This window comes from Aquarana catesbeiana, linkage group LG13, assembly GCF_042186555.1.
Source record: "Aquarana catesbeiana isolate 2022-GZ linkage group LG13, ASM4218655v1, whole genome shotgun sequence".
Lineage (NCBI taxonomy): Eukaryota > Metazoa > Chordata > Amphibia > Anura > Ranidae > Aquarana > Aquarana catesbeiana.
The window spans coordinates 45,763,731-46,007,523 of record NC_133336.1 but is presented as its reverse complement, the minus strand read 5'-3'; the positions used below and the strand labels follow the sequence as shown (position 1 = coordinate 46,007,523).

The following is a 243,793-nucleotide window of genomic DNA, read 5'->3' as shown; positions in this document are numbered from 1 at the left end:
TTTTTAATTCCAAGTTCTGAATACTGAGTTCCAAGTCCCAAATTCTGAGTGCCAAATTCTGAAATCTGAGTTCTGAATTCCAAGTTCTGAATTTTGAGTTCCAAATCCTGAATTCAAAATTCTGAGTTCTGAACTCCTAATTCGAATAACAAATTCCAAGTTCTGAATTCTGAGATCCAAATTCCGAGTTCCGATTTCCAAATTCCAGGTCTGAAATTCCTATAGTGATATAGTAGTAGGGATGAGTATTGATAATTATTATTATAATTCAAATTATTCCCGTAGCAATTTGTTTCATCCAGAGAGATGCATTCTTTTGTACATTCATTCTGCATGCATGCATGGAAGCTAATTAAACCGGATGAATATATGAAGTAGATTACTTAAGCGCTGAAATGGATAAAACCTATGTGAGTACAAGTGCTTCAAAAAGTGCTTAGACTACTGTATATAAAAATATGTATGAAAATATGATGTGTATAAATAAAATAAATACTCAGGTGATAAGGAAAAAAACCCCATAAAGTGAAAAAAACACAAGGATAAAAAGAGGGAGATTAAGCTGCAATCAATCAAGTGTATCAGGCACCTTTTAAAAAATAAATATAAAAATATATTGATGCGCTCTAATCAATATCTTGTGTATAGATAGTTGTAATAATAATAATAAAGAAATATAAAAACGTGACAACACACACATTAAATTATACGTGTATCAGTATTAATCAATTGACTCCTAAGTGAATCATACCAATTGGTCTTTGGTGGGTAAAAAATTATGTGGATAATAAATAAATTAAATGATTAATAGCTACCAAAACAGCTATTAAAAACCAGATACTAAAGAACAAAAGAGGTTATGACCTCTTAATATAGCAAAAAATCCCCAGGATAGAATAGTCTCTGCAAGGAGCAATCATCATCCCTTAAAATGCACAGTCATTAATAAGCATACATCGTAACGATATATAACTAACTTGTATCTATCAACAATCATCAGTCAGTACTGTTGAAGGATGCCGAAGTGTCACTGGTTATAGGTGGGGATAAGTGATGGCTTGCATTTTCCACAGATGTAATCATGTAAAAAAGGGAGACATAATAATCATTGCGCAGAGATCAAAAAATTGCAGCCAGGAGTAATACAAAAACCGGTACACTCACATATCCCGTTTTGTAATCAGGCATAGAACGAGAAAACAGTCAGCCGCTACGAGCGCAGCTCCTCCAAAAGCCGCTGCTGCTGTGTCAGACCTCGTACCAGCAGTGCTCGTCACTAACTCCTCCCACGCGTTACGTCACAGACCAGGTATCCTTTCCTACTTCCGGGAGCCTCAGCCGCAAGTATTGACGTCACCGCGGGACTCCCTCCTTCTCCCTCTGTCGCCTGGCCAGTAGAAGAGAGGAGCGGGCCTTGCGCATGCGCAGTAGGGTTCCTGGAGTGAAGCCAAAAGGCCACACTGTCGGGTACTCTTACCCGCAATGGGGGCGGCAGCACCCGACAGCTGATGGAAACACCAGCTGCGGTGCCGACATCGCTGGGCTCCAGGACAGGTAAGTGTCCTATTGGTAAGAGTCAGCAGCTGCAGTATGTGTAGCTGCTGGTTTTTAATTTTTTTATTTTTTTGGGGGGCAGATATATTATACATTGGACATATGCTGGATTGTAGTGCCTCTATGCTTGCTATGACATGAATGGCGGATGGGACTCTGAAGGCTGGTGCTCATTGTAATATTTGCTCTGCTAGATTTTGTCATCTGTTGCAAGTATATTGTTGACTTTGTTCTGTGCTGGCACTCAATAAAATGCATCTCTCTGGAAGAACAGAGTTGCTGCGGGAATAATTTGAATTATAATAGTAATTAATATCCCACCACTATATCACTATATCACTATAATTCCGAGTTCCGAATGCCAAATTTCGAGTTTGAAATTTTGAGTTTGAAATTTCGAGTTTCGAATTTTAAATTCTGAGTTCTCAATTCCAAATTCCGAGATCTGAATTCCAAATTCTGAGTTCTCAATTCCAAATTCTGAGTACCAATTTCCAAATTCCGAGTTCTGAATTCCAAATTCCGAGTTTTCAATTCCAAATTCCGAGTTCCAAATTCTGAATTCTGAATCCCAAATTCCGAGTTCCAAATTCCGAGTTTCAAAATTCCGAATTCTCAATTCCAAATTCTGAGTTCTGAATCCCAAATTCCGAGTTCCAATTTCCAAGTTCCAAATTATAATTTCCGAATTCCAAATTTCCAAGTTCCAAATTGCGAGTTTTCAATTCCAAATTCTAAGTTCTGAATTCCAAGTTCCAAATTCCGAGTCTTCAATTTCAAATTCCCAGTTCATTTTTTCATTTTGGATAGATTAAGAAAGAGTTATAACCTTGTCATTTTTCATTGCTATCTGGGTCTCATTGGGGAGATTTCCCTTCACTTCCTGTTCCATAGCCTAAACAGGAAGGGAAGGAATCTTTGTCACCAGAACTGGTGTCCCCATTGGAAGATATCCCTCCTATGTGTTCTGATGTCAACCCAAATTTGGGCTTTACTTTCACTCTCTGTGACAAACAGGATAAATAGAGATGGTGAATCTCCCTGGGGGGGCACAGGCAGCAATAACATCCTTAGAGGTGTTCTTATCCCTCTCCACTCTGTCCTAAATTTTAAAAATATATTTTTTTCTTTAGTTATACAGTAGATCCCAGCTAAGCGGACATGTCCCCATGACCAGTACAGAACACTGTGAAAGCCATGGACAAGCGCTGACTGTGACTGCAGACTGACCAGGACCGGTCACTCCAGCAGGGCGGTCCCGGCTCCGCCCACTCCCCCAGCGTCGTTAGGCAACCAGGACGCCGGAGAGCTCGGCACGCGCCTAGCGCCACGCCCCCGTTCACCCCCCACCAACCAGCTTGTCCAACGGGGCACTGGGCGGGGCGCTGACGTCAGCGCCTGTTGATTGCTGAAGGGGAAAGAAAGTTTGTGAAGCTCCGGTCACGTGACGCGGGGTGCGCGCTCCCGCCGTATCCGGGAGGGGGAGCTGTGAACGAGTGCGCGTTCTGGCCGGTTCCCCGGTGTGACCGGCAGAGGGAGCCTGACGGCGGGTGTAGGAGTGGTGTAGGGTGGGGGGAGTATGTCGCCGTGTAGCCGCAGAGAGGAGAGTATGAGGGGACGCGGCGTGTAGCGGAGCCCGGGGGGAGGAGGAGGGGATGTTATCCAGGAAGAAGACCAAGAAAGAAGTTTCCAAACCGTCCGAGGTGCAGGGCAAGTATGTGAAGAAGGACACCTCCCCGATCCTGCGGAGTAAGTACCTGGGGGAGATATAAGGGGGCCCCGAATATGGGAGGGGGGTCACCACAGAGTCCTAAGGGATCAATAGGGGGCTCTCTAGAAGTCTAAGTGGGGTCCATTGAGTCGGAGCGTGGTCTCTGGGGTCTCCGAGAGTCTGAGCGGGGTCACTTGTAAACAGAGCGGGGTCACTGATCAATGAGCGTTAAAGCGGGGTCACTGAGAGGTGGGCGGTGTCTCTGTAGTTCCTGAAGTTTATAGGGGCTCTCTAGAGGTCAGAGCGGGGTCGCTGAGAGTCAGAGCGGGGTCTCTGGGGTCTCCGAGAGTCAGAGCGGGGTCACTTGTCAACAGAGTGGGGTCACTGATCACCGAGAGGTGGGCGGTGTCTCTGTAGTTCCTGAGGTTTATAGGGGGGTCTCTAGAAGTTGGCGCGGGGTCGCCGGGAGTCAGAGCGTGGTCACTGGGGTCTCCGGGAGTCAGAGCGTGGTCGCTGGTTGTCAGAGCGGCGTCTCTGGGGTCGCCGGGAGTCAGAGCGTGGTCGCCGGTTGTCAGAGCTGTGTCTCTGGGGTCGCCGGGAGTCAGAGCGTGGTCGCTGGTTGTCAGAGCTGTGTCTCTGGGGTCGCTGGTTGTCAGAGCTGTGTCTCTGGGGTCGCTGGTTGTCAGAGCGGCGTCTCTGGGGTCGCCGGGAGTCAGAGCGTGGTCGCCGGTTGTCAGAGCTGTGTCTCTGGGGTCGCTGGTTGTCAGAGCGGCGTCTCTGGGGTCGCCGGGAGTCAGAGCGTGGTCGCCGGTTGTCAGAGCTGTGTCTCTGGGGTCGCCGGGAGTCAGAGCGTGGTCGCCGGTTGTCAGAGCGGTGTCTCTGGGGTCGCCGGGAGTCAGAGCGTGGTCGCCGGGAGTCAGAGCGTGGTCTCTGGGGTCGCCGGGAGTCAGAGCGTGGTCTCTGGGGTCGCCGGGAGTCAGAGCGTGGTCTCTGGGGTCGCCGGGAGTCAGAGCGGCGTCTCTGGGGTCGCCGGGAGTCAGAGCAGGGTCACTTGTCAACAGTGGGATCACTGAGATTAATAGGGGGGTCGCTAGAAGATGGAGTGGGGTCCATTGGGTCGCTGAGAGTGGTAGCTGGAGCCGGGAGCCAGAGCGGGGTCTCTGGGGTCGCCGGGAGTGGCGTCTCTGGGGTCTCCGAGAGTCAGAGCAAGGTCACTTGTCAACAGTGGGATCACTGAGATTAATAGGGGGGTCGCTAGAAGATGGAGTGGGGTCCATTGGGTCGCTGAGAGTGGTAGCTGGTTCTCTGGGGTCGCTGAGAGTCAGGGCGGGGACTCTGTAGTTCCTATGGTTCATAGTGGGGTCTCTGGGCTCACAGAGAGTCCTAGTGGGGTCACTTGTAAACATGTATACATATTATTCACATATATACATTTTTTTGCTCCAGTCCTTTTTTTTTTTTATTATGTTATATATGTTTTCATGCAATTTTTTAATACTTGCTAGGGCGTCTCTTGGCTTTAATCCGTCCAGGGGATTGGCTGTTTGTTTTCCCGCCATTGAGAGGTCACAACGAGGTGTGGTTATACTTCCGTGTATTTATTGTGATTAGTCAGAGCGTCGCCCGTTCCCCAGACGACGTCAGTTATAGACAAAACGTACGTCGGGAGGTTGACGCTCTGACGTCATCGCGACCTTGCTGAGAACGGGCGCTCACTATGCCGGCCGGCGAACTGCTCTTTTATACTCCATTTTTTTGTAGGTGTTATACCTTTTTTTTTAATAAATCTTTTTATATCGGATTCACGCTATGGCCACCTTTCTTTTGTCCTCATACCTTTGTGTTCGGGTTGATTCATTATCCATCGCACTCCTGCAGCCACACTGTATACAGAGAAGCCGCATCATCAGCTGAGCATTTTGGATCTGGGTCCGCATCTAGCTTGCTTTGTGGTAAGCGTGAATTTTATGTGGTGGAGGATCACTGTGAGCGGTGTTTATTTCAAGTTTTTCACACAAGCTTCCACTGTGAATTATTGAGGGAATTTTCCTTGCGACTTTCCTCTCCATTGGAGATTTCTTGGATTTCCTACTCTATGAACTTTGATATGCACTAATTGATTTTTATGCGCTCATATATTTTATCATGTTATAGCGCAGTTTTTTCCATGTTTGTCACTTGTAAACAGAGTGGGGTCACTGATCGCCGAGAGGTGGGCGGTGTCTCTGTAGTTCCTGAGGTTTATAGGGGGGTCTCTAGAAGTTGGAGCGGCGTCTCTGGGGTCGCAGAGAGTCGGAGCGGGGTCTCTGGACTGGCTGAGTTGTAGTGGGGTCATTGATCGTTGAGAGTTAAAGCGGGGTCGCTGAAAGTCGGAGCGGGTCACTTGTAAACCAAGCCCGATCACAATCCAGCAATGTACACAAGAGTGGCTGCTCTCCCGAGTCTCTGCCGCCTTATTGGCTCAGAGACCACAGCGGTAGCCATTTGCTCCCGCTGCTGTCAAACACAACCAGTAAGGAGGGAGCGGGGATGGGGCCAAGCGGGGCTCAGGAGCGAGCACACACAAGTGCCTCCAGCTTGCTCCGGGGGGGGGGGACCCAGGAAGAGGAGGGTTTGGGCTGCTCTGTGTAAAACTATTACACAGAGCAGGTAAGTATATAATATTATTATTATTATTATTATTATTATTATATATTTGTTTATTGTCCAGTCACGTACGTGATTTTGCGCACCCAGGCCGCCTTGCTGCAGTAAATGTATGTGGGGCGGTCCGGAAGCAGTTCAAGTTTGTAACCCTACATTATGATTTTCTGCCAGCCCCTCTTATAAGCTTCCATCTTGCACTGTGTCATTGTTTATTAGAAACAAAGCCTCTAAATACCTTTTTGTGAAATATGTTCAGGCCAGCGGTCACATGACCCCCGGCCGCTCTAATACTCCGATCCAGGGCTACAGCAAGAGGAGCCGAGATCTCCCTCTGACGTCAGCTGGGAGTCACATGACCGCTGAGCTGGCCGCTCGGCTCTTCCCGCTGTAGCCCTGGATCGGAGTATCAGAGCGGTCGGGAGTCATGTGACCGACCTGAAGATAAAGAGAAGAGGGAAACCCCTGAGGGTGGGACTTTAAAGTCACTACCAAAGAAAAATTGAAGTAAAAAATTATTTTATTCAAGAAAAAATATACATAGTGGGGAACATGGTCATAAAAACTAGAAAATCAAGGTATACAACATGGAGATACAATATCCTATATCCAAACCTACCCGACCTGAAGATACTTCACAAAAAGGTATTTAGAGGCTTTGTTTCTAATAAACAATGACACAGTGCAAAATGGAAGCTTAAAAGAGAGGGGCTGGCAGCAATTTTTTTTTATTAACATTTTAGATTCTGGCTAAAATTAGAATCACAATTTTTTTGCTTAGAATAAAGATCACGATTCTCGCGGCGTAACATCTTTCACATTATACAAAAAAACTGGGCTAACTTTACTGTTTCGTTTTTTTCATTAAAGTGTATTTTTTCTTTAAAAAAGACCGCTGCGCAAATACAGTGTGACATAAAATATTGCAACAATCGCCATTTTATTCTCTAGGGTCTCTGGTGTAAAAAAAATATGTTTGGGGATTCCAAGCAATTTTCTAGCAAAAAATACTGATTTTAACTTGTAAGCAACAAGTGTCAGAAAAAGGTTTAGTCTTTAAAGGGGTTGTAAACCCTCATGGTTTTTCACGTTAATGCATTAAGGTGAAAAACCTTCTGTAGTGCTGCATGCCCCCCGAGCCCCTGTTACCTGAACCCGATCTTTCTCTGGCCGGCAACGAGCGCACTAGCTGGTGTCTCGTGTCTTGATTGGATAGAGTGATAGCAGCCCAGCCATTGGCCCCCACTGCTGTCAATCAAATCCAATGACGGGGGGGGGGGGCCTGCATTCTGTGTGAATGGACACAGAAGCAGGACTCACGGGTGTCCACCTTAGGAGAGCGTTCTCCAACGTGAGCACTCAATGTGGGGAGGAGCCGCCGGGGGACCCCAGAAGAGGCATCTCTATTTACAAAAAGTTAATTGATTTAAGAACAGAAGATATAATTTTTTTTTTTATCTGCGCCTAAGGCCCCTTTCACACTTGTGTGACCTGAAAGTCTGGCGATTTTGATTCAAGTTTAAGCAATGCCTGTGTAAACATGAGTTCTATGGACCTCAAATCATATCAAAGTCAGACCAAAGTAGTTCAGGGACTACTTTGAGGTCTGAGACTTTAAGTCGCACAGATATGATTGGTACTCATTGGAAAACATGGGGAACGACTTGTCTTGTGACTTTCGAGTCCCAAGTCGCACAAGTGTGAAAGGGGTTTAAGAAGTGAGCAGAGAACTTTCTGCACTTGTTATGTAGAATCTGGAAAAAGCTATTTTAAGATCCTGAGAAGAGTTGAATCGAAATCTCGATTCTTTAACGTTTAATCGTGCAGCTCTATATTTAGTATTTTATTAACGGCAGCGGGGGGGCAGAGACACAGACTCCTGAGCTGACGGGGGGAGCATGCAAACTGACCACGGTGTCAGGGCTCAGCAGCCGTGAAAAACAGTGGTCAGTTTACAGGCCAGAGGGCACAGACTGGCAGGATCACCCAGGTTTTTTACAGCTTACAGAGGGGCAGATTAGACAGCACAAGCACTGTGCTGTTTAACCTGCTATAAGGGAATAGGATATCCTTCCTTTTATTTTTTGGGGGGTTACAAACACTTTAAAGTAGAAGTCCACACTAAAATCCCTGCATCTACGGATTTCCACGATCTAACACTAACCTATCTAGCCCTGTAAAGAAGAAATCGGTATACATACCTTTTCTGCAGCCGATCCGACTGGATCCCACGCTAAGCTGTCAGCCGCGGCTTGGCTTTGTCGGCGGGTGCAGAGGACACGTCTGACAACTGAACCCCCATAGTAAGCCTATGGATGACATCACTCCCCATTCATTTCACAGCCGTTGTCAGCTGTGTCTTCTGCAGAGCTTCCACCACTGGAGACCGGATCGGCTTCAAAAAAGGGTATGTATAATGATTTCTTCTTTACAGGGCTAGATAGGTTATGCCCTGTACACACGATCGGATTTTCCAACGGAAAAAGTGCGATCGGATTGTGTTGTCGGAAATTCCGATAGTGTGTGGGCTCCATCGGATTTTTTCAGTCAGAATTTCCGACACACAAAGTTTTGAGAGCAGGCTATAAAATTTTCCGACAACAAAATGCGATTGTTTAAATTCCGATCGTGTGTACACAAATCCGACGTACAAAGTGCCACGTATGCTCAGAATAAATTAAGAGACGAAAGCTGGCGGCTACTGCCCCGTTTATAGTCCCAACGTACGTGTTTTACGTCACCGCGTTCAGAACGATCGGATTTTCCGACAACTTTGTGCGACCGTGTGTATGCAAGACTAGTTTGAGCCAACATCCATCGGAAAAAATCTGATGGATTTTGTTGTCGGAATGTCCGATCGTGTGTACAGGGCATAAGTGTTAGATCGTCAATGTCTGTAGATGCAGGGATTTTAGTGTTAGGGTGGACTTGCACTTTAAACTTGGGATCATTGGGTTCAGGTCAGGAACTTCAGTTTAGAGGTCTTTAGGGCACTCATTGCTGTTGAAGAGTCCATGGAGGAAAAGGGGCATCATATGAAGAGAAATGGTCTATGTGCCTCTAATAGCAGGAAGGTCTTATCAGTGGTTTCTATGGTTGCTCTGTCAGTTGAAGTTGAGCCAAATGGGGTCTGGGAAATGAAAGTGAACCCTTATCAGTGTTTTGCAGGGTGATGGAGAGACAGAGAAATAACAGGCTGCAAATGCATAGCCCAGGGACATGATCGAGGGTGTCTCTTTTTTTTTTTTTTTTTTTTTTTTCCCCTTCAGTCTCTTACAATGTACATGAATCATTGCTGCATTTAAGATACAATCAGTGTTTCGGGTAGTAGAATTGCTGACTTGATTAGTTCAGGCACTGACTTGTCAAAAACTACTAACACCCCCAGGATTGTGCACTCTTAGGCTGCCCATAGAAGTAGTCTTTTGTTTGAAATTTTCAGTTTTAAGAACGTTTGTTTGATTTTCTAGTTCTTTGTGAGGTCAAATCGATGTTTGTGTTAGACTTCATTGATAAGAAAATTGAAAGGAGCAAGAAGGTCCATTGGTTCTAAAAATGGAGGTTGAAACGAATGAAATTTTATTAAAGCGAAGGTTCACACAAAAATTGAAACTCCGTTTTTTGGAACCCTCCCCCCCTCACATTTAGCACCTTTCAGGGGGGAGGAGGGTGCAGATACCTGTCTAATACAGGTATTTGCACCCACTTCCCGTCCCCCCGCGCTGTCTGCTGGGACACACACGGGTCCCAGAGACAGCAGGGACCGTTCTGATTGCGCAGCGTGACTCGTGCATGGGCAGTAGGGAACCTGGAAGTGAAGCCGCAAGGCTTCATTTCCTGATTCCCTTACAGAAGATGGCGGCGGCAGCACCCGAGAGCTGAGCGACGGTTCGGCCTCGGGTGCCGACATCGCTGGACCCTGAGTCAGGTAAGTGTCCTTATTTTAAAAGTCAGCAGCTGCAGTATTCCTAGCTGCTGACATTTTTAATTTTTTTTTTTTTTCGCGGGACTCCCTCTTTAAAGTGATTGTAAAGGTTTTTTGTTTTTTTTTTTTTGTTTTTTAATAATAAACATGTTATACTTGCCTCCTCCTCCTGTGGAAGGGTTTTGCACAGAGCGGCCCCGATCTGAGAGGACGTCATATAATGGCGCCCCAGAACGGTCACACTCATGTGCCTGCTGGGACGCATGGCGGGGCGATCATGGCCGCGTGTTTCTAGGACACTGCACGGGCCCGATCTCTGTAAATGTAAAGAGCCGATGGCATGTGATCAGCTGTGTCCGATCACAACCGCTCACATGTAAATGCGGAAGTTCCGTTAATCAGCTCTCCTCACCTCACACTGACAGTGTGTGCATCTGATTGCTGATCAGCGGTATCTCCTTGCCACAGTGCCCATCAGTGATGCCAGTCAGTGCAGCCTTTCATTATTCTGCTCATTAGTGCCGCCTATCCTTGCCACCCACCAGTGTCACATATTAGTGCCTCATCAGTGCAGCTTCATCAACGCACATCAGTAAAGCAGAAAAATTTTGTCTTTTATTTTTTCCAAAAAAAAAAAAAAACTCCAGCAGTGATTAAATACCACCAAAAGAAAGCTCAATTTGAAGAAAATGATTAAAGGTTCAGTAAATCTCCCCCTATAGTATCTGCTCATTTGACCCCAGTATGTTTTTGGATTGGGAAAGGAAACCCTAGCACCCAAGGAAGACACAAACGCAGGGAAAACATATAAACTATTTCTATTTTAGGCAAGTAAATATAAATACAATTTCTTCCTCCCCTTCTTTTCTTTATTTTTTTTTTTCTTACTATGGCCAACAACAAACTCTTCTTCTTTTCTCAACACTCTTTATTATAAAGGGCACTGACTCTTTGATGTTTTTGTTCTGCTTGTTTTATTTGATCCTTTAAACTTGGCACATTACATCTCTACCAATTTTTTTTTTTTTTTTTTTTTTTACATTACAGATTTGATGCCCTCTTTCATTCGCCATGGTCCAACCATCCCACGTCGGACTGACATCCTCCCACCGGATCCCGCCCCCTCTCAATACCCCCCTGCAGGGGATGGGGTGGTTTCGAGAAATCAAAGTTTTTTGCGGACACCGGTTCAAAGAACTACCCAGGAGGTCATGCGCAGGGAGAGTAACAGGCTGTCCGCCCCTTCGTATTTAGTGCGGGGGCTGGGTGAGGTGCCTAGGGAGTATGGCGGCTCCGCTCAGTCTTTTTTAACAGAAGCCAATTCGGTTATGGAGAATGGAGATGCAAACCCCAGGTATTTCTGCTCAGACCACCATTATGATGGACAAAGGAGGAAGCAACATGAAGATTACAGATATTATGACCACAGCAATGATCATGTACAGAGAATGATGCACGGACCAGGCAGACATCCTGCAGGTAACAGAGTAGTATTGCACTTCTTGTCTTTGTATTTCTTGTGAATTTTATCATAAATCATGCCTTAACTAAAGACAAACTCTTCTTCGATTTTTCACATTATGATACTGTGTTGTATTTTGCAACTCTTGTGTTTTTTTATATGCTGGATTGTAGGTGCTTCCCAAAGTTTAAAAATAGATTAGAGTCCGCCACATAGAAAGTGTAAAGTTTTGAAATAAGTTTGAAATAAGATCCTTTCTCACCCCATCCACAATCTGGGGATTTGTTATTTGAGAGCTGCTTTCTGAGGCTGCTGACTGACATCTACATTGATGTATAGGAACCAATCAGAGTAGTTTCTGGTATAAGTTTAAAAATTGTCAGCCTGAATAAGAGTAGGGTATTAAAACAGTGTACCAAATCAATTTCCTGATAGGAAATTAACATAGTGAAATACACGTCTACATCCAGTGGTGTATTTTGGTTTTGTGCTGCCCCAGGCAAGACTACAATCGGGCGCCACCCCTTCCTGTTTAAGATCCACCTCTTCTCATTAGAGCTGCACCTTTTTCAGAGCGTGGGGGGGTGGGAGAAAGCATGCGTAGGGGGATGAGAGTGAGCATAGGGCGTGGGGGGGTGTGAAAAAGCGAGAAGGAGTGGGGTGAAAGAGCGAGAAGGGGGGGGAGGGTGAAAGAGCGAGAAGGGGGGGGAGGGTGAAAGAGCGAGAAGGGGGGGGAGGGTGAAAGAGCGAGAAGGGGGGGGAGGGTGAAAGAGCGAGAAGGGGGGGGAGGGTGAAAGAGCGAGAAGGGGGGGGAGGGTGAAAGAGCGAGAAGGGGGGGGAGGGTGAAAGAGCGAGAAGGGGGGGGAGGGTGAAAGAGCGAGAAGGGGGGGGGGGGAGGGTGAAAGAGCGAGAAGGGGGGGGGGGGAGGGTGAAAGAGCGAGAAGGGGGGGGGAGGGTGAAAGAGCGAGAAGGGGGGGGGGGAGGGTGAAAGAGCGAGAAGGGGGGGGGGAGGGTGAAAGAGCGAGAAGGGGGGGGGGGGGTGAAAGAGCGAGAAGGGGGGGGTGTGAAAGGGCAAGAAGGAGGGAGAGCAAGGGGTGAAAGAGCGAAAAGGAGGGGGTGAGAGAGCGAGGAGGAGGGGGGTGGGGGTGAAAAGAGCGAGAAGGAGGGGGGAGGTGAAAGAGCGAGAAGGAGGGGGGAGGTGAAAGAGCGAGAAGGAGGGGGGAGGGTGAAAGAGCGAGAAGGGGGGGGGGGGGTGAAAGAGCGAGAAGGAGGGGGTGTGAAAGGGCAAGAAGGAGGGAGAGCAAGGGGTGAAAGAGCGAAAAGGAGGGGGTGAGAGAGCGAGGAGGAGGGGGGAGGTGAAAGAGCGAGAAGGAGGGGGGAGGTGAAAGAGCGAGAAGGAGGGGGGAGGTGAAAGAGCGAGAAGGAGGGGGGAGGTGAAAGAGCGAGAAGGGGGGTGGGTGGTGAAAGAGCGAGAAGGGGGGTGGGTGGTGAAAGAGCGAGAAGGGGGGTGGGTGGTGAAAGAGCGAGAAGGAGGGAGAGCAGGGGGTGAAAGAGCAAGAAGGAGAGGAGGGGGTGAGAGAGCGAGGAGGGGGTGCAAAGAGCGAGAAGGAGGGGGGGAGGTGAAAGCGAGAAGGAGGGGGGGAGGTGAAAGCGAGAAGGAGGGGGGGAGGTGAAAGCGAGAAGGAGGGGGGAGGTGAAAGAGCGAGAAGGAGGGGGGTGAAAAAGCGAGAAGGTGGGGGGGGGGGTGGTTGGTGAAAGAGCGAGAAGGAGGGGTGAGAGTGAGAAGGGGGGGTGAAAGAGCGAGAAGGAATTTGGGTGGGGGGGGTGAGGGAGGAGGAGGAGGTGAAAGAGCGAGAAGGGGGGTGGGAGGTGAAAGAGCGAGAAGGGGGGTGGGAGGTGAAAGAGCGAGAAGGGGGGTGGGAGGTGAAAGAGCGAGAAGGGGGGTGGGAGGTGAAAGAGCGAGAAGGGGGGTGGGAGGGTGAAAGAGCGAGAAGGAGGGGGTGTGAAAGGGCAAGAAGGAGGGAGAGCAAGGGGTGAAAGAGCGAAAAGGAGGGGGTGAGAGAGCGAGGAGGAGGGGGGTGGGGGGTGAAAAGAGCGAGAAGGTGGGGGGTGAAAGAGCGAGAAGGTGGGGGGTGAAAGAGCGAGAAGGAGGGGGGAGGTGAAAGAGCAAGGAGGGGGGAGAGCAAGGGGTGAAAGAGCGAAAAGGGGGGGGTGAGAGAGCGAGGAGGAGGGGGGTGGGGGTGAAAAGAGCGAGGAGGGGGTGAAAGAGCGAGAAGGAGGGGGGAGGTGAAAGAGCGAGAAGGGGGGGGGAGGGTGAAAGAGCGAGAAGGGGGGGGGGGGTGAAAGAGCGAGAAGGAGGGAGAGCGAGGGGTGAAAGCGGGAAGGAGGGGTGGTGGGGGGTGAAAGAGCGAGAAGGAGGGGGACTGGGGAGTGAAAGAGCAAGAAGAAGAATGGGTGGGGGTAAGAAAACGAGAAGGAGGGGGGTGGGGGGGGGTGAGAGCGAGGAGGGGGGTGAGAGCGAGAAGGAGGGGGTGAGGGGGTGAAAGGGGGAGGGGGGGGGTGAAAGAGGGAGGAGGGGGGGGGTGAAAGAGGGAGGAGGGGAGGGGGGGTGAAACAGGGAGGAGGGGAGGGGGGGTGAAAGAGCGAGGAGGGGAGGGGGGCGGTGAAAGGGAGGGGGGGTGAAGGAGGGGGCGGTGAAGGAGGGGGAGTGGGGGGTGAAAGAGCGAGAAGGAGGGAGAGCGAGGGGTGAAAGCAGGAAGGAGGGGTGGTGGGGGGTGAAAGAGCGAGAAGGAGGGGGACTGGGGAGTGAAAGAGCAAGAAGAAGAATGGGTGGGGGTAAGAAAACGAGAAGGAGGGGGGTGGGGGGGTGAGAGCGAGGAGGGGGGTGGGGGGGTGAGAGCGAGAAGGAGGGGGTGGGGGGGTGAAAGAGCGAGAAGGGGGGTGAGAGTGAGAAGGTGGGGGGGTAAAAGAGCGAGGAGGGGGGTGGGGGGGTGAGAGCGAGGAGGGGGGGTGGGGGGGGTGAAAGAGCGAGAAGGAGGGGGGTGGGGGGTGAAAGAGCGAGAAGGAGGTGGTGAAGGGGGGGTGAAAGAGCGAGACGGGGGGGTGGTGGGCGGCGAAAGAATGAGGGGGGTGGGGTTTGAAACGAGCGAGAAGGAGGGGGGCATGGGGGGTGAAAGAACGAGAAGGAGAGGGGTGGTGGGTGAAAGAGCGAGAAGGAGGGGGTTGGGGGTGAAAGAGCGAGAAGGAGGGGGAGCGAGGGGTGGAAGAGCGAGAAGGAGGGGGAGCGAGGGGTGGAAGAGCGAGAAGGAGGGGGAGCGAGGGGTGGAAGAGCGAGAAGGAGGGGGAGCGAGGGGTGGAAGAGCGAGAAGGAGGGGGAGCGAGGGGGCGAGAAGGAGGAGGGGTGGGGGGTGAAAGAGCGAGGGGGGGTGGGGGTGGAAGAGCGAGAAGCAGGCGGGGGTGAAAGGGGGAGAAGGGCGGGGGTGAAAGGGGGAGAAGGGCGGGGGGTGAAAGGGGGAGAAGGGGTGGGGGGTGAAAGAGCGAGGAGAAGGGGGGGTGAGGAGTGAAAGAGCGAGAAGGGGGGTGAGAGAGCGAGAAGGGGGGGTGAGAGCGAGAAGGAGGGGGGTGGGGGTGAAGGAGGGGGGTGAAAGAGCGAGAAAGATGGGCGGTGGGGGGGTGAGAGCGAGAAGGGGGGTGGGGGCGTGAAAGAGCGAGAAGGGGGGGTGAGAGCGAGAAGGGGGGTGGGGGCGTGAAAGAGCGAGAAGGGGGGGTGAGAGCGAAAAGGGGGGTGGGGGCGTGAAAGAGCGAGAAAGGGGGATGAGAGCGAAAAGGGGGGTGGGGGCGTGAAAGAGCGAGAAAGGGGGATGAGAGCGAAAAGGGGGGTGGGGGCGTGAAAGAGCGAGAAAGGGGGGTGAGAGCGAGAAGGGGTGAGAGCGAGAAGGGGGTGGGGGGGTGACAGAGCAAGAAGGGGGGGTGAGAGCGAGAAGGTGGTGGGGGGTAAAAGAGCGAGAAGGAGTGGGGCTGGGGGGTGAAAGAGCAAGAAGGGCGGGGGTGAAAGAGCGAGAAGAAGGCGGGGTGGGGGGTGAGAGAGCAAGAAGAAGGGGGGGTGGGGGGTGAGAGCGAGAAGGGGGGGTGGGGGGTGAGAGCGAGAAGTAGGGGAGGTGGAAGAGCGAGGAGGGGGGTGAGAGCGAGGAGGGGGGGTGAGAGCGAGAAGGGGGTGGGGGGTGAGAGCGAGAAGGGGGGTGGGGGCGTGAAAGAGCGAGAAGGGGGGGTGAGAGCGAAAAGGGGGGTGGGGGCGTGAAAGAGCGAGAAAGGGGGGTGGGGGCGTGAAAGAGCGAGAAAGGGGGGTGAGAGCGAGAAGGGGGTGGGGGGGGTGACAGAGCAAGAAGGGGGGGGGGGTGAGAGCGAGAAGGTGGTGGGGGGGGGGTAAAAGAGCGAGAAGGGGGGGTGAGAGCGAGAAGGGGGGGTGAGAGCGAGAAGGTGGTGGGGGGGTAAAAGAGCGAGAAGGGGGGGTGAGAGCGAGAAGGGGGGGTGAGAGCGAGAAGGTGGTGGGGGGGTAAAAGAGCGAGAAGGGGGGGTGAGAGCGAGAAGGGGGTGGGGGGGTGAGAGCGAGAAGGAGTGGGGCTGGGGGGTGAAAGAGCAAGGGGGGTGGGGGGTGAGAGAGCGAGAAGGGGGGTGGGGGGTGAGAGCGAGAAATAGGGGAGGTGGAAGAGCGAGGAGGGGGGGGTGAGAGCGAGAAGGGGGTGGGGGGGTGAGAGCGAGAAGGAGTGGGGCTGGGGGGTGAAAGAGCAAGAAGGACGGGGGTGAAAGAGTGAGGAGGGGGGGTGGGGGTTTGAAAGAGCGAGAAGGGGGGGTGAGAGAGCAAGAAGGGGGTGAGAGAGCGAGAAGGGGGGGTGGGGGGTGAGAGAGCGAGAAGGGGGGTGGGGGGTGAGAGCGAGACGTAGGGGAGGTGGAAGAGCGAGGAGGGGGGGGGTGAAAGAGTGAAAAGGAGGGGCCCCCCCCTAAAAAATGCCGCCCAGTGCAAACGCCTTGTTTGCCTTGCGGTAGATATGCCCCTGTCCACATCTAACTAAGCCTAAAACTGCGCTCTCCCCCTTTTAACACCTATATTAACTACCGTGTAGAAGGAAGATGCATATACTTACCTATTTTCTATTGCGCTCTGGTTCAGTCACATAAACTCCACAGGGGTCAACTTCTTCGGGGGAGAGGAGAGAGCACCAACAACGAATGGAATATGTGCATCGCAAGTGGCCGTGGTTTTGCTTTGGACATGTTGGATATATTTTTAACATGCAAGCTGTGTAAAATTTTTAATAAACTGCGACTGGCCGGAGCCGCGATGACGTCAGTCACGCACATGTGCGTGGGAGCCGTCGATTACGGCACAGGGCTCAGAAGGAATGGCACAGCTGGCCGTTCCTTCAGAGTGCATGCGCCAGTGACGTCACTGGCTGTATGTAATGTAAATATCTCCTAAACCGGGCCTGTTTAGAACATCTTTACACTACCTATAGTTAAGCTTTAATATAGGCTTACCTATAGGTAAAAGTAATGTGTGGACATTTACTTCCACTTTAACACAAGTATATGGTACAGCAGGCACATATCAGGAATATGAAAAGTTGGGGAAACATACAATTTTAATTGCAGCAGAGAAAAATCACCTGACCTACCAGACAGGCCTGTGCTCTGTGGTGCAGCTCTGTAAATACAAATCCTTTGACTCCCTTACAGTGCCTTGAAAAAGTATTCACACCCCTTGAAATTTTCCACATTTTTGTCATGTTACAACCAAAAACATAAATGTATTTTATTGGGATTTTATGTGATTGACCAACACACATAATTGTGAAGTGGAAGGAAAATGATAAATGGTTTTCCATTTTTATTTTACCAATAAATATCTGAAAAGTGTGGCGTGCATTTGGATTCATCCTTATTTACTCTGATAACTCTAACTAAAATCTAGTGGAACCAATTGCCCTCAGAGGTTTGTAAGGGATTCTCTGTGAACAGACAGCATCATGAAGGCCAAGAGACACACCAGACAGGTCAGAGAAAAAGTTGTGGAGAAGATTAAAGCAGGTTTAGGTTATAAAAAAAAATATCCCAAGCTTTGAACATCTCACGGAACACTGCTCAATCTATCATCCGAAAATGGAAAGAGTATGGCACAACTGCAAACCTACCAAGACATGACCGTCCACCTAAACTGACAGGCCGGGCAAGGAGAGCATTAATGAGAGAAAGCAGCCAAGAGGTCCATGGTAACTCTGGAGGAGCTGCAGAGATCCACAGCTCAGGTGGGAGAATCTATTAGTCCTGCTCTCCACAGATCTGGTCTTTATGGAAGAGTGGCAAGATTAAAGCCATTCTGAAAAGAAAAAAGACATAAGTCCTGTTTGCATTTTGCCAGAAGCCATGTGGGGGACACACCAACATGTGGAAGAAGGTGCTCTGATCAGATGAGACCAAAATTAAAATTTTTGGCCTAAAAGCAAAACACTGTGTGTGGGGGGAAAACTAACACTGCACATCACCCTGAACACACCATCGCCACTGTGAAACGGTGGTGGCAGCATCATGTTGTGGGGATGCTTTTCTTCCGCAGAGACAGGGAAACTGGTCAGAGTTGATGGGAAGATGGATAGAGCCAAATACAGGGCAATCTTAGAAGAAAACCTGTTTGAGTCTGCAAAAGACTTGAGACTGGGGCGGAGGTTCACTAACGACCCTAAACATACAGCCGGAGCTACAATGGAATGGTTTAGATTCATGTTTTTCAACCTTTTGAAGAACTCCTGGCAAAAAGTTTGAGATCTTGAGGAACCCCTGAAATGTTCACATCTACAGCTCACGGAAGATTGGTATGATCAGCGAGCTGTTGATGACAAAAATTATTTGTAGAAATAGCATTAAATATTTAAAACGTACCTTTTTAATGTGGAACTTGTGCTTTTCTTTTTCGGCAGAGATGATCCATTCTGGGTCCAACTTGAATTAAACAGTGTGTGGAGGCAGCAGGGCACACTTCATGAGGGAGAAGCAGGGGACATTGCGTGGGAGTGGGTGGCATTGCGTGGGACAGTTGACATTACATGGGACAGGACACATTACATGGGATAGACTGTTGGGCACATTGTGGGGGACACAGCTGGGCATACTACAACCAGTGGCGTACTGTTCCCCGCAGGGCCCCTCCTCCTATTCTGTCCACCACAGAGGATGTCACAAACAACCACTCAGAAAGAACAGGAGGGGGCGGTGGGGAACAGCACGCTATAGCCAATAGTATGCCAGCCGCTTCCCTGCCTATCTCTGCCTGTGTCCGTGTCATCCTCCTGTCAGCTGCCTGGGACAGTCAGATCGCTGCGGAACCCCGGTTGAGAAACCCTGGTTTGGGTTAAAGCCTATTCATGTGTTAGAATGGCCCAGTCAAAGTCCAGAACTAAATCCAACTGATAATCTGTGGCAAGGCTTGAAAATTGCTATTCAGACGCTCTCCTTACAATCTGACGGAGCTTGAGCTATTTTGCAAAGAAGAATGAGCAACAATCTCACTCTCCTAGATGTGCAAAGCTGGTAGAGACATCCCCAAAAAGACTTGCAGCTGTAATTGCAGGGAAAGGAGGTTCTACAAAGTATTGACTCGGGGGGGCTGAATACAAAGGCACGCCACACTTTTCACATATGCCACTTTTGTGTTGGTCTATCACATAAAATTACAATAAAATACATTTTAGGATTTTGGTTGTAAACATGACAAAACGTTTATATGTATTTCATCTATTTAGCTATATTCCAGTAATTCCATTTTATCAAACATTGATGAAGGGTTCCCATTCCTTCACTTTGTAGTCCTGTTGTCTGTCAGAGCGGTATCTCTGCCAAGGTGAAATTTTTATTGTATGTCAGCCTTAAGGGCTTCTGACCTTTCTGGGTCCAATTATGCTCCAAGAACAACAATGATGTGCTCATCCTCTGAACTATGAAATGATCCTTTCAAGAGTCAGATTCTTGAGGGAGGGGCTGCTGGAGAGGTGAACGAACTTGGGAGTCTGTATATCTCCATCTCCTGCATTCTTGCAGCTGGACTTGACTGTGGTGTAACTTAGTGCATGTCTTCTTCCTTTCCGCCTCACAGGATAACGTCCATTGTATAAATTAAAACTATGTAATTTTTTTTTTTTTTTTTCCTGGGACAGGCATCGGAAGGGTTGCAGCCACCTCTTTAGGAAACCTGACCAACCACAGTTCAGAAGATATGCCTCTACCTGCTGGCTGGTCTGTGGACTGGACAATACGAGGGCGGAAGTATTACATCGATCACAACACAAACACTACACATTGGAGCCACCCGTTGGAGAGGGAGGGGCTCCCACCTGGCTGGGAACGCGTGGATTCAGCAGAGTTTGGTGTTTACTATGTTGATCATATTAATAAGAGAGCCCAGTACAAGCACCCATGTGCTCCTAGGTATGTAATTCTTACCTATTCTTATCCTATTCCTTTTTTTTTTTTTTTTTTTTTTTTTTTTTTAAAGCTAAAACATCTTTCATTTTATTTTAAAGTGGTAGTTAACTTTAGAATTAAAAAATTAAAAAAATTAAAAATTTTCCTCTTGCAAAGTAATTCCATTATGTGCTAGTATGCATCGAACACTAGCACATTATGAAATACTTGCCTAGAAACGAAGCCCCCCCAGCGGCACCAGTCACCACTGAAGGGGTTTCTATCTTCACCCGGTCTTCCAAGTTCGCAGGCTCTGGCCACATGAATGGCTGAGCTGTGATGACATCACTCCTGCGGCACAGAGCTCTGAAAGAATAGCATAAGTATGCCGTTCCTTCAGGCTGTTTCACACTATGTGCAGAGCGGCTCGCAGCAGGGGGTCCAGTGCGGAGCGGCTCACAGCAGGGGGTCCAGTGCGTCCCTCTTCACCGTTTTTCAGGTCCGAATTCGGGCTGAATTCAGACCTGAAATGGACCAAAAGACGCACAGGACTCTTCTGCAAACCGCTCCGCAGCCATCCTGCAAATGTATGAACCGGCTCCATTGAGAGCCAGTTCAGACAGCGCGTCAGCAGGTTCCTAGGAAGATGACGTCAGGTGGAGGAGAGCGGGGGGCTTGGCCGTAGCGCGCTCGGAGCATGCATGCTCCTTCCTCAGGCTGAGGAAGGAGCATGCATGGTCCGAACGCGAGCGCACTACGGCCACGCCCCCCGCTCTCCTCCACCTGACGTCATGTTCCTAGGAACCTGCTGATGCGCTGTCTGAGGGAACCCCAAGCCATCGGAAGCTACGGACTCCACCGCAAGCGGCCGAGGCCGGCCCCCCCACAGCCCAGCTGTTCGTGATGTGACTCTGCGTTGCCCAGGAGAACCTACCTATGCTTATTTCTTATCACACAAATGCGAGTGTACAATTTGTAATAAAATAGTGTTTTTAACTACTTACTACCCTTAGAGCAGCGCTGCTTTTTCTTTTTGCTTTTTCATTACACAGAAATGGTCCGCTGTTGTCGTCATTAGGAAATGGTGACAACAGCGGTCACCATTAAGAAATACCATGCAGCCATTGCTGGAGTACATGTCAACAGGAAGTGGCTGCAAAGAGACTGCAGGAGATCAACAGCACTGATGCAGCAAAAGATGAAAGAAGAAAATGTGTTCTAAAAATGGCATCTATTTTTGATGCACAGTTTAAAAAAAAAAAAAAAAATCTTCCTATAGATGGAGCAATTTTCTTTCCTGCAACCACAGCTTGCAGGAAAGAAAATAGCTTAATTCCCCCATCAACACTGATGGGGGGGAATCGGAATCCCTCCCAAAGAGACATTGTGTTCACGGCGGGGACAGCTCCCCCTGCCGAAAGAACACTGTGTTTACGGTTAGTGGGTACCATGGCTGCTAGAAATAATCACATGTAATACCCGACAAGGCTGGTTGTAAGTTAATCGATCAACTTTGGTACAATCAGCCTGCCCATACATCTTGGCCAGTCTCTGTTTAAACGGCCGAGATTCGACTGTCTATGGCCGGCCTAATGTCAATCGGTTAGGAATTGCATCTGCTTTGAGCAGTGTTTGCATGAAACTCTCTAATGTATTGTATTCAGAGTGGAATGTTGGGTGGGTTTATTAGTATCTGGCCTGATGTACATTTGCTTCATTCCAGTCTTGTTCTTACTCTGCAGTGTTCCTCGCTATGACCAGCCCCCTCCCCTCCCTCCTCCTGTCACTTATCAGCCTCGGCAAGTGGAGAGAAGCCAGCCGCTCCTAGTGCCTGCCAATCCATACCATACAGCAGAGATCCCAGACTGGCTCCAAGTGTACGCCAGGGCGCCTGTCAAGTGAGTTGGCGGTTTTTGCTTTTGTTGCTTTATTCTGTCTTTAAAGTGCTCCCAGGCATGAGATTTATGGTCAGGCTGGTTAATGTGATCCAGATAACCAAAAGATCTTTCCACTCAGTGCTCAGATTGGCCAAGAATTCATGTTTACTCCTTTGAAGAGTTGAGTAAAGGAGGAAGAGTTCTATCTGGAGAACCATTTAGACAATAGGCTCAATCCACAAAGCTAACACACCAGGATAAGGACATTTATTAAAGCTGAACTCCAGGTTTTGATTTACTTTACATGTACAACTGTGTCCCTCACTAACATGTGAGGCCTCTGGATGTGCAGTATAAACTGTGTGTAGCTGCGGCTACATACAGCATACTGCCCTGTGTTCTGGGTTTGTGCCGCTGTGATAGACTCTACTGTGTTCGGGCACCAGCCTTTGCAGCTACAACAGCTTCAACTCTTCTGGGAAGGCTGTCCACAAGGTTTACGAGTGTGTCTGTGGGAATGTTTGACCATTCCTCCAGAAGCGCATCTGTGAGGTCAGGCACTGATGTTGAACCAGAAGGCCTGGTTCACAGTCTCCACTCTAATTCATCCCAAAGGTGTTGTATCGGGTTGAGGTCAGGACTCTGTGCAGGCCAGTCAAGTTCCTCCACCCCAAACTCGCTCATCTATGTCTTTATGGACCTTTCTTTGTGCACTGGTCCAAATAATTTTGTTGGAGGGGATATTATGGTGTGGGATTGTATTTCAGGGGTTGGGCTTGTCCCCCTTAGTTCCAGTGAAGGGAACTCTTAAGGCTTCAGCATACCAAGACATTTTGGACAATTTTATGCTCACAACTTTGTGGGAACAGTTTGGGGATGACCCCTTCCTGTTCCAACATGACTGCGCACCAGAGCGAGTTTGGGGTGGAGGAACTTGACTGGCAATTTAGTGTATGTAAAGTATATCAAAAGCTGGAGTTCAGCTTTAGGTGACCATTATTTTCAGTACCTTGTGACATTTTAAAATTAGTCATGTGGTTGTAAACCCCCTCCTTCTCTTTTTTTTTTTTTTTTTTTTTTTTTTTTTTTTTTTTAAACTAATACCTGCAAGACAAAGGCATAATGAGCTAGTATGCATAGCATACTAGCTCATTTATGTAATACTCACCTGAGATCGAAGCCCTCGCTGCGGTGGCCTACACCGGTCCAGCGGCTGATATCACTCCCGGGGGTTACTTCCGGGTATCGTGGCTTCGGCGCTGTGATTGGCCGGAGCCGTAATGACGTCATCAAGGGAGTATTGGGAAGGTGAGCATCCTCCGTTCCACTTTAAAATAAAAAGGTTAAACTTGCCTGTTCTGTGCAACAATATTGCTGAAAGTCCCCTGCCAGCGCTGTCTGCTTTTATTTCCGGGTGCCCCCTAAGCGAGGCAGGTGCTAAGGGGAGCAACTGTGGGGGCGCACTCTTGAGCCAGGCTGTATGCATCCATAGACACACATAGCAGCGGTAAGCCACGCCCCTGCTTAGACTTCCAGCTAATGCTATATTTCCTGGAGTTCTGCAACATAGGAGGGCAATTTTGTTTAGTTGGATGCATATTGGAAACAATTCATGCTGTCCTGGTGTTTGTCTGAAGAGCTCTGGCATTCTTCTTAAAGTGACTGTCAACAAAGAGAGCTTCTGACAGGTATGAAATACAGGAAGCTTCAGTCTCTTTACATGAATGCCAGGCTGCTCTGATTGGACAGATTGTGTTGGCGCTTCCTGGTAATGTTCTGCTTTCCTGCCACCTCCTGCCTTCCACACATTTGTATTGGGTAAGTCAACCCTGTTAATATTTGGAAAGCATTCAGGCAGAGCCAGAACACTGAAAGTTGTTGCAGGTATGTATGGGTATCTTTTATGTGCTTGACTTTGTACTTCTCAGTAGTAGGTAGGGATGCACAGACATCCTTCCCTTTTTTTTTTTTTTTTTTTTTCTTTGGTGAGTAGGAGCATTGATACTTTCGATCAAGTACTCGCCAATACCAATGCTTTGGGGTGCGATTTACATCCATACAAAATGAATGGGCGCAAATCTCACTGCAAAGAATTGCATGTGATTTAAACAGGAATGCGGTGAGATTCCTGTCTGAATCGCATGCTGGTTCCTGCACCATTCCTGTGTGAGCCCAGGCTTGTCATAGTGATTTTGAGCCTGACTTCACACAGTAGCAGTGCGGGAAACCTCCCTGCATGACGGGTTTCACCAGTTCCGGCTCCTGGTCCTACCTGTGGATATCTGCGGCTTGGGCTCCTCTTTCCTCTCTTATGGCTTTGTTCCCCATTTCTCCAGCTGCGCTCCCCCCAGCCTCCAGAGCCATCAACCGGGCCCTTCCCCATTCCCCCCCCGCCCCACTGTACCAGATTGCTGCGATCCTCCCGCTGTCAGACCGTGAAAAGCCGCTTTACCGGTCCGAGCTTTGAGAAATCACTTATCTTTTCTCTCCTCTCCTTGCAGTGCTGACAGTATGGGCTAGATGGCTTCTGATCGGTACGCACCTTCCATGTGATGGTGCTGACCAATTGGAATCCCTGTAGTCTGTACTGACGACACCGCGAGGAGAGGGCTGTGGGGAATTCAATTCTTTTGCAGTGCGATTTGCGGCCCTTAATTTTGTATGGATGCAAATTGTACCGCAAAGTATCGATTTTGGTTATCTGGAGTATACTGGGTATCGGCACCGATACCTGCATCAGTGCATCCCTAGTAGTAGGTAATTCGAATCACTAGAACTCGCCAGAACTTGGGAGTTGATTAGGTGAACTGACCTTTTATTACACAAAGAAGCTGCGGGAGATAGGAAGATTCACAGGCACAGTTCAACAAAATTGATTTCTTTTGATAGTAATTGATTTCTTTGCCGATTGTAACAATCCCCTTTGTCTTCCAAAAGTGAACAGAATGGTATTTTATGAGCAGAAAACTTTGGTGTCATGCTCAACTCTTTGAGCCCTTTCACACTGGGGCAGTTTGCAGGCGCTATTGCGCTAATAATAGCGCCTGCAAACCGATCCGAAAGTGCCGCTGCTTGCATTCCAGTGTGAAAGCCCCGAGGGCTTTCACACTGGAGCGATGCGCTGGCAGGACGGTAAAAAAAGTCCTGCCAGCAGCATCTTCGGAGCGGTGAAGGAGCGGTGTGTATACCGCTCCCTTACCGCTCCTGCCCATTGAAATCAATGGGACGGCGCGGCTATACTGCCGGCAAAGCGCCTCTGCAGAGGCGCTTTGCGGTGATATTTAACCCTTTCTCGGCCGCTAGCGAGGGGTAAAACCGCCCCGCTAGCGGCCGCATACAGACAGTAAAACGCCGCTAATAATAGCTGTGTTTTACCGCCAACGCCGACCCCCGCCCCAGTGTGAAAGGGCTCTTTTTTTGTTTTAAATATTTCTTACAATAACCAATCCTCCCATCAGTTCCTCATCCAGGCCAGCTGATGACTCAGGACTTTGGTTTGTTGTTGGGGAGCCGATACAGCTTAGATAAAATTCACTTGCATTCTAATCTAAATCTTAAACTGTGTGCCAAGCCAAAAGTTTTTCAAAAATGATATATCTCAGCATTACATGGACATTTCCTATTTTTTTTTTTTTAACCTCCTCCCGCCAGCGCTATAGGCAAAAGACGGCTACAGCGCGGGCCTTAATTGCCGGGGGGGCCTCTATAGACGTCCTCTTGAGCATGCGCTCTCTATGAGACTCAGCTGATCACAGATAGGAGTTAAAAGGCTGATCCCAGCCACTTACCATATGATCAGCTGATCACGTGATGTATACAGAAGATCAGTAATCTGTGTCCCCCCCCCCCCCCCCTCAGATTGAAGGGGGAAATAAAGCCTATCACCGGCTTCTGTCAGAGGGACATCAGTCCGTCACACGGAGAGGCACTGCTGTTGTGCAGTGCCCGCCAGTGCCACCTATCAATGCCCATCAGTGCCTCGACATCAAAGCCACCTATCAGTGCTTCCTACCAGTGCCACCTCTCTCACCTCTCCCCTCTTACAAAGTGTATTTTCAGCTCTGAATTGCTAAGCATGAGGCGTCAGCCATTCCTACTTAATTTTTAATGAATTATAAAAAGGCAGAGAGCACCGGAAGTTATCAGTTTGCCAAACTTCGTGCACATGTCTTGCAAAATCAAATGTTATTTTTTGCAATTATCAAACGGATATAACAAAATGTATATTACAACCCTTCTTTATTTCACTGTTACATTGTGTTGATGCTATTGTATTCATAATGCTGAGCTCTAAGCAGATATGAAAGACACACAAGTAATGTATTTCTATAATGGGTAATACATAATTACATTTATTTCCTATAAACAATGTGAGTACCTGGTATCGGCCTCTTGCAGTTCCTGTACAGCAGGATTGGAGTGTGAGAGGAAGAAGCAGTACAAACAACCAGGGCAGCCATCAGAAATTGTGGGGCCCCTTATACAGCTTTAGGCCTGGGCCCTCCCCAGGCCTGACCACCAACATTCCCCAGGGCCTGCCCACTGACCGTCCCACCAAATTCACCCACTAGCCATCCCACCAAGTCCTTCAGTGCGCACATATTTTATTTTTATTTTAATACTCTTACAATGTCATATATGAAAATGAACAGTGTATTGTAAGTGATCAGTACTTTCAAGGTTTAACAGTAGGAAATTATATATTGCCCAAAAGAGACAACCCAATCCAGCAGCTGTACACTCGCAGCCCCCCCCCCTCACACTTGTACACTCGCAGCCCCCCCCCCTCACACTTGTACACTCGCGGCCCCCCCTCACACTTGTACACTCGCGGCCCCCCCTCACACTTGTACACTCGCGGCCCCCCTCACACTTGTACACTCGCAGCCCCCCCCCCCCCACACTTGTACGCTTGCAGCCCCCCCTCACACTTGTACGCTTGCAGCCCCCCCTCACACTTGTACGCTTGCAGCCCCCCCTCACACTTGTACGCTCGCAGCCCCCCCTCACACTTGTACGCTCGCAGCCCCCCCTCACACTTGTACGCTCGCAGCCCCCCCCCCTCACACTTGTACGCTCGCAGCCCCCCCTCACACTTGTACGCTCGCAGCCCCCCCCTCACACTTGTACACTCGCGGCCCCCCCTCACACTTGTACACTCGCGGCCCCCCTCACACTTGTACACTCGCGGCCCCCCTCACACTTGTACACTCGCGGCCCCCCTCACACTTGTACACTCGCAGCCCCCCCCCTCACACTTGTACACTCGCGGCCCCCCCCCTCACACTTGTACACTCGCGGCCCCCCCTCACACTTGTACACTCGCAGCCCCCCCCCCCTCACACTTGTACGCTTGCAGCCCCCCCTCACACTTGTACGCTTGCAGCCCCCCCTCACACTTGTACGCTTGCAGCCCCCCCTCACACTTATACGCTCGCAGCCCCCCCTCACACTTGTACGCTCGCAGCCCCCCCTCACACTTGTACGCTCGCAGCCCCCCCTCACACTTGTACGCTCGCAGCCCCCCCTCACACTTGTACGCTCGCAGCCCCCCCTCACACTTGTACGCTCGCAGCCCCCCCTCACACTTGTACGCTCGCAGCCCCCCCTCACACTTGTACGCTCGCAGCCCCCCCTCACACTTGTACGCTCGCAGCCCCCCCTCACACTTGTACGCTCGCAGCCCCCCCTCACACTTGTACGCTCGCAGCCCCCCCTCACACTTGTACGCTCGCAGCCCCCCCTCACACTTGTACGCTCGCAGCCCCCCCTCACACTTGTACGCTCGCAGCCCCCCCTCACACTTGTACGCTCGCAGCCCCCCCTCACACTTGTACGCTCGCAGCCCCCCCTCACACTTGTACGCTCGCAGCCCCCCCTCACACTTGTACGCTCTCAGGCCCCCCCCCCAATGCCTGTAGGCTCTTAGCCCCCCTCCCGCCCCTCACGTGTGTGTTTGTGTATATATGACACACGTAGACATGTACGTATGCGCACAGGCACACAACCACACGAGGAGTGCACATGCATGAATTTGCCAGAGGTGGCAGCAAAGAGCCCGATGTGAGCTCAATGACACAGAGCAGCAGCAGGAAATGTTGAGTGTTGAATGTTCCTGGCCATCAGACTGAGGACATCTAGCAGCAGAAAAAAGTACTGCAGGGGAAACCTCGATTTGAAGCGGAATATTTCAGCTTTAGCTGGTTTTATTTTATCTTTATTTACTTGACCCCTAGGCCAATTCTGCCATTTCTCACATGCATGTAAAAATATGCGTTTGTTTTTGTTTTTTTTTTGCTAGAAAATTACTTGGAACCCCCAAACATATGGTGCGGTGTGTTGTGATGTTTTTTATTATTTATTTATTTTTGTTTTAAGCAGAGGACCTGGAGAGTAAAATGGTTGTTGCAATATTAAATGTCACCCAATATTTGCACAACGGTTTATTTAAATGCAAATGTTCAGGGGAAAAAAAATCCAAAATTATCACCCAAAAATACTGGCATTTGTTGGTAACGGATGATGTGGTGTCTAAGTATGTCAATTCTTTCCCTTAGATTACATAAAAAAGATCACAATCATCGATAGACAAACTGGTTTGTAGTCATCTTCCCGCAAAAAAATGAGCACTGCTCCCTGCAGGAAATGCAATTTTTGCAGATTTTTAATGAATGCTACATTGATCAATCTACCAAATGGAGAGCAATATAGACTCAATTTGTATGCTGATTTTCAATCAATCGGTGTAGTATACTACATGGAATGTGAATGTAAAGCTTTCTATGTTGGAAAAACGAAAAGACAATTTTTTCATCAAATAAGGGATCACGTATCCCTTGTTTCGAAGAAAAAATTGGAAAATCCCATAGGTAGACATATGGGTCTATATTACTCTTATCAGTTATCAAAAATGAAATTGTTGCCTTTAGAGTATATACCAGTACATGAAAGAGGAGGGCATGTGGCTAGAATACTTTTGCAGCTACTAAACCTCCCGGTTTGAATAAATCCATCAGCTATAAACCCCTTCTATAACTTATTGGACCTACTTTCCATTAAGTGGCCATAATTGAGTTATTCTCTAAGTAATGTATTGTCTGTTTTTTTTGTTTATATGTAACTATATTTGCTCGGAAAAATGTCTAACTCTAATATGTATTTTTTGCTTGGTACGAACATCCTACAGTTTCCTTGGTTGCCTTTTTGGGTGGCTCCATATGCTGGGGGCATGCCATGTCCCCCTAGTGAGATGTCTCTGCTTGGATTGCCGTTTGGACGGTCCATGCAAGGATGACAGGTGACAGGTGGGAGTTTCCGCCCGAACCGCTCCCTCCTATGGGCAGATTTTCCAACATTTTTATTTTATTTATTTCAGTTACTTATATGGCGCCGTCAATTTACGCAGCGCTTAACCTATATACATTGTACATTCACATCAGTCCCTACCCTCAAGGGGCTTACAATCTAAGTTCCCTAACTCACATTCATACATGCTAGGGACAATTTAGACAGGATCCAATTAACCTACCAGCATGTCTTTGGAGTGTGGGAGGAAACCGGAGTACCCGGAGGAAACTCACGCAGGCAAAGGGAGAACATGCAAACTCCAGGCAAGTAGTGCATCGTGTGACACCTGACGTTGTGCAGCGCTTGATGTCAGTTCCGGTGCGGCTCACGCATGAGCGCTGGTTTTCTTTGGGCATCCGTGTGATAGGCTCACCCGGGAAAGAGGCTTTGGAGGGGACTGAATGCTAGCCTCTTGCCTATTATGGGCCCTGGCTTTTAAGGGAACACAACTCTTTGTGAGGCGTATGCCTGGGGACCCTTGGAGTGATGGTTCTTTGGATTCAAGTCCATGTCTCCCCAAGACACACAGACTCTGGGATCCATGTTGAGGGCCTATATGCCACATTTCCAGCAAAGAAAAACACCCAAGCCCGGCTAATATTTGCAAAAACATATCTGAAGTCTCCCAAAAGCATGTGGGAAAATGTGTTCTGGTCCGATGAAACCAAGGTTGAACTTTTTGGCCATAATTCCAAAAGATATGTTTGGCCCAAAAACAACACTGCACATCAACAAAAGAACACCATACCCACAGTGAAGCATGGTGGTGGCAGCATCATGCTTTGGTGCTGTTTTTCTTCAGCGGGAAGAGGGGCTTTAGTCAGGGTAGAGGGAATTATGAACCGTTCCAAATACCGGTCAATATTGGCACAAAACCTTAAGGCTTCTGCTAGAAAGCTGAACATGAAGAGAAAATTCACCTTTCAGCATGACAACGACCCAAAGTATACATCCAATTCAACAAAAGAATGGCCTCACCAGAAGAAGCTTAAAGTTTTGGAATGGCCCAGCCAGAGCCCAGACCTGAATACGATTGAAAATCTGTGGGGTGATCCGAAGAAGGAGATTCCCTCGCAATCTGACAGATTTGGAGTGTTTTTGCAAAGAAGAGTGGGCAAATATTGCCAAGTCAAGATGTGCCATGCTGATAGACTCATACCCAAAAAGATTGAGCGCTGTAATAATAAAATCAAAAGGTGCTTCAACAAAGTATTAGTTTTAAGGGTGTGCACACTTATGCAACCATATTTTATTCTTTATTCCCTCCACTTAAAAGATTTCAGTTTATTGTTCAACTGAGTTGTACAGTTTATAGGTCACAATAAAGGTAGAAACATTTCTGAAATTATTTTTGTCTTTTTTTTTTTTTTCTTTCTTTTTTTATATCACAGAAACCTGACATTTTAACAGGGGTGTGTAGACTTTTTATATCCACTGTACACTTACTAGGGCCAATTTAGACAGGAGCCAATTAGTCTGCCAGCATGGAGAGTGGGAGGAAACTGGAGAAACCCATGCAGGCACATGGAGAACATGCAAACTCTAGGCCGTGTTCGGTATTCGAACCAACGACCCCAGTGCTGCTAGGCAGAAGTGCTAACCATGGTGCTGCCCGATCAACGTTACTTTGTTTCTGCGCTGCTCACTCTTTGGTAGAAAACCATTTCAAATCAACAAATGTTTACGATTTGCTCTTTTTTTTCCCTTTTTTTTTTTTTTTTTTTTTTTTTTTTTTTTTTTTTTTGAGTTTTTGTTTGAGTCAGAGATGAGCTTCAAAGTTTTCATCCAATAACTGCAGGGTGTCATGTGGTCATTTCCATCTGTTCTTAGTATCATTCAGTCAATTGCTGTAGAATAGTTGGACATCTCATACTGTTGACGGGTTGAAGTGGAAATGCTCCGAGGGAAGACGTCAGCTTCTTGGCCTTTTTCCACTCTCTGGATATATAGCCAAATACAGATTGTGTTCTCTGACCTCAGCCCTGTCAGCAGACTCCAGACATAAAAACTAAGTTTTATCAGAAAATCCTCCCCTATTAACACAGCTTTATAGAAAACAGCCTCAGCACTGAGCTTTCAAAATCTTTTGAGCACGTTTACAGAGTTTTATTTCACACCTCAATTTATTTTATGAAATATCAGTGATGTGTATTTACAACTTGCCTCATACCTGGGCCAATTTAAACTGAAGATGTGATAGATACAAATGCTGACTTACTTAAACTAGTATTGAACCCTTTAACAGAATAAAATAACTATTCAGCAAACTATTTGTTAAAATTCGCACCCCAGCACTTAAAGTTTACAGCTTCCAATGCTGTTGGCTCCTGCTGTCCTGGTGCTGCTTCCCTGAACTTCTGGTCTTCACAGAAAATAGTTAACAAAGGACAGTGCAGTCTGGAGCCAGTCTGTTAGCTTAGAGTGAGGAAGGAGCGGGGTTGTCTGGTCATCCCAGGCTTAAAGGGCTGTGTGTTTTCTATTGATACACACAGTGTAAGGAGGCATAACTCTAGTAGTCCATGCATGCAAGGGTGGCTCCATAAGATGCTGCAACAGAAAGGAGCCACCCTGAAACAGGAAACCTGGGGCATAATCGTGGCATTAGCTTAAACTTGAACATAGGCATAGAATAACCACTTCAGCCCCAGAAGGTTTGGCTGCTCAATGACCGGGCCATTTTTTTGAGATTCGGCACTGCGTCGCTTTAACTGACTAGTGCGCGGTCGTTCGGCGTTGCACCCAAACAAAATTGACGTCCTTCTTTTCCCACAAATGGAGCTTTCTTTTGGTGGTATTTGATCATCTCTGCGGTTTTTATTTGTTGTGCTATAAACAAAAAAAGAGCGACAATTTTGAAAAAAACACTATTGTACTTTTTGCTATAATAAATATCCCCATTTTTTTCTTTAAAAAAAAAAAAAAATCTCAGTTTTAGGCCAATATGTATTCTTCTACATATTTTTGGTAATAAAAATCGCAATAAGCGTGTATTGATTAGTTTGCGCAAAATTTATAGCGTCTACAAAATAGGGGATAGATTTATAGCATTTTTATTTTTTTTTTTTTTCTAGTAATGGCGGCGATATGTGATTTTATTGGGACTGCGCTACATAATGGCAGACACTTTTGACACATTTTTGGGACCATTGGCATTTATACAGCGATCAGTGCTATAAAAATGCACTGATTACTGTAAAAATGTCACTGGCAGGGAAGGGGTTAACCACTAGGGGGCGATCAAGGGGTTAACTGTGTTCCCCCTCTGTGTTCTAACTGAAGGGGGGAGGGGACTGTCCAGGGGAGATGACAGCTGTTCATACTTTGTATGAACACACGATCAGTCTCTTCTCCCCTCAGAGAACCAGGATCGGGTTCACGATAGAGTGGCGTTAATTGAGGTATTTAGAAGATTCGATTTAAAATGACACAGGAGGAGCGGTGTATGAGAAGGGACTGACAGTGATGTTTTCTCAACTTTAGAGTATGCTGGCAATGCTGTGGGGGGTGGGGTGGGGGTGGGGGCGTGATTTATAATGAAAGGGGTCTGTGTGCTGTGCAAGGTGTTAATCCTCTGTATTGTGTAAAGACTTTTTTAAACCTCCCCTTCTTACTGTCCCCAATCAATCTGAGTGCAGAGCCTTGGAGACATTCTACACATGCCCAGTTTGAGTATTGCTAGAAAGTTTTCTTTTTTCCTAGGAAGGTGCATGTGACCAGCACAGGGCCAGTCAGCACTGTCCAAACAGAGGGTCAGGGTTCCTGCAGCCCCATGGGACAGTCAGAGTAAAATGAAAACTCCTCCTTCAAGCTTTTACCAGACACCCATAGAAGTCATAAGACTGCTATATATTGCTGATAAGAAAAGGTATTTAGCAGTGCATACTTAAGTCGGTCACCAGCTCCATGCTCTGCCTCTCCTGCACTCACTCCGGGCTGTGGAGGGGGCAGGAGTGACTGGCTCAGTCTTAAAGCGGAAGTAAACCCATCCATTTAACCATTTCAAAAAAAGTTACATTTCCGACACATGCCAGGAATGTAACACTCCCATTGGTTGTGCTCTCAACCAAACTGTCAAACCATCCAATGGCTGGTGTCATAACGGATCACATGTGCAGCATCATGGCAGTTATAGATCAAACAGAGGCCAAGATGGCAGCTTCCTTGGCTGAAAAAGATAGGAGGGTTTACTTCCACTTTAAAGCAACGTGCTGAATGGCTGAACCTGCTGCTGCTCAGGCATCTGGGTGAATCCCAACATTAAAGTCGGGATCCCTCCAGAGCCCGCACCATCTGGGTGATGTCAGCTGACAGTGGACTTGGCCCGCTGTTATCTGAATCTGGGTCACAGGAGTGCAGGGCAAATTGCAGTCCTGTGATTCCCAAGAGAATTAGGGTCAAAATCGCTTTGGCCCTACTTCTCCTTTTTAAATCTTTGACTCTACTCCATTATTATATAGTGTTTTCACTGAAAATACCCTTCTATATATCTTCACCATTATTCACTGATTTTCTTTTGTCAGCCCAGTGCAGCGTTTCTATCCTTCTTCTTCCTTTTTTTTTTTTTTTTTTTTTTTTTTTTTTATCTAAGAGGTACCTTTTGTAATAATTGTCAGTTCTTTAGTAACCCCTGGTTAAAAATATTCATCAAGGGTCAGTGGGAAGAATGCCCTAATTGGTGGTCAGTAGGAAGAATCGCCCTCTTTCCTTACAGACGGCTAACCGTATGTTCACACCTATGCATATTTTGGTGCATTTTGCAAAAAAGCACTACAGTCAATTTAACATGGCTTCCCCGCTGACAGCTAAATGTAAAAAGAATTGGCATGGAAAAAAATTGTCAAGAAAAAACGGCATGTGGTAAAATTAGTAATTTTTACTAATAATCTCATAGCATGTCATGTTACGGCTTCCTGTAGCTTGGTGAACATCAGCCTGAAGCAAGTTACTCTTTTGCCCTTTTGTGCTGTGTTTGGACCACAAGGGAAAATCTGTTGTGAACATGTGTTCAGTTCTGATCCCATGGATAGTTTGCCCCCCCCCCAGAGCTTTTACAGAACTGTGTATGGGGGAAAAATGCTGGGATTGAAAATAGGACAGTAAAAAAGGGGGGGGGGTAAAAAAGAGATCGCCCCATGTTTTCGGGAGCAGCAGTTTAGAGACTCTTCTCCGTCATGACAAATAAAAATTAAAGTGGAGTTCCACCCACTTTTACAACTCTTCAGCATCCCTCACTAAACTGTGCACTGTAAACAAATTGGATATTTTTTTTCTCAGCACCTACTGTATATCTGCTGTATTCATTTTTCACTTCCTCCTCCCTGGCCGCGGCCCATCGCATCATTTCCTGTTTGCAATGCCTTCTGGGAAGGGGCGGCAACTTCTTCTGAAACTGCCGTTGCTATGGAAACCTGACCTGAAACCTATTACACTGCTTGTGCTGCACTGAGCATGTGCGAGATCTGCAAGGATGAGATCCAGGAAGAAATACAGTCTGGCTTCAGATGCCCACACTTAAGATGGCCACGGCCTGCTGTAAGTTTATAAAATAACAAACTACTGCTATAAACTAACAAAACAGACCTTAGTTTACAGACTAACTTTACTAGAATACATTTAAGCTTGTGTATTATAGGCGTATTTTTATTTAAAAAGTATAATTTCGGCCGGAACACCACTTTAAGCAAATGGAGTTTTGTTTGCAAGTTATTCCAGTGCTTCAGCTAAACCTTCCAATCCTTCTCACCTTCCAATGTACAGTTGTGAGTAATTCCTGGGGAGGAGGAGACTTAGGAAATGCATTCTTTTGCCTGCAGCAGACTGAGGACATTTCAGACTAGGCAATTCTGGAGTTCATTGTCTGCTTTTGAATGATGAAAGGTTGAGCTTTTTTGGAAAAATGATGCTGTAGTTGAATGCTATTAGAAGGCATGCAGTCTTTTAAAGTTACTGAAAGTTAAAGTTTAAATTGGATATATAGTCGTCATCATCAGCCATAACATAATGCCCACTGACAGATAAAGTGAATAACACTGATTATCTCATGACCATGGGCCTTGAAAGTTAATGGGATATACTAGGCAGCAAGTGAACATGTTGCCCAAGTTGATGTGTTGAAAAGCATTTGAGCAACTTTGACCAGGGCCAAACTGTAATGGCTAGATTGGGTTATAACTTCACCAAACCTGCATCTTTTGAGAGATTTTCCTTGTCTGCTGTGGTCAGGACTATGGACAAGCCGAAAACCCTCCGGGTTGGTTCGCATCAGAACTTGCGAACAGGCAAAAAAATTTGGACAAACACCGTTAAAGTCTATGGGACACGAACATGAAAAATCAAAAGTGCTCATTTTAAAGGCTTATATGCAAGTTATTGCCATAAAAAGTGTTTGGGGACCCGGGTCCTGCCCCAGGGAATATGTATCAATGCCAAAAAATGTTTTAAAACATCCATTTTTTTCCAAGAGCAGTGATTTTAATAATGCCTAAAGTGAAACAATAGAAATTAAATATTCCTTTAAATATCGTGCCTGGGGGTGTCTATAGTATGCCTGTAAAGTGGCGCAGTTTTCCTGCGTTTAGAACAATACCACAGCAAAATTACATTTCTAAAGGGAAAAAAGTAATTTAAAACTGATCGCGGCTGTAATGAGTTGTCGGGTCTCGGCAATATAAATAAAAAAAGGCATGGGTCGTCTCCCCCCCCCCCCCCCCCCCGTCCATTACCAGGCCCTTTTGTGTCTGGTATGAATATTAAAGGGAACCCCCGAACCAAAATCTTTTTAAAAAAATTGCATGGGGGTCCCCCCTAAATCCATACCAGACCTGGATATTAAGGGGAACCCTGCACCAAAATTTAAAGAAAAATTGCGTAGGGGTCCCCCCAAGATTAATACCAGACCCTTATCCGAGCGCGCAACCTGGCAGGCCGCAGGAAAAGAGGGGGGCAAAAACGTCCCCTTCCTGAACCGTACCAGGTCACATGCCCTCAACATGGGGAGGATGTTTTGGGGTCCCCAAAGCGCCTTGTCCCCATGTTGATGGGAACAAGGGCCTCATCCCTACAACCCTTGCCCAGTGGTTGTAGGGGTCTGCGGGCGGGGGGCTTATCAGAATCTGGAAGAAGCCCCCTTTATAAAAGGGACCCCCAGATCCCGACCTCCCCCATGTGAATTGGTAACGGGTACATTGTACCCCTACCCTTTCACAAAAAAGTGTCAAAAATAGTAAAGACAGGAGACACTTTGGGACAAGTCCTTTAATAAAAAAATAAAAATGTCCCGCAATGTAGATCCATCTCACGCCACCCAACGGACCGAAAAAAGAAAGAAAAAAAAGCCGCAACAGCTCCGCCTCCATGGGAGGCTTCCGCCGAGTGACGCTTCTCGGTGACAGCTGTTATATAGCTGGGGGCGGGGCCACCAGTGACGTAAATGGGTCCCCCCCCCCCCCCCTGACGCCATGTGATAGTGACTTAATTTTGGCGAAGAAAGAGTCTGGTATGCATTTTGGGGGGGACCCCTACGCCATTTTAAAAAAAAAATTGGCTCAGGGTTCCCCTTAATATCCATACCAGACCTGGAGAGCACATTTGTTTTTTCATGTTGGTGTCCCATAGACTTTAACGGAGTTCCGCGGCTTTCGAATTTGCCTAATGCCTAATGAATTTGCATAATGTTCGTTCGCCGAACGTCCGGACAACCATAGTTCGCCCCGAACTTATGCTTGGGCCGAACCATTCGCCCATCCCTAGTCAGGACTAACCAACAGTGGTCAAATGAAGGAAAACTGGGAAACCAGAAACGGTCATGGGCAGCCAAGTCTCATTGATGCACGTGTGTGTGTTTTGGGGGGGGAGGCTTGCCCGTGTTGTCAGATCCAATACAAGAGCTACTGTAGCTCAGATTGCTGAAAAAGTTAATGCTGGATCTGTTAAAAAGATGTCAGAACACACCGTGCATTGCAGTTTGATGTTTATGGTGCTACGTAGCCGCAGACTGGTCAGGATGCCCATGCTGACCCGTGTCCACAGCCAAAAAGGCCTAGAATGTACACGTGAGCATCAGAACTGGACCACAGAGCAATGGAAAAGGGTGGCCTAGTCTGATCAGTCACATATTCTTTTCCATCATGTGGATGGCCGGGTGACAGCACCAGGATGCAGTATGGGAAGAAGACAAGCCGACGGAGGCAATGTGATGCTTTTTCTAGTGGAGTCGATGCCTCGACGGATCAGGGCTATTTCGGTGGCAAAAATGAACCTACTTTGTTAGACAGGTGGTCATAATGTTCTGTGTGATGGGTGTATGCTTACAGGAGTGGAAAGTAGATGCCTAGAAATCTTTAGGAGTTGAGATGGGGTTATTATATGTGGCCGGGTTAGATGCAAATAATGCTTTGACAGAGTTCTTAGTTAAAGGCCAACTCAGAATGTTGACATTCTGGATAGAACACGGTGTTCTGTCTCATGTGCTACCTCATTTGGGTGTATACAGGCATCCTGAGCTGGGAGTTCCCATGCCTCAGGCCCTAGCCAGATACTTTTGCTAGTTAGAAAATACAGTTTGAATTAGAAGCTCATTTTATATAGTTTCAGCAAGACAGCATTTCCGTCCCTATTCAGTTACTCCCAGTTTGCCAGATCAGTTAGGCAGATTTGCCTGAACTCCCTTTTTTTTTTTTTTCCCAACTGTATTGAAATTTAGAACCGTAGCTATGCTATACAACACATTGCCCAGATGGGTAATAAATGGTATCAAAGCTGTCACAAACCGCAATAAGTAGTTGTTATATAAATAGTATACAGCTGCATTGGCATAAATGGTACGTATATACGCAAGCAGAGTTAAAGAGGAAGTAAACCCTGGGTGGTTAAACTGTAATGTAAAAAGCCTCATTAAAGAGAAAAAAAGGCCTTTAAACACTATAAAGGGGATGGGTCACCGTCAGCATACCAACACTACAAGGAATGCAATAAAAATTGTAAGAACGCAATCGGGGCAGCCAAAAAAAACTACAAGGAACATATAGCGGAGGAGAGTAAAAAAAAATCCAAATACATTTTTTAGATACATGAACAGTAAAAAGGCAAAATTGGAGCACATTGCCCACATAAAAGACGAGGATGGTTACAGATGACACACAGAAGGCAACTGTATTAAATGCCTTCTTCTCCTCAGTCTTTACGCAGGAAAAGGAGGGGTATACCAACCGCGGAAGTACTGTTAGTGACACATCACAGGGCATACCTTGGTGGCTAACAGAGGCCGGAGTGAAGGAAAGACTAGATAAACTTGATACAAATAACTCACTGGGACCAGATGGCTTACACCCGAAAGTCCTCAAAGAACTGTCAGGTTATAGCCAGACCATTGTTCCTAATCTTTTTGGACAGCATACTGATTGGCTTTTCTCCAATCAGCTGGTACATATCCTATGTGGTAACAATATTCAAAAAAGGACAGAGACAAATCGCTGGAAACTACAGACCAGTCAGCCTAACATCAATTGTAGGTAAATTATTGGCGGGGATGATGGGGGACTATATCCAAAAATTTACTGAGGGAAAAATATATCATTTAGTAGTAATCAGCATGGGTTTACGAATGGTCGTTCTTGCCAGACCAATCTGTTAACATTCTGCGAGGAAGTAAGCTGTCATCTAGACAGGGGAAAGCCTGTGGATTTAGTGTACCTGGATTTTGCAAAGGCATTCGGTACAGTCCCACATAAGCGCTTAAAGGGGTTGTAAACCCTCAAGGTTTTTCGCCTTAATGCATTCCATGCATTAAGGTGAAAAACCTCCTGTGATGCAGCAGCTCCCCAGATCCCTCCTTTTACTTACCTGAACCCAGTCTTTCTAGCGACGGGGACAAGCACACCAGCACCGGCCGGTGTCTCGGGTCCCAATTGGATAGATTGCTAGCAGCGTAGCCATTGGCTCCCGCTGCTGTCTTTCAATTCCAATGATGTGGGAGCCGGGGGGTGGAGCCGAGTCCTGCTGTCTGTGTCAATGGATGCAGCAGCAGGACACGGGAGCACGCCCGCACGAATGCCCTGAGGGAGAGTGGCTCTCCAACGGGGCACTCGAGAAGAGAGAGGAGCCAGGAGCGCCACTGAGGGACCCCAGAAAAGGAGGATCGGGGCCACTCTGTGCAAAACCAACTGCACAGAAGAGGTAAGTATGACATGTTTAAAAAAAAAAAAATAACCTTTTTACATATCCTTAAATCTACAAGCTGAGGTCTGCAGGCATGGACCATAAGGTTTGTTCTTGGGTAAAAAAAATTGGTTACAGGGGCGTGTCCAAAGGGTGGTGATAAATAACATGTACTCAGACTAGTCTGGAGTGGTAAGGGGGGTGCCCCAAGGTACTGTCTTGGGACCAATTCTATTCTATTTATTAAATGATATAGAGGATGGGATAAATGCAGACATCCCAACCTGCCAAAACTTATTTCAGGGAGGTGGCATGACGCTTCCTGCCATTCTCTCCTTCCCCCCTCCCTATTTAACACGACTAGAGGATGATCGAATGAAATGGAATCGGTATACACAGATTTATTTCTTCTAAGAAAAAAAGGAACACTGTAACCACCATAGCCACTTCAGTGATTTGCACAGTGATTTGAAGTGGTCAAGGTGGTAGGAGTCAGTATGTGTGATGGCATGAATATACTAAAGTGGTCTAATGATCAGCTTCTGTCTAACAGGGAGGTCTACACGGAGATCAAAATTTGGGCGATCTATGCTAAACTGAATTTTAATCTGTGTGTACCCAACTTTACCGAATTCCTTGCTGGCTTTTTCCAGCACTGATAGGTTCCCCACAGCGCCTATGTAGGTTTTACTGACTGTATGGTCACACCCCAGCCCCCTTGTGCAGAGTTAATGTTCCTGGAAACAGTTAAGTGAAAGAGTCTATTCTCCCCCTTCCAACCCCCCCTCCCCCCACACACACACTTCAAGATTGGATTGTTCTCTTTTTTTTTTTTTCAATTTCCTGGAGTTGGGCTGTATTATGGCACCACATCCTTTGCAGTTATTGCTCAAATTCATGAATGTTTGGAATATACTGGGACTTTTCAGGTGCTACAGAGATATTATACATAAACATATATTAAAAAGAATGATTTTGTGAAATGCATGCACCTGAAAAATCCCAAAATATTCCTAACATATTCAGGAATTTTACGTTCACTTTCACCATACCTGTCCTGCTGAGGTACAGGACAAGTTTCCAGTACACATTTGTACAGTGTGGGAAGCAGAACAATTGGGACTCACAGGAGAGTGAGCTTCTCCTTTCTGGACATTCCTCTGCAATGCTCTCAAGCTGCTCCTCCTTATCCATGGACCCTAATGGGACGGGGTGTCTTATCTGAACAGTGGCATGTCCAGGCTCTTAGGGTCTCGCTCGCTCGCTCAGCCCTGTGACAGCTCAGTGTCCAGTCCGCACCAGTTGCTGACATTTCACATCCTCCCTCCAGCTAGCTCCTCTCCTTGCCATAAATTCAGAGCTTCTCCAGAGCCAATGAGCGAGGAGGGATAGGGATTGAAGGCAGAGGAACAAACTAGGATTGGAACATTTCACCACAGCAGATGGCCTGACACCGCCCCCACCCTGTACACTCGCTCAGAATTGGCCCTTCCGGGATATTGCAAGGCACTCGTGGGTGTCCGGGAGCCGCTCCTGAAATGCAGGAGACTTGGGATGTCTGTAAATGGCTCAATCTAAGTTGCGGATGTCAAAAATAAGCAGGGCAATAACTTCACATCAGGATATAGAAATGTTACAGAAAGACCTGCACAAAATAATGGAGTGGGCAAATAAATGGCAAATGAGGTGTAATGTGGAAAAATGGAAAGTAATGCACTTGGGGGCAAAAAACATAAATGCAAACTACTCACTAGGTGGAAAACCTCTGGGGGAATCACGGATGGGCAAAGATCTGCACCTACCAATGCCGGCAAAATATTAGCATGCATAGAAAAGGGATCTACTCCCGGGTTAAAACTATAATCCTGCCTATTTTTAAAACACCTGGTTAGGCCACATCTGGAGTATTCTGTCCAGTTCTGGTCACCAGTACTCAAAGGATGTGCTGGAACTGGAGAGAGTCCAAAGAAGGGCAACAAAATGAATAATAGGACTGGTGGACCTCGATTACTAGGAACAACTGCAAACACTAAATCTATTCTCGCTTGAGAGGACATATGATAGCGATTTACAAATACCTCCAAGGGCGATCCCAGGATAGGAAAAAAAATATTCAGTCTCAAGGAGTGTAAGAGGACTTGGGGACACACAATGAGATTGGAGGAGAAGCGGTTTAACCTTAAACTGCCAAGGGGGTTTTTCACTGTCAGGGCAATAAGGATGTGGAATTCTCTTCCACAATTGGTGGTGGCTGCGGGGAGTATGGATATTTTTAAGAGACTCTTGGATTTTCATCTTAAGGAACACAACATACAGGGCTATGGGAAATAACTATAGACACTGACACATGTGCACCTACACAGGTATTGGATGGACTATTGTCTTTATTCAACCTTGCCTACTATGTGACATTCTCAATCCATTCCCCTAACTTTGCTGCCTGTCAGATGGATGGATTCAGGCAGCTACATTACCACCCGATTTTGCCTCCACACACCCCTGGCACCAGTGATCTGTGGGCCCAAGACCGACATGGCGGGTGGAGGGGAAGGAGAAGAGTGGAAACACGTCCCCTTTCCTCCTTATCTTGCTGTGACCCAGAAAGCCATGTGTATGGCGTTACTTCGGGGTCAGGCTCTGTGTCCCCAGCTATCATAGCCAGGGGGGGATGTATTGCAATGCGATCTGCGTTGTAATACATTCAGTGGAGCCCAGAGAAGACATGCAGGGTCTTTTTAGATCCTGCAAGTCTCATTAAAGAGAAGCTGTCACCTAAAAATCATCACATGGGGGCGGGGGGGGTTTGAGCAAAAAAAGTATTTCTTTGCGAAGAAAAAAAAGTTGCATAAAATACCTCCCTCCCCCCAAAAAAAGTTGATGCCCCCACCCCCAACCCCACATATGCACACATACAAAAAATCGGGCCTATAAATTTTTTTAAATGTGTGCAAAAAAAGGCTCTGGCAGCAAAAAGGTTAAATTAAGTTTGTAGAAATTGTATGTGACCTGCATGCACACACTACTTGCGTCTTGTACTGGTGGGGAATCGATAGGCATAAGATGTCCTTACAGTGGATTGAGGGAACAACCCCCATCTGCAATGATTATTGTTGAGGAAGGCAGGGCAAGTTGTTTTAGAATAGATTTTTTTAGGAATTGCTGTTGTATCCCCAAAGACAACACAAGATGCCTTCCATCACAATAAAGTATGTATCTTTATAGCAACCCTTGCTGATTGTCTGTCTATGGCGAACCTTCATCCTCCTTGACTGGGCTGTGGTCTCCTCCACTATTAGGCCGAAGTAAATGACAGGAATAAAGAATTGCTCTTGACTTGTCACCCACGCAACCAGCCAGTCCTAGCGATTCCAAGAAGGATATTGAGATGTTTATCATAAAGCTGAATTGTGCGGAAGTCCTGGGACAAGCAGAAGGAATTGCTCCAGGCCAGTTTTATGGGAACAGGCTATGCTTGTGTACAGAAAGAACAGGCTTTTGTTTGCATTTGTGCTAACCAAATAAACCTCTTTTACTGAAGGTGTTGGTCATTAAAGCTGCAGGGCCTCTAAATTGCTTTCTTTGTAAAAGTGCATGAGGGTGGCCCCAGTGTGCTGTACTGGTTCAATGAAATCCAGAAAAACACACAATACAAATGTTTTAAAATATGAGTTGAAGTTCAGTGTGTAAAAAAATTATTTTTTGATCCCCTACCAACCAACAACAATTCTGGCTCTCACACACTGGCTACAGTATGTGCTCATGTGATACACAGATTAGTCCTGCGAGTTTAAGAAGGTGCTCCATCAACTTGTTATGTGTATAAAAGACACTTGTCCACAGAATCTTTCTTCTATTCAAACCTCACCATCATGGGAAAGGACGGGTGATGTGACCCCGCACCTTACGACGTCACAGTCCCATCATGCCCCGGGACTGTGACATCATAAGGGGGCGGGGTCACTGGGTGACATCACTTGGTGACCACGCCCCATGCCTATATAAGTCATCGCTCACTGCTCACACAGCATTACAGCGGGAGAGAGCGTCGTGTCAACATCGGAAGAAGGAACAAGATGACGGAGAAGACCGGGCCACCGCTAGCATAAGAGCGGCAAAAGAGCAGAAGATAGCGGAGGAGCCAGGCAGAAGAACCGGAGAGCGGGAGGAGAACCGGGAGAAGAGGCCGGAGAGAGCGGAGAAGTCGGAAGAAGACCCCCGGAGCTGCCTAATAAATTACTTTAAAAATCTGTGTAGTGTGTTTTTTTTATTGACACTTTTTCCCCCCAGGTGAATGGGTAGGGGTACGATGTACCCCATACTCATTCACATAGGGTGGGGTGCCGGGATCTGGGGGCCCCCTTTTTAAAGGGGGGTCCCGGATTCCGATAAGCCCTCCGCCCGCAGACCCCGGCAACCAACAGCCAGGGTTGTCGGGAAGAGGCCCTTGTCCTCATCAACATGGGGACAAGGTGCTTTGGGGTGGGGGGCCCCCCACCCCAAAGCACCCCCCCCCATGTTGAGGCCATGCGGCCTGGTATGGTTCAGGAGGAGGGGCGCTCGCTCATCCCTAGCCCCTTTCCTGACATGCTCGGATAAGGGTCTGGTATGGATTTTGGGGGAGACACCCACACCGTTTGGCGTAGGGGGTTCCCCTTAAAATCCATGCCAGACCTAAGGGCCTGGTATGCCCCTGGGGAGGAACCCATGCCGGTTTTTTATTTAGAATTTGACGCATCGTTCCCCCTCATGATTCATACCAGACAGCTGTCAGCACTGCCTGTCGCTCATCGCGAAAGGAAAAAACAGTTTTCCTTTCTCGATAAGCGAGCCAGCTCGGCGCTGGCTCCCGCAACGGGGCTCGCAGGTGTCAAATCTCGCCGATAACAGTGGCGAGATTGACACAATATCGCGGTCACCTACTGTAAATGATTTAAAGAAGGATTGGGAGAAAGTGCTGTCGTCAGATGAAACCAAAATTGAGCTCTTTGGCATTAATTCGACTCGCAGTGAAAAATGCTGAATAATGCCCTGTACACACGGTCGGAATTTCCGACAGAAAATGTCCGATGGGAGCTTTTGGTCGGATATTCTGACCGTGTGTATGCCCCATCTGACTTTTTCTGTTGGCATTTCCGACGGACTTAGATGTCCTAAATTGTTTCCGTCGGCAATGCCGACGGAGGTTATCCAGTTGGCAAGTCCGACCGTGTGTACACGGCATAAGAACACCAAGCACTGAGGTGGAAACATTATGCTTTGGGGCTGTTTCTCTGGTAAGGGTACAGGCCAACTTTGCCGCATTGAGGGGCCAATGGACATGTATTGTAAAATCTTGGATGAGAACCTTCTCCCCCTCAGCCATAACACTGAATGGATGGGTCTTTCAGCATGACAATGACCCAAAACATACTACCAAGGCAACAAAGGAGTGGCTCAAGAAGAAGCACATTAAAGTCATGGAGTCGCCTAGCCAGTCTCCACACCTTAATCCTATAGAAAATTAATGGAGGGAGCTGAAACTTCGAGTTGCCAAGAAACCTTAAGGATTTAGAAAAGATCTGTAAAGAGTGGACCAAAATCCCTCCTGGGATGTGTACAAACCTGGTAACCAACTACAAGAAACGTCTTACCTCTGTGCTTGCCAACAAGGATTTCTCCACCAAGTACTAAGTCATGTTTTGCTTAGGGATCAAATACTCATTTTACTCGCTGAACAGCAACTTCATTTATAACATTTGTATCGTGTTTTTTCTGAATTTTTGGTTTAATATTCTGTCTCTATCATTTAAAAGATACCTATGATAAAAATGATAGGCCCTTCATTTCTTTGTTAGTGGCCAAATTTTTATAAAAATCAGTAGGAGATCAAATAATTTTCCGCACTGTGTATGTGTGTGCAGATCCATCTCTCTCACTGCGTGTATGTGTGTGTGGTATATTTATTTATATGAAAACTGCTGATATGTAATGTTAATAGGCATTAAAACACTTAGAACAGCTGCACCATTTAAGCAGTGATCTTACACTAACCTGAATAACAATTTGGGGGAATGGTGCGCTCATTCCACCAGTGTAAAACAAATGAATAATGTGACAATAGATATGTCATATATAACATAACTAATGCATGCGTGAACAAACAAAAAAGTGATCAGTGATAAGTAATGAATAATTAGATGTAATTGTCCCACATAATATATTAATAATAGTCGATATATATATATATAATAATTTATTTATTATATATCTTTTTTTTTTTTTTTTCCCTTCAAGGTATAAATGCAATTATTCGCTATAATGACCTTTAAGGTGAAAAAGCACCCGACAATACCGCCCCCCCGTTTTACTTACCTGACCCCTCGAAAGTCCTGCGCTCGCCCCCGACATCCTCTTCGCCGCTCAACCTGGCCGTGGCCGTTGATTGGCTAGAGTGGATGGATTGAAAGCAGCGCAGCCGTTGGCTCGCGCTGCTGTCAATCACATCAAATGATGCGGCGCGCCGGGGGGCGGGGCCGAGTGATACAGTGAGCAGCTATGGCCGCCGGCTGTATCAAGGGAGCGAGCCCGCAAGCACTCAACACCATGCGAGGGAGCTTGCATGAAGGTGTTGAGTCCTTGCGGGGAGGAGCCGAGACAGCCGCCGAGGGACCCAAGAAAACCAGGTTCGGGGCCACTCTGTGCAAAACGAGCTGCACAGTGGAGGTAAGTATGATATGTTTTGTTATTTAAAAAAAATATATATATATATCTTTAGTGATCCTTTAAAGCAGTTGTAACCCTGGAAATAATACATAAAAAATCCTGTTCCTTTAAAGCACGATAAACAGCATAGTGTTCATTTGTCCCATTCTATGCTGTAAAATACCTGGTTTATCCTGCCTGTTTCTGTGTCACCCTAGGTGTGCTGACCATAGTAATCATGGCTGCTGATCCATGATACTGTGGTCAGTTTACGTCCCTTCTTCATCCCGCTGTGTTCAGAGTCTCCCCCTCCCTTCCTGCCTGTCAGTTTCTAGTGTTTGAGCCGATTTCCTCCACTCCCCTCCCCTCCTGGCACTATTCCATGTGGCTGTAAAGTCACAATTATTGGTGTCCCCTCTGTTATAGCAAGCTAAACTGTACAGTGTTTTTAAATTATGAAGCTAAATGCTCTTTCACAACACCGCTGTGCTGTCACGTGACCTCCCAGCTGATGTCCATGTGGATTTTCACAACTTATCCTGTGGATAAGTTTTTCGATTTTGCATTTTTTATTTTTGAGTAACGCAGCATCCTGCATTATTACGATTATCAGTTTTTTTGCAGGAACGCAGGTAGATGCTTGCAGCAACTTAAAGTGGTTGTAAATGTTTTTAACAACTATTTTTTTTTTTTTTTTTAACAAACATGCCTACCTGCTCTGTGCATTGTTTTTTTCTGGTGTCCCCCACTGGCGCTCCAGGCCCCTCTTCATCAGGTGCTCCCACAAAAAGCCGCTTTCCATGGGGGTATTTCTACAGGCTCGCGCCCGAGTCCCGCTGCTGCGTCCATTGGATAATGCTTAATACAGCTTTTTTTTTTTTTTTTTTTTTTTTTTTTTTTTCTGAGCTAAAATACAGCCTTTGCACACAGGGACAGTGTAAAAAAAAAAAAATTTTTAATTAAAAAAAAAAAAGCGTAGGTCGCAACCCGCACATGTAAACTGTGTTGGTACCACACATGAGGTATTAAGGCGAATATTAGTGAAAGCAATAATTCTAGCTCTAGACCTCTAGATCTCTGTAACTCTAAACTGGTAACCTGTAAAAAATTTATTTATTTATTTTTTTTTTTTTTAATTCTTTACTTTAGATTTCACATGTACAGAAAAGAGATAATAAAACATACTGTATTTTTGACCATATATCATGTAAAGTAAGAAAAAAATTAAAAAAAACGCTGTACAAGTACCTTCTCTTCAGTCTCACCTAAAAAAAAAAAAAATACATATAATGTTTGGGGGTTCTGCGTAATTTTATAGCAAAAAAAAAATAGATTTTTACATGTAGGAGTGAAGTGCCAGAATTGGCCTGGGTGGGAACTGGTTAAATAGAGGGTGTCAAAACTGGTGATTTTTTTCTATTGCAATGACAGCATGCATATAGAACAAACATTGTTATTGTGTGTCAGTTCTACTGTACGGATCGTTAATTCCATGTAACAGATTTGCTTTTTTTTTTGTTTTTGTGTTTGTTTTTGTGTTTGTTTTTTTGGTGTAATGTATTTAGCCATCAATTTTTAATCGTTTCTTACGCTGACCATTGTTCATAGCTCCAATTCTATTTCTTCAGCTGCGGTATGAGCTTCCCATGCATTATGCAATGCTTCTAAAAAAAAATACTTTTTTTTTTTTTTTCTTTCTTTCTGTTCGCAGATATGACCACATCTTGAAGTGGGAACTCTTCCAGCTGGCAGATCTGGACACATACCAGGGTATGCTCAAGCTGCTTTTTATGAAGGAACTGGAAAGAATAGTTAAACTGTATGAAGCCTACAGACAGGCGCTGATCTCGGAGGTGGAGACGCGGAAACAGAGACAGCAGTGGTACGCTCAACACACCAAGAACTTCTGACGGATCTCTTACCCCCCCACCTTTCCTCAGGACTGGAAAGTCACCCCTTTTGTCACAGAGGGGGGCTGTTGTGCCTTAATGGCCCATTCCGGTATCAAATGTGCTTCTTAACACTACATAAAGGGAACGTCACAGAGGAGGCCCACGTGTCAGTCCAGTGCTGCTGAATATCATGCAATAAGCACACCTGGGGCTCCTTAAGGATGGACTTACCTGAGCCATGAAAGCCTTGGGTATTCAACCCTGCAGCTTCAACCTGTACCCACCCAGGCAGCAATGTTCTCAAACCAGCTAATGTTCATGAGACTGAAGCCATAAAGGTCCTCCAATGGACTCAAACTCTAAAAATTATATTTGCATAGTTACTCCTATGTGCTAATTTTAAGTGCCTGGAATAGCTAAAAATGTTAACTTGAAGTGTATCTAAAACTTCAGGTAAGGGTTAGTACCTTTGCCAGGTTTTTATTCCTTTGCCCCTGCTGGGGGGGGGGGTTACCCTATTTGTCTTAAAGCGGTAGTAAAGTTCACACCACATTATAACAGACTTGCCTATGTCTCCGCTGCCAGGGCCTCCATCTTTCCCCGGTCTTCCTTCCAGGTTTGTGCGCTCCAGCCATTTGAATCCCCGGGCATGCGCACACGGGGTCACTATTGCGAAACACAGCTCTGAATGGATGGCACACAGAGTGTGAATGTGTGAGTGAAATTTCTTACTCTAATCCAGCGGTCTCCAGACCTTTATAAACAAGGTGGGGGCCGGACTGTGACCAGTGGGGAGTAAAAAAAAAAAAAAGTCCTGATGTCAGTGGGAGTTAACGATGCCACATCTTTAGCAATAGGAATAATGCCCCATTATTGGTGTCAGTGGCAGGAATAGTGGCCCATTGTTGGTGACAGTGAAAGGAATTACACTCCTATTGGTGGTTTCAGTGGGAGAAATAGTGCTCTATGGTTGGTGTCAGTGGCAAGAATTATGCCCCAATTGCCAGTGACACTAGGAGGATTATTATAAATAGAAAAGGTCAGATAAAATCAAGCAAAGGGCCACAGTTTGGAGACCACTGTTCTAATCTAACTGCACACTGTGGGCTTTTTACACTGTGCATTGGAAGCTTCAGTACGTTATATAAAGTCCGCCTCAATTCCTGTCTGGTGAACATCCAGCATCTTCTAGTCTTTCTTCCCCAGCCTGAGTGTCCCTGCCTGGCCCTTTTTCATTTATTGGATTTTACTTTTTTCATGGCGGGTCAGCAGCACATGTGGGCGCTACCTTGGATTAGCTTGCCTAGGAATGCCTACTCCTCCAGACTGATATCCACCTATCCAGGCATTTTAATGATATTATTTTTATAACTCCGCCCATGAGCTAGCCCACTGCTTGCAATCAGGGTGACGGCTCTTGATAGGAATACTGAGGCAAGGTGCTGTAATGTTTTCAGGAAGTTATGTACAGCACCCTGCCAGCCCCTACTTCCAGCATCCTGTACAGGTAAGCAGATAAAATCTGACAGAGAGCATGAATGCAACTACCCCAGCCGCAGCTGAAAAGGCTGCTGGACTTTGACAGGGCTCTGTGCATGGAAAACTACAATCAGTGACCCAGGCAGAGCCCCATACAGCCACATTTTTTTTTAAACTGATGACGAAATTAGTTTTCTATTTTAAAAACCACAGAAGTGATCAAATACCACCAAAAGAAAGCTCCTTTTGTGGGGAAAAAAGGACGTCAATTTTGTTTGGGTACAGCGTTGCCTGATTGCGCAATTGTCAGTTAAAGCGATGCAGTGCCGTATCGGAACAATTGGCCTGGTCATTAAGGGGGAAAATCTTCCGGGGCTGAAGTGGTTAAGTCACGATTTATATCACTAGTAAAAAGGCTTGATATTAATTAACTATTTAAATTGATTTTTTTTTTTTAAAGAGCTACTGTCATCTCTGTCCCGCAGCGGCTCCCCTGACCCGCTGTTGACTCACCGACAGTCCCATTCACTTTAATGGGATGGCTGGTGATGGGGCAGTGACACAATAAGGTGAGGGACATGGCAGCAGGTGAGTGGATGGCCGCTAACGCGTGTTGCCATGATGGATCTGAAATGACAGGTGCTCTTTAAATGTAGGGACTTATTCTTGCTGGTAGTTAGAATCTTTAATATTTGCAAACAAAATGAAGGTTTCCTATTTAGAATAATAAGCTGTCAGGTTAGTAAAACAGCGATATTAGAACCGATTCAATCATACAGTTTGTAGTGTAGATTAGATTTGCAAAACAGTGGGATAAAGGAATTTTCCTGAATTTTGTTTCATCTCATGGTTACTGTGAAATTATGTGAATGCATCAATTCAGTGCGTGTTATCTCAGCTTGCAGCTTAGATTCATTAAATGAGTTTTCCAAAAATGTAAATATTGCTCAATATTATTTAAACAGAAAACTATCTTTGATAGATTTTTACTACAAAATCATTTTATTTTAAAAAATCAGATTTAAATAAAAAAAAATCTGATTTTTTTTTTTTTTAATTGGTTTTTATCCATCCTGTATATGAGAGATGCCTGGATAAAATTGCTACCAGATGTTTGTCACACATAAGGTGAGCCTAGGGACACCCTACTGACCATGCCCACTTTTAGCCATCAAAAAATGAGTCACAGACTTTTGGAACAAGAGTCAGAAATGTAAGGTATGAGGATAAAATAAACAGATTTCAGGTAAAAGGCACCAAGATATGCATGCATAGTTAGGAGTGATACCTTGAAAGTCTTGAGAAGCAAAAAAAAAAAAAAAAACTAACAGCGGTGAATGTCTGGAGGTGGAGGCATGATCAATAAGGTGGGTGTTGCGTCATGGTGTATGGCTTGTAGTCTGAGTAAAATAAGCCTCAGAACTTTGCATGCCCTGTAGCCCAACACTCTGCAACCCCAAAATATCTGCATTCTGCATTCTGCACTCCCTGTATCCCCACTACACAGAACTCTGCACCCCCAACATCCTGCAACCCTTGCTTCCTCTTTCTGTTCTTTTAGCACCTGATCTACATTCCTGCTGACTTTTGGCCTCTTTCTCTTCCAAGTGGAGTTTGCCCTGTCCCTTCTGCCTAAAAGTTGCTGCTGATGCACCTGATGCTGATGTGACTATTTGACTTTGCTGGGCTTATTCTGCTGCTTGCTGTCTCTGGTGCCGCTGCTTTCCTTGTTCTTTAGCAGCAGCAAAGCCCATATCCACTGCCCCTTCACCTGGTTTGCACAGCTCAGTGAAGCTGCCCATCCCTAAGCTAGGCTTGAGCCTAGGTTCACACATATGCGATGCGGGAACCAGCGCTGGTTCCCGCGTCACATCTTCCACGCAGGCAGTTCACAGTGCCCTCTGCGAACCGCTGCGGGTGTCAATACAATGTTAATGACACCCCCAGAACGGTTCACAGATCGCAGTGCAAACCATGACCATTGATCAAGTTCTTTCCTCCTACTTTTATACATAGCATTGCCTGTATGTATAATGTATATTATCCCACCATTTACCACTTCTTCAGAGGTCTTAGTGCCTCAATGTTTAGAGCTCCACACTGTCGATTTATAGCAATGTATGTTATTATATAGATATCTGGAGCCGGTCAAATAATTGCTGCTCTGCTACTGGTTAAACGTGATTGGCACTACCACCACCACACATAGAGATGAAGGGAATATGGTATCTAGTATGCCCGATGACCAAAGAAACTGGAGGGCCACTTTATGAGGGGGGATTGTAAACGTGACACAACTCTTGCCTGTGGGGAGGAGACACGGCATATGCTGAGGAATGCGCCCCCCCCTCGGCTTTTCCTACCCTACTTTTTGGAGGGGGGGTGGGCAGAGATGAGGCACCCATGGCGGTAACCCTGGGAGAGGTTAGGTGGGGCCTAATGGAAGATGTCCCCTCCAGAGGACAGACGGGATGTCCCGGAACTGCCTTCCAGCCCGGAAGTTGCTGGAGTTAGGCCGGTGCGGATGTCCCTCGTGGGTACAGCTGTACTAGATTGGTCTGGTGCTTTACCTACCATGTAAGCATTCTCGGTGCTCTGACAGGGGAAGGCTGGGTGCGTCCCCGGCTGTCCTGACAGTCACGTTAGTATGCAGTGGACGGGAGACTAGGGATTTTGTTTATGCTGTTTACGGCACCATTGTTACTGTTAAGAATGTTTGACTGCCGTTTTCTTGGGTATATGCTGGGTTGACTGGGAAAGATTGAGGCCGACCCTGTTGGGCTTCTGTCTACCCCCTCCCCCAATTAGGCTAGTGCACCTCCTCGAGATTTCCCTTGGTGAATGTGCACTATTGCCAATATTTTGCCGCTGTAGGTCAAAGGAGTGCACGGCCCACTAGATCTACCTATTGACTTAAGTCTTACATCTCTCTTTATTCCCCCCTCCCCCTTACTACTTCTGCTCTAACCCTTCCTTGCTGATACCTACCTCCCCCCTTCCCTCCCTACCCTCTCTTAGACCCCCCTTTCCCATCCTGGAATGGACTCTGTTAAGATAATTTCGCTAAATGCCAAGGGACTCTATCCCTGAAAAGAGATGAATACTGTTAAATGATTTAAGGCGGTCACATGCAGATGTGGCGTTTTCGTTCAGGAGACTTATTTCAGAGACGATAAACTTCCCATTCTGAATAATAGGTTTTACCCAGTTAACTACCATTCTACTAACAATCTCGCCAAATCAATTGGCGTATCCATACTACTGTCCAACTGAATGCCTTGGACATGCCAACGTACTCTTGCAGATGATGCAGGTCGTTTTATGTTTATCTCAAAGGGTTAGTTGGGGAAGTTAAAGTTACTTTTGCCACCATTATTTTCAACAGGTACACTCCCTGTTTATCAAACTTGTATGGGCACATGAGACGCCCCCTGCATTCCCAAATGCCAATTAACTCTACCTAAACAGTGCGGAGGCATCGCTCTTCCGGATGTACTGAAATGCTTTCAAGCAATCCACCTAGGTAGACTCATAGATTGGAACCGACATTCTCCGGCAAACTGTGGGTTCAAATTGAACAAGCCCAAACAAATGTTCTTCTGAAGGGAGCACCTTGGTGCAAGGATGACCTACCGCCGGCCCTGAAAACGCACCCCTTAATCGGTCCCACTGTCAATGTATGTTCACAAATATTCACACAGACCCCTCTTTCAACACTGGACTCCCCGCTACTGCCTATTCTTGGAAACCCCCCCGGTTCATCCCTGGCCTTGAAGATCATCATTTTCACAATCTAAGATATAACAACTGTGTTTGGGCATCACACTTCCTGATGTTGGGGAACTGGCCCTCCACCTCTTTAACAGACCCGTCCAGTTCCTTCCATCTTCCATCTGGAGTGCCTTACAATTCCTCCACTTTCTCCATTCTCTACAGAACCCCAGGAACTTTTGTCCACCTTTTGAGGAATACTGCTCAGAAGAGGGTTTACTGTCACAAGTAATCTCGAAAAATGTACAGCCTATTGATTACTCCTATGAAACAGCATGGCTAAATCTTGGATGGCTAAATGGGAAAAGGAATTGAACCGTACATTCTCACCTGGCCAAAGACCAACTATTATTAGGTTCTCATTGAAGTCTTCCATTTGCACAAAAATGCAAGAAACCAATTATAAAATGCTAACACGGTGGTACCACACCCTGCGGATATTGCACAAATTTTACCCAGAAGTAGCTGATTGCTGCTGGAGATGCCAGGAGGAGGGAGCCACGATGCTACACATCTTTTGGTCCTGTCCTAAGCTAGGACCTTTCTGGAGGGAAGTATTATTCAAAAATTCACGGATCACAACATTCCAGATGATCCAGCATTTTTCTTGCTACATGCCACCACTATTCCGGCCAAAAAAATATAACAAATCAATTTTGAGACATCTATTGAATGCCGCTAAATCATGTATCCCTCTCAAATGAAAGGCTACATCACCTCCGACTATCAGCTGCTGGTTGCCAAAGGTGGAGGAGATCAATAAATTTGAAGATCTCACACTCTCAGCACAGCATAAACAAGAAAAATACTCCAAGCTGTGGAGACTATGGAATTTGTTTATCCTCTGAATCTCTCGCCTCATGGCTCGTGACTTTTGAACGGCTATTTCAGGAATGGTAACCTTGCCGCCTTCAACCCAGGATCACCCCCACCTTTTTTTTTTTTTTTTTTCCCCACTTTCCCCCTACATCCCCCCCCCCCTCTATTCTCTCTCCCCTACCCTACACCCTCTCCCCTTACTTCTTTACCCCTTATTGATTTAATCTCTCCTTTTTCCTTGAAAATACGATAATGGAAAATAGTGTAGGTGTTTCCAGGACTTAACACCAGTAATCCAGTCTTTAGGGACAAAATTATATAGTCTAGCCTTATAGAGCATGTACACCGCCATTGTTATGTTACCTTAAATCATCTGAATTTTGTTGGTTATGTTGCTATAAAACTGTACTATACGTAATGATGCTGTCCCACATTGTTTATGTGGTGGCCTGGACTCGCTTTTCGGTGGTCTAAATAAAAATATTTGAAAAAGAAAAAAAAAGATGAAGCCTTGGACTGGTGTGGAGATGTTTTTTTTGGGGATTCAGTGAATACATCATATAATGGCTCTCCCACAATTCTGAACCAATGTCTGTGCGTACAATTCATGTGATATTACCAAAAAACTGGACCGAAGGAATTCTCCCCCCCCCCCCCATACATTAGCAATATCATATTTATTATATCATCATGTGACTGAAATGTAGTGTGTACTCTAATGCAATAATTACTATGCAGACGTTTTTGTTTTTTTTTTTGTTTGTTTTTTTTGTAGCAAATGTTAGCAAAAAAATAGAAAGTTTGTGTGTTATTTTTGTATCTACGCCTCTTTGTTCTTGAGTAAATACTTGTGATAATGTGACTATTAAAGCTCACTAAAATAAAAGTCAAATGAATTAATTTGCATTATTTCATGCATTTATTTTATTAGTAAAATTATAGATGTGAATTTTATATTAATGGTTCACCTCTTTTGTGTATATTATAATAATAGAGACCGTTCCATTCCAACTTTGATGCTTATAAATAAAGTTTGTTCATTGTTTAGCAATGGAGAAATACTTAATCAAGTCTGGAACTCTGAAAGAGAAATTGTTAAATGAAAAGCAAGGAAGCAAGCGAAAGTACAAAGAAGATTACAATTGCTTCAATCTGATTTGCTCTCGAAAGCAGGCACATACTTCACATTAAATTAAAAATTAAATATATATGTAAAAATAACGGAAAACTGTATACTCACCTTTCTTTGTAATAGTCAATAGTGTAAGTATGCATCATGAATTTTCCAAATTTTACTGTAGTGAGCTGAGCCGGGTTCACCTAGTAAAGTGTAATGAAGGTGTCCTTGGAGGACCGTATTGCTGACTTGCAAATCGCCTCGGGAGACACTCTTGTGAAGAGTAAGCTCTTTTAATTGGCAATTGTTAACAATCTAGAAGGTGACTGTACATGTTCATGCTGACTGACCCTGACTGACCAAGCAAAGATTTTAGCTTTCCGGAATGAAAAGGTAGCTACCATTCAGGCCATCGACATCCAGGGGATCTGGTTCTCTCGCTTCACCAAGAAAAACAGTAAATTGACTTCCTGTTTAAAGTGGAAGGAGAAAGACACCTTATGAATAAAAGCAGTCTGGGGTTTTTAGGACTATTCTGTCCGGGTAAAACATTAGGTAAGGCTTCTTGAGTACAAAGCCTGCAGCTCTGACACCCTTTTCACAGAGATTCACCAGAAATACGGTCCTTGGGGTTAGATTGCAAAGTGTAACCATTCCTGTAGGATAGAAATGAGGCCTTAAAAGAGCTGAGGACCATAAGCAAGTCTCACATAGGGAACAGTGGTTTTCTGGCAGGTCTATAACTGCAAGCCCGAAGAAGAATTTGCAAGAATTGCATCACTAAAGGGTTAAGGGTTCCTTAAACCCCTGTAAGTGCAGACAAGGCTGAACTTTGAACTTTAAAGATAATTGAACCTAGGCCCCTGTCCAGCCCCAGTTGTAAGAACTGCAGAACCTTGGCTGTTTGGGGTGATATAGGACTCCAGGCTTGTGCTGCATGAGATCTGCACAATTTAACCATATTCTTTGGTCAGTCTTATTCATGGAGACCTCTCTGGCTTGACACAAGGTAGCCACTACCAGCAGTGAGCACCCTTGACTTGATAGCTTCGGCCGTTCAACTTCCATGCCATCAAAACTAGTCTCTTAGAGCTGGATGGCAAAACTGGCCAGGAGAGAGCAGATCCGTCATCACTGGCAGAGGCAGTGGTGACTCAATGCGCAACTGTAGGAGAGACAGACACTAGAGCCTCCTAAGGCAAAATGGTATAATTGTAATTATTGATACAGGACGTTCCACTGACCGCCTAAGAATTCTACCCTTCGACTGCTGTCTAGGCACAGTACAACTCTTGCTCCTGTTATAAAAGGAGTGAATGACAGAAGGGCTTTGAACACTGCTCTCAGTTCAAGAGCATTCAATACTATGCCTCGTAAGCTTAACACCCATGACCTTGACCAGCCTGCTCTTTGAAATGCGTCACCCAACCTTCTGGCTGGGGTCTGTGTGATATTGTTCCATTCGAAAACCACAATTGTTCAGTTACAAAGAACCAAGGATACTCAGGCACTGTTCTGCTAGAAGAGACTTTGCTCCCAAAGCACCTTTGACTTTATAAGATAATGGATCTTCCCTTGTGGTAGTTTTACTGAATTTTTCTGTGTATCCAAAAATGCCCCCAAGAACCTCATTCTTTGGGCTGGGCAGCGGAAGCTTTTCTTCCCATTAATTAGCTATCACAATTTTGTAGATTGTATAGCAGAGCATCCTGATGCTGGATAAGCATCTCCTAATTGCTGGCTATAAGAAGCATGCTGTCCAAGTAGTGGTGTAATCTCATACCCGTCGCTATTGCAGACAGAAGGACCTTTGTGAATGTCCTGGGGGAGGCACTGAAACTGGTAGCGGTATTGAAATGCAGGATGGATTGGGACAAGTAAGTAGGTGTCTGATAATAGAGCATCCAATCTCCCAGCTTTATCAATAAATTTGATTAGAGGTTCTCTATCTTGCATGACTCCAACTTTCTGTGCTTATTGAGTTTTTTCAAGTTTAGCACTGGGCACAGATTGCCTGATTTTGATTTATTTATTGATATGTATATATGTTTTTTTGTTTTTTGTTTTTATACTAGGAACAGAGGTGAACCAAATTCTCATCTCCTCTGGGCACTTGTAACCTTCACGATTGCTCGTTTTTTTAATTTAATTTCACTACAAACTGGACCAGAATTTTTTATTTTTCCATCAAATCTGGTTGCCTGGCTGGCTGGAAGAGATCGGAAGGTGGACATCCCTTAAACTTCCACCAATGTCAAACCAATATAGCTGATATGGCCCACTGATCCTGAATATTTTCCATCCAGGTGTGTGCGCAAAGCTTCACACAGGCATCCCCTAGATGAGCACACCCTTAAAGGAACTTCTGCTGTTCTCCCAAGACAGATGCCTTAGATTTTAAAGGCTTTAACAAAGAAGATTGGGTACTTCTCCAGTTCCTTTCCTAATCTTGACCCGGTCCATAGGATTTTGCCACCTGGGAGTTCCCACTTGTATGCTGGACCTTTCTGATTTTTCTGTTTTTTGTCAGATGAAGTCCACCCTCACCTGCCAGTGGTCACCGTTGAGATAGCTGTATCCTGTCTACTTCCAAATAGATTGGATCTGTTTTCTGGTATTTTGTACCAGTTTTATCTTAAGGTGGGAACCACCGACCATGGCTTCAGCCATAATGCCCTCCTTGCCTTGACTGCAGGGAACATCACTCTTGAAAAACATCAATTGACATCTGCTGACACATCCGCCACAGAGTCTCCTGAAAATTTCAGCTCTTACAAAGCTGTTACCACCTTGTCTCTCTTCACTTCCTCCAGAAGAGCTTCTCTAAAGGGTGACTCCAGTTTCCTTTTCAATCTGCAGGGCTGTAATTTTCTGTAAAATACAATGCAATATGGCTATCTGGAGGTGTTTTGTACACATAATTTTCTGACGCCAACATGGCAGCATACTAGTGATAGAGCTCCGCCTCTTGACCACTCCCTCAGGACCAGTGAATAGCATAAAAAAAGGGCTAGTTAGCCGCCACCCCATTCTTCTTTATTTTCCTCATACCTCCACGCACCAGTGAAGAGTAAGCAGTTCTATGTCCTCACCTCTGCCTCAGTGCAGTAGCCGTCTGGGTTTAGCCTCTCCCAGTACGAAGTCCCAGCGCTCAGGCTGCTAAATGCGCTATAGCCTGAGAGTTCTTCTGTGAGTCTTATTGGGGCCCCTGCAGTGTTTCCTCTTTAGGAACAAAATCTGCCTTTAAATATCGACTGTAGTGCTTGTGGAAAATGGAGGGGCCATCTTTGCTTTTTTTTTTCTCTCTCTCTCTCTCTTGGCCCCCTGTGCCATGCAAGATCTCCTTTACCTTTTGCCTATCTCTCCCTTTATATCTTTCCCTGCCTTTGCCATTTGTTTTCTCTTTAATCCAGCAGTGACTCATTCCCATTTACATTACCCTGCCTAGCGGGGACTCTGTTCCTTTTTGGCCCTCTTAGAGCTCTTTAAGATGGAGTCCATTCAAATAGTACAAAAAGATGGCTGGATGCTACTGCCGGATCGTCAGGATTCCTATCCTCACATCCCAAATTTTTTTTCCTTCTTTCGTTTTTCTTCCAAAATAAGTAAGTTTGGCGATCGGTTAGACACATCTCTACTTTAACGGCCTAACTTTTGGCCTATAAATATCTCTGAGAATGTTTGCAAGGGTCTCATTGCCGTGTCAGCTCCACTCAGTTAACAGGTTTGCCACTATATGAACGTCATTCTTCTGTCCAGAGGACTGGAACAATTGCTGTCGCACCAAGAGGTCCTCATATATACCCTGCAGAGATATGGCTGGGTTATCAGCTTCCAAAGAAAAAAAAAAAAGGGGGGGGGAGCAAAGCCAACTTTCTCCAACCCAACGGTTGGTGTACCTGGGGGTGCTCTGCTAGTTCCTCTGTTTTGCTTCCATCAGATGAAGTGGTGACAGTCAGGAACAGAATTCTGAGGATAGATACTTCCGCTTGTTTTATGGCTTCTTAGTGCCTCAGTCACCTGGGTACAACGTCATCATGCCTACCAATGATTCCTTGGGCGCATGGGCACCTGCGCAAGTTTCAGCTAGGATTCTTAGTGCAAGGGAGGAAACAGGATCTATCACAGTTAATAACAGTTTTACTCAGTATGAGTAGTGATCTGCGTGATGGAAAGACCTTGAGGAAGTCGCGGCCTGTTAAAACCGTTAGACTGGATAATTGTTACGAATCATGTCTGCAAGACAGCCTGGAAGGTGCACTGCGAGGGACTGTCGGTCAAGGCAAGCAGAGATTCCCAGCCAAGGAGAGTAGTCTCGAATGCACTGAAAGTTCAACCTTTTGTCATTCCAACTGGAAATCATCAAGGAAAAAAGGTTACTGCGTGGACTCTAGCAGGCTTGGTTGAGCATACAGGACAAGGGGTCGCGAGCCTCTGTCAGCGGCGAATTCTACCAGAGCGGTTGCAGCCTCATAGGCAGCACATTCAAGGGCATTTATGGTGTCCATCTGTAGAGGTATCATGGTCATCCCAGCATACCTGCTCAAACTTTACGTAGTAGACCCGGGTGCCTTGTCATCAGGGGACTTTGTAAGAAGGACTATTTGGTCCTCTGTCCCATCCTAATTAGAGGATTGGTTTGGCAAGTAGATCTCACCCTGTCAGCTAGTTATTTATCACTAGTATGCTGCCATGTTGGCATCAGGAAAACTCCTTGGCTCCTCAACTCCTTGGCCGATTCTTTAATCAAGGCCACTAATTTCCAGACATCCCCTTCTTTGTCAGTTGTTGATTCCTTGTCAGGCAATGACTTTCCACCACAAACGCAGCAACTATTAGGGCTCGTAACCTGTGGGGTTTGTAAGCGGAAAGCAATAATAATGAGAACCAAGATGATTACCTTGATCAACGTTTCCTGGATGTCTGCGCCTAAATGGCAACCTTTCTGGCTTTTAGAATGCTCCCTCCATCTTGAGGTCCTTGCAGGGCTGTATACCTGCTTGCTCCAGGCAGACTTGACATATTAACTTGTCAGGCAATGACTTTCCACCAGAAATGCAGCAACTATTAGGGCTGGTAACCTGTGATATTTATAAACGGGGAGCAATGATAATGAAAGGTGAGATGATGACCTTGATCAACATTGCCTGGATGTCTGCTCTTAGATGGCGACTTGACTTGACCTTTAGAGGGTTCCCTCCATCTTGAGGTCTTTACAGGACTGTAGATATTGGCTCTCTTTTTCTCAATATCTTCACTACATACCTAATCCCTTTACCTTAAAAGGAATGGGTGGTCTGACTGGGCAGCGTTCCCCATAGAAACAGAGCAAAGCAGCAGACTAAAATAAAAAACAGCATGACACAGTGATCCCAGAGCAAGCATTGAGAAGGAGATATGAAGAGCCCAGGTGAATGCTATAAAGAGCACAGTGATCCCAGAGCAACACTAAGAAGGAGATAGGAAAAGCCCAGGTAAATGCCATAAAAAGGGAAAACATACCTGCAAACAGTAACCACATAAGCATCCAGCATGCAAGAGAAGAGAACTCCACCATGTGTTGCCCAAAAAATGCCAAAATATCATTTAAAACTGTCACATTTTGCCATTAGTGAGGATATCAGTGCCTGAGCATGCTCAGATCACCATCTTGGAAAAGGGTTTGCCAGGAAACAGAGGCCACATTGCTTCCTGCCTTTCATACTCAGAGTGTACTTGCACTACTGCAGCCATCTTGGAAATGGTAAACGCCAACAAAACAGAATAGAAGTGAAAAGTATATGGAAAGCAAAGGAAAACGCTGTCAGTTACGCCAAAGCTTGTTTAAAGCTTACTTTGACAGGCCTGCACCACCAGAATGGGGCTTCAACCATATAGCCCATGTAGAGGCTGTACAGGATGGACTTCCGCCCAGGAGAGGCTGAACTATGCCCCCCAGACCACCAGAATGGGGCTCCAACCATATAGCTCATTTAAAGGAGAAGTCCAGCCAAAGCTCGTGTGGCTAGGCTTCTCCTATGGATCACAGGAGTGCAATTCGTTTTGCACTCCTGTGACTCGAGTAGGCTGAAGTCCGCTCTCTGCTGACGTCACAAAAATCAGTTCAGGCACCGCGTCATCTCGAGAATAAAGTCTGGACTGGTACCCCTCTCAGCCTCTGTAGTCCAGAGATGGGCCGTACTGGCCTGACCGCTTTCACCGATCCCTGTTGGCTGCGTCAAAGACTGGTTGCTAATGCAATCCAGTCTCTGACGCAACCGACAGGGATCAGTGAAACCGGTCAGGCCAGTATGGCCCATCTCTGGACTACATGTTTTCGACCCATACATGGTTCTGCAAGGTTGTTGCTTTCAAAGACAAGGGAGAAATATATCCCCGGACCCTGTACCTGTGGACTGAATCACAAGCTGATAAGTATCAATATATTTACCACTCTTTGGGAAGGACTATCATTTTCTGGAAAGGATTACCTCTTGCTGTTTCATTTGGGGTTTGAGAGTGAGTCTGTATACAGTGAGAGGGAGGCCAAGGAGGACTATGTTTCTATGGTTCCAGCGGGCCACACAGTACCTTATCAATCACCCAAAGTTATCACTATTCCATTTGCATACCTCCTCTTGACCACTGTTTCCCAGTAAAGCTCCCTCACTTCATTACAGCCACCTTCTATCGTAATACAATCATCCACTTGTCCACATTTCTTCAATGCAGTTCAGGAGAACTATTGATATAATCTCATAGCTTTTACTTCATGGTATGACCACATCTATCCTCCCTTTTTGGAATAACAGTTTTAGCTTGATTCAACATTTGGGTCACTTTTCATAGGTCGTTTAGGCTTGGGAATATCATCCCAGCTGTATTACAGCATTCTCAGTGCTTCTACAACTTGGGTGGATTTGCACCACCTGTCCAGAGATGGTCCTTTTGTTTTTATAGCTTTTGATGCTAATATATGTATGATGTTTTTTAATGTCTTTTTCTTACCTTTGATATAAAAAAATCTTTTTGGCTAATCATGTTTTTATGGTGAGTGAAGTTCCATAGATATGTGCTACCACAGGGTTGGTTGAGCTAACACAGGTTTTTATTTCAAGTTTGCTATTGTTTAGAGGTCACTGTTACGCAGTGAGAGTCCACCAAAAACATTCGATCTTTTCAGTTTTGGATAGCGAATAGTAGATTAGAATCATTGTTGGTTTATACTGCTATCTAAGTGCTCCATTAAAAAACTTTCCCCTTACAGTAACAATGGGACACTGGAGTAGTCACCCAACATTCCATATCATTGGGAGGAATGGTGCCTCATTGTTGCCAACAGTGGGATGATCAGTGCCCTATGATTGGTATCAGTGGGAAAAAAGAGTGCCAATCATTGCTGTCAATAGGAGTAACAGTGCCCCCCATCGCTGGTACCATTGAAAAGAATAGTGCCCTATACCTGGTGCCAGTTGGAATTGGAAAGTCTCCAGTGTTTGGTATTTAGTGGTCACTTACATTTGTCTATGATCCATGTTCCACAATGCTCTTCTTCATTACAGCTGAAACTATGCAGGTGTTCCGTCAGTTTAGGCGACCCGTCAGATTTTGTAACGGAAGTGACGCTCTGTCACGCCCATCTTGGTACACCTGCACTCGCCCACACTAAGCCTACAGTCTAAAGTCGCCTAGTGGACATCTTTTTACACCCACCGAAATCTTGCATTTCACACTTATTTTTACCACTAAACTTGAGCTTATATCGTCAAATACAGTATTTAGAAGTCCGTGACACCGTTTTGATGTTGAATTTTAAAAGCAGTGGCAAGCCTGCTGATCTCACACGTTTGTTATTTCTGTGACAGAAGAATGCTGCTTATAAAATTCATCATCAAAACAGTGTCACAGACTTCTAAATACTGTATTTCACGATATAAGCTCAGTTTAGTGTTAAAAATAAGTGTGAAATGCAAGACATCCGTGAGTGTAACAAGATGTCTGCTTGGCGACTTCAGACTGTAGGCTTACTGCGGCTGTGGGCGGGGTGTACCAAGATGGCCATGATGGAACGTCACTTCCTTTACAAGTTTTGACGGGTTGCCTAATCTGATGGAACACTGGCATCATTGGGGATGAGATAACTCCCTACAGTGCTGGCTAAGGTACAATTCCAAGTGCCAGTGTTCATTCAGAATAGGCGACCCGTCAGATTAGGTAACACTTATTTAACAAATAAAGTGAGCGTATATAAATTAATATAGTATATTGAGATCTGTCATGCTGTTTTTATGTTACATTTTCAAAGCGTAAAGGTTTGGCGCTGACCAGTGCGGGGTGTACCAAGATGGCCTCTGCCACCTTCCTACTCCTGGCGTCCAGCTTCTTTCAAAATGTAACATTCAAAACAGCATCACAGATGTCAACATACTATATTTATTTATAGCCACTCAGTTTATTGCTAAAATGACTGTGAAATTTAATACGTAGCTGGGTGTAGTAATATGTCCGCTGCCGCCTTCTGACTGCAGGTGTTCTGCCACATTAGCAAACCTGCTACGCATGCGCAGTAAGTTTACAGGTGACAGTACGTCACTTCCGTTACCTAATCTAATGGGTCACCTATTCTGACGGAACACCGGAACACTCTGTATATAGGGATACCGGTGTGCAGACAGTTCTCATTGGCTTCTCATTTCAGGGGCTAAGTTGTCCATTCCAGTTTCCTTATCCTTATAATGGTTGTTAACCCTTACTTATACCCAGTGAAGTGACTGGCCTAGGATCATACACAGAGATGAAACAAATCCTCCAACATCATAAGTTGTACCTGTTTATCTTCATTCTTCTCGTCTCTACATCCGTTCAAAATCTATACTTTATACCGCTTGTATGAGCTTTCAGAAAGCACGGGGTGGGGAGCTGAAGTTACACTCTGCAGAATTCAGTAAGACCTGATTGGAGGGAAGGGCACACCCCCTTTACACTGGAACAGAGCTGAGGCTGTCAATCACAAACTGTGTGCTGGAGCTCCCTCCCCAGTCACCTTTTTTCTCTTGGTGTTAGAATAACCTGTCAGAAGTGACTCATGAAGATAGCAGAAGAACATGGCAGCTTGGCACTTACCCTACGTTCACACCTATGCGTTTTTTCGGTGTGTTTTGCAGAAACACACTATAGATGTAGTTCTGTGCGTTTTGCGGCACTGCATTTTTTTTGGATAGGGTCAGGAACTTTTTTTCCCTGCAGCAGATTGCTTTTTGCGTGTAATAGACTTCAATGGATCCACACCAAAAACGCAAGTGTGTTTTTGATGCTTTTTTTTTTTTATTTAACACACTGTGTATAGCTGGTTGCTAAGAAGCGGGCCGGGAAGCCAGCTGCTGTGTCCTTAACAACCGATGAGTCATCAGCTGTCCGCGGAGAATGCTGAGCTGCTGATGTCACAGGGCGGCAGTGTCACCAGGTGACGTCGCTGAGTGCCCCCGCCTTTACCTATCTAAGAACTGTCAGATAAAGGAGCGGGCAGTCTGCGGTTAGCCTTCATCACTGGCGGAGCTTTTTTTTTGGGTCCAGCACGTGGCGTGATTGACTCCACACTCACTTACATAGGGGGGGGGCGGGTTCTGGGGGCCCCCTTGTTAAAGGCTTTCAGATTCCGATAAGCCCCCTGCCCGCAGACCCCCACAACCACCGCCCAGGGTTGTGGGGAAGAGGCCCTTGTCCCCATCAACATGGGGACAAGGTGCTTTGGGGTGGGGGGTGGCAGAGTCCCCCCTGTCCCAAAGCACCCCCCCCCATGTTGAGGGCATCAGCCTGGTATAGTTTGGGGGGGGGGGGGGGGCGTTTGCTCGTCCCATCCCTTTCCTGACCTGCTGGGCTGTATGCTCGGATAAAGGCCTGGTATGGATTTGGGGGACCCCACACCGTTTTTTCCCTGATTTTTTTCTTTTTTTTTGCTTGCAATTCCTTTTTTTACATTCAGCTGTCAGCCCGCTGACAGCTGATGACTCATCGGTTGTTAAGGATGCGGCGGCCGGCTTCCCGGCCCACTCCTTAGCAACCAGCTATACACATTGTGCTTAAAAAGAAAAAAGAAAAACGCAAAATGCATGAAAACTGCATGCACAAACGCCTCAAAAACACGGGTTTAAAAATGCAAAACGCACCTGAAAACTGCATCAACCGCAACCGCATAGATGTGAACCTAGTGTTAGTGCTCTGGATTGAGACAATTAAACACTATAGAGGGATATGCTTTGTTCATATTACATGTCTGAGATTTATAACCACCTCAAGTGTGTCTTGCTCTCTCAATCAGCTCATCCCCCACAATTATTACCTTTTGTTCCACTTGACCCTCCCTTCTAGATTGTAAGCTCTAACGAGCAGGGCCCTCTGATCCCTCCTGTATTGATTCATATTGTAACTATACTGTCTGCCCCCATGTTGTTTTGCGCTGCGTAAACTGTTGGCACTATATAAATCCTGTATAATAATAATACAATCTTTATCTCTATTATGAAATATGCTGATAGGAGGAGACAACAAAGTGAGCGGATTGATGATCTCATCTCTCTGCTGTTGCTTTTCACTGTCCAATCAGCAGCCTGGTCAGAGAAGACAGCACTGAATTCCCTCTATAGTCTATAACTTTAACAGAGCAAACAATGGCATCTGCATAGTTCTGTGTGATAGAGCTGTGTAAAGCCCAGTCCACCTGTGTGCAGTGTGTTTTTTATGCACGTTTTAAAAATGTTTTTAACTTTATTATAACATGTATTTAGATGAGAGCGCACCAAAAATGCAGCATTCAGGACTTTGATGCACTTTCATCAAAACACACATTCTAATAGAGTATAATGGCTGCGGAGCTAAAAACATTTGTAAAATGTGCATAACAGCGTGCTGCACCAAAAAAGCACCGCACACATGTGAACTGGCCCTAAATCCCAGGACTGGATGGAGAGTAATTTGACAGGTAAAACAGCACCCTTATACAGTAAGTATTTTAAATGTGTATTTATAGGTTTTTCAGGAGTTCAACTAATGACTGGCAACCATGGGTTAGTGCATAAGCTCTTACCCTTTTTTATTCACTCAAGGAAGCGTCATTCGACTGCAGCACAGATTACACCCAGGCTGTCTGCCAATCGCATCATTAACATTCTCAAAAATCCTCTTTAACATTCTTTTCTAAAAAGTTCTTTGTGAAACAATATTTATTACCAGGATGTACATTAACGACAAAAATATACAATGTAATCAATATGAGTGTACAGGCAGCAATAAAGCTTGAAGTAGTGAAGAGCACTGGCCAATGTTTTTGCACACCAGGTGATGTAAACAGGATGCGATGTGGAACACTGTCCATTTTGTGCTCCTATTAAAGACAACATGAGCTATGTGAGGAAAGGTGAGTAACATCTCTTCCAGGTAAAAACTGACTGGATGTAAAATAAATGACAAGACTGACAGTGAAGTTAGTATATGACCATACATTGGTTTCAAAATAAATTAGCAAAAGCCATTGTATGTTTACTTTCCTGGTCCGCGGTTGCCTGCCGGTTCCACGTCTTGAGTCCCCAGGAAGCAGGCCCTGAACAATATGGCAGACATGCCAAGACTCCTTACCAGTAGACCAGAGCCTTCCCCAGAAGATAAGGTCTTGACCACCTGTGAATTTTACGAGTCAGTGGATACTGAAGTTCATGCAGCTTTTGTCAGTGAGAGTTGCCAATGTCCTCCAGGCCTGGACGGTGCAGGCTGCTGAATCTCAACCTGGCTAGATGTTCTTGTCGTGTTCTTCAGCCACCTCGTGTTGTGGAGCGGGGAAGGCGTGGTGATATAAGTGTCTGTGGGTGGCAGCAGCACTGTAGAGCTTGTACAGAGCCTAAAAAAGACCACCAAAGTCACCAAGAATGGTCTATCAGAGTCTTCCTTTTGTTTTATATGGTTCACTCGAAAACTGTTGACACGGCATCTTTGTCCCCTAAAGCAGGGGGTCACCAAACTTTCAGACTTTGGGGGAGGCAGGCTGTGGCAAGTGGGGGCAGAAAATTTACTTGTGTCAGTGGGAGCAAACAACGCCCTATCTTTGGTATTGGGGAAAGAATAGTGCCCCATTGTTGCTGACAGTGGGACAAATTGTGCCCCGTCATTGGTGTCTGTGAGAGAAATAGTGCCCCATCATTAGTGTCATTGGGAGGAATTGTGCCTCATTGTTGGTGTCAGTGGAAGGAATTGTTCCCCATTGTTGGTGTCAGTGGAAGGAATTGTTCCCCATTGTTGGTGTCAGTGGGAAGAACTGTACCCCATTGTTGGGGTCAGTGGGAGGAATAGCGTTCCATCATTGGTCTGATTGGGAAGAATTGTGCTCCATCATTGGTGTCAGTGGGAGAAATAGTACCCCATCATTGGTGTCAATGGGAGAAATAGTGCCCCATTGTTTGTATCTGTGTTGGAATAGTACCCCATCATTGGTGTCTGTGGCAGGAATAATGCTCCATCATTGGTGTCTGTGGCAGGAATAGTGTCCTATGGTTGGTGTCAGTGGGAGGAATAGTGCCCCATCATTGGTCTGATTGGCAGGAATTGGGCACATACCTGTCCATGGATCTAGCACTATCCCAACCCGGGGCGGTTCTTTGCCGGTCTTCAGGTCCCTGGCGCCAGCATGTTTACTGTGGGAATCCGGCTGTGACTCCTTGTGGCTTCACAGCCGGCTTTCCACTGTGCATGCATGAGTTGCTCTGCGCTGTGTGAATGGTCCCGCAGCCTCCTGGGACTTGCGATGTGCCCCAAGAGGTTGCGGGTAGGGAGAGGTAGAACCTAAGGTGAAATCGCCTATTGGCAGTTTTTTTGGGGGGGAGAGCGGGTACCTTGTTTTGAAAACTTCCAATAATGTTTGAGGGGGGAGTATTATTAAAAGCAAAACTTTAGGGTGAAGTTCACTTTAAAGTGGTTCTAAAGGCTGAAGGTCTTTCTATGCATGATGCAGGTAAAAATCCTTCAGTCTGCAGCTCTCAGCCCCCCCCCCCCCTCCTCATACTAACCTAAGCACGATCCCGAACCAGCGATATGCTCAAGAGCAGATGCCCTTCTGGGTCTCTCCCTCCTCATTGGCTGAGATACAGCAGCAGAAGCCATTAACTGCCGCTGCTGTCAATCAAGCCAGTGAGAGGGACTGGTAGGGGGGGGGGGGGGGTCGGGAGCAAGAACACACAAGTGCCCCAGAGCAAGAAGCTTGCTATGGGGGCAGTCAGCAGGAGGGAGGGGCCAGGAGTGCTGGTAGGGGACCTGAGAAGAGGAGGATCTGGGCTGATCTGTGCAACCATTGCACAGAGCAGGTAAGTATGGCAGGTTTGGTAAGCTCCTATATATTACATTTTGCTTTGGGTTTAGATACACTAAGCCTTTCTATCATTGTATTAGTTGATTCTTTTGTTGTACACAAATGCCTCAATCCTTCCATTTACACACATTGCTTCATGACTATCACATGCAGCGCCTCTCCCTCAGCATACACAGAAACTTTCATTCTTAGCATCCTGCGAGGGTGTGAACTGTGTGGACTGGCTTAAATCGAAATTAAACCCTCCTATCCTTTACAGCCAAGGAAGCTGCTTCTGTTTGATCTGCAACTGCCATGGCGCTGCACATGTGATCAGTTATGACACCAGCCATATGATGGTTTGACAGTTTAGTTGAGGACACAACCAAATGTGACAGTTAGCAACCCCAGCATTCCAGGAATGTAACTGTCTTTTCAAACCGTTAAATCGATGGGTATAGTTCCACTTTATGATTTACTGCTACTCAAAAGCTCTGGGCTTCAGCAAGTTGGCAGCCCCCAGCAAGAAGAAACAGGAGCAATGCTGGAGGAATTTTACAGCACACACTAATTTTTGTAGCATAATTATTAATGTGGAATGTATGTTCCTTGCTAAATAATGTTATGCTTTTATCAAGTTGTTATGGGTAAAGTTCCACTATAAATCAATGGGTTTATTTCAGCTTTAAAGTGTAAGTCCAGCCTACTGTAAACTAAGCTTAAATCCCCCCCCCCTTTCTAAGCACTATTCTATCCACCCTGTGAAAGGAATGAGAGCAATCTGATCCAGTCCAGTCACATGGTCAACTGTCAGCAGTCGTCTTCAGTGTAGAGGAGGGACACCCGACAATAGATGCCCCATAGTATGCCTATGGGTGAGAGCCTAGGCTCTGCAGCCATTGTCACTGATCTCTCTTCTTCACTGAAGATGGCCGCTGGGAAGATCATATGAATGGACCAGATCGCTCTCAGAATCGTTAAGTATACACATCTTCCTTTTACAGGGTAGATAGAATAGGTACATCAAATGAAAAAGATGCTACCCAACCAGCCACCATAACATTAGGATCAAGATCCTGACCCTACGACTAAACCCAGGTGGGCAGGGCGAAACGCATCAGGGGCATGGCCTTTTGGCGGAGACATGCAGGCTGAAGCCAATCTTGATTCTCATGTTATAGTGGCTGATTGGGAGAGCGGCGTCTTCTTCATTTGATGTATGTAACGCTCTAGATGGGCATTTTGGTAGCCTTCACCCATCTTCCTGTGGATCTTGGGAATGTAATTCCCAGCTTGGAGCGGCGTTCAAAGTCTAGACTAAGGTTGTAGCTAGAATAGAGTTTAGACAGGGGTGGGTGGGAGCTGATTTAAGCTTAGTTAGGAATAGGCAGGCCTGTATCTGTCTTTTATTTACATGTACAAGTTGATGGAAATAAACCACCTACCTCATTGGTGCTCCCCTTTGTCAGAAGCAGTTCAAAAGAAAAAGAAATATCAGGTTAGTGTCCATTTTCCCAACATCAAATTAATCAATGAATCAGTCCTTTGAAATGCCAGTACACAGCACAGATGGGGTGCCTTAATATTTTGGGTTAATATTGATAACCGGAGAGTTGAGGGCTAAGTCCACCTTTCTGTCCATGTTTTATGTTACACCAATTTAGGTTGTAACATGACACACGGTCCTAGTACATAAATACCCCCCCCCCCACCTTACTAAATCTGGGGGGCCCTGTTGTGTCTCTGGGACAGGAAGTAAAGGAAAATCTCCCCAATGGGACACATTCCCTCTTCTATCCAAAACAAACAAAAAAATGGCTATAGATATACTGTTTGCTGGAACAGCCCTGTTCAAAACATGACCTGATCTGAATGGCTTAGACCCCATACACACTATTAGATTTTCTGCAGACTTTTGTCTTCAGATTTACCAAAACCATATAATATGAGGTCAAACCTTAAAGGGGTTGTAAAGGTAAATGTTTTTTCACCTTAATGCATCCTATGCAGTGACCCCCCCCCCGTTTTACTTACCCGAACCCTCGAACTCTCGGCTAGGGGGTTCTCGGCTGTTGATTGGATAGATTGATAGCAGCGCAGCCATTGGCTCCCGCTGCTGTCAATCACATCCAATGATGCGGCCGCTGGGGCCAAGTCCTGCATTCAGCGCCGAATGCTCGACTCAGGAGCGCGCCCGCAAGGTAGCCCCCCCGGGAGAGCGCTTTTCCCAGGGGGTTATCTAATGTAGGGAGGAGCCGAGAGAGCCGCCGAGGGACCCCAGAAGAGCATGTTCGGGGCCAATCTGTGCAAAACGAGCTGCATAGTGGAGCTAAGTATGATATGTTTGTTATTTTTTTTTGTTAAAAGGAACCTTTAGTATCACTTTAAGAGTTTAAATTTGTATGCAATCAGACAGGCCCTTGCACTACATGGTTTTTGTAAATGTTAACGCAAAAATCTGCAGAAAATCTAATAGTGTGTATGGGGCCTTATTCAGTTTGTTTGCCTTGCAGACTCCAACCATAATTTTAAATATCAGGCGCAGAACTGAAACTGGAAGCTTTTCTGTTGCAGTCCCCAAACATGTAAAAGCTCAGAGCTGAATCAAAAACCAACGTTACTCATACCTAAAATATTGCTCTTGCATGGGGAACTCCTTATGATTCTAATTATTTTAATTGTTCTCCTTTATGAGAAAGAAAACATGGTATCTTGGCTGTGGCAGGTTGCAATGCATGTCAATGTAAAAGGCAAATAGACAATATACTCTACCTGGTCCCATAAGGCGGCTGCCACCTGATCTATAACGGCTCCAAGTTCCCTGTACTCTCCAGAGTATCTGATATAAGCCCATGTGCACAGTGTGATGAGGGTCAGTCCCATGATCATGTTGCACAAGCTGGCTATAATGTCCAGGCCGATGAAACCAGTGATAGCAGCCAACACATATGTGATGAATATAACCACAAAGAGGGTGGCGGGGGTTCGGGCAGCGTGGAATATGTTCTTGCTGTCATTGTGTTTGATGTACTGGACATAAAGCTCATCAATCTCATTCTCCAGCTGCTGCAGATATCTTCTGCTGAACTCCTCGCCTCCCATTTTCTTTACGCTGCGGAACAGCTTGACGGAATCATCCTTTAGCTCCTGGTGTTTATGCTGCAGGTCGGTGGGCGCTAAGAAGGGCTTGTCTCCTCCGCATACCTGGAAGGAACAATCTAGGGTTAGGGACTGATATGTGGACATATTGCCTATAGACCAATCAATGGCAGGTGGAGTGCAGAATGATACGAGGAAAGGATGAGAATTAGGAGATCTACAAGATTCCATGCCGCCTGTGGCAGCACTAGTGCTACAGCCCCTTTTAGGCTGGCAATAAGCTCCACCAAGGATTTCCTTCTGTATCTCTAAAGCTGCTAGACTAATACACCTTACTAACCGATCCGTTACTGCTGCCCCTCTGTGCCAATCCCTTTACTGGCTTCCCCTACCCCACCGTATAAAATTCAAAAGACTTACCAAAACATACAAGGCCATCCACAACATTGCCCCCAGCTACATCACCAACCTCATCTGCAGATATCGCCCAAATCATCCTCTCCGCTCCTCCCAAGACCTCTTGCTCTCTAGCTCCCTTGTTACCTCCTCCCATGCTCGCCTCCAGGACTTCTCCGGAGCCTCTCCCATCCACTGGAACTCACTGCCCCAGTATGTCCGGTCAGCCCCTATCCTGTCCACCTTTAGGAGATCTCTGGAAACTCACTCACTTACTCAGGGAAGCCTATCCCACCTCCACCTAAGAACCGTGCCTGAGCCACCTCCACCAGATCCCCCCCCCCCTCAAGCTTACCTTTTGAACCACCTTCCCCTCCCTATAGATTGTAAGCTCCATGAGCAGGGCCCCCCCCCACCCCTTCTGTATTGAACTGTATTTTAATTGTACTGTCTCCCCTCTACATTGGAAAGTGCTGCGCAAACTGTTGGCGCTATATAAATCCTGTATAGTATTAATAATAAAGCAGAAAGCAAAATCTTCCCAATGGAACATAGATACAACATAAATAAATACATATTCCTACATAATCTAAAAATAAAAAATAAACTGTTTTGGCTCTATGTATTCTTTAGGAAAACAATTCTTACCCTGCCTTAGCACAAATAATAAAAATGACCAATTGGAATCTGCCATTTGTGCTGAACTAAAATCACTGAATTTGAATGTTACTATCACGTCATTACGCATCGCTGATTGGAGTTTAGAGCTTGGAGCCCGCTACACTGTTTCAGCCTGCTACAATGGAAGAATTATCTCTGATATACTTGTATGCTGTTTTTAAACTCATGGGTGCTTTTATTGTTGGGCGCTATTGCGTATTTTAATAAAACCGGGTCTTTCTTACTTCACAATGGGTCTATATTCGTTTTCATTTTTGTGGTGATACCGCATGGTGGATGAGTGGATCCTTGTGGCGGGAAAGGTGGAGATTGGGACACTGCATGGGGGATGATTGGAGCCCAGTGGATGAAAAGTTGGAGATCGGGACACCAGGTGGTGTGATTTAATCAAGCGCTGTTTGACCACTTATCTAATGGTCCACTGGATTTGGTAAGAGGCCTCTCTGAGTGGTGACACATGGTGGGGGAAGCACTTTTTTTCTTTACAGAAAGTGGAAGTGTGGGGACACCTTCATTCAATTTATATGGATTTTATTTCAGTAATAGGTGTTAATCATGTTAAATTTTAAATGAGCTTATGGACCCTAATGCACAAGCACGTTGCACTTTAATTGCTGTGTTATTAGTATGGTTTACATATTTTGGATTATGAATTATTAAATTACGTTTAGTGCTACCTTTAGAGTTAGATATTATACTATTGCAACCATAGGCCAGATGTGGCTTGAAATGGCTAAGGTAACAACAGCAGTAAAGTGCAAGCATGGTATCAGACCCAGTGCCTTCAACTACCTGTAAAGGTGAAGTGTGGTGCCTTCAACTACCTGTGTTTGTTCTCAAATCAATCACTGTCTTCCTAAGGAGCCCTTTGGATCCCGAGCTGTACACCAAGCCTTAACTTTTTTCCAAGTCAAGATTAGGCTGGTACTAAGCCTTGCCCCCTGTGTTATTCAACTGTTAAATATCGGAACAGTAGAGCCTCTGGAATTGGTCCCTTCATTGACCAGGCAGATTAAGCAGAGCAAGGACTAAAGTCCCACCAAAGCAGAAGATTATTGACTAAGCCAGCATTAGTCACAGGTGCTCCCACCTTCATTCCTTGGCACATTTGAAAACGTCATCCTAACCAACGATTCCTGGTGCCCTCTGCACTACATGATTATCCTTTCTGTCTGCAGTGTCTTCAGTCATTGCCACCCTAATTGTAACCTCACTCCCATCCCCCCCCCCCATTTTTTTCCCTTTCTCTCCCCCCCCCCCCCCCCACTTTCCTTATTCTCACCCTTTTTGAACCCATTATAAGAGCAAAAATGTCAGTGCGTACTGCCTCAGCTAGTTACTCGATGCCAATTTTTCTCACTAGTTATTGTGCCATCCTGGCTTTTTCAGACATCTTAATTGAAATCCTGCGTTGATATGACACTCTCATTGTTTATTGAGTGTGCAATCAATCCTTAGAGTGGTACTAAACCCAGGACCCTGCATTTACTATATCTGGTCTCCCACAGTACACAGAACAATAAAATGCAATTATTTTAGTAAATATAAACTGCTAAATACCTTTTCTCATCAGCAGTATATAGCAGTCTTGTGACTTGTATCATTGTCTGGTTAAATCTTGGAGGAGTTTTCATTCCCCTCTGTCCTAGGAGGCTGCAGGACCCCTGGCCCTCTGTCTGGACAGTGCTGATTGGCCCTGTGCTAATCACATGCACTCTCCAAAAAAAAAAAAGAAAAAAAAAACCTCTCTAGCAATACACACCAAACTGAGCATGTGCAGAGTGCCAAGGCTCTGTACTATCAGGAGATGAATTGGGGACTGTGGAAGAAGGGGAGGATCAGAGAAAACAGGATAAAAAAACAGCCTTTTTACACAATGCAGAGGATCAACCCCTTAGGTTCCACAGTGAGTATAACAAGTATGCTATACTGCATATACAGACTGATTATACTGCCGTGGGTTTAGTAGCACTTTAAGGCATTTGCATGCCAGCCTTTCATGGCCTTGCATGTCTGTTCTTCAAACTCTGAATATGCCTATTTACGTTAATAGTTTTTACTTTGTTAGCTATACTGTCATCCGGTACTCAATCTGTTTGCTATTTATTCTTTATTGTCATCTCTTGTGCACATTTAAATATAAAGGGAAAAAAAAGGATTATTATTTCCCAGCCTACAGCAGTACATTAGTACTGCAAATACATCAAGGACATACAGGTGCATCTAAAAAAACAAAAAAGAATATCATCAAAAAAGTGAAACTCATATAGATTTATTACACACAGAGAGATATATTGCCAGCATTTCTTTCTTTTAATTTTGATGATTATGGCTTACAGCTAGTGAAAACCCACAATTCAGTATCTCATAAAAATAAAATACTACATAAGACCAATAAAAAAAAAGGATTTTTAATACAGAAATGTTGGCTTACTGAAAAGTAAAGTAAAGTAAACTCCATGTACAGCAGAAGTGTTGGCCTACTGAAAAGTATGTCCATGTACAGTATAGTATGCACTCAATACTTGGTTGGGGGTTCTTTTGCATGAATTACTACATCAATGCGGCGTGGCATGGAGGCGATCAGTCTGTGGCACTGCTGAGGTGTTATGGAAGCCCAGGTTGTTTTGATAGTAACCTTCAGCTTGTCTGCATTGTTGGGTCTGGTGTCTCTCATCTTCCTCTTGACAATACCTCACAGATTCTCTATGGGGTTTAGGCCAGGCGAGTTTGCTGGCCAATCAAACACAGTGATACTATGATCATTAAACCAGGTATTGGTACTTTTGGCAGTGTGGGCAGGTACCAAGTCCTGCTGGAAAATGAAATCACCATCTCCATAAAGCTGGTCAGCAGAGGTAATCATGAAGTGCTCTAGAATTTCCTGGTAGAGGGCTGCGCTGACTTTGGACTTGATAAAACATAGTGGACAAACACCAGCAGATGACATGGCTCCCCAAATCATCACTGACTGTGGAAACTTCACACTGGACCTCTGCAAATTGGATTCTGTGCCTCTCCACTCTTCCTCCAGACTCTGGGACCTTGATTCCCAAATGAAATGTAACATTTTTACTTTCATCCAAAAAGAAGACTTTGGACCACTGAGCAACAGTCCAGTTCTTTTCCTCTTTAGCCCAGGTAAGACTCTTCTGACGTTGTGGTTCAGAAGTGGCTTGACATAAGGAATGTGACAGTTGTAGCCCATGTCCTGGATACGTCTGTGTGTGGTGGCTTTTGAAACACTGACACCAGCCGTAGTCCACTCCTTGTGAATCCCCCCCAAATTCCTGAATGGCCTTTGCTTCACAGTTCTCTCAAGGCTTCCTTCTACTCAACTTTCCATTGATATGCTTGGATACAGCACTCTGTGAACAGCCAGCTTCTTTGGCAATGACCATTTGTGACTTACCCTCCTTGTGGAGGGTGTCAATGTCTGTCTTCTGGACAACTGTCAAGTCAGCAGTCTTCCCCATGATTGTGCAACCTACTGAACCAGACAGAGATCATTTAAAGGCTTAGGAAACCTTTACAGGTGTTTTGAGTTAATTAGCTGATTAGAGTGTGACACCATGCGTCTACAACATTGAACTTTTTCACAATATTCTAACTTTCTGAGATCTTGAATTTTGGGTTTTCACTAGCTGTAAGCCGTAATCGTCAAAATTAAAAGAAAGAAATGCTTGAAATATATCACTCTGTGTGTAATGAATCTATATAATATATGAGTTTCACTTTTTGAATTGAATTACTGAAATATATTAACTTTTTGATGACATTCAAATTTTTTGAGATGCACCTGTATATAGCTTTCACTGTGGGACAGCCTCAAGACTGCTGATAATAATAAATGTGCTCTATGTAGGTAACCTATTTTTTATTTCTTCACAGTTTTGTTCAACTTCAGAGCATTAATTTTGTATAGCTAAGAAACAACTCAGTGTAAGAAATTTTAAAGTTGTGTATAATACCAATTAAACTTTCTGTTGACTAAACAGGCCAATAGGCATGTAGGCAGGTGCAGTCTGCTTTCTCCACTGTAGGTGGCGCTCGACCGGAGCGGTACTGAAGCTGGAGAGAAGTAAAAAAAAAAACTTGGTTTCTCTAGGGTTTCCCCCATCCCCTGGAGCAAAGCTCCGGTTGGCTACGCTGCATCCAGGTGACCCTAGCGGCCATTTTGGGTCACACAGAGCCTTTTTTAAAGTGCCTGCTCCCTTCGCATGCATTTGTGAAGTGACTTGTGTATGGAGAGGTACCCTGTCTGTCAGGGACAGCACTAGCGGCAGGGAGAGGTTCAAGAAGAGTAGGACCTATGTCTACACTTCTGAAAGCTCCCGCTTGGGTCAGACCTATGTCTACACTTCTGAAAGCTTCTGCTTGGGTCGGACCGGCCGCGCCGCACTCCACCTCCCTCGCCAGACGCTGTCTTCAACTCAGGCCTACTAGCGCTACTCTCCGCTGCATTGACTGAGTTTCCTGGATGGGCATTCTCCCCGCTTGGATGTTGTTGCGGCTTTTGCAAGTTCTTTAAAATACTCGTTTCTGCATCTGGGCCTCAGTGTCATTTCTGCTGCCACACCTCGCTGCACCCAGCCCACACGCAAGTGGAAATGATTTCATCAAAATGGATTCACTTACCTCTTCCATTTTCTTATTGTACAAGTCTTTTGCTGTGGCCACGGCTGCCAAGTTGTTAGCTTCTGCTGTAGCCTGATATTAAAGAGACAATAAAAATGAGGGAGGGGGGGTTGTTGAACTAAACACAGGCTGATTATTGAGATATCTATTAAAGCCCAACTCCAGCCAAAACTATTGTTTTCATTGCAGAGCGAGGGATAGAATATGTCAAGTTTTTATTTTTATGGCCATGCGTTCCTGTTTGGGAGATCACATAAAAGCAAAAGTGTCACCAGCCCCCCAAAGGGTGGGTATTGAGGAGTGCCTAATACAAAAGTTGATATCTCTTTTTGAAACAATTATTGTTTAAGAGGATCAAATACAGCCAACGCGTTTCGTTGGGAAAGGCCTCTCACTTCCTCAGGACTAATGTGCAAAAGAGCAATAAAAAAAGAAACATACCATAAATATCTCATATAAACAACGTAGTGACATAAAGACATGGATGAGCAAGTTTGGGGTGGAGGAACTTGACTGGCCTGCACAGAGTCCTGACCTCAACCCGATAGAACACCTTTGGGATGAATTAGAGCGGAGGCTGCAAGCCAGGCCTTCTTGTCCAACATCAGTGCCTGATCTCACAAATGCGCTTCTGGAAGAATGGCCAAACATTCCCATAGACACACTCCTAAACCTTGTGGACAGCCTTCCCAGAAGAATTGAAGTTGTTATAGCTTCAACTCAATTTTGAACTCTACGGACTAAGACTGGGATGCCATTAAAGTTCATGTGCATGTAAAGGCAGGCGTCCCAATACTTTTGGTAATATAATGTCCCTGTTTCTTGCCTAAATTTGGAGTTTAAGTCTTTAGGTCAGATCCACTTGATCTTTTGAGATTGCGCTAGTTCCTATAATAATACTATTGTCATAAACTTGTTATGCAACATCTGGGGCCTCGACCATGTTTTTGAGGACACATTTATCAAGGTAATAGTGGCCATCTGTTGGTTTGCAGTAAAGCACCCACTATTTTGGAAGCATCAATAGCTGTTAGGAGCGCAGTGGATTATATGCAATATTGTAGATTTCAAGTGAAGAAGTATTGGGAAGCCACTCCTATGGGGGACAGACTGCAAGAAAATTTTACTGGAAAAGAGTCAGAACAGCAGTGGTCAACTTACTTGATATAAAGGGGGACTCGAGAGTGGCAGTGACATCACAAAATGACCACACATGTTCAGTTTATGGATTGCTACAGAAAATGGTCAGAGACTGGACATAATACAGTGGATGGTCAGAGACTGGACATAATACAGTGGATGGTCAGAGACTGGACATAATACAGTGGATGGTCAGAGACTGGACATAATACAGTGGATGGTCAGAGACTGGACTTAATACAGTGGATGGTCAGAGACTGGACATACTATAGTGGATGGTCAGAGACTGGACATACTATAGTGGATGGTCAGAGACTGGACATACTATAGTGGATGGTCAGAAACTGGACATACTATAGTGGATGGTCAGAGACTGGACATAATACAGTGGATGGTCAGAGACTGGACATAATACAGTGGATGGTCAGTAGGGATGAGCCGAACACCCCCCTGTTCGGTTCGCACCAGAACATGCGAACAGGAAAAAAGTTTGTTCGAACACGCGAACACCGTTAAAGTCTATGGGACACGAACATGAATAAACAAAAGTGCTAATTTTAAAGGCTAATATGCAAGTTATTGTCATAAAAAGTGTTTGGGGACCTGGGTCCTGCCCCAGGGGACATGGATCAATGCAAAAAAAAGTTTTAAAAACGTCCGTTTTTTCAGGAGCAGTGATTTTAATAATGCTTAAAGTCAAACAATAAAAATGTAATATCCCTTTAAATTTCGTACCTGGGGGGTGTCTATAGTATGCCTGTAAAGGGGCGCATGTTTCCTGTGTTTAGAACAGTCTGACAGCAAAATGACATTTTGAAGGAAAAAACTCATTTAAAACTATCCGCGGCTATTGCATTGCCGACAATACACATAGAAGTTCATTGATAAAAACGGCATGGGAATTCCCCAAAGGGGAACCCCGAACCAAAATTAAAAAAAAAAATGACGTGGGAGTCCTCCTAAATTCCATACCAGGCCCTTCAGGTCTGGTATGGATATTAAGGGGAACCCCAGCCAAAAATTTAAAAAAAAAATGACGTGGGGTTCCCCCTAAATTCCATACCAGACCCTTCAGGTCTGGTATGGATTTTAAGTGGAACCCCGCGCCAAAAAAAAAAAAAAAAAAAACGGCGTGGGGTCCCCCCAAAAATCCATACCAGACCCTTATCCGAGCACGCAACCTGGCAGGCCGCAGGAAAAGAGGGGGGGACGAGAGTGCGGCCCCCCCTCCCTCCTGAACCGTACCAGGCCACATGCCCTCAACATTGGGAGGGTGCTTTGGGGTAGCCCCCCAAAACACCTTGTCCCCATGTTGATGAGGACAAGGGCCTCATCCCCACAACCCTGGCCGGTGGTTGTGGGGGTCTGCGGGCGGGGGGCTTATCGGAATCTGGAAGCCCCCTTTAACAAGGTGACCCCCAGATCCCGGCCCCCCCCCTGTGTGAAATGGTAAGGGGGTACATAAGTACCCCTACCATTTCACGAAAAAAGTGTCAAAAATGTTAAAAATGACAAGAGACAGTTTTTGACAATTCCTTTATTTAAATGCTTCTTCTTTCTTCTATCTTCCTTCATCTTCTGGTTCTTCTGGTTCTTCTGGCTCTTCTGGTTCTTCCTCCGGCGTTCTCGTCCAGCATCTCCTCCGCGGCGTCTTCTATCTTCTTCTCCTCGGGCCGCTCCGCACCCATGGCATGGGGGGGAGGCTCCCGCTCTTCTCTTCTTCTTTTCTTCCCTTCTTCTCTTCTTCATTTTCTTCTCCGGGCCGCTCCGCAATCCATGCTGGCATGGAGGGAGGCTCCCGCTGTGTGACGGCGCTCCTCGTCTGACAGTTCTTAAATAACGGGGGGGCGGGGCCACCCGGTGACCCCGCCCCACTCTGACGCACGGTGACTTGACGGGACTTCCCTGTGACGTCACGGGGAATGCCACAGGGAAGTCCCGTCATGTCCCGTGCGTCAGAGGGGGGCGGGGTCACCGGGTGGCCCCGCCCCCCGTTATTTAAGAACTGTCAGACGAGGAGCGCCGTCACACAGCGGGAGCCTCCCTCCATGCCAGCATGGATTGCGGAGCGGCCCGGAGAAGAAAATGAAGAAGAGAAGAAGAGAAGAAAAGAAGAAGAGAAGAGCGGGAGCCTCCCCCCCATGCCATGGGTGCGGAGCGGCCCGAGGAGAAGAAGATAGAAGACGCCGCGGAGGAGATGCTGGATGAGAACGCCGGAGGAAGAACCAGAAGAGCCAGAAGAACCAGAAGATGAAGGAAGATAGAAGAAAGAAGAAGCATTTAAATAAAGGAATTGTCAAAAACTGTCTCTTGTCATTTTTAACATTTTTGACACTTTTTTCGTGAAATAGTAGGGGTATAAGTACCCCCTTACCATTTCACACGGGGGGGGGCCGGGATCTGGGGGTCACCTTGTTAAAGGGGGCTTCCAGATTCCGATAAGCCCCCCGCCCGCAGACCCCCACAACCACCGGCCAGGGTTGTGGGGATGAGGCCCTTGTCCTCATCAACATGGGGACAAGGTGTTTTGGGGGGCTACCCCAAAGCACCCTCCCAATGTTGAGGGCATGTGGCCTGGTACGGTTCAGGAGGGTGGGGGGGCCGCACTCTCGTCCCCCCCTCTTTTCCTGCGGCCTGCCAGGTTGCGTGCTCGGATAAGGGTCTGGTATGGATTTTTGGGGGGACCCCACGCCTTTTTTTTTTTTTTTTGGCGCGGGGTTCCCCTTAAAATCCATACCAGACCTGAAGGGTCTGGTATGGAATTTAGGGGGAACCCCACGTCATTTTTTTTTAAATTTTGGTCGGGGTTCCCCTTAATATCCATATCAGACCTGAAGGGCCTGGTATGGAATTTAGGGGGACTCCCACGTCATTTTTTTTTTTAAATTTTGGTTCGGGGTTCCCCTTTGGGGAATTCCCATGCCGTTTTTATCAATGAACTTCTATGTGTATTGTCGGCAATGCAATAGCCGCGGGTAGTTTTAAATGAGTTTTTTCCTTCAAAATGTCATTTTGCTGTCAGACTGTTCTAAACACAGGAAACATGCGCCCCTTTACAGGCATACTATAGACACCCCCCAGGTACGAAATTTAAAGGGATATTACACTTTTATTGATTGACTTTAAGCATTATTAAAATCACTGCTCCTGAAAAAACGGCCGTTTTTAAAACTTTTTTTTGCATTGATCCATGTCCCCTGGGGCAGGACCCAGGTCCCCAAACACTTTTTATGACAATAACTTGCATATTAGCCTTTAAAATTAGCACTTTTGATTTCTCCCATAGACTTTTAAAGGGTGTTCCGCGGCATTCGAATTTGCCGCGAACACCCCAAATTGTTCGCTGTTCGGCGAACTTGCGAACAGCCAATGTTCGAGTCGAACATGAGTTCGACTCGAACTCGAAGCTCATCCCTAATGGTCAGAGACTGGACATAATACAGTGGATGGTCAGAGACTGGGCATACTATAGTGGATGGTCAGAGACTGGGCATAATACAGTGGATGGTCAGAGACTGGACATAATACAGTGGATGGTCAGAGACTGGACATAATACAGTGGATGGTCAGAGACTGGACATAATACAGTGGATGGTCAGAGACTGGGCATAATACAGTGGATGGTCAGAGACTGGACATACTATAGTGGATGGTCAGAAACTGCAGAGATGCCACAGATGTGTTTGGAGACAGGAAATATGCTGTAAGAGACTATTAGAAGCTGGAAACACGGGACTAGTCTGCACCCTCTACAGCCTGCCTAAAATGTACTCATGCTACATTTTTTATTCTCACTGAGGTCTGTTATGAAAGGTAAGTGATTAAACTTATGGACAATAAATATAATGTTGCAACTTACTTGACCTTAGCCGGGCTGCATTCATTTTATTTTTCCCAGCTAAGCATATTTTCAGAAAATACTGATCCTGTAGGAAATCCAGTGTCCCTATCACTTCCCCTGAGATGATCTGAAATCTCAAAAATTCCCATTTATCTCCTATGAGCTACAAAACACCTTCCACCTATGTAATAAAGATGAGGAGTTGGGGGGGGGGGTTCTGTTCTGTCCTAGGATGATAACACTGCTCCTCCTTACTTACTGTACATCATAGTGAGTAAGTGTTGTCACCCTAGGGCAGGAAATGTGTTATTGGTAGGATCACAGGGTAAAAAAAGCCTTAAAAGGTAACTATTGCAGCCATCACATATAAAGGGTAACTCCATTTTCGTGGGGAAAAAAAATTAGCAAAAAAAATATATATATATAATGTGACACAAGTTATATTGTAATTAAATGTTGTTAAAAATGACCTTTCCTTTTTAATCTGCAGCTCACATTCTGTAAAATGCAATATGGCTACCTGGAGGTGTTCTGTACACAGATGGTATACAGAGCACCCCTCCAGATATGTAATTTCGTGCTTGTGTGATTGGCTTCCTGATTTTCCCAGAAGTCTGCACTAAGATACATATTTGATTTGGAGAATCCCCTGCCAAAGGGAAATCCCATCTAAAGGGATGCAGACCCTGCAAGTTTCCTCATTAGAGCCCTGCAGGTGCAGCAGCTGATTGATAAATACCAAAATCACTCCCATACAGATTCACTCACATGGACACAAACATTGGTGGCCGATGCTCAATATTTGGGGGAGGAAGGGGGGTGGGAAAACAAAACCTGCCACCCCTCACTCACACCACCGCATCCACCCCCCCCCACCCCCCCACGGCAGATGGACGGGAAGGCGGCGATTGGTGGCCTTGCCTTAGGCTGCTCCTCCAGCTTGCTCCAGCTTGTCGTGGGAGGTGCATTGCTTCTCCTCCCAGCCAAACAGGAAGTGGGCCAAACAGGAACAGAACTCCCGGCCAATCGGGTCTTGGGACCCACTTCCTGATTGGCTGGGAGGAGAAGCAGGAAGACATTAGCAAATAATAATTAGCTAAAGTCACACAACTGGGATGCCTCAGGGCGTAGTGCTCTGCGCCCCCCGAGTCCACCCTTTTTTGATGCCAATTAGAGCCTCCAGCTCTAATCATGTGCTTAAAAAAGAAAAAACGCCATTGAAATCCATGCGTCTGGCGTTCTGCATGTAGATTAGGGGCCGGTGCATGGATCAGGGGTCGGCGCCCCTGCACCCTAATGGAGCGGCCGTCACTGCAGAAAAATTTGAAAAATGTAACTCATTTACCTGTAACATTGATTTTGGGTGTGGTAACTCCTCTCCTTGGTAAATCTTGATGTAGGCCTGTTATGAGAAGAAGCAGTGTTGTATTAGCAATTTATCATCTTAGCTTCCTAATAACAAACACAATGCCCCTGAAATTCGTTGGAATTTTTTTAACTCTGACATGCAAAATAAAGATTTACTGGACTTACTGTACATTATACTAATTAATATTATGCAAGCTTTATATAGGCCCAACAATGTGCACAACTCTTTACAAAATTAGGCTAAGTGCACACTAGTGCAGTCTCTGAAAAGTGCTTTTTGAAGGCCATCCTGTCACCCCTTGAATGATTGTTTTTTCTTTGGCGAGCAATGGAACTACCATAAACCAAGTGTGTGGCTTGCAGTTGCAGCATGGAAAGACAGCTGTGCAAATACAATGTGACATAAAATATTGCAACATTCGTCATTTTATTCTCTAGGGTCTCTGCTAAAATATATAAATTTATATATATATATATATATATATATATATATATATATATATATATAATATTTTGGGGTTCCACGTAATTCATTTTCTAGAAAAAAATACTAATATAAACTTGTAAACAAAAAGTTCCAGAAAAGGCCTGGTCAGCAAGTGGTTAAAGTAGGACTATAGGCAAATCTTTTTTTTTCCCCATTTTGGATAGAGCAAGGGAGGGTTATAACCCCTCTCAGTTTTTTTTTTTGCCATCTGTGTCCCATTGCAGAGATTTCCCATCACTTCCTGTCCCATAGCCAAACAGGAAGTGGGGGGAAATCCCTGCAAATTAAAGGAATTCCTTGGGGATCCCCAGAACGAGTGTCCCCATTGGAAGATTTCCCCTCTATTGCCCTGTATACACGATTTTCCGACAACAAAATCCATGTTTTTTTCCAACGGATGTTGGCTCAAACTTGTCTTGCATACACATGGTCACACAAATGTTGTCAGAAATTCCGAACGTCAAGAACGTCAACAAGTACGACAAGCCAGTGCGGCTCTTCTGCTTGATTCCGAGCATGCGTGGAACTTTGTGCGTCGGAATTGTGTACACACGATCGGAATTTACGACAACGGATTTTGTTGTCGGAAAATTTGAGATCCTGATCGCAAATTTTGTGTGTCGGAAATTTCGATGAAAAATGTCCGATGGAGATTACACACGTCGGAATTTCCGACAACAAGCTCTTATCAAACATTTTTTGTCGGAAAATCCTATTGTGTGTACCGGGCATATTACTTTTCCAAGGACAACCCAACATTTGGGATTTTCCTTTACTTTCATTGATAATGGAAAACAGTCATGTTGGAACAGAAGTGGTCATCTTCAAACTATTCCCAAAAAGTTGGAAGCATGAAATTGTCCAAAATGTCTTAGTATTCTGACGCCTTAAGAGTTCCCTTCACTGGAACTAAGGGGCCAAGCCCAACCCCTGAAAAACAACCTCACACCATAATCCCCCCTCCACCAAATGATTTGGACCAGTGCACAAAGCAAGGTCCATAAAGACATGGATGAGTGAGTTTGGGGTGGAGGAACTCGACAGGCCTGCACAGAGTCCTGACTTCAACCCGATAGAACACCTTTTGGGATGAACGGTCAAACATTCCCATAGACACATTCCTAAACCTTGTGGACAGCCTTCCCAGAAGAGGTGAAGCTGTTATAGCTGCAAAGGGTGGGCCAACTCAATATTGAACCCTACAGACTAAGACTGGGATGCCATTAAAGTTCATGTGTGTGCGTAAAGGCAGGCCCAATACTTTTTTTAATATAGTGTATAAATATCATGTGTATTTAGTTGTTTGCCTGAAGTTAAAGCGGTAGTAAACCGCACAATGTTTTTAACCCTGCGAGGTAAAGGTATAATGTACTAGTATGTATCGCATACTAGCACATTATGAAATAATTAGCTTAGAATAAAGCCCTCCTGCGGAGCGCTGTCACCACTGAGAGGGCTTCAGTCTTCACCCGGTCTCCCTTCCGGGTTTACGGATAGCTGCCATTTGATTGGCCACGCTGCGATAACGTCACTACCGCGCATGCACACAGGTGTCACGGACCACGGCACGGGGCTCTGAAGGGACAGCACGGGTACGCCGTATCTTCAGAGTGCATGCGCCAGTGACGTCACTGGCTGCATGCAGTGTGAATATCTTCTAAAAAGTACAGGTTTAGGAGATATTGACGATATCTACAGGTACCTACAGGTAAGCAGACCTTCACTTAAAAGTGAAAAAAAACCATACAAAACAAAAATCTTCTCCTCTATATTGACCATTGGGGATTGTTTAAAGGTCTGTGTTCAGATCCAACAGGAAAGAGAATATATGTTGCCAGCACACCGACGACCCGTATTACATCATCAAAAAATGTATTAAAGTAAAATAAGGGAAATATTTCTTAAAATTTAGGATAGGGTAAAGGAGGGTTATAGCCCCTATCAGATTTTGCGATCTGTGTCTCATTGGGGAAATTTCCCTTCACTTCCTGTCCCATAGCCACAAAAGGAAGTGGGAGGAAATCCCTCCAAAGTGAGGGAATCCCAGATTGTCACCAGAACTTGCGTCCCCATTGGAAGATTCCCCCCTTTTCCTGTTCTGATGACAACCCCAAATTTAGGATTTTCTTTCACTTTTACTCTCAGTGATATTGGTCACCAGGACAAATATAGAAGGTGAATCTCCCGAACTGGGACACAGACAGCAATAAAAATCTGACAGGCGTTCTAATCCTTCTCCACTCTATCAAAAAATAATAAAAAGGTTTTGCCTTTAGTTATACTTTAAAACAATCACATGGCTATTAGTGAAAGTTCAATGTTTGGGGGCCGTACAGGACGTTCATTATCATGTGCCTGACAAAGGGGTCCTGCATGGCCCTGAAAGGTTGCACTTGCACTAATAGTGATGTGATTGGTCTGATAAATATTTAGACTGTATGATATGGATCTATGGTGTGCTGGCGCCATACGTTCTCTTCTATGTTGATACTACCAGTTATCTAGCTGGCTGTTTCTACAACATCTTCTTACTCCAGGCTGTTCCTAGGAAGGAGTGCGATGGGAATACATGAGAAGAGATCCAGCAGAGGAATTTTTTCAACAGCTTTTCCAGTAAAAAAAAAAAAAAATGTGAATAGCAGCAGATATGACTCAAGCTGAATTGTAGTTTAACCACTTGTTTACTGGGCACTTAAACCCTCCCTCCTGCCCAGACCAAATTTTCATCTTTCAGCGCTGACGCACTTTGAATGACAATTGTGCGGTCATACAACACTGTACCCAAATGACATTTTTATCCTTTTTTTCACACAAATGGAGCTTTCTTTTGGTGGTATTTAATCACAGCTAGGGTTTTTATTTTTTGCCAAACAAACAAAAAAAATGGAAAATGTTGAAAAAAAAAAAAAAAAAAAACTATGTTTCATAGTGTGTTATAAAATTTTGCAAACAGGTAATTTTTCTCCTTCATTGATGTGCACTGATAGGCTGCACTGATGGGCACTGATAGGCACAGTTAAGGCGCACTGATAGGGACAGATAAGGCGGCAATGATGGGCACAGATAAGGCGGCACTCATGGCCACTGATAAGATGGCACTGATGGGCCCTGATGGGTGGCACTGATGGGCACTGATAGGTGGTACTGATAGGTACCAATGGTAGATGGCACTGATAGGTGGCACTGACAGGCACTGGTAGGTGACACTGATGGGCACTGTCAATGAGGCACTGATTGGTGACACTGATAGGTGGCACTGTGGGCACTGATAGGTGGCACTGTGGGCACTGATGGGTGGCACTGTGGGCACTGATGGGTGGCACTGTGGGCACTGGTAGGCGGCACTGTTGTGCGCTGCTTGGTGGCACAGGTGGGCACAAATGAGCTGGCGGCAGCTCTCCTTTTTTTGGGACCGATGTCCCTCTGAGAGCTGCCGGTGATTTATCGCGCTGAGGAGAAAAAAAAGCAGAGGAGAAAAAATAGCCAATTACCTACTCTGTTTACATCACATGATCAGCTGTCATTGGCTGACAGCTGATCAGGTGGTAAGGGGTCGGGATCGACCCCTTACGCTGATTTGTGATTACCCGAGTCTCATAGACTTGCTGATCACAGAGCGCGCGGCGGGCGCACCCTGCAGGGGGCGCACAGGCTGCTCGTTCACAGGAGGACGTCTATTGACGCCCTCCTGGCAAAGTAGGTCAGCGTTGTAGCCGTCATTCGCTATAGCGCGGATCTGAAGAAATTAAAGGGAAAATGTCATGAGACTACTAGTTCTCTTGATGCTTCAATGAGTCCTCAACAATTTTTTTGACACTCCTTTACAGGAAGCTTGTTCCAGGCTGTCAGACGGAGGCCAGCATACCGTCTTTACACTACATGACAGCTGCACTTTAAACTGGAACTCCGTTTGCATTTTCGGATGATGGTTTGAACAGTGCTTGAACTAATAGTTGTCCTGTGGACAGATTCTCCCACCTGAGCTGTGGATCTCTGCAGCTCCTCCAGAGTTACCATGGGCCTCTTGGCTGCTTCTCTGATGAATGTTCTCTTTGCCCGGCCTGTCAGTTTAGGTGGACGGCCATGTCTTGGTGGGTTTGCAGTTGTGCCATACTCTTTCCATTTTCGGATGATGGATTGAACAGAGCTCCGTGAGATGTTCAAAGCTTGGGATTTTTTTTGCTTTAAACTTCTCCACAACGTTATCCCTGACCTGTCTGGTGTGTTCCTTGGCCTTCATGATGCTGTTCACTAAGGTTCTCTAAGGCCTCATACACACGATCCGAAAATCAGAAGGGAAAATTCGTAAGACAAGCTGTCTGCAGATTTTCGGATCGTTAGTACGGTGCTTTCGACAGACGATTTCACTTTTTCATCAGACAAAAGCTGGATGTGCAGACTATAAATTTTTTGTCGGATGTGAACCCAACATCTGATTTTTGGATGGTCAGCACAGAAATCGTCACACAAAAGTCGAAAATACAACCACGCATGCTCGGAATCAAGGAACGACTGGGAAGAATTCGATCTTGTAAACTAGCGTGCGTAATCTAGAATTAACATTTGTGACGTGGCAATTGATGAAATGTCGAAATGCAGCGCACATTCTCATCTTTTTTAATGGGATAATAATGAAGCTGCTTTGCATGTAGTTATGCCAAACGTATTTTAAAAGGCATTTGTTTTGTACGATCTGAAAATCGCGAATCAACGCTCACCAAAATTCTACTAACATGAAATTAGCAGAAGGCATCCAAAGGGTGGCGCCTAGTGGTACAACGGATCGTCACCGATCCGTGATCCGAACGGGTCAACCTGTTCGGATCGGCACACCACGCAATCCGCGGAGCGCTCCGCTGCCTCAGCCATAGGAAAGGCCACGGCTTCGGCCTAGCTCCGGAGCAGCGGCCATCTTGGTACACACGGCAGACGCTGTCTCATCAGGAAGTGATGTTTCGTCACCGCCATCTAGCTACACCCCACACTACTGCACAGGAATGATAGAGTGAGAAGGGGGCAAGCGGACATCTTGTTACACCCCCTGGAGTTTTAGATTTCCCAGTTATTTTCAACACAAAACGGAGCTTATACGCTTAAATACAGTACTTGTAAAACCGACGGACTGTTTAGATGTTAAATTTTAAAAGCAGCAGCACACCTTCTGACCTTACATGGTTGCTAATGTGACAGAACACCTCTGATTTTCACATTAAATATTTAGTTAAATGTGAAAATCAGAGGTGTTCTGTCACATTAGCAACCATGTAAGGTCAGCAGGTTTGCTGCTGCTTTTAAAATTTAACATCTAAACAGTCCGTCGGTTTTACAAATACTGTATTTAAGCATATAAGCTCCGTTTTGTGTTGAAAATAACTGAGAAATCTAAAACTCCGGTGGGTGTAACAAGATTTGTCCTGTCTTTTTTTTTTTTTTTTTGCTGATCCGAAAAATGATCCGATCCGTGACTCTGATCCGAGGAACGATCTGATCCGTGAGTTTTTTGATCCGTTGCACCCCTAGTGGCGCTTGAGAAATGAACTTCTTCTTTATAGTCTCATAGTACGTCACTACGTTCGTGTTTGTCAAACGACAATTTGCAGATAGTTAGTATGCTAGACAAAATCCTGCACACGCGCTTTTGACAAAGATCAGACGCTCGATCGTACAACAATCGAACTGTGTGTACGGGGCCTAACAAACCTCAGAGGGCTTCACAGAACAGCTGTATTGATAATGAGATTAAATTACACACAGGTGGACTCAATTTACTAATCAGGTGACTTCTGAAGTCAATTGGTTCCACTAGATTTTAGTTAGGGGTATCAGAGTAAAGGGGGCTGAATACAAATGCACCCCACACTTTTCACATATTTATTTGTAAAATAATTTGAAAACCATTTATCATTTTCCTTCCACTTCACAATTATGTGCCACTTTGTGTTGGTCTATCACATAAAATCCCAATAAAAATACATTTATGTTTTTGGTTGTAACATGAGAGAATGTGGAAAATTTCAAGGGGTGTGAATACTTTTTCAAGGCACTGTACATGCCCTTGTTGGGTCATACAGAATTCGGTTTCTTTTATCCTTCCTTATTGTTAATCACCATTAAGTTGAATGTCTCTATGGCATGGCGTCCTTTTTAGAAGCAAAATGATTGCTATATGTTTACACTTTATGAAATTGTTCAATCAGATTTATTGAAACAGAAATACATTTATGTGATCTTACCTGCCAAAGGATCTGTATTTCTCTTCTGTCCACCCAGCCCCGAGATTCACACAGCCCTGGCACACAGCACAGTCCTAAATGGCAGGGCAGGAGACCTGCTTTTTCCTTTTCCGCAATTAACTAAAACTTACAGGTCTTGTCCCAGCATCAATAGACTGATAAGCTCGTCTCTCTGTCACTCTGCTCTCTCCTCCTATCAGCATACTTTTGGAGCAGCTTTTCCCTCTTAGTCTAAGCTCTGCTGTAAATGGACTCCTCACTCTGTCCAGAGCTTAAAAGGCCTTTTGCTGGAGCTGAATTTGCAATCGCAGCAGTGACACAAATGAGTTAATGATGTTTTCATCTCTTTTTAAACATTTTGGAGTTTTAGAAGTGTTGATGTGTTTCAGTTTGATAGGAGACTAATTCCTCGAAATATAGATAGAATGACATAGAAGACAGTCCTCACGTGGTACAATCTAGAGGAGATTATACAGTCAGGCTGCAACGTGTGTCGCCAATTTACTGTAGAGTAAAGTCAAATGTTTCTGTTTATTTTGGATATCATGGGGAAAGGTAGAATCTTTCACAATATTAAAAAAATTAGGCTAACTTTACTGTGAAAAAAAGTATTGCAATGACCGCCATTTTATTCTCTAGGGTTTTAAAAAAAAAACAATATATAATGTTTGGGGGTTCTAATTAATTTTCTAGCAAAAAAAAAACCTGTTTTAAACATGTCAACACCTAAATTCCAAATCGAGGCTGGTCCTTAAGTGGTATTAAAGGAGAATTAACCAAAAAAAAAAAAGGTTAATTAAACCCACAAGGACTTTTTTTTACCACTACTATTCCTTTATATTGGCTTTTAAAATGTACAAATGCAGCCATTTAGAAATCAGATGAAAGGTTTAGCACTGGGAAACACTTTTCGAAAGATAAAAAGTGCATTTTATATACAACTATACAGATCAGACCAAAATGAGGGACAAATGAGGAGGAAAGAGGGACAGAGGGACATTGTTCCAAATCAGGGACAGTCCCTCCAAATCAGGGACAAGTTGGGAGCTATGCACAATGTACTGCGGAGGGGCGACCCGCACAGGCAAAGCAACGTACCTGTAAGTTACTGCCTACTTGCGGGTTTAGGGTGCATGCTTGCCAACAACCGCAGTGATTTTATACAGCCGGAGCCTGTCACCAAGTCCCGGCTAATGATTCACAGCCAGGACCTGCAGATCACAATGTTGACAATCACATAGCACCCAACTGTCCCTGATTTTGAATGACTGTCCCTGACTTGGAGCAATGTCCCTCTGTCCCTCTTCCCTCCTCATTTGTTCCTCATTTTGGTCTGATCTATAGAGTTGTATATAAAAAGGACTATTTATCTTTCAAAAAGTGTTTCCCAGTTTCAAAAGCCAATATAAAGAAATAGTAATGGTAAAAAAAAAAAAGCACTTGTGGGCTTAACTAATCATTTTTTTGGCTAATTGTCCTTTAAGTGGGCGTGGCAGGGGGTGTGTCCTATGCTTACATACTTTAGCTAATAGATGTCCCTCATTCACATCTCAAAAAGTTGGAAGGTATGCAATCAGCACAGGGCTCTGTACAGAGGGAACAATCTCTCTGTTTCTTATCTCTGCAAAGCAGAGATAAGAAACAGAGATCTGTTGTAAAAAGGAGCACACATTACACACATTACACATTGTTAGGCACACATTTAACCCCTTCACCTAGCTGTTAACCCCTTTCCCAGCCAGTGTCATTAGTACAGTGACCGTGCATATTATTAGCACTCATCACTGTATTAGTGTCACTGATTAGATGTCACTGGCAGTTAGTCAGTTCCCGCCCAGTGTCAGTTAGTTTTAGATTGACCGCTGCACTATCATAGTCGCTGATCACCACCATTCGTGGTATAACAAAAAAAAAATAAATAAATACAAAGTCCAGTATATACTGTATACCAGAGATATGCAATTAGCGGACCTCCAGCTGTTGCAGAACTACAAGTCCCATGAGGCATAGCAAGACTCTGACAGCCACAAGCATGACACCCAGAGGCAGAGGCATGATGGGACTTGTAGTTTTGCAACAGCTGAAGGTCCGCTAATTGCATATCTCTGCTGTATACCATAGTTTGTAGGCACTATAATTTTTTTTTTTATCAAAGACATGTAGAGAATACATTATGGCCAAAATTTATGAAGAAATGTTACTTTTTAAATATTTTTATTGGATATGTTTTGTAGAAGGTAAAAAATTTTGTTTTGTTTTCAAAATTTCTGGTCTTTTTTCGTTTACTTCGCCAAAAATAAAAAACCTGGTGGTGATCAAATACCACCAAAAGAAAGGTCCATTTGTGTGAAAGAATTATATAAATATGGTTTGGGTACAGTGTTAGATGACCGCGCAATAAAAAGTTAAAGTAGCGCAGTGCTAAATAGCAAAAAATGGCCTAGTTATGAAGAGGGTAAAAACTTCTGGAGTTCAAGTGGTGAACCACATGAGCTTCGGAAGATTTACCCCCCTTCATGACCAGGCCATTTTTTGCGATACGGCACTGAGCTGCTTTACCCACTTAAGGACCGAGCCTCTTTTTGACACTCACCTACATCAACCTAAAAAAAAAAAAATTTTAAAAGCCAGCAGCTACAAATACTGCAGCTGCTGACTTTTAATACATGGCCACTTACCTGTCCCAGGGCCCAGCGATGTCGGCAGCCGACACCGATAAACCGCTCGATTCTCGGCAGCTGCCGCTGCCATCCTAGGTGAGGGAATCAGGAAGTGAAGCATTGCGGCTTCACTTCCCGGTTCCCTACTGCGCATGCGCGAGTCGCGCTGCGCATCGTAACTGGTCCCCGCTATCTCCTGGGACCTGTGTGTTTCCCAGGAGACAGCGCGGAGGGACAGGAAGAGGCATAGACTCCTGTGGGAGTCTATGCCGGAAGTGGATGCAAATACCTGTCTTAGACAGGTATCTGCACCCCCCTCCCCCCTAAAAGGTGCCAAATGTGACACTGGAGGGGGGGAGGGTTCCGAAAAGCGGAAGTTCCATTTTTGTGTGGAACTCCGCTTTAAGTTAAAATCTTTTTTTTTTTTTTGCTAGAAAACTGCTTAGAACCCCCAAACATTATATATATTTTTTTCAGACACCCTAGAGAATAAAACGGCAGTCGTTGCAATACTTTATGTCACACCGTATTTGCGCAGCGGTCTTACAAGCAAAATTTGTTTGGAAAAAATACACTAATGCCGCGTACACACGGTCGGACTTTTCGGCTACAAAAGTCCGACAGCCTGTCCGACAGACTTTCGACGGACTTTTGGCGGACTTGCGGCGGACTTTCTAACGAACGGACTTGCTTACATACGATCACACAAAAGTCCGACGGATTCGTACGTGATGACGTACACTGGACTAAAATAAGGAAGTTGATAGCCAGCAGCCAATAGCTGCCCTAGCGTTGGTTTTTGTCCGTCGGACTAGCACACAGACGAGCGGATTTCTGGGTCCGGCGGAGTTACGACGTAAAGATTTGAAGCATGTTCCAAATCTAAAGTCCGTCAGATTTGCGGCTGGAAAAGTCAGCTGAAAGTCCGGGGAAGCCCAAACACGATCGGATTGTCCGCCGGATTTTGTCCGTCGGCGTCCGTCGGACTTTTGTAGACGAAGTCCGACCGTTTGTACGCGGCATAACAGTAAAGTTAGCCCAGTTTTTTTTTATATTCTGAAAGATAATATTACGCCGAGTAAATTGATACCCAACATGTCACGCTTCAAAATTGCGCCTGCTCGTGGAATGGCGACAAATTTTTACCCTTAAAAATCTCCAAAGGCTATGTTTAAAGTTTTTTGCAGGTTACATATTTAGAGTTACAGAGGAGGTCTAGTGCTAGAATTATTGCTCTCGCTCTAATGATCGTGGCGATACTTCACATGTGTGGTTTGAACACCGTTTTCATATGCGGGCGTGACTTGCTTATGCGTTCGCTCCTGCGTGCGAGCTCGGCGGGACGGGGCGCTTTAAAAAAAGAACTATTTTTTTCTTATTTATTATACTTTTTCTTTTTTTTTTTAAACTGTCCTTTAAAAAAAAACAAAATTGGGTCACTTTTATTTCTATTACAAGGAATGTATCATTGATATCAGTGAGAGGAATAGTGCCCCATCATTGATATCAGTGGAAGAAATAGTGCCCCATCATTGGTATCAGTAGGAGGAATAGTGCCCCATCATTGGTATCAGTAGGAGGAATAGTGCCCCATCATTGGTATCAGTGGGAGGAATAGTGCCTCATCATTGATATCAGTGGAAGAAATAGTGCCTCATCATTGGTATCAGTGGGAGGAATAGTGCCCCATCATTGGTATCAGTAGGAGGAATAGTGCCCCATCATTGGTATCAGTGGGAGGAATAGTGCCTCATCATTGATATCAGTGGGAGGAATAGTGCCCCCTCGTTGATATCAGTGGGAGGAATAGTGCCCCCTCGTTGATATCAGTGGGAGGAATAGTGCCCCCTCGTTGATATCAGTGGGAGGAATAGTGCCCCCTCGTTGATATCAGTGGGAGGAATAGTGCCCCATCGTTGATATCAGTGGAAGTTATCAGTTACCGGCGGCTAACAGAAAGCTCCCGATCACTACTTTCTGATCATGTGACTGCCGTGACAGCCAATCATGGCGATAACATGATGAAAAACCCTGCCCCGCTTTCCGGCATCTGAAACCCCTTAAACGTCTGGGAGGTGCCAGCGCCAAGGGGTTAACAATTAATGGCCCATGCATGCGTCTCCAAAGGGTCAGCGGGTTTGTCTGCGGTGCGGGAACATGTTTGATTTTACACGTATTCCCGCACCACACTGGGGTGAATTGGCCCTAAAGGTTTTAACAAACTTTTTGAAGATGTTGGTGATCAAAGTTTGCTGAGATTTTCACATTTTTTGCCATGAACATCATAAAAAACTTTTGTGATTTATCGACAGCTAGCGATTTCTCTGCAGGGGGCCTTTAATAGAGTTGGCATGAATATCTGTATCTATCTAGAAGGCCTGGTTCAGTATAAAAGGCCATGTTTTTATTCTGGTAGAGGGGTATACATGGAATGAACACATTGTCTTGATTACAGAGCGCTGCGGGCCGGGAGTCCCTGTGGATTGTGGATAAAGTCTGGGCGGGTGTTGCCTGTTTGGCATGTGACTCAATGTGAATACAGAAGGTTCTTTTCCACATCAGTAAACGTATTACAAAGCTTCGCTAATGACAACCATATGATCGGAGGGAGAAGCCGCCAACTCCCTCCACAAAGGATATCTGGCAGCGGCCCGGAGCAAGGTGACATGTGGGGCTGCGGGATCCAATCATCCTCCTCTACATTCATTCTCTGGCTACAGAAAGTGACTTTTAAGCATACACTATATTACCAAAAGTACTGGGACGCCTGCCTTTACACACACAAGAACTTTAATGACATCCCAGTCTTAGTCCGTAGGGTTCAATATTGAGTTGGCCCACCCTTTGCAGCTATAACAACTTCAACTCTTCTGGGAAGGCTGTCCACAAGGTTTAGGAGTGTCTATGGGAATGTTTGACCATTCTTCCAGAAGCGCATTTGTGAGGTTAGGAACTGATGTTGGACAAGAAGGCCTAGCTCACAGTCTCCGCTCTAATACATCCCAAAGGTGTTCTATTGGGTTGAGGTCAGGACTCTGTGCAGGCCAGTCACATGCGCGCGGGAGCCGTCAGTGACGGCACGATCCCATTCATTAAACGGCACACTCAGTGCGCCTGCGCCGTTGTCTACGGCGCGCATGCGCTATAGACATCGGTGCTGTCTTTCTTGCACATATCTCCTTAACCGTGTAGGTTAAGGAGATATTTCTTGCACCTACAGGTAAGCCTTAATCTAGGCTTACCTGTAGGTCAAAGTGGTCTGTAAGGGTTTACAACCACTTTAAAGCGGAGGTTCACACAAAAATTGAACCTCCGCTCTTTGGAACCCTCCCCCCCTCCGGTGTCACATTTAGCACCTTTCAGGAGGGAGGGGGGTGCAGATACCTGTCTAATACACTTCCGGGCGAAGACTCCCACGGGCGAAGACTTCCGGGCGAAGACTTCCACAGTCTACGCCACTCCCCCCCCCCCCCCGCGCTGTCTGCTGGGACACACACGGGTCCCAGAGACAGCAGGGACCGTTCTGATTGCGCAGTGCGACTCGCGCATGCGCAGTAGGGAACCGGGAAGTGAAGCCGCAAGGCTTCAAGGAAGATGGTGGCAGCAGCACCCGAGAGCCGGGCGACGGTCCGGCCTCGGGTGCTGACATCGCTGGACCCTGAGACAGGTAAGTGTCCTTATTTTAAAAGTCAGCAGCTGCAGTATTTGTAGCTGCTGACATTTACATTTTTTTTTTTGCGCGGGACTCCCTCTTTAAGGCACATGTGTCAAACACAAGCCCCGCATGCCAAATCCGGCCCTTCATGCCATTTCACTTGGCCCCCACACCTTTCCTGCAGCTACAGCGACCCATTGTTTCTGTCCCCACCTCCCCTGGTCTCAGCATTCACCATACTGCAACAACTGATTCCAGCCCTCTTCTGGTCCTCCTCCAGACCCTTCACTTCCTGCTTCCCAGCTCTGCTCCCATGTTCTTCCTGGCAGCAGCACAAGGTAAAGAGGGTAAACTGTGATGTAAGGGTGGGTGGGGTGCTCTGGATAGCTAGTCTTACAGATACAACTGTAATACATCCATAATGCTGATGTGGCCCACAATGAATTTGAGTTTGACACCCTTGTCTTAAGGGGTCAGCATACCAAGACATTCTGGACAATTTTATGCTCCCAACTTTGTGCACAGTCATGTTGGAACAGGAAGGGGACATCCCCAAATTTGGGAACATGAAATTGTACAAAATGTCTTGGTATGCTGACGACTTAAGAGTTCCCTTCACTGGAACTAAGGGGCCAAGCCCAACCCCTGAAAAACAACCCCTAGGAAACATGTGACATCACCGAACTAGAGAAATAAAGTAAAACTAAAAAGGCAATTTTATTATGGCTAGAGAAAGGCTTGTTTCACATGTATGCATGTTGCTTTTGAGAGTTTCTGCAGTGCTTTTTGCGGTGCTTGCCGCATTTTTGAACATGCATTTTTGCCACGTTTTGCGTTTTTTTGTTTTTTTTTTACAGTGTTTTTTTTTAATACTGTATACAGTGTAAAAAAAAAAGCAAAACACAGCAAAAACGCGGTAAAAACACGTCAGAAACGCGGTACTTGCGTTTTGGATGCGGGTCCATTGAATTCTATTACATGCAAAACGCTGCATTTTGCATGAAGAAAAGTCCCCGACCCTTTCCAAAAATGCAGAGGCACAAAAATGCATTGATGTGAACATGTTCCATAGGAACAGCACATTGAACTAATCTGTGATCTGTTGCTTTGCATGGTGCTCTCAGTCTAACACTGTGAACCTGCATACAGGAGGGGAAAACATGGGGATTGACCTCATCAGTGTTCTGCCAATCGTGCGTTGCAAGGAGCTCAGAAGACTGAGGACATCTAGTGGCAAAAAGCTATCACTACGAGATACAGACACAGAGAGGAGGTGAACATTGCAGGTAGAGCTGGTTTTTTATCTTTTCAATGGGACTTTTTTTTTTTTAAATACATTTATTTGTAGTTGGGCTTCAAGCAATTGAGATGGATTCACATAATAATCAGCCTGCTGAATGGAAAATTAAGGATTAGCAGTACCTTGATGTAGGGCTGCAACTAACAATTATTTTCATAATCGATTAGTTGGCCAATTATTGTTTTGATTATTTGGATAATATCCTTATAAAAGTGTGGTGTATAATTTAGTTAATATGTAAAGTTTACAAAAAAAATGGCAATTTTTTCTTAAATATCTCTATGCAGTGGTAAATATAAATAACCAACTATATGGTTAAGGAGCAAAATCTCGAATCCACTCAGAATAACAGACTGAAGAGATATACTGTATATACTATTAGAGGTTGAATCTGGTAAATATCATCGGACTCAGAGATCACATTTTTTATTTAACCACTTGACAACTGGGCGCCTAAACCCCCTTGTGACCAGACCAATTTTCAGCTTTCAGCTCTCTCACACTTTGAATGACAATTACTCAGTCATGTAATACTGTACCCAAATTAATATTTTGTCCTTTTTTCATACAAATAGAGCTTTTTTATTTTTTGCGCTATAAATGAAAAAAGAACAAAAATTTTGAAAAAAAAATGATTTTTTCTTTGTTTCTGTGACAAAATTATGCAAATTATTAATTTTTCTTCATAAATTTTGGCCACAATTTATACTGCTACATATCATTGGTAAAAATAACCCAAATTAGTGGATATTATTTGGTCTTTGTGAAAGTTAGAGAGTCTACAAGCTATGGTGCAAATCATAAAAAATTGATCACACCTGATGTACCGACGGCCTCATTTCTTGCGACCCGAACAAGCCAGGAAAGTACAAATACCCCCCAAATGACCCCTTTTTTGAAAGTAGACATTCCAAGGTATTTAGTAAGATGCATGGGGAGGTTTTTGATGTTGTCATTTTTTCCCACAGTTCTTTGCAAAATTAAGTTTTTGGTTTTTTTTTTGTTTTTTTCCACAAAGTTGTCATTGTAATAGGTTATTTCTCTCACATGGCATGCGTATACCACAAATGACTCCCCAAAATATATTCTGCTACTCCTGAGTATTACGATACCACATGTGTGAGACTTTTTCAAAGCCTGGCCACATAGAGAGGCCCAACATGTAGGGAGCACCATCAGGTGTTCTAGGAGCATAAATTACACATCTAACTTGTTGACTACCTATTACACTTTTGAAGGCCCTGAAGCACCAGGACAATGACACTTGACACTGATGTGGCACTGATGACAGATGGCACTGATACGTGGCACTGATGGCACGTTACACTGATGTGGCACTGATGACAGATGGCACTAATACGTGGCACTTATGACACGTGGCACTGATGACAGATGGCACTAATACATGGCACTGATGACAGATGGCACTAATACGTGGCACCGATGACAGATGGCACTAATACGTGGCACTGATGACAAGTGACACTGATGACAGATTACACTAATATGTGGCACTGATGGCAGATGGCACTAATACGTGGCACAAATACGTGGCACTGATGACACGTGACACTGATAAAAGATGGCACGTGACACTGATAACAGATGGCACGTGACACTGACAGGTGGCACTGATGACTGATGGCACTAATACCTGGCACTGATGACACGTGACACTGACAGGTGGCACTGGGGGCAGGTGGCACTGGAGGAGGGTGGCACTGATAGGTGGCACTGGGGACAGATAGCGATGGGGACAGATGGCACTGATAGGTGGCACTGGGGACAGATGGAACTGGGGACAGATGGCACTGATAGGGGGCGATGGGGACAGATGGCACTGGGGACAGGTGGCACTTGGGACAGATAGCGATGGGGACAGATGGCACTGATAGGTGGCACTGAGGACAGATGGCACTGTGTTGTGTCAGTGTAACTGATTTTTTTCACTCCCGCTGCAGAACGGAAGCTCTCCCTCCTCACATGCTGTCTCTGTGTGAAGAGGGAGAGCCGGCGATGAGAGATGATCTCATATGTTTACATATGAGATCATCTCTCATTGGACACTCCGATCGAGTGCTAAATGGCCGCTGTGATTGGCCATTTAGCACGATCTGTGATTGGCTGTGTCCAAGGGACACGGCCAACACAGATTTCCCCCCGCTGTGCGCCCGCTGCGGTGCGCAGGGGGAATGTAAACAGGAGGATGTCCAGGGACGCCCTCCCGGCAATTGAGAGCCGCGCTGTAGCCGTCTTTCGGCTATAGCGCGGGCGCGAAGTGGTTAAAGGAAAAAAAAAATTAAAGACTGTTTGCCGATTTTCAGACAGAACTGTAACATATTATATGCTGGCCATACAAAAACAATGTCTTCCTTCAAAAAAAAATTAATTTTAAGAACGTTTGTTGATTTTGTAATTGTTAGTGTGGTCAAATCGACGTTCATTTTCTACCACAGTGATGGGAAAATTAGAAGGAGCAGAATAGAAAACTTCTTAGTGAAAGGAATTTTCAGACAGTGTATGTGGTTTTCGTTCAGAAATGGCATTTATTTTAAAACTGAATGTTAAAAGCAAGTGAAATTTTCAAACAAAATTCTTTCATTCAGCGAATGTACAAAGATTTTTCGTATGAATACTCTTGTTCGAAAATCGATACGTGTATGGCCAGCATACATGTATGGATTAATTTCTGCAGTGCTTTTTACTGTGCGGTTTGCATTTCTGCACATGCGATATTGCTGCGATTTGTATTTGTTATGCTTTTATTTTGGCCAGTTTGTTGTTGGGCAGATTAAAAAATGCAAATCTCTGCAAAAACACACTGCATGCTTTTCTGCGGCTTCTTTATTGAAGTCTATTGAACCAAAAAAAAAAAAAAAGCACCGTTTTGCGTTGAATAAAGTCCTGGACACTTTCCAAATACGCAGTGGCTGAAAAAAGCATAGCTGTGAACGTGTCCCATAGGAAACTAAATGAACTGTAGTGTGTTTCTGTAAAAGCGCCAAAAAACGCATAGGTGTGAACCAGGCCTAAGACGTTTAGTAGCAAGAGGATGTTTTTTTTTGTATCAGCTGTTATCATGGGGTTAAAAAAACTAAAATTAGCCCTTGATAGTACAAAAAGAGAAGATAATCGCTACTATAAGGGGTTCATTTATACTGTTAAACAGTGAAAGTAATAATATATATATTTTTATATATATATATATATATATATATATATATATATATATATATATGTGTGTGTGTGTGTGTGTGTGTATATATATATATATATATAGTATCTCACAGAAGTGAGAACACCCCTCACATTTTTGTAAATATTTTATTATATCTTTTCATGTGACAACACTGAAGAAATGACACTTTGCTACAATGTAAAGTAGTGAGTGTACAGCTTGTATAACAGTGTAAATTTGCTGTCCCCTCAAAATAACTCAACACATAGCCATTAATGTAAAAATACCCAAATTGGGCCCAATTAGCCATTTTCCCTCTCCGATGTCATGTGACTGTTAGGGTTACAAGGTCTCAGGTGTGAATGGGGAGCAGGTGTGTTATCACTCTCACTCTCTCATACTGGTCATTGGAAGTTCATCATGGGAAAGAACTCTCTGCGGATCTGAAAAAAAGAATTGTTGCTCTACATAAAGATGGCCTAGGCTATAAGAAGATTGCAAGACCCTGAAACTGAGCTGAAGCACGGTGGCCAAGACCATACATCGGTTTAACAGGACAGGTTCCACTCAGAACAGGCCTCGCCATGGTCGACCAAAGAAGTTGAGTGCATGTGCTCAGCATCATATACAGAGGTTGTCCTTGGGGAAATAGACGTATGAGTGTTGCCAGCATTGCTGCAGAGGTTGAAGGGGTGGGGGGTCAGCCTGTCAGTGCTCAGACCATTCGCCGCACACTGCATCAAATTAGTCTGCATGGCTGTCGTCCCAGAAGGAAGCCTCTTCTAAAGATGATGCACAAGAAAGCCCGCAAAAGTTTACTCAAGATAAATGTATTTGGTTCAGATGATGTCAAGCGTGTGTGGTGGCAACCAAGTGAGGAGTACAAAGACAAGTGTGTCTTGCCTACAGTCAAGCATGGTGGTGGGAGTGTCATGGTCTGGGGCTGCATGAGTTCTGCCGGCACTGGGGAGCAACAGTTCATTGAGAGAACCATGAATGCCAACATGTACTGTGACATACAGAAGCAGAGCATGATCCCCTCCTTTTGGAGACTGAGCCACAGGGCAGTATTCCAACATGATAACGACCCCAAACACACCTCCAAGATGACCACTGCCTTGCTAAAGAAGCTGAGGTTAAAGGTGATAAACTGGCCAAGCATGTCTCCAGGCCTAAACCCTATTGAGCATCTGTGGGGCATCCTCAAACGGAAGGTGGAGGAGCGCAAGGTCTCTAACATCCACCAACTCTGTGTCATGGAGGAGTGGAAGAGGACTCCAGTGGCAACCTGTCAAGCTCTGGTGAACTCCATGCCCAAGGGGGTTAAGGCAGTGCTGGAAAATGGTGGCCACACAAAATATTGACACTTTGGGCCCAATTTGGACATTTTCACTTAGGGGTGTTCTCACTTTTGTTGCCAGCGGTTTAGACATTAATGGCTGTGTGTTGAGTTATTTTGAGGGGACAGCAAATTTACACTGTTATACAAGCTGTACACTCACTACTTTACATTGTAGCAAAGTGTCATTTCTTCAGTGTTGTCATATGAAAAGATAGAATAAAATGTTTACAAAAATGTGAGGGGTGTACTCACTTTTGTGGCTCACTGCTAGTTTTTTTTTGGTCCCATAGAGGGGTTAGGCTTCTTCAGAGCCAGGGTGCCGGGTAGGTCAGCCAGAGGGGGTCAGCAGCCTCTGTCTCCTTAGATCGAAGAGCTCACACTGGCTGCACAGCTTGTGAGACACTCTCTCTCATTGCCTTGACACAGGTGCATATTTCCCTCTACTGCCTTTCAAGCCTCCTTCCCCTGGGACTTAACCCCTTCAGTACCAAAGTCCTAGTGATCAAGGTTTGAAGACTCTGCAACTGTCCCCCTTAAAGGGACCACGACTCAAATATTGGGGGAATGTACCTGCCATCCAGGACACATTCCCGGTGTCCTGTACATATCCCCCCCTCTGCCTCTACGCGGAGATGTCCGCAGCAATTTGGGACACCCTACAGTGTACCCTAGAAAGGGCATCCGCGTTCTGGTGTTGCTTTCCTGGTCTGTGTTCAACTACGAACTCTTGCAATGCCAAAAACCACCTGGTAACTCTGGCATTCGTGTGTTTATTCTGTCTCATCCAGGTCAATGGGGCATGGTCCGACACCAGGCGAAACTTCCTACCGAGGAGAAAATAGCGTAGTGAGTCCAGGTCCAGGAGCGGAATGCAAGCCAAACGGCATTCTTTTGTACTGGAAATGGCCATCTGAGGTAGAAAAGGCAGTCTTTTCTCAGGCTTCCTTAGTTAAGGGTATTTGCCAGTAGCCTTTGGTCAGGTCTAAGGTGGTAATGTATCAGGCTGGTCCCAACCTCTCTATCAGTTCATCTACTCTCGGCATTGGGTATGCATCGAACTTCGATACCTCATTGAGTTTTCTGAAATCATTACAAAATCGCAGAGTCCCGTTGGGCTTTGGTACCAACACAATGGGGCGCAACCACTCGCTCTGCTATTCTTCAATGATATCACGTTCGAGCACCTTCCGGACTTCCTCTGACACTGCTTTCCTATGTGCCACAGGGATGCGATAGGGTTTCACTCGGACCTTCACATTGGGTTCTGTGACAATATCATGTTCAATAACCCTGGTGAGACCCGGAGGTGAAGGAGAACTTCTCTCTATTCCTCTGTAAGAACTCCTTTACCTGCTGTGTTTGTGGCTTGGATAGGGAGGTGGAAACTTTGACAGAGTTCTCCCCCACCAGGGGCTTAGAACTAACCTTAGCCAGAGCAACTTCCTGTTCATGGTCCTTCCAAGGCTTCAGGAGATTTATGTGGTATGTCTGATACGGCTTCCTCTTCCCAGGTTGGTGTATCTTATAATTAACCTCCCCAACCTTTTCTACGACCTCAAAGGGTCCCTGCCACCTGGCCAAGAAATTACTTTCTACTGTAGGTATAAGTACAGAGACCCGATCCCCAACCTGGAACTGTCTAAGTTTGGCAGACCGGTTGTACACCCTTTTTTGTGCCTCCTGCGCTTTTTGCATGTGCTCCTTGACTAGAGGCATCACCTTAGCAATCTTCTCTCTCATCTGAGTTATATGTTCTACAACTGTCTTATGAGGAGAGGACTCACTTTCCCATGTTTCCTTCACCAAGTCAAGTAGTCCACGTGGTCTTCGCCCCTACACCAACTCGAACGGGGAAAAAACTTGTTTACGCCTGAGGCACTTCCCTAATAGCAAACATTAGTGCTGGGAGTAGACAGTCCCAGTCTTTACCATCTTGTTGCACAACCCTTTTAAGCATTGACTTGAGAGTTTTATTGAATCGCTCTACCAGTCCATCTGTCTGTGGATGATAAACAGATGTGCGCAGCCGTTTGATTTGGAACAACTTACACAGATCTGCCATCACCCGAGACATGAATTGGGTGCCCTGGTCTGTCAAGATCTCCTTTGGGAATCCTGTCCTAGAGAACATATTAAACAATTCCCTGGCAATTGCTTTTGACGTAGCCTGTCTTAGGGGAATTGCCTCTGGATATCTGGTAGCATAATTGAGTACCACGAGGATGTATTGGTGGCCCCGAGCTGATTTCACCAAAGGGCCCACCAAACCCATTGCAATTCGCTCAAACGATACCTCGATAATGGGCAATGGCACCAATGGGTTCCTCAAGTGGGGCATCGGTGCGGTCAGCTGGCAGGTGGGACATGAACTGCAATAACGTCTCACCTCTGCTGTCACTCCTGGCCAGTAGAACCGGTCCGTTATTCGTGCCTCTGTCTTGTCAGCCCCCAGGTGACCCCCTAATGCGTCATTGTGGGCCAGGTCGAGCACTGTACATTTATAGAGCTGGGGAACCAGTAACTGGTTGACCATGTCTCCCCTAACCTCGGTAACCTGACATAGCAGCTCACCAATGACCACAAAACGGGGAAACCTTTTTTCGGCCTCAGGTACTTGTGAAACCCCCTTAATCATGGTAACCTGTTGCCCGCATTCTCCACCAAATGTAACCTGGGGTAGCTCTGTAATAACCGCCAGCCAGTTTATTGAAAGCAAACAGTTAATTTATTTCAATCAAAGCTAAACAAAATGACAGCTTATTTCAGCCATAGTAAATAACAGTCCAAAATCCTGGTATTGGTAATTTAAGCAGGCTCACCGCTAGTTTTTCTTCGGTCCCATACAAGGGTTAGGCTTCTCCAAACCAAGGGTGCCAGTTAGGTCAGCCAGAGGGGCTCAGCAGCCTGTGTCTCCGTAGGTCAAAGAGCTCACACTGGCTGCACAGCTTGTCATACTCTCTCTCTCTCTCTCTCTCTCTCTCTCACTTCCTTGGCACAGGTGCATATTTCCCTCTGCTGCCTTTCAAGCCTCCCTCCCCTGGGACCTAACCCCTTCAGTACCAAAGTCTTAGTGATCAGGGTTTGAAGACTCTGCAACTGTCCCCCTTAAAGGGACCACAACTCAAATATTGGGGAAAATGTACCTAAATACATACATAAATACATCCAGAAGTAGGATATATGTGCATTTTAACTAGGAGTCAGACATGAAGCTATATGAAGGGTGATAGAAATCATTTATATTAAAGTAGTACTATAAGCTGAGACTTTGTTTTTTTCATGGATATGATCATTTTAAATATAATGCACAATACTGGTAAAAGTATACTTTAAATCTAATAGTAATGCCTTTTATTACCTCCAGTCTATCAGCCTCCACCTTCTCTGGGTTCAGATGCTGGTCTTTAAAGTGATTTTTTTTTTCTTTTAAATGTTATACTTACCTGCTCTGTGTAATAGTTTTGCACAGAGCAGCCCCAATACTCCTCTTCTTGGGTCCACCACCGACACTTCTGGCTCCTCCTGCCCTCAGAGTGCCCTAATAGCAAGCTGCAAAGTACAGTATAGTGTGCCCCTATAGCAGGGTAAAAAAATCTTCTGCCTTTAGAACTACTCACTTCCTGCCCAGGACTACATGTCCCATAGGGCATTGCTCCTCACACATTTACAAGTTCTCAGGCACTTACTGACATGTATGGACATTGGACGGTGTACTGAGCTGCATTTGTGCTGCACTTTATTTCAGGATATGTAAACAAATAATGTATTCTGTAAGGCCAACTAATCGACTGGCCAATTAATTGATTATGAAAATAGTTGACAACTATTTTCATAATCGATTAGTTGTCGATTAATCGATTTAGTTGTTTTGGTCCTAAATTGATGAGGTACGCAGGTATGTATTACATCTGTGTATTCAGCTGTTTGTCTGAGGTTCATCTCTAAGAAAGGAATGTCAATGTGATAGTACAGGTCTACTTTTGCAGTATTTCTTGTATAGCATTGGTAGATGGCTGATTGTACTTATTGCCTGGCATTCCTCTGTACCCCAGGCCATTTCCTATCTGTATTTGAAAGGGCTGAAGCCATTTGGAATTTTCACACTTTATCCATTACCATTATCCATTTATCCATTACCTTGAAATACTCCACCAGGCCACGACATGTTATTTTATTCCCATTGATTTCCTTAACATCCAAGTTCTCCGGGCTCAGGAGCCAAGGTATAAAGACTTTTAGGTTCCTTATAAACTCTTCATCGATTTCTGTAAGGAAGAAGAGAGATATTGGGGACAGAATACATGGGACTAGCCGTCCTTATTTTGGATCTTTGTGCCTAGTTTTTACCTTCCATGGGTTAAAGGTCCAAAAAAAAAAAGAATTTCAATTAGATTTTTATGAAAACAACATTATATATATATATATATATATATATACAGATACAGCGGGTAAAATAAGTATTGAACATGTAACCATTTTTTAAGGTACCGTATTTATCGGCGTATAACACGCACTTTTTTCCCCTTAAAATCAGGGGAAAGTCGCAGGTGCGTGTTATACGCCGATCCCGAGCTGCACAACTTCAAAATCGCCGACCGCGATTTGAAAATGGCGCCGCCGGCGCCGAAATACACAGAGCCCGTCCTCGGCTCTTTCCGGCGGCTCTCGTTCACTTTCGGCTCCACTCGTAGTCCCGAGCGGAGCTATCCGAACCTACTCGGCGCCATTTTCAAATCGCGGTCGGCGATTTTGAAGACAGGGGATCGAAGGCTACACTGGGGAAGGCTGCACTGGGCAAGGCTGCACTGGGCAAGGCTGCACTGGGGAAGGCTGCACAGACATGGCTGCACTGACAAGGCTGCACTGACAAGGCTGCACTGACATGGCTGCACTGACATGGCTGCACTGACATGGCTGCATTGACAAGGCTGCACTGACATGGCTGCACTGACATGGCTGCACTGACAAGGCTGCACTGGGGAAGGCTGCACTGACAAGGCTGCACTGGGGAAGGCTGCACTGACAAGGCTGCACTGGGGCAAGGCTGCACTGAGAAGGCTGCAATGATGGGCATTTAAATGTAAGTTTTTTTCCCTTCAACTTCCCTCCTAAAAGTTTTTTTTCCTTAAAATTCCCTCCTAAATTGGGGTGCGTGTTATACGCCGATAAATACGGTAAATATATTTCTAAAGGTGCTATTGGCATTAAACAACCCATGGTAAATTATGTGGTCAGGGACCAGTATCAGAATCTACATAATATATGGCACCAACATCCTGTTTAGATAAGAGAAAACATTTGGGAGATATGGGACTTTATAGGTGCAAAGCATTGAAACAACAATATGTAAAAAATATATACAAATTTTATTAAATGAACAATGTCATAAAAACAATACATACAATATAATCATGGCCATAGGTGTGTGCAAAGCATCCTATTGATGATAATGATTTACTGTAGTCACGTTCATGTTTTCTACATGTTTCGCCGTATGGCTTCTTCAGGAAAGAACAAAGGGGTTTGTTTATTTTATAAAAAATGACAGCTTCAAGATGTATAGAGAAACTAATCGCATGCATTGCTCATATGTGATTAACATAGGGACCACTGCACCGGCTGCATGAACACTGACAGCTCATCACCCACAGCGGAGACCATAGTTGTGCATGACCTATTGCATTAGGGTGTGCACCCCAAAGCTCAAACACACATGCCTTTCTCTGCAGCCTCAACTGCACTGCACAGTGAATGAATGGGAAGTTATCTTTGAGAAATTTGAGAAAAATCAAAAAAACAGGATGGAACATTTTTCTGGAATGAATGTCTAATGCCCCGTACACACGGTCGGATTTTCCGACGGAAAATGTGTGATAGGACCTTGTTGTCGGAAATTCCGATCGTGTGTGGGCTCCATCACACATTTTCTATCGAAATTTCCGACACACAAAGTTTGAGAGCAGGCTATAAAATTTTCCGACAACAAAATCCGTTGTCGGAATTTCCGATCGTGTGTACACAAATCCGACGCACAAAGGACCACGCATGCTCAAAATAAATAAAGAGATGAAAGCTATTGGCTACTGCCCCGTTTATAGTCCCGACGTACGTGTTTTATGTCACCGCATTCAGAATGATTGGATTTTCCGACAACTTTGTGTGACCGTGTGTATGCAAGACAAGTTTGAGCCAACATCCGTCGGAAAAAATCCTAGGATTTTGTTGTCGGAATGTCCGATCAATGTCCGACCGTGTGTACGGGGCATAACAGTGAATGCGCGTTTGTTCCGGTTCCAAAGTCAGATGTTAAAAGCAATGACATTCGTCAAGTCATTGAATGTACTAAGAATTTTCACATGAACATCCACTTGAAGATCTAGTATGCTTGACTCTCTCTTATAGGCACATTAACCGCTTCAATACCGGGCACTTTCACCCACTCCCTGCCCAGGCCAATTTTAAGCTTTCAGCGCTGTCGCACTTTGAATGACAATTGTGCAGCCATGCAACACTGTACCCAAATTAAATTTTCACACAAATAGAGTTTTCTTTTGGTGGTATTTTATCACTGCTGGGTTTTTTATTTTTTTGCTAAACAAAAAGTAAAAAGCCCAAAAATTTTGAATAAAAAATTTTTTTTCTCCGTTTCTGTCAGTAAATTTTGTAAATAAGTAATTTTTCCCCTACACTGATGGGGCGGCACTTATGTGCACTGATGAGGCGACACTGATTAAGTAGCAGTGATGAGGAGGCAATAATATGCCGCACTGATGGGCACTGATAGGCAGCATTGATGGATGGCACTTATGGGCAATGATAGGCGGCACAGATAGACTGGACTGATGGGTGAGAGTGATGGGTGGCACTGAGGAGCAGACACTGGTGGGTAAAGAAAGGCCATTGATTGGTGTCACTAATGGGCACTGCTGGGGCTGCACTGATAATCAGGGCACCGATTACCTGCACAGGTCTCCCCTGAGAGGAGATGCTGCTGATCGGCTCTCCTCACACTCTGTCAGTGTGAGGCGAGGAAAGCCGATAAATCGCACTTCTGTGTGTACATATGACCGGCTGTGATTGGACAAAGTCGATCACATGGGTAAAAAGCCGCGTCATCAGCTCTCTACCAAGATAGGGGTCGCGCCGTGTCCTAGGAACACAGTGTGACCGCGATTGCTACGCTGCGTGCCCCCCCCTCCCCAGTGGGCGCGCAAGAATGGTGACACTGGGGCAACGAAATATGATGTCATCCCAGAAAGAGAGGGCATACCGCCCACCGTCACTTTACTATACGGTGAGTGGGAGGTGGTTAAGGCCAATAGTTCTGATCCCAAAAAAAGAGACATTTCCAGTGAGTAGCTCCTTACTGCTTACTTCTTATCCAGAAATTCCATTGAAGGATACAGCAATCAGTCTCTGATAAACCCCCATTCTGCTATAAGAAGCTGATAAGACAGAACAATGGGCTAAACTTGGTTTCACATCAAATGTAAATACATTAACAAGTTGGCATTGTCTCAGCCTGCTCTACCATGATCCTGCTTCATATGTGACAGTTCCTTTTTAAACTTTTACACTGCTAGCAATATTTCTGAGATAGGTCACTACTATACTCAGGGCCAGATTTAGACCTTGGAAGGCCCAGGGCACTGGTTTGGTTGGCCCTCATACACAGAGCTGGTTTACATTCTCAATGACAGTCACACATCTTCAAAATGCATGACACAACATCATTGTGAGGTCATGCGTGCACAGGCACATGGGTCATAACCACTTCAGCCCCAGAAGATTTGGCTGCTGATTGACCGGGCCATTTTTTGTGAATCGGCACTGCGTCGCTTTAACTGACAATTGCGCGGTCGTGCAACGTTGCACCCAAACAAAATTGACGTCCTTTTTTTCCCACAAATAGAGCTTTCTTTTGGTGGTATTTGATCGCCTCTGTGGATTTTATTTTTTGCGCTATAAACAAAAAGGGCATCAATTTTGAAAAAAACATAATATTTTGTACTTTTTGCTATAATAAATATCCCCTTTTTTTTTTTAAAAAAAGCTATTTTTTTCTCAGTTTAGGCCGATATGTATTCTTCTACATATTTTTTGTAAAAAAAAATCCCAATAAGCGTATATTGATTGGTTTGCACAAAAGTTATAGCGTCTACAAAATAGGGGATATATTTATAGCATTTTTATTAATTTTTTTTTTTACCAGTAACGGCGGTGATCTGCGATTTTTATTGGGACTGCGACATTATAGCGGACACATCAGACACTTTTGACACATTTATGGGACCATCGGCATTTATACAGCGATCAGTGCTATAAAAATGCACTAATTACTGTATAAATGTCACTGGCGGAGAAGGGGTTAACGGCGATCAAGGGGTTAACTGTGTTCCCTCAGTGTATTTCTAACTGTAGGAGGAGGGGACTGACCTAGAGGAAGTGACGGATGGTGGTTCCTAGCTATTAGGAACACACAATCTGTCACTTCTCACAGAACAGGGATTTGTGTGTTTACACACGTATGTCCCTGTTCTGTCTCTCGTGCACGCGATCGCTCGTGGCCAGCAGTCATCGTGACTGTCGGCCACGAGCATCGGCACCCCCGCAGTGCAGCGGGCGCGTGCACGCACCTGCTATCCTGATCCCGCGAGCCGACGTATAGCTACAACGGTTCGCAGGATTGTGCCGACCTGCCGCAGTATAATGACAGCGGCTGGTCGGCAGTAAACACCACATGGTCACTTGTACCTACAGGTAAGCTTATGATAAAACTTACCTGTAGGTACAATGAATACCTCCTAAATGTGCGTTTTTTATTTTCTACTTCTGCAGCCAGTGACATCACCGGTGCATGCACACAGCGCTCTGAGCATGAAGGCTGAAGGCCACGACCACGACTCCCATGCGCATGTACGGGAGTGATGTTATTGCGGCTTGGTCATTCGAACGGCTGGAGCCTGTGAACCTGAAAGGAAGATGAAGATGGAAGCCCTGTCAGTGGTGACAGGGCGCTGCTGGAGGGCTCCATTTTAAGGCCAGTCTTTCATAATCTGCTAACATATTATATCATTACCCTGCTGGAGGAGTTCCTTTTTTTTGGCAGACTTAACAACTTTAAGAATGTAAACACTCTATGTGTGGTTCGTTTGAGCAGCCAAAATTTGCTTTTAAAAACATTTACCAGTCCAGATAATGGGCAACAAATAATACTTCTCAAAATACATTTAACAAAAGAAAGTAATTTTTTATTATTATATAAATTAGATGAATAAAATCCTTGCTATAGTTGTAGGCCCTTTACATACCTTGTGAAGCCTGACTGGAATACTCCAAGGACATTGCTAAGTACTCCCAGGACGTTGCGACTAGGCCTAAGTGAGGCCTAGTCGTCATTGCTCACCTCCACCATCACAGGAGTGAGCGATTTCCCTGTTTCAAACCACCTCACATATTCTTTCTCTCCTCTGATGTAGGAGCTCTGAGCTCAGCATTTGAGAGTTCACTCCTGTGATGGTGGAGGTGAGCAGTGATGACTAGGCCTCAGGGGAAAGGGAGCAACTTCACTCCCAAATTTCTTTATACTGGAAGTCCTGGTGTCCCAGGCCTTTTACAATTCTATAGTGTATACTACAAAAAAAAGTTTTGTGGTAAAGGTGAACTATCCCTTTAAGTACAACCAGCCTGTCTGATTTTTTACATATGATTACTGCCGGCAGCTTTAGCCGCTAGCAGTAATCCTTGTGTTCTGCCGGCAGGGAAGGGTCCACGGGAGGCATTCCCCCATCAACACTGACTGTGTTGATGGGGGAATCGAGCGTTTTTCTTTCCTTCCATTTGTGGTTGCAGGAAAGAAAATCGCATCATCTATGACTTGCCTTAGGGCGGACTTTGACCCTTTGTTGGCATGGGGTAGCATCCATTGAAAAGCAGATGGAAGCCATTGTGCGGATACTATAACTCACCTCTAAGTTTGCCATCAAAATTGGGGTTGGTGGCTACGGTGAGGCCGGGATGTGGCAGGAGGAAGCAGGAGATGTTGGTAAAACAGGAGTGGATGTGTTTCCTGACATTCTGCAATTCTTCATGCTGATTCTCGGACACCTGACACAGCAGATCAATACACATGTTTAGTTCAACGGCAAAGAAAATGCACACTTGAAAAGAAAAAAAAAAAAAAAAAAGTTCTGCAGTTTAAAGTAGATGTAAGCCCAGACTGAATAACATGTTGTTTGCTCAACCTCTGTGTACCATAAACAATTGCCATTTTATTTTTTTCACCTTTTTTCCCTTTTTGCTGCATCTTAGTTCTGTTGATTCTTTGCAGTCGCTTTGCAGCTACCTTCTGTCTTCAGCTAATTCAGCATTGGCTGCAAGGCATTTCTCAGGACATGTTTTCTGGTGACAACAGTGGAGCATGCCTGTGTAATGTGTACTAAAATGGCTGCTTGTAGTCTCCATCAGAAGCCCATGTGACTGGGTGACAACACTGGAGCGCAATTGGGGGACAGAGACAGAGCGTTGTCACCCTATACCAGGAAGGACCATCATTGCAGGATCACCAAGTACTATGTTAATTATAGTTGTAGATTAAATATATTGAAATTAGACTGAAATGACAAAACATGTTGTCTTGTATGAGAGTTTACTGATTGGGTTGACATATAGTTTCCCAACTGCATGTTAATCTGTTCCAGAGGCTTCCCAAGTTTACAGCGCTTGAATGGAGGAGACTTAGTTGTTTCACAAAACAGCATAGTTGCCAACAGTCCCGATTTTCCCGGGACAATGCCGATTTTGGGACCCTCGTCCCGATTGGAGGCTGTCCCGAATTGGGATTTTCCATAAGGAAAACCGGGAATGTTGCTTTTTTTTGTTTTTGGAGCAGCGGGCTCCAGCAAAATGGCGACCGGCGCCGCCGCTCTATCTTCCCCTAGTGTTGAGTGGAGAGAGGAAGGGGGCTCGATCCGTGCAGCCAATGAAGCGGCTTCTTTAGCTGCACGGCCCCTCCCCTCTCCACTGAAGCAAGCAGAAGACACGGCGCCGTCGCCGTGTCTTGCTGAAAGTTCCCCTGCCCCGTACTGCGCAAGTGCTGCGCCTGCGCAGTACAGGGGGTCCTCCATTGCCGAGGGGAACTTTCTCGGCAGAACACCGGCCGCTCCTGCACTGAGCGGGGGCCGGGCTGCATTGGGGGGGCTGCACTAATTGAGGGGGGGCTGCACTGAGGGGGGGCTGCACTAACTGAGGGGGGTCTGCACTGAGGGGGGTCTGCACTGAGGGGGGGCTGCACTAATAGAGGGGGGGCTGCACTAATAGAGGGGGGGCTGCACTGAGGGGGGGCTGCACTAATAGGGGGGGCTGCACTGAGGGGAGGCTGCAATAAAAGAGGGGGGGTGCACTGAGGGGGGTCTGCACTAATAGAGGGGGGGCTGCACTGAGGGGGGCTGCACTAATAGAGGGGGGCTGCACTAAAAGAGGGGGGCTGCACTAAAAGAGGGGGGGTGCACTGAGGGGGGGCTGCACTAATAGAGGGGGGCTGTACTAATAGAGGGGGGCTGCACTGAGGGGGGCTGCACTAATAGGGGGGGGCTGCACTGAGGGGGGTCTGCACTAATAGAGGGGGGCTGCACTAATAGAGGGGGGGCTGCACTAATAGAGGGGAGCTGTACTGAGGGGGGCTGCACTAATAGAGGGGGGGCTGCACTGAGGGGGGTCTGCACTAATAGAGGGGGGGCTGCAATAATAGAGGGGGGGGCTGCACTGTGGGCGGGTCTGCACTAATAGAGGGGGGGTCTGCACTGATGGAGGGGATCTGCACTGATGGAGGGGATCTGCACTGATGGAGGGGATCTGCACTGAGGGGGTCTATACAGACTCTGGCGGGGGCACCTGATGCAAGGACAGACTCCGGCAGGGGCACCTGATGCAAGGACAGACTCTGGCGGGGGCACCTGATGCAAGGACAGACTCTGGCGGGGGCACCTGATGCAAGGACAGACTCTGCGGGGGCACCTGATGCAAGGACAGACTCTATCTTCCCCTAGTGTTGAGTGGAGAGAGGAAGGGGGCTCGATCCGTGCAGCCAATGAAGCGGCTTCTTTAGCTGCACGGCCCCTCCCCTCTCCACTGAAGCAAGCAGAAGACACGGCGCCGTCGCCGTGTCTTGCTGAAAGTTCCCCTGCCCCGTACTGCGCAAGTGCTGCGCCTGCGCAGTACAGGGGGTCCTCCATTGCCGAGGGGAACTTTCTCGGCAGAACACCGGCCGCTCCTGCACTGAGCGGGGGCCGGGCTGCATTGGGGGGGCTGCACTAATTGAGGGGGGGCTGCACTGAGGGGGGGCTGCACTAACTGAGGGGGGTCTGCACTGAGGGGGGTCTGCACTGAGGGGGGGGCTGCACTGAGGGGGGGCTGCACTAATAGAGGGGGGGCTGCACTAATAGAGGGGGGGCTGCACTGAGGGGGGGCTGCACTAATAGGGGGGGCTGCACTGAGGGGAGGCTGCAATAAAAGAGGGGGGGTGCACTGAGGGGGGTCTGCACTAATAGAGGGGGGGCTGCACTGAGGGGGGCTGCACTAATAGAGGGGGGCTGCACTAAAAGAGGGGGGCTGCACTAAAAGAGGGGGGGTGCACTGAGGGGGGGCTGCACTAATAGAGGGGGGCTGCACTGAGGGGGGCTGCACTAATAGGGGGGGGGCTGCACTGAGGGGGGTCTGCACTAATAGAGGGGGGGCTGCACTAATAGAGGGGGGGCTGCACTAATAGAGGGGAGCTGTACTGAGGGGGGCTGCACTAATAGAGGGGGGGCTGCACTGAGGGGGGTCTGCACTAATAGAGGGGGGCTGCAATAATAGAGGGGGGGGCTGCACTGTGGGCGGGTCTGCACTAATAGAGGGGGGGTCTGCACTGATGGAGGGGATCTGCACTGATGGAGGGGATCTGCACTGATGGAGGGGATCTGCACTGAGGGGGTCTATACAGACTCTGGCGGGGGCACCTGATGCAAGGACAGACTCCGGCAGGGGCACCTGATGCAAGGACAGACTCTGGCGGGGGCACCTGATGCAAGGACAGACTCTGGCGGGGGCACCTGATGCAAGGACAGACTCTGCGGGGGCACCTGATGCAAGGACAGACTCTGCTGGGGGCACCTGATGCAAGGATGGACTCTGCTGGTGGCAGGTGGCTAGTGACACGCTCAGGGATCCCACTGATTCGGCATTATGGTGAGTTGAATGATTTAATTTTATATTACAATGTAATAATAGAAATAATGCGCTTCAATCATCCTGACACCATAACAACCATGGTGCCGGGATGATTGAAGCGTTAACACCAGGCGTCACAAGACTGCTTTATACTGCTGATGAGAAAATGTATTTAGCCGTTTATATTTACTAAAATATATGCATTTCCATGTTCTGTGTACTGTAGGAGACCAGATATTGTGGGGTCCTGGGTTTAGTAACACTTTAAAGCGGAGGGCCACCCTAAAACAAAAAAAATTGCATTAATATTCTTAAAAATTTTTTTTTTAAAAATTTGAAAAAAAATTTTTTTTTTTTTCAAATGTTGCTAGGCAGTCTTCCTAATCTGTCTCTTCCTATTTTGCGGCGCTTCCTCCTCTTCAGCGAGCGGCCCTGTTGCCTTCTGGGACATGTGTGTGTCCCAGAAAACAACGGGGCTATTCACAAAGCGCCGCGCGACTTGCGCATGCGCAGTAGGAAACGGGCAGTGAAGCTGCAAGGCTCCACTGCCTGTTTCCCTTCATTAAGATGGAGGCGCCAGCAGCTGACCTGATGGACGGATCGGCCTCGGGGGGCCAACATCGCGGGCTCACTGGACAGGTAAGTGTCCTTATTAAAAGTCAGCAGCTACAGTGTTTGTAGCTGCTGACTTAAAAAAAAAAAAAATTGCGGCCGGAACACCCCTTTAATCGCTGGTGTCATAGCAGCACAACTTGCAACTCCCAGGTCCGCATTATATAAATCACAACTTTACACAACACATCTGTTACATTGTTTTGGATAGAGCAGCCAAGGATTTGAGCCCTTGATGGGTTTTTATTACCATCTTTGACCCAAATCTCCCCAACAGGGGTACAGACAAAAACAAATGTTTAGTCGCATTGGGAAGGGGTTGAACTTCTGACAATCTTCTTAGTGTTGTGTGTGTCTTTTTGTCCCAAGTGACAACCGCACTCCCCTTTTCTTGCATGGGTGTCACTGTAACAGGAAGCTAGGAAAAGTCTCCCCTGTGTGGTCACAGACAGAAATAGAAGGTTGACAGAAATTTTAACTCTTCTCCACTTTATCCAAAAGTGAAAAAAAATAAAAAAATAAAAAAGAAGATTTGTCTGGCCTTAGAGATTACAGGAGCCCCAGGGGCATACGTACAGGGATCGCCATTGTGACCAGGCCCCATGCTCCAGGGGGCCCATGTGTCCCCTTTGTATGCCTGGATAGGAGGGCAGTGGGGGTGGTGGCATGTAGAGGAACCACTCCCTCAATGTAGCCCCTGAATGCCCGCTTCTCCCCCTCTCCCTCCTGCACCGCATCAGTTCCTCCACATGCCACTTCCGCCACCTCCCTATCCATGTCCTGCTGCCCCTGGCCCCTCTCTGTTTCCCTGCCCTGCCACCCGCTGCGCTGCCAGGTTTCCCCCTTCCACTTCCCTCCGGCTGCTGCGGGGGATCTGTCAGGGCGGGGAAGGGGCTGGCAAATGTGTAATTTACCGGTCCCTTCCTTGCCTTAATGAATAGTCAGTGCTTGGTACTGATCAATAATCTTTTTTTTTTCCATTCATAGCTGGGGCATAGTAATCTGTTTACTATACCTGAGTTTATGAATGAATGGTAAACTCTACAGAGCAATTCCTGTTCATTCATTCTCTGCAGCTGAGTCCCTTTCTCTGCCTCAAAAGTGAGACACCATCTGTTTAGAACCATGATATTTCACCAAAGCCCCCCCCCCCCCAATGGGGGGGTCCTAAAAAATATGTTAAAAAATAATAAAAAATACAATTATAAAAAAAAAAAAAAAAAAATTAAAAAAATTACTGACAGCAGTGGCGGAACTACCAGGTTCACAAAGATCGCACTTGTGACTGGGCTCTGGCATTCCGCCACTGTGGGGGGGGCCCCAAGATGGCAGGAAGGTGGCCCACTGCAGGACTGTAATAAAGGGTCCCACGATGAGAGTAAAGGGCCCTATGATCAGTGGAAAGGGCCCTGTCAGGGGCCAGGGTGGCCCTTCATGGTTTCTTGCACTGAGGCCCTGAAGGTTCTAGTTATGCCTGTGAGGAACCCCCATAAGTCTCTTCTGCACAAACCACAGGTCAGGGGGCTACCAAAGTTCACTGAGCCTTAATTATAATTAGAGGCTAGGTAGGTACCAGCAATTTTAGTTCCTTGAGAAAATAAAAAACAATGAATGGCGCCCTGTGAAATCAGTGAACAAGCATATTAAAAGCTGCCCCTTTAAAAGTGAACAGGTCACCAAAATCTGCGGAAAAAATATATTAAAGGATGAAGTGCTAGTGATGTTCAGTGAATCAGAAAAATACAAATATTTAAATATAAAAAAAAAATATAGCAAGCTTAAGGCTGCATTCACACCTGAGCGTTTCAAAGTCGCGCGTTTTTACTGCGATTTTGCCACAATTTTGTACAGGTCACCAATGTAAAAAGCAGAAAAACGCCTGTAATCTCTCAAAGAAGCTCATGTTCTTTTTTGAGCTTAGGGCGTTTTTCAGGCGTTTAGCTTCAGGTGACAAAACGCTCAGATGTGAACAGGTGCCATTGAAATGAATGGGATTTTACTTGTTGGGTGTTTTTCAGGCGTTTTATGAGCTGAAAACGCTCAGGTGTGATTTTTACCTCGTTTTTGCTGCAGTTTTGTACAGGTCACCAATGTAAAAAGCAGAAAAATGCCTGTATTCTGCACCAAAGAAGCTCATATTCTTTTTTGAGCTTAAAGGGGTTGTAAAGGTAAAATAATTTTTTTTTAAAAATAACAAACATGTTATACTTACCTTCACTGTGCAGCTCGTTCTGCACAGAGTGGCCCCGAACCTGGTCTTCTGGGGTCCCTCGGCGGCTGTTTCAGCTCCTCCCCGCAAGCATTCACCACCTTAATGCGAGCTCCCTCGCATGGTGGTGAGTGCTTGCGGGCGCGCTCCCGTGATACAGCCGGCGGCTATAGCCGCTCGCTGTATCACTCGGCCCCGCCCCCCAGGGCGCCGCGTCATCGGATGTGATTGACAGCAGCGCGAGCCAATGGCTGCGCTGCTTTCAATCCATCCACTGCAGCCAATCAGCGACCAGGCTGAGCTGCAGTGGAGAACGAGCAGCGAAGATTCGAGGCGTCAGGTAAGTAAAACGGGGGGGCTGGGGGCGGCGGTATTGTCAAAAGTTTTTTCACCTTAATGCATAGAATGCATTAAGGTGAAAAAATTTTTACCTTTACAACCCCTTTAAGGCATTTTTTCAGGCATTTTGCTTCAGGTGACAAAACGCTCAGATGTGAACAGGAGCCATTGAAATGAATGGGATTTTGCTTGTTGGGCGTTTTTTCAGGTGTTTTACGAGCGTTTTACGAGCTGAACACGCTCAGGTGTGAATGCAGCCTTAAAATCCATATGTGATGAATACCAACAGCAAAATGTTATGCTCAAAAATAGATTTCTAGTTCTTCACCATAAGTGCTCAATAGATGGGTAGCCACTCACCAGAAAATGATGACCCCTTTTTACAGGAAGGTCAAACAGTGCTTCTGGAATATCAATTGATTCCACTGACAGCACAGTTCTACTCCACTGGCCCCTCGAGATGAAACTAGGATGAGAAAAATGACTCCACAAGAGACATAGAAGAAGGTCTCATAGTGTAGTAATTTTAATAAGTAAAAAAGTTTGACAACAACAAATGGCGATTACACTCACATGTTACAGTGCCGATCCGGGCACCAGGTGTAATCAGCATGTGCAAGCCGGCTAGTTCTTGAAGTATGGCGTGTAGTCCGTGTCTCTCCTAAGGGCAAACCCTAAATGGAATGTGGGACCAGGTACTTATTAAAATTACTACACTATGAGACTTTCTCTATGTCTCTTGTGGAGTCATTTTTCCCATCCTAGTTTCATCTCGAGGGGCCAGTGGAGTAGAACTGTGCTGTCAGTGGAATCAATTGATATTCTAGAAGCACTGTTTGACCTTCCTGTAAAAAGGGGTCATCATTTTCTGGTGAGTGGTCACCCATCTCTTGAGCACTCGTGGTGAAGAACTAGAAATCTTTGAGCATTTTGCTGTTGGGATTCATCACATTTGGACTTTTAAGCTTGCTATATTTTGAATATTTGTATTTTTCTGATTCACTGAACATCACTAGCGCCTCATCCTTTCATTTTAGTTCCTTGCAATGGAGTGAATGAACGGAGTCAATGGATTCCAATGCAACCATTGCAATCAAGTTCTTCCTGCACTGCTTGGGTCCTGGAATCTTATTTCTTAAAATGTCAGAATTATAAGGACAGTGCTATACATGGCATCCATCATCTTGCTTCTTTATGTTTGCACAGGCTCTCAATGGGACAAGAAAAATGTATTAACAAACCTTCAGGCGTTTTTCTAGAAACTTTACTCCACCGTCAGAACCATAAGGAAATTCGTATGGAAAGCTCCAATCCCGTACAAGAAAGATCAAAGACTGTAAAAAAAAAAAAAATATTGTTAAAGGAAACCTCTACCAAGAGATATAAGGGGGTTGCCATTGCTAAACATGTCAGTTACCTTATTGTATTTATGGGGGGTTTTTTTTGTCCTTTGAAACTGCTCTGTGCAAAATTGCTCATTATCAGGCAACTTTTTTTATCCATATTGAACATTCTTCATGGTGAACCAGAAAAATTCTGCATGATGGCCACTAGATGTTGCAGATGATCAGAGGCAATATATCTTATTTTCTATGCTCCTCAACTCCATCTAGTGGCCACAATGTGGTATTTTTCTGAATTTTTGACCTGGAGGAAATAAGGCCAAATACCATTTGCACAAAACAGTTCATGCAGTCTCACAGGGCGAACTGCTCTGCAGATTTTTTATAAATACACCCCTTTGTGTCACTGACCCAGACCAAGCATGCAGATTAGAAAATCAGAGTAAAGTCACAACATTTTCTCTGCAAACCCATACCAGGTCAGTTCAGAAAGTGCTGAGGCCACTGGATTAGCACGACAGTCAGGGATTTGGCACTTTCAGAAGGAAAACGCAGTAAAGGCAGGCTACATTTTTCTGTTTTCTTTTAATAATCAGAAATCACACACTTCTAATATTTTTTTTTTAACTACTTCCCACCAAGGACAATTCTGGCTATTCTCTCCTACATGTAAAAATCATCTTTTTTTTTTGCTAGAAATTTAATCCGGACCCCCAAACATTACATATATTTTTAAGCAGAGGCCCTAGAGAATAAAATTGTTGGTGTTGCAATTTTTTATGTGACACGGTATTTGCGCAACGATTTTTTTCAAATGCATTTTTTAAAAAAATACATTTTTGAGGAATTTAAATACAAAAGATACAATATGTAACCCAATTTTTGTTAAAAAAAAATGTAAATTGCATATGCTCGTGGAATGTTGCCAAAGTACGGTACTTAAAATTCTCCATAGGCGATGCAAATTTTTTCTTTACAGGTTACCAGTTTAGAGTAACAGAGAAGGTCTAGCGCTAGAAGTATTGCTCTCGCTATAACAATCATGGCAATACTTCACATGTGCGGTGCGAACACTATCTACTTTGTATGGTTTTTCTTCTGCACATGAGCACAAGGGGATAGGGGAGCTTTAAAAAAATGTATTTATTTATTTTGTTTTTACACTGTCCCTTTAATTTTTGATTTGTAAACATCCCTTGTGATAGAAATAAGGCGTGACAGGTCCTCTTTATGAAGACATCTGGGGTATATAAGACCCCAGATCTCTCCTCTACCCTGGAAAGCATGATATTTAAAAAAAAAATTGATCTTTGCTTTCCAGAAAAAAAGAGACCGAAGTGATGTCATGATGTTACTTCCGGCCTCCCAGGATCATAGAGATGGCCAGGGACCATCCGGTCCGCAGCCAGCTCTATGGTAACTGGGCGGTACTGCTGGATCGGATCTCGGACTCTCCAATCACATGGGAGAGGCACCAGTGGGAAGCAAGGGGGGGGCGTTCCCCCTCATTGCTGTAAAAGCAATCCAGAGGCTAATCAGCCACTAGGATGGCTTTTACATTGTAGGGAATCAGGTAATAGAAACTGGGAGTCCAGGACGTCATATGAAATTCCTACAGGCGGGAAGTGGTTGTAAAACTGGTTGTAAAACTATAGGGCCCCATTCACACTATCATGTGCAACGTAAAGCGTTGCGTATATGCACATTTTTTTTGTGTGCTGTTGCGCCCCAATGTGCTGCCCTACATGAGACAAACGCAGCATCTCAAGTATCTCATGCACCTTTTTGGAGTGTCAAGCTTTGCATGCTGTTTACCTGCGTGCTTTTTCATGTGAACCAACTTTGCCATGTTTGAGATGCCAGTAAAAATAAATGGCATTAAAAATATGATGCCCTTTTTTTTTTTTTAATGCAACCCAACACAAAATCATAAACTGATTCAAAAATATAGATTTTTTTTGGAAAAAATGCGTTTACACTTAGCGAACACATAAAAGATTTGACAGTGTCTCTTGACTTTCATATGTTTTATCTTCCCAAAGAAAATTCTCCCACTCTTCACAATCATGCCTCATTCATGTCTTCAGTTTTCGGCAAGATCCTATATTTGTGAACAACTATTTTCAAGGATGAAGCACACAAAGGGCAAAACTAAAAATATATCAAAAGATACGATGGGCTCCTGAAAATTCATTGAGAATTGCTACTCCATCCATCCAACCAGATACTGATGAGTTTGTTTATCAAAAACAGTGTCTACTGGTAGATCGCGATGTATTGGTTGCTGACCCCCGCTGTAAACCAATACATTTGCAGGAGAGATTGTTCTTTTCAAAAATAATAGACTGGCTTAATCCCCAGATGAAATTAAGGGAAAGAAAGCCTAAAAAAAAGGAATGTAGCCATCCCATCTAAGAATTGGTGAGCCGCAATATATTAAATGTTTGCTTTTGGGTTTAACATCGCTTTAAACTAACAATAATAAAATTAACAATTCATATCGTTAAAAACGATATGAATCCAATGTGCAATAAAGAATACGTTAATTTTATATTGCACAGTAGATTTATCCAAATTCATTAATGTATTCGATTTGCATCATTTTTAACTGACATTGTTAATGTTTTTTAGTTTAAAGCTCTTTCCTATCCAGATGTCTTTCTTATCTTCACTGACAAATATGCAGCGTGTTCCATTTCAGGACATTTCACAATGTGCCACGTCGTGCATGGAAATCAGATAAAATGTTTGTTTTTTGGTTTTCTTTTACTTTATATTGTTCTATAAGATTTTAAAGGGACGAAGAGATTCCTGGTGTGTGGGCCCTTTCACAGTTATGCATACAGAGTGGGTGTATTTGTTCTGCATGCATTTATGCACATTTGGTATGTTTTATCAGTGTTTATACATATTTTATATGTGAGCCTTTTTTTTCAATTCTAAGGGAGGCACTAGGAGGATCATGGCAGGGGTCTACACCCCCCCCCCCCCCCCCCCCCAGGATACTTTCTTCTATTTACTAAAATCAAATCCCCCATGATGTCCTTTTACTTATCCTGAAAGCACTAGGAAGGCCAGTTCAGCTAGGAAAAGGTATTGTGCGCTCTTAGGCCTCATGCACAGGACGTTTGCTTTTCTCCTCTGAACGCCAGAACTGTACCCAGCCATCAGAGAAAAGCTGCTTAAAAAGGTGCCTAAAGCCTCATATTGCACATGCATTTAGCCTAGGTTCACATCTATGCGGTTGATGTATCTTTAAGGCGAGTTTTGTGGTGCGTTTTGTGTTTTTAAACCCGCAGTTTTGATGCATTTTTGCATGTAATTTTCATGCATTTTGCATATAGCTGAATGCTAAGGAGCGGACCTGGAAGCCGGCCATCGCGTCCTTAACAACCAATGAGTCATCCGGTGTCAGCGGGGTTCCCCACTTTGAGATAGTCCGACTTGTCCTTTGACCAATCAAAACAATCCCAGTATGACATAAATTCCTTTTCCTGCTGCGGTAATCACCATGTCGGATGTCACAAGCCAGATAGTAGGACGAGGATCCGACTTTGATCCGACTTCCATGAAAATGAATGGGCTGAAAATGGACCAAAGTCAGACCAAAGTAGTGCAGGAACCTTTTTCAAAGTTGTACCGACTTGTGTCGGACCAGTTAATATGGCTCTCAAAGGGAACCATTGATTTGTACACGTCATGCGACATGTGCTCCTAAAGTTGGAGGGTATGTCACACCAGTGTGAACCTGGCCTAAAACCTGGAAGCTGATTACCATGCACAGTTGCACCAGTTTTAGTAAATATCCCTCATAGGGCTACCATGAATGGGCATTTAGAAGGAGGAAAAAAAGGTGTCAGATGCCCCTAAGATCAGCTGACAAAATATCCAGTGTCTATGAGGCCTTAATATATAGGTCACATGGAGACAGCATCATATAGTATGTGTAGGAGAGGGGCAGGAAAGGGTTAACAAGAAAAAAAAAATATTTGTGTCCCTGCAGCAGAATAAATGGTTCAGCAGCTACAGCTGCATTAATTCTGTGCCCAATCATAAGTACTGATCTCTCTCCTTCACCGGTTGTTAGGCACCGTACAACACTGCAAATATTACCATGTGATCGATGTGATGACCAATCGCAGAAATCACATGGTAGCCAGCCGCCCGGATTGGCTGGGTATAGTGTTTCCAGTGACGACAGGGTACAGTGTCTAAAGCAGTGATGGCGAACCTTGGCACCCCAGATGTTTTCGAACTACATTTCCCATGATGCCCATGCATTCTGCAGTGTAGGTGAGCATCATTGGAAATGTAGTTCCAAAATATCTGGGGTGCCAAGGTTCACCATCACTGGTCTAAAGTGACGGTAGGGTAAAGTGTCTTCAGTGACGGCAGGGTACAGTGTCTCTAATGACTGTTGGGTACAGTGTTTCTAATGACGGTTGGGTACAGTGTCTCTAATGACGGCTGGGTACAGTATCTCTAATGACGGCTAGGTACAGTGTCTCTAATGACGGCTGGGTACAGTGTCTCTAATGACGGCTGGGTGCAGTGTCTCCAGTGACGGCTGGGTGCAGTGTCTCCAGTGACGGCTGGGTGCAGTGTCTCCAGTGACGGTGCAGTGTCTCCAGTGACGGCTGGGTGCAGTGTCTCCAGTGACGGCTGGGTACAGTGTCTATAATGGCGGCTGGGTAGAGTGTTTCCAGTGACGGCTGGTTACAGTTTCTCTTGTGATGGTTGGGTGCAGTGTCTCCAGTGATGGCTGGGTGCAGTGTCTCCAGTGATGGCTGGGTGCAGTGTCTCTAGTGACGGCTGGGTGCAGTGTCTCTAGTGACGGCTGGGTGCAGTGTCTCCAGTGACGGCTGGGTACAGTGTCTCCAGTGATGGCTGGGTACAGTGTCTCTAGTGATGGCTGGGTGCAGTGTTTCTAGTGACGGCTGGGTGCAGTGTCTCTAGTGACGGCTGGGTGCAGTGTCTCTAGTGACGGCTGGGTGCAGTGTCTCTAGTGATGGCTGGGTGCAGTGTCTCCAGTGTTGGCTGGGTGCAGTGTCTCTAGTGATGGCTGGGTACAGTGTCTCCAGTGATGGCTGGGTGCAGTGTCTCTAGTGATGGCTGGGTACAGTGTCTCTAGTGATGGCTGGGTGCAGTGTTTCTAGTGACGGCTGGGTGCAGTGTCTCCAGTGATGGCTGGGTGCAGTGTCTCCAGTGATGGCTGGGTGCAGTGTCTCCAGTGATGGCTGGGTGCAGTGTCTCCAGTGATGGCTGGGTGCAGTGTCTCCAGTGATGGCTGGGTGCAGTGTCTCCAGTGATGGCTGGGTGCAGTGTCTCTAGTGACGGCTGGGTGCAGTGTCTCTAGTGACGGCTGGATACAGTGTCTCCAATGACGCCTGGGTACAGTGTCTCCAATGACGCCTGGGTACACTGTCTCCAATGAAGCCTGTGTACAGTGTCTCCAATGACGGCTGAGTACAGTGTCTCCAATGACGCCTGGGTACAGTGTCTCCAATGACGCCTGGGTACAGTGTCTCCAATGATGCCTGGGTACAGCGTCTCCAGTGAAAGCTGGGTACAGTGTCTCCAGTGATGGCTGGGTACAGTGTCTCCAGTGACGGCTGGGTGCAGTGTCTCCAGTGATGGCTGGGTACAGTGTCTCCAGTGACGGCTGGGTGCAGTGTCTCCAGTGATGGCTGGGTACAGTGTCTCCAGTGACGGCTTGGTACACAGCGATCCTCCGCTGAAAGGCTACTGCAGTACCAAAGTGGTTAATATGACATTTCACAGGTTGTTAAGTAATTGCTGAAAGCAAAGTATTCTGATTTATAAACTGCAGTAATCTCTGAGTGTGGACCATGTCCCAGTCTCTCCCACCCGGGGAAGAATCCTGGGAAGAGCTCCAAAATAACTTATGATTGGAAACATATGTGACAAGACATGACACCGGCCATCCCTGAGACATCCGAATGTCGTTCTTCATAAATAAGACATATTTGTGGCATTTCCTTCCTCGATGCTGCTCCAGCTAAGCTGAGATGTGGGACAATGACACACCCAGATATACTGTACACATAGAAGAGTATGCACTGAGCTACAAGGCTCTATCTATGCAGATGGGAATTGTGCAATGACAATCACTCTGCATATCAGTGCTGCTGATCTCCTCCGGCCTCTTTCAGACACATCATTGCTCTGGGCCACCTTACTGCTAATGACGATGGACCATGATTGCACAATGCATCTCAGCATGGCTTTTTGTAGCCTATACCAAACCATACTTATCAACATTATGGTCCCAGATCTCGAGACACTGATAACCCCGCCCATGGTCTACAATTTAACCTGCCCTTCTTCGAGGTGGGCGGGCCCAAATTACAAACATTTTATGGATTGGCTCTTCCCAGACCCTGGCTTTAAATATGTGGGGACCACCCATTACAAAAACTTTACTGGTTGGGACTCCTCCTCTAAATATGTGGGTTTCGCCCATCACAAAAACTTTTCACAAGTTTAGATTTCCCAGACCCCACCTCTTATATACAGGGACTGCCTACTTGCAGCCATGATCCCCACAATTCATGGCTTTTTGAATTGCTGCACATGTGCCATAACTTGTTTAGTTTTGATGCTGTGATCCCGGGACATGACCCAGGACACAGCATAGGCAGGACAGAGGGCCAAGAAGTGACACTGACCTGGCAAATCCAGGACAGTTGGCATCTATGGCAAAGATGTGGGCGACAAGCAGGTAGTTTTTACTCCATAACAGTTAGCATCTGTGCCAAGGCCCTTTGTAACAGGATGATAAAATATTTTACAGTACAGTATACAGTATTGTTTTACTGAAAAAGAGGGGGAAGCTTTTTTTCTCAGTTTTTTTTCTCTTTTTTTATTAGTTGGCTGGCAAGATGTCTTTTTACTATGCTTTATGTTTAAAACTGAACTCTAGGTGTATATAAAATACAAAAATGAATGAAGCTCTGTAATCATTAATACATCATTAAATGTACACTATATCACCAAAAGTATTGGGACGCCTGCCTTTAAATGCACACAAACTTTAATGGCATCCTAGTCTTAGTCTGTAGGGTTCAATATTGAGATGCCCAACCAATTGCAGCTATAACAGCTTCAACTCTTCTGGGAAGGCTGTCCACAAGGTTTAGGAGTGTGTCTATGGGAATATTTGACCATTCTTCCAGAAGCACATTTGTGAGGTCAGGCACTGATGTCGGATGAGAAGGCCTGGCTCACAGTCTCCTCTCTAATTCATCCCAAAGGTGTTCTATTGGTGTTGATTTCAGGACTCTGTGCAGGCCAGTCAAGCTCCTCCACCCCAAACTCGCTTATCCATGTCTTTATGGACCTTGCTTTGTGCACTGGTCCAAATCATTTGGTGGAGGGGGGGTTATGGAGTGCGGTTGTGTTTCAGGGGTTGGGCTTGGCCCCTTAGTTCCAGTGAAGAGAACTCTTAAGGCGTCAGCATACCAAGAGATTTTGGGCAATTTCATGCTCCCAACTTCGTGCGAAAAATTTGGGGATGACCCCTTCCTGTTCCAACATGACTGCGCACCAGTGTACAAAGCAAGGTCCATAAAGACATGGATGAGCAAGTTAGGGGTGGAGGAACTTGACTGGAATGCACAGAGTCCTGACCTCAACCTGATAGAACACCCATGAGGTGAATTAGAGCGAAGACTGCGAGCTAGGCCTTCGCTTTTGGAAAAATGGTCAAACATTCCCATAGACACACTCCTAAACCTTGTGGACAGCCTTCCGAGAAGAGTTGAAGCTGTTATAGCTGCAAAGGGTGGGCCAACTCAATATTGAACCCTACAGGCTAAGACTGGGATGCCATTAAAGTTTGTGTGCGTTTAAAGGCAGGCGTCCCAATACGTTAGTAGTATAGTGTATTTTTAAATGCGAGCAGTGTGAGTACCCGAATGGAACCTGGTATCAGCCTCTTGCAGTCCCTCTACAGCAGGGCTGGAGTGTGAGAGGAAGAAGAAACACAAGGAGCCTATCGGTTCATGTGCTGACAAGGAACATGCTAATAGGAGGACAGAGCACAGTGACAGAGAGATGAGCTCATCACTGTGCTGCTCCTCTTTTCACTGTCCAGTCACAGGCTGCGGGTGGGTCTAGGAGGATGACCTGGGCTTTGAGGAAGTGGGTTAAATGGTGTTGACCATCAGGCTGAGGACATCAAGTGGCAAAATACTCCAGGGGAAATCTCTGGATGGAAGCTGAATATTGAAGCACAGTTTGCTTTTGCTGTTTCATCTTTTAACTGGCTGTTGATTTTTATCCTGGTATTCTTGGCTGGCATTTTGCTCTAATGAAAGAGCCCTTCCCAGCCCCATTATTTTAGATCTCATAAGTTATGGGAGGAGGTGGAGCGCCATCACAAAGATAGATCTGGAGTCTAAATATATACCATTGTATCTACAGAGCGAGGTGTTCCTCCAACACCCAGCCTGGAGTTTCAGTGTTGACAGGGAAGGGCAGTGAGCTGATCAGAATATGAGCACTCTGAAAAGTATGCAGCTGAAATATCGCTAGAAAGTCTGCCGAAAGCTGCACTCATCATCTGAGCGACACCCACATTCACAGACGCAGCTCTCTCCAGGGGAGGAAGTCGTAGCTCAGCTGTGTTTTGGATGTTGGCTGCAGCTGGAATGTCTCTATATCAGAGTCAGTGACAGAATGCTGGCAGAAAGGAGATCCTTGTCACACACAGCACAGGGTGGTGGGAAATTCAGCGTTACTGTGCAGAGTATACATTGGGGGGAGATTTACTAAAACTGGTGCCGACAGAATCTGGTGCAGCTGTGCAAAGCAATCAATCAGCTTCTAGGTTTCCTTGTCAAAGCTTAATTAACCACTTAAGGACTGGAAGGATTTACCCCCTTAATGACCAGGCCATTTTTTTTCAATACGGCACTGCATCGCTTTAACTGACAATTGCGCGGTCGTGCGACAAAACTGATGTCCTTTTTTCCCACAAATAGAGCTTTCTTTTGGTGGTATTTGATCGCCTCTGCAGTTTTTATTTTTTTGCGCTATAAACAAAAAAAGAGCAACAATTTTGAAAAAAGAACATTTTTTTTTAACTTTTTGCTATAATAAATATCTCCAAAAAATATATAAAAAAACAAAAGATATATATTCTTTTTTGGTAAAAAAAAAAAAAAAAATCGCAATAAGCGTATATTGATTGGTTTGCGCAAAAGTTATAGCGTCTACAAAATAGAGGATATATTTATGGCATTTTTATTATTTTATTTTTTTTTTGCTTTTTTGGGTCCACTGACAATTATACAACGATCAGAGCTAAAAATAGCCACTGATTACTGTATAAATGTCACTGGCAGGGAAGGCCTTAACACTAGGGGGCGATCAAGGGGTTAAGTGTGTTCCCTAGGAGTGTTTCTTCTAACTGTATAAGGGCCGGGCTGATTGGAGGAGGACAGAGATCGCTATTCGTGACCACTAGGATCAGCAGATCTCTCTCTAACTCCCCTGTCAGAACGGGGATCTGTCTGTTTACATTGACAGATCCCCATTCTGGCTCTCGTCCCTGCAATCGCAGGTGGCCGGTGGACATCGTGGCCGCCGGCCACGCGCATTGGGTCCCTCGCCATACAGCGGGCATGCGCGTGCGCCTGCTACGGCTCCTTGTTGGAGCCGCCTTCGATTTGCAGGAACGTGCCGACCTGCCGCTGTATAACGATGGCGGCTGGTCGGAAAGCGGTTAAAGAAGATGAAGTTAGAAGCTGTTGGGTTACTATGCACAGCTGCATCAGATTCTGTTTGCACCGGTTTTAGTAAATCTCCCCAATTGCATTCTATATGTACACCAGGCACCAGGCTAAGAGCAGACATTTGCTCTGCTCTCCACATTTGGATTGCTTTTCAGAGAGCATTTGACAGATGGTGAGGATGTGTCTTATTGCCCTTGAACGGCGCATTAGCGCGCCACAACTCCTTCCGTTGAACAGAGTTGCAGGGCACTTGCAGAGTTGTCTCAATCACTTGAATGAGTTGCATTTGGTGGATGTACTTGACTGGGGATATCATTTCTGCTGTGACCGCAAAGCAAGGCACCATGGGCGCAGCATGTGTACACCCCCTGGCCCCGGCCTCTGCGGTGAAAGGGGAGCCATTGGGGGGGGCGCTAAAAATCCGGCTCAACTGTGGCGCTTTACTGCTTGTGTGAACGAGCCCCCGGTCTCATGTTGCGTGCCTAAAATGATTACCACTTATTTGCCTTCATTGGAACAGGCAGGCAACTAATGCAATTTCATGTGCATTTTTTTTACTGTTAACATTTTAGGACTCATTCACACATAGCGCTGTAACTGTTGTTTATCTGCACTGGATAAATGCCAGTCACTCCTAGGGCACATAGAAATCAATTGTTTTCTATGTGCCCCCTTCGCACTTGAAGGCTAGATTTAGACATGCAGCTAAAATGCCATACCCCTGAAAAGTGATCTGTTATATTATTTTATGTTGCCCTAAAATACACTTTAAGGCCTTTTTTACATTTGCGTTGCTCTCTGAGGAGCGATATACATTGGGATAACTCTTCAGAGAGCATTTGACATGCGGCTGCTTCCATAATTGGTAAGGTCGCATAAAAACACTGGTCCATCTAGTTCAATCTGTGTGTACTGTATGTATTTACAGGATATCTCCACCACTTCCCATATCCCTGTATTTTGTGTTCAACAAGATGCCCATCTGAAATTAGTGACACTTCCTGCTGAAACCACCAATCGTGGAAAAGAGTTCCAAATCCTTACCGCTCTAATGCCCCGTACACACGGTCGGATTTTCCGATGGAAAATGTGTGATAGGACCTTGTTGTCGGAAATTCCGACCGTGTGTGGGCTCCATCACACATTTTCCATGGGATTTTCTGACACACAAAGTTTGAGAGCTTGCTATAAAATTTTCCGACAACAAAATCCGTTGTCTGAAATTCCGATCGCGTGTACACAAATCCGACGCACAAAGTGCCACGCATGCTCAGAATAAAATAAGAGACGAAAACTATTGGCTACTGCCCCGTTTATAGTCCCGACGTACGTGTTTTACGTCACCGCGTTCAGAATGATTGGATTTTCAGACAACTTTGTGTGACCGTGTGTATGCAAGACAAGTTTGAGCCAACATCCGTCGGAAAAAATCCTAGGATTTTGTTGTCGGAATGTCCGATCAATGTCCGACCGTGTGTACGGGTCATTACTGTAAAAAAAAAAAATCCCTTACACAGTTTAAAGTGTTACTAAACTCAGCGCCCTACATTCACTATATCTGGTCTCCCCCAGTGCACAGAACATGGAAATGCAATTATTTTAGTAAATATAAACCGCTAAATACCTTTCCCATCAGCAGTAGATAGCAGTCTTGTGACTTCTCTGAGTGTCTGGTTAAAGCTTGTAGGAGGAGTTTTCATTCTGCTCTGAATGTCCTATGAAACTGCAGGACCCCTGACCCTCTGCCTGGACAGTGCTGATTGGCCCTGTGCTGATCACTTGCACTCTCCTGGAAAAAATATCTCTACCAATACACACCAAACTAAGCATGTGCAGCTTGTCCCCTATGCTCTGTTCTATCAGGAGATGGTTTGGGGACAGTGAAAGAAAGGGAAGATCAGACAGCCTTTTTACACAATGCAGAGGATTAACCCCTTAGGTTCCACAGTGAGTAAAACAAGTATGCTTTGCTGCATATACATACTGATTTTACTGTTGTGGGTTTAGTAACACTTTAAGGTTAAACCACTTCTTGTCCAACTTCATTGCTTGACCAGGTGTCTTCTTTAGTGACCTGAAACTGAAAAGTTTCCTCCCAATGATGGAATCACCATTAACCGCTTGCCAACCGTCACACAGAGATGTACGTCGGCAGAATGGCACAGGCAGGCAAATGGGCGTACCTGTACGTCCCTTTAAATTTTCCGCCTATCAGGCGGGTCCCGGGAACTCGATGTTTGCCAGTGGCCCGCGATTGCGGTGTGGAGAGGTAGAATGGGGAGATGCCTATGTAAACAAGGCATTTCCCCGTTCTGTCTTGTGACATGACAGAGATCCCTGCTCCCTGTCATTGTGGAGCAGTCATCGCTGTCATGTCAGTGGAAGCCCATCCCCCCCACAGTTAGAATCACACACTAGGACACACTTAACCCCTTGATCGCCCCCTAATGTTTAACCCCTTCCCTGCCAGTGTCATTTACACAGTAATCAGTTCATTTTTATAGCACTGATCACTGTATAAATGACAATGGTCCCAAAATAGTGTCAAAAGTGTCTGATGTGTCCGCCATAATGTCGCAGTCATGATAAAAATCGCAGATCGCCGCCATTACTAATAAAAAAAATAATAATAAAAATTTCATAAATCTATCCCCTATTTTGTAGATGCTATAACTTTTGCGCATACCAATCAATATACGCTTATTGCGATTTTTTTTTTTACCAAAAATATGCAGAAGAATACATATCGGCCTAAACTGAGAAATAATTTATATATATATATATATATATATATATATATATATATATATATATATATATATATATATATATATATATATATTCTTGGGGGATATTTATTAAAGCAAAAAGTAAAAAATATTGCTTTTTTTTTAAAAATTGTCGCTCTTTTTTTGTTTACAGTGCAAAAAATAAAAACCGCAGAGGTGATCAAATACCACCAAAAGAAAGCTCTATTTGTGGGAAAAAAGGACGTCAATTTTGTTTGGGTACAACATCGCACAACCGCGCAATTGTCAGCTAAAGCGACACAGTGGCGCATCGCAAAAAATGCTCTGGTCAGGAAGGGGGTAAAATCTTCCAGGGCTGAAGTGGTTAAGATATTTGTATATTGCTATCATACCCCCTCTGAGGTGTCCTTTCTCCAGGGAGAATAAGTTTAATGTTTGTAATTGTTCCTCATAGCTGAGGTACTCCAGTCCCCTTATTAGCTTTGTTGCCCTTCTCTGGACTCCATCCAGTTCCAGTACATCCTTCCTCAGGACTGGTTTAACGCCCTAAATGCCAGACTGCAACTGCGTCTGTTGTGTGCTGTTGTGGGGCAGTTGCAGTGCAGCCACATTCACTTGAATGGGCAGTGTTCAGTGGGCAGTGGTTCCCAGCATGACAAGGGGTATCATTTCTGCCGAAGCCGCAAAGGAAAGAATTGCGACCGTTGCATGTGTACACCCCTTTCCAACTAATGTTGAGTGGCTGTAAAAACAAGGCTCAACCGCAGTGTTTTATGGACCCTCCAAACACTAGTGTAAGCAAGTCCTAAGAGATAATAATTCCCCTTTAATTGACTTATAATAAAAAAAAAGAAACCTGGGGAGAATTCAGCCTAATTTGCCAGCTTTGACTTTTCTGCGCCCATAATCTGGGTCTTCTAAATTCTGTGATTTTATGAAAGGGAGGTCCTTATCCTGATTACAATTATAGTTCTAGAAAATCAGAACTGGCAGAAACATGTAATCTTCTTCATCACGGTCACACCACCAAAACATTCCGCACAGTTCCTGTTTTCTTTCTGCTTCTTCGCTCTTGTTGATTTTAAATTAAGCGTATCCAATTTAACTGTGCGGTTAAACAGAACTGTACTTGGACCAATTGTATTGTATTTTTTGAAAGTTTCTGTATTTAAACTGAGCTTTTCTCTCTTTGTTTTTAACTAGATGTACACATTCTTTATTTTACAAATAAATATTTAATACATGATAATAGATTCCCAGAGCACTATGGATTTCCTAAGAAAAGAGCACAGCAGTAGTTTCCATTAAAGGGGTTGTAAAGGTATAAATCTTTTCACCTTAATGCATTCTATGCATTAAGGTGAAAAAACTTTTGATAATACCGCCGCCCCCAGCCCCCCCCCGTTTTACTTACCTGACACCTCAAAACTCGGCCGCTCGTTTCCGACCTCCATTCAGCCGATCAGCCTGGTCGCTGATTGGCTATAGTGGATGGATTGAAAGCAGCGCAGCCATTGGCTCGCGCTGCTGTCAATCACATCCAATGACGCGGCGCGCCGGGGGCGGGGCCGAGTGATACAGTGAGCGGCTATAGCCGCCGGGTGTATCACGGGAGCGCGCCCGCAATAACTAACTACCATGCGAGGGAGCTCGCATTAAGGTGGTTAGTTATTGCGGGGAGGAGCTGAGACAGCCGCCGAGGGACCCCAGAAGAGCAGGTTCGGGGCCACTCTGTGCAGAACGAGCTGCACAGTGAAGGTAAGTATAACATGTTTGTTATTTTTAAAGAAAAAAAAAATTACCTTTACAACCCCTTTAAGGCAGGCTGTCTCTGATTGAAACCTCGCATGGATTCACACAAGGGTTTGGGGGAGGAGTCTCTGCATGGATCAACTTGTAAATTCCAGCTTCCTATCTTTTACAATGTGTGGGGGCGCAGTGCCTCCCCCTCAGTGCAAGTGCGGCGTGGGGAATTCTGAAATTGGAATGCATTTGTTTCTCACTGATACGTCCCTGCGCTGGTCTGCTGATGGGAAGGGAGTCAAGTGCCGGCAAAAGAGGCTTTGCGTGCCGCTTGCGGCGCCCGTTCTGGGGGTTGCCTACCCCTGGTTTAAAAAAAGATATGTAGCACTAACTCACGGTGGAGCTGCTGGTTTAAAGCAGGCTGTTGCCATCACCTTCGTTACCTCAATTTCACCAGAACCGGGTCTAGGGTCCCGTTGAGTTTAATCCCAGACAGTGTAGACACCGGACACTTGAGTATCTTTTCCAATGCTTTAATAAAGAGTAACTGAAGGAAGCAGCAGGAAAGAGGTAGAAGAAGAGTTGCAGGGAAGTTCAAATACCTTTTTTTGATGTAGTATTATGAATTGGAATCTTGTAGATGAATGTACTCTCCTTTAGAGTTGAATCTTTGCCCACCCGGATAGGTTTCTCTCACTAACCTAGCAACCGGCACACAGCACGAACAAAAGTCTCTGCCACAGACTTGAATGGAATAGAAACCCGTACGATCCTCTGCCACAGGATGTAATGGTTTACGATGGACAGCAAACACAGCACTAGAACCTTTAAGCCGACCCGGCAGTACTAAGCGGTAGGTTAACTTTAGAATGCGTCCTCTAACTGAGTCACCAGGCGCCTCTCCAGACCAGCACTCTGCATGATCCTTCCATGACGGGTCCTCCCCTGGGATCTTCTCAGTTGTCCAGCTTCTTCCCACAGGACAGACAGCACAGGACCATTCCCTCGCCGCTGTGGTAGGCCCCAGACAGGCTTCTGGGCCCACCCACACGCCGCAGCAACGTGGTCCTCCCGGTCGGAGGAACACATGGTAGTACTCCTAACACATACCTGTCGGCCAGGAGGGCCAGCAGGTGGACCGAAAAAGACCCCTAAAACATGGCATCTGTCCCATAAATACTCTCTCCCAGAATGCAACTCGGAAGACCTCCTCCACCGAGTTATCTCCGGGACAGAAGAGCACCCATATGCTTCAGCGCGTTGCCTTTCCAACACTGACCCATGGCGAAAACGAGACCCACAGGCACAGTGTGAAACTACATGCAACACAGCCAAACTGGAACAGAGGCTAAATCTGACTATGTATAAAGCAGATAACCCACTAAATTTACCCATAAGCGGTAGATGAAAATCTACCAGCGCTACAGATATAAGACAAAAAAAAAAGATATAAGACATTACTTAAAAAAACAAAAAAACAAAAAACATATTGATTTAAAAAACAAAACAAAACCACAATGGTTTCCACTTGAATATGAACACAGCACAGTGGTGTAGTGGGTAGCCTAGCAGTAAAATGGTCGCTGGTTTGAATCCCAACCACAACACTACCTGCCTGGAGTTTGCATGTTCTCCCTGTGCCTGCGTGGGTTTCCTCCCACACTCCAAAGACATGCTGGTAGGTTAATTGGTTTCTGTCTAAATTGGCCCTAGTAGATGAATGTGAGTTGGGGACCTTGGATTGTAAGTTCCTTGAGGGTAGGGACTGATGTGAATGTACAATGTATATGTAAAGCGCTGCGTAAATTGACGGCGCTATATAAGTACCTGAAATAATAATAATAACACCAAATGAGAGCAGGCAGACTGCACACAATAAAAATGCTGCGCCCATTGTTAACAATAAATGTGCACAAGTGAAGCAGTGACACCTAGTGGTGATGACAAGCTCTGCACCAAGAATTACAATTGATACTTGATAATATTGTCTTTTGCCTTCGTAATTTTATCCATCAGCCAAGCAGAGCATTTGCTCAGTAATAACACCTTGGTCTTGTATAATTTATCGTATATTTTGATATATTTTTTTTTTTTTTACATTTTAGTATTTACTGAATAGTTTATTGAATAAATAATGTAATAAATAAAATAGAAAATATATATAGTGCCTTGAAAAAGTATTCATACCCCTTGAAATTTTCCACATTTTGTCATGTTACAACCAAAAAACATAAATGTATTTTATTGTGATTTTATGTGATAGACCAACACAAAGTGGCACACAATTGTGAAGTGGAAGGAAAATGATAAATGGTTTTCAAAATGTATTACAAATAAATAATTGAAAAGTGTGGCATGCATTTGTATTTAGCCCCCCTGAGTCAATACTTTGTAGAACCACCTTTCACTGCAATTACAGCTGCAAGTCTTTTTGGGGATGTCTCTACCAGCTTTGCATATCTTCTAGAGAGTGACATTTTTGCCCATTCTTCTTTGCAAAATAGCTCAAGCTCTGTCAGATTTTATGGAGAGCGTCTTTGAACAGCAATTTTCAATTTTTGTCACAGATTCTCAATTGGATTTAGGTCTGGACTTTGACTGGACCATTCTAACATGGATATGCTTTTATCTAAACCATTCCATTGTATCTCTGGCTGTATGTTTAGAGTCATTGTCTTGCTGGAAGGTGAACCTCCGCCCCAGTCTCAAGTCTTTTGCAGACTCTAACAGGTTTTCTTCTAAGATTGCCCTGTATTTGGTTCCATCCATCTTCCCATCAACTCTGACCAGCTTCCCTGCCCCTGCTGAAGAAAAGTATCCCCACAACAAGATGCTGCCACCACCATGTTTCACGGTGGGGATGGTGTGTTCAGGGTGATGTGCAGTGTTAGTTTTCCGCCACACACACAGCGTTTTGCTTTTAGGCTAAAAAGTTTGGGCAATTTTGGTCTCATCTGACCAGAGCACCTCCTTTTTCCACATGTTTGCTGTGTCCCCCACATGGATTCTTGCAAACTGCAAACGGGACCTCTTATGGCTTTAGTTCAACAATGTCTTTCTTCTTGCCACTCTTCCATAATGACCAGATTTGTGGAGAGCACAACTAATAGTATTCCTGTGGACGGATTCTCCCACCTGAGCTGTGGATCTCTGCAGCTCCTCCAGAGTTACCATGGACCTCTTGGCTGCTTCTCTAATTAATGTTCCCCTTGCCCGGCCGCTCAGTTTATGTGGACGGCCATGTCTTGGTAGGTTTGCGGTTGTGCCATACTCTTTCCATTTTTGGATGATGGATTGAGCAGTGCTCTCTGAGATGTTCAAAGCTTGGGATATTTTTTTTAACCTAACCCTGCTTTAAACTTCTCCACAACTTTATCCCTGACCTGTCTGGTGTGTTCCTTGGCCTTCATGATGCGGTTCGTTCACTAAGGTCCTCTAACAAACCTCTGAGGGCTTCACAGAACAGCTGTATTTATACTGAGATTAATTTACACACAGGTGGACTCTATTTACTAATTAGGTGACTTATGAAGGCAATTAGTTCCACTAGATTTTATTTAGGGGTATCAGAGTAAAGGGGGCTGAATACAAATGCACGCCACACTTTTCACATATTTATTTGTAAAAAATGTTGAAAACCATTTATCATTTTCCTTCCACTTCACAATTATGTGGCATTTTGTGTTGGTCTATCACATAAAATACCAATAAAATACATTTACGTTTTTGGTTGTAACATGACAAAATGTGGAAAATTTCAAGGGGTGTTAATACTTTTTCAAGGCACTGTAATTCCTCCCAGTAATACCAATGATGGGGACACTATTCCTCCTTCTACTGACTACGGGCACCATGTAATTTTTTTTTTACTCCTACTGATGCTGGAGCATTTTATGCTTCCACTGGCCGCTCCAACCCCACTAAAGTCTGAAGGACTGTAAACCGGCCCTTTGCTTAAAAAGTTTGGAGACCTCTGGTTTAAGTGAATAAATAATGGTGGCTATATATCTATTTGTGTGCTGTTCCTCCTCTTGTTTGTATATTATTTTGGAACATACCTACTCCATGAAGATCGTGTTCCTGGTGGGGGTTAAAACCCAAGACCCCACTTCTGCAAGTCATGAGTAGGTCCAGTGTACCAAACTGGCACTGGAGGTTTAGCATCTATGAACTGTTATGTCTCCTGGATAATATTACCACCTCATTGACTGATTTCACTTGTTGCTTGGCTTTGTTCTATAGAGTGGATGTTCCCATATTTCTGTACCGCAAGTTCACTAATAGTAAAAGTGGTTTAAAAATGTGTGACTATGGACAAATATATCAAGCTAAAAATGAATTGCTGTAATATTGATCTTCGATCCGAAGATTTTCTTCTGCTGCTAGATGTTTTCAGTGTGATGGTCAGCATTATTCAGCCCACTTCCAATGAGCCCAGGTCATCCAGGATCCACCCTGGCCCATGATTGGACAGTTAAATGAGAAGCAGCACAGTGATGAGCTGATCTTTCTATCACTCTACCCTCTCTATACTTCTTGTCAGCACATCTTCAACTGATTGGTGCCCTGTACTGCTTCTTTCTCTTACACTTTGGCCCTGCTGTACAGGGACTGCAAGAGGCTGATTTCAGGTCACCTTCAGGTTCTCACACGGCTTGCACTTAACAAATACATTACAGAGCTGTCAGGGCTGGGCTCAGCTCTTCCTTCTCTGAGCTGGCCGCACAGCTGTCGGCTAATTGCCAGCTCCCATCTCTCTCCACAGTTACTCAGCTGTTGATGATCCTGCTCGTCTGTCCTGCCTACTTAAGCCATCCAGTCCAGAGGAGCTCTGCCTTCACCTTGGTCACATCACAAGAAACTATCTCCTGTGTTCCTGTTTAAAGACTGGCTTTGCTGACATCCCTTCTGGCTCCAGATCCTGCTTGCTGTTCCACCACTTTGATCCCTGACTTCTGGCTTGGCTGACTATCCGTTCCGGTTACTGAACTTTGGCTATGTTTTGACTACGTTTTGTTCTTTTTACTTTTATTATTAAACAAGTGTGATTTAACTGTACTTCTGTCTCGGTCTGTTTTCATGGTTTCTGACAAGAGCTGTATTATTCTGTGTCTTTTATATCTGCCTAGAGTTCAGCTTCAGGTTATTATAAAAATGCTTTACTCCTCCTCACTTTTCTCACTTAATTCTAATAAAGTATCAAAATCCTGTACCAAAGATACCGATCAAATATTTGCATCGATTGATTTGTATAAGTCTCACTTAGCTCATTGCATAAATATAACGTAATGGATAACACACTTTGTACCACATTAAAGGTGTTTTTATGTTTGCCAATGTCCGCCACTTTGGACCCAGCAGCAGATTACAAGGTATCTATATAGTAGATGACACACTGACCTGGAACGGTTTCAGAAATGTCTCCTCCATAGCCAGTCTGCCGTACTCTGTGAACAGCTAGGTGTAGACAAGAAAAAAAAAAGGTCATCAAATACTTTAGCTGTGAGCTCTGTATCCAATCCACATAACATTTCATGAACACAAAGAGGAACCCACACCACAGAAAGAATGTGAGACAAACTAAACAAAGTGCACCCCTAGAAATCAAATACTGTATCATCAAACATTCTTTAATTCACTTTATTAAAACAATAACAACATACAGTATGTCTCAAGTACATGGATATAAAAAAGCTGCACATGGTCCCTGAGGAAGTGATCAGGACAACAGTACACGTGGCGTTTTTAATCCATCTGTCATGCTGTATTTGATGTCATCTGTGTAACGTCCCAGGGAGGCAACATCTTTTCATTCTAATGCAGTGCAGAGGCTTTTGGCATAGAGCAGCCTTTCTCAACCTTTTTTTACACAGAGGAACCCTTGAAATAACTATTTAATTACACTATATTACCAAAAGTATTGGGACACCTGCCTTTACACGCACATGAACATTAATAGCATCCCAGTCTTATGCCACATTCACACGATCGGACTTTTCGACGGGAAATGTTGGATGTGAGCTTGTTGGCTGAAAGTCTAACCGTGTGTATGCTCCATCGAACATTTGTTGTCGGACTTTCCGCCAACAAATGTTGGCTAGCAGGTTCTCAAATTTTCCACCAACCGAACTTTGTTGTCTGACTTTTTTGATTGCGTGTACACAAGTCCATTGCACAAAAGTTCACGCATGCTCAGAATCAAGTATGAGCCAGAGGCGCTCAGTCTTGTAAAAATAGCGTTTGTAATGGAGATATCACATGACTATTGAACTTCCTGTTTATCGGCTCGTGGTAGGTCTTGTACGTCACCACGTTCCCACGTTCGTAATTGTTGGCCAACATTTGTGTCACCGTGTGTATGCAAGGCAAGTTGGAGCCAACAATTTTCGAACAAAATTCCACGGTTTTGTTGTTGGAAAGTCTGATCGTCTGTATGGGGCATAAGTCCGTAGAGTTCAATATTGAGTTGGGCCATCAACTCTTCTGGGAAGGCTGTCCACAAGGTTTAGGAGTGTGTCTATGGGAATGTTTGACCATTCTTCCAGAAGAGCATTTGTGAGGTCAGGCACTGATGTTGGGGCGAGAAGACCTGGCTCGCAGTCTCTGCTCTAATTCATCCCAAAGGTGTTCTGTTGGGTTGAGGTCAGGACTCTGTACAGACCAGTCAAGTTCCTCCACCCCAAACTCGCTCATCCATGTCTTTATAGACCTTGTATTGTATACTGGTCCAAACCATTTGGTGGAGGGGGATTATGGTGTGGGGTTGTTTTTCAGGGGTTGGACTTGGCCCCTTAGTTCCAGTGAAGGGAACTCTTATGCCATGTACACATGAGCGGACTTTTCGACCGGACTGGTCCGACGGACCGAGTCCGGCCGACAATTTGACCGTGTGTGGGCTTCATCGGACCTGCAGCTGACTTTTTCGGTCGAAAATCTGACGGACTTTAGATTTGGAACATGTTTCAAATCTTTACATTGGAACTCCGCCGGACCCAGTTCCTATCAAAAAGTCCGCTCGTCTGTATGCTAGTCCGACGGACAAAAACTGACGCTAGGGCAGCTATTGGCTACTGGCTATCAACTTCCTTATTTTAGTCCGGTCATACGTCATCACGTACGAATCCATCGGAGTTTGGTGTGATTGTGTGTAGGCAAGTCCGTTCATTCGGAAAGTCCATTGGAAGTCTGTCGAAAGTCCGTCGGATAGTCCGTCGGACCAGTCCGGTCGAAAAAAGTCCACTCGTGTGTACGGGGCATTAGGCGTCAGCATACCAAGACGTTTTGGACAATTTCATGCTCCCAGCTTTGTGGGAACAGTTTGGGGATGGGCCCTTCCAGTGAGCAATGCAAAGTCCATAAAGACATAAATGAGCGGGTTTGGGGTGGAGGAACTTGACTGGCCTGCACAGAACATCTTAGGGATTAATTAGAGCAGAGACTGCGAGCCAGGCCTTGATGTCCACACCAGTGCCTGACCTCACAAATGCGCTTCTGGAAGAATGGTCAAACATCCCCATAGACACACTCCTAAACTTTGTGGACAGCCTTCCCAGAAGAGTTAAAGCTGTTATAGCTGCAAAGGGTGGGCCATTAAAGTTCATGTGCGTGTAAAGGCATGCATCCCAATACTTTTGGTAATATAGTGTATTTATAGCTCATAGTACATTAGCATGAGCAGTACATTGTAATAAAAGAATATATTACCTTAAAGCGGAGTTCCACCCTAAAGTGGAACTTCCGCTCATCGGATTCCTCCCCCCTCCGGTGCCTCAATTGGCACCTTTCAGGGGGGAGGGGGGTGCAGATACCTGTATAATACAGGTAACTGCACCCACTTCCGGGAATAGCTAGCCGCAAATGACCCCCGCCCCCCCCCCCCCCCCCGTTGTGTTCTGGGAAACACACAGTTCCCACAACACAACGGGGACAAGTGTAGACGCGCAGCGCGACTCGCACATGCGCAGTAGGGAACCGGGCAGTGAAGCCGCAACCCTTCACTTCCTGATTCCCTGACCGAGGATGGCGGTGGGGGCAGCCGAGAGATGAAGTGTCCATTTATTAAAAGTCAGCAGCTGCAGTATTTGTAGCTGCTGGCATTTAATATCTTTGTTTAAGGTGGAGCTCCGCTTTAATAACATTTGCATTATTGGTCAGTGACACTGATGCTCCATCCATTGATCCACTGCTGACCCTGGAAGTATTGGTGGCTATGCCGTCGGAGAAACCCAATATGAACTATATTTAAAGAGTATGTAAACCCAACATTTCATATTCTGGGGGGTTAAAAAAAACATGTCTGCAGCACTGTAAAAATCAGAATCCTCAGCAACTGGCTGGGGATTCGGATTTTTACCCCCCCCCCCCCCCCCCATCCTGGGGCCCTAAGGCAGCTACTTATAGTGGAAGTCTATGCAAAATCTAAAATCCATCCCTGTAAAGAAAAGATGAGTATACATACCTTTTTGGAAGCTGAACTGATTCGCTCCCTCCCGATCTCCAGCGCCGGAAGCTTTGCAGAGGACACGGAAGACAACGGCTGTGAAATGAATGGGAAGTGAATTCACCCATAGACTTACTATGGGGCTTCGTCTACTCTGCACCCGCCTACACAGAGAAGCCACGGCTGACAGCTCAGCATGGCATCCGGTCGGAGCGGGTCAGATCGGCTTCCATACCAAAAAGGAATGTATACTAGTTTTTCTTTACAGGGATAGAGAGGTTAGTGTTAGATCTGTGGGGTCTATAGATGCAGGGATTTGGGGGATTTTAGGGATTTTTTGGGGGATTTTAGGGATTTTAGATTTTGCATGGACTTCCACTTTAAGCCCTATGGTAGCGTCAGCCCTGCTCTGACCCTAATTTCCTTTATTAGGTCTATAGTTTCTGACATATTCTGACAAACTATGAAGAGGGCTCTAAAAGAAGTATATTCATAGGATGGGAGGGGAGCGTTGCACATTGTAATCAGGCAGATGCTAAATTTAATCGGGTAACCTGCACAAGGAACCTGACATCTGGAGTCTAATTGGTTGCTCTGAGTTTTCTTTCCTTTCTACACAAAGGACTGGATATAGTCTGCCTGTTGCTAGGCTAGACATTGCTTGTTCTGCATAGACTCTGCAGTGTCAGACAAAAGTGAGTCACATAAGGCGACTAAGAAGCATTGTGCTGCCATTCTGCGGAGATGGAGGTGACAAAGAGACTGGATTTCCTATCTCAGTCTACACAGCTATAAGCCATTGATGGCTGATACATTGTAAGTTATTATTATGTGCTCAGCATACAGGTAAACCAGACGCATGCTCCTTTCAAGGAGCAAAAAAATGCCAAGTATGTATTTTTTACGGTAAGGGAAGATACCCAGTAATTTGTTATCTAACTATTAAATATATATATATATATATATATATATATATATATATATATATATATATATATATATACATACAGTATCTCACAAAAGTGAGTACACCCCTAAGTGCAAATGTCCAAATTGGGCCCAAAGTGTCAATATTTGTGTGGCAACCATTATTTTCCAGCACTGCCTTAACCCTCTTGGGCATGGAGTTTCTCCAGAGCTTCACAGGTTGCCATTGGAATCCTCTTCCACTCCTCCATGACGACATCACGGAGCTGGTGGATGTTAGAGACCTTGCTCTCCTCCACCTTCCATTTGAGGATGCCCCACAGATGCTCAATAGAGTTTAGGTCTGGAGACATGCTTGGCCAGTCCATCACCTTTACCCACAGCTTCTTTAGCAAGGCAGTGGTCGTCTTGGAGGTGTGTTTGGGGTTGTTATCGTGTTGGAATACTGCCCTGCGGCCCATTCTCTGAAGGGAGGGGATCATGCTCTGCTTCAGTATGTCACAGTACATGTTGGCATTCATGGTTCCCTCAATGAACTGTAGCTCCCCAGTGCCGGTAGCACTCATGCAGCCCCAGACCATGACACTCCTACCACCATGCTTGACTGTAGGCAAGACACACTTGTCTTTGTACTCCTTATCTGGTTGCCCCCACACACTTGACACCATCTGAACCAAATAAGTTTATCCTGGTCTCAGACTACAGGACATGGTTCCAGTAATCCATGTCCTTAATCTGCATGTCTTCAGCAAACTGTTTGCAGGCTTTCTTGTGCATCTTCTTTAGAAGAGGCTTCCTTCTGGGACTACAGCCATGCAGACCAATTTGATGCACTGTGCGGCGTATGGTCTGAGCACTGACAGGCTGACCCACCAGCCTTCAACCTCTGCAGCAATGCTGGCAGCATTCATACATCTATTTCCCAAAGACAACCTCTGGAAATGACGCTGAGCACGTGTACTCAACTCCTTTGGTCAACCATGGCGAGGCCTGTTCTAAGTGGAACCTGTCCTGTTAAACCGCTGTATGGTCTTGGCCACCGTGCTGCAGCTCAGTTTCAGGGTCTTGGCAATCTTCTTATAGCCTAGGCCATCTTTATGTAGAGCAACAATCCTTTTTTTCAGATCCTCAGAGAGTTCTTTGCCATGAGGTGCCATGTTGAACTTCCAGTGACCAATATGAGAGAGTGGGAGCGATAACACCAAATTTAACACACCTGCTCCCCATTCACACCTGAGACCTTGTAATACTAATGGGTCACATGACACCGGGGAGGGAAAATGGTTAATTGGGTCCAATTTGGACATTTTCACTTAGGGGTGTACTCACTTTTGTTGCCAGCAGTTTAGACATTAATAGCTGTGTGTTGATTTATTTTGAGGGGACAGCAAATTTATACTGTTATACAAGCTGTACACTCACTACTTTACATTGTAGCAAAGTGTCATTTCTTCAGTGTTGTCACATGAAAAGATATAATAAAATATTTACAAAAATGTGAGGGGTGTACTCACTTTATATATATATATATATACACACACTATTTTTTTTTTGGTTTCTTTTAGTTTTCAAAGCCTTGTTGAACCATCTTTTTTTATGATACACTTAGTCACTTACTTCAAAAATTAGTTATATTGGTCTAATAAAAAAAATACTGACCAGAGGTCAGATTTTAAATGTTTGACCTTTGCCTTTCCAGTAGAACATGTATGAAATCTTTGTTTCTTGAAGAGCTTCGGTTACCACTGCTATCCAACATTAGAAGGTTTGCGAAACACTGTGCCCCCTGATGCGAGTTGTAGTCCCCTCCTGCTGGCTGCTTCATCATTACAGAATACAGCATTGAAGTAGAATTATAGGAAAAACTTTTTATTTTCCTTTTTCGAAAGGGTTACAGTATAACTCCTGTAAGGTTTATTTTTGCCACTGTTTTATCAGATTTAGCGACCTGTCAGAATGTGTAACGGAAGTGACGTTCCATCGCTGCCATCTTGCTACACCCCGCACTCTTCCATAGTAAGGATACACTGAGAAGGGGGAAAGCGGACATTTTGTTACACCCAGTTTTTCATTTTACACTTATTTTTAACAGTAAAGTGAGTTTATATAGTGAAATACAGTACTTAGGATGCCGTCTGACTGGTTAGATGTTGAATTTTAAAAGCAGCGAACTTCTGTCAGATTAGCAAACATATGAGATGAGCAGGCTTGCCACTGCTTTTAAAATTCAACATCTAACCAGTCAGTTCTAAGTACTCTTTTTCACTATATAAACTCACATTACTGTTAAAAATAAGTGTAAATGCAAAACTCCGATGGGTGTAACAAGATGTCCGCTTTCCCCCTTCTCAATATATCCTTATTATGGAGTATAGTGGGGTGTAGCAGGATGGTGGCGACGGAACGTCACTTCCGTTACACATTCTTCCGTTACACACGCCTAATCTGACGAAACACCACCTTTGTCCAATTGGGGAGATTTACCTTCACTACTTGTCCCATAGCCAAAAAGGAAATGAGAGGAAATCCCTGCAAATTAACCACTTAAGGACCAGGCCTATTTTTCAAACTTGTTGTTTACAAGTTAAAATAATTTTTTTTGCTAGAAACTTACTTAGAAACCCCAAAAATTACATATATATTTTTTTAACACCCTAGAGAATAAAATGGCGGTCATTGCAATAAGACCGTATTTGTGCAGCGGTCTTACAAGCGCACTTTTTTGGAAAAAAATACCCTTTTTTGAATTAAAAAATAAGACACCAGTAAAGTTAGCCCAATTTTTTTTTTTTATATTGTGAAAGATGAGGTTACTCCGAGTAAATTGATACCCAACATGTCACGCTTCAAAATTGCACCCGCTCATGGGATGGCGACAAACTTTTACCCTTAAAAATCTCCATCGGCGAAGTTTAAAAATTCTACAGGTTGCATGTTTTGAGTTATAGAGGAGGTCTAGGGCTAGAATTATTGCTCTCACTCTAGCGATCGTGGTGATACCTCACATGTGTGGTTTGAACACCGTTTTCATATGCAGGCGCTACTCACCTATACGTTCGCTTCTGCACGCGAGCTTGGCAGAATGGGATGCATTAAAAATTTTATTTTTAATTTTTCTTATTTATTTTTTATTTTTACACTGAAAAAAAAAAAATTTCACTTTTATTCCTATTACAAGGCATGTAAACATGCCTTGTAATAGAAAAAAAGCATGACAGGACCTCTTAAATATGAGATGTGGGATCAAAAAGACCTCAGATCTCATATCTACACTAAAGTGCAATAAAAAAAAAAAGTCATTTGAAAAAAAAAAAAAAATGTCCCTTTAAGAGCTATGGGCAAAAGTGACGTTTTGACATCGCTTCCGCCCTGCAATGGTATGGAGACGGGTGGGGGCCATCCTCCCCTCACTCAGCTCCATGCCAAGCAGGGGACTGGATTCGATCACCTCCGCCGCTGCCGGAGGGCACCGGAGAGAGTCAGGGGGGGCCCTCTCCTGCCACCGATGAAAGTGATCTCGCCGCAAATCCGCCACTGAGATCACTTTTACCTTAAAGCGGACCGCCCGCTGAAGTGGATACCGAGGTTATGACAGCTAGCTGCTGCTATAACAACGATATTCCACTTCAAAGAGCCAACGTATAACGATGGCGGGCGGTCCGTAAGTGGTTAAGGAAATCTCTTGGGGATCCCCAGGTTACCAGAACTAGTCCTCATTGGAAGATTTCCCCCTCTATTACTTTTCTTGGGTCAACCCAAAATTTGGAATTTTCTTTTACTTTCACTTTCAATGATAATGGTAAACAGGACAAATAGAGAGGGTGAATCTAACGGGGACACAGACAGCAATAAAAACTGACAGGTGTTCTAATCCCTCTCCACTCGATCAAAAACAAAACAAAAATTAAAATTGTTTTGCCTACTTTAAGGTCTGGTTCACACCTATGCATTTTTTAGCGCGTTTTCAGTTTTGCAGAAACACACTACAGTCCATTTAACATGGTTTCCTATGGATGTAGTTCACATCTGTGCATTTTATGGAAAGGGCCAGGGACTTTGTTCTGGTTTTTGGTTCCATAGACTTCAATGGATGAAAAGCATGTATTGAAAAATGCTTCTGCGGGGCAGGAGGCGGAGCCTAGCGGAGCAGACATGCATTATTAGAGCTCCACACCGCTGAGGAGAGAAGAGAAGGACAAAGCGGAGCCTGCAGGCTCAAAAGGTATCCATTTGAACCTTTTTGCCCCAGGGAACAAACTGTGAAAGTTTGGGCAGGAAATATGGTACTGGGAGGAAACCGTGGCAGAAATAAAAATCACCTCACAAAGAGCTCACAGGCACTCACTGCAGCTGAAGCAGCTCCAGTCACCTCACAAGATACAGCATCAGGGCGCTCTCACAGACAGAAAATGTCACAGCAAGACTCTCCATTTGAGTCAGATACAGAACAAATCCTCTCACAAACTTCTCCACAAGCCTCCTCAGTATCCCCAGTAATATTATTACAATTTGAAAAGATGCTTCATAAGGCTTTAAAACAAACCTCAGACCAAATAACAAAAAGCCTAACCAAAGAAATAAGAGAGCTGGGAAACCGCACCGCAGCCTTAGAAATAAAAATGGATGAAATTGAAATTACAACCCAAGAAAATATAACAGAATTGGAACAATTAAAAGAAGAGAATTTAATACTTCAAACTAAGCTCGAAGATTACGAAAATAGAGCCAGACGTTCAAACTTGCGCATAAGGGGAATACCTGAAACTGTGACAGACCTGCAATCTACTATTACTGCTCTATTACAAGAACTAAAGCCAGATATCCCTATTGAACGTTTAGAACTGGACAGAGTACACAGAGCCCTCACAGCCAAAAAGAAAGATGGACCCCCACGTGATATAATCACAAAATTTCATTATTACAGAACGAAAGAACAAATACTAATTGCTGCAAGAGAAAAAAAGGAACTTAATTTTCAAGGACACAATTATCAAATTTTTGCTGACCTATCCCAACTTACTATTACTAAAAGACGATCCATGAAACCCCAACTAATGGAACTGCAACGCCACAACATTATGTATCAATGGGGCTTCCCCTTTTCAGTCAGATTTAACTACCAAGGTACAATTTACAGAAGCAGATCAGCAGATGAACTACAACAAACCCTTTTAAAATTAAATCTGACAGAACCCACAAGCAGCAACACTCCCACACGCAGAAGCATGGCATCATCTTCACCTTCAGGCAGCACCCAGAAAATTTCAGAACAAAGTGGGAATCATCATTCTCACAAAAGAGGCCGTTATGTCACATCATCCATGGACCAAGAAGATTCAATGGACTGACATCCTAATTCCTGATATCTCTTCATTTATTATACTAAGAGATGGTTCTCTATAAAAAACCTATATTTATAACTGAATGTAACTGCATTCTGATAGTCACACACTGTGTGGGATCATGTTACATTCCAGTTATATTTCTTATTACTTCTGATTCATATAGCCTTAGAATATATAAGTGAAATAAGGAAATTCTTGTTCAGTTATATATTATCAGGTAATAACAATAGATTTATTACTTTTTAGGACAAATATGTTCAATAATCCAGAAGTAATGGAAGCTTTTTCTTTCTTTTCTTAGAACAAATATATTATTACCTAACTAGTTTCTAGAATTATGTTTTTGTTTATTCTAATCTGAAGCAATACAACCTCAATTTTATGAGTTAACATATCTAAACAGTTACATATGAATAAAATATGTAATTGTTTACTCTAAAAGGGTTAAAATCCCAAAATAATTCAAACTATCTTCATCAATACCAAAGTTATTAACAGTACCTTTTTAACTGAATTATTTAGCCTAGGGCAAGACTAACCATATACAACCACCCTGGAATAAATAATTTCAACAAAAATTATATTCTGCACTCCAATTAATGAAACATCATTTTGATGTCTTTTGACATAGCACTTCTCTCCTGTAAGCGGAAGATCCGTGTACCCCCATTAGCCCTCCTCATTCTCCCAACCATATTATGTGGGAGTGTGACGAAGGCACTTATTCCCCTGAGAGAGATATTTATTCTCTTTCACGGGTAAATTGTGATTACTTGCAAAAAATAATTTATACAATGTATCATCTAATCTCATATGTTTTTTGTTTACTCTTTACTCCAGAATTCACTGGTTTCTTTTCTATCTATTCATCTCTTCAGTCCACACAGGTTGATCTGCGCAGTCAGCTCTGCATAACAAAAAGTAAGTCAAAACTATTTGATCTATTGCCATGGCACCACTGAATATACTTTCCCTGAATGTTCAGGGAATAAATGTCCCTCAAAAAAGGACCAAAACCTTCCGTACTTTCCATAACAAGAAGGCTCACATAGTATGCCTCCAAGAAACACACTTCACCAAAGATTCTACTCCAAAATATATTTCTCCTTTTTATCAACAAATTTACAAGGCTTCTGCCTGTACCAAGCAAAGGGGAACTCTAATTGCATTTCACCGATCCACACCATTCACCTTATCATCAGAAATTAAAGACCCAGAAGGTAGATACCTGATACTCATGGGTTATATAATGGATACAGCAATCACGGTGATTTCCTACTACGCTCCTAACAAACAACCTACACCATTCCTCTCACATATATTACAAGTGATTAATACACACAAAATAGGAACAGTGATAATGTGTGGAGATTCGAACCAGGTCCTCCTCCCATTTCTAGATAAATCACCTTTTACACCATCCAAAATAACCTCTAGATTACCTTTTTCTCAACTTCTTTCCAAATACAATCTGGTAGATTCATGGAGAGAAAGTAACCCAATGAAAAAGAAATTCACTTATTTCTCGCACCCTCATCAAACCTTCACCAGAATAGATCATATTTTTCTAACAATAGGAATGATACCAGAAATTATTGCATCAGATATAATTCCGATTCCATGGTCTGACCATAATGCAGTATACACTACTATAGCCTCAGCCATACCAAAAGCGCATGACCCAACGTGGTACTTACCGGACATAATGCTCAAACACCCACTACATCAGATGGCCATTGAACAAGCTTTAAAGGAATACATATCAATTAATAATACAACAGACATCTCCCCAATAACACTGTGGGAAGCTCATAAGCCTGTCTTGCGTGGTACAATACAAAGACAAATGGCACTATTTAAACGGGAACGCAAAAATCTAGCAAAAAAACTAGAACTCAATTTTAATGCAGCCTACATATCATTTCAAGATAATCCATCTCAGAGTACAAAATCTCATCTGGAAAAATCTAGATTAGAATACGATCTATTTCTCACTGAGTCAGTTGATAAATCCCTCAAACGCTCCAAACACAATTTCTACATGAATACAAACAAACCAGGTACATATTTGGCTCGGGCATTAAATTCAACTAACAAATCTTTCAAACCAATACGTTTGAAATTATCAAAAAATGTTTACACTTGTAATCCAGTTAAAATAGTCCATAAATTTCACTCAAATCTCGCAACTTTATACAAGACAAACAATGAATTTAATCCTACAGAGGCTGAATCCTTCTTCTCAAAAATAACCTTACCTGAGTTATCTCAGAATCAAAAAAGCAGTTTGGATGAGCCTATAACTATAGATGAAGTTGCTAACGCCATAAAAGACCTAAAACTTAACAAAAGACCAGGCCCAGACGGCTACTCGGCTTTATACTATAAAACATTCTCAGAAATACTCTCTCCCATTCTCACTGAAACTTTTAACAAACTTCTAGATGGACATTCTTTTCGGCAAGAAACACTAATGGCAATTGTTTGTATGATCCCAAAACCCCTTTCTGATGATACTTCCTGTGTGAATTATCGGCCTATCTCTCTGTTAAACCTCGATATTAAATTATTAGCAAAAATAATAGCAAAACGCCTCAATAGCATTATAGGAAAATTAATACATAGAGATCAAGTAGGCTTCATGCCAAATAGACAGGCAGGCGATAATATACGCAGGGCAGTGTTATTGGCACATATTGCTAAAAAACGGAAAATCCCTTTATGTTTTCTATCTCTCGATATTAAGAGGGCATTTGACACAGTATCCTGGCAATATATGCAATATTCATTACAAAAATGGGGTTTTGGACCCCACTTTTTAACATGGATCAAAGCATTATATAATAAACCCAAAGCCTATATAAAATATGCTGGATACAAATCTGAAGCCTTTAATATCGAAAGAGGTACCCGACAGGGTTGCCCATTATCTCCCTTATTATTTGCCCTTATACTCGAACCCATGGCCCAATACATCAGAACAAACCAAACTATAACTGGCATTGAAGTAGGAGGTATTACACACAAATTATGTATATTTGCAGACGATATATTACTTTTCCTATCATCACCACAGGTCTCTGGTCCTAACTTAATACCAGCTCTTGATGGGTTTGCAGCCCTATCCGGCCTTATGATTAATCCTAAGAAATGCCTAGTGCTTAATATTTCACTCACAAACATGGAATTGATCCCGGCTAGGGCTGCACTCCCATTCACATGGGCAGAAAAATCAATCCCATATCTTGGAATTCATTTAACAGCATCTCATTCTGACTTATTCTCAACCAATTTTCCTCCTGTATTAAGACAGATCACAAATCTAATAAAACAATGGTCGCAACTTCCTTTATCCTGGATAGGGAAGATTAATGCAATCAAAATGACTATTCTACCCAAATTGCTTTATCTATTCAGAGTCCTCCCTATTCCAATTCCTTCCTATTTTTTGAGAATAGTACAAAAAAGAGCAACTTCGTTTATATGGGGCTCTTCTAAACCACGTATACCTATACACACACTACATCTTCCCAAAAATAAAGGAGGCCTGGGATACCCTAATTTTACTAACTACTACAGAGCAGCACATTTGGCCAGTCTGTCCAAATACCATGCAAAACAGGAAATCCCATTATGGGTATTTATAGAGGCTTCAGAAAATGACCCTCTATTAATATCAAATTTATTATGGCTTGATCCTAAAGACCGCTTTAAAATTCATAATCCCATAACTAAACACTTCTTATCTCTCTGGGATAAACTAAAAACCAAATATCAGTTACAATCTCCACACAATCCTCTCCTTTCTTTTATCAGAAATCCGGCCTTTTATCCGGCATGGATCTACCCAAATTCTTTTAAAGCTTGGACAACATCAGGCATTCAGACACTAAATGACTTCATAGCATCTAAATCATTCCTTTCATTCCCATCGCTTAGAGAAAAATATGATCTACCAAACTCTGAGATATTTAGATATCTCCAAATCAAAAATTTCTATACACCATTCCTAAAGGGGGATACACCATTATCCCAATTATCCATTTTTGAATCAATCTGTACAAAAGATCCATTTGCTAAAGGTACAATTTCATCACTTTATAATCAATTATATGGAGTAGCAAATCTTAATAGACCCTCTTACGTTCAGAGGTGGGAGGAGGACCTGGGACGAACTTTAGAAGACACGGACTGGTCTAACATATGGCTCACATCTAAGTCATCTTCACCCAACATCTTAGCACTGGAGACAAATTATAAAGTCCTAACTCGCTGGTACCTTGTACCCGCTAGAGTGGCAAAATATTCACCTAATACCTCAGCTCTTTGTTTTCGAGGATGCCCAGAAATAGGCACATATTTACACATATGGTGGACGTGCCCAGTAATCCAAACCTTCTGGAAGGAAGTCTTCGTGATTGCATCTAAAATATTTAAAAAAATAATACAACCAGATCCATATTTAACTTTACTTAATCTAAAACCGGAATGGTTAACACTCTCTCAATTCAAACTTATGATCCAACTAATAACGGCTGCAAAACAAACAGTGGCCAAGGCATGGAAATCTCCTACATTGGTACTAGCAGAATAAATTCACAGAATGAATAATACAATGTCCCATGCTAAGATGGTAGCCATCGATCAAAATCAAATTCCAAAATTTGAAAAACTTTGGCATCCTTGGATAAAACAACAGTTCCTGTCAAACTTCAATGACTCTGTCCTGTTGCCATGGTAACAGATTAAATGACTTACAGAGACACCCATTCTAAGGCTTCAAAGAGAACTAAAAAGAATAATAAACTGACGAGCGGGACAACCTTGTGGACCATACCTCTACCTTTCAACCCTTTTTCTTCTTTCTCTTTCCTTTTCTCCACCTTACGATTAAAGCTCATTATCAGAATTTATTTGACCTATATACACTCTACTTGTAAACAATATGTATAGTAGGTATAAATCATTTAAATACCTACAATAGTAACTAAGGAAATGATATATATCTTTAATTTAGGTTTACGTGAACCCAATGTTTAATATTTGAAATTTCATGATATTTACCTATATAAACCCTACTGTAAAACAATGAGCTTACTTTATAGATCCTTGTAAACTTACTTTATGTATCTTTATAACATTGTATACTCAATAAACTTCTTTTGACAAGGAAAAATGCTTCTGCAATATGCAAACTGCAACCTGTATAAGTGTGAATCAGGCCTAACTCACCTACAAGCAGGGTACATGCTATGCGACACCTGGAAGTATGGAATAGTACTGGCACCCAAAGCTCTTTAAAACAATTTTGAACACCCCCGTTGAAAAGGTAAGTATACCACTTCTTGTTTCACAGGCTAGCATTATCAATAGTGAAAATAGATTTTTAAAGCAAAACAACTAAATAAATAAAAGACACATCTGGGAGCTGTTTTACTTGCCACTAGGCTTGTAATTTTGTCCAGCCAGTCCTGAGTTTTATATATAGTTTTAGAAGACAGCAAAAAAGGCTTGATAAAGGGGATGGAGCCCTCGAAACATGTTGCCACCTATCTCCTGAGTCCTCTCATATATTTGGCTGAGTTTACCTGTGTTGGGCGTGCATCAAGAGTGACCGTAGACGCCGTTGACATATTATTTTGGCGGGTCCTGCACTCTGTCCCTGGGCTAGCTGATCTCATGGATCTCTAATGTTCCATCTATCCATGCTGACACGCTGCCTACCAGCATGGTAAACCCATCACAGCTTTCCTCCTTGTAAGTGATACATTGTTTACCAATAAACTTGTTACATGCTTTTAATCCATGCTCCTTGCTACTGTGTTTCTCTTGCATGTTATTGGCAAACAGCAAAGCCAGACTGATTTTTTTTCAGCAGCAATCCATACAGCTTGTTCAACAACTTTCTCCCAGTCTTTCATTGGATGGTTAAGGAGCAGGAGACTGATGGTCTCATCTCTCTATTCTCTCTACCTGTTAGCAGGTTCCTTGTCAGCACATGGGTGTGCACCTGGTAGGCTTGGAGTCAGTGGTGGCCTGTCCATACAGGCCGTCCCCCTAATCCATGCGTCCATCCTCTAATCTACATAAGGAGCGCCAGACGCATGGCTTCCAATGGGGGTTTTTGTATTTTTTTCGAAGCACGTGATTAGAGCTGGAGCTTCAAACAGAGCTTTAAAAAGAGCGGGCTTGGGGCGCAGTGAGCACCCACTTGTGTGACAATAGCGAATGAATATTTGCTATTGTCTTCCTGATTCTCCTCTTGGCCAATCAGGAAGCGAGGTCCTGAGACCCAATTGGCCGCGAGGAGAAGCGACCGCATTGGCCGCTGAGGAGGAAGCCAACTGAGGAGGAGGAGATGCAGGGGCAGCCACTGAGGAGGAGACTCAGGAAGGACCTGAAGCTGCCAAGGGACCTAGATGGGGTAAGTGTGGGGCTGGTGGGCAGACCAATGAGCGGTCTGCCCACCAGCCCCGCACTTACCCCATACAAAGACCCCCATTGGAAGCCATGCGTCTGGCGCTCCTACATAAGGAGTGCCAGACGCATGGCTTCCAATAGGGGTTTTTGTATTTTTTTCAAAGCATGTGATTAGAGCCGGAGCTTCAAAAAGAGCGGGCTTGGGGCGCAGTGAGCACCCACTTGTGTGACAACAGCAAATTAATATTTGCTATTGTCTTCCTGATTCTCCTCTTGGCCAATCAGGAAGCGGGGTCCTGAGACCCAATTGGCTGGGAGGAGAAGCGGCCGCATTGGCTGCTGAGAAGGAAACCAACCGAGGAGGAGACTCAGGAAGCTGCCGAGGAACCTAGATGGGGTAAGTGTGGGGCTGGTGGGCAGACCGATGAGCGAGCGAAGGGGTGGGGGGGGGCAACTGACCGACCGAGGGGTGGCGGGTGATTTGTTTTCCCCCTCCCTCCCAAAATGGAGCACCAGCCTTCACTGCTTGGAGCACTGGCCCTCCCTCTCCCATTCTGAGCTCATGAGGCTTTTATAAAGACAGATCCAGGTACTTATGCTAGCTACATTTAAAAATGCTTTTATTTTTCATTTTTTTCACAACTGCATTAAATAGTGTTTTCCTATATCCACCTGGAGTTCAATTTTAGGCACGTTCAGGGCTCTCTCACACTGGCGCTGAATTCTAAAGCAGTCTTAAAGTATGTTAACCTACCTATAGCATTACTGAGAATTTCGGATGTGAAATTTCTGTGATTTGTGTTTTTTTATTTTGTATAAGGCTACAATGGGAAATTATCACTTTTGATGCTTTGCAACCGCACCTTAAATGCACTGTAAATGCCATAGGAGCTTTACAGTGCGTTTATTGTGCGCTTAGAAGTAAATGGAGGCAGTTGCAAAGCGTCAGCGTTTGCCAAACTCTGCAGGCAACGTTATTTTTGCCTCATCGCAACGCAAGGCAACACTGCAGTGTGAATACCTCAATCTGCTCCCCATTTTCACAATTTTGAGTGGCATTAGGCGCTTGGGAAACGGTAAAAACGCGACCCAACTGTCTATTTTCAACTCTTGTGTGACAGAGCCCTTCCAATAAAATGTACAAGGTTTCAATGCCATCCTATATCGTTGTGTTATCTTTACCTGTAAATGCTGCAGATCGTCTTCCTGAACATTCTGTGACAAGTTGTAAACCTTGAAGGTAAAACATATAGAGAATTGAGTGTCCATTTTCATAGAATAGTGTAACAGATCAGGTTACATTCATTTATGTGTGTAAGAAGAAGACACAATTTTCAAAAACGACAATTTTCAGAGTTAGTGTCACTGCCCCGCCTCCTGCCTGCTCTTCCAACTACGAATGATCCCCATTGGTGACAACTTCCTTTTTACCTCTGTAAAGCTAACCATACATCTTGCAACTGGTCTGTACAATATTCTTTAGATCTGCCAACAACTATGCAAGTTGCAAGAGCCTCCAGCTGGTCATACACGTGGCAATTTGGTAGCATAAGCCACCAGTTTTCCCTGTACTGGCTTCCTCCGGCGCCAATATGATGGTGTATGCGTAGGTGTTCCGAGCCCAGCCTTCCGGTTCTGGCAGGGCCTTTTGGCTCAGCTATGCATGTGCAGGAGATTTACATGAGCAAAGACGGCAAAGGGATCTCCATAGTAGCCTGCATTTGTGCATGCCCAGGAAACACGCATGTGCGTATTAGGGGCCACAGGGGACCCAAAGCGCTAAGGGGGACAGGGGACATGAGTGTAATTTTCTCCTAGACTAGAAATGCTGACATGCTGCTATATATAATATACACTATATTACCAAAAGTATTGGGAAGCCTGCCTTTACACACATGAACTTTAAAGTGATTTTAAGGGTTCGTTTTTTTAAATTTTAAAATAACAATCATATCATACTTACCTCCACTGTGCAGCTCGTTTTGCACAGAGTGGCCCCGAACATCTTCTTCTGGGGTCCCCCGGCGGCTTTCGCTGCTCCTCCCAACATCTGATAACCCCCTCGGAGAAGCACTTCCTAGAGGGGGTTACCTTGCGGGCGCACTCCCGAGTCCAGCATTTGCGTCCATAGACACAGAATGCCGGACTCGGCCCCACCCCCCCGACACCCGCGTCATTGGATTTGATTGACAGCAGCGGGAGCCAATGGCTGCGCTGCTATCAATCTATCCAATCAAGAGCTGGGACCCTGTGGAGAGAGAAACAGCCCATCCCCGCCAAATAAATGAAGGGGTTCAGGTAAGTAAAATGGGGGGGGGGCTGGGGGGCCGGTGACCTTTACAACCCCTTTAATGGCATCCCAGTCTTAGTGCGTAGGGTTCAATATTGAGTTGACCCACCCTTTGCAGCTATAACCGCTTCAACTCTTCTGGGAAGGCTGTCCACAAGGTTTAGGAGTAGGGTTCAATATTGAGTTGGCCCACCCTTTGCAGCTGTTATAGCTGCAAAGGGTGGGCCAACTCAATATTGAACCCTACGGACCAAGACTGGGATGCCATTAAAGTTAATGTGTGTGTAAAAGCAGGCGTCACAATACTTTTGGTAATAAAGTGTATTTATATCCAATTGTGAGAGAGGGAGAGGGAGGGGGAGGGGGAGGAGGCAGGTCAAAATGACATGTACACTAGTGTGAAAGTCCATTTTAATTAGTATTTTAATGTTTGCTGTCAAATTTAAGAAACCCCCACTATATGTTTGTTGTGTGTTCCTATTCACACAACATACCTTAACATAAATTAAAAAAAAAAATTTTTTACTTTTCTAGTTGTTTTTTTGGAGCACATTCATACATACAGTATGAATCTATAGGCAGCTTCTATTGTTTAAAATAGCTTGAAATGTACAAATAGGGGACAGACCAAGGGACTGTTGCTTTTTTTTTTAAGTACAAACAATGTATTACCCAAGCCTTGCAATCCCTGCGGACTGCCCATCGCAATCCCATTATAAATCACTGATCACCGCCATTAGTAGTATAATTTTTTTTTTTTATTCCAGTATCTATACCATAGTTTATAGGCACTATAACTTTCACCGCAAAACAATCAACATACACTTATTGGGATTTTTTTTATCAAAGTTATGTAGCAGAATACATTGTGGACAAAATTTATGAATAAATTTGATTTTTTTTTTTTTTTATTGTATATGTATTATAGCAGAAAGTAGAAAATATTAGGGCTCTTTCAACATTTTAGTTTTTTTTCATTTATATTGCAAAAATGAAAACACCCAGTGGTGATCAAATACCACCAAAAAAAAGATTTATTTGTGTGAAAAAAAGTGTATGAATTTCTTTTGGGTACAATGTTGCATGACCACGCAATTACCAGTTAAAATAGTGCAGTGCTGAATAGCAAAAAATGGCATGGTCACGAAGGGGGTAAAACCTACTTTAGAACAAAGCCATTCAGTGGCACGCTGTCGCCGCTGAAGGCACTTCCATCTTCACCTGGTCTTCCTTCCGGGTTCGTGGACTCTGGCTGTGTGAGTGGCCGGAGCTGCACAGTACTCTGAAGGAATGGCCCGGGTGACATCACCGGCTGCATCTACAGTATATATCTCCTAAATTGTGCATGTTTAGGGGATATTTACAGTACTTTATATAGGCTCACCCATAGGTAAAAATCATGCATTGGAGCAGTGGAGGCCTTCCCATAGGGGGCGTAGGGACGCCCCCCAAAGCTACTCATCATAATAAAATAGTGCCTCTTTCAGTGTGTGCGGGATGCCGGACATACAGGTGTATGGGAAGCATGATGTGATGCAATCATTGAAAAAAAAAAAAGTCCATTTAAGTGTGTGATGGGCACCAGATACAGAGCTGATATGGGTAGCATGACGTGTTTCCAATCACGTGATTTCAAGCAAGAAGCTCTATTGGCTTCCTTTAGAAAGTCCTCGGAAGCAAAGGTCTGCACCCTGAACACTCCCTCTATAGCATTGTTCCCTGCTGTGGTGTGTGATTGATGGGTCCTGTGCCTTCACTTCCAGTTTATCTCACTCATCCTGGCAACTCCGAAGGTGGGTGGAAGGCGACTTGCTGTGAAAGCTCTGAGTACGGGTGGGGGGGGGGGCAGGACCGGGACAAGGGGTGGGCAGGAGGGGCGGCTGCCCTGGGCACTGTGGTTTTATGTGAGGTGGGGAGGGGCACTGCAAGGAGATTCGGGGGGAGAGGATTTGTGTTGTAAGGGGGAATTTGGGGGGCAGCAGGGGGTATAGGGCGGATTTGGAGGGGGGATATGTGTACTCGGAGGGGAAAATTTAGGGGTATAAGATTTGTCCTAGTAGGGGTGATTTTTGTTGGGGGGGATAGGGGAGCAAAGATTTGTACTGGGAGGAGGGGGAATTTATACCAAGGGAGTAAGTATGCAGATTAGTACTGTTTTTTTGGGGGGGATCTTTGCTGACACATAATACTCATATCTTGGGGGGGGGGGCGCAGTTTGGCATGTTCGCCCAGGTGGCTAGATGACCTTGTCTGGGCTCTGAAGGGGGGGGCATCTAATGCAAAGGGGGACTCTGATTGGGACACTTGATGTAAAGGGGGAGTCTGATTGGGACATCTGATGTAAAAGGGGCTCTGATGAGGACACCTTATGTTAAGTAGTTTTATTATCTTTTACTTGAAATGTGGATGTGATTGGCCTGTTGTGACGGGCACAGTGAGGCTGCATATGATGGGCACGGTGAGGCTGCATATGATGGGCACAGTGAGGCTGCATATGATGGGCACAGTGAGGCTGCATATGATCGGCACAGCGAGGCTGCATATGATGGGCACAGTTTTATCTCGCAGTAATGATACATAATCATCTGATAAATGGCTATTTCCTGACAGGCTCCATGGCAGCATACGTGTGGGTTGACCCCGCCTCCATAACTACCCAATAGGACCCCTCCCTATAAATTTCAGCTGTGGGCTCCCAGCCGTGTTCCTTTTTTGTCCTCCTCCGTAGGACCTTATGTTTGGTTCTCCTACCTGAAGACGATGTCCTGCGATCGTATCGGCCGACCGATGTGATGTCACATCCCTCCGATAAGCCTTGACTGTTAGCAGGGTATGGAGTGTATTGCAGAGTAAGCGCTGAAGAGCTGGAGTCATTTGGAATGAAAAGCGCGCACAGGCCTATTACCTAGCAGTATGCAGGTGGCCATTATTTGCCTAAAAGCCCGGTGTGTGTGTATGGTCGTTCCAGGCCGAGTCAATCGTAGGTGGTGGTGAGCATGTATCGCCTTCATGGCAGCAGTGTGTATATTTGTTGTTTGTTTTCTCTCTTATGTGCCCTTTTTTTCCTTTTATTAAATGCCTATGCAGCGGCTGGTTCCCTGTGCGTTCCAGCCGCCGCTCCCTCTACTTCCGGGTTCCGTCTGCGTTCTGCGCATGCGCAGTCCCAGAACGAAAGCGAGGCCTGGTTCGCGCATGCGCACGAGGACTGCGGGCCTGGCGCGGCAGTGACGTCACGCGGCGCCAATTTTAAAAGCCTGGGGAGGCTTGCAGAGCTCGGGAATGATCGTGGGCATAGCGGCGACTTCCCTGAGCACCTGCAGAGCCTACCCCAGGTAAGCGCAGTACAGATGGGTCTGTACTTTGCCGTTTTGCTTTCTGGTATATCTGATGTACTCTGTGTTCACCTGCAGTGATTCCCAGCATCAGCCATGGACTCTTCACTGCCTCCTGGTGGCCAGTCCTCTCGCAGCAGGTAGGATTTGAAAGTATTTTTCTTTACTTGCCTGCTGGGGAGAAGAGAGTGGAGTGTAGGGCATTATTCTGACTTTGTGCCTTTTTCTCTCTTTCTATTCCTGTCTTTCTTCTTTACTCAGCCCTTCTAGGTCTGACCAAAGACAGAATAGTTCCCGCAGAAGAAGCGGGTCGTCTAAATCACACCACCGGCATTCCTCCTCTGGCTCTAGACACCATGGTTCTTCCTCTAAGTCTAAAGACCACAGTAGAGGCTCTCCTCACCCCCCCTCATCTCATAGTAGGGGACCGGAGAAAATATGTTGGGGATGCAGGGCCCCAGTTCCTGCCAGCAAGTCTCTCTGTGACCACTGTTTCTCTAAAGCAGCTAATGAGAGGGAAGGTGCAGACCAACACCTGGAAACGCTAATCAAGCGAGTTGTGAAAGAATCGCTGCAGGAAAGAGACGCTGCAAAGCCTCGTGATTCTCCTCCAGGTCCTCTGATTCCCCTGTCAGGAGAGGGTCCAGTCCAGGAGACGTGGGAGTCTTCTCAACCTAGTCACCAGTCAGCTCCCCCTTCAGATAGTGGGTCAGAAGCAGATGATCCTGGGATGGGCTTTGAATATGCCCTGGTTCCTTCTCTGGTGAAAGCTGTTAAAGACGCTTTGAATTGGGAAGACCCAGTTATTTCTCCTGCTAAACAGAGAAAGTTTTTCAAACAACTCAGCAAGGAGCGTCATTATTTTCCTTTCCTCACGGAAGTAGGAGCTATAATATTTGAAGAATGGGGCTAATGGGTCTAAAGTCTCAAAACTATACCCTTTCAAGGAAGAAGAGGTTAAACACCTTGAGTCAGCTCCCTTGGTAGATGCTGCATTAATGAGGCTTGTGAGGTATGTGACTCTGCCTCTTGAAGATACAGTCTCATTTAAAGATCCGCTGGAGAGACAGATTGATGCCGACCTAAAAAGGATTTATCTGACAGCAGGCACAGTGTGCAAACCCGCTCTGGCCTTAGCAGCAGTCTCTAAAGCTTTAGAGGCATGGTCAGACAATGTGAATGATTCTCTTAGAGGTATCTCTGAAGAAGCGGCTAAGAGCTCCCCTATTCAGGAAATCAGGCTTGCCTCCGCCTTTCTGGGGGAGGTCTCTATTGACATAATTCGCCTAGTGGCTCGGGTGATGTTGTCATCGGTCACCGCCCGTCGGACCTTGTGGCTGCGACCCTGGTTGGCGGATCCAGCCTCTAAGCAGGCTTGGTGCCGTATTCCATTTGAGGGTTCATCTCTCTTCGGCAACAAGTTTGATAGCGCCATTACCCGGGCTACGGGTGGTAAATCAGGGTTCCTCCCTCAAGATAGGCGTTTACAGAACCAAAAACGCACCTTTTCAAGATCGCAGAACACCGACCGTGCAAGGGAAGCACGTAGTTATAGGCCTGGTCGGGAATTTTCTATATCCTGGAAATCCAGGCAGTCCTCTTTTAGAAAGCCCACAAAAGGGGCTTCTACTAGTAACCAGGACTCCACTAAGTCCTTTTGTAATTGGGCCCGCTCAAACATGTCAGGTGGGGGCTCGTCTGCTCCACTTCCGGCATGTTTGGGCGGCCTCAATTCGGGATTTCTGGACGGTCAAGACAGTGTCCTCAGGCCACACCTGGGTCTTCAACAGCACTCCCAGACTAAGATTCATACCAACAAATCTTCCAAGTTCAGGGGAGAAGAGACAAGTTCTTTTAGCTTACATAAGCTCTTTATTAGCTCAAAACACAGCCATTCCTGTTCCAGATGGCGAACGAGGAGAAGGCATGTATTCCCCTCTGTTTCTGGTACAGAAGAAGAACGGCACATGGAGGCCTGTTATAGACCTGACTCATCTCAACCGGTTTATCTGAAAGGAAAAATTCAAGATGGAGTCACTATTAACGATTCAACAATCGGTTCATCTAGGAGACTGGTTGGTGTCAATAGACTTGAAAGACGCCTACTTTCATGTCCCAGTGGCAGCAGACTTCCAAAAGTTCCTTCGCTTTGCTGTAGGCGATCAACACTTACAGTTTACCTGCCTTCCATTTGGTCTCATGACAGCACCTCGGGTGTTTTCCAAGGTTCTGTTGGCTGTTGTTGCTTTGCTCCGAGTCAAAGGAGTTCGTCTTCACCACTATCTAGATGACCTCCTCCTTCTAGCCCAGGACAGGGGTCAGCTTCTAGAGCACAGGAGTCTAGTAATTGCCACTCTCCAAGAGTTTGGGTGACTCCTGAATTTGGAGAAAAGTCACCTGATTCCATCTCAGTCTCTCATATTTCTAGGTGCCCATTTCAACACACTAGAAGGCACCATCTCGCTACCCGAGGAGAAGATTGTGGTGATCCAGGACAGGATCCGTTCAACACTCGCTTCATCTCACCTATCCGCTCTTCAATGTTTGAAGGTGATTGGCACAATGGCAGCCACCATTCCCATGGTGAAGTGGGCACAATGGCACTCGCCCATTCCAGAAAGGGTTTATCCAACAGTGGGATTCTCCCAGCAAGAGTCAGCGCATCCTCCTCACTCCATCCATGAGAAAGTCTCTCCTTTGGTGGCTCAAAGGGAAGAATCTCCGCAACTGCCATTCGATTCTCCCCATCACATGAGTCACAGTGACCTCAGATGCCAGCAATCAGGGCTGGGGTACTCATTGCCTGTCAGAAGTGGCTCATGGCAGATGGAACTCGCCATCTCGGAAGACTGTATCCAATATTCTGGAATTTCGAGCAGCCTTTCAGGCGCTCAGATCCTTCCACCATGTGATAGAAAACTCCTCAGTGATGCTCCGGTTGGACAATACAACCGCTGTGGCCTATATAAGGAAACAAGGTGGGATTTGCAGCTGGTCCCTCCTACGGGAGGTGGAGCCAATCATGAACTGGGCTCAGAAGAATCTGTCCAACATTTCGGCAGTCTACATTCCGGGGGTCCAGAATGTTTTCAAATGGACAACAACGAGTGGTCCCTGCACAAAGAGGTGTTCAAGTGGCTCCTGACACTGGGAGTGTCTCCAGAAGTGGATCTGTTTGCATCCCCATGCAATTACAAACTCACCAAGTATTACTCGAGGTTCCAGGATCCCCAAGCCTAGGGGATAGATGCCCTCACGGATCGGTGGAGGTTCAACAAGGCGTATGCCTTCCCTCCGGTACATGTGATACTCCAGTTTCTCCGCAGGCTCAGAACAGAGGAAGTGGGAGTCATAGCAGTAATACCGTTTTGGCCCAACAGGCCATGGTTTCCCCTCTTAACTCTCCTCAGTTATCGGGATTCAATCCCTCTGCCTCTCAGGGCGGATCTTCTGTCCCAAGGCTCTATCCTGCATCCATGCACTGCTCATCTACATCTCAGGGTTTGGTTTTTGAGAGGGGAAGGCTTGAAGCCTTAGGTTGTCCAGAAGAAGCCATCCCAACACTTCTGAATGCCAGACGGAAGAGCACTAATAGAGTTTATGAACGTATCTGGTCCAAGTTCACAGAGCACATGGCCTCTAGACCTAATCCTTGTGGTTCTCCATAAGTCCAGGATATCCTCAGCTTTCTGCAAACAGGGTTGGATTTGCCTCTAGCAGTAAGTTCCCTTCCTGTACAAATATCAGCCATCTCGGCGTTTACAGGAATTTCATGGGCTAACCACGCCCTGGTTTGCCAATTCTTCAAGGGTGCTATCAGGCTAAGACCTCAAAGAAAACCGAGATTCCTTAAATGGGATCTTCCCCTTGTTCTAGATTTTCTTTCCACGCTTGGAACAGATCCTGAAAATCCTCTATCAGTTAAAGACCTCACACTCAAGACCGTCTTCCTGGTGGCAGTAACTTCAGCCAAAAGAGTGTCTGAAATCAGGAACTTAGGTTCCAAAGAGCCTTTCCTGACCTTTTTTCCAGATAGAGCAGTATTAATTCCCATGTTGGGCTCAAACCCTAAAGTGACATCTATTTTTCACGAAAATCAGGAAATTGTGTTGCCTACCTTTAGCACAACAGAAGGTCAAGATGTCCATCCCCTTGATGTGGGACATACTTTGAGTCAATACTTGGAAGCTACGGAATCGTTTAGACAGACAGACTTTCTTTTCATTCTTCTAAGGGGAAAAAATAGAGGAGAACGGGCCTCAATCAGATCCATCTCTGCTTGGATAGTACAGACCATTCAAAGGGCTTATAAAGCGAAGGGCTTGGCTCCTCCAAAGGCAGTGATTGCACACTCAACTCTGAGTATTTCAACCTCATGGGCGGCTTCTCTTCATGTCGCACCCGAAGTTATATGTAGAGCGGCTTCTTGGTCATCTATCAATTCGTTTGTTTCCCACTATTGTGTTGAACCAGCCGCTTTGTCATCCATTAATTTTGGTTTGAAAGTGCTGTCAGTGTTAAATAAATTTATTTTCTTGCTCAGCATTGTGCCCACCCGGGTGTGTTTGGCGAGTTATTTCCCACACGTATGCTGCCATGGAGCCGGTCAGGAAAACGGAAAATTTATATCAAATACTTACCGTAATTTTCCTTTCCTGATAGGCTCCATGGCAGCTGGAGTCCCTTCCAATGCTTGGAGTAGGCTAGTTACGAAACACGGCTGGGAGCCCACAGCTGAAATTTATAGGGAGGGGTCCTATTGGGTAGTTATGGAGGCGGGGTCAACCCACACGTATGCTGCCATGGAGCCTATCAGGAAAGGAAAATTACGGTAAGTATTTGATAAAAATTTTCCGTTTTACAGTCCTGCATTACTAACAGTTTAATTTTTCAGTTTGTTTTCTCACCCCCCCAAAAAAAATTTGAGCACCAGCCACTACTGCATGGGAATTTACCCCCACTTTTAACCTTTGTAAGGACAAATAATGAGATATGCCAGTACAGTTCTATGATAAACATATCTCCCCAATCGCCTCTTTAAAGCAGTACAGAACTTCCCCTGTCCCCACCCAATGTTTTTTTTTTTTTTTATACCTGTAGTGCTTTATAATTTTTTGTTTGGGTTACATAGTGGTTTCCATGCTGCCATCTTACTCCACCAGCACGATGACGTGCTGGGCCTGCTCCTAGACACTGTGTGTGCCTGGTCCTGCAGCCCTCTGGTAGATGTAATATGCGTATCCAAGGAGGCTGCAGGACCAGGGATGCATCACTCTGGCTTAGGCCAGAATGATGGCGAAGAGTGGGTCAAAGAAAAACATTTTTAAATATAGATAACCACAAAAAAAAAAAATGTGCTTGCAATGGGAGTAGGTGTTTTAATGGAGCTAAGATATAAAAAAAACAAAAAAACAATTGAGCTAAGTTCTGCTTTAGGATTAAGTAGAAAGCAAAAGCTAGGTAGGATTTCTAAGCAAGTAAAAACGTAAACAGCAGTTTTTTTTTTGTTTTTTTTTAAGTTATACTGTTTGAATGGAAGCATAGCATAGAGATACTTTATATTGGATAACATCAATCTGTGGCTGCATGTCAAAATTTGACATATGGGTAGGAGTGGGTGCACGGATCCGAACGCACACTGCATTTGGATCCACGCACCAGTTTCTTCCCGCATGTTTTAAAATGTTTTTGCAGCTGCTGCGTCTGCATCCACCTCCGTAGGCTGCCCATATGCAGCCTGGGGCAGATACAGCTGCGATATCAAAGGGAGCCTACAAACAGGATGGGAGTCAGCGCCCATCAGAAGGAAGCCTAATAATACATAGTTACTCCATTTATTCTACTTACTTTACCAACTACAATGGTCACCACCAGGACAAATTATGCCAATGATTCCCTACAGTGTTTAACACTACAAAGTTTTAAAAACATTTATCTAGATATACATTTTACATTGTAAAAAAGGCTGCTAACAGTTATGAGATCACTGAGAAACGTGGTCTACTGTACGTCATCCTTGTTTTAACTGACATAATACGGTAGGAATGACCATTGAATGACGTTCTCTTGGAGTATAAAAATGTCACACCTGAATGGAGCTGATCATGGTGCTGAGGGCAAACACGGTGGCTGAGTCCCTTAGGGTTGACTGGCTGTCAAATGTTCCCTGTGTGTCCATCAGTAACACGGCCACCTGAAACATTGACATTATTAGTTAGCATCTCTCTGAATACTTCCCCCAAAGTCAACAACATCTGTGACACCCATCCATTACCGTTTTCCCATCCGGCTTTTCCACCAAGAAGACTTCGCTCCATATCTGGATTCCGGTGGTCTCCCGCTCAGAACCACCCCTCCAGGAGAAACCAGATAGCGGTTCATTATAATCACCAAGCCAGTCGACAGGTTCCTGCAAATAGATAAATATACACGTTGTATGTTTTTAGGATCTATAGATCAATCCATATGAACCTGTGAGACACAATAGGAAACTAAGGTAAAGTCAGACTGGATTTTGAGGACAGCACACTGGCTAGGTGGTTAGCACTTCTGCCTAGCAGCACTATGGTTGTCGGTTCAAATCCCAACCATGGTACTTGAGTTTCCTCCCACAACCAAAAACGTAAATTATTGGGATTTTATGTCATAGACCAACACAAAGTGGCACATAAATGTGAAGTGGAAGGAAAATGATAAATGGTTTTCAAATAATTTTTTTTACAAATAAATATGTGAAAAGTGTGGGGTACATTTGTATTCAGCCCCCCTGAGTCAATACTTTGTAGAACCGCCTTTCACTGCAATTACAGCTGCAAGTCTTTTTGGGGATGTCTCTATCAGCTTTGCACATCTAGAGAGTGATATTTTTGCCCATTCTTCTTTGCAAAATAGCTCAAGCTCTTTCAGATTGAATGGAGAGCGTCTGTGAACAGCAATTTTCAAATCTTGCCACAGATTCTCAATTGGATTTAGGTCTGGACTTTGACTGGGCAATTCTAACACATGAATATTCTTTGATCTTATCCATTCCATTGTATCTCTGGCTGTATGTTTAGGATCGTTGTCCTGCTGGAAGGTGAACCTCCGCCCCAGTCTCAAGTCTTTTGCAGACTCTAACAGGTTTTCTTCTAAGATTGCCCTGTATTTGGCTCCATCCATCTTCCCATCAACTCTGACCAGCTTCCCTGTCCCTGCTGAAGAAAAGTATCCCCACAACATGATGCTGCCACCACCATGTTTCAGAACAGTGGGAATGGAATGTTCCGGTTGATGTGCAGCGTTAATTTTTCACCACACGTAGCGTTTTGCTTTTAGGCAAAAAAGTTCAATTTTGGTCTCATCTGATCAGCGCATCTTCTTCCACATGTTTGCTGTGTCCCCCACATGGCTTCTCGCAAACTGCAAACAGGACTTTTTATGGCTTTCTTTCAACAATGTCTTCCATAAAGGCCAGATTTGTGGAGTGCACGACTAATAGTTGTCCTGTGGACAGATTCTCCCACCTGAGCTGTGGATCTCTGAAGCTCCTCCAGAGTTACTATGGGCCTCTTGGCTGCTTCTCTGATTAATGTTCTCCTTGCCCGGCCACTCAGTTTAGGTGGACGGCCATGTCTTGATAGGTTTGCAGTTGTGCCATACTCTTTCCATTTTTGGATGGTAGAGTTAACAGTGCTCCGTGATATGTTCAAAGCTTGGGATATTTTTTTTATAACCTAACCCTGCTTTAAACTTCCCCACAACTTTATCCCTGACCTGTCTGGTGTGTTCCTTGGCCTTCATGATGCGGTTCGTTCACTAAGATTTTCTAATAAACCTCTGAGGGCTTCACGGAACAGCTGTATTTATACTGAGATTAAATTACACACAGGTGAACTCTATTTACTAATTAGGTGGCTTCTGAAGGCAATTGGTTCCACCAGATTTTAGTTAGGGGTATCAGAGTAAAGGGGGCTGAATGCAAATGCACTCCACACTTTTCAGATACAGTAAAACCTTGGTTTGAGAGTAACTTGGTTTGAGAGCGTTTTGCAAGACAAGCTAATTTTGTAAAAAAAATTTGACTTGATATACAAGCGATGTCCTGATATACAAGTAGCGTCATGTCACAACTGAGTATAAAAGAGGAGAGAGGCGCCTCTAAGCGTAGCAATATGGTTACATTTAATGGAGGTACAACAGTTAGCAACTCACATGGTTGATGATTAAAACCGGCACATCTAAGTATGTTGTACCTTCATTAAATGTAACCACTACACTTAAAGGTGCCTCTCTTCTCTTTTATACTCTGTAGCTCCTGCTGGATTTTGCTTCTAATCCCCTTGTGGATGCGGTCATTTGTGGACAACCTATTGCTATAATCTTTTTATATGGACTATAAACTGAAAGACCTATGAATAAATGGTTGCGTATCAAATCATCTGACTTTCTATTATTTCTTATGGCGAAATTCGCTTTGATATACAAGTGCTTTGGATTACAAGCATGTTTCTGGAACGAATGATGCTCGCAATCCAAGGTTTTACTGTATTTATTTGTACAAAAAAAATTGAAAACCATTTATCATTTTCCTTCCACTTCACAATTATGTGCCACTTTATGTTTTTGGTTGTAACATGACATAATGTAGAAAATTTCAAGGGGTACGAATACTTTTTCAAGGCACTGTATGAAAACCTACGTTTAAGGGTAAGTTAAGTGAAGCCATTTACGTACGGTTTTGTACATGTACCGCAGCATAAAGTCCATGAGGAATGACTTTCCTTTCCTAAATGCTCCAGCTACAGACACGGCTACAACCTCCTTCTCCCTCACAGCCTCCGAAAGCAAGATGCGATTTAATGCCCCTTCATCCAACTCAAAGGAATGGTCATCTTTAACGACTAGGACCTGCACTGGGTGCGCCTTCTTCTCGTATTCCTCCTCTTCTGAGCTCCAGTCATAATTGCGATCAGTAAATCCACCTGCAGGCAATAGGAGACAGCTCTAGAATACACTTCAACAAACTACATGTTCACTTATTAAAGTAGTTGTAAATCTGATTACAAACATCTCATATACGCTTTAAACTGTTAATGTCATGTCAAAAGTGATTTTTCAGTCGTTTTAAAATTTGCAGGTTTTATTAAAATACTGGGTGATCCTGCCATAAAAGTCCTTCCTGTTATAAGGTTACAACACTCTGCCCCCTTTCCCCCCATCCTTTTTCTGAGTTGTCACCCTACCACATTCTCTTCCAATGAAGACTACAAGTGGCCATTTAACACACATGGTACTCTACTGGCTACTGGTGTCACCATCAGGGACCCAGTCTGAGAAATGCAGCGGATCGCGGAATGTCATCACAAAGGCTTTGCATGCTGTATGACTCCTGTATGGCCATGTGCATGAAACCAATAGACAATAGACATGTGCATGACAAATCATTAGTTTTATTTCGTTTTGATTTGTTAATCTAGTTATTTAGTTCCGTTAAATTCAGTTGATTCGTTCAATTCGTATTCAGGATTCGTATTCGGAATTCGTTTTATGTCTTTTTCGAATTTTCTTAGAATTTACAGATTTTTTTCTATTCAAAACATTTGAATCGATAAATTTTGAATTAGCCGAATCGAAAACTTTAGATTTTTTTTGTTTTTTTTCGATTTGAACAATAAGAAAAACGACTGTCACTGTCCACTGCTCTGTGACACCATTCAGCCATAACCGTCCAGCCATAACCATCCACAGCCTCCCCAACCCCAACCGAAGCACTGTGAAAAAAAAAAATTAAATAAAAATTAAATTTTAAAAAATAATAAAAAATTTAATAATAAAAATAAAAAAAAACTACTGACACCCTCCACTGCCCTCACAAAATGTTTGTAAAAAAATAATACAAAAATAAAATTGTAAAATACAAAAAATAAAATAATAAACAAAACAAAAAAATTGACACTGTCTATTGCTCTACTGACACTATCCACTGCCCTACTGAAACTATCTTGTACATAATACCCACCACCATATAGTCTGCACTCCTCTCCCCAAGCTGATCATTATATTAGTTTCAGTGTCAATTAATCCAGCCATAGATGATTAGAATCTTGCCTGATTTAGTATGGACCTGCTAAGATTTGAACCATCTATGGGTTCACCCCTGAACTCTGCACATAGCGCACCCCTGAACTCTGCACTCAGTACAAAGCACACTTCTGCGCTTCTTTGGTAAGAATAAAATAAAAAATATGCATTGAAAATTTTTTTCTCTATCTTATCTTCTTAAAGCTGGATTCCGACCGTAAAAAAAAAAAAAATTAAAAGTCAGCAGCTACAAACACTGTAACTGCTGACTTTAAATAAGTACTTACCTGTCCTGGGTGCCCGCGATGTCGGCCGCCCGAGGCCTCCCCGTCCTTCGGCTCTCCGCCCCCACCATCCTAGGTAAGGGAAACAGGCAGTGGAGCCTTGCGGCTTCACTGCCAGTTTCCTACTGCGCACGCGTGAGCGGCGCGGCGCTCTGTGAATGGCCCCGTGGTGTTCTGGGAACACACACAGTTCCCAGAAGACAACGGGGCCGCTCACCGAGGAGCAGAAGACGCCGCGAAAAAAGGAAGAGGCAGATTAGGAAGACTGCCTAGCAACAAGGGTTTAGGTAAGTTTAAAAAAATTTTTTTTTTCAAATTTTTAAAAAAATTTTTTTTAGGATTTTTGGTGTATTTTTTTTTCAGGGTGGCCCTCCACTTTAACATTTGGTAGTAATATCCCCAAAAAATTCTAAGAAGTATCTTTTTTTTTTTTTTATCTCATGGACGAAATATGAGAAATAATGTATATATCATACAATCATTCCATAAACACATACCACATACACTGCATATGTAATTTGAGGAAAATATGCTTATAAAATAGTTTACCATTTGCGAATAAATCCCCGGATTTCATTTTAAAAAATCTGGTCACCTTACTATTGTCCAAAGGAAAGTAGAATAGACCCGGGCCTCCAGCTGCTATTGAAGCAGATATCCCAGTATGGCCAATTATTGGGCAAGCTGGGACATCTAGTTCCTCAGCAGCTGTCTGACCTTGGTTTGCCCGCCATGCATGTAGAACGCTGGCCCTGCCCAAGTTCTTTTGGACCCCTACTGGGTTCTGTAGAGTGAAAGAAATGCTTGCTGTAATATAGGGCACAGGGGGAGGCAATGATAGTTATAGCACAGCATGCTACTTTGTGTGCATATTGCAAAAATGTTTATTTGAGGAGCTGCAGCCTAGGATTATCTGCAATGCTGTAGACCCACCCAACATGACATATTCCAGGAATGTAGAAACTAATGGATTTTCCACACAAAGGTGGCACTGGCTGCAATTACTGGATAATAAATTAAAGAGATGGAGGCGGGGTAGAGCAGATAATGGAGGGAGCGTCATGATTGTAGGATTGGCTGAGCCAGGATGGATGGATTGAGATGTTCCAATTTAGCCTGGGCCAGTCATGTTCAGCCATACCCCGTCCCTGGTTATGTTAAAGCACGGCTCCTAACTGTCCTTCCTTCCTCTTTGTTTGGTCTAATGTCAATAAAATGTTTCCTACATTTAACTCTCAACCTAAACCTTTGTATATTTTATCATTGTGTAGCACTGCCCCCTCGGGGGTTGCTTAGAATTGCATATTCATCTGCGCTACGTTGACCTTGTGAACTTTCCAGCCCTCCTGACACTCTAGGTTCAGACATGCTGAATGTCCCTTAAATAATACACCGACACAATGCAGGTTGATTATCAACTAAGTCCTGGGTAAACAGCCAAAACTTAGTTGAAAAGGTCCCCTGAGGCAAAGGAATAACAACTTGAAATCACAGATATAAAATAGCAATAAACATAGAAGCAGACAATAAATGAATGAATATCCAAGGAAAACTACTACTTGCTGTATATACTATCACTGCTAAAATGGGACCCCAGGATGGCCTGTTATACCTTTAATCCTATTGAGAGACTGGGTATTCTAGATCTTAGGGGTGTGTCCCTTTAAATAGCAATAGGATAACAGTGTCCAGGATGCCAGGCCTTGCCAGGCCTTGCGATGATCTTCACCGGCAAGTTGGAGCTTATAGAACAAGAATCCTGAGTATGGCACAGTGATGTGTAATCAAAGCAAGCAGTTGTACCTGGCTAGTTGTAATCCTTAGGGTAAATCCAGGTGTAAGGTGTCTGTATACAGTGTTCTGTGATATAGGATAAGGCAATTCCAGAGTGAGGTGTCTATATACAGTGTTCTGTGAAGATCAAGCAAAGATTGTATTAGCGGGCGGATGCCCTCTCACCAAACTGAAGAACAGCATAGGAACCTCCTGAATAGCGATTCAAGTCGGTGCATCCTTCTGCAGAACGTGCTGAGATGCCGGACCGGCTGCTGGGACCATGAGTCGTCTGATCGGGCTGGTTACAGCGACACTGCGGTGATGCCCCTTGTGTAGCAAGCGGGGTTGGACCCGCCTTGGTCGGCGCTGGGATCGCTGTTTTGCCGCGTGGTAGGCTGCAGTCCTCTCACACAGCAGCGGAGGGGTGTTTACTTGATGGAACCCATGAAGTAAGAGGCTTGGGCCTAATCGGATGACACTTTTCAAGCCTCTCCCAGAGTTCTTTATCTGGAGCAGATGGCATGCTGGAATGTGTAGTCCAGGGATAGTTCTGCAGATCCAGGATGTCTGTTTAGGAGACTACAGTCCCCACACTGTTCTCTGCTGGGCTCAGGAAGATGATGCAAGTATTTTCAAGCCCAGCACTAGAGGAATACAGAGACAGTCTAAGAAAGGAGAGGGGACTCTGAAGTGCCAGATAACTGTAGTCTGCTGTCAGCTACAATTGTTATCAATCCTGTAATCCAGGAGTGTCATACTCAATTTCAGCAGCATTATGGTTACTCTCTAAAGGCCGGTTGTATTGTATCTATAATACTTGATATCCAGAACACCCTACTCCCCCTGACATCAGATGTCAAGAGCCGCCCCACAATCAAAAGTCAAGAGTCCCCTACCATTCCTTAAATCACAGTGCACCCCCCCCCCCCTTATCTTGTGCTGCTGCCGGGAACAAGCTGGGGGCAGAGCTGAAGTAGCAGAAAGTACAGGGTCTGGAGGAGGACCAGAGGAGGTCTGTAGTCAGCTGCCGGAGTCTGCTAAATGCTGAGACCAGAGGAGGAGGAGAAGAGGGGTTACTGTGGCTGCACAGGGAAGCACAGGATCTGGTGGAGGAGTTCTGTCCTCTGCTGCTGCCTGCTAAAACAAGGTGGGGGCGGAGACAAGGGGGGTTCCGCAGCTGCATCAGAGGTGTGAGGGCCACATGAAATGGGCTGGCAGGCCAGATTTGGCCCATAGTCCTTCTGTTTGACACCTATACTGTAATCCCTTACCTTATATTGTGATATAATATTGTAACAAGCTGTACATTGATTGCCAGTTGACAATTAATTTGCCTTACTTTGTAAGGTGCATACTTCCTACTGACCTCCAATATAGGGGAGATTTTTCCCACTGACCACCAATGTAAGGAAAATTCTTCCCACTGACCACCAATGTAAAGCCTCATACACACGATAGGACTTTGTACAAACTTTCCCGTGGATTTTTGTACAAAGGGCATTGGCCGTAAACTAATTAAACATACACACGGCAGGACTTTTTCATCCAACTTTCACCAAATCACGTGGTTTTTCAGCTCTTTACTGCCACCCTTTGGTCAACTTCTGTAATGTTGTCTGATCTTTTGCATTGGTTCTGAGCATGCGTGTTTGTACAGTAGGTGACCGAGATATTGTGTCAATCTCGCCACTGTTATCGGCGAGATTTGACACCTGCGAGCCCCGTCGCAGGAGCCAGCTCGCTCATCGGGAAAGGAAAATTGTGTTTTTTCCTATCGCGATGTGCGACAGGCATTGCCGACAGGTGTTTTGTATGAATCATGAGGGGGAACTCCACGCCAAATTTAAAATAAAAAACCGTCATGGGTTCCCCTTCAGGGGCATACCAGGCCCTTAGGTGAAAAATCGGCGTGGGGGTCTCCCCCAAAATCCATACCAGGCCCTTATCTGAGCACGAAGCCCGGCCAGTCAGGTAAGGGGGTGGGGACAAGCGAGCGCCCCGCCCTCCTGAACTGTACCAGACCGCATGCCCTTAACATGGGGGGTGGGCGCTTTGGGGCAAGGGGCACCCTGCGACCCCCCCACCCCAAAGCACCTTGTCCCCATGTGATGAGGACAAGGGCCTCTTCCCGACAATCCTGGCCGTTGCTTTAACCACTTGACGACCGCCTCACGCCGATGTACGTCGGCAAAGTGGCACGGACAGGCAAAATCACGTACAGGGTACGTGATTTGCCTTCCGCGGGTGGGGGGTCCGATCGGACCCCCCCCCGGTGCCCGAGGCGGTCGTCTTTTGTCCAGCGGCGATCGGTGATGAGGGGGAGACCATCCGTTCGTAGCCCCCCCCTCGCGATCGCCGCCGGCCAATGAAAACACTCCTTTGCTGCTGTATGCTAAACAGCAGCAAAGGAAGTGATGTCATCTCCCCTCGGGTCGGTATTTTCCGTTCCGGCCCGAGGAGAGAAGACATCTATGTGAGTGCACAACACACACACACACAGTAGAACATGCCAGGCACACAAAACACCCCGGTCCCCCCCCCCGATCGCCCCCCGATCCCCCCCCAATCACCCCCCCCCCTGTCACAAACTGACACCAGCAGTTTTTTTTTTTTTTTTCTGATTACTGCATAGTGTCAGTTTGTGACAGTTACAGTGTTGGGACAGTGAGTATTACCCCCCTTTAGGTCTAGGATACCCCCCTAACCCCCCCTAATAAAGTTTTAACCCCTTGATCACCCCCTGTCACCAGTGTCACTAAGCGATCATTTTTCTGATCGCTGTATTAGTGTCGCTGGTGACGCTAGTTAGTGAGGTAAATATTTAGGTTCGCCGTCAGCGTTTTATAGCGTCAGGGACCCCCATATACTACCTAATAAATGTTTTAACCCCTTGATTGCCCCCTAGTTAACCCTTTCACCACTGATCACCGTATAACCGTTACGAATGACGCTGGTTAGTTCGTTTATTTTTTATAGTGTCAGGGCACCCGCCGTTTATTACCAAATAAAGGTTTAGCCCCCTGATCGCCCGGCGGTGATATGCGTCGCCCCAGGCAGCGTCAGATTAGCGCCAGTACCGCTAACACCCACGCATGCAGCATACGCCTCCCTTAGTGGTATAGTATCTGATCGGATCAATATCTGATCCGATCAGATCTATACTAGCGTCCCCAGCAGTTTAGGGTTCCCAAAAACGCAGTGTTAGCGGGATCAGCCCAGATACCTGCTAGCACCTGCATTTTGTGCCTCCGCCCGGCCCAGCCCAGCCCACCCAAGTGCAGTATCGATCGATCACTGTCACTTACAAAACACTAAACGCATAACTGCAGCGTTCGCAGAGTCAGGCCTGATCCCTGCGATCGCTAACAGTTTTTTTGGTAGCATTTTGGTGAACTGGCAAGCACCAGCCCCAGGCGTCAGGTTAGCGCCAGTACCGCTAACACCCACGCACGCAGAATACGCCTCCCTTAGTGGTATAGTATCTGAACGGATCAATATCTGATCCGATCAGATCTATACTAGCGTCCCCAGCAGTTTAGGGTTCCCAAAAACGCAGTGTTAGCGGAATCAGCCCAGATACCTGCTAGCACCTGCGTTTTGCCCCTCCGCCCAGCCCACCCAAGTGCAGTATCGATCGATCACTGACACTTACAAAACACTAAACGCATAACTGCAGCGTTCGCAGAGTCAGGCCTGATCCCTGCGATCGCTAACAGTTTTTTTTGTAGCGTTTTGGTGAACTGGCAAGCACCAGCCCCAGGCAGCGTCAGATTAGCGCCAGTACCGCTAACACCCACGCACGCACCGTACACCTCCCTTAGTGGTATAGTATCTGATCGCATCAATATCTGATCCGATCAGATCTATACTAGCGTCACCAGCAGTTTAGGGTTCCCAAAAACGCAGTGTTAGCGGGATCAGCCCAGATACCTGCTAGCACCTGCGTTTTGCCCCTCCGCCCGGCCCGGCCCAGCCCACCCAAGTGCAGTATCGATCGATCACTGACACTTACAAAACACTAAACGCATAACTGCAGCGTTCGCAGAGTCAGGCCTGATCCCTGCGATCGCTAATGTTTTTTGGTAGCGTTTTGGTGAACTGGCAAGCGCCAGCGGCCTAGTACACCCCGGTCGTAGTCAAACCAGCACTGCAGTAACACGTGGTGACGTGGCGAGTCCCATAAGTGCAGTTGAAGCTGGTGAGGTGGCAAGCACAAATAGTGTCCCGCTGCCACCAAAAAGACAAACACAGGCCCATCGTGCCCATAGTGCCCTTCCTGCTGCATTCGCCAATCCTAATTGGGAACCCACCGCTTCTGCAGCGCCCGTACTTCCCCCATTCACATCCCCAACCAAATGCAGTCGGCTGCATGAGAGGCATTTTTATGTCCTCCCGAGTACCCCTACCCAACGAACCCCCAAAAAAGATGTCGTGTCTGCAGCAAGCGCGGATATAGGCGTGACACCCGCTATTATTGTCCCTCCTGTCCTGACAATCCTGGTCTTTGCATTGGTGAATGTTTTGAACGCTACCATTCACTAGTTGAGTATTAGCGTAGGGTACAGCATTGCACAGACTAGGCACACTTTCACAGGGTCTCCCAAGATGCCATCGCATTTTGAGAGACCCGAACCTGGAACCGGTTACCGTTATAAAAGTTAGTTACAAAAAAAGTGTAAAAAAAAAAAAAAATATGAAATAAAAAAAAATAGTTGTTGTTTTATTGTTCTCTCTCTCTCTATTCTCTCTCTCTATTGTTCTGCTCTTTTTTACTGTATTCTATTCTGCAATGTTTTATTGTTATTGTTATTGTTATTATGTTTTATCATGTTTGTTTTTCAGGTGTGTAATTATTTACACTTTACTGTGCTTTATTGTTAACCATTGTTAACCATTTTTTTGTCTTCAGGTACGCCATTCACGACTTTGAGTGGTTATACCAGAATGATGCCTGCAGGTTTAGGTATCATCTTGGTATCATTCTTTTCAGCCAGCGGTCGGCTTTCATGTAAAAGCAATCCTAGCGGCTAATTAGCCTCTAGACTGCTTTTACAAGCCGTGGGAGGGAATGCCCCCCCCCCCCCCACCGTCTTCCGTGTTTTTCTCTGGCTCTCCTGTCTCAACAGGGAACCTGAGAATGCAGCCGGTGATTCAGCCAGCTGACCATAGAGCTGATCAGAGACCAGAGTGGCTCCAAACATCTCTATGGCCTAAGAAACCGGAAGCTACGAGTATTTCATGACTTAGATTTCGCCGGATGTAAATAGCGCCATTGGGAAATTGGGGAAGCATTTTATCACACCGATCTTGGTGTGGTCAGATGCTTTGAGGGCAGAGGAGAGATCTAGGGTCTAATAGACCACAATTTTTTCAAAAAAGAGTACCTGTCACTACCTATTGCTATCATAGGGGATATTTACATTCCCCGAGATAACAATAAAAATGATTAAAAAAAAAAAATATGAAAGGAACAGTTTAAAAGTAAGATTAAAAAAGCAAAAAAATAATAAAGAAAAAAAAAAAAAAAAAAAAAACACCCCTGTCGCCCCCTGCTCTCGCGCTAAGGCGAACGCAAGCGGCGGTCTGTCGTCAAACATAAACAGCAATTGCACCATGCATGTGAGGTATCACCGCGAAGGCCAGATCGAGTGCAGTAATTTTTCCAGTAGACCTCCTCTGTAAATCTAAAGTGGTAACCTGTAAAGGCTTTTGAAGGCTTTTAAACATGTATTTATTTTGTTGCCACTGCACGTTTGTGCGCAATTTTAAAGCATGTCATGTTTGGTATCCATGTACTCGGCCTAAGATCATCTTTTTTATTTCATCAAACATTTGGGCAATATAGCGTGTTTTAGTGCATTAAAATTAAAAAAAGTGTGTTTTTTCCCCAAAAAATGCGTTTGAAAAATCGCTGCGCAATTACTGTGTGAAAAAAAAAAATGAAACACCCACCATTTTAATCTGTAGGGCATTTGCTTTAAAAAAATATATAATGTTTGGGGGTTCAAAGTAATTTTTTTGCAAAAAAAAAAAACTTTTTCATGTAAACAATAAGTGTCAGAAAGGGCTTTGTCTTCAAGTGGTTAGAAGAGTGGGTGATGTGTGACATAAGCTTCTAAATGTTGTGCATAAAATGCCAGGACAGTTCAAAACCCCCCCAAATGACCCCATTTTGGAAAGTAGACACCCCAAGCTATTTGCTGAGAGGCATGTCGAGTCCATGGAATATTTTATATTGCGACACAAGTTGCGGGAAAGAGACAAATTTTTTTTTTTTTTTTGCACAAAGTTGTCACTAAATGATATATTGCTCAAACATGCCATGGAAATATGTGAAATTACACCCCAAAATACATTCTGCTGCTTCTCCTGAGTACGGGGATACCACATGTGTGGGACTTTTTGGGAGCCTAGCCGCGTACGGGGCCCCGAAAACCAATCACCGCCTTCAGGATTTCTAAGGGTGTAAATTTTTGCTTTCACTCTTCACTGCCTATCACAGTTTCGGAGGCCATGGAATGCCCAGGTGGCACAAAACCCCCCCAAATGACCCCATTTTGGAAAGTAGACACCCCAAGCTATTTGCTGAGAGGTATAGTGAGTATTTTGCAGACCTCACTTTTTGTCACAAAGTTTTGAAAATTGAAAAAAGAAAAAAAAAAAATGTTTTTTCTTGTCTTTCTTCATTTTCAAAAACAAATGAGAGCTGCAAAATACTCACCATGCCTTTCAGCAAATAGCTTGGGGTGTCTACTTTCCAAAATGGGGTCATTTGGGGGGGTTTTGTGCCACCTGGGCATTCCATGGCCTCCGAAACTGTGATAGGCAGTAAAGAGTGAAATCAAAAATTTTCACCCTTAGAAATCCTGAAGGCAGTGATTGGTTTTCGGGGTCCAGTACGCGGCTAGGCTCCCAAAAAGTCCCACACATGTGGTATCCCCATACTCAGGAGAAGCAGGTAAATGTATTTTGGGGTGCAATTCCACATATGCCCATGGCCTGTGTGAGCTATATATCATTTAGTGACAACTTTATGAAAAAAAAAAAAAAGTGTCACTTTCCCGCAACTTGTGTCAAAATATAAAATATTCCATGGACTCAATATGCCTCTCAGCAAATAGCTTGGGGTGTCTACTTTCCAAAATGGGGTCATTTTGGGGGGTTTTGTGCCACCTGGGCATTCCATGGCCTCCGAAACTGTGATAGGCAGTGAAGAGTGAAAGCAAAAATTTACACCCTTAGAAATCCTGAAGGCGGTGATTGGTTTTCGGGGCCCCGTACGCGGCTAGGCTCCCAAAAAGTCCCACACATGTGGTATCCCCATACTCAGGAGAAGCAGCTAAATGTATTTTGGGGTGCAATTCCACATAGGCCCATGGCCTGTGTGAGCAATATATCATTTAGTGACGACTTTTTGTAAATATTTTTTTTTTTTTTTTTTTTGTCATTTTTCAATCACTTGGGACAAAAAAAATAAATATTCAATGGGTTCAACATGCCTCTCAGCAATTTCCTTGGGGTGTCTACTTTCCAAAATGGGGTCATTTGGGGGGGGTTTGTACTGCCCTGCCATTTTAGCACCTCAAGAAATGACATAGGCAGTCATAAACTAAAAGCTGTGTAAATTCCAGAAAATGTACCCTAGTTTGTAGACGCTATAACTTTTGCGCAAACCAATAAATATACGCTTATTGACATTTTTTTTACCAAAGACATGTGGCCGAATACATTTTGGCCTAAATGTATGACTAAAATTTAGTTTATTGGATTTTTTTTATAACAAAAAGTAGAAAATATCATTTTTTTTCAAAATTTTCGGTCTTTTTCCGTTTATAGCGCAAAAAATAAAAACCGCAGAGGTGATCAAATACCATCAAAAGAAAGCTCTATTTGTGGGAAGAAAAGGACGCAAATTTCGTTTGGGTACAGCATTGCATGACCGCGCAATTAGCAGTTAAAGCGACGCAGTGCCAAATTGGAAAAAGACCTCTGGTCCTTAGGCAGCATAATGGTCCGGGGCTCAAGTGGTTAATAAGGGGGCCCCCAGATCCTGGCCCCCCACCCTACATTGTACCCCATACTCATTCACCTGGGGAAAAAAGTGTCAATAAAAAAACACACTAGACAGGTTTTTAAAGTAATTTATTAGGCAGCTCCAGGGGTCTTCTTCCGACTCCGGGAGTCTCTTCCGACTTCTCCGCTCTCTCCGGCCTCTTCTCCAGATGTCCGGTTCTTCTTCCACTCTCCGGCCTCTTCTCCCGCTCTCCGGCCTCTTCTCCAGGTCTCCGGTTCTTCTCCCGCTCTCCGGTTCTACTGCCGGGTTCCTCCGCTATCTTCTGCTCTTTCGCGGCTCTTTTGCTAGCGGTGGCCCAGTCTTCTCCGTCGTCTTGTTCCCTCTCCTCTTCTTCCGATGTTGACACGATGCTCTCTCCCGCTGTAATGCCGTGTGCGAGGTGAGCAACAACTTATATAGGCATGGGGCGTGGTCACCGACAGAAGATAGTGGAGGAACCCGGCAGAAGAACCGGAGAGCGGGAGAAGAACCGGAGACCTGGAGAAGAGGCCAGAGAGCGGGAGAAGAGGCCGGAGAGCGGAGAAGTCGGAAGAGACCCCCGAAGTCGGAAGAAGACCCCCGGAGCTGCCTAATAAATTACTTTAAAAACCTGTCTAGTGTGTTTTTTTATTGACACTTCTTTTCCCCAGGTGAATGAATAAGCCCTCCGTCCGCAGACCCCGACAACCAACGGCCAGGGTTGTCAGGAAGAGGCCCTTGTCCTCATCAACATGGGGACAAGGTGCTTTGGGGTGGGGGGGCCACAGGGCGCAACCCTGCCCCAAAGCGCCCACCCCCCATGTTGAGGGCATGGGGCCTGGTACAGTTCGGGAGGGGGGGGAGCGCTCGCTCGTCCCCACCCCCTTTCCTGACCGGCCGTGCTGCGTGCTCGGATAAGGCTCTGGTATGGATTTTGGGGGGGCCCCCACGCCGTTTTTTCGACCTAAGGGCCTGGTATGCCCTAGGAGGGGAATTCCCTCTCGCACTCGCTGCAATAGGAAAATGTGTTTTTCCTATTGCAGCCAGTGCGAGATGTACAGTACCCTGTCACCGAGAACCAGCACAATGGGATCGCGCTGAAAACATTCTCGCGGGCAGGTACTGTAGTTTGTACAAAAGTCCGATGGTTTTGTGTACACAAGATCGGACTTTGCTCCATCGGACTTTTGTTGCCGGAAAGTTTGTCCGTTTGCACAGCCAACAAAAGTCCGATGAAAACTGAAAAAGTTTGTCCGATGGAGTGTACAAACAGTCAGATGTTGCCTTAAAGCAGCTAATTTGCATGTTTGTTGTCAAAAAGTCCGATCAGGTGTACGGGCCTTAACAAGCATTCCTCCCATTGACCACCAATATAAGGAGTATTCTTCCCACTGACCACCAATGTAAGGAACGATATTCACACTGACCACCAATGTACGGAACGATATTCACACTGACCACCAATGTAAGGAGCATTCTTCCCACTGACCACCAATGCAAAGAGCATTCTGCCCAAATTTGGGATTTTCCTAAGCCATAATTCCTGTGACAGTGGTCTCCAGGACAAACAAAGACAATTAATCTTTCTAAACGGAGACATAGACCACAATAAAAACTTAACAGAGGTTCTAGCACCTGACCCCTCAATCCAAAACTGAAAAAAAAGTTTTGAGTGTAGATACACATTAAAGCAACCTTTAACCAAAAAAAAGACAAACAACTTATTTGCCTCTTCCTCTCCCATAATTAGATTTTTTTGTGCCGCAGCACTTCCTCCTTTCTTGTCTAGACGAGAATGACAGTGCGCACTTGGTGCCTCACGAAGATCTCGCAGTCATGGAGGTTCGAATTACAGGTTGTCTGCACGCGCGTGGAAAAATTCAGATGCGCCACAGGTCTCTGCCAGGTCCCAAGAGTCCTTCGGCACATACACTATATTGCCAAAGTATTGGGACGCCTGCCTTTATGTGCATGAATTTTAATGACATCCCAGTCTTAGTCCGTAGGGTTCAATATTGAGTTGGCCCACAATACAGTGTCTCTGCTCATGTGCTGGATTTTGACAGAAGGTTGCACTGGTGAGGGGGGGATGTTGCCAGCATTACAGGGACTCTTTAACCACTTCAATACTGGGCACTTTCACCCCCTTCCTGCCCAGGCCAATTTTCAGCTTCCAGCGCTGTCGCAGTTTGAATGACAATTGTGCGGTTATGCAACACTGTACCCAAATGAAACTTTTATAATTTTCTTCCCACAAATGGAGCTTTTTTTCTGGTGGTATTTAATCGCCGCTGGGTTTTTATATTTTTGCAAAACAAATAAAAAAAGACCTTACATTTAAAAAAAGTTTTTCTTAGTTTCTGTTTTAAAATTTTGAAATTAAGTAAGTCTTCTTCACTGACGGGCTATGATGAGGCAGCACTGATGGGAACTGAGGAGGTGGCACTGATGAGGCACTAATATGCAGCACTGATAGGCGGCACTGATAAGCGGCACTGATGGGAACTGAGGAGGTGGCACTGATGAGGCACTAATATGCAGCACTGATAGGCGGCACTGATAAGCGGCACTGATGGGAACTGATAGGCAGCACTGATGGGAACTGATAGGTGGCACCGATAGGCGGTAATGATGGGCACTGATAGATGGCACTGATGGGAAGCACTGATAGGCATTACTGATGGGCACTGATTGGTTTTCCTGATGGGCACCGATTCTCATTCCTGGTGGGCACTGATTGGAATCCCTGGTTAGCACGGGTTGTCATACCTGGTGGGCACGGGTTGGCACTTTAGACCCCCCCCCCACCCTCCCCCCGTCAGGAGAGCCGCCTATCGGCTCTCCTCTACTCGCGTCTTGTCAGTGTTGGGAAGATTTCCCTTCACTTCCTGTCCCATAGCCAAACAGGAAGTAAAAGGAAATCCCTGAAAATTAAGGGGTTAAATCCCTTAGGGCCTCCCAGGTCACCAGAACCAGTGCCCTCATTGGAAGACTTCCCCTCTATTTGTCTAGGGACAACCTAAAATTTGGGATTTTCCTTTAGGCTGGGATCACACCATCACCGCATCCGGCTCACAGCAGGGGTCTGGTGCTTCCTGTTTCACCATCTCAGATCTGGTTTCAGCCCGAATTTTGGTCTGAATTCGGCCTTGAAACGTTCAATTCGCAATAGTGTGAACCAAGACTTACTTTCACTTTCAGTGATAATGGTAAATAGGACAAATAGAGAGGGTGAATCTCCCTTACACAGACAGCAATAAAAACTGACAGGGGTTCTAATCCCTCTCCACTCTATCCAAAACTTAAAAAAAAATAAAAAAAACGTTTTGCCTTTAGTTATACTTTATGTTTAGAGCAGAAAAAAATACATTTTCCCAGACAGTAGGTCCCTAGGCTCCTTTTTTATGTTTACCAAGCTAATCTTCACTGCTTTGCTGAAAAATCCTGTTGATTGCTTACAGCTGAGGATGACTGAAACCCCCTTCCCCCTTGGTCCCTATGGCTTCATACAGACTTTGAAAAGCAGAAACTACTGCTACGTGTTCTCTTTAGAAAGCCCATAACACCTTTTTGACACCATAAGTACATCCTGTATTAATCATTTGTAAAATAAATGATTTTTTTAAGTTATAAACACATCTAAGCCATTCGTTTAAAATGCTTAAAGCATTAAAGCGGTATTAAACCCCAAATCCAAAATGTAATATATTGTAGCTTACCAATCATTAGATGTGGTGGCTGTATTATTTTTCTTTTTTAGGATTTTTTCTCCCACTGTTTTCACCTGGTGATCTGGCCAATAACACACCTCCTTTATCAGAGTGCCACCACTCTGAATGGAAGAGCAACGAAGACACCTTTAGACAGGAGAATTCTTAATCTGGGGGAGGTGAGTGTTAGATGCACTAGCATATTTAGATACACTAACAAATTGAAGCTATTTCAGCTAACACTTTTAAGCAGTTACAGCAAACACTTTTGTTCTTTTCTGGTAAAGGTTTTACATAAATAAATAAAGGCTGATCATTGTAATCACCCCTGTCAGTGTTTAATGGTTTGTCTAAACCCCCTAATTGATACATCTGCAGGACAGCTTGTTCTGTTGAAAAACAACAGACTTACTGGCAGGATCACCAGGTGGAAATAATGGAAAGAAAGCCTAAAAAACAAATGCAGCCACCATATCTAAGATTTGGTGGGCTGCAATATAATATATTATTGCTTTTAGCTTTATTACTGCTTAAGCGACTTTTAAATAAGGTTGCCTTCAAACCATTGTTGTTCCCCTTTAACCTCTTCCGGACTGCGCTATAGCTGAATGACGGCTACAGCGCGGTCGCACTTTTCTTGGAGGGCGACTTTTGACGTCCTCCCCGAACCCTGTCTCCCCACGAGCCCCTGGGGCACGCATCAGGAACGATCTGTGATCGCTGTGTCTTTTGGGCACAGCTGATCACAGATCGGGGTAAAGGGCCAATCACAGCTGATCACAGTGTAAACAGGATTTTATGGTTATTAGCATTCCTTGCCTTACGCTGACAGCACATAAGGAGAAGAGAGCCGATAAGTGGCAATCCACACAGGGGACACATTTGCACTGATAATCAGTGCTCTAATTATGAGTGCAGCCCTTCAGTGCCCATCAGGGATGCCAGTCAGTCATACCTCCCAACATTTTGAGATGAGAATGAGGGACACCTACTAACAAACGTATGCAGGCATAGGACACGCCCCCTGTCACACCCCCTTAAAGGAAAATTAACCAAAAAAAAGGTTAATTAAATCCACAAGGACTTTTTTTTACCACTACTATTCTTTTATATTGGCTTTTAAAATGTACAAATGCAGCAGTTTAGTACTGGGAAACCCTTTTTGAAAGATAAAAAAGTACATTTTATATGCAACTATATGGTTCAGACCAAAATGAGGGACAAATGAGGAGTAAAGAGGGACAGAGGGACATTGCTCCAAATCAGGGACAGTTGGAAGCTATGTGTCAGTGCCCATGAGTGATGTCTGTCAGTGCTCATCAGTGATGCCTGTCAGTGTCACCTATCATTGCCTTCTCATCAGTGCCCATCAGTGAAGGAGAAAAATTACTTATTTGCAAAAAAAATTTACAGAAACTAACGAAAAAATTTTCCCCCCAAATTTTTGGTCTTTTTTTGTTTGTTTAGAAAAAAATAAAAAGCCAACAGCGATTAAATACCATCAAAAGAAAGCTAAATTTCTGTGAAAAAATTATAAAAATGTAGTTTGGGTACAATGTAGCATGACCGCGCAATTGTCATTCAAAGTGTAACAGTGCTGAAAGCTGAAAATTGGCAAGTGGTTAAAGTAAATGTAAACCCAAATTCCTAAAATAAGCCTTGGCATCTGGATGCTATTTTAAAAGTCATTTGCAATATTTTTAAATCTGCAGTATTTTTTATTCACTAGGTGATCCTGCTGTGAAGGTCCCTATCCATATGCAGACTCTGCCTGTTAGAGGGTGACAACGCTCTGTCCCTATCTCCCAGTGGTTCTCCATTGTCACTCTGTCACATGCTCTTACAGTGAAGACTACAAGAAGCGGTGCTGATGCACATTGCTCAGGCAAGGTCCATTGTTATCACCATTGGAAAACCCGCCCTCGTGCAGCACGGGAAGTCGCTGCAAATAGGCTGCATGAGATTAGCATGTGCAAAACATTTATAAAAAGTTATTAAAAATATATATATATGGTACACAGTTATTTAGCAAACAAAATGGACTTAGGATTTACATTTGCATAATGTAATGGCTGCAGAGCCATAGAGAGGAGAGGTAATATCTCCATCCATTTCTGTTTCTTATTCATTCATATGACACAGCCGTACTTCCTATATATTATCTCTTAGCGGAATGACATCAGAGAATGACATCATTGTTCTCCAGAAATGACTAATATTTACTTCTGTAACATTAGTTCTCTATGTAGGTAATAACATCACTGCACTCCATATAGAAATAAATGTTGCATACGCCTTTTTTTTCCGGATCTGCTCCTGTATATATTATGATCTTATGCTGTAATCTTGACAATTTGTAACCTTTTTTCATTGACAACATCGCTCTAAATACGATTGGTGGAAAAAAACTGTGCTGCTAATCCTCCATGGCTTACGGATTGGCACAGGTAGGCCAAGGTGGCATGATCTACATACAGCATTGCACTGGTTAACAGGCTGGGTGCAGCCATCACGCAGGGATGGGCCGGGCAGGCCTGAGGACGCAGCATCGGTCACGGAGGGAAGGGAGAGATATCAGGGTGGCATAAATATTGCACTAGTTTCTGTGGTCAGATATTACTTTTATTGGTAAGGACAGGCTGACATCGTTGGTAGGGATGGCAGTGTACAATCTAGAAGGCATATTCTATAAGACACATAGATATTTACAGTATAGGATGGTGTATAAATTGGCTGCACAGGTAGTATTGCTGGTATTGGCATTAAGAGTGTTTAAGGGTGCACTGAAGCAAAATACTGTGGGTATGAGTGGGTCATAGACTTTTAAAAGGATGAGCAAGCTAGAACAGGTATTGGGGGCAACACTGGTGGCAGGATGAGCTTTTAGTAATAAATGTTGTTAGTGCTGGCTGCACCCTTACAACCAATGATGTCACATATGCCCTGCCCCCAGAGCGACTGGAGGATGGGAACCATCTTCCATCTATATGTGTAACTTGCTCTGGCTTCTGGCTCCCCAACTCTACCTGCCTGGTGCTAAAAGATAGGAGGCCACGCTGTGCCTGTTTGTTGTTCCCCTTCCCCTTTTTTTGTTCTTAATATACATTTATATTTCTGCATCATTGATTACGATACTTGCAGAGAGAAACTTCTTTTGACTTTGTACTAAATGCACAATTTTACTGTACTGTGTAAGTACCCATTTTTCTTCATTCTTTTCAATAAAAGAAAGTTAGGAGGGCACACTGATGTAAGGGGGCACATTGATGGGGACACCTGATTTAAGAGGCACACTGATGTAAGGGGGCACACCGATTTAAGAGGCACACTGATGGTTATACCTGGTATAAGGGGGAACTGTGAAGGGGACACCTGATGTTAGGGGGAAACTCTGATGAACATACCCGATGTAAGGGGGCACACTGATGGAGGAGGACACATGATGTAAAGGGGCATTCTGATGGGGACACCCAGTTTAAGGGGGCACAGTTATAGAGACATCTTATGTAATTGGACACTCTGATGAGGACACTTGATGCAGGGGCACACGTGATGTAAGGGGGCATTCTGATGGGCACATCCGATGTAAGGTGTACAGTGTTGGGGACACCTGGTATAAGGAAGCACCCTTGGGGACACCTGTTGTAAGGGAACACTCTGATGGTCATACCTGATGTAAGGGGGCACCCTGATGGGGTATAATTGGCCACTCTGATGAGGACACCTTATGTAAAGGGGCACTCTTGTGGACCACATCTAATGTAAGGTGGCACTCTGATGGGGATACCTGATATACAAAGGCACCCCGATGGGGACACCTTAAGTACAGGGCACACTTTATGTAGGAGGCCTTCAGATGGACACACCTGATGTAAGGGGGCACCATGTTGGGGACACCTGTTTTAAGGGTACACTCTGATGGTCATACCTGATGTAAGGGGGCACTCTGATGGGGACACCTGATCTAAGGGGGCACAGTAATAGGGACACTGGATATAACTGGCAACTCTGATGAGGACACCTGATGCAAAGGGGCACTCTTGTGGACCACATCTGATGTAAGGTGGCAATCTGATGGGGACACCTGATGTACGAAGGCACTCTGATGGGGACACCTAATGTACACGGCACACTTTATGTAGGGGGCATTCTGATGGACACACCTGATGTAAGGGGGCACTGTGTTGGGGACACTTGATGTAAGGGCGCACTCTGATGGGGACACCTGATGCAACGAGGCACTTAATGGGGACACCTGATGTACTGAGCACACATGATGTAAGGGGGCATTCTGATGGACACACCCGATGTAAGAAGGCACTATTTGAGGACACCTGATATAAGGGAACACTCTGATGGGAATACCCAATGTAAGGGGGCACTCTGATGGGGACACTTGATGTGAGGGGGGCACCTGATATAAGGGGCACACATGATGTAAGGGGGGATTCTGATGGGCACTCCCGATTTAAGGAGGCACTGTGTTGGGGACACCAGATATAAGGACACACTCTGATGGGGACACCTGATGTAAGGGGGTGCTCTGATGGGGACACCTGTTTTAAGGGAACACACTGATGGTCATATCTGATGTAAGGGGGCACTCTGATGGGGACACCTGATCCAAGGGGGCACAGTAATAAGGACACTGGATATAACTGGACACTCTGATGAGGGCACCTTATGTAAAGGGGCACTCTTGTGGACAACACCTGATGTAAGGTGGCACTCTGATGGGGACACCTGATGTACGGGGGGGGGGGGGGCACTCTGATGGGGGCACCTGATGTACAGGGCCACTCTGATGGGGACACCTGATGTACAGGACACACTTTATGTAAGAGGGCATTCTGATGGACATACCTGATGTAAGGGGGCAGTGTGTTGGGGACACCTGATGTAAGGGCGCACTCTGATGGGGACACCTGATCTAAGGAGGCACCTGATGGGGACACCTGATGTACTGGGCACACATGATGTAAGGGGGGGCATTCTGATGGACACACCCGATGTAAGGAGGCAGTGTGTTGAGGACACCTGATATAAGGGGACACTCTGATGGGAATACCTTATGTAAGAGGGCACTCTGATGGTCACACTCAATGTAAGGGGGCACTCTGATGGAGACACCTGATATAAGGGGCACACATGATGTAAGGGGGCATTCTGATGGGCACTCCCGATTTAAGGAGGCACTGTGTTGGGGACACCAGATATAAGGACACACTCTGATGGGGACACCTGATGTAAGGGGGTGCTCTGCTGGGGACACCTGTTTTAAGGGAACACACTGATGGTCATATCTTAAGTGTGGGGGCACTCTGATGGGGACACCTGATCCAAGGGGGCACAGTAATAAGGACACTGGATATAACTGGACACTCTGATGAGGACACCTTATGTAAAGGGGCACTCTGATGAGGACACCTTATGTAAGGGGGCACTCTGATGAGGACACCTTATGTAAAGGGCCACTCTTGTGGACCACACCTGATGTAAGGTGGCACTCTGATGGGGACACCTGATGTACGGGGGGGGGCACTCTGATGGGGGCACCTGATGTACAGGGCCACTCTGATGGGGACACCTGATGTACAGGACACACTTTATGTAAGAGGGCATTCTGATGGACATACCTGATGTAAGGGGGCACTGTGTTGGGGACACCTGATGTAAGGGCGCACTCTGATGGGGACACCTGATCTAAGGAGGCACCTGATGGGGACACCTGATGTACTGGGCACACATGATGTAAGGGGGGGAATTCTGATGGACACACCCGATGTAAGGAGGCAGTGTGTTGAGGACACCTGATATAAGGGGACACTCTGATGGGAATACCTTATGTAAGAGGGCACTCTGATGGTCACGCCCATTGTAAGGGGGCACTCTGATGGAGACACCTTATGTAAGGGGGGCACCTGATGGGGACACCTGATATGAGGGACACACATGATGTAAGGGGGCATTCTGATGGGCACACCCGATGTAAGGAGGCACTGTGTTGGGGACACCAGGTATAAGGACACACTCTGATGGGGACACCTGATGTAAAAGGGAGCTCTGATGGGACAAGTGGTGTAAGGGGGCACTCTGATAGGCACACCTAATGTAAGGGGATAGTAGATGCAAGGGAAGCACACTGAAAAATGACAATACATATTATTGAAATGCTATGGAGATTGTACATTGTTTATTTTTTAATAGACATGCAATGACATGCATAAATACAGACATCAGAGTCTTAGCACAATCATGAGATTCAGACCTCTTCTGAAAGAATATTTTACTGACCAGTCTTCCTTAGAATTTTAATTCATTACCCCTGGTATAAAGTATTATGAGCATGAGACCTAAGTAGCAATAATGGACTAAAATTGGTATCTGTGGAAAAGGACCAGAGGGGGGATGTCCTGGGACTGGCAGCACTGAGGCAGTAATGAACACAAAGGCCATCATAAATAAGAGATGAACACCGGCTGAGTACGTGGATGACATTATTTCATAGAAAATCTTGCAGATCATAGCCATGCCTATCGCAGCAGCATCCTGAGAGGCAGATCCCTATCAGTGACACTGCATCTTTAAACAAGACGCCGAGTGCCACCTAGCTGGTAAAGAGTTCTGCAGCAGCTGAGGTCCTGGAATTTCCCTGGTGGCTCCATCCGTTTTATTGCATATACAAAACAAGGAGAAAAAAATAAATCTACGCTGCAAATCTAGCTCCTCTTTTTTTTTTTTTGGTATTGCTATTGTTTCTGAACAAGCTGTAGGCTGCATGCCGCTCATACACACAAAATGAAACCATGCAGATACAATGGATTGAATCCGGAACACACCCTGGCCATGAGCTGCAGACTACCTGTGCCCCCTTTTTTTCCCAGGAGACCCCCATGGATTGTGATGTCACACTCACCCCAGCTGTTTCTCTCTTTTCGGTTCCTGGCCATGGCAGGGTGAGGCTGTGGGTGGTTGTAGGCAGTTTGAAGCTTTGGTGATGGAGCCTTGGCTGATTCTGCAGGATGAGAGATGCTCGGAGAAGGAGGAGGAGGAGGAGGAGGACCAGTCACATGATCAGGACATCTCAGTGCGATGATGCTATACATATACACAGAGATAGAGCATCACACGCCATAAAACACTAAGACTGCTTAGTTACACATTGGGTTAGAATTAATATTGTGTAAATACTTACAGGGGAAATATCAGGTCCAACAAATTTGCATATTTATAAGGCTGTATTTTTTTTTTTTTTATTGATTGCAAAAATAATCCAGGAATATCTATTTGGCCAATCTGTTGTCAACTATCCCAGGAGATTTGACCTTGCAAATGATCCCTACTGTAAACGGCCTTAAACATTTTAAACTCGGATTATTACTGTTTTCTGTGGATGCTCCCTCCTTGTCTGATCGTGTATTTGCCCTTTAACCACTTTCGGTCCAATTCTCCCATACCTCTCCTACATGTGAAAAACATATATACAGTGTGTATATATCTATATATCTATCTATATATATATATCTATATCTATATATCTATCTATAGATAGATATACAGATATCTATCTATAGATAGATCTATCTATCTATCTATCTATCTATCTATCTATCTATCTATCTATCTATCTATCTATCTATCTATATATATATTTTAACATAAGAGATTAAAACATAATTGTTTGCTAAAAAAAAACCCTAATAAAATGGTGGGTGTTGCATATTTTTATGTCACACAGTAACAAAAATGGTGGAAGGTTTGGGGGATAAAACATATCACACGCAACTTCAGGAACTTAATATGTACAGTCTGGAGGAAAGAAGGGAAGGGGGAGACATAACCAAAACCTTTAAATACATCAAGGTGGTAAATAAGGTTCAGGAGGGCAGTCTTTTCCATATGAAACCAAAATCAAGAACACGGGGACATGACCTCAAACTAACTGGAGGAAAGTTCAAAACGAATTTCAGAAAGTATTATTTTACTGAAAGGGTAGTTGATGCTGGGAATAGGCTTCCAGCAGAGGTAGTAAGACAGTCAACAGTTTGTTTTCTGCATTTCAGAGCGCTTCCATATTCACTGTGGGAATGTGAAGCCCACTAGGAGTCTGTTCCGGGATAAGGTGCGGCTGACTACCCAGCGTGCACCTCCCGATCTCGTGCGTGCGCAGTATACACAGGGCAATGCAATCCTGTGGCGATGCCCACTGACTCCTGGGAACGATTACAAACATCTCCCAGGAGCCAAGGCGCGGCAGGATATGATGTACGGCGCTGCGGCCAAGAAGAGGCAGATTACAAGGGACAGCATAGCAACAAGGCACACATAGTAAGTAAAATTAAAAAAATTAAAAACATGCCAAATTTTGTTAGAGTTGCAGCAAGGGACTCATTCAGATAAAGTTTAATATATGGGTGTCCGCTTTAACGGAAAAAAACAAAACACAAAGAAAAACAAAAAACAAAAGTAAAAAACGAATAAAAAAAGGGGCAGACTCGATGGACTACTCAGTCTTTTTCTGCCATCGCTTTTCTGTGTTTCTATCATATTTGCGCAGCAGTTTTTCCCAAACACAATTTTTGGGGAAAAAATACAGTTTAATTTATTTTAATGCACAAAAACAAAATATAATACCCCAACTATAAAAGATGATGCAGAGTAAATAGATACCAAACATGTCACGCTATAAAACTGCGTATACCCCTGGAACGGCGCTAAACTACGGTACCTAAAAATCTCCAGAGACAACACTTTAAAAGCCTTTACAGGTTGCCAGTTTAGAGTTAAACAGGAGGTCTGGTTCTAGAATTATTGCTCACGGCGATACTGTACATGTGTGGTGCGATCGCCGTTTGCATATGTGTGCCTGGCTGATGCATGTGCTTGCCTTCACGCATGAGCACAGCGGGACCTGTTAACTTAAAATATATATTATATTATATTATATTATATTATATTATATTTTTAAATTATTATTATTTATTTTATATGAAATTTTTTTTAACCTGTCCCTTTATTTTTTTTTCATCACTTTAATGCTTTTACAAGGAATGTAAACATCCCTTGTGACAACAATAAGCAGTGACAGGTCCTCTTTACTGAGACATCTGGGGTCTATTAGACTCCAGATGTCTCCTCTGGCCTCCAAAGCATCAGATCACACCAAGATCTGTGTGGTCTGATGCTTGTTCAAGCCAGTAATGGCTTGTTTCCGTGAAACCGAAACTGGAGGTGACAAAATCCTCGTCACTTCCGGTTTCTGATGTCACACAGAGGGAGGAATGTCACTGTGTCTCAGGAACGGGATGACACCCGTCGCATCCTTAGGAGACTCCCTGATTGCATGGAAGAGCCTGGTAAAGGCAGCGGCGGAGGCAGGATTAGGGGAGACCCCTTTCCACAGCCTGTGCTGTACATAGCCTGTGCAGAGCTGTGGGAGGCACTCAGTAGGCTCCACCCACTACAGGCTGCCTGCAGAAAACTACAGGAGGGGGCGGAGACAAGACCAGTCACCCTGCACATAGAGAGAGATCAGCAGTGACTGGTCTTTATTACAGGAAGTTTTTGCTCAGAAGGAAAGTCTCAGGCTCGGTTCACGCTATGAACTGCTTGTGAATATTACAGGAACTGCACCACATTCCTGTGCAATTCACATGCGATTTAGCGCAGTGCGTTTTGAGCCCATTCATTCTGAATGGGCTCAAATCGCACCAAAGACATGTAGGCACCTTTTTTTGGAGCCGCACCGCAACCAGATTGCATGGTCGGTTTGTACGGTGCGATCTGGTGCAGACAAACGCCCTATGTTTATGACCTGTGTTTAGGGTGTCGTTAACTTTTTGTATTAAAATCCGCAGCGGATCGCAAGGGCAGTGCAATTGCAATGTGGTGCAGGAAACGCACATGGATCGCAGTGTTTCCTGCACCACATTAGTGTGAACTTAGCCCCACACTGGAATACTGCACAGATCTGGAAGAAATACACAAAGTACACCAAGATTCAAGGAAGAATACACAGGACTCTTGTATCTAGAGTGGACAATATTTGCTTATCCCAGTGTATAGCTTTTTGAAATACTTCAATAAGAAAATATACTACATTTTGACCACTAGATGGAGCTGACGCTATAGGAATTAGCCTATTAGAAAAAATATTGGTACATTTTGACCATTTTGCACAAATGCTTTTGACATTTGGCCAACTAATGCTTTATAAACAGACTTTATTGAGTTATTTCCCAACAAAACAATGAGGCTGCCTTGTCTCCCAAGAACCTGCCCACACACTGTGTAAAGGGAAAGGGCTCTAGGGGGATGTAGTTCTGGGGTCATATCCAAGCGGCCCCCCATGCAGGAATTGTACAAGCTTTTTGATGACGTCACAAGGAGTAATACATTTCTGGGTCACCTGATCGCTGTGATAGCCTCTGATTGGCTATCACAGTGATCAGTCACTGTGAAGCCCATCCTTGTATTTCCCTCTCTCTCTTTCCTTGCAGAGAGAAAAAAAAAATAACTGTGTGTAAAAAATAAATAAATAATAAAAAAATAAATAAATAAATAAATAATAGCTAGATCAAGGTTTGATCTAGGTCAGTGCCAGGTTTAGTGTTTCAAGTCAAGTCAAGGTCAAGTAAGGGTCAGAGGTCATGCTCAGGGTCAAAGGTCAGGGTCAGTATATTTTGGGCAGGTTTTTTTTGTTTTTGTTTTTTTTTTAAATTAGTATCAATGTCAGTGTGTTTTAGGTAGGATTAAAAGAAAGCAAAATGCTCACTATTGTTTTTGGGCTGTACTAAGGGTACATACAACTAACATACACAAAGAGTATGTGGTATTCCTGCGATAGTCCAGAGCAGGAGAATTTATCTTGGGTTGTTCTTTGATGGTAGGTTATGGTATTAACAAGCAATATACAGCTAAATTTATTTAAATTTTTTTTACTAAGTTTTCCCATGATAATAAAAAATAAATCAGGAGCTATCCATTACCGTTTACCACCAAATGAAAGCCCAATTTGTCCTAAAAAAAAAAAACACAGTATAATCCACCTGGATGCACAAAGTAGCTGTGATGATATGGTCAGTTTTACTATCACATGTCAAAATTGCAAAATTGTACTTAGGCATTAACACTTGTTTCACCCTTAGGTGCTAAGGGGTTAATTAATTTGTGAATGTCATTTTGAAAGACATTTTTAATCTAAATCTACACACTGCACTTTAATTTAAATCCCTGGTGATCCTGCCATGAAGGTCTTTGTTCAGGCACTTCCAGGGTGACAACGCTTTGCCCCTGTCTCCCAATTGCTTGTCTACTATAAGTGGCTGTGTCATCGCTCATTACACACGCACGATCCACTGTTATCCACGCAAGGAAACTTGCAATGAGCAGTGATATAAAAGGCTTAATTGGAACGCATGCATTTAGGTGGACAGGAATGGGCTGGCAAGAGACAGGAGGAGCTCAGTTGCAACAAAGAATATTTTAAAAAAAGGTGAATATAGGTCTTTTAATTGCAAAATGGCAATAGTTTATGGGTCATGGTGCTGTGCTTTATCAAATGAGATGTCACCAAGCTAGGGTGTAATGTAATCAAACTATCCTATATAGTGCAATCAGGACCAATACACAGGAAGAAGTGGCTGCCTTTGGTGCTGCAGCTGAAAGGGGGAGGATATGTATGTGAGGCCTCAGACCAGCCACTCTTGTAGCTCTCCCACAGTTAGGCTCGGTTCATACTGCTGCGACTTGGGATCTGACTTGTAAGACCCCAAGTTGCGTGACATGTGAAATCCCATGTTAGTCAATGACAGCTGTCTTAATTAGCGCTACTGAAGTCTCTCTGACTTTAGAAAAGATTCCTGTACTACTTCAAGGTGACATCTATCCAATTTGTGCCCATAGACTTTAAAGGAAGTTGCCTCCAAGTCGCATCCTCATGAATATTGATGTGATTTGAATCCGACGTTACAAGAAGATTACCCAGGCAGTGCATCTTTTTGTATGCTGTTATCTCTGCATACCTGCACAAGACAAAGTCGCTTCAAAGTTGCATCAAGTCACATCACAGTAGTAATCAAGTCGCCAACAAATCACCAGGAAGTCGCCTGGCATATTTGCACCCTAAGTCGCGTGACTTTCAGGTCGCAGTAGCATGAACCAAGCCTAAGGCCTTAATTGTAAAAAAATAATAAAAAAAAAAATATTGTAAAAAAATAAAATTGTAAAAAAAAAAAAAACTAATGACACAGTCCATGCCTTATCAGTGCCCATCAGTGCTGCATATTAATGCCACCGTCACATGACATTAACCACTTGCCGACCAGCCGCCGTCCTTATACTGCGGCAGGTCGGCAATATCGCAAAAAATGGCCTGGTCATTGAGCAGCCAATTCTTTCGGGGCTGAAGTGGTTAAAAAAAAAGTATCGGTAATGGGTATCGGTGAGTACTTGAAAAAAGCATCGGTACTTGTACTCGATCTTAAAAAAGTGGTATTGGTGCAACCCTAGTTATAACCCTCCCTTACACTATCCAAAATGAAAAAAAAAAACCTTTTGCCTATAGTTCTATTTAAAGCATACACTCATGTGAGGGCCTTGTTTTACCGGTATACAGGTGTTCTGTGCACCTACATGCAGGCAGCCCCATTCAATCGGCTGCACAGACACAGCCACTGCTTCCAATTTGACATTTGTATGGGTGCATGGCCCCAGATGCAGACAGTGTGAGTTCAGGGACATGCACCCGCCCTTGTCAAATTAGGAGCAGCCACTGTGTCTGTGCAGCTGCTGCATCCCAATTGACATAAACAAGACTGCCCGCATGTGCATGCATGGCACACCTGTGCATCCCGTTCAGGCAAAACATGGCCCTCGCATAAGTACACTAGTGTGAAAGAGGAACTGCAATCTGCTCACATAATTTGTAATAAAAACATCTTTGCCATTCTGAAGCTTCCCTCCAACCACTTTGTATATTATTTTATATATACTGTGATTCTGTACTTGCCAAATATGCTGCAGAAATCTCCCTCCACTGAGTCTGGCTGCAACCATTTTAACTGCGGACAGCTGAAGCTGCTGCCTGTTCGCTTCCTGGATTTACACAGACACACAGAGGCACACCTCCAGCCCTGCAGCTTTCTTTGGCCCTCTTATGACTCACCCCCCCCCCCCCCCCTTCCTGGCAAACTCTCATAAGAGTAAGAGAGAGAGCTGTGCATGATGTCATAAGCCTAGGCTAATGACCAGACAAGAGACAGGAAGTGGGCTGTATAAGGTAGGAAAAAAAAATGTACTATCCAAAGTTAAAACAGCAAGGGCAGAAGTTTTAATAGATGGAAAGTTGAAAAAAATGAATGAGATTCCGCTTTAATATGTGGAGCTCAGCTGGCAGTTTCAGAATATTGTTACAGTGGTTGCTGGCTACATTCATAAAGACATTGTAACAATATTGTTACAATATCTTTTGTGAGTATCCCTGCTCTGTGCAACATATCAGTTCCAGGAAATGTGAAACTATAACAATCGGGCTGCATGTACACGAGCGTCATTAAATAATCCTGTCTACACTGGATATTTCTGCCAGGAGTTGGTCTGACTGTATTTATATGTATTTGGCCTTTAGAGGCATATGCATATATTGGCTGAAATATTTATTTGATCTAGCCACTCACTAGAACAAAAAATCCCCATACTGTGTCAAATATATGTACAGTGGAACCTTGGTTACCTTGGTTAACGAGTAACGCGGTTAACAAGCGTTTTGAAAGACGAGCGACTTTTTTTTTTTTTTAAATCCTGACTCGGTTTGCGAGTGTTGTCTTGCAAAACGAGCAGATTTCAGGCTAATGGTGTGTGCAGTACTGCATTTGGCCAGAGGTGCGGGGGCGCCAGTGAAAACTGGAACGGTTCGGAGCTGTTCGGAAATACTCGGAACCATTTGGAAATACTAAGAAGCACTCAAAAATACTCCGTTCCCTAGCCTTTCCAAGGGTTTCCCAGTTCAGCCGAGCTGTCCCCGAGTATTTCTGAGGCTCTCCGGCGCCCCCCCCCCCCCCCACCTCTGGCCACATGCGGTATTGCATGCAATAGAAGTCAATGCGGAACAAATTATCTTTGTTTCCATTGACTTCTATGGGGAAACTCACTTTGATATGCGAGTGCTTTGGATTACAAGCATTCCCCTGGAACGGATTATGCTCGTAATCCAAGGTTCCACTGTATTTCCTGTAATCACCAGTTCCTTCTGTGATGGTAATGCAGACTGGGTAGAACAAAAACTATGAGATGACACATGGCAGCCATATTGTTCAAAATGACTAAATCAGCCATGACATTTTGTAACACTAAAAGACACATAACAGCAGTGATTCCCTTTACATAACCCCAGGAAGCCAATCTTGTACAATTTAAGGGGTTCTACACCTTCTGTGTATAGTAGCCCCCCCCCCCCAATACTTACTTGAGTAATTGAGCCTGATCTTCCTCCAGAGATGTGCATGAGAGCCTTAGCTTTCCCTCCTCATTGGTTGAGACAGTAGCGGAAGCCATTGGCTGTTTATCACAGCCAGTGAGCCAATGAAGAGAGAAAGGGGGAGGGGCTGAGCCATGGCTCTGTGTCTGAATGGACACGCAGAGCCGCGGCTCGGGAGCAAGCCTGCTCAGGTGCCCCCATTGCAAGCTGCTTGCCCTGGGGGCACTTGGCAGGAAATGAGTCCTGAGACCCGAGTGGCCGGGAGTCTTAGTCTCAGGACCCACTTCCTGTTTGGCCGGGAGGAGAAGCAACGGCCACAGAGCGAGGAGCAGCAGCCCTACCATCTGCCTCCTATGGTAAGGAGCCCTCTGATCGCCGCCTTCCTGTCAGTTTCCCAGGTGGGGGGGGGTTTTGATCGCTGCCTTTCAGTCCGTGTCCCGCGCATGGGAGGGGGGTTTGGCATCCTTCCTGTCTGTCTCCTGCAGGTGGGGAACTTCCTATCTGACTCCCGAGGGGGGGTTGGCATTGGACCCCCCCCCCCAAAAAAAAAAAAAAAAAAAACATTGAGCACCAGCCAACACTGCATGCTACCGGACTGTAGGGAATTTAAAGATAATAATATCTTTGGAAAACTGTATTTGTGGGAGAGTGGCTGTATGGTCAAAAACCCATGACATTCCATCTGTGAGCTGGAAAATCTTTGTGCAGGGTGAGGCTGAGCTTGGCATTGTTGTGTACCAGTAACAGTGCGGTGTAACTTTGACCAGCCATTTATCACAAGTTGGTGATGGTGGCTGGGGGGTCTGACATTTCTGTCACACAATCTAGTATCCATAATGTGCTATTTTCCTGATTTCAGGAGAATATTGCATTGTGGCCACTAGATGGAGCCGATGACCATGGGAAACACAAATATTAGACACATTATTATATATTGAGTTTAACTTGTCATAAGCAGTACTACTATGAGTGCAAAAATGGAATAACTAATGCAAACACAAAACATGTTCAACCCCAATGCGTGCACTACAGACCTCACATCAGCCCCTAAGCTCTTTTGGCCATACTTCTCTTGTGAGTCACAGGAGAGCACTTACTTTTGCTCTCCTGTGACCCAGAATCAGCCACAAATCAGCCATAAATCAGCCTAAATCAAATTTAGCCCACAGTGGGCTAAAGTCACAGAGTAATCACTGAGCCGATTCAGTCTCTGGATGTATACTGACAATAATGTCAGGATCCTCCCTGATGCCTAATCAGCAGCTGGTTCAGCTTCTCAGAAGGCCACAGAAAGCCTGAGCTAACTGCTCCCGCCCCTATCCTGCCTGGAGCTCCAGTGAGTGCTGGAGGGGGCCGAGCAGAGAGCCGGTGGCTGACATGTTCATCTTTACAAGAAAGCACACTGTGGTGTCCCATATGGGTAGAGTGTTTCCTTTTAACACTTTAGCTACAACCAAAAGTTTTTATTTTAACTTTGGAACAAATAAAGAAAATTTAGGGCTCCATTAGAGAGATTTTTCTCCCCTTCCTGTTCTGGGGACAACCTTTTACCAGACAGGAAGTGAGGGAAACAGACAATAAAAAGCTGACAAGTGTTCTAGCACTCACCCACCTAAAGGATCAGTTCACCATCAGAGCATGTTGCATGTTCAACCTGTATTTTGGGTGGAACATGTTCCAGCTCCTGCCTCCTTCCCCTGTGATTGCAGGTGGGGGTTCTTCTCCCCACATCCGCTGCAAATTTTTTGAAAAGAGCTCCGCCCACACAGCTGCGTCCTTCATTCACAGTTTCCTGTGAAAGAATAAACTACAAGTACCATCTTCCATTGTTGTTTCAATTGGCTGGGGGGGGGGGGCACTGATGAGCGCTCTCGTAGTCCATTGACATATCCTTCGGCTTTCAAACAGAAAGTCCATACAGAGGTATAGGCTGAACCCCGGAGGACATTGCACCCCTCATCTACTACTGATCGCAAGTGCAAACACTTTACAGGCTCCTGCTTGAAAAAATAATAAATGCATTTTTTTTCTGCAAAAATATGTGCATTTATTATTGTTTTTCCATAAAGGCGAACCTATCCTTTAATTTAAAAAAATTAAAATAATTACTTTGGCCTTTGTTGCGGTGAGAGATCTCCTCTCACTTCCTGCTCTAGGGACAAACTTTTTACCTGACAGGAAGTGAAGGGATCTCTCCAAGCAAGCCTCTGATGGCAGTAAAAATTGTCAGATCTGATCCTTAACCCTTAAAAAAAAAAAAAAAAGTTGGGTATAGATGCACTTTATTCTAAAAAAAAAAAAAAAAAAATATGAGAAACAGAGAAAAGACCTGTGTGTCAAATTCAGTCATTGGCCACCAGGTGGCGACAGACACCATAGAAGCCCCCCTGAAATGCACAAGTGGATTGCTCTTTAATTAGCGGACGGATCTATTTCAGACTACATATAGGGGGAGAAGCCATGGTCATACACAGTCATTTTTATCTTCAGAGAAACCAGACAAGATCACATCAGCACGCCATATAAACCAATCAAACGAGTCCCTCTATTGGCCAGCACTACTGCACAGGATACGCTTGGAACGTTTTTTTTTTTTTTTTTAGCAACAACTTTATTAGTGCTATAAATAGAAGAGACGGGATCTCGTGACTGTGGGCGGGGAAACATGGAAGTAGTATCACGTGAGCTCCTATTAGTCATCGAAACGTGCTCCCTGCTGAGCGCTGACGTCGTATTCTTTTTTTTATTTTTTTATTAATTGGTGGACTCCATGTTTGTTTTGGGCAGAACCTTGTTTTGCCCTCAGTGTTGCAATCTATACGTCACACCATTTATAGCTGAACACTGTGAGACAGTGATGAGCAGACACATTGTGGGGGAAATTTACTAAATAAAAGTAACCAATCAGCTTCTAACTTCAGCTTGTTTAATTTAGCTTTGAAAATAAAAACCGGAAGCTGATTGGTTACCATGCACAGCTGCATCATATTCTATGTGCACCCGTTTTAGTAAATCTCCCCGTTTCTACATCTAGGATTCACTCACATCTGTGTTTTTCCGCACACACAGAAACACGCACATTCCCATAACGTGGAAAAAACGCGCGTTGCGCTTGCAGTGCCATAGGTGGTGAATGTCACCTCAAATGATAGATGAAGCACCCTGATGTTTAGGCAGGGTTGCTATTAAATTTATTTGTCAAGCTATAGTTGCCTTGGCCAATTGTCAGGAGCTCAATTGATTTCCCCCCAATTCTGGAATTGCTGCACTTCTCTCTTCTGTCACTAGGTGGCTGGGTATCTGGTGACATTGGATGAGACAGGGGCATGGCAAGGACAGATTAGGAATGAATGGGGTGTCTCAGCCAATGGACAGGGATTTCCTTGGGTCCCTTTGCCTGCTTGGAGAGCCTATTTATTTGGGTGGAGTAAGGTGATCGGGGTCCTGTGCCACCTGGATGGCTGTCTGGGTGGACGTGTGTTGTATTGCCCGGGCTGCTAGGCCGGGAGCCTGACGCCTATCCTGGGGACATCTGGCTGCTAGGCTGTCTGAGGGCCTATCCAGAAGCAGGAAAGCAGCGTAGGGTTGGGATTGCGGGCTTGTAGTCCAACCAGAAGTAACAGTTCCGCCGGCCGGAGAACCTGTCGTGGTCGGAGGTAGAGGGGAAGCTTTCGCCACTAAGGGACCATCCACCTTGTTACCGGAGACCACTGTGAGTAAGCTGAGGCCAGTACCAGAGCAGACTTCTCGCCAGCCAGGAACGGTGAAGATGTGGAAAAACTTCAGCAAGTGCCAAGTCAGGGACCCAGCGGGACAGAGATGACGCTTGTGGAGCATCAGCAAGTTCCAAGCCAGCGATCTAGGGTGTCCGCAGGGGTGACACTTGAAGAGTATCTGTGAGTGCCAAGCCAGGGACCCAGCAGGGAAGCGGGGGTGACACTTGAGGAAGATACTGAGTGCTAACAGTGGAAGAGCTCAGGGGATCCAGTGGCTAGTGGATCTGAAGTCTAGTGAGAGAGACTGGGAGCTCATTGAGTGAAGATCTACAGCGAGTAATTGTGGGGTAAGCTGAGAACTGTTCAAGTTGCAAAAAGTTAGATACAATTATAGTTAGTAACTTCTACAAGACTGTTGCCATAGGAGACAGCGGTCCTACCTAGGCGTTCCCAGATGTCAGTCTGGGTTAGAGTCTCCCCTGGGTGGGTCAGGCAGGTGTCAGGGTCTCCCCTGGGTGGGTCAGGAGGGGATCAGGGTCTCCTATGGGTGGGTCAGGGTTTCCCCTGTGTGGTTCAGGAGGGTGTCAGGGTCTCCTCTGGGTGGGCCAGGAAGCTGTCAAGGTCTCCCCTGGGTGGGCCAGGAAGGTGTCAGGGTCTCCCCTGGGTGGGTCAGGAGGGTGTCAGGGTCTCCCCTGGGTGGGCCAGGAGGCTGTCAAGGTCTCCCCTGGGTGGGTCAGGTGGGTGTCAGGGTCTCCCCTGATGTGGTGAGGGTACAGGTAATCTCAGCCCGGGGATAAAAATGGAAGGGGGAGGGGGCAGTGTATCATGCTTTAGTGTGAATGAGGAAGGTGTCAGAATGAGGAGGGTGTGGGTGCCCTCCAGCATGGGTGGGTGTCAGTCACCTTCCCCAAATATAAATGAGGGGGGTTCCAGGGTCTCCGGTATAGGTGGGTGTTAATCTTTCCCAGGTGGGTGTATATGCCAAGTCAGGTGTTACATCCCTGTAATGATGGATGGGAAGGGGGTCAATGTCACCCATGTAGAGTTGAGGAACCAGAGCTCCCCTTAGTATGTCTGACAAGGGTCCCCCACCAGTATAACTGATACAAGAGGTATCAGTGTCACCAGTATAGTTGAGGGGTGTTATCACTTATATTGGGGGGTGCTATGAGGGGACAGTGTGCCTCGTATAGTTGTGAAGGGTCATGGCCCGGTGTCAGTGCCAGTATATGGTGATGAGAGTGTCAGTACCCAACCCCCCAATATAGGTTATATGAGGGTTCAGTGTCCCCCCAGTACAGGTGATATGGGGGGGGCAGTGTCCCCCCAGTACAGGTGCTATGAGGGGTCAGTGTTCCCCCAGTACAGGTGATATGAAGGGTCAGCGTTCCCCCCAGTACAGGTGATATGAGGGGTCAGTGTTCCCCCAGTACAGGTGATATGAGGGGTCAGTGTTCCCCCCCAGTACAGGTGATATGAGGGGTCAGTGTTCCCCCCAGTACAGGTGATACGAGGGGTCATGTGTTCCCCCAGTACAGGTAAGATGAGGGGTCAGTTTTCCCCCCAGTACAGGTGATATGAAGGGTCAGTGTTCCCCCCAGTACAGGTGATATGAGGGGTCATGTGTTCCCCCCAGTACAGGTGATATGGTCAGTGTCCCCCCAGTACAGGTGATATGAAGGGTCAGTGTTCCCCCCAGTACAGGTGATATGAGGGGTCATGTGTTCCCCCCAGTACAGGTGATATGAAGGGTCAGTGTCCCCCCAGTACAGGTGATATGAGGGGTCAGTGTTCCCCCCAGTACAGGTGATATGAGGGGTCATGTGTTCCCCCCAGTACAGGTGATATGAAGGGTCAGTGTCCCCCCAGTACAGGTGATATGAAGGGTCAGTGTCCCCCCAGTACAGGTGATATGAGGGGTCATGTGTTCCCCCCAGTACAGGTGATATGAAGGGTCAGTGTCCCCCCAGTACAGGTGATATGAGGGGTCAGTGTTCCCCCCAGTACAGGTGATATGAGGGGTCATGTGTTCCCCCCAGTACAGGTGATATGAGGGGTCAGTGTTCCCCCCAGTACAGGTGATATGAGGGGTCATGTGTTCCCCCCAGTACAGGTGATATGAGGGGTCAGTGTCTCCCCAGTACAGGTGATATGAGGGGTCAGTATTGACCCAGTACAGGTGATATGAGGGGTCAGTGTTTCCCCAGTACAGGTGATATGAGGGGTCAGTGTTCCCCCAGTACAGGTGATATGGGGGGTCAGTGTTCCCCCCAGTACAGGTGATATGAAGGGTCAGTGTCCCCCAGTACAGGTGATATGAGAGGTCAGTGTCCCCCCAGTACAGGTGATATGAGGGGTCAGTGTTCCCCCAGTACAGGTGATATGAGGGGTCAGTGTTCCCCCAGTACAGGTGATATGAGGGGTCAGTTTTCCCCCAGTACAGGTGATATGGGGGGTCAGTGTCCCCCCAGTACAGGTGATATGGGGGGGTCAGTGTTCCCCAAGTACAGGTGCTATGGGGGGTCAGTGTTCCCCCCAGTACAGGTGATATGGGGGGTCAGTGTCCCCCCCAGTACAGGTGATATGGGGGGTCAGTGTCCCCCCAGTACAGGTGATATGAGGGGTCATGTGTTCCCCCCAGTACAGGTGATATGAGGGGTCATGTGTTCCCCCCAGTACAGGTGATATGAGGGGTCAGTATTGACCCAGTACAGGTGATATGAGGGGTCAGTATTGACCCAGTACAGGTGATATGAGGGGTCAGTGTTCCCCCAGTACAGGTGATATGAGGGGTCAGTGTTTCCCCAGTACAGGTGATATGAGGGGTCAGTGTTCCCCCAGTACAGGTGATATGGGTGGTCAGTGTTCCCCCCAGTACAGGTGATATGAAGGGTCAGTGTCCCCCAGTACAGGTGATATGAGAGGTCAGTGTCCCCCCAGTACAGGTGATATGAGAGGTCAGTGTTCCCCCAGTACAGGTGATATGAGGGGTCAGTGTCCCCCCAGTACAGGTGATATGAGGAGTCAGTTTTCCCCCAGTACAGGTGATATGGGGGGTCAGTGTCCCCCCTGTACAGGTGATATGGGGGGGTCAGTGTTCCCCAAGTACAGGTGCTATGGGGGGTCAGTGTTCCCCCCAGTACAGGTGATATGGGGGGTCAGTGTCCCCCCCAGTAAGGTGATATGGGGGGTCAGTGTCCCCCCAGTACAGGTGATATGGGGGGTCAGTGTCCCCCCAGTACAGGTGATATGAGGGGTCAGTGTCCCCCAGTACAAGTGATATGAGGGGTCAGTGTCCCTCAGTACAGGTGATATGAGGGGTCAGTGTTCCCCCCAGTACAGGTGATATGGGGGGTCAGTGTTCCCCCAGTACAGGTGATATGGGGGGTCAGTGTTCCCCCCAGTACAGGTGATATGAAGGGTCAGTGTCCCCCCAGTACAGGTGATATGAAGGGTCAGGGTTCCCCCAGTACAGGTGATATGAAGGGTCAGTGTTCCCCCCAGTACAGGTGATATGAGGGGTCAGTGTTCCCCCCAGTACAGGTGATATGAGGGGTCAGTGTCCCCCCAGTACAGGTGACATGAAGGGGTCAGTGTCCCCCAGTACAAGTGATATGAGGGGTCAGTGTCCCCCCAGTACAGGTGATATGAGGGGTCAGTGTCCCCCCAGTACAGGTGATGAGGGGTCAGTGTCCCCCCAGTACAGGTGATGAGGGGTCAGTGTCCCCCCAGTACAGGTGATATGAAGGGTCAGTGTTCCCCCAGTACAGGTGATATGAGGGGTCAGTGTCCCCCAGTACAAGTGATATGAGGGGTCAGTGTCCCTCAGTACAGGTGATATGAGGGGTCAGTGTTCCCCCAGTACAGGTGATATGAAGGGTCAGCGTTCCCCCCAGTACAGGTGATATGAGGGGTCAGTGTTCCCCCAGTACAGGTGATATGAGGGGTCAGTGTTCCCCCCAGTACAGGTGATATGAGGGGTCAGTGTTCCCCCCAGTACAGGTGATACGAGGGGTCATGTGTTCCCCCAGTACAGGTAAGATGAGGGGTCAGTTTTCCCCCCAGTACAGGTGATATGAAGGGTCAGTGTTCCCCCCCGTACAGGTGATATGAGGGGTCATGTGTTCCCCCCAGTACAGGTGATATGGTCAGTGTCCCCCCAGTACAGGTGATATGAAGGGTCAGTGTTCCCCCCAGTACAGGTGATATGAGGGGTCATGTGTTCCCCCCAGTACAGGTGATATGAGGGGTCATGTGTTCCCCCCAGTACAGGTGATATGAGGGGTCAGTGTCTCCCCAGTACAGGTGATATGAGGGGTCAGTATTGACCCAGTACAGGTGATATGAGGGGTCAGTGTTCCCCCAGTACAGGTGATATGAGGGGTCAGTGTTTCCCCAGTACAGGTGATATGAGGGGTCAGTGTTCCCCCAGTACAGGTGATATGGGGGGTCAGTGTTCCCCCCAGTACAGGTGATATGAGGGGTCAGTGTCCCTCAGTACAGGTGATATGAGGGGTCAGTGTTCCCCCCAGTACAGGTGATATGGGGGGTCAGTGTTCCCCCAGTACAGGGGATATGGGGGGTCAGTGTTCCCCCCAGTACAGGTGATATGAAGGGTCAGTGTCCCCCCAGTACAGGTGATATGAAGGGTCAGGGTTCCCCCAGTACAGGTGATATGAAGGGTCAGGGTTCCCCCCAGTACAGGTGATATGAGGGGTCAGTGTCCCCCCAGTACAGGTGACATGAAGGGGTCAGTGTCCCCCAGTACAAGTGATATGAGGGGTCAGTGTCCCCCCAGTACAGGTGATATGAGGGGTCAGTGTCCCCCCAGTACAGGTGATATGAGGGGTCAGTGTCCCCCCAGTACAGGTGATGAGGGGTCAGTGTCCCCCCAGTACAGGTGATATGAAGGGTCAGTGTTCCCCCAGTACAGGTGATATGAGGGGTCAGTGTCCCCCAGTACAGGTGATATGAGGGGTCAGTGTCCCTCAGTACAGGTGATATGAGGGGTCAGTGTCCCTCAGTACAGGTGATATGAGGGGTCAGTGTTCCCCCAGTACAGGTGATATGAAGGGTCAGCGTTCCCCCCAGTACAGGTGATATGAGGGGTCAGTGTTCCCCCAGTACAGGTGATATGAGGGGTCAGTGTTCCCCCCAGTACAGGTGATATGAGGGGTCAGTGTTCCCCCCAGTACAGGTGATACGAGGGGTCATGTGTTCCCCCAGTACAGGTAAGATGAGGGGTCAGTTTTCCCCCCAGTACAGGTGATATGAAGGGTCAGTGTTCCCCCCAGTACAGGTGATATGAGGGGTCATGTGTTCCCCCCAGTACAGGTGATATGGTCAGTGTCCCCCCAGTACAGGTGATGAGGGGTCAGTGTCCCCCCAGTACAGGTGATATGAAGGGTCAGTGTTCCCCCAGTACAGGTGATATGAAGGGTCAGTGTTCCCCCAGTACAGGTGATATGAAGGGTCAGTGTTCCCCCCAGTACAGGTGATATGAAGGGTCAGTGTTCCCCCCAGTACAGGTGATATGAAGGGTCAGTGTCCCCCCAGTACAGGTGATATGAGGGGTCAGTGTCCCCCCAGTACAGGTGATATGAGGGGTCAGTGTTCCCCCAGTACAGGTGATATGAGGGGTCAGTGTTCCCCCAGTACAGGTGATATGAGGGGTCAGTGTTCCCCCCAGTACAGGTGATATGAGGGGTCAGTACAGGTAAGGGGGGCCTCAGGCCCTGGTGAGGGGTCACTTCCTCCAGGCAGAGGTGAGGCCCGGGGTTGTCCCGTCTCGGTGGGGGTGAGGCCGGGTTGTCTCGGTGGAGGTGTGTAGGGGTTGTCCGGTGGGTGGCGCTGTGTCTCTCCTGCTCCTCCTCCTCCCGGCTCTCTTCCTCCGTCTCTCATTGTTGTTCAGTCGGCGGACATGGCTCCTCCGCCCGGCCTCCCCCAAATCTGATCTCCTCCGCCCAGCCCGCACTATGGAGTTCTCCTCGGGCCGGCCCAGCTCCGAAATTCTCCGCAAGAACCCGCAGCAGGACTTCGAGCTGATCCAGCGGGTGGGGAGCGGGACGTACGGGGATGTGTATAAGGTGAGTGCGGAGCTCAGCATGCCCGGTCTCTCCCTCCGGTATCCGGTCCCCCCCGGGGCCTGTCCCCCTCCATCATCTCACTATATCCCGGTATTCATCCTCAGGTATAAAGAACGTTTATTGGCACGCTTTAACCCCATCAGGTTCAGTTGGTTCAGGATTGTCGCGTCCTGACGCCACCGCCTTCGTTTACCTGAGCGTGGCGCGTCACGACGCCAGACCGCCAACCTGGATAAGGACCCCAATCACACTTCGCAATTTTAGAATTGCATTAAAATCACCGCAAAACGCTCCAACGCGTATTTGAGTGCCGTTCTTTACTAATGTCACCCCGAATATCGCGTGACAAAACACGTGAAACCCGCGTCTTTGCTGTCACAAATGCACATTGAAATAAATGGGTACCGCGCAGAAACACACGTTAATCGCACATAAAAATATCGCCATGCATGGGGCCTTAAAGCGGTAAAGCCTGCGTCATACTAGCGCTCCTGGTGTATTGTCAGTGGCAACCGGTTCAGACGGGCGCTATGGGCCTACAGGACCGGTAAGGCCGGGGTCACGTCGCTCATCCCGTCACTGGCGGCAACTCGCCCCGAAAACGAGACGGCTCCAGAGCGCCAACACAGCGACTGTACTGGCGGACGTGTTGCAGATTCTCCGTCACCGGGGACGGAGATCACCTCAGAACCGCGCCGGAGGGGAGCGTTCTGTCTGCTGTATTGAGGTCACCTCCAGACGGGTAACCCTGGAGCCGCCATTAATCGGCCAGGGCCTTATTACTCTTGTGATCGTGTTGCTGGCAAATAACATCACTAAACAGCGTGTAGAAGTACCCGTCCACGCCGTCGCTCCCTCCGCTAGCTCAGAGGAATGTCGCTCTTTTGATGGCGGTGGAGATTTGCAGTATTTCTGTCCGTGAGGGTGAAAACTGGAAACCAACGCATATGTCTCTACCGTGTATGGAGATTCTGCAATGGGTGAGTTGTTGTAAAGGATAAATCCGCGCAGTGGTTAGACCTTTCTTAGAAAATAGAGCTGCTGCCTCTACGAATACAACTCCACCTAAGTGGAGTGTATTGAAATTGGTGTGGAAAGCAGAAGTAGGTATGGCGCTGCCTTTATGGGATAAAAGAACATTTTTTTTTTTTTCCTTTTTGGTGGTAACACTTATATATTTTGTGAGTCTTAAGTGGTGTTTATGGCTGAGACCCTTGAGGAACAATAAGAGTTCCTATGTGCCTAAAATAAATAAATGGTGGTCTCCTTTGTATGCGTGATTTGGTCACAGACTGTGATATTATCCCTTTTGTGGTGTGGAAAAGACAAAATGAAAGTGCTTCAGTCTTCACTTGATAATATAAAAACCAATATATAAAAAATGACAACGTGCAATTTAGTGCAAAAAGGTGCTGAATAAAGTGATTGGTGCTGAAGTATACAGTAAAGTGACTTGTGTGTATAAAACCAGTGTTTGTTGGATAAGAAAATTTCCATTAGTTATATAAAAAAGTTCTTTTTGGAATGGCTCTGAGGGAATTCCCTCTCTAGGAAACAAATTTAATATGGAAAGCTTCTTGTCCAGGTGCTGGCTGGTTAGTGGTGCCTCTGCGGCGCGCTCTTATTCTGCTTGCACTCACCTGATAAAGGAAGGAGGGATGCCCATACTGTAAAAGTGCATAAAGAGCTTTATTGTATCTAGTAAATTATGGTACTCACATTTACAAGGTAAAAATCAAGCATAAGAGAGAGCGTGTTGACAGCTTGTCTAGAGGTGCTGCAAGATGTCCGTGAGTCCCGCCCAGGCGCGTTTCGTCATCAGACTTCTACTGCGCGCCTTGTAAATGTGAGTACAATAATTTACTAGATACAGTAAAGCTCTTTATGCGGTTTTACACTATGGGCATTCCTCCTTCCTTCCACATGTAAACGACATATAAAGCATGGATCGGGGACATCCAGGGATGCTACACAGTGGCAAATACTGTGACTGCCTGCAGGGGGAAATTTATCCGGTGAGTGCAAGCAGAATAAGAGCACGCCGCAGAGGCACCACTAACCAGCCAGCACCTGGACAAGAAGCTTCCCATATTAATTTGTTTCCTAGAGAGGGAATTCCCTCAGAGCCATTCCAAAAAGAACCTTATTATATAACTAATGGAAATTTTCTTAGGCCTCTTTCACACGGACTGTCCGTTCAGGTCCGCCTGTCAGTTTTTTAGGCGGACCTGAACGGACACTCCATGGAGGTCTATGGAGCGTCGGATGTCAGCGGTGACATGTCCGCTGACATCAGACCCGCTCCGATCCGAAAAAGTGTAACGGAGGAAAAACCTATTTTTTCCATCCGTTATCGGATCGGGTGACGACAGACTCTACGGTCCGTCATCACCCGATTCCCCTATAGGGGAGAGCGGCGCTCTGACAGGTCTGTCGCTGCACAGTGTGCAGCGACGGACCTGTCATCTTCCTGCTCAGCGGGGATCGGCGGAGCGATCCTCGCTAAGCAAGCGGGTGTTCATGGGGCGGATCATCACTGATCTGCCCCATGTGAAAGAGAAACCTTATCCAACAAACACTGGTTTTATACACAAGTCACTTTACTGTATACTCTAGCACCAGTCACTTTATTCAGCACCTTTTTTTGCACTAAATTGCACGTTGTCATTTTTTATATATATTTTTTTATACATTGTTTTTTATATTGGTTTTTATATTATCAAGTGAAGACTGAAGCACTTTCATTTTGGTTTTTCCACACCACAAAGGGATAATATCACAGTCTGTGACCAAATCACGCATACAAAGGAGACCACCATTTATTTATTTTAGGCACATAGGAACTCTTATTGTTCCTCAAGGGTATCAGCCATAAACACCACTTAAGACTCACAAAATATATAAGTGTTACCACCAAAAAGGAAAAAAAAATGTTTCTTTTTTTTTCATCCCATAAGGGCAGCGCCATACCTACTTCTGCTTTCCACATGGGTGGGTTGTTGCCAATGGTAAAATCGCAAGCACTGCCATGAGCTTAAGGGCCAGTTGACACCAGGAATCGCGATGGAACGCTCCGCTCGTTCCTGTGTGATTTGAGCCCATTCATTTTGAATAAGCTGAGGCGCACTGGACCGCACCAAAAGTAGTGCAGGCATCGCTTTAAAAAAGTACTGCAACCGGATCACATGGTACTTCTGTATTATGTTATCTGGTGCAGGCAAACGCACTGTGTTTGTGACCTGCTATTGGGGTGTCGTTAACTCAACATTGACACCTGCTGCAGATCACAACTGCAATGCGTTTTTAAAGCGCTGCGGGAAATGCGGGTTTCAAGCACGGTGGATTGGGGGGGGACGCTGGTGTGGTTGTGGATCAGGGACCCTGCAGCTGGTGTGGCGTTGGATCGGGCACGCTGCGCGCGGTGTGGCGTTGGATCGGGCACGCTGCGCGCGGTGTGGCGGGCACGCTGCGCGCGGTGTGGCGGTGGATCGGGGACGCTGCGCGCGGTGTGGCGGTGGATCGGGGACGCTGCGCGCGGTGTGGCGTTGGATCGATGACGCTGCGCGCGGTGTGGCGTTGGATCGACGACGCTGCGCGCGGTATGGCTCTGGTGTGAGGGGGCACTAAGAAAGCAGACAACAATGCTCTGTTCCTGTGGCGAGTTCCCTTAGGTCCCTTGCACATGGTGCCATCCAGCTGCAGGGTGTCCCTCCCTGTGTTTTAGGTACACCCAGGAGGGAAAGGGCAGCATCCGGGACTGCTGCAGAGATAACCTGTTAAAGTCTATGGCAGGCTGCAGCTGGACAGCACTGAATGCTGTATTGGCATATAGTGCCCTGTGCATTCAAAGGCCAAGAATGCTGGTCTTCTGCAGGGTGGAATTAGTGCGGTGTCACTCTGTGGCGGCTTCCTGGCTGGCAATTCAGGTTTAGGTGGGGTTGGTATATGCGATCATGTTGCATATTACGCCCTAATATAACACATGGTCTAAAAAGTGGACTATGCTTTTAAAACCCCTGCCAGGTTATATTGGCTGTCTGTGTACCATTGTGGAAATTTTCCCTTCACTTCCTGTCCCAGAGACGCAATCGGAATGTGGAGGAAATCTCCCAAAGTGAACATCAGAACAGGTGTTTCCCATTGGAAGATTCCCCCCCCCCCCCCAACCTCTTGTTTTGGGTTCCCCCTCACTTTCCTTCTTATTAACAACGGTCGTCAGTAGAAATACAGAAGCTAATCCTTCCTAATAGGGACATAGCAATGAAAACTCGACAGAGGGTCTAACCCTTGTTGGATTTCCCTTCACAATGAAATCAGTGCAAAGGTAGGGGTCAGTCTTCCCAATGAGGTCGCTGACAGCAATAAAGACTTGACAGAGTCTAACTCTCCCCCATTCACAAATTAAAAAAAAGTTTTTCCTTGAAATGCATTGAAATGATCCTGCTGTTGGTGAGTTGCTGTTAACGTCGCGATCATTAGTGTGCGGTGGTTCTAAGGCCCATAGCTCATGAGGAATTCTATCGCTGGTGACAACTTGCTAATGACATCCTCGCTGACAAGCACAGAGAAAACACTCGGGTTATTTACTAAAACTGCATGGTACAAAATCTGGTGCACTGCATTGCCTCAGAAGTAGTGCTTGCACCACTTTTAAAAACACACTTCATCCGGATCGCATGGTACTGGGCGAGCCAGTGCAGGCTAACACACTGCGTTTGCTATCTGTGTTTTGAGTGTTGCTAACTTTAAACCAACACCCGCTGCAGATCGCAGACACAGCATGTCTTGAACACGGTGAGGGAAATGCGCAGGGAATGTGCATTTCCCGCATTGTGTTCCAGTCATTTGTGTAGCTGCTGACTTTTAATAAACACACACTTACCTGTCCCACGGTCAAGCGGTGCACTCACCTCAGCAGTTTTCTTCCTGGACGGGGCCAGCATCTCTAATATGGGCACCCTGCTGTGACAGCTTGCGGCTTCACAGCCGGGTCCCACTGCGCATACGCAAGCAGCTCTGTGATTGATCCCCAAGTCTTTTAGGACCGGTCCTGTGTCCCAGAAGATTTCGGGAGGGAGGGGGAAGGAGAACTTCCACTTCCGATCCCCTAAGGCAGTGTTTCTCAACTCCAGTCCTCAAGGCGCACCAACAGGTCATGTTTTCAGGATTCCCCTCAGGTTCAAACAACTGTGGTAATTACTAAGGCAGTGAAACTGATTAAATCCCCTGTGCAAAATAATGGAAGGCCTGAAAACATGACCTGTTGGGGCGCCTTGAGGACTGGAGTTGAAAAACACTGCCCTAAGGTGACCAGAACGGAAATGGCTGTGGGCACCTGTCAAAATCGGGTACCCAATATCCCCCCCCCCCACCACCACCACCACCACCACCACCGTGAATGCCCACCTAAAGAAGGAGATGCAGCCGCCCAACTCTGTACAATGCTATGATGCTTTGCAGCTGTGAAATTAAGCCCCCGGTTGTGTTTGGCAGGCAGTACAGCTGCCAAACACAACCTATTCAACAGAATAGGGAAAGCCACAACTGCATGCAGTGCAGTGGGTCAGCGTTCTCATGATTGAACCAGGCAGTAAGGAGGTGACATATCTCAGGATGGCACCGGGCCCACATCGGTGCTACCTAGGGCGCGGGATGGCACTGGGCCCACATCAGTGCTATGCGAGGCACAGGATGGCACCAGGCCCATAGCAGAAGGAGCCTGGTGGTAATCATTCCTGTAGTTGGACAGGGAGCTGGTGTGCTCTGTAAACGACGTAGAACCGGCAACTTCATCACACTTTCTTTTGTGACCTCTGCAGGGTGGATTTGATTTAAATCCAGTTGATTTAAATCATAGTTTTTAAAGAGCAACTGTCATCTCTGTCCTGCAGCGGCTCCTCCTCTGACCCGCTGTTGCCTCACCCACAGTCCCATTCACTTTAATGGGACAGCTGGTGATGGGGCAGTGACACAACAAGGTGAGGGACGTGGCGGCAGCAGGTGAGTGGATGCCCACTAACAGGCGCTGCCATGATGGATCTGAAATGACAGGTGCTCTTTCAGTGTAAGGACTTATTCTTGCTGGTAGTTAGAATATTTAATATTTGCAAACAAAATGAAGGTTTCCTATTTAGAATAATAAGCTGTCAGGTTAGTAAAACAGATATCATAACCAATTCAATCATGCAGTTTGTAGTGTACAAAGATGCAAAACAATGGGATAAAGGATTATTTCTGAACTTTGTTTTATCTCATGGTTACTGTAAAATTGTGTGATTGCATCAGGGCAGTGCATGTTATCTCAGCTTGCAAAGCTTGGATTCATTAAATGAGTTTACAAAAAATGTAAATATTGCAGAATACACAGCCTCATGCTACATAACTTAGCTCCATTTCATGCAGAAGAAACGATTTTTACGCCAAAAGCATTTTTTTTAAAATAAATTTGATGAAAAAAAAAAAAATTCGCTTAAAAAAAAAAAAAAATGCACCCTGGGCCTCCATCACAGAGCACACCAGCACTGTTGTATGAAGAAACCATTCTCAGCCTCTTAGACTGCCTACTTGTTCAGCTACGTTGCCCAGAGCTAGCATGTGACATGACTGCTTCCAGCAGAGCTTTTCCACACAGGGGATTTGCTGACTTGGACAGACTGGCTCAATAAATCTACAGTCCCTTTTGAACTCTTGCTCAGCCAGTTGCACAGATTGCTCAAAAATCATCATTTTAAAAATGCAAATGAGAATTGGTATTGGAAAAGTTTTTAAATGTATCGTCTTCCTTGTTGCTGTAATGTATTGTGCGTGACAGATGTAGAGGGAGTAAGTCAGTGTTTGGGATGCGCCAGGAAATGATTTCAGAATGTCAGTAAGTATGCAGAGCATGCAGCCCCGGCGTGTCCCTACTGGCAGTCAAGACTATTCTTTGTGAGATCCACAATACACAGTGTGTGAGATTTTCACTTTGTGGTATCCGTGGGACTTCATCTGGATCACATTATGACTCACAACGTGTCACATCTGAGCCTGACGTTAGAACGCGCGGTATCTGATCCAGGGTTGTCTTCTACCCCGCCGTGGTCACCGGTGTTTACTAACTTCTCAATGAATGTGAAGGATTTCCCATAAGGTGGATGTTGGGTGCCAGTAATTGTGTCTGAGTGTCCCCTTCCTACATCATATTATAAACTACAACACAGCTCAGATTGATGTGCAACGAGAGTTATCAGCGACTTAAACTTTTTTTATGTTTATTTTGGAAATAGTAAGGATTAAAGGGGTTGTAAAGGTATTTTTTTTTTTTAAATAACAAACATGTTATACTTATACCTCCACTGTGCAGTTCGTTTTGCAGAGTGGCCCCGAAGCTGGTCTTCTGGGGTCCCTCGGCGGCTGTCTCAGCTCCTCCCCGCAAGAACTAAACGCCTTCATGTGAGCTCCCTCGCATGGTGTTTAGTTCTTGCGGGTGCGCTCCCGTGATGCACCCGGTGGCTGTAGCTGCCGACTGTATCGCTCAGCCCCGCCCCTCGGCGCGCCGCGTCATTGGATGTGATTGACAGCAGCGCGAGCCAATGGCTGCGCTGCTTTCAATCCATCCACTCCAACCAATCAACGGCCAGGCTGAGCGGCGAAGAGGAAATCAGGGGCGAGCACAGCAGGTGGACGGGCTCAGGTAAGTTAAATGGGGGGCTGGGGGGGGGCGGTATTGTTGGATGTTTTTTCACCTTAATGCATTGGATACATTAAGGTGAAAAAATGTGAACCTTTACAACCCCTTTAAAGCTAAACTCTGGATACAGTAGGTTTCATTTTAAATGTACTCTTTAACTACTTGCCGACCAGCCACCATCGTTATACAGCGGCAGGTTGGCTCCCCTGCGTGAATCGCCGTAGCTGTACGGTGGGTGCTCTAAGGGGTAAAGGGAGCACGCGGCGTAGGAGCCGATTCGCATGTCCGCTGGGCCACCCACGATCGCTCCTTAGAGAGCCAGAATGGGGATCTGTAAACGGACAGATCCCCGTTCTGTCAGGGAAGAAGAGAGAGATCTGCTGTCCTAGTGATCAAGAACAGCGATTTCTCTACTCCGTCAGAACACTCCCTAGGGAACACTTAACCCCTTGATTGCCCCCTAGTGTTAACCCCTTCCCTGCCAGTGTCATTTATACAGTAACAGTGGCTATTTTTAGCTCTGATCGCTGTATAAATGTCAATGGTCCCAAAAAGGTGTCAAAAGTGTCCGATCTGTCCACCGCAATGTCACAGTCCCGCTAAAAATCGCTGATCACCGCCATTACTAGTAAAAAAAAAAACAAAAAAAAAACCTGAATAATAAAAATGACATAAATCTATCCCCTATTTTGTAGATGCTATAATTTTTGTGCAAACCAATCAATATACGTTTATTGCTATTTTACCAAAGATATGTAGAATACATATTGGCCTAAACTGATGAAGACTTTTTTTTTTGGATATTTATTATAGCAAAAAGTAAAAAATATAGTTTTTTTTTTCCTAAATTGTCGCTCTTTTTTTGTTTATAGCGCAAAAAATAAAAACCACAGAGGTGATCAAAGACCACCAAAAGAAAGCTCTATTTGTGGGGAAAAAAAGGATGTCAATTATTTTTGGGTACAGCTTTGCACGGCCGCGCAACTGTCAGTTAAATTTGACGCAGAGCCGTATCGCAAAAAAATGGCCTGGTTATTAAGGGGGGGTAAATCTTCTGGTCCTTAAGTGGTTAAAGCCTCGTACACACAATCCAATTGTTGGCCAACCGAGAGTCAGATTTTTGTCTTAAGGGCATGTCCCTGGATCTTAACGGTACACAATTTTCGTGCAACAAACACAAACATAGTGACGTACTATGAGGAATTTCAGCTCTTGAGCGCCACCCTTTGGGCCCCTTCTGCTAAATTTTGTGTTTGAGCATTGATTCCGAGCATGCGTGTTTGTACTTTTAACTTTTGTGTGACGGACTTGTGTACTGACCATCAGAAAATCTGACAACCAACCGTTGTCCGCCAAAAATGTACTAGCATGTCATCCAACATTTGTTGGCAGAAAGTTGGACAACAATTGTCAAAAGGAGCGTACTAACGGTCAGATTTTAGGATAACAGTCTGTCAACAGACAATCCCCTTCCAACAATTGGATCATGTGTATGAGACTTAAGAGTATGAATCCACTTTCTGTACAACAAATGCCTTTGCAAATCCAGATATTACCATGTAAAAAGTAGGAGTGACATAATCACTTTGCTGTACACTGTGCCTGATCAGAGAGTAGAGCTGTGGGAGGGGCCCAGCAGGCTCCACCTGTTACAGGCTGTCTGTAGAAAACTACTGGAAGGGGGCGGAGACGAGACCAGTCACCCTGCAGAAGGAGAGAGAGCAGCAGTGAGCGGTCTTTATTACAGGAAGCTCCTACACAGAGGGAAAGTCTGCACAGATCTGGAAGAATTATACAAATCACACCAAGATTTAGGGAGGAATACACATGATGAATAAATGTAGACAATATTTGTTTATCCTGGAGATCAGCTTGACCTCCAGAAGATCCCCCCCCCCCCCCTCTTCATGACCAGGCCACTTTTTGCGATACGTCACTGCGTTACTTTAACTGACAATTGTGCGGTCCTGCAGCGCTGTACCCAAATAAAATTTGTAATTTTCTTTCCCACAAATAGAGCTTTCTTTTGGTGGTATTTGATCACCACTGCATTAAAAAAAAAAAAAAAAGTTGTGCTATAAACAAAAAGACTGTTAATTTTGAAAAAAAAAAAACAATATTTTTTACTTTCTGCTATAATACATATCCAATAAAAAAAAATAAATCAAATTTCTTCATTCATTTAGGGCAATATGTGTTCTGCGACATATTTTTGGTAAAAAAAATCCAATAAGATCATATTGATTTACTAGAATGTTATAGCGTCTACAAACTATGGTATATTTATTTATAGAAATACATTTTTTTTATACTAGTAATGTCGGCGATCAGCGACCTTGTAATGAGACTGCGATATTGTGGCGTACAATCTGACGCCTTGTGGGAACCAGTGACACTAATGCAGTGATCAGTGCTAAGGACACTGGCTGGGAAGGGGTTAAACATCTAGGACGATCAAGGGGTAAACTGTGTGCCTAGCCAGTGTTTTTGTGTACTGTATGTGCTGCTTTTACTAGAGGAAAAAATGGATTTTATTCCCTGCTTTGCAGGGACACAAAGTCCATCCCTTCCCCCCCCTTGTCAGAACAGAGATCTACCTTGTTTACATAGGCCGATCTCTGTTTGGTGTGTTTTACCGATGATTGTTGGGTGCCAGTGGACCCCATCCAGTGCCCTGCACCTGCAGATCGGCTTCTGCTATGATTAATCACAGCAAAAGTGGACTGCCAGCACCCCCTGTAGGCAGAAATGCAGAATTGCGTATAAATACATGGTCCTACCATCTAAGGCAGGGGGTCTTCAAGCTACGGCCCTCCAGTTGTTCAGGAACTGCAATTTCCATTATGCCTAGTCATGTCTGTGAATGTCAGAGTTTTACAATGCCTCATGGGATGTGTAGTTCCACAACAGCTGGAGGGCCGTAGTTTGAAGATCCCTGATCTAAGGCTTGGTAATCTGCAATCTAATACATTTTTGTTTTGGGTTTAGATCTGCTTTAAACAACCCAGCACTAACCAGCATCACCAAGGGTTAATTTTTCCTGTTTTGCACGTTCCTTTAAGTTCTGGAATTTCAATCTGTTGTAGCCTCGCTGCATTTCTTGTCTAAGGTACATGTGAAATGCGTAAGGTTTATTGCTAAATTTTTAACACATTTTGTGCAGATGAGGAAATCTTTCACAGTACACTATATTTCATGTACTCGGCTACCGTATGTTCTTGAATTGCTTTTACCTTGCTCTGTCCTGGATGTAAATACTTTGTAACCAGAAGGTTCCTCTAGTGACATGGTAGAATAATAAACTTGTATCCATCAGTCAGCTGCTAATAGTTGTCACTTGTAGAGAGGGGACTTCTGGTCTTTAAACTTTCTAAACAAAGGGCCAGTTTACTGTCCATCAGACTTTAGGGGGGGGGGGGGGGGCGCGGACAGTGTGAATGGAAAATGTCCCGACATCAGTGGGAGTAAACAGTTCAGGCTTGGTGGTCTGTGCGAGTAAAAAAAAAACATACACAGTGCAGTTCTCCTGACATAGGTCAGTAGGAGGAGGAATAGTGCCCCATCATTGGTGTCAGTAAGAGAAATGGTGCTCCACTGTTGGTGTCAGTAAGAGAAATGGTGCTCCACTGTTGGTGTCAGTAAGAGAAATGGTGCTCCACTGTTGGTTTCAGTGGGAGGAATAGTGCCCCATTATTGGTGTCAGTAAGAGAAATGGTGCCCCACTGTTGGTGTAGTAAGAGAAATGGTGCCCCACCGTTGGTGTCAGTAAGAGAAATGGTGCCCCACCGCTGGTTTCAGTGGGAGAGAGTGTGCCTCGTATCAGCGGGAGGAACAGTGTCCCAGGGACCGTATAAAGGCAAACAACGGGCCACAGTTTGGGGACCACTGGTCTATAGGAGGACTGCGTATGTGTCTAACTACACTTAGTTTTTTGTGCTTCACAGCGTCGATCTGCTAGAAGCATGGACAGTGAGTATAATGCCCCGTACACACGATCGGATTTTCCGACAACAAATGCTGAATGTGAGCCTGTTGGCGGAAAGTCCGTGTGTACGCTCCATCGAACATTTGTTGTCGGGGAATTTCCACCAACAAATGTTGGCTAGCAGGTTCTCAAATTTTCTGCCAACAAATGTTTGTTGTCGGACTTTCCGATCGTGTGTACACAAGTCCGTCGCACAAAAGTCCACGCATGCTCGGAATCAATGCTCGGAATCAAGTACGAGCTGGAGATATAACTAGCGTTCGTAATGGAGATATCACGTACGTCACTACGTTTGTAATTGTTGGCCAACATTTGTGTGACTGTGTGTATGCAAGACAAGTTGGAGCCAACAACCTTCGAACAAAAATCCACAGTTTTGTTGTCGGAAAGTCCGATCGTGTGTACGAGGTATAAGACTCTGCAGGAGAGGAGTCATTAAATGATAACTTTAGAACCCATCAGGACTGCTGTCAGAGGCTGCCGTTGGCCAACTCCGGGTGCTGGTTTTGGATTAGGAATAAAATAAAATAAAGGTGCTGCACTTGAAGCTCGGCTTTCTTCAAATACAGGTTGGTAGAAGTTCTTGTCAAATAGATCTCAGCCACTAGGAAAAGAATAAACTCTCTGGGTATCTCAAACACAGGTGACTATGCATAGCCCAATGGCTTTGTAATGGCATTGGTGGTCCACTATTATACATTCACTGGGCTCCACATACTCACACGTGTGTAAAATATCCATTCTGAATGTTTTCTCTCAGTCCATATCTGAGCTCTACCAAACCCAAGCTCCCATGATGGGGGATTCTTGACCCCCGAAACCAGCACTGTGATAAGCACAGGGCCAATCAGCACTGTCCAGATAGAGGATCAGGGGTCCTGCATCCTGATAGGACAGTCAGTGCAGAATGAAAACTCCTCCTACAAGCTTTAACCAGACAGTGATAGAAGTCACAAGACTGCTATATACTGCTGATAAGAAAAGGTATTTTCTCTGCTTAACTATGGACGTGGTTATGCGGAGCTCGGTTCATGTGTTGATCATGGGAGAGTGTGGAAGGTGACTACACTGACAGTTAAAACCCACGTGGATGTGGTGAGATTGGTTTGAGTTGTTGCCTGTCTGGTACCCATTAACCTGCAATGTACACAATGTATTTAAATGTGAGTGGTTTACTTGGATTTTAATGTTTTAATGGGATTAATGCACTATTGGAGGATTTTGTTTTCTCTCACACATGAGATGAGACCTGCTGATTGTGGAGTGATACTACCAGGTGGATATTGACCTAAGCTTATTTGACTTTTCATTAGAGAGGCCTCAGGCCGGGTTCACACTGGTGCGACAAAACATTCGTACTTTGGAAAAAAGAAAAATACCCCCTAAATGGGACTTTAGATAGACCACCAACTCTATGAGAAAAAATGTATCTTTAATAATATAGAATAAAAAGACGTGTATCGTCTACACATAACGTAAATTCTTCAAACAGAAAAACAAAACATCAATACAAAAGTACAGATTAACATATGTACTCTCCAAGGGGTTGTGTACCCTGATACCGACGCGTTTCCAGTATTCTGATACCTTCATCAGGGAATGAGAGTTGGGTATATTTACATATGTTTTAATTCCATTGGAATGATTCAATCTAACAAAAAATGATTAAATGGATGCCAGACCACGATGGTGGAAAATTTGAGATGCACACTGTTTCCAGCATCAGTATGTGTTAATAAAAAATGGATGGGACAGACTGTCGTTAGAGCTTAGAATGTGGGCTGCGTAACGGGCGGAGAACATCCAAGCGTCCCTGGTTCAATAAGTCCTGTGGCTATCAGGGTCCAGTGTTTATCGTGCCTCCTCTGTGTGAGTGCCTCGTCCTACTTTGGATCCAACTTTGCCCTGCGACTTGAAGTCAGAGACGCGTCCGACTTGGATCCTCGCCAATACCAGGCACTGTGTTTGGTATGAACCTTGAGGGGGAACTCCACGCCAAATTTTAAATAAAAAACCAGCATGGGTTCCCCCTCCAAGAGCATACCAGGCCCTTGGGTCTGGTATGGATTTTAGGGCAACCCCTTACGCCGAAAAAATGGCGTGGGGGTCCCCCAAAAATCCATACCAGACTCTTATCCGAGCACGCCACCCGGCCGGTCAGGAAAAGGAGTGGGGACGAGCGAGCACCCCCCCCCCCCCCGACCTGTACCAGGCCGCATGCCCTCAACATGGGGGGGGTGGGTGCTTTGGGGCAGGGGGGAACCGACCCAAAGCACCTTGTCCCCATGTTGATGAGGACAAGGGCCTCTTCCCAACAACCCTGGCCATTGGTTGTCTGGGTCTGCGGGCAGGGGGCTTATCGGAATCTGGGAGCCCCCTTTTAATAAGGGGGCCTCCAGATCCCGGCCCCCCACCCTATGTGAATGAGTATGGGGTACACCTACCCATTCACCTGGGGAAAAAAAGTGTTAATAAAAAAAAAAACACACTAGACCGGTTTTTAAAGTAATTTATTAGGCAGCTCGGGTGGTCTCTTCCGACTTCTCCGCTCTCTCTGGCCTCTTCACCCGCTCTCCGGTTCTTCTCCCGCTCTCCGGTGTCTTCTGCCGGGCTTCTCTGCTATCTTCTACTCTTTTCCCGCCCTATTGCTAGTATTGGTCCGGTCTTCTCCGTCGTCTTCTTCCCTCTCCTTCTCTTCTTCCGATTTTGACATGACGCTCTCTCCCGCTGTAATGCCGTGTGCACAACGACATATAGGTATGGGGCGTGGTCACCGGGTGATGTAATCCGGTGACCCCGCCCCTTATGACGTCACCGCCCGGGCATGATGGGGCGAGATGCTCCACTTCCTTCTCTCTCACACTTCCTCCGCCCTGGCGAGGCTGCAATGTGGGTCACGGTGAGGCTGCAATGTGGGTCACGGTGAGGCTGCAATGATGGCCACAGGTCGCACTGCTATTTTTCTAACTTAATTCTGAATAAAACATTTAAGTGTCATTTCATGAGATAATTTATGATGGCGTGATTAGGGGTGGGGCAATTGGTGGCGAGTAACCCTTGAGACCTGGCTAGTAGCTCAGGACTTTGAGCCCTGATATAACACTATAGGTGAATTTTGGAATCCCAAGCGCAGTGAAACGCACACAATTAAGTGTAATTTCTATTTGCTGCTTCATCCCTCTGCTATCAGTATGAATCACTTCTGACAACTTTTCCTGACGTCAGGAGGAAAAAGGTGACAGGGGAAGGAGCTCCAGCAGATTGGCAGCCTCAGCTCTGTTCCTGTATGAAGGTGGGTGTGTCTCTTCCCTCCAGTCAGCTTTCAGAGCTCTCCTCACTGAGCTCTGCAGAGTGTAACGTCAGTTCTCCGCCTCCTTTTTTGTGAAATCTAATGCCGCGTACACACGACCGGTTTAGCCGTCATAATAAACTCAGACGGAATTCCATTCAAGTGGTCTTGCCTACACACGCTCAATCCAAAGTCTGACCGTCCAGAACGCAGTGACGTATAACACTTACGACGGGACTAGAAAAAGGAAGTTCAATAGCCAGTAGCAAATAGCTTCCGTCTCGTACTTGCTTCAGAGCATGCATCTGTTTTGGTCCGTCAGACCAGCATTCAGAATACTTCCGCGATTGCCGCTCGGATGGCGTGCATTCCACGAAGGCAGGAAATTGCGTCGAACGCACGCCATCTGATCGGCAATCGCGGAAGTATTCTGAATCCCTGTTTGTGCCTCACAGCTTGTAAGTAGCGCTCTAATGCGCACCTGTTAGATTTCCCAGCGGTACTTCACCATGCTATTCTCTCTTTGTTTTTTTTATATATAAAATTTTTTAAATTTTATTTATTATCCACTTCAGCGCCAGTTTTCTGTTATACACCCCATTAATTTGTTCAGATCTTCTTGCAAGGTTTCCACATCCTGCAGAGAAGTTATTGCCCTGCTTGGCTTAGTATTGTCCGCAAATACAGAGGTTGAACTGTTTATCCCATCCTCCAGGTCGTTTATGAACAAATTAAATAGGACTGGTCCCAGCACAGAACCCTGGGGGACCCCACTACCCACCCCTGACCATTCCGAGTATTCCCCATTTATCACCACCCTCTGAACTCGTCCTTGTAGCCAGTTTTCAATCCATGTACTCACCCTATGGTCCATGCCAACTGACCTTATTTTGTACAGTAAACGTTTATGGGGAACTGTGTCAAATGCTTTTGCAAAATCCAGATACACCACATCTACGGGCCTTCCTTTATCTGTATGGCAACTCGCCTCTTCATAGAAGGTTAATATAGATTGGTTTGGCAAAACGGTTCTTCATGAATCCATGCTGATTACTGCTAATGATACCGTTTTCATTACTAAAATCTTGTATATAGTCCCTTATCATCCCCTCCAAGAGCTTGCATACTATTGATGTTAGGCTAACTGGTCTGTAATTCCCAGGGATGTCTTTTGGGCCCTTTTTAAATATTGGTGCTACATTGGCTTTTCTCCAATCCGCTGGTACCCATCCAGTCAGTAGACTGTCAGTAAAAATTAGGAACAATGGTCTGGAAGTTACTTGACTGAGTTCCCTAAGTACCCTTGGGTGCAAGCCATCCGGTCCCGGTGATTTTATTAATGTTATGTTTCTCAAGTCTAATTCTAATTCTGTATTAGGTTAGCCATGAGGGTGCTTCTTATGATGTATCATGAGGATAAACACTGCAGTTTTGGTTACTGAAGCCCCCCGATTTCCCTCATGAAGACTGAGGAGAAGAATAAATTCAATACCTTCGCCTTCTCCCCATCCTTTGTAACCAGATGTCCTTCTTCATTCTTTATGGGGCCAATATGGTCTGTCCTCCCTTTTTTACTGTTTATATACTTAAAGAATTTCTTGGGATTTTTTTTGCTCTCCTCCGTTGTGTCTTTCGTGTTCTGTCTTAGCCGCCCTAAATGAACCCTTACATTTCTTGTTGCATTATCTATAAAGTTTGAATGCTGATGATGATCCCTCAATCCTGTATTTTTGAAGGCCTTCTCTTTTGCTTTTATATGAATTTTTACATTGGCATTAAGCCATCCAGGACTTTTGTAAGCTCTTTTAAATTTATTACCCAATGGGATGCACTGGCTAATGCCCTTATTTAATATGCTCTTAAAGTGAACCCATCTCTCCTCCGTGTTCTTTGTTCCTAAGATTTTATCCCAATTTATATATCCTAGCAAGGTTCGTAGTTTAGGGAAGTTGGCTCTTTTGAAATTCAGTGTCTTTGTATTCCCCTTATGTTTCCTATTTGTGTGATTTACACTGAAGCCAATTGACCTGTGATCGCTGTTTCCTAAATTGCCCCATATTTCCACATCCGTGATCAGGTCTGTATTGTTGTTAATCAGTAGATCCAGTAATGCTTTATTTCTAGTTGGTGCGTCTACCATCTGAACCATGAAATTGTCCCGCAAGACATTTAGGAACTGGCGAGCCTTATGGCGCATACACACGAGCGGACTTTCTGTCAGAAAAAGTCAGACGGAATCATCCCCTCGGACATTCCGATTGTGTGGGCTTCATTGGACTTTTTCCGTCAAATTCTGACGGACCTAGACATAGAACAAGTTCTAAATTTTTCAGACGGACTCAACTCCTGTCGAGAAAACCGGTCGTCTGTATGCTATTCCGACGGACCAAAAATGACGCAAGGGCAGCTGTTGGCTACTGGCTATTGAACTTCCTTTTTCTAGTCCCGTCGTACGTCATCGCATTCTAAACAAACTGACTTTGGTGTGATCGTGTGTAGGCAAGTCACTTTCAGCGGAACTCCTTTGAAAAAAACGTCAGAGTTCGAGAAGTCCGCTCGTGTGTACGCGGCATTAGATGAATGCGTGGTTCCCTCTGCCCAATCTATGTCTGGATAATTAAAATCCCGCATTATGATAACACTTCCCATCCTTGCTACTAATCCAAATTGTGATAGGAGGTCATCCTAGGAGAGGGAGGCCAGCATAGGAAGCCAATGACGCTCTGCTGCTTTGCACATGTGCTCACATTGAGCATGCTGATAGGAGGGAGCAGAGTGATGACCATATCACTGTATTGTTGATCCCATTACCGGCTTGGGGTGCATTACTGAGAGGTTGAACATCTGGCTGACAAGGATGTTTGGGTATCATGTCTGTCTGAACAGAAGTGCACATCTGTTGGCAGGTTAAGCCATTCCTATCTATGTATTTCAACATTGTATGTATTAAGCAACACACCACTAATAACAAGCAGTAGCTGTGTTGTTTATGTCTAGAAATTCTGAACCTTCTTGGAGTTCTTTGCATTTTTGTTTCTTTTGCCCTCCTTTTTAGTGTCAGCTCCACCTTTTTGCTGTAGGACAGTATGGACGGCCAAGATCATGTTAAAGTAAAGTGACAAGTAAACGTGCAGAAATTCTGCGATCTCTAAAATTGTGACGTTTGCTAAACAGGAATGCAGGAAGTGTCCGTTCAAATTTCTGGGAGTTTTATTATTGCAAGTTGAGTTCATAATGCAGAAATAATGTGATTTTTGTGGCTGAATTATGTTTTTGGTTTTACTGTATAACACATGCAAGCTAGGGAAATAAATATTTCCTTAAGGAAGTGGCCTTTTAGCAGAACCCCTGTGGATATTTTTAGGATTTACAGCATTTTGAGCATTTCCTTTTGAAGTGGAAGGTTTTTTTTTTTTTTTTTTGTAGACTTCATATATTTGCAATGAATTTTGTTCTTCACGTGCAATGGGTATTCTGTTTTAAAGCGGAACTTTACCCATAGCAACTTGATAAAAAAATATGTTCTTTAGCAAGGAACATACATTCCACATTAATAATGCTACCAGAATTAGTGCGTGCTGTAAATTGCCTCCAGCATTTTTCCTGTTTCTTCTTGCGAGAAGTTGCCATTTTGCTGAGCCCCTGAGCAGCCGTAAATTTTTAGGCTGTCGACAACTCGGCCACTACAAATCCAGCACAGTGCCTAATAATAGAAAGCAACTGAGCATGTGCAAAGCACTGTGAGACTGCTTATTACTGGATTTTAACAACTTCAGTACTGGCCAGTTTTACCCTCTTCCTGCCCAGGCCAATTTTCAGCTTTCAGAGCTGTCAAACTTTTAATGACAATTGCGCAGCCATGCAACACTGTACCCAAATGTAATTTTTATCATTTTTTTGAGACCGAGTTTTATCTTGGTGGTATTCAATCGCAACAGTTTTTATTTTTATTTTTTACTTTTGCTAAAAAAATAAAATAAAGACAAACGTTAAAAAAAAAAAAATGTTTTTTTTTTTTTTGAGAGCGCTGATCGGCTCTCCTCTCCTCACATGCTGTCGTGTGAGGAGTGGAAAGCCAGTAACCGGCATTTCCTTGTTTACTTGTGATCAGCTGTGATTGGACATAGCTGATCACATAGGTATACAGCCATATCATCAGCTCTTTACCGAGATCGGGGATGCACTGTGTCCTGGGGACGCAGCACGCCAAGAGTGGGACAGCTTAATTTCCCTATAGGATGGGCGCGAGATGGTTAAACAGTATAGACACTTCTTTTTCATGTTTTACATACGGTAGTTATACCTGCAAAGGGGGCCAACCTGAAGTGATCTAGCAGGACTTTTTTCTGACTAAAGTTCCACTTTAATGGTTCACTCATGTTTCCAATAAGTTACCATACATTCCAGTGTTCCCAGTAGACTAAAAATTACTGTTCAGCTTTGATAAAGCTTCTTTTATATGTCATATCTGTAGGCCATATATGTCCTCTTCCAAGCTTTTTAGAAAATCTCCTAGTATTTGCGACCCTCTCTTACCTAGATGTTGGGACATGCCGTACGTTGGGTGCACACCCCCCAGCACTGCAAAAATGAGCGTGCTGCTGCAATCAGAACCCGCACTGTCCTTCTGTCTTAGCAGTGTGTGGAGGCATAGACAATTGTCCCTGGAACAGGTGTCCCCATTGGTAGAATTTATCTTACCTCCTTGTTTTAGGGAGGACTTTTTGGATTTCCCCTCACTTTTAGGGTGACAGTGATCACTAGTTCAAATAGAGGGGTGAACCTGCCCATAAAAACTTGTTAGTGGGTCTAACCCGTCTCCACTCCAAAAGTGAAAAGTTTTGCCTTTTAGTTATGCTTTTATTTATTATAGGAAAGGTTTGCATATAACTCCTGCTGCCAGGACTTCTGCTTTGGGTTTGTTTCATCCCATACCAGTCGTGGGGGGATCTCTAACATGAGGAAGCAAAGCCCTGCTCCTCTAAACAGATGGCCACCTCCACATAGCATTAAACAAGGCTTGGTATGTCTAAGTGGAAGGATCAGATTCAAGGAACCTACAGGTAATATTGATGACTAGTCTCTTGCCCTTTGCTTGTCTTCTACAGTACAGGTTCTCTTCAAGGGCCCGTTTACACCAGAACGTGGTGCATTAAACCTGCGTTCTGTTCTGTGCACTTTTCCTGCACCGTGTTCAAAATGTACTGCACTTGCAATCTGCAGCAGATGTCTGTGCTAACGACACCCCAAACCCAGGTCACAAATGCCATGCGTTTGCCTGCACTGGACCGAATGGTAGAGTAGTACCATAAAATCGAGTTGCAGTGCTTTTTTAAAAGTAGTGCATGCACTACTTTTGGTGCGGTCGGGGGTGATTTCCACCCACTCAAATGAATATGCTGAAATCATACTGCACCCGGAGCGCATGTAAATCGCACACGGGTACACAAAGAGGGTGAGTTACTTAAACTGGAGCACTCCGAATCTGGTACAGCTGTGCATGGTAGCCAATCGGCTTCTAACTTCAGCTTGTTCAATTTAGCTTTGACAATAAAACCTGGAAGCTGATTGGTTATTAAGCAGAGCTGCACCAGATTCAGTGTGCACCATTTTTTTTTTCATTTTTAAGCTTAAATGTATTCAGCTTTACTCTGGGTGTTGTCACCTCTCCAAAACCAGTGTACTAGATAGATTTAGCAAATTGATTCCAAGGATAGCCCGAGGGAAGGGTGGGCAGGCAACTCAATGCAGCTTTGCCAAATAACTCTGCGCTTGTACATCTTTGCTTTTTCTCTATCTTTTGCATGTCATACACGGAACAAATGTCTTTCCTTCAACCATGGGGTGCAGGAAAGGCATTCGCTCGATTTCCCCATCAACACAGACAGCGCTAACAAGGGAGCCCCTCCTGCCGAGCCATTGTGTTCTCCTGGCGGGGGAAGCTATGCCCGCTCAGTAAGACAGTGAATATTGCTAACGGCTATACAAGCCGCTAACAATAATCGCATGTAAAATCTGCCAGGCTGGTTGTACCCAAGTTGATAGATCAACACCTTCAGGCTGCCCATACATGGCCTGTCTATGGCTGGTTTTAGTCAAAGTCTTTCTCTCTGCTTAGAATGGTTTAAAACAATGCTTGGCCTACGTGGCTGATTGTTCACATAAGCTGCTGTTTATCAGAGATGCTGACTGCGGTTCCTGATATACAGACAGCCGCTAGAGAGAGCCTGTAAATCATTGTATGAAATATAGTCAAGAAAAGATTTATTAACTTGGGGAGTCGAGTAACAGCAGAAATTATTTTTAGGTAAGGGTGAACTGTACTCCGCTGGATGGCTGCGACCCTTCATATGTATGGCTCATCAGTAGCAGTGAACGGGCAGTACATAAAAACTTCCCCCACGGGGTCCTCTATGGTAAAGACTGTGCAGTGCTGGGGAAGAAGGTAGGTATTTTACCAGGCAGGCTATACACGGTGGGATGGGGGAATTTAAAGGCATAGTCCACCTGTGGGACTAAGTTTCATGCTACTCCAATAATGAGGGTATAACATGGGTCCCATCCCCCAACCCCTCAGCTTAAAACTCCCCCCCCCCCCCCCCCCCACACACCCCCACACCCTCTTCAGTGCAAAAAAGTAATAAATGCACATTTGTTTTAATTGTATTAATATGAATGCATTTTTTAAAAGATGTACTGTGCCTTTATTTAAAGTGGTTGTAAACCTCGGACGTGAACAAAGCATATTCCTCTATAGTGTGTACTTGTCTCAATCCAGAGCACTAAGTGTCATTTCTGTCTGCTGCTTCATTTCTCTGTCAGCATGAATCACTTCTGACAATTTTTCTTGAGAAAGAGAAAAATAGTGACCAGGGAATGGAGCTCCAGCTGATTGGCAGCCTCAGCTCTGTTCCTGTGTGCTGTGTGAAGGAGGGGTATGTCTCGTCCCTCCAATCAGCTCTCAGAGTTCTCAGCTCTGCAGAATGTAATTTCAGCTCTCCTCCCCCTGTTTTCTGAAAGCTCAGACAGGCTTTATAATTAATGTGCTTTGGCTGTAGAAAATAGAATGATGCAAATAAACAGGTCGAATTTTTATGTGTTTCATCTCTGTGCATCACCTGAAGCTTTCACCTCACTGGGTATATGTTGGGGGTTACAACCACTTTAAAAGAACACGGGGCTTCAGCTGTCAGGAGTGTGCAGTCTACAAGCCGACTGTCAGCTTGCTACTGAAAGCGATCTGGTGGCTGTACACCTGCCTGATCCCTTCCCCTTGCCATGCCTCAAGGGTTCCGCTGTTCCAACCAGGACCTGCATGATGAGTGTTACTGAGCGGAGGGGAGACCAGTAAACATCCATTCACTCATCTCCCCAGATAGAATAAACCAGGAAGCACTAAATTGTTCGTGGTTTCTGGTGTGCCTTTCCCTGGCTGCAAGGGCCGCAAGCTAGTGGAATACAATCTGCCTCCTTTTGTGATATAAATACTTTTTTTAGTGAAAGTAAAAAAAAAAAAAAAAAAAACCTAAAGTGATGATCTGTAGTGGCTTTAGAGTCGCCTATGGAAAACGTAGGATACCGAAGTTTGACCTTTTGCGCATGTGCAAATTTATGGCTTCATACTTTGAATATCGGTTTACTTGCTGCAACCCCATCTTTGCTGGGAGGCTGTCGTATGACGTCCTTCCGTATGACGTCCTCCCGTGCTTGTGCTGCCTACGCGCCCCCTGCGACACGCATTGACAGTGATCTGTGATCGGGGTTAAGAGCCAATCACGGCAGCTCTTTACCACGTGATCAGCTGTGTCCAATCACAGCTGATCACAATGTAAATAGGATTTGCCGGTTATTGGTATTCCTTCTCTCACGCTGACAGTGAGTGAGGAGAGGAAAGCCGAAAACCTGCAAATCCACACAGAGGACATCTGCACTGATCATCGGTGTTGCCAATCTGTGCCCACCAGTGTTGCCAATCTGTGCAGCCTCATCAGTGAAGGAGAAAAATGACTTATTTACAAAATTTCATAACCAAAACAAACTTTTTTTTTTTTTTGTTTTTGTTTTTTTTTTCGTTTCGTTTGTTTAGCAAAAAAAAAAACAACAAAAAAGCAGTGGCGATTAAAAATCACCAAAAGAAAGCTTTATTTGTGTGCAAAAAAATGATCAAAATGTAGTTTGGGTACAGTGTTGCATGACCGCGCAATTGTCATTCAAAGTGTGACAGCACTGAAAGCGGAAAATTGGCCTGGGCAGGAAGGGGGTGAAAGTGCCCGGTAGGCAAGTGGTTAAATGCGTGCAGGAAAATGCAAAAATGGCCCTGAAAGTGAAAGGGTTAAACTGGTATTTTTGCGTGTCTGTAATTCAGCTTTAATACGGGTATTATTTTTGCAGACTTTAGACAAAATTCTAGCAGGGAAATTGCTTTGAGTTTATGTAGCTGATCTCTGTATAGAATATTCTATACATTCTTTCCTCATTGTGTCGTGCAATCCCGTCTCTTCCTCTTTTAATGTATTTAATCATTAGATTCTCTCTTGTGGTGTGTTGTGTATTGTGTTTGCACAATAATTCCTTTGCTTAGTGATAAAACTTAATGAAGTGTATGAGGTGCTTGTACTAATAGCCTGCATTTATCTGTAATTGTGAGAGATAACATGGACTCCTGTAGGATGAGAACTCCACTACTCTCTCCTGGGAAACAAGATCTTCAAACAGCTTTTAAGGGAGTTGTATTGTAGGTCTGGTTTCAGGATCTCAGCATAGCCTACAGGTATTGCACAAACTTTTGTTGCATAACCCTCTATTTCTCCAAGGGGGGGGGGGGGTTCTTTGCTTCTGCATTTTTCATGGCTTTTGGGCCATATGCTATTATACCATCCAAGGATAATTGGCATTTTTTTTTTAAATTGCATCAATGCGTTATGTTACAATATAGGGCTCATTCACACTAGTGGTTGAGGGGTGGTAAAACCCCACGGCTGAGCTGCATTTTTAACCCCCACCCCTCATCCAACTGCTCTCCATTTAGCTGCAGAGGCAGCTTCCTGGGGTGTACACATGCTGCAGCCACAATGCTTTACGGTCAAAGATGGAATGTCGCTTTATGTGGACTTTGCACCTGCCCAGCACGACCCATTCAAGTGAGTGGGGCCGCTCTGCAAAGTGACCTGCTAGTGTGGGGTTCAAGGGGTTAAGGCAGGCGGAAGCCATTTTTGATGTAACCTGTTACCCGGTCTGTTGCTGTGATACCCCTGTGTGTATGTATATATATATATATATATATATATATATATATATATATATATATATATATATATATAATATATTCAAAAGTATTAGGATGCCTGCCTTTCCACGCACATGAACTTTAATGTTATCCCAGTCTTAGTCCGTAGGGTTCAATATTGAGTTGGCCCAATCAATTGCAGCTATAACAGCTTCAACTCTTCTGGGAAGGCTGTCCACAGGGTTTAGGAGTGTGTCTATGGGAATGTTTGGCTATTCTTCCAGAAGAGCATTTGTGAGGTCTCTTCCAACATCAGTGCCTGACCTCACAAATGCGCTTCTGGAAGAATGGTCAAACATTCCCATAGACACATTCATTTACTTTGTGGACAGCCTTCCCATAAGAGTTGAAGCTGTTAAAGAGAAAGTAAACTTCCTCTGCTGACATTTTTATCTATAGGTAAGCCTATAATAAGGCTTACCTACTGTATAGGTAGTGTAAATATCTCCTAAATGTGTACCGTTGACATCACTGATGCGTGCGCTCTGAAGGAACGGCCACCGATAGAGCCAGAGCCCACGAACCTGGAAGCAGGATGGGTGAAAATGGAAGCGGCTGCAGCACTGACATTGCGGCGATGGAACAGCTTTGTTTTAAAATAAATTTCACATAATGTGCTAGTATGCAATGCATACTAGTACATTATGACTTCACGTTGCAGAAAGGAAAAAAAAATGTCCAGCGATATACAACCACCACAGATCAGTACACAGAGGGGACAGAGGAACCGGCGTCACGACATGACGCCGGTTTGTTTACAAGTGATCGCTCCATCATTTGACAGAGCGATCACATGGTAAACGGCCGCCGGGTGTACCAAGATGGCTGCCGCTCCGGAGCTAGGCCAAAGCCGCAGCCTTTCCTAAAGCCGAGGCAGCGGCGCGCTCCGCGGAGCGCATGTGTGCCGATCCGAACCGGCTGAACCCGTCGGATCACGGATCGGTGACGATCCGTTGCACCACTAGTACTAAGCTGATCGAGCAATCAACTTGGGTAAAATCAGCCTGCTGGATTCTCCATGCTACTATCACTAGCGGCTGGTATAGCTACTAGCAATAATCACTGTCTTCTCGCGGGGACGGCTACCCCCCCTAAAGCAAGTGTAAATGTACCCTTATAAATACCTAGTTAATGTGTATATATGCCAATTGATGAATTGTTCTTCTAATTCAGCCAGGTTTGTGATCCATGTACCCCCGTTGGACTGTGCAGCCATGCAGTGGATTGTAGCCACTTTTGACTACTTAGCTAGTGGACTACAGTACTACTGCTATGGGACCTATTGCATCTTGTGTTCTTATTGGACAATGAAGGAACAGCAGCAGAATAAGGGGGTCAACCTTCTGTCCTCCCCTCCTATAAGCTTTTTTATTAGGTTTGCATGGTGCCGACACCGAGTATTTGCATAAGTATCAGTACTCCTGCAAATGCACAGATGCCTAAAACTGATACTTTCAGGCTCGGTTCCTTGAGCTGTCAGTGGGTCAGTCCGGTAATTGGAGCTGTCAAAAAAAAAAAAAAAGCAGCCGGCAATGTTTATTAACAACATTCCTCAGCTGCTGAAACCCTAAAATAAAAAGAAACATTGTTTCTTTTTGAATCTTTCTGTTTCTTAATCTGCAGATCAAATGGATGAACACATGTTCCTCTGTTTAACCCCTTATTAACCCCTAATTTACTCTAATTATTATTATTATCATTAGGGATGCACCGAAATTTCGGCCACCGAAACATCGGCCCGAAAATGGCCCTTTCAGCAAAAAAGCCGAAAGAGGATTTTTGCCGATACTGGCGCAGAAAAAAGGGGCGGGGCCATCCCGCCGGGTGCCGCACATGTTTCATCCTACGCACCCCTCAGAGTCTCCAATCCCTCCTCCTCCTCCTCCTCCTCCTCCTCCTCCTCCTCCTCTCACTCCTGTCCTACACAGCCTCCCCAGTGCCTGGTAATGAATGTCATGCTCACACGCTGTGTGTCAGATCTGAATCGCAGTGCAGCCGATGTCCCGCCTCCTAGACCGCCTCTTGTGATAGACGGCACTCTGATCCAATGATAGGAATCATTGTGTTATAGGAGGCAGGACATCGGTTGCACGGCGATTCAGATCCAGCTCTGACACACAGCGTGTCATTCATTACCAGGCACTGGGGAGGCTGTGTAGGACAGGAGTAAGAGGAGGAGGAGGGAGGGGAGACTCTGAGGGGTGTACCGGGATGAAACTGGCTGCACAGCGATTTAGATCTGACACACAGCGTGACATAGCATTACAAGGCACTGGGGAGGCTGTACATGATGGGCGCTGGCAGGCTGCAGAACATGGGCACTGGCAGGCTGTACATGATGGGCACTGGCAGGCTGCATAACATGGGTACTGGCAGGCTGTACATGATGGACACTGGTGGGCTGCATGCCATGGACACTGGCGGGCTGCTGCATTTGATGGGCATGGGCATTGGTGAGGCTGCATGGCATGGGCACTGGCGGACTGCTACATATGGACACGGGCACTGGTGAGGCTGCATGACGGGCACAGACAGGCTGCTACAACTGACTGGTAGGCTGCATCTGTCAGGCACTTGTGAAGCTGCATTTGATGGACACTGGTGAGACTGCATTGATCTCCTCTAATGTGTCTGCAGTCTCTGACCATCTCCTGTACCGTGTCCCCAGTCTCTGACCATCTCCTGTACCATGTCCTCAGTCTCTGACCATCTCCTGTACCATGTCCTCAGTCTCTGGCCATCTCCTGTACCATGTCCTCAGTCTCTGACCATCTCCTGTACCATGTCCCCAGTCTCTGACCATCTCCTGTACCGTGTCCCCAGTCTCTGACCCTCTCCTGTATCATGTCCCCAGTCTCTGACCCTCTCCTGTATCATGTCCCCAGTCTCTGACCCTCTCCTGTATCATGTCCCCAGTCTCTGACCATCTCCTGTACCACGTCTGCAGTCTCTGACCATCTCCTGCACCATGTCCCCAGTCTCTGACCATCTCCTGTACCATGTCCCCAGTCTCTGACCATCTCCTGTATAAAAAATATTTTTTAAAAACAGTCACTTTCGGTTTCGGTGCTGTTTCGGTATCAGTTTCAGTTTTCTGGATCAAGGAAGATTTATTTTCGGTATCGGTTTCGGCCCCAAAAAACCCATTCGGTGTATCCCTAAATTATTATTATATAGGATTTATAGCGCAAACAGTTTGTGCTTTACAACGTAAGGGCAAACAGTAGAATTACAAAACAATTTAATACATGAGGCATCTGAGGGCCCTGCTCGTTAGAGCTTACAATCTAAAAGCCAGGTTATTATCAGGCTATTATCAGGTTATTATCGCTGTCTGTGTTCCTGTTTGGGAGATTCACCTTTCCAATTTGTCCTGGTGACTGTTCTCGCCACAAGCAAAAGAATGTCTTCAAATTTTTAAAGGTCGTCAGAACCGGATGACATCTAACAATTGGGATACTAGTTCTGGTAATTACCAGAGATTTCCCCTCACTATGGATGGATTTCCTGTTGTGGCAATTGTACAGGAAGTGAAAGAAAATCTCCCCAATGGAAAACCAATGGCAAAAAAAAAAATAAAAAATAGGCAGTCATCACACTTTCCTACTGTATGCAAAATGAAAAAAGTTTTGCCCTAATGCCTAGTATACATGGGCCGAATGACAGAAAAAGGTCTGCCAACCGGCTCCCGATCAGCAATTTCAGCCAATGGTTAAGAGAGCTGACCGAAGTGTTCTGGCGGTGGGCCGTCCCCCTTGTCCCAACACAATGGCACAGCGGGGGAGATCGATGTACTAACATCGGATTGTTAGCACAACAGATCCTCCTGAGCTGACAGTTTTTTTTTGTTTTTTTTTTAAGTTCTCTTTTAACCACTTTAAGACTGCCCACCGCACATATACTGCGGCAGGGCGGCTCTATTGCGTGAAACGACTTACCTGTATGTCGTTTTGTGTAATGGATACTGTGGGGGCTTGCGCCCCGTGGGTCCACCGCAATCACGATGCAGAGAGGCAGAATGGGGATCTGCCTATGTAAACAAGACTGAGCTCCGTTCTGACAAGGGACAAAATTGAGATCTGCTGTTCCTAGTGATCAGGATCAGCGATCTCTGTGGTGTTCCAGTGAGCCCATCCCCCACACAGTTAGAACACACCCAGGGAACACAGTTAACCCCTTGATCGCCCCTTAGTGTTAACCCCTTCCCTGCCCGTGTCATTTATACATTGATCAGTGCATTTTTTTTTTTTTTTTTTAGCACTAATCAATGTAATAATGTCACTGGTCTCCTAAAAGTGTCACTTGGGGTCAGATTTGTCCGCCACAATGTCGCAGTCCTGCAAAATATCGCAGATCGCTGCCATTACCAGTAAAAACATAAAAAAAAATAATAAAATAAAAGTCCATAAATCTATCCTCTATTTTGTAGACGCCATAACTTTTGCGCAAACCAATCAATATATACGCTTATTGCGATTATTTTTTTTCTTTTACCCAAAATATGTAGCAGAATACATATTGGCCTAAACTGATGAATAAAGTTAGTTCTTTTTTTTGTTTATTGGATATGTATTATAGCAGAAAGTAAAAAATATTGTTTTTTTTTTGTTTTTTTTCAAAATTGTCATCTTTTTTTGTTTATAGCGCATAAAATAAAAACCGCAGAGGAGCTCAAATACCACCAAAAGAAAGCTCTATTTGTGGGAAAATGGACATCAATTTTCAGTTAAAGCGACGCAGTGCCGTATCGCAAAAAATGGCCTGGTCATAAAGGGGGCTAATCTCTGGTCCTACGCATTACTATCAGATTAGGCCCTTACATGCTTAAATGTAGGAGATTACTATCTCCTACATTCAGCATGTAAGGGCTTTTTATCAGCATTCAGGTTGTTTCTGTTCAGGCAGGTGCTTGGTAGATGTAAAGGAGATTGTGAAATATGTTTGTAACATTGAGTTACACAACTATGGAATGCAGTAGAACCCTATTTGTCCCACTGTCTGCTAAAGACAGGTAACAATGAGATCCACAGGAGAAGTACAGACAAACCAGGTTTGGCTGTACTTCTCCTTTTAGGAATTTGAAAAATAACAGACTTAAAGGCTGGATCACCAGGTGAAAATAAATAAAGGAAGAAAAGCCTATTAAAAATAAAACAAATGCAGCAACCACACACGCTGAACCCTCCTATAGTTTACAGCCAAGGAAGCTGACATCTTATCCTCTGATCAGTAGCTGCCATGGTGCTGCACATGTGATCAGTTATGACACCAGTTATTTGGCGGCATGACAGGTCAGTTGCGAACTCAAGCAACTGTGACAGTTCTCATTCACAGCATGCCTGGAATTGAACTGTTTTGGGAGACTGCTAAAAGCAGAACTTTACTCTTAATCAGCATTGACTTTTTGTTATCCTTATGCTACTAGCATTAGTAAATCGATACTAAGGCATATTCTATTTATTTGTGTTAACCTTTTTTTTTTTTTTTTTTTTACATTTCTTCAGTTACTTCCTGGTTTCCAGGCCTAGACAAATGATGTTATACATCCCAGGAGTCTTCAGGAGAGGAGGGGTTTTCTCAGCTAAGCACACCCTCTTATCTGCATGCCTGAGCTATGGGCAGATGAATTCCAGGAAGTGGATGGGGGAGTTTGCTTTGAATATTAAAAATTAATAGAATAGTGTTTTTGGTTTGTAGTGCTCAGATGCTGTGTAGTTCCGCTTTAAATTGATGGGTTTAGTTCTGCTTTAAGAATTGGTGGGTTGCAATATACTGTATATACTCGAGTATAAGTCGAGATTTTCAGCCCTTTTTTTTTGGGCTGAAAGTGCCCCCCTCGACGTATACTCGAGTCACCGCCGTCTGCTTACATGATCAGCGTGTCATGCAGGCAGACGGCGGCCAGCGTGTGCTATTACCATTCGGCGGCCATTCACTGTTCAAAAGCCGCGCCTCCTTCTCGCCTCCTTCTCATCTGTGATAGGCAAAAAACTCCATTTCCCAGCAGTCAGCCTATCATGGACTGTTACATTCAAGGCATGCTGGCGCTACAGTGCTAAAAATAGCGCCTGCAAAGCGCCTGCAGTCTCTCCACTGAAAAACGTCCTGCTAGCAGCATCTTTGGAGCGGTGAAGGAGCAGTGTATACACCGCTCCTTCACATTGAAATCAGTGGGTATACCGCCGGCATAGCGCTGCTGCAGTGGCGCTTTGCGGGCGGTTTTAACCCTTTTTCGGCCGCTAGCGGGGGTTAAAACAGCCCCGATATCGGCCAAATACCGCCAGTAAAGCGGCGCTAAATTTAGCGCCGTTTTAACGCCGCTCCAGTGTGAAAGGGGCCTAACGAAAACGAGTTGCTTGTGCTCTCAGCCGAACTGTCAAGTCAGCACATGGCTGGTGTCATAACTGATTGCTTCAACAAACAAAGGCTAAGATGGCAGCGTCCTTGACAATAAAGGATAGGAGGTTTTTGTTACGATTTCACGGCTATCCTGACCCATTTTAAGATGCCTCAGATATATAATGATAACCAGACTGGGCAGCATTCCTCTCTTCTAAAATCTGTTGTATAATTCTTAATGATATTGGAGTTTCACTTTAATGCTGGATTTCCATCGGAATGGCTGCAGCTCTTAAAGGAAGTTTTTCCAGCCACTAACGTCTTTAGGATTTCAGTTCCTGCTTATTTCCTCCCGAGAACACTGAGGACAGCTGGTGGCATTTATTTCCTCCGTCGTCCCTGCAGGCCAGTGCCGCTGCTCCAAAATACAATGAAATATTCAGAAATGAAGATATTCTATGCACTGTGGTAGCTATATTGTTTTCTTCACTGTGAAACTTTCCTCTCCCTTTTTTAATTATTCTAAAGGATCGTTTAGACCACAATATAAATGATCAGTACAGTGTCATAAATGCAGGTGCGGTCTTTAGTTCTCTTCTTGTGAAGTACCTGTGATGAAGATAACAAATCGACCAGTTATTATTTACAACCAGGGCATTGTGTGGATGAGGAAGGGGCCTCTGGTAGATTTAAAGTGGAACTAAACCCTCCTATCCTTTATAGTCAAGGAAGCTGCCAGCATTAGTCTCTGTTTGATCTGGAGCAGCCTTGATGCTGCACATGTGATCAGTTGTAACACCAGCCATTTGATAACTTGGCAAACTTTTTTTTTGGCAGCATACCTAGGCTGTAACTGTTTTGGAAGACTGTTAAATTATTGGGTTTAGTTCCACATAACCACTTGCCTACTGGGAACTTTGACCCCCTTCCTGCCTAGGCCACTTTTGAGCTTTCAGTGCTCCCTCACTTTGAATGACAATTATTAGGTCATGCAACACTGTATCCAAACTGAAATGTTATAATTTTTTACAAATAGAGCTTTCTTTTGGTGGTATGTAATCGCCACTGGGGTTTTTATTTTTTGCTAAATAAACACCAAAAATGTGCAAAAAAACCCACTTTTTCTTAGTTTGGTATAAAATTTTGCAAAACGGGTAATTTTTCGCCTTCACTGATGTGCGCTTGATGAGGCGGCATGGGTGTGCTCTTAATGAGGCGGCATGGGCGTGTGCTTGATGAGAGGACACGGGTGGGCACTGGTTTGGCGGCACGGGTGGGCACTGGTTTGGCGGCACGGGTGGGCACTGGTTTGGCGGCACGGGTGGGCACTGGTTTGGCGGCACGGGTGGGCACTGGTTTGGCGGCACGGGTGGGCACTGGTTTGGCGGCACGGGTGGGCACTGGTTGGGCGGCACGGGTGGGCACTGGTTGGGCGGCACTGATGGGGCTGCACTGATAATCAGGACACTAATCACCAGTGCCCTGATTATTAGTGTGCATGTCCCTTTTACAGAAGCCGATTATCGGCTCTCTTCTCCCCTCACGCTGTCAGCATGAGGAAAGGAATGCAGATAACCGGCTTCTGTATACATCCGTGATCAGCTATGATTGGACACAGCTGGTCATGTGCTAAAGCTCTGCTGATTCGCTTTTTACCTCCAATCTGTGATCAGCAGTGTCCGGAGGAGAGATTTGCACCGTGTATGGCCAGCCTTAGTGCATATATCGGTTTTAGGGAAATGCAAATATTTCTGCATAGCTACTTTAAAGGAAGCCTGTACTGACCTTCTTTTGTTTTCTGGCCATCGCAATGATTTATTTTTATCTCGCTCCAGGTTTCCAAAAACCGGATTACATTAAGATTTAAAAAAATAAACTCTTGAAAAAGTCCTGTAGCTTTCTTATAAGGCAGGTTTATTTAGCAGTAGCAGGATCGGGTGCAGCTGTACGGGTTAATGTACTGTGTGCCTGCGTCGGCCTTGACAGAGGAAGACCCACCGGCCAATAAATACTTTCCTGCACCGAATGCCTTCCAAAGAGCAAACGTAAAAAGCAGATGTGAGGAGTCTTCGGAAGAGGCACTGTGTGGCTGACAGTTTTTTCTTGGCACCTCGATCCCACTTATTATTTTTGGCGTTGTCAAACAAGTTTGGTTTGATAATTGCACAGGGGAAAATCAGCCATGCCCAGCCACCCTCCCTTTAACTCATTCACTTTCTGGCTTTCTCCGTCACATTGTGCACACGGGTCTGTGCCAGGGAAACTGCGGTTGGCTTCCGTCAGGCGTGCTTCAATGTAGGTGATTCCCTGTTCTGGTTGGCCTCAGACATATTTTACTACATTCCTGCACACTGGGTAATAAATACTGCAAAAAAAGGAAATTTTGATATGAATTTAAAGGACAGCTGCAGCAAAAAATAGCTTAAGCCCATGTACAGGTACTGTTTTGTTTGCATATAAGTTGGTGCCCCTTTACTTGCTATGCTGCATAGCTGCCTAGGATAAGAAAGGGGCAGCAGTTTTCAGAACTTACTATTATAAAGGTACCGTGCCACTGCTCTGCCCCGTCTGCCATATGAGCATGTCCACCCTCTGCTTGAAAATAATTTTATATTTTTTGTGCAGTATTGTGTTGCCCATTGGAAATAAGTGGACAGAGCTATTGTGTTCTCTTGGTGGGGGGAGCCATCCTTGCTGGGAGAACACACAGTGATTATTGCTAGTGGCTAGAGCCGCTGGCAATAATCACATGAAAAGCCCGGCAGGCTGGTTGTACACAAGTTGATCGATCAGCTTGCGTACAATCAGCCTGCCCATACCTGGTTCTGGCCGAGATTCAAAATATCTATGGCCAGCTTTATATAGCGCCAAGAAAATAAAAGGAGACAGTGCAGTTACAAAACCATTCATGAAAATATGGTTAGGGTGGCCCTGCTCTTGAGGGCTTATAATCTTACAAAAAAAAGGGGGGGAGTGATACAAAACTAACTCTTTCAACTGCAAGTGGATGGAGAAAGTAAAAGTTCTGTTTTTAGGTTGAGGGGGAATAAACTTCCTAGAAGAGATGAGTTTTCAGGGATTGCCTGAAGGATAGACAGAGAGGGAGTTAGCCAGACAGATTGGCGGTAGGGAGATTGATGAAGGTTGGGTAGGGAGATTGATGAAGATTGGGGGTAGGGAGATTGATGAAGATTGGGGGTAGGGAGATTGATGAAGATTGGGGGTAGGGAGATTGATGAAGGTTGGGGTAGGGAGATTGATGAAGATTAGGGTAGGGAGATTGATGAAGATTGGGGGTAGGGAGATTGATGAAGACTGGGGGTAGGGAGATTGATGAAGACTGGGGGTAGGGAGATTGATGAAGATTGGGGGTAGGGAGATTGATGAAGATTGGGGTAGGGAGATTGATGAAGGTTGGGGTAGGGAGATTGATGAAGATTAGGGTAGGGAGATTGATGAAGATTGGGGGTAGGGAGATTGATGAAGACTGGGGGTAGGGAGATTGATGAAGACTGGGGGTAGGGAGATTGATGAAGATTGGGGGTAGGGAGATTGATGAAGATTTGGGTAGGGAGATTGATGAAGGTTGGGGTAGGGAGATTGATGAAGATTAGGGTAGGGAGATTGATGAAGATTAGGGTAGGGAGATTGATGAAGATTGGGGGTAGGGAGATTGATGAAGACTGGGGGTAGGGAGATTGATGAAGACTGGGGGTAGGGAGATTGATGAAGATTGGGGGTAGGGAGATTGATGAAGATTTGGGTAGGGAGATTGATGAAGATTTGGGTAGGGAGATTGATGAAGATTTGGGTAGGGAGATTGATGAAGATTTGGGTAGGGAGATTGATGAAGATTTGGGTAGGGAGATTGATGAAGATTGGGGTAGGGAGATTGATGGAGATTGGGGTAGGGAGATTGGTGAAGATTGGGGTAGAGAGATTGATGAAAATTGGGGTAGGGAGATTGGTGTAGATTGGGGTAGGGAGATTGATGAAGACTGGGGGTAGGGAGATTGATGAAGATTGGGGGTAGGGAGATTGATGAAGATTGGGGGTAGGGAGATTGATGAAGATTGGGGGTAGGGAGATTGATGAAGATTGGGGGTAGGGAGATTGATGAAGATTGGGGGTAGGGAGATTGATGAAGATTGGGGGTAG

The 243,793-nt window shown here is 45.2% G+C and overlaps 3 protein-coding genes across 7 annotated transcripts in view; 2 read left to right on the top strand and 1 right to left on the bottom strand.

The window, feature by feature from the left end:
* Positions 1-2,990: 2,990 nt before the first annotated feature.
* Positions 2,991-50,639, top strand: SAV1 (salvador family WW domain containing protein 1). Of its 2 annotated transcripts, XM_073608628.1 has the most exons (5): positions 2,993-3,303; positions 10,881-11,312; positions 19,500-19,770; positions 21,489-21,644; positions 47,518-50,639. In XM_073608628.1, the coding sequence occupies exons 1-5, from the start codon at positions 3,210-3,212 to the stop codon at positions 47,714-47,716; spliced, it is 1,152 nt and encodes a 383-aa protein (XP_073464729.1). In that variant the 5' UTR covers positions 2,993-3,209; the 3' UTR covers positions 47,717-50,639. The 2 variants fall into 2 exon arrangements, with proteins under 2 accessions (XP_073464730.1, XP_073464729.1); XM_073608629.1 differs by lacking the exon at positions 21,489-21,644 and having other exon boundaries at positions 2,991-3,303.
* A 15,410-nt stretch (positions 50,640-66,049) lies between these two features.
* Positions 66,050-191,910, bottom strand: ATL1 (atlastin GTPase 1). Of its 3 annotated transcripts, none has more exons than XM_073608625.1 (14): positions 191,706-191,910; positions 169,641-169,888; positions 167,203-167,337; positions 167,017-167,121; positions 156,489-156,539; positions 139,575-139,631; positions 119,822-119,914; positions 112,180-112,318; positions 106,349-106,476; positions 83,334-83,390; positions 77,008-77,079; positions 70,966-71,397; positions 69,639-69,653; positions 66,050-66,753 (listed from the first exon to the last, which is right to left on the bottom strand). In XM_073608625.1, exons 1-14 carry the CDS (start codon positions 191,893-191,895, stop codon positions 66,646-66,648), a joined length of 1,830 nt encoding a protein of 609 aa, XP_073464726.1. In that variant the 5' UTR covers positions 191,896-191,910; the 3' UTR covers positions 66,050-66,645. The 3 variants fall into 3 exon arrangements, with proteins under 3 accessions (XP_073464726.1, XP_073464727.1, XP_073464728.1); XM_073608627.1 differs by lacking the exon at positions 66,050-66,753 and adding an exon at positions 66,862-66,897; XM_073608626.1 differs by lacking the exon at positions 69,639-69,653.
* A 16,946-nt stretch (positions 191,911-208,856) lies between these two features.
* MAP4K5 (mitogen-activated protein kinase kinase kinase kinase 5) overlaps positions 208,857-243,793 on the top strand; it is a 200,165-nt gene continuing 165,228 nt past the window's right edge. For both annotated transcript variants that reach the window (XM_073608559.1, XM_073608558.1), the window contains exon 1: positions 208,857-209,067. In XM_073608559.1, coding sequence (XP_073464660.1) covers positions 208,957-209,067 — 111 coding nt within the window. In that variant the 5' untranslated portion in view covers positions 208,857-208,956. The remainder of the gene's footprint in view (positions 209,068-243,793) is intronic.

Excerpts from the sequence above, each read along its gene's own strand:
- SAV1 (XM_073608628.1), top strand. The coding sequence starts at position 3,210 with ATGTTATCCAGGAAGAAGACCAAGAAAGAAGTTTCCAAACCGTCCGAG. Across the intron at positions 11,313-19,499 it reads ACCAGGCAGACATCCTGCAG|GCATCGGAAGGGTTGCAGCC; the intron begins GTAACAGAGTAG and ends TTCCTGGGACAG. Across the intron at positions 21,645-47,517 it reads TACGCCAGGGCGCCTGTCAA|ATATGACCACATCTTGAAGT; the intron begins GTGAGTTGGCGG and ends TTCTGTTCGCAG.
- ATL1 (XM_073608625.1), bottom strand. The coding sequence starts at position 191,895 with ATGTATAGCATCATCGCACTGAGATGTCCTGATCATGTGACTGGTCCT. Across the intron at positions 139,632-156,488 it reads ACGATCTGCAGCATTTACAG|CTGTTCACAGAGTACGGCAG; the intron begins GTAAAGATAACA and ends GTCTACACCTAG. Across the intron at positions 71,398-77,007 it reads ACAATAAGAAAATGGAAGAG|GTATGCGGAGGAGACAAGCC; the intron begins GTAAGTGAATCC and ends TGTTCCTTCCAG.